General features: G+C 39.8%; 2 protein-coding genes across 2 annotated transcripts; one reads left to right on the plus strand and one right to left on the minus strand.

Annotated features, from left to right (window-relative positions):
• Positions 1–28,138: 28,138 nt before the first annotated feature.
• On the plus strand, positions 28,139–50,329 carry LOC139742024 (heparan sulfate glucosamine 3-O-sulfotransferase 1-like). Its single transcript, XM_071652586.1, has 3 exons — positions 28,139–28,272; positions 28,477–28,559; positions 48,613–50,329. The coding sequence occupies exon 3, from the start codon at positions 48,894–48,896 to the stop codon at positions 50,004–50,006; it is 1,113 nt and encodes a 370-aa protein (XP_071508687.1). The 5' UTR covers positions 28,139–28,272; positions 28,477–28,559; positions 48,613–48,893; the 3' UTR covers positions 50,007–50,329.
• Positions 50,330–62,720: 12,391 nt separating this feature from the next.
• Positions 62,721–149,220, minus strand: LOC139742000 (uncharacterized). Its single transcript, XM_071652564.1, has 4 exons — positions 149,152–149,220; positions 148,228–148,347; positions 70,247–73,415; positions 62,721–62,941 (listed from the first exon to the last, which is right to left on the minus strand). Exons 1-4 carry the CDS (start codon positions 149,218–149,220, stop codon positions 62,721–62,723), a joined length of 3,579 nt encoding a protein of 1,192 aa, XP_071508665.1.
• Between the last annotated feature and the right edge of the window lie 82,398 nt (positions 149,221–231,618).

Raw genomic sequence — 231,618 nt, forward strand, 5'->3', positions numbered from 1 at the left:
TATAATATATACACTACAGGTTGGCCCCTCAGAAAATGGAAACGAATATTTTTTCAAAACCAAAACGAAATTGTCCAATTTGGTTGAGTACTTTTCTTTCTAGACATGTTTTTGTTAATCATTAATTTCTTACTTTATTTTATCAAAGCTCAGCAACGGAGACTACTCAACAATTGAAGGTCTATTTTCGACAATAATCCTATTCAAACATTCCACATTGTGATGTGCGGCCTCGATTCTTTGTTAGTCTCCCAAGGCAGTGGCTTTTGTTCGATGCTGAAATTTGTTGAATTGAGCTAAGAAATTTACGCTCGACCCGTCTTTACAAAAACATCTGTAGAATGAAAACTACTCAACCAAATCGAAGGATTTTGGTGTCATTCTTCTTCTAGATAAATTCTCTACAACTCTATGTCATTCATTTTGGCATCAAAGTAATGCAAATGTGCAGATATTTGCGAAAACTCGCGTTTCCGTTAATTCTAGGCCACACTGTATATAATGTGTGTGTGTGTGTGTGTGTGTGTGTGTGTGCATACTCTATGTAGTGCAGCAGTCATATTTATCAAAATGGACATGAAAACGAAATGTGTTAGTTCTATTCATCAACAAATGCTTGTTTAAAATCATTGACCCCAATTAGTTTCAAAGACGTACAGTAAAGTATATATTGCGGTGGCCATGTTTTAAAATGGCAGCCAAAACATAGGATGCGATGGTTGTATACACGAAAAGATGTATCCATTTAAATAAATGAATCTCAAAAACATATTTTTGTTCCAGAATCATGAAGATGCATCCATTGGTTTTAAAGATATATGAATAGAATGTAGAGCGGCAGCCACGTTTAACTGGAGGGAGGCCATATTTATTAAATGGCCGCCAAAACAAAGGATGTGATGAACCTATTCACTTTGCTAAAACATCATTATATTGAAAACCTTCACCCAAAAACTATACTTTTACACTTGAATCGGGATTATATATCTTTTGAGTTCGAAGATATACAATATTCATTATCTGTTGTATGGCAGCCATATTTATTAAAATGGCCGCCAAAACGTAGGATGAAACGATTCATATTCACTTACAGTTGAATTTATCAGAATCCTTGACCCCCAAAACATATAGGTTGGTACCAGAGTCATGACCCTTTGTCCATACGTTTTAAGGATATGTTATATCTAGCATGGTGGCCATATTTTTTTCAAAATGGCCGCCAATAAGTAGGTTGCCATGGTTTTATCCTTTCAAAAATTATTCTATTGGAATCCTTGACCCTCAAAACCTATACTTTGGTACAAGAATCACGACAATCGGACTTATAGTTTCCAAAATACACAGCATTGCTATATCACATGGCGGCCATTTTGAAAAATGGCCGCCACGGCCGCCACAGGCAGAATCAGAGTGGCTTCCATATCAGAAATGACTTGTATTGGCATCATGTACATGTGTACCAAGTATGGTGCTTTTACCATAATGTGCATGATTCACCCTATATGTGGTCTATATCCGCTAGACTATAGAGGAAGTTCGCACACATTTGTCGTATACTCCATGTTTAGACATTGAGGAAATCTGGCACATGCAATGTAGAGGGTGTAATAAGCTCATTGGGAAACGGACGTGACATGGATGTTATCATTTAGGGAAATCTGGCACATGCAATGTACAGGGTGTAACGGACATGACATATGAACGTGACTATTCGGGGAAAATTTACCCACAGTTTCTTCCTGTTTAGAGTTTATATTTCCTGACACTGCGGTTGGTTGGAAAGACACACACACCCACACCCACACACACACACACACACACACAAGACAAGATCCTCTGTCCCGAGTGATACGCCAATTTGTCTATAATAAAGACACTGATAACATGACAGGGTCTGGTGGAATCGGTTACTATTATAGAGTACGCTGTGCTCGTCATGAATGGTGCGTTTAATAGAGCGTATCTCAGCAGGATACATGGGGACTAAAGTCAATGATTTGATGTTTGTTCAAAGTTGAACTATACGATCTGCAATCTCTGTGCACACTGCAGACCAAAAAAAGAAAAAGAAAAAAGATTTAATAAAAGATGTCGGAAATGTGCCTCAGTGTTGTTTAACATTCTGTAAATATAAATAAATGCGATCCATTGAGTCTATATATCAAAGAACAGTCTTGCCAAGGGATTTAATTGAAATCTTATTTACCTATAGGCATGATAGGGTATAACTTCTTAGTCTTCATTTAACACTGCCCTTCCAGAAGACGCAGTCATCATGATAAACCCCCAGCATTGCAGGTGCTCATTTCCACACCTGGGCCGCCGAAAGGACATTGTGCAATGGGTAAAAACATTTCACGTCAGAGGACGTAAGCACTCCTCAGGACTCGAACCCTTGACCTCTGTTTCAAAACCAAGAATCTTATCCACAACACCACTGTCCCCCCCCCCCCCCTTGATGACAAGCGACACCCCTTTCGCTATTAAAGAGGAGAGCAATAATAATTTGAACAGCGTCAAAATTGTTTATGAACTTAGCCAATGAGGTTTAGAGGCAGGCGTTACGTACAAACTAGCTCTCAAAATTAATGAGCATAATGAAATTTGATAAGGTTCTCGACTATCTAATGATATTAACAGATACGATGTGATGGAAAATTGATGTATGACGTAAATATCAACTGATCGTGTCTTTTTGTTATTTAGTTGCTCAAATTCGAATGTGAAAATTTGTGGAACTTAACATAATCGTGCGTGCAATATTGTAACACCCAGAAGGATGTCCAGTACGTGGAGCGAGCTGTGTATACAGTGTCGAATGCAGCTCTCCCCTGTTATTAGCGGTATAACACTGGTAGCTGCACTAGTATGCTTTCCGGTTGTCATGGAACAATGATTACTCCCACATAAAAAATGTGGGTAATTATTTTCTCTGCCAGTCACCAAATTCGTGAATAAGTAATAAGGCACATATATTGAGATAAGCATTGCAAGCTGCAATGTGACAACATGAAATCTGTCCAAAGAACACAATATTGTCTTACTATCTCACGGTTGAATCTGTATTGTGTTTATAATGTGTGTGTGCACATCGTTTTCGCCAGCTGAAGATCAGCGAATTTTATTGCAACTAGATAGAGCGTGCGTTTTCCTCTCATACGCTGCACTGGCTTCCCCTGACCACTGACCACTGACCACTGACCCGAGAGGAATTGTGGGATTGACCGTTATAGGGACTGCAAGTATAATGGTACGTGCCAAATCACACAGCGAAGCATCGCGGTATGATTACACGACACAGAGTGAAGCGTTGTTTTATGGAGTAACAGCCCCCTATATATCAGGCCATTCTGTGTATCCGTGGCGTCTCGAACGCGTTAAATCCAGCATGTACAATAAGATCAAAGGCTATCGATGCGTCCATAGCCTTTGCTTCAATAGCATCGGAGGGGCCCGGGCATTGTCAATTCCCCATCATTGGATTACACATGCTCGGAAGTTCACGGTCAGCGCTTCCTCCCTCCCTCTTCCTCTCTCCCTCTCCCTCCATCCCTCCCTCCCATTTCTCTCCCACTTTCCTTTAATCGATGAACAACAAATTGAAACATTAAACGATGGAAGGCGTGAAGGCCAGTGGGTGACGTCACAAAATTAACACAGCCAAGAGGCGAATGGAAGCAAAGTGTGAAATCGATGCGCGCTAACAAGATTTGATGTACTCGAAGTCACTTTTCCTTGCAAGGAGGGAAAAAAAAACCTCACCGGAGAGGAATGACTCTGCACATAAAAAAAAAAAAAATCCTTTTATGTTTTGCAGATACAGTTATATACATGTACCGCCGACCGTTCGATACAAGTAAAAAATATAAGGATATGGCCGAGCATGCAGATCATGCGCAATGAACCCGTTTAATCATATGCACACACCCACTCTATACATAAATCAAATGTATGGTTTTTTTTTTGGTTTATATGATTATATAGACATATGTATATATATATATATATATACATATATTATAGAAAAGATGTCGAAGTAGGGTGGTAATGCATTTCAGTCCAACAGTGCTATTTATTCAGACCAAATTTTCGACGAATACATTCGTCTTCCTCAGGGTCGACAATGACAATGACAATGACAATGACAATGACAATGACAATGACAATGACAATGACAATGACAATGACAATTGTCATTGTCGACCCTGAGGAAGACCAATGTATTCGTCGAGTATCACAAGTATCATTATATATATATATATATATATATATATATATATGCGTGTGTGTGTGTGTATGTATGTGTGTGTGTGTGTGTATGGGATATGATAGTGTATTATTGCCCATACAATATATTTATTAATCCCTTGGAATGACTATTTTGTTGTGTGCGGATAGATCTGACAGGGTTAAACGAGTGGCATAATAGTGTATATTATTGCCCATACAATATATTTACTAATCTGCCTAGGAATGACTATGTTGTGTGCGGATAGATCTGAAAGGGTTAAACGAGTGACTTTCCGTCATAGTAGTGTGATTACGAGTTTGGAATTAGTCTGGTTTGGTTTGGAGGAATCGCGAGAGAAATAAGACATAATGCGAGCATCAATCACTTTGATGGGTTTTTCCTCAGATAGAGAGAGAGAAAGCCATCGTATCTTCCTGATTAACAAGCAATCTTTGTATGAATAACGATGTGAATGTCACCAGGGATTGAACTCTATAGAGAACCTCTTGACTGGTTATATCGCTACGCAAATTCTCCGATTACCGCAGTCGGGTTATCTGCTTTAGATTTCAACGGTGTTTTGAAGTAGTGGTCTTGAGACGGTTAAAGGAGGCAGAATGTATAATCGGCGCAGATGATGGATGAGCGATTGCCCAATGTATCGTGGATGTGCGTCCGTCAGTGGAGGGATTACTGGAGTAGAGCGTCGCTGTCGTTCATGAGATTATGACGCATTTTAGCTGCTTCCGCTTACATCAGCGGGGATCCCCTTTTCATCCCGTTACCCCGAGGCTGTATAGTCCCTCTATTCCACAGTAATCACAAGGAGTCCAGCGAAAACCCCCTCATTAGAACTTAATGGCAAACTTACCGAGTGAACAATGCTCGTGCAACATTAATTCATTTTGCAGAATCCGTTCATTGTATACTCCAAATTGACGCAAAAGAGTGTTTTTAGTTCATAGACTGTCCTCTTGTTAAGGCACGGGGGTGCAATGGCACCAAGTACTGGATGGCGGTAAAGGGGGAATTGATCCTGAAATAAGTTTAAGTGAATAGACGCAGACAAATTAGAGGAACAGGACAGTGAAAGTTTGAAGAAATTCTGATAAAAACTGAGAATGTTACGATTTTTGAAGTTGTGATCTAACAATCACAACTTTGCGATTCTGTGATGTCACAAATACACTGCTTTTCTTGGGAACCTTTAAAAGCACGAAAGGTGTATAATTTTTCCTTGTTGAATGTATGTATGTACAGGCTGTATTTTAGAATGACACAGTTTTGTTAGATATTTACCAAGCCAAAAATAGTGACACAGTACTGTTAAAAGTGAAGGTAACCGGAAGTTATGATCATTAATATTCTATAGAGGAAAAAACGTAGGCACGCATAATAAACATTTTATTTCAAGCTTTTTCTGGCCACACAAAATAAATCACTATTTTAATCTCAACAGAATAGTTTGTGTTAGATGTATGTGTGTGTTTGTTTGTTTGCGTGTTTGTTTGCGTGTTTAAATGTGTGTGTGTGTGTGTGTGTGTGTGTGTGTGTGTGTGTGTGTGTGTGTGTGATAAATAATGCACCTCGCATTATGACAATTTTATCCTTCCTACGTGCACCTAAGGCGTATAGACTCATTGATATTCTCATTCCCATTCCATTCCCACAGGAAATTCAGATAGTTGTTATTCCCTGCCCTGCCTTCTCCAGATTTACGCGCGAGCAGTGCAAATGCTAGTGATAGCCACTTCAGCCGTCATATTCTATTTGCTTGCCCATTCATCGCACTACGGACGTTTTCACTGCTTTTCCCGATCTCTCCCTCTCTCATTCTTAACAGTCAGCGCACCAACGAATAAAACAATAATTATGCGATGCTGGTCGACCTGTTTTGGCAATTATCATGGAGAGAGAGAGACAAACAGACATACACACAGATAGACACAGTTTGAGAGAGATATATAAATGGAGAGAGGGAGAAAAGACGAAGAGGTAGACTGATATCTTGTGCCCCCTTTTTCTCCTCTCGGCGCTCCGCGCGACCGAAGGAGTAGAAATGGCAGTGTTTATTGCCTAAATCTGCACGCATTATCGCCTATTTGATAAGTCTCATTGTTCCCTCGATACTCGTTTTCCTGGATGTGAGGAATCCGTTGTATGCGTACATTTCCTATCCAAAGTTGTGCTCAACACAACACACATTATCTGCCTGCTACGATATTGCATGGAGATTTGGGTCACACCTTCGTGCGTATAGAGGTATGATATAATGATTGATATTTTACGAGAAGAGTTATTTTTCTTCCTCCTTCGTTTCTTCTCCTCGGTAAGCATGCATAAGGTGATTTATGTGCGAGATCGTTGAGACATTGAGAAGAAAACAAAAAGAAGGAATAAATAGGAATTAGTGCGTAATAAGTATTATATGTTTGAGGCTATTTCACCAGCAACATATCCATCTGATCACTTAACATTCTTCATTCTATCAGTAGATTTTTTTTTTTTTTTTTTTTGGCGATTCGAGCTTGTTGACGGTGTTATGAGACACATTGTATTTCATTATTGATCTTATACATTAACATTTTCTCTTGTGGCCCGTTCGGGCCAGTAAGTAAGGTTGTGAAATTTTGGTGCAGGCCCGAAAAAGAAATGTGCACTCTAAAAAATGAAACTGCAAATTAACATTTTAAATGTTGTCACTCCTCCACCCTTTTTATAAATGTTAAACTAAAACGCTCAAAATGTAATCTTTAGCACTCAAAATGTTGAACTTCTACTTCAGAAGTGGTAAATATAACATTTTGAGCGTTAAATTTAACATTTACAAAAAGGTTAGAGGAGTGACAGCATTTAAAATGTTGATTTACAATTTAATTATATAGGATATAGTGGCCCGAAACAAACACAAAAAAACCCACAAATTTTCATTTTGAGTTTTAGCTGCCCGATCGGGCCACCAAAAGCTAAGTCTTTGGAAAATTTTGAGACTAGACATCAATTTTTAGTGTTCCCGCGGGCAACCGGGCCACCGTTTATGTCGAGCACTATAATCGTCATTATCTTTATCATCATTGTTTGATGGGCGATCGCCATCGTCACACCATCATCACATCATTTTAATCATCTTTGTAACGCTCTGTTCTTTTGGATTACCATGTGATGCTCTGTTCTTTTGGATTACGTTCTCCTTCCCCCCCCCTCTCTCTCTCTCTCTTTCTTTTTTCGGCTCTAACTATCTCATCTTCATTATCAACCCAAAATGGCAGTGCAGTCGCACGTATGATCGGTTGGGATAAAATCAATGGAGTACAGTATGCATTGTTGCCTCAGTCGTGTGGCAGGCACTTTTCTATTTGTCTGAGCAAGCTAGCCCATGCTCTCTCTCTGCTTCAGCTATTATCATCGCAGTTCAAGGATACGCCGTCTTCCCTTTCATTGGTGGCACTCCTACATCCCTGAAAACAAACCATCCGCTAAGAGATGACAATAGAAGATGACAAGAGAGACGGAGAGATTGAAAGAGAAATGGAGAGAGACAGAGAGAGAGAGAGGGGGAGAGAGAGAGAGAGAGAGATGGGGGGGGGGGGGAGAGGGAGAGAGAGTATGGGATGAAGCGCCGTGAGGGACATTGCAGACATAATGCTGATTAGTCCGACTTTTGTTTTGTGGCGGTTGCTAGGAACACTTCAATATGGGTGATGCTGACACACCCCGAAAAAGGCAAGATGCGATGCCGAGTCTAACAGATGTCTTTCTGCATGTTCTCGATGCGAAATGATTTCCGCCCCATTTCAAATGCCACGCGGAGGCCCGTTACATCAATATCATCATTTTCTATACAAAAGCCATCACGTATAAAACACTGCGAAGAAACGAGCTTTCCAGACCGGCAGTCGAATGTCAACGCGCTGGAAAACGAGCCTCCTTGTTTAACTATCATTTGCCCATTCTCGATATTGAAGAGGCCTCGAAACCGCCACCCTCAAGACGATGGGAAGAGTCTGCCTCGTGTTGAGTTTGTAGGTTGATAGCCGTTGCTCTCCAGATACCTGTCTGTATAGTGATAGTGTTTATAAAGTCATCGACACACTGCGTCGCCGGCTCTTGCTGTGTTGGGTTTCACCTGGGCAGGCGAGTATTTGTGTTTCTTGTATCACTCTAGAACTCGCGAAAATAGTTTCGCGAGCGTTGTCCCCTTAACCGCTCAACACTCGAGTCGACATGGTTAGAGAGGCGAAGGTTGGTGGCAAAGATAGAGAGTGAGAAAGATGCAGACGGGTGCCTTTAGTGTTCAGGTTGTCCTTCAAACATTTATTTTGACGTCATCGCTTTTTATTTTTGCCATCCTTCAGTCCTTGTCACGATCATCGTGGTTATTGTTTTGTTGTATAGGAACGTTCGCTTCGAATATCTTGAAACATAATATCAATCGCGAAGAAGTTCTTTTCTTGTTTTGGGCTACTGTTTTCTCAAGTCCGTATTTTTCCCCTCCCTCTCTCTCTCTCCCTCGCTCTCTCACTCAATGATTTGCTGCTTCCCTACAAAAAAAAAAAGAAAGATACGAGTAATATCCAATACTCGACTGCAAATGCCTGCAGCAAATATTCGAGGTATCTTTCCTAAAATACACCAGGCTTGGCGAGTGACCACTCATCTTTTTGAGAGGCAAAAAGTTTGTGGCTGAAATGCTGGTAATAAAAACCCTTTGTCTCTGCAGGCCCAACTTTCGACAGGAGTATTGTGACAGCCAATTACCTAGGAAGAACTAGATTTTCTTGTCTACTCTTTTACGCTATGTGGCAGTACGTCACTATTTCATTATCAAAACACACACACACACACACAAACGCACACACACGCACACACGCAGAGGAGCTTTAACCATCGAAGAAGAATTATTTGCTTGTTTTTGTCTACCAAATTATTATTGTGCTTGTGTGAAAATGTTTTTGTAATCCTTTTTACTTTTTTGGAATAATAGATAGTTTGCGTTTCGTCTGACCACCAATGGATGCTTTCCCCATTACGATGATAAATTAGGGTCGTCATGGTCGTAGTGACATTATTGTAAGGATAAAATATGTTCCATTCGTTTCATTTCATTACACTATTATTTTGTTTTGATTGAAAGACCAAGGTACTATCCGCCAATCATCTGAACGTGCAGCTTACATATACAATGTATAACATTTTCCTCGCTATCTATTTCACGTCAAGCAATGTGGGAGACAGATTTCCATCACACACAAAAAGAAAGCAGAGACTCCCATGATGCCTTTATAGTGGGCGTGTCCTCCCCTTGATTCCTTAATGGTATCTATGAGGAGTGGTGGAGAGGATGGATGTAATGTGTACTTGTGCCATGAGTCAGCAGGAGAGATGTCCTCCAGGTCTGAGGAAAAGGTGTGCGGAGTTTCCCGGGCACAGGTGTGTGCCGTGGTGGTAGCGGTGGAAATGGAGATTCCGGTTGCAATTAGAGCTCTAATGCACCTAGCCATGAGGACGCCTCGAGACAAGTGAAATCAGAGAGGAGGAGGGAAGGGAGAGAGAAAGATAGATAGATAGATATATAGAAAGAGAGAGATGGAGAGAGAGAGAGAGAGACCCATTGTCATGTAGCACTCCTTTAAGGGCAAGAGTAATCAGTGCATTTGTGTGCCGTGATGCTGTGTGGATCGAGGAGCGGGTCGGAGAGCCTTGGACGTGGTGTGGCGGAGAAAGGGCAAGAAATGGACGAGGAATTGAATTATATCTTACATGTATAGGGCCTAATGGGATTGTGCGTTTTGTGCGGAGGCGCTTCGCTGCTTTCCCGTGGGTGAAGGGGGTTGACTCATCGGGGACAAGATCGCTGAAGCTTTCGCTCCCATGGTTCCGTTCGGGATGTTTGAAATAATATAGATCTAATCAAGCACTCATGGATTAGTATGAGTATTATTGTTGGTAGATTAAGACGACCATGAAGCAGAGAGAGAGAGAGAGCGAGAGAGACAGAGTTTTAGGGAGACCGTAAAAAAAAAAAAAAACCAAAAGAGACATCAAAATGAAAGGATGAGAAAATTGATTCGTCGTTCTAATGAGAGGGGTAGAGGAAACGGGCCCCGCCGGCGTCCGCCCGTGGGTTCGGGGGGCACAGACGGGGGAGTGCTCTCGAAAAATAACCCGTGGCTACGGATAGCGTCACCGCATGACTGAAGTAAGAAGTAATTAATGCAAGAAAGAAGTAGAGCAATAATTGCGACGGATATGAATTGGTTAATGCATATCGCCCGTCGCATACAGCAGTATTAACCGATTCGCGTGCTGAGGTCACCCGCAAGTGGATTTATGAAAATTGCTCTGAAAGTGAATAACGGAGCTTTCTAGACGAAATGCGAAAAAAAAGAGAAGACGATAAACTAATATAAGAATCAGACGTCTGTCAATGCGGTATACCTACGATATGTAATGCTTGTACTGTGTGTGTGTGTGTGTGTGCGCGTGTGTGTGTGTGTGTGTGTGTGTGTGTGTGTGTGTGTGTATGTGTGTGTGTGTGTGTGGTGCGTGTGTCTACGTCTTTGTGTGTGTGTATGTGTGTGTAATGTATTTGAAAAGATGAATACGTCTATTGCTGGATAGATCTTGTAGATTTATTCATTAGATAAAGTGAGAAATGAACGTTTGACCTTAATGATTTGAATAATATCCTTACTGATGAATACTATTCAAAGTATATAGAATACATAGGAAACGTGATATTTTTTTTTTATCCTAACGACACGTGCATTTTGCCTTGGCCTAACGTTATGTCGAAACATATTACACGGAAAAGGAAATGGCAGTGTTTAATAAGTTACTTTGATTTTCTTCATCGCTATAAATGCAAACGATCATTATGCACCTTTTGGCAGAGACCGCCTCGTTTTAGGTAATTTAAGTGTTGTATATAAGAGCCGTGCGGTTGATTTGACTCATTATCTATTGACATGTCATTTGGCATCTTAGACTAATGCATTTTACAGGTATTATCAGTTCATGCAAATCCAACCATTTCAGTTGATGGAGCAGTTGCATTAATGCGTCATTATCGCCTCGCCTTAACCGACTGCTTGCCACAGGATCGTATAATGGATCCTACGTAAAGTTTGTGGTGATGACGGCTTCAGGTATTTTGACAGTGAATGGGTTAAGGGACCGAACACTTTATACGACCGAAGGAGGGAGCGTATATGGGATAAGATATATTGCGTTTCATACGTCATCAAACTTTGGTGGAGTGGTGATGACGCCAGTTGGAGTGTGGTAAAGTTATCTGTGATTTTCACACACTGGATGAGCGTGACATTGTGCTGGCAAAACACATTATGTAAACTGTATGATGTAAAGTCGCCCTCGTGGCCAAAATGAATGTAATGTGCTCATATGGGAATAGCAGACCTAATAACGTTACACTGGCTTGCGTTGTAGTATGGGTGCACGTGTTTGTGTGTTGTGTGTGTGTGTGTGTGTGTGTGTGTGTGTGTGCGTGTGTGTGTGCGCGTGTACGTGTGTGTATGTGTGTGTTTGTATGTGTGACAAGCTGTGTCTGCTTGTGAGTTTACCCGTTTGTGTGGTCCATGTGTACACAAGTTGCCAAATTTTTGTGATCTCTCATCTTCATAAGATGATGACATATTGAGTATGCACAAAACTTAGGATTCAAACGTTTTTTCTATTCTTTCTTCTTACCGTTTGACAGGCCAGTGTAAAATGCCTGTATAGGCATTCAAATCTCTTACCCAGGGAAATTTACTCCAAATACATATTATGAGGATTCAGTTAATGCAGACACACTACTGTATAGTCCGATATTCTTATAACTTCACTGATACGTTCTGCTACTGTTTCTGCACTCACGGAATATGCATACTATATATTCTTGGGGTAATTCCCTTTAGCATCTCACTATCTTTGACTTGATGCATGTAGCCTATCTCCAGGATTGATATTTATGAACATGGGTCGAGAGCTTCAAGGAAAGCGAAATTAATCTCCTTGGACATACATTGCACGAGCTAAATTAAGTTGATTTGAGTTGATTACTTTCCTTATGATTATTTATGTGACCCTGCATCACAAATCCACCAAAAAGTCACCAGACGTGGATTCTTAGTTCAGGGCGGATTCTGAAAAAGCAGACTGTGAGCTTGGAAATGACATGTACTGCAATACAAAGGGACTTTCCAAACCCATCTAAATAATGGGAAATAAGTACACACTCTGGAAAAGTGTGTACTGACAAAAAGGCTTGAAGTTTAGGGTCTAGCTGAATGCGTAATTTCACCCCGCGGTGCTCAATGCAATGAATGTAACAAGGATATAAAACTCCATGGCAACCACTATAAAGGGGTTATTCAACTTAACTTAAAGTTTGCACATCATTAAGTACATCATAGTCATGACCGATACTATCTAACTTACAAAGCAACAGCATCATCCTTTCCAAAAATATAAAAGTTTAAAGTGATAAGTGTTTGAAGAGTTTCTGGTGCCCCGAATCCTTAAATCTGAGTAAGCCTATCCAATGTCAGACCGAATCAAAGTGTTTTAGAAAAAAAAACTGTAAGAAGATAATTTCCGTTCGTTCTATGATCCCACATTTTGGAAATATATTGAAGAAGAATTGCTCTTTCAAAAAATATCAAAAACTAAAAACTGACCAGGCTTTCCCGTTTCCATATGGTTTCATCTGTTTTGAGTCCTCACGGAAGATCAAGTCGTTCGACTCTTTGTTGATTTTTCGATGCACGGTAACACATATTGTGATCGCTGAATTGAATGATAACAACAGCTGTGATTATAATGCAAAAATCACTTACAACAATGGTCATAAACGACTATGATAAAATGCAAACACTGAAATCAGATTTAATCTCTACAGCAGATTTTTGTTCTTTTTGAATGTTATATGTCCAGGTACATTGCTTTTGCCTTGCACCGCGGCAAGTTCATTACTGAGTATAACAGGGAATAAATATATAGATGTAATAGCCAGTGTATTCTCATCAATGCGATTACTAATGTCTGTCCATACAGTGCTTTGTCCCTATTTACGTCTAAGCTGATTTGTTTGTTTGTTTGTTTCTGATAATGCTTGTTCGAAAGCGAAGATGTACGTTTTGATATGAATTTTCACCATCACTGTCAGAAAACAGCAGAGCGGCTGCAAAATCATCTCAGTGGTAAGCCTGAGCATTAAGTTTTATAGGAGTAGTCCGGATGAAAATCAGAAACCCTGGGAGACACTTACCTCTTTCTCACGCTCTCTTTCTTCATCTAACCTCTCTCCTCCCCCCCCCCCTCTCTCTCTCTCTCTCTCCCAACTGCTTCGTATGTTTAAATTTCCAATCGTCCTATCCGTCTTCCGATACGATATGATGATCGATCCATCATTCGATTTATCAGGGCGCGCCTGGATAAAGGCAAGTTTCACCCGTTATTATTCGACCAACGGCGCATTGATTTACATATACGTTCCGGCCGCGGCACTGGCAAATGCCAAATCTTGAATTCGTGAAGTGTTGGTTTCGTTAAAAAAAAAGAAATCAATGACAAAAAAAAAAGGGAGAAGAAATGTCTGAGAATCTTGCGCAGCCAAGGGTATTAAAAACCCTGCTTTTGTATGCGATACGCTCGTTCAATCCACAGGATTACATCTCTAGTAAAACACACACAAACATCACACTAATCTTTCACCATCTGTCATACATAATATCTTTCCAGCTGTACATTTACATAATGTTTTAATGGTCTTATACCCTGGGAAGCCTCTTAAGTATAAACACTGCTCTCCAAGAGGGCCCTGCCGTTATTATGAATTATACATTACATTATGTCATATATGATATATTATATATTATGTATTATATATTGTACATTTTATATTATATATTATATGTTATATATTACATACTATATATTATTTATTATTTAGTATATATTATACATTATATATTATATATTACATATTAAAAATAATGTATTATATTTCACATTGATATATTGTGTATGACATATATACGCAAATATATATGCAAAACATACATGCACGCACATACATCTATCATTTAATGTTTTTCTCTCACACTGTTATATTTATGAATCAAAACACCCTCAAACCGACATGAGTACGTTGGGATGGAGGTATCCATCAAAGTATACCTCCACGCGTCCACGGAGCGGCAGGTGCAGCTACAATGGCATCGCCGCGGATGCTTCATAAATGAATCATTTTGGACCCCAGATTGACAGACAAATCGATGGATCATTTTCTTCAATTCGTTTTTTTTTTCAACATACATATATAGGACAAACTCTGGATGAATGAACGGTTAAAAACGAGCGTTAAAATGTCAACGACCGTCTGTATTTTATAGACACAGCACAAAGCTAACACTGCGCATTCATAACGCCCGGACTTTTTTTTTTCTTTTTTTTAAAGAAAAGCTCCGGCACAAATGCGTTCAACTGGGAATTCAACTTGGCTGTGTGAAACTACACTGTCGTCTACAGATTACTATCGCATCGTAAAAGCTCGAGATTTGTCAAAGCGTCGAAAAGACGACCGTGTTTTTGCTGCATTCTAAAAGCTTTCTCGACACAAATACGTGTATAGTTTTGTAAAGCTGCCAACCACACACGGATAAATAGATTGATTGATTGCTCAATTGTTATCCGTCGCTGCACACTTCAGGATTTCATTGCAATTCACACCAAAAAAAAAAGTTTCGCTGAGATAGACCCATGATTGATGATATCAACGGGTTTAACGGACAACGAACGAGACCATAATCATGATAATGACTCAATACCTGTAAATGACGTGTTAAATTCTCTCGAATTTCACAAAAGTTGACTCGTCAAAATAACTAGAGAGCCAGTCTTTGTTCACATCTCCCTGTATTATATATATATATATATATATATATATATATATATATATATATATACTTATACATACGTAGCGTTTGAATGCAAAATCAGATAAACACCGTTTTCATTTTTTTTTCAAAGTGAGGTCATCATCAACTATCATCAACGTGCGTAAGTGTGTGTGTTTTTACGTGTGAGTTGTAATTTGTCACTTCTATTCAAGAAAACTTGCATCTCTGAAATATTTTTTCAAAGCAAATTATGCTGCAGGAGAGGTTTTAGTCATCTTATACAGCGGATGTGCCTATGGCGGTGATGTTCATTGTCAGTCGTCATTAATGGAGAAGTATTTTCAGTCATTTGATTTTATTGAGCCAGCCATGGAAATGTCGAGATCATGGGTAGTCCTTGTCGAAATCCCTTTTTATAAACTCAAAGCCATCAACGGCAATCATTTTTACTTCTGTCTGTGATACTGTAAGTCTACAGCTTAGTATGGAGTATCATTGATATCCATTTCCAATCATGCCGAATAAACTATTGATAAAGACGAACTATCGACGAAATTAGAAATTGCAAGATTTGTTTTATTTCCATCATTTTTTCCCTATGTTTACTCATTTTGTGGTGATTACAAGCTGATAGGGGTGATTATGACAGCGATATGCAGCCTGAACGGTTATAGGGAATCGACTGCAAGCGTTGTTTCATTTAAATCATTTGCAAGTGCCCTGGCATATACAGATGGATGTATAACGCAAAGGTTAACATCTTGCAGCTGATCAGACTAATTATTGTATATTTACTTTAGTTTTGTGTCTGTCCATGTCTGTTCATCAAAACGTAACCAATGAGGTGAAGGAAAAGCCATGATATGAAATCAAGAGATGGAGTATGTTATGTGCCCTCATTTAATACTTTACAGTTACTTTTCGAACGAAAAAACAAAAACAAACTATTACTTGCAATAGCAACTTCTTGGACATGTTGGAGCATTTCAGCCATACGGCAAAAGGCAAGTTATAGCGGGGCGCACAAACCATAGGCGCTGTGTCTCTATATGAGAAGCATAATCGTCCGCCTGTTTATCTGCAAGAGAAGCGCGTAGCGTATCGAGGTATGCCAAGAATGATGCGAAATGTGTAAGACAATCTTCCCGCCAGTATCGTGTGAACGTCTGCCAGGGCCCAAGGATCTCTCACCCGAGGCGTTCCCCGCCCGGCGATACGATTATGACGGAGTCACCGGAGACGGCGCTCAAGTTCGCTTTACACCCAATTAAACTATCCATCATTCTTTTTCTCGGCAGAGAAGTCGCAGTTCATTAGTGTGTATATGCCAATCTGTTTCCTTTTTCTCGTCTCATTTCGTTTCAAAGAGTAAACATTTTCTTAAGTTGTTATTGACAAGGAAAACTGGGGAGGGGTGTTGGTGGTGGAGTTGTCAGGGGAGGGGAGCGGTACTCAGAATGTCAGCGTGGCCACCGCTGAGTGACAGTAATCACTATTTCCTCGGGTTTTCCGCTGGAGATATGAAAGTTGTCATTTGTATTTTCTGAATACACGTAGATAATGAATAATTGAATAATGATTCCATTCCCTCGCGGTTTTTCCCCCGTGATATATTCCCCCCTGATAAGGGCAGTATCCCCTCTTTGCGATTCATCGTGAATTTATCTCGGGCTCATATGGTAGGACAAAACTGACAGTTCAGGTAATGGATGTTTATATCAAATCATGTTTCATGTTCATAATTGCATGATATAGCAGTTGTCTTTTGTAGTCGAGCAGCATGTATGCAGAAAGAAACTTTGAACATCACGCTAACGGAATTCAAAGACTGCTTTGTATAATATACTATTCTTGCTTTTGAATCAATTGAGGTAACATTTTTTTGCCCATTATTTGGACATCAAACGTCATCGTCATAGAGATAATTTTCAGCAGAAAAGAAGGCTCTTGCAAAAGATGGATGCTAAAATGCTTGTCTTTGTGCATATAAATGAAAGAGGAAGGAAGAGTATACCTATTCAATACAGTGTCAAAGTTGCAATCAACTTGAACTGACGGCAATATCATGTTCCATATAGGTCCATGCCCTTGCACTACGAAGTCTTTGGGGGATATGATCTTGTAGATAAGGGGAGCGGGTTAATAGTCAAGATTTTCCGTATTTTCTCAAAATGTATATGTAATGTTTTAAGAAAGATATAATCATAATCGAATGCCACATTTTTTTTTTCAAGTGCACGTACAGAACAAATAGGTAAACCTTTTAAGGTGGCGTCACACTGTCCTGAAATTGACATCAGATGATAGTAATATGAATTTTAAATGTTCAATTTCGTGCGAAGTTGGCCCCGAACATGGTCGAAAGCCAGTCAACAGCCGAAGCAAGTACGATGCCAATAGAACGTCACACGATGCCATCCGAACTACGCACGAAGGCTGCACGAAGATGTGAATCTTTATTAAGAAGTTTACCCGAACACTACCGAAAGACAAACGAATGAAACACGAAGGCTACACAAAAATTTTGCCACCGCTAGCGAAGTTGCTGCTGCAGCCTGAGAAACTCCACCAGAGGTCGTACGATGGTTTAAGATGCTCCTACTAATGACGTGATGTTTATACGATGAGAGCCGAATTTAAACATTTTCTTTATCGTGTTCCCATCTTCACTCAATTTCGGGACTGTGTGACGCCTGCATATTATTACGGAGTGACAAACTGTATCCTGTGTTCATGAATGTGCAGGACTAGACTATGCTGCCTTCTGCCTGCAGACAAGAGTTTAAACGGGATAATAATATGTCTCCAGCGGAGATAGCCGAAAATGAGTGTAATTCAAGCAATGATGTGGCCGGCGTCCTCCGCAGTCAGTGAAAATCACTTGCTCCAAGTCCTTGGGAACTTTACATTTTAATTTCTCAGTCTCACCGGGAGTCGAGGAGGGGAGGGGGTGGGGGAGGGGAAGGGATGGGGAGGGGAATATGCTCAGTGCAGCTTAACATTTCACTTTAGCATATACACATTTCTCGACATCGAAGATATTCAGATTATCTGTTAACCTGTATTATTATACGGTAAACGGAAGACACCTGCCAAACTGCTGTATTAGACGGATAAAATAATATGCCTAAGGAATTAATGAACACTTGCGTTTGTCATTCCGGAGGCGGGATGTCAATTTGACCGAAAAATTGGGACTTCTGTTTCTTAAATGTCAGGTGCAACTGCATTTTGTCAAGGATTAAGAATGCTTGTCGAAGACGGCTATGCATTTATTCATGTCGCTATGAAACCAGAATGAATTCAACCCCAACGTGCTTATGATAGAGGCAATAGGCACGGTTCATTATTTGCGTGAAAGTTAGTAACGCGCTATCAATTGATCGTTGAATGACACCGGTATGTTAATCACGACATTGGGACCATCAGACCAGTCGCTCATGCCACCGCGCTGATTAAAATTTTTCTGGGACGAATTATTCCAGTTGATTAGTGACCTGCGCTAACTTGTCTAAAATGCCAAGCACCTCTGACATTTTGTTTAACTCCTTTAGAATTAGAGAGAAGCACACCCCCTGCGACGGCTTTCAAATTGAGGTTGACTTCTTTTTCGGGAGAATCGTGTGCGTGGTTGATATCGCCGAACCCCTCCTACGCATAGCAGAGCACTTCCTTTAAAGGTAGATTCTGTCTTATCTGCAACCAATCCAGGCAACTTAATCTCTCAGTAGGCGACAACATTCATTGCTTTGCGTCCACATCAGACTTCGTTTGGACATGTGTGGCAGTTCCCCGACTTTTCGCTGATGCAATTCGGATACTGAGGACATCCTTCAGGTCGCAATCACCCAGAGTTAGGATGCCATGATTTGTTTACGTCAGTGCTTCTTTTTGAGAAAATCGACGAGAAATTGCAAACCTGGAATTGCAGTATTCAAGGACGACGGCTTGTCCCTGTCGTGTCTCTTGTGAATCAAACTGTCCCGACGTGCGGTAATTACAATCTAGGCGTCTTCCTGGAAGTTTTTTTTTTTTTTATTTATTCTTCTTGCTCGCGACAACTTTGAAGCTTGTCAATAACTGAGAGCAGGGTCCATTCCTGAAAAGTTAGAATGTCTCGTACTCTGAAATTTGTATTGGGTTCTCGAGCAGAAATTGACTTGATTGGAGAAGTGGGCGTTTTTGCAACTTTCGAGTCGTGGTCTTGCGACACATAACATTCCCGTGAGGATGTAGAAGTCTTGCTTTTGTTTTACGTTGTTTATTTACCGCGAGATGTCGCCACGGCACTACGAAGAAATCCATGACAATCTTTTATTTCTCATGGCATTTTTCATTTGTCGACACTTGCCGCTGTGCTATCGAGTCTCTCTCCACTCTGCCTTTTGCCTAGAAAGTTTATAAGATGCTTTCAAACAGCTTGATTCCATCTTATATAACTGCACTACCAGTACCTTGACAAGTGCATACACATAATCTCGCATAGAATCATCAGTGATATGGCGACTTCATCTGAACGCGCACTCTGTCCAAAACCTATCTGCGGGCACACACGTTTACAAATAAGAACCCATCCTCCATCCTTGCACAATTTTTTTGCACCTCCTTCAGTAACATATCTATGGTACAGTGGTGTAAATGTATATGCGACGGTATAGTCATGTAACTGTATAAGATAGGGCCCGTCCAAATCAGCACTATCTCTGCGCTTTCCACATACGCTTATATGTCATTACTGTAGGGTGTAAATATTGTTACGAAATTGGTAAATTGATTGTACCTTTCATTTCTTTTGTGCAAACTTTGTATTATCTTCTTACCGTGCTTGGAGAGGGGAAAAGGAAAGAAGAATTGTTTTTTTTTTATTTTCTCTTTTTGACAGAAAAAAAATATTGACGTGAATGTAAGGTTATCGAAATTTTGCCACCAGTAGCGTGTCTTTTTTTCTTTTTGAGTTACCTACAATATATAGCAACGATATGAAATGTGAATAAATAACGGTTTCTTTGATTTGATTTCTATTTCTTCATACAAAATAGCATGAAGCGTATATGCTTTGACGCAAACGTAACGTGCGGAAGGGCAAGATTTCCAAGACAAAAAGCATCGGGCATTTCTAGTTTTTTTTTTTTATTGGAGAGCGACATGAAAATGTCTTGGCATCATAATACGAACACATAGCAATCTCAGGAGATACATGAACGTGACAGGAATGACGAGTGTATTGTGTCGTTAATCTACAATGTCTCCTCCGGATGATATTTATAGGTATTGGCATACGCGGCAGGAAGGGAAAAAAAATCTCGTGATGTCGTTTTTTCCCCGTTCTTCCAAGCTCAGCGGACGGGCGATCTCTGCCAGTGCTCTGAGGAGTATACTCGGAAGTTGATCATACCAGGCACGTAATGTTAACGAGCCCTATGGTAAGTCAGATTACGGATCAAATGTCGTCTCAGAGAACGATATTTTACGTGATCATTGATTTATTTGTGGTTGTTATTATTGTTGTTGAGAAAATGATGTGTCATATTTGGCTCTTGAGACGGAAGTGGGTGGCTCATATAACAAGTAAAAGCAAGGACTCCAAACCTACTGTATAGTACTAAATTCAGATACAAACAAACAACCAAACAAACACGCCAACAGAACCCAGTGGGATGGACACTGCCGGGACAAGTGGTGCCTTTAATGACAACACTCGGCCGTAAGGGATTCTCTCGCTTGGGAGACTGCTGTCCCCCTTTATGCATGTATTCATGTCGTGTGCTCATTGAGTGGAAGGAGGGCTCATGCATTAAAGGGCGGAAACCTCATTTACAACTCACCATGTGAAGTGTATAAGAGTGTGTAGAAAGCCAGGCCAATCGAGGATTAAAGCGACAGCCCACCCATCGCTGAACAGATGTTTGAGTCTTGGTCGTACGAAACACTATGCAACAGAGAACTTTATTTTTGATACAGTTTAGTCTCACGACGATCGGTTCGTTGCACCTCAAAATGAAATTGCTTATTGAGTTTTCTTTCAAAACAAGCAGCTTTGTTAGAAGAACTCAAATTTGGCGCATGGTACTTCAACAAGGATGATGACCGAATGTGACATTTAGTTAATGCGGAGGGCCTTCACAAAAAAAAAGAAGAAAAATGCGAACACTTCCCTTAAAGCGCTGTAAAGAGAACAGATCCCGTGGCTCTTGCAATATAGGCAGGTTCACACGCCACGAGATGTAGAAGACGTAATGAAAATGACAGCGTGAAGTAAAAACGGGTTTTTGTGTGTCGCTTCTCGACATATCAGCTCTATTGACCAAGCCAGTCAAGCAAAGCAGGGGGTAAAGTATGCCAAGACATTGATACTTCTTTCTTGGCGCCATCTCAACATATAGCCACCCCCCCTTCTGCCCCTAAACCAGTTCCTACTTACTACTGACGAAAAATAATGGATGCCCTATTTTGCGATTGAGAGAAGAGGGAACAAGGTTGATGTGATAAGAGTTGAAATATCATACATGGTGGCCTGATTTTGTTTTCTCTTTTTCTTCGTTTTGTAACAAAATGGGATTCCAGCTCTGCATGTAGGTGCTATACAGTTGCATCGAATGCAGAAAGTCTGTCACTCTGACGAAACAATCAATTATTCATCACGTTATCTCTTCTGATGCTGAATTCATTATCATTCAGTGAAGCATGGAAAATGCCCGCTTTTTTTCTAAAGGAGTGTATTTTCAGTGGTGACGGTTTCGTGACATTCGCACATTTCTCTCTTGACTCTATCTTCGTGTGATGCTTTGTATCCATTCATTTTATTTGCTTACTCATTCTTTTGTGTCCGCGCGCGCACACACACACACACACATATCTGAATGTGTGTGTGCGTGTGTGCGTGTGTGTGTATAATTATATGTGTTTCACTACCAGTAAAAATTGATGTAAATCACACGATGCAATATAGTAATTATAACTATACAAGAATAATATGCAATTTATTTTGTAGTGTGTGTTAACAAAATTATCGTAATATCTCCTTGGTGGGTAAAACACAAAGCTTACACGCACACACACACACACACACATATGAAACACATACACAAATACAAGAAAATAAAAGATCTTTGAGTGACTCTTTTGGCTTCCTTTTAAAAAACCTTTCAATGATAATATTCTTGACAGAACAAATTTCTCCAGAATAGTTGGCGTAGAGAAAAGATACTATAGAATACATTCACCAATATAGCTATGCCATAAACAGAAAAAAAAGAAAGAGGGGGAGGGACAGAAGGAGAGGTACAGATGACTTTACGAGGAGCAAGAACAAACAAAAGGGGGAAAGGTAGGGGAGAATAGAAAGACAGAAACACAGAGAGACAGAAAAAAAAGGACAAATAGAGATGAAAGTCTTTCATGTGAAGTACAGCCGTGTGATCGGGCTTAGAAGAGATCGGTCAACAGTAGATTGAGATCTCGCGTGCTATCGGTCACCATTTCGAGCTCCGCCCCCTCGCTTCCGCCAACCAACTATAGCGCTTTTTCCCCCTCTCCGACGAGACGTGAATGGGGCGGTTTGTTAACCGATTCCCCATACTATTTGCTCTGACTAAAAGCGCGTTTTCTGTCACCGTCTGCTCGCAATATTGATGTATCGGATTCTACGCCCGCCAGCCCCCTCCCCCGCCCCCATCGCGCATGCTTCGTGGGGGAGAAGAAACGCTATGGATGACCTCATCGTCAATTTGCAGAAGAAGGAGATTATAATAATATGATTCATCCATTTGCGACTAAGAAATTTCGGTGTTTTTTTTTTTCTCAGCCCACGATTTAATTTTTTTCCTGCTCAAAAAAAAAAAAACAACAAACAAAAATACAAGCATAGTAAGACACAGGGGCGCGCAAATACACGTACAGGCTGACTCACAAGAAGTTTATATTTTCCCCTTTTTACGCAGGGTGGAAGTAGCGAAATATATCATGCATTGTTGCCATGGCAACTAATGACATCGTGAAATGAATGCTTCTATTTCTATCATCAGTTATCATTATATCATTGTCTTCGACGTATGCATAATTGATGTTGTTTATAGAAAAAGAAGTGCTAACAGTTCTTTTACACCGGAGAACAGTCCTATATCCTAATTGACATGATTGTGATACTAATCTCATTTCCATACCCATAAATGAAATCCCAGAACAACAACACTGAGAAAAACAAACAAACAAACAAACAAACAGAAACACATACACAGAAAAAAGTGGGACTAGAATTTACAATAACATTGAAGTACAAGTGAAATCTATATAGCGCCTTTCTAACATGACGCGGGGGCTCAGAACATTTCGCGACATGTTACCAGGTCATATATGCACTTGAATCGAATCCCACACCTACATTGCACCCACTTTGCTCTTCATGGGCCACAGCCAACTCGGGCTGTCGCGCAAATGTGTTAAAATCCAACCACCTGAATTCTATACCAGTTACCCATCTGCACGTGTATAGACTACAGAGTGAAAGAAGGATGGTAGAAAGAACATCTTGCATACTCAAGGGCATATGTTGCGTTTGTCTGGTGTGGAATTGTTGTAAGTTGAACATTTTCCTGTATTGTTCCAATGTTCTACTGTGTATGTATTGTTCCTGTATTCCTTGTCCATGTTTTCCTTGTATGCTTTTTATCTGGATGTGGAAATAAAATGAAATGAAATGAAAATGAAATGAAATATGTGTCGCCGTATGGTTCGAACCCTAGTCCCTGTCATGCGCAAAAAACTAAGCCAGAAAACAAGCAAGCCAGCAAACAAACAAATAAACAAATACAACCACTTTAGTTCACCTCTTATGCCTTGCACTTACGAATCGAGAGTATCTTGAATGCTCTGTTTTCACTTCCTGAGGGGTTTGTGATGACTTCCGGGGCAAATATTTTTGTTAAAAGAAAATTAATCGCTGGGGAATTTGTTAAGTTGTGATATTCGTGATTAAAGTTGTAAAAAAGAAAAAAAAAGAAAATGATAAGAAAACAAGGGATATTTAGAAACATAATAAGAATATTCCGTGTTATGTTTCAAGTTAGGTATCACTGGAAAAGATTTTGTTTTGTTCTATATATCTGATGACATTTTACGACGAAACCTTTCAAGTGCATGCAATAATCTATTATCCAATGTACATTATAATGTGTGAGGACAATAGAGTTAAAGGGGGAGGGGAGATTTTTGCAATACAATACATGTTTTCCATATTTTGTATTAATGTTGTAAAACTATGTGTCATCGTGGAAAGATGTCGAAAACAAGGGGAACACATCTCAGTGTTATTATCATCATCATCATTATTTTTAGTGACGTCTGACAAACAGTAACTCCATTCTCTTCCACCTCAGCTGGTTGGTGAGGTGAGTGTCTTGAGGTCGATGTCACGGCGGATCACACTCTGCTTTTCAACCAAACAAGGAGCTCAATTAACGCCCGAAACCTCAGCCCTGCTTCTTCGACCCCTCCCCCTTCTGCGGTTGGCCATTTTGTCACGGACTCGACGCCCCAGCCGCGGGCATTGTATACTCCCCCACTTTGCTTACCGCTTGCTGGCTGTCTCGAAGCCTCTCTCGCGGTTTCGTTTTGTTTATGTTTTTTTTTTTTGTGTAATTTTGTTCCACTTTGCCTTTGATTTTGTCAGTAATTTTTGTTCTGTCTTGAGCTTTTGCGTCCGGCGAATGTGTCATGATTGTAAATGATAGCGTAAAGTCATTATTTCGCGACTACCGTTGCCTCCTCGTGGGTTGAATATGATGCGATATTTTGGAAGAAAAACAAAAGGACCATATCTTTCATTTCTTCTTTTTCTTTTTTTTTATGCATTCAGTCTTGGAATGTGCATCCTAATGACGACACGTCAGCTTCTCGGAATAGCATTTATCTAAAGAGACACTCTGCCTTTCCGATCAAAGAAACACTTTTCTTTGTTTCTTTCTTTTCCTAAAGTATTTTTTGTTGTTTTTTACTGACTGCGAGATATGGTATACGCTGCTCAGCTTGTTAAGGACCGTCTTATATCAACATGCCCAGAGACTTCAACGTTACCAACAAACAGGCTTTCGATTTACTGTCTCAGTCTGTTTAGTAATGACATTGTACTTATATAGCCCCTAATAGGCAGTGATGTATTTTATAATAGTGTCTTACAATCACATAATGCCACATCAAATCGACTTTTCCTACAAGAGACATGGAAGACTCAAATAGACAAAACAACCAGACAAGCCTATGCCAAGATAAGAACATAAAGTTTGACTTTCAAAGAAAGGTTACAACGCTCTGCAAATAGAGAAACTTCTTTTTCTTTTTTTTTTTTTTTTTTTGCGAAGCGAGTATGTTTCTGTCAACTTTCTTGATAGATATTTTCAATGGGCTTGGCGGATAGGCCTATCTGTAAGGGAGTAGAGTTCCACGGTGTTGTTTATTGAGAATTCCAAATGGAATCATATTTCATTCAATGAATATAAATAATTTTGAAGGTATGTACTCTGCTTAATGCAGCTTACTTGTGATCATGTACTATTTCACCCTTTTACCCCCATTTTGTAAGCAACATTATTTACGCAACACGTATACGTTACGCATAGCCTAAATACGTACCACAGTATACTGTAACGCGCCACAATTGGTAACTATATCACTGAGATTCTAGTCACGTCATATCGATATAAACTATCGTATCTATAGTCCTTTGTGAAATACTTCGTTTACAGCACCTTATATATATATATATATATATATATATATATATATATATATATATAGCTATATATATGCAGACAATATCAGCAAAGGACATCAAGGAATATCTGCTAACTGTCGCATTCTTCAGGGAGCACAACTGTCCTTGACACACCACAAAATAATGATAATCCCCACACACCTATATTCACTACAAATTCCAACTTCAAAATGAGTATATAGTGTAGTAAATTTGGCCTCTAAATTGAATAGCGTGACACATTATGCTTTCCGTATTCATATGTCTGGTCTTATAGCGATATGCGGTGAATATTTATTGTCACGTAGCGAGAAGAAAGCATCGATAGAGACAGATATTCTAAAATATTCTGAAAGTCTTTGTAGTTAAAGTGACGTAATTGCATAGGTATCCTCCAGGTCTACAGACTTATTATTTGATTTGCTCATAATAGTCGTATCTTATTGTTAGCGTCAGTCTCTGATTCGATCCTTGTTCATTTGTTCTTTATATGCCATCCAGGGTGGATGAATAATCAAACAAAATTGCGGCTGACAATCGTACGTCTGCGCTCATGTATTTATGGTTTTTTGGGCCGTGATGATATCGTATTGGCCTTATTGAACTCTCCTCTCTCAATTCCTAATAGGAACCCATACAAGCTCGCGCCACAGTTCATGGCTTGGTCGTATTGTTTGCGTATTCAGTACGAGCTGACTAACCATCAATCAATTAGACAGAGGAAAATAGTCAGCTATTACAAGCCCCCTCGGTATTAAAAAAAAAAAAAGTTTACACGCAGACAGGTATTCATTATTGCGATTGAGCTTGTAGCAGATATTATTATTCGTTTACACCACCTTGACCACCGACGGGTTTCGACATAGAGGATAACTCTAGTAAAGAATATCTTCTGAAATTCATTTACATTTTTTAACTGAATTTACGCTATCCTCTATGTGGAGGTTTATAGTCTGACAGTCTGTCGGTTTATCAACTTGGTCGGAGGGATTGCTCTCTGCAACGTCTGTGCGAAGGTTCAAGATTCGAGCCCTTTATTGCGGCACTTTTGTCCGCGAGCCAGCCGTTTCACATGTAGAGCTTCGCAGTTACTGAGGATGTGTGCGATACCTCGACATACAGCCGTACGAGTCATACCACCTAAGAGTCATACGGCCAACGAGGTAAACACTAAGTGAACAACCACGAGCTCGATATCAACTGGTAGGCCCACGAGCTATAATGTCCACGAGCTGAGTTAGACACTGGGCAAAAAAGGGCCCATGATCTCCATACCGGACCGCTCAAGCTCGACATTACATCAAGGGACTCGGGACCACGTCTCGAGCTAGACATACAGCTCACGATTATTTGCCTATAAATGTCTACATCATGTGTGTGTTTAACTTCAGTGTGCATAGCTTATAGTGGTTTGTATGTCGTGCGCTGTATGACTCGTAGGTGAATGACTCGTGGACCTTTTTTGTTTTTTTGTTTTTTTTTACGTATCTAGCTCGTGAGCTAGATTATTATTCGTGGATGTCGAACTCTTGAGAAAACCCCGTTGGCCAAAGCTTCTGTACGTTCTAGTGACAGCCGAGAGATAGATGGGTTTATCTTCCGCCACCCTGGTGACGGCTTGAATGAAATAAAAGTTCCGCAAGGCAGCAATGAGTGAGTGTCTCTTGTTTCTGAATGCAAATATTCCGAGTGTGTCCTCTTTGATGGAATGCTCTTTGTGTCCCACTCCTTTTTTTTGTAGAACAAGATGGTTGATTATCCCCCCCCCAAAAAAAAAAAGAAGAAGAAGAAGGAGAAGAAGAAGAAGAAGAATATACATAAATTTGAAAATACTCATATGCTGACCTGTACTTTTTGGCTAAGGTTTTAAAACAATTTTACAACAACCATGCATTTTAGTTAAACTATAATTTCCATAAATCATACATTTCATTCTTTCATAAAGTATGCATTCTTGTCCACTGCAGCAACATATACGAGAGTATTGAGAAGGTGATGTGAAAACTTTTTTTCCAATGATTCTCGTGTTCCTTGACTATGATTTTTGAGAAACACCCGCCCTGACACTGCCGACTTTAGAAGGCAGCAATGTCAACATTGCCAGGGCAGGACCCGACCCGGACCCTGTTATCCCCGAAGTAAATCAGGTGTCGCGTAGCAGCGTCTGGCTGGCAGCGGTTCGCGTTCTGACACTTCACAGGCCCGAGTATATTGACTCGCTGTCAGGCGAATAATATGCCAGTCCGCCAGCATCGTTCGTTCGAGAGCGGATCGGACAACAAGGGGGTGTCTCTCTGGTTCGGAGTATAACAATCATTCTCACAGAATGTTGGAATTGTGTATGAGTACGTGCTGTTTGTGAGATCGCCGAAGGACCTATTTTAAACCAGGTATAAACCATAATCAGAGGAATCATAATTCAGAGGAATATTTTGTGATGAATAATTGGCTTTGCCGTTACGCTTTTCTCAGCTCCGCCGGCAGCGATGATTCACAAAAATAACCGATCCTTGAAACCTAGCTGTCCCATATAAGTCAGACGAACATGTATCTTTTTCTCACTTTGGTTTGGTTGTTTTTATCTCTATGCGCAGGATTAATTATGTGACAGCCCTGGCACTAATTTTGGCAGAAGAGACATCTGTCGTCATCGGACTTTGTTCTGTCTTCACTCCTGGTAAGTGATCATCATTTTTGTCTTGCCTAGCTGTCACTGGCTGTACGATTGTGTCTGTCTGTCTGTCTGTCTTACTTTTCTACGATCCCTCAGTTAAAAGTCCATTTCATTTCGCAAAACATGTCTTCTTAAGGCACCGTAGTATTTCCTATCTCATATATGATTTGAAGCTCCTCAGAAACAAACAAAAAAAAGTTTTCATACCAATGTCAGCTGAAGTATTCACATTTGCCGGCTTCCGTTACAGAGCTTTAGGCAGTTTTCGTGTAGGTCTTTCCCGATTAGTATTCATTTCTGTTCATTAACTACCTCTCCATAACCATGTCCTCTTCCTAATTTGTGTTGGTTGATGGTGTACTATACATGGAGTTGACAGTGTTGCAATACAGTACAATGTCAAAAACCGACATGTAAGTGTCCCAATGCGTTGTCAAGAAAACGGACATGTAAAGAAAAAGGGAATATCAACCACTTGCAAAAAAAAAATAAGGGAATTGTGCTAATAATACTGGGGGTCCTATTATTCTCTCTCTATTCGTAGTATCCTCTTCGATTCGGAGATATTTCCAATTACTGCTCTCTTTCCCTCCCCCGTCACTAATAACTTGGCACATTTTGACAACTCTCGCGCCCTGATTGCTCGAGTGTTCGCACCTGCGCGATCAATTAATTTTTGACACAATTTTCAGTGTTGGCCAGCTTAGGTTGATTATATGCTTGTGTAATCACAAGGGGATGATTTTTTTTTTTTGGTCCAGTTCTCCTCCGAATGTATTCAACTTATTTTTTTTTCTTCTTTCTCATTTCCAACAACAGACACAATCTATCTCCATTTGTGTTTGGTTTCATAGATATGAAATTAAGAGAAATAAAGAAATATTTTATTGTTGTTGTAGTTTATATCCACTTTACTTACTCGTTATTCATTGGGAGTTATCCCCAGAATCGAAATCAGCTCATTATTGTTTGTTTGTGCATTTGAGAGGGGAAGGGGAGTCGTGTTTTTTTTTTTTTTTTTTTTTGTTGTTGTTTTTAGATAAAAGATTTCATTCACATTTAGGTCCTGTTTGTTAATTATACAAGTGTATTCTTTGACAGGAGCTTTTTTGCTCAATCAATTCTTGTTTGTTTGTATATTTCCACATCCAAGAGTAGTATATCGATGAACGTAAATATGGGAAAGAAAAAAAAAAACCCAAGAATACTGGGGAAAAAGTGTGTGTGGCTGGAACTAGTAATTCGTGTATACATGCATATTACTAGGAAGCCTTCATGAACATTGAACAGCACGAACAGAAAATGTGTGAAAAGTTTGCTCTTATTTGCCCACAGCATACAACTGGTTTTTTTTATAAGTTTCGCCTAGAATTTGACGCACCCTCCATAGTAAATGTGTCTGCATAATCAGAATTTGATGTTAGTGGTAATGTTCCATCGTTTTATGCTTTGAGACAGTATTTTTGCTTTTTTATTTATTTATTTTCTCTTCTTTTTTTTTTGGGGGGGGGGGAGTTCTTAGGGAGGTTATGGATGAAGGTAAAACAAGTTTGCCTTTTAATGCATTGGCCGAAAAATGCGAGTTCGTCTTGTTTTTGTCTGTTTCTATTTTTTTTGTTTTTGTTTTGCGTTCTTATTAAAAAATAGTATGTTTTAGACGTGTTAATGTACATGCCTTACTGCACTTGAACTTCAAAGCGTACAATTCAATGCACAGCAGGTGCTGGTAGTGAACACCTCTTTCTAATCCGGACCAGGCGAAAGGTCACGTGTACTTATCCTCTCGTGTCTGCAGAAGTGTGTGCGGGGGGGGGGGGGGGGCGATGACAAAATAAAAAGGAGTCAGGGAACCAGTTCCTTGATATTGCACGGATATTTGCTCACAACGGCTATATAGAGCCGAGATTGTTTGCTTCAAAAAAAAAAAAAATCAGTGTTTACTCAACTGAGATCAAATTCTAGACACTCGATAGTATCGATCAATCCATCCGCTGATTGCTCCGTGATCGATGACTACATTCCTTTCTTTCAAAATGGGTGCCTAACGCTTCACTTTCTTGTGTTATACTAAAGGATGTCACATAGAATTGTATCGTCGTCGTACAATGATCTGCCATAATCGCTTTTCTAGCGTCTCGCTTGCTACATTTCATCTTCCTTTTTTATTTTCCCCAGAGACATTCGAAAGAGACAAAACATATGATACAGCGCTGAAAGTGAGAGGTTTGATCGGGATGACAGTATTTCCCCTCGGAATTCTAGGTATCATATACCATGAGATCATGTGTACGAAAAGAAAGTTGTTTGAATTTCTCGCTAGAAGTCCGTTGAGGGCGCAAGTCAAATCTCACGCCACTCCACGGCTCGGCTGACGAAGAAAGCTCCTTAAACTTAATTTCGCCTAGACATTAAAAGGACAATGCAGTGCAAATGCAATGTCTTTTGTTAATCACATGAGTAACATGGAAACATGCAGGTTATACTCATTCTAGGGGATAGTGTATTCCAATGTCTTTTGTTAATTGTATTTAACAGTATTTTAGCAATGATTGACAGATGATGTCACTGACAGCATATTGGCTTTAAATGTGTTTGTGGGCGCATCCAAACAATCTGAGGAAAATTGGGGGTATGAAATTTATGGCACGATTTTACGTATCCATTTTACCACATAAGTAACGTTATGGACATCTTGAATCAACACACGTCAACATGCATTTGCATTAGGTACATAATTCCTTTAAACATCGGGAAACTAAATGGGAACAACATTTTTTGACAGAAGGGGACTCGATCGTTGGGTTCATTTTTATATAAGTTTATATTCTAATCCCTATCATAAGGTCACAATGAGATACAGTAATTGCTTCGTCTAGTTGGAACCCTTTAATCATTTGTAAATACATATCCCATGTGTGCATTTTAGTCGGAAGCCGTTCCCTATTATGAAAAAACAACAACAAAAAGCACATAATTTATGAGGTGTTAAATCTGCACACGAAATCAAACGAACGCAACAAACAAAACGGATCACTTTTACTGCTACGTTCTCACATCAGCTATTAGCGAGCTTTTAGATCTGCGACGCGAAAGCTAAGACGATCGGATGTTGGGGGGGGGGGGGGATGACATTCTGCGCATGCACAAGACAACCGTTTCTATTGTCCAGCTCGCCTATAATGTCTGTTTCGATTCTTTCTCTTTCTATTACAGCTTGTGAATATGAAATATCATGATTATACCGAAATGAAAATTGTCTGTCTGTGTTGGCGTAGAAGAGGGAAGCGTGAAAATATCAACTAAACTACTATAAGTTATCTGCACGCTAAATCTTGCATTTTCCCATCTATTACGAGCTTTCACTTGAAATTAAACGCCAGGTATAATAATATCAATACAAAGTCATCCAATATTCTGCAAATTACTGACAAATAGGCTCTTGAAAAGAGCTTGAATTTCAATCCAACACTATACTGTACAAGGGCAAAACCACGCAAAACGCTCACACCGGTAAACTGACAGAAACATACTGAGTAAAAGAAACAGGTATACATACACAAACACACACCCGCCTCAGACACAATGAATATCTCCGATCTTTCAGTGAGCCATACGTCCAATCTGAGCATCCCTGACCTAGCTAACACGTTCATAAAACGGTACAGATTTTGTTGTTTTTTTTTTTCGGTACAGAATTTTCAGTCTGTACGCCACGACGCCTGAGGTTTGGACGAAGGATGATAGTGACCTAATCCTGTAATACATATTTTTAGCTTTTCATAACAGACGCCTTTTGTGAAGGTGGTGGAGAATAGTATTTGGTGGGTGAATGCATCTCGTTTTGAAAAAAAAAAAGAACACGGCACAGTGGTCCCCATCAATCTAACCTTCCTCTCTTTAGAATTCAAAAAAAAAAGAAAAAAAAAGAGAGATTTTGGGACGAATTCCGACAAAGCATGATATCAAAGAGACATCCTCGCGTTTTGAATTGTAACGTTAGCGCTATCTTTTGCCAGCAGTTGGTATGACAACCATGGAAAGAAATGTACCCCGCTGATACAATAATTTGCGATAAGTGTTAAACGAAAACAGTGAAGATTTGACCAGAATTTGAAAGAAAATATCATGGAAGAAAGTGACGGTCATTTCAACGCCCAAAAGTCGTACATGAGGAGGTTCTATGGAAAACCTTTTGATCTTGTCATGGGCCCAATGTCAGCTTCTCTATTTTTATTGGCCGCGGGGGAACGAAATCGCTGTAATTCATTTTGAAAGGAACATTATTACTGTCGTATGCTTCCCTTCGAATGAACATCATTATTTCTCAAAGCATCGGAGACAGAGGGAGTTAACACCTTTGGATTATAGACAGTGTGCGAGTGTTGCCTCTGCAGCTGGATAGAGCACAGTGTCCCACAGTGTGAAACACAAAGTAAAACACAGTGTGGCCACATTTGTGAACACAGTGTCGACACATTGTGAACACAGTGTGAAATCTGTTCACATTGTTAAATCAACATTGTGAACACATCGTGAATCATCAATTCACAGTTTGAAACAGAACATTGCCATGTGAACACACTGGAATAAACCACACACTGTTAAGTGGATAGTACATAGTTTTGGTTGAGATGGGGATTCAGGTTTTAACTTTATGCGATCCAAAAGCAAAGCAAAGCATAAGGGTCCTAATAAAAGGTGGGTTCCACCTTTTATTACGACTTCTTTGATTTTGGACATCTCAGTCAGTTCAAAACCGATTTTCATCAAATAATCTTTGAAGTCCTCCTAGAATTGTATTCCCTTAATATTTCATATAAGCGGTTTCTAATCATCGTGCAAAAAACTTCGAATCTTGAATTTCCATCTTAACCAAAACGATACCATTCCTTTAAATTCGAGCGTTTTGACATATTTGACTATGTGAACACATTGTGAATGGTGCGTGCAATTGCGTCTGTGTGTAAAATAGTGAGGAGAGTCCATAAGTGACGACAAAATGTTTCATGACCCCCTCCACCCCCCCCCCCAAAAAAAAAATAAGGGGGAGGGTGGGGGTGCAGTGTTAAAACCTTTTTGTAAGAATGTGAGTTGATAAAGCGACACTATACTAATTTACTGCTGTCGCAGAACGAGATGCATTGATTTGTGTTATTTCGTTTTACGTCGTTGAATACATTCATAGTAAATAAGCCGGAAATAAGACGAACGGCTGAATGCCTGTTTGCTGCCGCATGCAATGTGTATAGGTTAAAGGAGAATGTTGGTATATTTACGCTGTCTCGTAAGAAAACGTATTTATCTTCAGTTTTATGTTCACGAATTTCCAAGTGATAAAGAAAGAGAAGGCACCATTACATTCCAAATATTGCCTATTTTGAGCCTGGAACTTCGAAAATAAATGTGAAGCTTTCTCCTGTGCAGCAGTAGGATCGCGTTATGCCCCCCCCCCTCCATTTTTGTTAACGCCGCTGGTCAAATATTTCAGGATGCATGTTCAGCCCCAACACTTTATTCAGTTGTTTTCATTAAAAACTGTGGAGAAAAGCAGCGCAGAAAGGATGTCCCGACACTAATGTTTAGTTTACCTCGGGGCACCTCCATAGTCACCGTGTGTTGCTCCTTGACAAACAGCAGTTTTCCCCCCTCTTCGCCATTAAACCGATTTCCTCTAAGGAAAGAAGTTCGTTCTCCCCGCCTTTCTGCTTTCATGTTTGAGGGCTTAACGTGACGGGGGGGGGGGGGGAGGGGGGAGGCACGCCACAAAGCGCGTTTATGTGTGTCGTCACTACAGGCCATTCTATTTCTCGTTCCGTTCATCTTTCATCTCGTTCCCTCCTTTCAAAGAGTCCGTTGTCAACGATCGAGGTTTATGCCGTGTTTTCTATACACATTCTGTCAGAGCTATACAATAAAAAGCCTCTTTTCTCCCATATTTCATGGACGACCGGTTTTAGAGCTTGTCGAAAGTCCTCAAAACCAAGGACACAAAGCAGACGACATTCACTAAAGTTGGTGCGCCAAGATAGAGACTATGATATCCTCGTTTAGATCGATTTGACAAGATTATATCACACACAACAGGGGGCAGATAAAACCTAGCCAACGGAATATTTAGGATCATGACGAGGAGTCCATTAGAGATTCAAGTGCCGAATTCGTTGTGCTATTGATGTCCCTTGTATCAAGATAGGTGAACTCACATTAACCTTGATTGCACAATACACCTAGTATTCATATTATACTTGCGTATATCTATTCTCAAATCTCCTTAAAATCATATTCAATACCGCATGTTCAGTTTTAGCAGTTGAGTACGCGTGCACTGCGTGCCACGTGTATCACTGCACGTCGTATACATCCCCGTCTGTGTTGGCTTTTCTTGATTACTTTCCACTCCGCGGACTGATGAACGTTTACGGAAGACACCGGTTTCCACGAGTTTGTTCATTTTAGAGTAGAGCCGCATTCAATAAAAGCGATCAGATCCGTGATCGCGCAACTGTTCGGATGCGCATCCGAGAGATTGCGTTGCCATGGTAACCGCAGCCGGTCGGAGCACAGACTACCGACGTTCACGATTTCCTCACGCAGCCAGTGCGTATCCAAACAGTGGATTATTGAATATCGGAGAGGTTTAAGGGAGGAGTGCACGACGGTGAAAGGGGTGATGAATAGAAGGGATAAAATGGACGCAGAAAGAGAGAGAGAGAGAGAGGGGGGGGGGGTGGTGAGGAAGAGACTGATGCGAGCTTGTAAGAGAAACAAAAAAAAAAAACTTGAAGGAAAACAAGAGGAAACAATACTGAACACTCTACTGGGTATCAAAATCTAGTCCCGGGACTAACAATCCAAAACATTTCTAGCTTTCTGCTTCCGACAAGTCAGTTTCTTTTCATGTAGCTTACCATTGTTGTGTGTCTTTGTCATGGTAGATCTCCCGATTATATCTCAATCATACGCTTTGAAGATGCATTTTCCCCCGCCAAACACAGTGATTCTCTCGGCCGTGTGCCTCCGGGAATCACACTAAGGCAGCACCAGCGGTGAACATATAATACCTAAGCATGTATTGAGCAACGGCGCGGTGGAGTGCAAGTAAAAGATGAGGCTGAAAGGACCGATGTTATCAGACCACAGATATTGAAAAGGTAGACAATGAATTGGAAGGTATCAACTAGATTCAGTGCAGTATTATTATGATCCCAAAATATAAACGGGAAGCGACAATTTTGACTGAAGAAGCACCAGGAGCATTAAGGAACCAATATAATAGGGAGGTGTATAACAAAAATTGGGAAAATGTGTTTGGCAGAAAATGAATGCACAGCGGTGAATCCTGTGACTAAATTGATCAACTTCTTGGCAAAGACAATACAAGGACTGTCTGTGTTTCGGAGGAAGAGGGAGAGAGGAAGATGAGAGCATGCAGCGGGGCCCCACGCCTTCTTTCGTTTCTTCCACCCTGCACGTCACTGGCGTTTCTACACTCAGTCTGAGCTAGCAGTGCCATTCGAAAGCAAAGACGATTGCTCTCAACTGCTTTTTCGATTTGAGCGCTTAATTGAACTTTCGCGAGTCTGCATTGAGTGTCGAGGAGAGCGAGGGGGAGATTTGGGGAAGAAAAAGAGATGGGGGTGGGGTGGGAAATTGGGGAGAAAGCTTTGACTACTTGTCCCCTCATCTCACCCGCGTCAAAACATCTAAGCAAATCACGTGACGAATGGGCCTATGAAGACAAAGGCGACACAAACCAATTTGATATCATTACGGAATAATTTCTTTTTCCATATTGGCCTCAGGTCAAGGATATCTGACTAGTTATTATTGGTTGCTATGTTGCTCTCTCTAGACAATCTTGTTGCAGTAATAACATGAAACAGTTACACTTATTTTCACTTCGAGCAAGAGTGTTGTTACTCCCCTTTCTCCCTTCTCCTCTCTCTCTCTCCCTCTCTCTCTCCCTTTCTCCTTCGTCTTCTTCTATTCCCTCTCGATCTCTCTCTCTCTTCCATCATTTTATATTGCGACTGACGATTTACACCCTTCATCCTGAGAATCTGGGCCATTCCTCTCGCTTTGGTTCATGTACTGGTAGCTTGTTTGGAAGGCGTTTGAAAAGGAATCAAATTTTCATGAAACTGGATGGGGTGAGGGAGAGATAAAGGGTGGAGGTAATTGAAGTCCCGAGCCCCGAGTCCGTGTGAGTTAATGGCATTTCGAACTGTTTGGATGATTTTTTTTTTTTTTTTTGGTATGTTCTCTCCCATGCCAGTCAACATCTATAGGATGATGCCACGTAGCAGAATATATCACGTACAGAATTTATCTCGAGTTAAAAAATACAAGGGATGATGAATTAATCCTCAGCTCAGCTTTCGGCTTGAATACACGCCTTTTTTTTGGGGGGGGGGGGGGTCGTGCGACAATTTATTAGGAAATTTATAACGAACTGCTGAAGTTAGCAACAGTCCATCAACCTTTTTTTTTCATTGCCGGCTATTATGGATATGGACTGTTTTGCCGTAATTAATACATAGGACAATCATCCATATTGTCGGATTTATTTTTAAGCACATAAAAGTATATCAACGACTTTGATGTACGGCAAATCTGACAGAGTCGAACTTTTACCACATGAAACCCAGCTATCGAACTCGTAACCCTATCACAGAAGACAAATTTCGAGTGGCTACAAATCACTAGTGGTCCAAATGAACTAGAACCGAAAAACATCTCACGGTGATTGGGATAAAGATCAAATCCCAGCAATAATCACGTAACCCAAAGGGTGCCAGGTAAAAATGGCAGAGGTAAAAATGGCAGAGGTAGAAATGGCAGAGGTAAAAATGGCAGGGGTAAAAATGGCAGAGGTAAAAATGGCATGGCAGAGGTAAAAATGGCAGAGGTAAAAATGGCATGGCAGAGGTAAAAATGGCAGAGGGGTAAAAATGGCAGAGGTAAAAATGGCAGAGGTAAAAATGGCAGAGGTAAAAATGGCATGGCAGAGGTAAAAATGGGGTAAAAATGGCAGAGGTGGCAGGGGTAAAAATGGCAGGGGTAAAAATGGCAGGCAGTAAAAATGGCAGAGGTAAAAATGGCAGGGATAAAAATGGCAGAGGTAGAAATGGCAGAGGTAAAAATGGCAGTGGTAAAAATGGCAGGGGTAAAAATGGCAGGGGTAAAAATGGCAGAGGTAAAAATGGCAGGGGTAAAAATGGCAGAGGTAAAAACGGCAGAGGTAAAAATGGCAGCGGTAAAAATGGCAGAGGTGAATGATTATGTGGTAAAAATGTCAGAGGTAAAGTTATCAGTGGTCGAAATGTCAGTGGTCAAAATGCTAGAGATAAAAATGCCACTGATAAAAATTTAGTCGTTGAAATGTGAGAGGACGAGGTAAAAGTGACAGAGATTTTTTTCCTTCATGTTTCTGACACCTTTCTCGCAATACGCGCATTTCGTGCCTTCTTCTCCTGAAATAAAGCACGGGGGAGACCGGGGAGAAATGGGACACGGGGAGAAATATGGGACACTCATGTAACTTGAAAAACGCTCGGCCAGTCAACAATCCAATTATATCAGTAAAAAGATGAGCCTCGGTACACCTGAAAATGGACATATTAACCACTATACAGCTCTACATGTATCTTGTCAGTAAAATATCAAACTCACTTTAGATCTGGTAGGTCCTATACTCTATTAATAAGTATTTTTAAAAGCGTGCAAACTTCTGAAAATAAAATTGCTTGATAACAGACATGCGGGTATGAAAAATGATGTTATTGGCACGGATCGTTTACTGTTTCCATTTGGTTTCCGTTACCACTAGGAGAAATTTCGAGATTTTTGTTTTTGCGCCATGTGATACTTGAACAATGTAATAAAATATTTTGCAAAAGCTTTTTTTTTTTTGCGCCGTATGATACTTGAACAATGTAATAAGATATTTTGCAAGAGCTTACTTATGTCTGCCGATACATCTGCTGTAGTTTGTTTTTTGCGTTTTGTATTTTTACTTCTACATTATGCCGTGATCAGGCCTTGTGAGATAAATAGGCTCCTACGAAACCTGAATGTGAGAAAATAATATTGAACAGGTGAAAAATTAGCGGTTTGCTTCGAATATGTCTCCTTCACTTCTTTACACTAAACAGATCAAGAAATGACAAATAATGACAATATACTAGCCTGGACGTGAGCGGAATTCGTTTGTGTAAGAGTGTGTATGTGAGAATATGTATATCTGCGTATATGTTTATACCAAAAGTGGGTTCGTGTGTGTGTGTGTGTGTGTGTGTGTCTGTGTGTCTGTGTGTGTGTGTGTGTGTGTGTGTGTGTGTGATAACTTCATTGGGCGAAACAACGTAGGATTAAACTGTTTAAGGGCTTTGCAGCATTGTTGGAACCCCCTTATAATGATAGGTAATAATAATGATAATAATAATAATAATAATAATAATAATAATAATAATAATAATAATGACAATAAAAATAATGATAATAATAACGGTAATAATGATAATACTGAATAATAAAATAATTTCCCATAGGACTACTAGGCTCTTAGCTGGTTTATTATTTCTCTGCACACAGACAGATTACGCCACTGCACTTGAATCAAACCCAGAATGCTGAGAGTGCTCTAATCTCTTTAAAACATAATTCATTCTATATTCTTCAAACCTGCAATTTGGAATTGAAAATTCGAGAAATACAGTTTGCTCTGGCTAGGTTATCATTCGAAACCTCTTCATACGTTTATATCTCAAGAAATCGCTCTCATTATACTTCTGACATTGTACTTCTGCCGTTTTTGCCTCTGCCATTTTTACCTCTTCCATTTCTACCTCTGCCATTTTTACCCCTGCCATTTTTACCTCTGCCATTTGTACCCCTGCCATTTTTACCTCTGCCATTTTTACCTCTGCCATTTTTACCTCTGCCATTTCTACCTCTGCCATTTTTAACCTCTGCCATTTTTACCTCTGCCATTTTTACCTCTGCCATTTTTACCTCTGCCATTTCTACCTCTGCCATTTGTACCCCTGCCATTTTTACCTCTGCCATTTTTACCTCTGCCATTTTTACCTCTGCCATTTTTACCCCTGCCATTTTTACCCCTGCCATTTTTTATCCTGCCATTTTTACCTCTGCCATTTTTACCCCTGCCATTTTTACCTCTGCCATTTTTACCTCTGCCATTTTTACACCGAACCCCTCAAAGAACCAGTGTAATGATCTTTCTTTAACATGTCGTGTTTCTATTCACATCGTGTTAACGCGTTCTGAGTTTCTTCAATGCATCGTCTTTTCCAGGCCTAACTTGCCTGTAACAACCTGTCAAACGCGGTGTAATTTCCTTTCACTTTATTCCATGTCGAGTAATGAAACATCGATGAAGGCTACATAATTGGAAAGCAAAATTTTATTGCCATCTTTGCAAAGAGGGGTCAAACAACTGTCTTTTAGACTGATTAATATAATTATGATTTGAGCTAAACGGTGCGACACCGACCCACAATATCTTGTCTACTTTCGGAAGGGCAGATGGCATGGTGGCGATACGGATGGTGCATTTACACAGCGCAGACGACAATGCTATAAGACCGGCGCGCCGTTCCCTTGACCCGATAATAATGTGCCCAATTACGCAGAAACTCTTTAATGTATTAGTATTTCGGATGAACAGCACGAGAGGTTACGCCTCGAGGCGCAAAACGCATGCGATCTTTTCTTCTCCTCGAGTGAGGGGACAGATAGTTGGAAAAATAAAAGAAGAGCTGGAATCGACGTAGGAGAGGAAAGGGAGAGGAAGAGAAAGAGAGGGAGGGGGGGGGACAGAAACTTACAACAAAAGCATGCATGTCTTTTATTGATGATGTACAACGAGAGGACTCTCAGCCCAAATAAGATCTCTCCCCCAAAGCATGTCCTCTTAACGCCTTCATTGTGCCGGCTCCAATGCACATTTCTGCCTTCACGCTTTTCCAGTGTATCGGAGGAGATGCTTCCAGCGATTTCTTTTACCCCGCTCTTATTTGGTAGTTGCCGCCACCATAATGATTGTATGCGCGTGATGCGGCGAGAAATTTTCGGCTAGATTAGATGGATCGCCTGAGGTGTTTGGCATGATTTGGTGTTGCCAGAAGTGCACTGACTTTCAAGTTGCCGGGGGTCAACGGAGATGTCAGATAAACAGTTGAAAACAAAGTTGCCAATTTGGAGTGTACCATGCCCGTTTGATACATACACACACACGCACACACACACACGCGCATAAAAAAAAATCCTTGTAAAGAAATTAATTAACTCACGCTGAGTGCAGGTAAGATCTCCTCAAGCGATCTTTCGGAATAGGAACCAAGTGACGCTCTAAAATTTACATCTACCAAGAAATTTAGAAATCGTACGCCAGCAAAATCTGTATTTACTAAGAATATGATAAACGTATGATATGCAAGTTCAGATGAAGAGCAGCGATCAAGAGACGTTTAAAGGGAAAAGTTAATCGTTATTCGTTGCGCGTTGTAACAATCCATCAATCGGCACATTTTCAGAGTGACTTCAAGTTTTGCTGCGACATAATTGTTTCTAGAGTAACACTTTCCAAAGTGAAGTAGAATGAAAGAGCAATGTCGAATTACACAGGAATACACAGAAAGACATCGCATACATGTTTCCATGGACTATAATCTTGTGCAATTTTCCATATTATATACTGTCATAAGATCGAGGTGTTACAAAGTTACCCAAAACGGAGAGGTTGATGCATGAATCACCGCATCGAATCAACTTCCGTCAGTATGGGGAAAGGCCTTCTGTCTGCTTGTGGATGATGCAGTAACAACGATAGTCTCCAAGCGTTCTGTATTATTCCAAAGCGTCTCTAAATGTTCCTTCATAGACGTGACATTAATGCTAAGCATTAACGTTATTGACACTCGTGTTACAAACGAGATGAAAATCAACAGAAGTGTAGATTGCGGGACGGGCCGTTTAAGGTCGTCACATTATTGTGTTCCAAGGACACACAAATCATAATTATTCGGTCCTGAGAACTTCAATGTTTCCTGATCAAATATTTGCCATTCTGAAGTACACGTCTTGTGTGTTTTGCGCGAAAAGTATCAATAATCACGCCAAATTTACAAAGGAATCGCTGTCATTTTTTTTTTCAATCATTTGTCATGCTCGTGCTTTAAAGGAATTTTTTGTATCAACGTCAACGAAGTCGCTGACGCAAAGTTCTACATCAAATCAAATTCAGTCGAATCGTTCACTTTGGTTTTACTTTGACATTGCGTATGAGGGAAAAAAGTACAAGTAATTTACAAATGTGAAGCTTGTATATCGGAATGATCATGTATTAAACATGACCAGTAATCAATATGTCACACAGGCATTTAGCGCGGAATGTCATGCACTTTTTTCATCACTTGATTGGGAATGCTTTTAAGAAAGAAGCATAAATGCATGGCGCCTTGGTCTGAATGATACTTCATGTTGTTCCTGAACAGTCTAGTGACGTTTCACGTTACAAGAGAAGAAGCTAAATCTAGATTTTATCGAGAAGGTCATCTTGGAATCGTATTTGGTAATTTTAGAAGACTTGAAGCGGATGCTTCTTTCCTCGTGCCATTGCTTTATTGAAGTTCAGTGTTTAAACGGAAGCCAATTGACCTAAATTATGTACGTACTCTAATGGAGCCAATAGTCATCGTCTGTACCCTGGGGGCATTGAAACAGTTGTCAAGTGATTGAAGTCATGGGAAGAATGTGAATAACAAAGATTCAAGCATTCAAAAGAATCGCAGAGACCTTTTCCATGTGCCTTTCTGCAGGGCCTTGGCGTAGTGCCATACATTAACAAGGCGGAAACTGAAAATTCCTGGTACTACGTGCATCTCGTCGATGCATCGAGGGAACCGATCCGTGCCATTCGTAATGGCGTTGTTGGGAGGTCTTGGGATTTTGTGATCGTAGCCTTTATCGATCTCTGTCAGCTTTTTCCCCTCCTCATCAAATTCGTTATGCTGTTTTCTGTAATCCCACGGGATCTGAAAGCTCTATCCATCGATTCTTTCTCATCCCCCCATCCACCACATATCTTACATTAGAGCTCGTGTCAGCATTGCTATGCGTCGTCACGTCGCTTTGGAAATACACTCTGGCGATCAGTGTTCACATGCTAGCAGACGATCAATTTTGCGTTTGATCGGACGCTCCACCGATAGCATGGATATTCTGCGCGCGACGCGCGGTGAGCACGTCGCGCTCCCTGTGAATTTATCGCGAAGCTGAACGAACCGGTGAATGAAACCAAGGCAAAAGCTGGACGGACCACTTACGAGCGCACTTTCTCACGGATACAATTCTCACCTTACCGTCATCCAAGACGTGATGTGACACCTGTCAGCGACGCCACCGTGAATGCAGTGCATTCAAATCGAATAACGCAAGAGGGGAGGAGGAGTGGGGGTCAGGACGAACCGATCTTCTCAAAATATGAACTTCACACTCCATGCGAGAGACAACAGGGGGAAGAGGTCACCACACTTTTCATCAGTTCGGGGAAAATCTGTAAAACGTTTAAAGAAATTCAATGTCTGTAATGTTTGGAATGTAATTGCAGAGTCCCAATTTTGTTAACACATTAATAATTGATTCGGAGGTGCAGGAGTGACCTACATAACGAGTGAAGTGGTAGAAACGTTATCCTCCGGGCCGCTTTCCCCTCAAAAGGTGTCTACCGAGTGAAGGACCAGCTACCCAAGTGAGTGTGACTGCATGTGCTTGGATGTGAGTGCTGGTGTGAACATGAGTAATGTGCATACTGCAACGACATGGGTATACATCAAGTGTGTATTCAATATCTCTCATTACTCCTGTCGTTATACTTGTGAGCGCAAGGAGAAATACCTTAGCAAAAATAATAGGTATATCATCACTTCATCAGTCACCGACATGCGACTGACGCATGTGCGTGTGAAATGAGAACAAATCGGTGCCTCCCTCTCTATTATCTTTAGCACATGAAGCTATGACTTATTAATCTAGGATTTATTCATAGTTTCGTCACTTCGCATTAAGTTACGAAACAACCATGTGAATCAGGTTGAGGATAAACTGAAATGAAACTGGAATCCACGCTGTATGTAGGCCTTTAAATGGAGATGCCTCAAAACGGTTTAAGACTTTCACTGGGTTACACTTTGTACCTCTATTTCGTGTTTGCCACACTTGAGGGTTCTTTCTATTTCGTATTTATGATGGAAAGAACTGGTCATTAAAGTTAGAGAGGCCCGAACTCCATGAGGGATTCCAGCGTGACATTTGCCTTTCGCAGAGCGTGTAAATATTTAACATTCGTTCATGGAGTGTGACGACCGACTTTTACTCTGTAATATTCGCCCTGGCGAATCGTCGAATGTCACACCACTGAAATACATGTCACAGACAGGTTTGCGTCATTCAAAGAGAAAGTGTAGAATAGCTGAACAATGTATTATACAAAGCTATGAGACTTCATTCATTCATTATACACAACACAACACACACACACACACACACACACACACACACACACACACACACATATATATATATATATATATATATATATATATATATATAATTCTTACAACCCTCCCCATCTCTCTCTATCTCTATCCTTTTTTCTTTCTTTCTGTCTTGAATAATATAATATGGCAGTGCAAATGTACTCAAGCAAAATAATGTTGCTTGTTCTTTGAGTTTATTTATCTTATTTATTAAGTCTTCTTTTAAAGCAGGGTAGTCCCATTCAGTGCCACAAAGGTCTGCTTTACAAGGGAGCCCTATATACGTTGATATACATTATACATTACATGTGCACACAATAAAAAAACAAGAACAAAACGAACATAGATATGATACAGCTAAAGAACAATCGGTTCGTGAGAAAATAAAACACATAAGAAAGAACATAAAACGAGTGGAGAAAATAGATATCTGAATTATTCATAGCTAGTGCAAAGGGTTCATATCAAATGAGAGATTGATATTGGCGTACACGATTCTTAAATGTTTGCAATGAGGAGGCTGTTTGAATAAAAATGAGTAACTCATTAAATGATTTGCTTGCAGCATATGTGAAGGAGCATTTCTTATATTCAGTTCTAGGTTTGGGTATATGTAATTGGCAAGAAAGGGCATATCGAGTGGTATAAGTAGTAGGGCGTTTGGTCATAAGTTTGACTATGTACGGTGGGGCTAAATTGTGTAGCAATTTGTACACTAGGACACTATAATGATATTGAATTCTTTGTTCAATTGACTGCCATTTGAGAGCATGAGAATCGATGAGTAAGAGCTTGCGCTGGCATGGAATAACCTCCATTTAATACTACGCGAGCATACTTATTTTGACAGCGTTGCAATCTGTTTAAATTTGTCTTTGTTAGTGACCCCCATACAGCACAACAGTAATCAATATGTGGAAGTATGAAATGAAAATACAGCTGATTCATGATTTTACGTGTCAAACACGATTTGACTCTTCGTATATACACACAGTAGAACGAGAAATTTTCATGACTATTTCATCGATAAGGGGAGACCAGTCAACAGTTTGTCCAAAAATTACCCCAAGGTGTTTGAGTCTCGTGACAGTTTCCAAAGGCCTGCCATTCATACAGATTTGAAAAGTTAATTAAGTTAATATAGATATTGAAACCGGTCAGATCATTATGCGCAAATTCGACCAGCTGGTGATGACGTCATGCAGTCAAATAACCATTCCCTTTTGCCTAAAAAGCCTGAAAATATTTTCGTCATAAGCAGCTCTATACCCATCCCCAGAATCATTTCGCTTGCAATATGTAATTTCTTCTCTTGGAATGTGATTACAGTATAACACTGATCTATGCACCGGCTTTAAATGAAAGTTTTGTGGCAGGCACGTGATAACATCAAAATGACCATGTCCAATCATCATATCCATGTATACACTTTGATTTTTGTACCTGTGTGTGAGTGTGAATGTGAGTGTGTTGAATGTGTGTGTGTGTATGTGTGTGTGCGTGTGAGGGAGTGTGCCTGTGTTTGCCCATTTGTGGCCCAAGTTTCACATCCCTATGACAACATGATTGAGTATGGAGATGTTTTGAAAGAAGAACCGGGTATCATGGCGTTCGTGGAACCCTTTCACGTATGGACCCCGGCGTCTAAAAACTAACATCCCCAACGTTTCGGGATGGATTGCCACTCTCGTTCCCCGGAGGCAAACATAGTCATTGAAAATTCGCGAGCACGTCTGATTAAAATTGACGTCGCAGTCGCTCCCGCGCGCGTTCGTGAACGTGGGGCGGCGAAGGTCACCGCCATTCTATTTCGAGCGCAAATCCACCGGGCCGGTAGCATCGCTAATGAGAGCGAGAGACGCGGAACCACCCACCCCACCTCCCCCACAGTTTCCTCGCTTCGACCCATTCATCCCTCTACGCGCTCCGTGTCGTTACGCGCTGCGTGAGGAAGTCGTGCTGAACCCTGATATAGGTTCCAACCGGGCACGAATGTCTGCGGTGCTATCGAAGTGTTTGATGGTAAAACGAGTTATCTCCATTTTTGTCAATGTGAGATATTTGCGGTTTCTGCTATAAAAACAACATGGTGAGAGATATGGGATATATTACTCATAACTTCAAGGATATTCCATGTTATGTTACAAGTGAGGTATTACTGGAAAGGTTTTTGCTCTATAAATTTTATGATTGACTTTATACTTTAAAATGTTTAAAAATGGTGACCTATAACCAAAAAGGACTCACTACAGTTCTACTTCCCAAACTTCTAATGATGTTTTAAAATAGAGCGATCTCCAACATGACCAACTCGCACAAGGATTATGGCAAATTATTACGTGTATTTCGAGAAAATTGTCATGCCAATTGTAGCAGTTATTGACATCCTGAAATTGTTTAAAGCAGGAAATAACATAACATTTTAGATCACCGTGCCAACGTATAGAACAACACAAAACTAAATCGAAAGCTAAACCTTGTTAAGGTTGACCGTATGTGAACGACCCCTAACATGACGAGACAGACCCCGGCAGCTCCTCGGTGGGAGCCCTGATGTCACCCGGTCCAGATAGCCACGGGGGATCTCACGTCGTTTTGACATATCATTGCTGCGAACATAGAAGACATAGGGTCAATGAACAAAGAAATTGGAGGGACTGAAAGAAGAAGGAAGGAAGAAAGAATTGAATATATAGTCCCAGGAAACATAATACATGTATCAGCAAGTATCAGAGACATATGGGCAGATACGAACATTTGTAGTTATTATTCATAGAAATTCAGACTTCTGCATTTTTCATCAGTTGGTAGAAACAGAAGGTCTCGTGTCGTAGCCTTAGTCCAGAAGAAGAAATGTGCCTTAAAAGAAATAAACCAAGGAGCAGGTTAGATATTGGTTTTGCAATTTAATAATGTAGGACGAAAACGTAGAATCGAACGTTAAAAAGAGTGTTCTATTCGGGTTGTATAGTTTCGCCATGGATCGATGAAGACGATGATCTTAGCTATTTTTTTTTTAATTCGTCAAAAAGAAAATATTTAGCTTCACACTTTCAATAGTATCATATCGGTATCAATATCACAACACGTTGAGCAGCTCGATCTCGCCGTTAGCACGTCAATCTCCCGCACCTCTGCAATACTCTTATAGTAGGTAGTTACCTGTGTTCACGTGACTGTATCGAATGATTGGCAGTGTGTGTCACCATGTCGGTTCATTGTGTTACGTCACGGTGAACCACGGTGGTGTTACAATACAATACAATACAATCGGATCATTAATAGCGCTCTTACACAGTCAATGACTGGTTTCACAGCACTTCACAACAAAATTCAGTCACAGATTAGCGTTAAAAAGGAAAGTCTTACGATTCTTCTTGGAGACATCAAGGGATGGGGACATGCGGACGAACCGAGGTAGTTCGTTCCACAATCGCGGTGCAGCCGTCACAAAAGCATTGTCCCCCGCTCTACTGTTGGTTTTGGGTACATGGAGCAAGGTGCTATCTGCACTTGAACGTAGTCCAGGTCGAGCAGAACAGTATGGAATGATTAGAGATCTGAGATAAGTAGAAGTGTTGCAGATGACTGGGAGTTTGTAACTTTTTCTATAAGAACGAGGGAGTGACATCTGAAGTAATTCACTGATATAGGAGAAAAACATTTCTCATTATGACAGATACAGAGGTGACCCCAACTCCAACTTCATTCCACCTGCATTCGATGTATATAGTATGGTTGTAAAGCTCGCCGCGGGTGAACGACAGTGTTACTTTCACTCTTTCTTTCCATCTAAAAAAAAACCAACAACAAGAACGATTTAACCTTTCTTTATCAAATTAATTTGTTGCCATATAGCTTTTCGAGATGATACTACAGCCAAAAGTTGTGTTTTACGTGATCAAAACACGCAAACATTCCTAAACCTCCCAAATTACGAGCTTATAGAGCGTAATCGCGCGTGCGTAGTTGTAGGCGTAATTCGCCGCACGCTATAGAGGGAGACGAGCGATTCAGCATGAACTGGGTTAATTCTATCAGCCCAGAGTTACCTAGGCAAACGTGGGATGCATCGCTTTTGCGCGGGTTTCTTTGCGGCGAATAAAGGTATCATCTCGTTTATTCCGCGAGTTAAATCGGTCAACTTGACTATCTTGACATGCGCGAACTGCTAAGTTTATTTCCAGCGGCCTGTACAAACAGGCTCGAAATTTACACTACAGCCTTCGATCAAGTCTTAACATTTAAAATACTGTTCTAACGTTTCCATCATGGGAAACCGACACAATAATCACGATGTTTAAGCTCTCTCCCTCGTTTTTTTTTTCTCTCTCTTTCTTTCTTCTTGTCTGCCATTAGTGTATGTGTGTATGTGTGTATGTGTGTGTGTGTGTGAATATAAGCCTAAACGCACAAACATGTAAACGAGTTGCAAGTAACGACGATGTATTATCATTGACTTTTACTTTTCTCTCCTCATTTTCTTCCTTCTGCAGGATCAGGTATCAAGGCTTTATACCTTCCCGCTAGCGACTTGAGATGGCGTTAAACATGTGCTCTCATCTCACCTTCTTCGTGCCCATAGCAACGCAGACGGGATGAGCATCGTGTGCGTCACTGCGACCACCCTACGTGTTTCGGCGAGCGTTATCTGAGGATACAGCCAACAGCGGATGATGTCACGCCTGTCGCATGATCGGTCGGAGCAGCGGTGAACGGAGTGAGGGAGAGTTTTGCGTGCAGATAGCAATGGTTATAGCCAAACGCAAAGGAAATCATGTCAGAGGAGGAAGCCATGTCATTAGGACTTCCCGCCAAATGCCAGCGAAAAGTCGCCCTCACTAGTCGTTCAGCAATGGGCCTGCTCCTCTTCACGCTCACCCTGTCTCTGTGCTTGATGGTGCTGAGTTACCCGGAAGCAGTTCCCGTGCAGAATCAAGTCGTCCGCGAGGTCATTCCCAAGGAATACCTCAACACGTGCCACCGCAGAAAAGCGGACGGGACGCGCGCCCTTTTGCCCTCGAAATACCTGACTATGAACGACTGCGCTCAGCGTTTACCTCGTGCGATTGTCCTCGGCGCGAAGAAGTGCGGAACGGGCGCGCTGCGCGTATTCCTCGACACTCATCCCTCCGTGGTGTTTTCGAAGAAAGCCGAACCGCGATATTTCACGCAGAATTACCACAAGGGCGTGGACTGGTACCGTGAGACAATGCGGCATACGTCACCCAGTCAGATTGGAATTGAGAAATCGCCTGGCTATCTATTCTCCAAGCAGGCAGCCAAGCGCATCAAAGCAGACCTACCGTCCTCCACGAAACTGATCGTGATTCTCTGCAACCCGACGCGGAGGACCATCTCCGACTTCACGTTCGAGCAGCTCAACGCGATCAAGGAGAAGAGGAAAGTCGGCACCGAGGAGGCCAAGGTGATCGCCCGCCAGACCTACCGACCCAACAAGTTCGAGAGGGCCGTTCTCACCTCCTCAGGCCGCATCAGGACCGACCTGGACATAATCCTCCACAGCATGTACGACAAGTTCATCCTTACCTGGCTGGAGACGTTCCCGCGATCACGGTTCCTCTTTGTCGACGGTGACAACTTCACGCAGAACCCCGTCCCCGTCCTGAACGAGATCGAACGCTTCCTCGACATCCCGCCCTACTTTAACAACAGCAAATTCTACTTCGACGAGGAGAAGGGCTTTTACTGTCTTTCCGAGCCGTTCAGGCAATGCTTGAAATCGACCAAGGGCCTGGAGCATCCGCCCGTGGACAAGGCCGTCCTGAGAAAACTCCACCAACTCTTTCGAGCCCACGACTTCACAACGAGTATACTGACGCTGAAAAATTTTACGTGGATGAGAGATGGTAAAGGTGCTCCATCATAACATATATGAAATAATTCAACGCCAATGGGTGAGATATTTCAATGTATGTGTGCGTATGAGAGAGAGAGAGAGAGAGAGAGGGGGGGGTACTAGACATAGAGAAAGACAATCAAAATATCTATACATTAACATGATCACAAAATAATGATACGCGAGGAAGCAAAGAAAGGGGAATGACAACTACGTCAAGTTTAGACGAAATGAAATGTAGTTACGTTTTTTAGAATAGCAATGACACATCGAGAATACAATCAATCAAACGATGCAGTATTCAGTTGCTGAATTCAAATATTTGTGCAAACGCACAGAATTTATCACTGTGTTGCAACAGTGATAAAGAAATATTGTTATGTATTTGCCATATGATGTTGCTGAGGTCTTGCACGTACTCTACTCTATCATACTTTCTTTCATCTGTGTACAGGAATCTACGCAATAACCATACAGCAGTTGTATAGCGGGAGAAGTTGTCAGTTAATGCCATGCCGATGTAGACGGACCGAATATCTGCGGAACATTCAGTTCGAATTGCCCCCACGCACATTTAATTTCGCGAGCATTACGCCCCCACTGGCAACATTCTGGGAATGAATTATAGATATTATTTATAGTAGCAATTTAGTTTTTTCGCAGTGTCTGTGAGACGCATGGCGCTTTAGGGCAAGATGCTTGTATCCATAAAAGGAGGAGGCGGAGAAAGGGGGAGAAAAGCTTCCATTTCTTGGGCAATGATATTACAAGAAATGTGTTTGTGCTACAGACTTGCGTCTATATCTTGCCGTATGGTGAAAAACCGAATTTTCTTTCTCTGTTTGATGCAACGTAATCATGGTAATGTTCTGGTTGAACTTGAAATGCTCTTTCTAGGTTGAATTCCTTTTGCTTTTTATTGTTACTGTCTTTATTTTTTTTATTATGGCTAGCATGAATACATTGATTATTATCATTACTTATTGTTATTAATATTTTTATCATCATAATGATATCGATTGCGCATATGATGATGGTAATGCTGAATATAATGATCATTACTCTCATATTGATATTTGTCATGGTCAATATTCATCAAAGATTAGAAAGAGAGTGACAGAAAGAGAGAGAGAGAGAGGGGGGGGGGTAGAGAGGGAGAGAGCGACGCACATGAGAATGCCTGTCGCATGGCGTCTTTTCATTGTTTTCATTGTAAAATTTAGTGTAACTGCACTCTAATATATTTCCCCTAAACAATTCTTTTTAAGAAGTGCTTTCAATCAATCGTGTAGATGAGTCTGACGGATATATATAGGCCTACTTGATATTTTCGTGAGTCTAAAAAGTGGTGATCCATGTCACGTCGCCGCAATTCGATAAAATCTAGTACATCAGATCACCGTGCACTTTTCAGATGCGCTATATAGAGGAGAGAGATGAATTACATTGGGTATGAAAGAATAACGAAACAGATTGTGGCTGACCGAGACGATGATATGAAACTTTCTCTCTCCCATCTCTGTCTCTCTCTCTCTCTAGACAATATCTCCCACTCCTCCCTCTCTCTCTTTCTCTCTCTCCCTCCATCTCTTCTATCTCTCCCAGTTTGGATGTATTCCTGCCTCTCTTCTCTCTTTTATCCCCTTTTTTCTCTCTTGATTGGTCTGTCCTTATATTCTCTTTCTTATCCTCTTTCTCTATCTGTCTCTTTTCTCTCCTCACCCTCCCTCCTTCTTTCTTCACCTTTCTCTTTCTCTTTCTTGAATTCCCCATTCTGCCTCATATTACGGATTGATCTCATCAATTTCGAGAGAATATGATGTTTGGAACGGCCCACAAAATTCATTACTCTGAGCAATAACCCACATTTAGGTAAACAGGAAACAAACAAGGCGACCTTTCAGGATTTTCAATGTAATTGGTATCTTAACCGCTTGACATTTTGTGAGAACTTAGATTAAAAAAATAGACAGAGATATATTTTCATTTCAGTCGGTCAGAGCTGCTGGTGAATGAATGAACTACAGGAAATTACTCTTACTATAATTCTGGATTCTGTAAGAACAGAAACAGTAGACGGAATAAATGAAAGAAGAAACATTGGCTTTATATGGCATAGTAATCTATGTTGCTTGCCATAATTTGAAAGAGCATCACAACGATTTGATTATTCATGTTGAGATGAACGCAGAATTGCTGTGGAAGCTGGTGAGATTCTGAAATTTTATCATTCTTCTACAATGTCACTTACTTAAATTTGATTAGTGTACACGTTTCGAATTTGTAGCGTGCATTTTCGTCATTCATATAGACCGATGAAATGGTTTAGAATTGTGTTGGGGTATATTTTCTGAGTGTTATATAAACATGCATTTAGGATTTTATCTGTAAGACAATGTAACTTACGCCGCTGAGGTGACTTATAGCCATTTTGCTCTCAAATCAGCAAGGCAGATTGAACAGACAAAGAGAGAACCTAGTTGTCTGAACTGAAGATAACAAATATCTATGAAATCACGATTATCCCGGTAGTACGGTCCAAATCTAGGGGCATAGTCTAGCCGTGCCTCTCCCACAAAAGAGACAAATGAAATGAAGAAGAATGAAATAAGATAATGTAGAATGAAATAGCAAATAAAAGGGTGTACGCTTAAAATACAAAGTATTCGAAGTCACGCCTAAACTACGTACGAAGTGGTCATTGGAATTCCGCCGTGCAGGGAGTCCGGGGGTGTGAATTATGGACGGGATAATATTGATCCAAGAATATTGCTCTTAAAAATACCTGTTTAAGTGTTTTGCTGCGGACAGATTTTGATGGTGTGATGCCTGGTTGCCTCGCCTCCCCTGGACATGTGGAAATACAAAGTCGTTTCCGGATACCAGCCCCGTGTTTGAGTGATAGGCCTTGAATTGAATAATGAATGGACCTCTTCGAACCAACGACCTTTGAATAATGTTGTAGTAGTAGTCGTTGTTGTTGCTGTTTTTTTTTTGTTGAGAATGATAAGCTGTCGTAGGACCAGAATGGGTTCATTGGCAGCATCGTATAGGTCTAGTGCAGAAAACAACAACAAAAAAGCAAAACAAAACAAAAACAAAAAACGACAACAGCAGCAACAACAACAACGAGAAGAACAACGTTAGCACCACCACAACAAATAATGATTATGATAATGATGATGATGATGATAATAATAATAATGATAATGACAATAATAGTAATAGTAATAATAATAATAATAATAGTGATAATAATAATAATAATAATAATAATAATGATAATAATAATAATAATAATAATAATAATAATAATAGTGATAATAATAATAAATGATAATAATACTACTAATAATGAAAATAACGAAAGTTGCAAATCGGTATATGCTGGCTGGTTTCTGCATTGGTTCCTACATCCGAAGTGATTCACATTGAGAAGATGTTTAGCGGCAATGAGGAAAACCCAGCCATGAAGCCAGGCAACCACCAAACGAAGAAAATCTTTTTCTAATTGATAGTTATATTGATTTTAGATAATTTGATGACGCACAATCAACGCAAGGATATTATTTGCATAACGTTTATAAACATTAATGCATCTTTAGCTTAAAATGTATCTAAAATGTCACACAGGGTATTCATGTCTTTGTTGCCTCATAACTGATATTAACTGCGTTTGTTGTTGTTTTTTTCCAAAACCGTACCTAACTACACAGTTATACAATAACGCATCTTGACTGATATGAACTTTGATCGGAGTATAACGCGAGTCAAGAAATGTAATATACTTGAATTATATATGTCAATGATCATGAAAATGATTGTCTAATAATATCAATGTCTTCGTTGTTTATGTCATGACTATAATCGAATACGAAGAAGTATTGATTGCCTTTTTCTACTATTTAAGCTTGCCAAGCTGATAGGGGCTGAGAGTATCTACAAGTGCTGTCTGTATATATTTGTTCTGTCATTTTCATATATTTCATGTATTTTGTTCCAATAAATGAAGTACGGATGAGAGATGGATAGTTTGTGTTTCGTGTCTGCTTTGTTCTACATCTCTGTAACGTGGTCTTCCTATTCATTTGCCCGTTATAGTAATAAGCCAGTTCACAGTACTTGTCAGCAATGACCTATAGAACCACCGGGCCTACATATATGAATAAATGAATAATGATATATGTATATATATATATATATATATATATATATATATATATATATTTATATATATATATAAACATTTATTATTATTCATTTATTAAGCTTGCCAAGCTGATATATATATATATATATATATATATATATATATATATATATATACATATATAGTTTGTTATGATTCCATATAATCATTAATATCTTATAAGCACGATAGTTATATTGATGATGTGATAATAATCATAATAATGATAATTAGAATAATATTATTAATATTAATAATAATATTAATATTAATAATAATTATTATTATTGTTATTATTATTATTATCATTATTATTATCATTATTATAATGATATTGCGAAGTTTCTATAGGAATGATCTCAGGTGCGCAGAGCAATATGAACTAAACGTAAGAGAGGCAAACAAACTGACAAACAACAAGTCTTAAAGGGATAGTACAGTATTGGTGGAGATGAGAATTTGTCTTTTTACTTTTTGCGAGACAAGAAAACACTTATTATATAGTACAGAGCATACTATTTTAAGAGGAATAAAAAGTTTATTTGATGAAAATCGAGTTTGGAATGACTGAAACATCCAAAAGCAAAGTAAAACAAAGCGATTGTAATAAAGTGTGGGTCCCACACTTTATTAGAATCGCTCTTTTTTGGATATCTCAGCCATTTCAAAACCAATTTTCATCAAATAAACGTTGAATTCCTCATAGAATTACAAGCTCTTTCATATTTCATAAGAGGTTTCTCATTATCTCACCAAAAAAAAAAATGTTAGAAACCTGAAATTAGGTCTCAACCAAAACTATACGATCCCTTTAAGGGAACCCAAACCCAAAGAGAAATGTTGATTCAGTGAAAGCAGTAACATTAGTAGAATACATCAGTGAAAGTTTGAGGAAAATCAGACAATCGATGCAAAAGTTATGAAATTTTAATGTTTTGGTGTTGGAACCGTTGGATGAAGAGACTACTTGAGTTTATGACATCATTGTGTGGACAACAATTATAAAGAAAAATAATTAAGAAAATTCAACATGCTTGCACTTTTCTAGCATAATGAAAGAGCACTTGACTAACAGCTTTCAGAAAGCAGGGGGAATAATTACTACCCTTAACATATGTGAGTATCATTAAGTTGGTGGAGTGCGTAATTTTCACGAAAAATTATTTTTTTGTGGAATTCTCTTTCACTCAGTCCACATTTCTCTGAGGGTTTTGGTTTCCTTTAACTGTAAATCTTATACAATATGATGGGGATACAGGATTAAAAAGGACTGACAATAACGTAAATCAAATCATAATTAAAAAAAAGGTATCTGGCAAGCCTATAGAAATGTGCTGCAACAAACATGACTATGGTCCTAGATATAGAAAGAAAGAGATAGAGAGAGAGAGAGAGAGAGGGGGGGGGGGAATATATGTAGATAGAATGAAATATAGGAGCTTATAAGGATAATTACCTTGATTGCGGGTAGTCTGCCAGAAAGGCAATCAACAAATTGCAATATCGGCTCTCGGCATTTTTTTTTTCAGGCAGACTCACCCCTACACACCCTTTCACAGATGTGTTTGAGCTGTTGTCGCAAGATCCATGTCACCCCCCCCCCCTCCTCCAGGAGCTTTGTGTGACGAAGAAAGACCCGACTCCCCTCATTTTTCATTTCAATTTGATTCCCGCCAACATATCCATGTCAGAATTGAAATAGATCAACGAAAGAGAATGCTTGGTAGCTAAAGGTGAGCCGCCAGCGGTCGGAGGAGAAGTCTACAAAACTGATTCGTCAACCTTGCTACCAGGGACGGGGGGGCAAACCCTGCCTGTGTGCATTAGATACATCACCATTATGATAATTAGGTGACACAGGTTTGTATATATTTAATTCTTGTTAGGGAAAATGATCAGAATTATTCCTGCATCGTGATTTGTGACGACAAGAGTATTTCTAATCTGGGTGAAATAAACATTCATCTATGCGGGATAATGAAAATCCAAGTCACTGTCGGCAGCATATGACATCAACTCGTGCCGCAACACGTTTATGGAAAATCGACGAGAATTCAATGTGCAGGGAAATTGTTGTGTTGCAGTGGGGTGGCAAATGCCTCAAAGATAGGTTTATTAAAGACAAATATAGTTGTCAGGTCGGTTCCTGGGGTCATCCCGTTCACATTCTGCAACTTTCTCAAATCTCGCATACATTTTTCACTACCAGCAGAGCGCAACATTATATGTATATATAATACGTGTGTGTGTGTGTATGTGTGTGTGTGTGTGTGTGTGTGTGTGTGTGTGTGTGTGTGTGTGTGTGTGTGTGTGTATTTGCATATTGCAACAAGAAATGGGGAAACAGAATCACCGACTGTTGATCAAATCTCCCAGCGGTCTGATGAGAACATCCCAGTCCGAAGTGTGCCGATGTAAAGAACACTCTGATTAGCAATGTTTACCCCTTCATGGAGCCGTCAATCTCCCTGCAATACGCTTTTCAACTTTATTCGCAAAGCGGTTTGTAATGAAAACAAAAGCGTTTACGCACAATGTATGCATGACGACGCTCCGCGAGTAGAGTCGGAAGTCTGAAAAATGTATGCAACCTTTGATGGAGAATCAACTTGCTATAGCATAACATTTTGAACGAAAACCAAACCAGTAAAATCAATGACAAGAAGAAGAAGAAGAAGAAGAAGGAGAAGAAGAAGAAGAAGAAGAAGAAGGAGAAGAAGAAGAAGAAGAAGAAGAAGAAGAAGAAGAAGAAGGAGAAGAAGAAGAAGAAGGAGAAGAAGAAGAAGAAGAAGAAGAAGAAGAAGAAGAATATGATGATGATGATGATGAAACAACTTACGGAGTACAGAAGCATTTTTTCTTCGCCGTAACAATGTTCATCCAGGTTACAGTTCGTGATTCCGAAGGTTCGTTATTCCGAAGGTTCTCTAGTCCGAAGGTTCGTTATTCCGAAGGTTCGTTATCCCGAAGATTCATTATTCCGAAGGTTCTTTTATCCGAAAATGTGATAAGGTTTGTTATTGCGAAGGTTCATTAATCCGAAAATGAAATAAGGTTCGTTATTCCGAAGGTTCGTTAATCCGAAACTGAAACAAAGCTCGTTATTCCGAAGGTTCGACCCTATTTCATTTTCGGATAAACGAGCCTTCGGAATAGCGAACCCAATTTCATTTTCGGATTGGAATAACGCCACAAATGTTCGGATTAACGAACCCTTTTTCATTTTAGGATTAACGAACCTCTAGGTATAGGGAATTTGTGTGTTTCGGATTAACGAACCTTCGGAATAACGAATTATGTGTTCATTCGGAATAACGAACAGCACCCGTTCATCCACACTAACGTCGGTAATGTGCCCAAGATCACATGTTTTCATGTATTCTCTACAGTACTTCAAAGTCAATTACAAGTACAGTTGTTGTAGTGGATTACGGGGAAGTGTGTGTGGCAATTATGTGTGTATAACGTATACGTGTGTGTGTGTGCGTGTGTGTGTGAGAGAGAGAGAGAGAGAATGCGTGCTCGCTTTTTTGTTTGTTTGTTATGTTCAGTGCATGGCTTGTACGATAGTTCGTGTTGACGAATGACGTTGATGTGTCTTAAATCTAGTCATAAGACGATGACTTGATGTAAAATTAAGAGGAATTTCTTGAATTTAAGCGGAATTAATTGACGTCAATTTCTATGCCATATAATTCATCAACAAATCCCATAATGCATTAATGACAAGAAGTCTCATTCACCAATTATTTTGTAAATCATATATTGCGCACCATTTCTTTTAAGGGGCTCGAATGATTTATCATGTGCACTCACTAGGTTTGGAACATGGTCCACGAGGCTATTAGGACTACTTTTCACACTAAATAGTAGAAAAACATAATTATATTTAGAATCTAGCGAATAAATCAAACTCACCGAAAATAGACAACATGAATACTCATATGATTTCCCCACAAGACTTCACAAATCATTTTATTGCATACATTAATAAACAGATCCGATTTCAAAGGGCGATGACATACTCTGACCCCCCCCCCCCCCCCTCACAAGAAAAAAAAAAAGGACATCAGAAGACAACGATGCCAGAAATAACCCACGTTTCTCTGCACTTCATGGACGTGCTCATTTAAATTTCGATTGATTGTGGCTCCCATGACAGCAACGATCTCAACCGCAAACCACAAGTTGGAGGCTTGTGAGAGGCACAGCGTTCAACATCGTACATCAACGAGCGAAGAGGGCGCTAAATAAGTTTGAGTAAAAGGTTGACATTGAAAATCAGTGAGTGGAAACGACGTGCTCGTCAATCGAAGACTGATCCTACAATATGTCAGATAAAGGAGGTGGCTCTCTCCCACGGCCCTGATCTGATGCTCAGTAAAATGCCACGCTTTGGTATTGACTTCTTTCTTTACTAACTTTTGGACGTAGATTAAAGGGCTGATTTCACGGAGCACGCGAACGATTTGCGAAGGATGCGAATGTCGAAATAAAAATGGCAAAGAACAACTTTCATTCGCATTTTAGCCTGCAAAAGATCGCCAAACCGAGTCGGGGGTTCGGAAGCGTCATCAACTGTTTGCAGGCGTCGGTTCTATATCGGCGGTAATTAAAACAATTAAGGCAAGTGCCGAAATATGTCTCGCCCACGAATGTATACCACAACACATTTGTAAAAATCTAACTTTGATTGTTATAAAGTGGAATCAAGGCAAAGTGGTAGTACAACAAGAGCTTTGTAAAACAAGAATTATTTGCAAAGAAAGTGGCCCCAAAAAGAACATGGAACAGTATATTTCAATAATTGTGAAGATGTCATATGGTTGACAAAAATGGTGTACATACAATTTGATTGAGAAAGAATATTTCATTTCATTTCATTTCATTTATTAGGTTTCCACACAAATCATGACAGTATTGTGTTTACAATATCCATCAATGACAACGTAAAGTGACACATAAATTATAAGTTATAAGTTCAGTATATACAAAAAGCATTTACATAGCACAAAATCATTTGAAATTATTCTCAAGGGTACATTCATGACGGATAGATAAAATTATGTGTGGAGGGAACCTACATAGAAGCAGATGCTTGTAGGAGTAGGTTCCCCGAAAGAAAAACAACACAGGCTGTTACACTCACACACACACACACACACACTCTGCACGCACGCAAGTACACCTGGACAAGCGTGCGTGGACTCACACACACTAGTGGGGCAGATATGTGAAAAAGATGCTCACATCCGGCGGAAAGTATGAAATTTTGCATATAGGGGTATTTTGAGGCGCTGATTTCAAAAATTGCCGGATCCAAGAGATCTGATCACGGGGTCGGCCGCCATTTTGAATTCCAATATGGCCGCCGTCAAAGATCCCTATCTTCAGTTCTGAATGACATTAGCCATTGGAATTTGATATATAAAAGCATGAAGATATGATGACTTCAATAACAGACTTATTTGATATGTCTGACAAGCTGCACGGCAGCCAATTTGAATTTAATACATATCTACCATGTTGGAGTGTTGAAAATCTCTATCTCGGGTTTGTAAATTAGGCTACCTGATTGAGCGCGCGTTTGTAACTGATAGAGTGCGCGCTAATGTATTTACATTGTGACGTCAGTGAAAGGTGCATTATGCTTCCTTTTTGCTGCACTTTTTGACATGCCCGTGAATGTTAGTCGTGATGTTTGTCTTCGTAGCCACATTGGAATTCAAACTAGCAGGCATTGCGTTTGTCAGACACATCACATCAGTTAATATTTTAACTCAGTATGTTAAAATACTTGTTTACACCTAATTTCAGGGTCACTCACCACTTAGAAATCGAGATAGGGATTTTGAATATTTCGTCGAGGCGGCCATATTGGAATTCAAAATGGCGGCCATTCGATGTTTGTCAGACACTCCGAATCAATCTGTCATCAAATTCAATGTGTCAAAACGCTCATGTGTACCAAATTTTGGTGCCACAGATCATTCAGAACTGAAGATAGGGATCTTTGAATTTGTTTTGTGATGGCGGCCATATTGGAATTCAAAATGGCGGCCGACCCCGTAGTCAGATCTCTTGGATCCGGCAATATCTGAAATCAGCGCCCCAAAATACCCCTATATGCAAAATTTCATACTTTCCGCCGGATGTGAGCATTTCGACCAATTTTTGTTACATATCTGCCCTACTACACGCAACAAGGAGAAGAGAATGAGAAAGAGGAAGAGGAGAAATCACCAACTAGACCGTCATAGAGACAATATAAATGATGGTACCTGCAGCTGCAAGAGGAAAGAATAGAAATGAAAGAAAAGAATTAAAAATAAAACCAGGTTTAGACTTGTTCTACAAGAACATTACAAGAACATGATAGGAAAAAAAGAGGAAAAAATACTCTGTTAGGTATAAACACAGTCGATTTTAACATTGGCCCCTGAAAGTTTGTTGACCCCTGTATGTGACCTTTGACCTTGTGGTGATCTTCAACTCCCCAAGAAGCATCTACCACCAAACTTTGGTCGCAAACAGTCCTACCGAGGAAAAGTTATAAGCCATAATCGAAACGTGCCGTAAAAACTTATCATTGGCCCCTTAAAGTTTGTTGACCCCTGTTTGTGACCTTTGACCTCGTGGTGATCTTGAACTCCCCAAGAAACATCTACTACCAAAGTTTGGTGGCAAACAGTCCTACTGAGCAAAAGTTATGAGCCATAATCGAAACGCGCTGTAAACACTTACCATTGGGCCCCCAAAAGTTAGTCGACCCAATGCTGTGACCTTTGACCTTGTGGTGACCTTCAACTCCTCAATGGACACCTACAATCCAAGTTTGGTCACAAATGGACATACCAATCAAAAGTTATGAGCCATAATCGAAACACGCCGTAAAAACTTAACATTGGCCCCTGAAAGTTCGTTGACGCCTGCCTATGACCTTTGACCTTAAGGTGACCTTCCTGTTTGGTAACATGTGTAACTTTGCATAACACTCTTCACTCCAAGTTGGATTGGCATTGAAGCACTCAGTACAAGGTAATTAAAGTTTTTGTAGCGTTACGGACGGACGACAGACGGACAGACGCCGCAGGCGTTCCCTTGGTCTCCCCTCACCATCGGTGGGCTCGACAAAAAACCGGACATTTCTTACGAACATTTTCCGCACTCTAGATAGTGATTTGCTCTTGATTAAATTTGTTCTAGAAAATGTCTTGAAGGCCTTGTCATGATCTTCATGAAACCCCAAACAGATCCCGACAATTTGAAGAATGTCTCGCGTATGTTTCTCGAAATCCGCGAAGTTCTTCCGATCATTTTAAGACATATCGCAAACTTTTCGAGACACTCTTACGATCGAACGTCGGACTTTGCCATTTTTTTTTTTTGACATTCACATCCTTCGCAAATTAATTTCGTTTATGATGTTAGTAAATACATGCAATTCTTTGAGTTTCATTACGCTTAGACGCCGTAGAAAAGTTCAATATTTTTCTCCTTCACTGCCTCATAATCTCTTTATTCTTCTAGTTGATTTGAAGCAATATAGACCTACTGGTCTATTATGTAACTGCTCCTATATACTTCTACTACAACTTTTACTACCTTTTCTTCTTCTGCTACTACTGCTACTACTTTACTTCTACTACAACTTTTACTACTTCTTCTTCTTCTGCTACTACTGCTACTACTTTACTTCTGACTACTACTATACTACTACTGCTACTACTTGTACATGTACTGGTGTTACTCTACAATTAAATACTGGGCCTAAGGGAGCAAGATGGCTCAGTCTGTGACGTTTCTGCCTTACAATCAAATGACCCAGGTTCGAGCGCGGGTTCAGATACCCCATGTGAGTCTTTCTGAGCAATGCTGTGTGTTGTGAACAATTTTGTGTGTTTTGCCTCTAGCCATGCTAGCAGCGGCAAAACATTATGTCCACCGGATATAGGACCTACTAGTAAAATGCAGGTCCCGTGAATGTGTGAGAGTCACAACTCATGTAAAAAGATAATGCTTCATTCATAAATCGCGAAGAACTTGGTGCATAACCCTGTGAAGTGGTCCGCCCCATGCAAGTACAACTGTACATACTGGACCCCATGGAAGACCAGCTAGTGCAGCTGAATATGGACTGTCCAGACATCTTTTCAGTTGAAAAAAAAATGGAAACAAACAACAAACGAAAATACTGCTTTTATTTTTTACAAGTCCTTAACCATTTTTGCGACCGTGCTAACTACAGTTTATACAAATATTTTCTGTCCCTAAATCTGTCATAGGTATAGTAAAGGTGCTCTTCACTTTTTGCGGTTTGGTTCCCATATGGTGTCCTAGAGCATGTACTCAGTAGAGTGTCCAACCAAGGAGCTTCACAGCACCTTGGTCCAACAAATGAAAACACGAGACACTGTCGCAAATGTCACATTCTTTCGATCATATTGTAGGCAAAACGAAGACGCCTAGTTTCATTCAAGGCCAAGCCTTTCAGTCGCCCTATAGTACGCATTAGGAGTAAATCGAAAAGAAGTAAACGCACGTGGATCAACCGGCTAATACGCAGCTAACTCGATCCGCCTCATGCACCCCTTCCAGCGGCCATTGCCTGTACGTTGCACCGGGATGGGACGGGTAAACGGCCGCTGTACTATCCGTCGACGCCAAGGGTTGGCGCAGCTATCATAGTACACGGGCGGCAAGCCGCCATGTCCCACGCGCCGGACCTGCTTTAGGGAAACTTGCAGGACCACCGAACCCAAAGAAGAGTGTTGTCCTAAACAAGATAAATAAAGAGAGATAAAGAGAAATAAAGAGAGAGAAAGAGAGAGAGGGAGAGAGAGAGAGAGAGAGGAAGGAGAGAGGGGCCTATAGAATTATATACATTACAATTTCAAAACACACTCAATAAAGGAATTGCCCAGTATTGTTTTTTCATTTTTACTTCCAATAATCTCTATTCTTCTTGATATTTCTTTCTCGGTCTGTCTGATCACCCTCTCTGTCCGTAGGAACTCTCTCTCTCTCTCTCTCTTTCCATCTATCTATCTATCTATCTATCTATCTATCTATATCTATCTATCTATCTATCTATCTATCTATATCTATCTATCTATCTATCTATCTATCTATCTATCTATCTATCTATCTGTCTATCTATATCTATCTATCTATCTATCTATCTATCTATCTATCTATCTATCTGTCTATCTATATCTATCTATCTATCTATCTATCTATCTATCTATCTATCTATCTATCTATCTATCTATTCATCTATCTATCTATTTTGTTTGTGTCGTTGTTTGTGTCTCTTTGCATGCGTTAACTTTCAGCGGAATGCGTATACCTGCACTTGTACCTTCTACGTGTGTACAATCATGGACCTAACATTTTGTTCATGCACAGTCAAGGCCTACGTGCACTAATTGTATCGATGTATTATTTCTATGTTCTACTTTCATGTTTTTTATTAGTCTTCCTCTATCTTCTATCTCTCCTGAGGGAACTACTTTAGTCAAGCTTGTCAGCTTTTGATAAATTTCTTCAACGAAAGTTAGTCAGATTTACTTAATTGCATAGGCACTTTGAAGACATTATTTACCATTGCAGATGAAAGAAAAACCAAGCTTTAGTAAGTGTGTTAGTGCTTCAAAATAGATCAAAATACAGATGTAGTTCCACAATATGAGTTAGGGATAGAAACAACTAACGTAAAAAAAGTTAATCAGTGTAATCAATGTTAAGTATTGTTAAATATACAAAATGTGAACAATAGGTATATTATTGTTTCTGTGTTATAGAATAAACCGTCTACAGTTATGGTTTATCAAGGAAATAGTAATAGCTCCTTATATCTTGAATAGGCTGTATTACGAAATGTTTATATGATATACTAATCTTCTGTATGTATTGGTCCATGTCATAATAAGTGTTGGTTGATTGTATGTACAGTATTTTATCGTTTTTGGTTTGAGGGCTCCAGCCACAAGCACAAAATTGCTCTTAGGAGTCCTGGCATGTATTTGTTTCTTTGTAATGACCTGCAAGTTGTATATTGTTTTATATTTTGCCAAATAAATGAAATGAAATGAAATGAAATGAAATTAAGGATGTTTTGTGATACAACTGACCTACACATTAATGCATCAAAATGTAATGTGAGGTAAACTCGAACATTTTTATATCACTGCTCTAAATTGTAAACAGTACCTTTAATTTCTGTTTCGATACCCCGAATTAAATCATATCGTATTCAACATTATACTTTACAATAATGTGTTACATTAGATCGTATATTTGCTTACTTCAAAATTAATGTTTTACTGCTTACTGTCTTGTTTAACCATTTTGTGGCAAATGCTCAAATTTGCACAAATTTCGTACACAAGCCTATGGACAAGAAATTAATTACTGTGACGTCTATTATGTTTAAATCATTACCAGTTATGTTCCAAACTTCAATGTGTTCGTTTTATGTCATGTTCATAAAGTGTAAATGAATGCCAATGTAAATCAATCAATCAATCAATCAATCAATCAATCAATCAATCAATCAATCAATCAATCAATCTACCTATATAACTACCTGTCTCTTTCTCTCTCTCTCTCTCTCTCTCTATATATATATATATATATACATAATGTATATAATATTATACAGTTGTATGTATAATTCATGTACAGTATATGTATAATATATATACATATATACTTTTCCCGCCTTCTCAGTCTATTACCACAAACAAAGGAGTAACACAAACACCCAAACAACCGCGCACAAACGCGATAACGATTGGAAAAGCAAGCGTGAATAAGACAACTTGTTTGACGTCACAAGTGGTTTTCTTTTTTCAAATGCTGTGCATTTTAATTCACATTGATAAACGTTAATACGACATTCAGAAAAAACCAAACCAAAACAGACACATGAATATTCTATATTCAAGCTATTTTAACTTGATATAAATAACTTTTTTTCGATCCAACTGTTACAATATAATACCGTCACTCTATATAGAGAATAAAACTTCAATAATACTCTATTCAAATCTCAGACAACAAATACAATAATCTTTCCTAACGGCTAACACTTTTCATAAACTTATTCAGTTTCAATATCCGATCTGTTTCTAGTTGTGATGGTTTAGCGGTTCAAGAAGCAAGTGAAATCACACATAAGAGCCAGTAATGATTGTCGAATGGGTTGATACGCAGCATACAGCATAATATCTATACAGATTCATCAAGCTTGCGATTATTCTATTCACTGAATACGCACACTGTTCTTAACACATGTAGTGAATGATTTGAACGCATGTGACAAAAGTAATTTTTCGCGAAGCAAATTTATATCACTTGTACAAGAACGCCCTCTTCAGACAATATCTTTGATAAGTGTATTCATGGCTGACCCCCCTTTGCGACAAAAGTCGGCATACGATACGCCTTCACAAGATACACCTGTGTATCATAAACCAACATCAAGGTATTTCATCATGTTTTACATCGTCACATTCAACCATGTCAGGTCACGTGAATTGTCTTTTTTTTTGTAAAGGAAGAAATAAATAAATCAAAAGAAGCAAACAAGAATTGAAAGGAAGAGATCAAAAAAAAAAAGAAAGGTGGAGACCTTCTGAGTAGAAATCATATAATAAGAATCATCTCACAGCAAAAGAAATGATATTTCAGATCAGAAATGTATAACGACAAAGTTATACAAAATGTATAAGATAAGATTACGTTAATTATGATAAGGTGCGAGCATTTCTGGGATCTGGAAGAAAAGTTAGGCCATGGCGTGACGAGAAAAAAAAAATTAACAAACACCCAAACAAACAAAAAGTGATTTGCCTAATCCCTCTTGAATAATCAACATGATTTAACACTGGAGAGAAAAAGCAAAGCAATCAGAAGAAAAGGAAGAAGAAAAAAAAAACCCAAACAAACCACGTCATCCATTGTCCCAGGTACTTGGCATGCCACTAACGACCCCATTTCCCATTGTCCTTGTTTAAGCTTTAGACCAGACAAAACTGTTGCGAAACTGGGCGGTCTATTTTATTCAAGTTCATCAGAACTACAAAAAATTAGCTTTAGTTTCAAGTATGTTTCAAACCAAATCAGACAGAATGTGACACCCATAATGACGACTTAATCGACCGTCTCAAAGGGGATGAAAAAAAACAACATACAAAAGAAGCGTCTTAACAGGAAGTAAATATATCACAACTTATAGATGAGTCTTTTCATAATGTTTTCATCAACTAAATGTTTCTTACTGTCCAGTTTAGGTCTGAAAAACAAACAAACAACAAACAAACAGACTATTGATTAAGAACACAACAAGATACTTTAAAAGAAACTTTTAAAACTTGAGTCTTAAGGACACCGTGTTTGTCCATTCTCTCGAGATGCTGTCTTTCATCCGAGATATCTGGAGCCAATGAAAATGAGTGACCCGCAACTACATTAAATGACTTTGCGCCAATACTGGGAGGGGGATACACAGTTTCAATTTCATGATCGAAATTCTCGTCTGGGCTTTAGAGGTGAGAGCACAAAATAAACCCGGGCAAGGATAGTGCATCTTTAACTTATATATTAAAAAATACTTCAGACGGAAACTTGGCAAAAAGAAACAAGCAGATGCTATTACAGAAATCGCCTTTAAATAAAGAATCCAGACGGAACGCTGGGGGCGGAACACAGGCAAAAGTAACGACAAGCGGAATATGCGAAGAGGATAGCCATACATGTAAGTACCTATAAATTCAAAACCACGCATAATCGCACGATATACACGATGGAGGAAGAACTGTTAGCTATCAAGTAAACCGACTTCTTGAGCTAAGTGTAACTTCGTTGTCAGTGTCTATAAAAAAAGCGAACCGCTTGAATCTTAACAAAGAGAAAAAGTAAGAGAGAGAGAGAGGGGGGGGGGGGGCGGCAATGATATAACTTTCTAATAAACAGATACGGTAAGCGATAAGATTACTGAGTACTTAAGGTGTAGCTGTTCTGCTCCTCCAGTCCAAATCCAACAGCTGCGTCCAATCAGAGGCCGGTGCATCTTAGCCAATCTGTTACAAGCTACGGCAGATGAGTCAGAGCCATACAGGCGGCATACTGTACATAATACCCTTGGATCGAGAGTTGCTACTACCATGCCATACAAGGTTGCCAAAGTGCAAAATTACTATCCTCACGTGGATAACTAAGCAAAAGCTTGCGTTCTAACCCCTTTTCGTAATACAGTGTCCAATTAATAACGGAATGAAAAGAGAGTTCCTTAACACCATCCTAGGCCTGAAGACAACACAAAAGCAACAAAAACACTACCAGCACGAAATTCGAGTTTTGTCATTTCAAAAGTGACAGGATCCTCTTCTTCGTAATCCTACACCACTTTTTAGCATACTGCGTCTGTCTTTTCATTTTACAGGTATATGAACTGTTTCCACTCGATCTCGATATATATTTGTGGCCTGTGTCACTGTTATAAGTCACAAGGAAGTGAAAGCAAGGTTACTCGTAGCATTATGGTATTTCTAAAGAGTATATATGTGACTTTTTTTTTCAAGGACGGCGCCTAGTTTTAGACTACGCAACGCTGTGTGACGTATTGCATACATAATGATGTGCAGAATTGAACTTATATCTACTGTATTATCTCTAGCACCAGTGAGGCCGCTAAACAACACTCAATCTACACGTTACGTAAGACTATACGAGGTCAATAATCTTTTCACATAAAAACCTACACAGATTGACTGTATCTTTACAATAAACACATTTATAGTACATTTGTCATAAACACTTTACACAACGTAGACCTATTCACATAATATCCACTATACATTGTGATTAATACTGTGCTATTATTATAGATAAGTGTGTCTCACATTTCAGTTGATAACATTTTTTCCGTAATAAACAAGAACAAAAAAGATCACATCAAATCATACAAAATCATAAAACAGATCATACCAATTAAGGATTTCACGATATGCAGTGTGATACGTAGGGTCAATTGCCTCATTCAGAATTTTTACTAGAGTCTTACAATGTCATCGCAAGTATAGATATCGACAAATACACTATTATCGGTCAACAGAACACCTGACTGTTTAACGCGTCACGTGACAAACACTGGACTACACCTTTTGCCCACTACGCAATACTGTCCGTGAAACAAACGCACACATTACCGCTTGCATTCTCCGTCCTTATAGTTGTCTTCTCTTTGACATTTCACCAGTAACAATCATCTACAACACCTCAGTGCTTATTTCCTGTTTGATCATCACTTTGGTTATAATCTACCTCTACAGCAAAAGTTTTCCCATTTTGGAAAAAAATGATGATAATAATGGCGGTAACATGATACGCATTCCTGTCATAACAATCAAAAATACAACAGCTTAGAGTCAACGACTTTATTTCCACAAATGCGATTACGAACTGTACAGTCTCTTGAGTACGTTCCAACAACGCAAAGTATAACGACTTTAGACAAATGAACAAGATTACTTCCACAATGAGTTACAATAATATCAAACGTTGATTCATCGTCAATCTTTCCAAAGTGTACAATAGTGTCAGTAATTTGCGCCGTTAATTCAATGTATTTTGGTTGTCTATACAAAGAACTGTCACTAGACCAGCAAGAGGACACCCGACGGTCACCTCACTCCAGCGGTAACCAAATTTCGTTTTGGTGTTGCACATATAGGAAAAAAAGCTTCTCTCTTCTCCTTCTTCTTCTTGTCGTTGCCGGAAATACTCACCCTACTTAATAGCGGTATGTCATTTACTGGCCACTGCTCTGTTCTGAAATCTCGAAAGTATCTCAAAAGTTTACCACTCAACTTTTAACAATATAATTATTCATCGAAATACATAACAAGGAGAGTCAAGACTCATTTTCTTAAAATCTCTTTATCGATGAGTTATAACGCGTCATATTCTTGTGACTGATAAAAAATTTCCGCAAAGCGTCCGACGTGAATCGAATAAACCTTGAGTTGTTATGAGGAACACAGTCACCTCAAGAATTACTTCAAACTTATAGAGGTTACGAGTTACGACAAGATTAAAAGACCCGTGTATCGTTCATGCCGGAAGTTGTTTTTTCTTTCCCCATTTGAATACATCTTCATTTGCACGTGATTTAAATTTTGCTGTGCATTAATAGATTGATTATAATCTTTATTTTCTTTCTGTAGAAATTCTGCAAATTTCGTTTGTGAAAAATATTGCATGGACAAATTTAAATGTTCTTTTGCCCATACTTTATTTGAACTGGGTTTCTTAGAAATGTGCTCTTCGAAATCATGTCGCTTTACTAACAAGCACGGTTGAGAGATAATTGATCTGCAAACACCAATTTTAACATTGGAAATATTGACCATTCACTTGAAAACAACAATTATCTATAACTTCCAGCTTAATCATGCACTCATTCTCTCTGTGGGTCTCATTTCAATTTGCTGATGATTGCGAGGAATTTTCGTTTAAAATGCCATCTACAAAACAATGAGTATTAAAAAAAAGACAAACAATGGTGGAAAAGAGGAGGAAATCATGCAAAGTTGTTGGCCGGAAGTAAAGAAATACAGATTGGTACAAATTGAATTTGGCAGCGCGATTTCCTTTCGTGTGTCATGTGTGTATTGTAGCACTTTTCCCCAAGAGACGCATCGCGATTTTTCGAACAACAACAACAACAATTGTATTGTCTTGTCCGTTGCATAACGATGCCGATTTCAGGTTCCTCATAAAATTGTTATTTGAATTCCAATCAGAAACACAAATGACATTGTCACTGGAATAATGGCTTCTAAGGCCAAGGCGATTTGATGGAATATTAATACTTCTTAAAGGGCAAAATGGTTGGAAAACAATCTCCCCAGTTCAGCACAACAATGGTCATGAGAGGGCGATATGCAACATCTTGTCAGAGAGGTCTTTCTTTCATCGGGCGCGTTTGCATCTAAGACCATTGAAAACTTCAAGTGAAGTGCGTGATGCGAATGTCATACGCAAGAAAGCAAAGATTCACTTTCTTTTCACTTACTGTCGAAAAATCCCTCCGCAGTATCACTCTCTCGTATGGTGATGGTAAAATCTCTCATTTTCACGTCTGTGACGAGAATTTTCTCGAATTTCTCCGGCTGAGGGCGCCAGAGTTCCCGCTTGATCGCTGCAGCAGACGGCGACTTCAGGCTGAGATCGAGCGGGGCGTCGGCGAACAGCGCTGTTCGCTGAGTGTTCACGTGCAAGCTGGTCTTTGGCATGGGAACTCTGAGGGCGTGCGACACAAAACTTGGTGGTTTAGCTTTGTCCATTTTGGCGATGGTAGTCGACGTGAGAGGAGTTGGCTTAGGGTGTGAATTCGGTTGAAACGGTTTAGGGCGAGCATTTGGTGGGAATGGCATTGAGCGTTTGCTTGGTTCGACTGACTTTGGAGTTGCGCTTGGTTCAACCATCTTCGGACTTGCGTTTGGTTCAACTGACTTCGGGCGCACAGCCGACTCGGGTGGCTTGCAACGCAAACTTGATTCAACTGGTTTGACTCGCGTGCTCGACTCTGTGGGTTTTTGACGTGTGTTCGACTCGACTGGCTTAGGCCGTGTGCTTTCAGTTGACTTGATTCGTGTCCCCGACTCAACGGGCTTGACTCGCGTACCCGACTCGATGGCTTTGATTCGTGTCCCTGACTCGACGGGCTTGATTCGCGTACTTGATTCGACTGGCTTGATTCGTGTCCCCGACTCGACGGGCTTGACTCGAGTACTCGACTCGACGGGCTTGACTCGTGTCCCCGACTCCACGGGCTTGACTCGCGTACTCGACTCGACGGGCTTGACTCGTGTGCCCGACTCGACGGGCTTGACTCGTGTGCCCGACTCGACGGCCTTGATTCGTGTGCCTGACTCGACGGGCTTGACTCGTGTGCCTGACTCGACGGGCTTGACTCGTGTGCCCGACTCGACGGGCTTGATTCGTGTGCCTGACTCGACGGGCTTGATTCGTGTACTCGACTCGACAGGCTTGATTCGTGTCCCTGACTCTACGGGCTTAATTCGTGTACTGGACTCGACGGGCTTGATTCGTGTGCACTCGACTGGTTTAACTGTTGTGTTGTGGTCGACGGACTTGGGTTGTGTAATCTGCTCTGCTGGTTTTGGTCGTGCGTTTGACTCTACTGGTTTGGCTCTCGTATGAGAATCCACTGTCTTGGTTCGTGTGATGGAATCAACGGATTTCGATCGCGCGCTTGATTCGTGGAGAGCCACAGCCTCTTTCACAGTCTGAGGGCGTTTTTCGTGGATCTTCATCACGTTGTTGTTTGGCTCAATGTGAGTCGCCGTCCCGTTGTTAGAGGCGTTGGTCTCTTTGGAGGGAGAGACTGATTTTACGTCTTGTTTGGCCTTCAAGGTTTCGGCTGCAGGTACGCCATCACTGATCGACTTCGTCTTGACTGGATTTGTCTTCGACTCATTGTGGGCTGGCAATGTCCTGGCTTCGACCGTCTTTGTCGTCGTCTTGGCGCCGACTGTTCGCGGCACGGCGCGCGTAACGAGTGGTCTGGTGGGTAGCTTGATTTGTTCAACAATGCCGTTACTGGTTTTAGAGCCTTCCTTTTTCGGGGGCATTTTCATGTCATGCTTTGTTGCAGAAGGAATCGGATCGGAATTTCCCTTTCCTTGAGATGTAGTAGTGGTAGAAAGAGAAGTAGAAGTGATAGAAGTGGCAGAAGTAGTCTTTTCCGCATGCTTCATATTGCAAGGTTTGGCAATGGTAGAATCGACCTTGTGGCTATTACTAGACGTGGAGTGTTCTGTCTTATTCTCGGCCTTCTCCTCCGCGCTCCCGGCTGAGGAGTCTCTCTTGGAGTGGCTGGAAGAATCATCTGCGTATTTGGCAACTTTGTGGGGAGGAGAACCCGAAGAGTGTCGCGACGAGCTCTTGCTGCTGTCCGAACTCTTCTCCGTGCGATCGGCTGCGGTGACCATGGAAGGCTTCGACTCGGCATCTTCGGCTATGCTCGGCATCGGTACGTCGGGCGTGGGACTGATCAAGCTGCACTCCATGGTATGGCCGTGGCTGCCCATGGGACTTCGGTCTCTCCTCGGACTCTTCTCGTCTACTTCCGACGACCGCGAGTTGCTCCGAATGACGATCTTAATGGGGCCGAGCTTCTGCGGTTCCGGCTCCTTGACGGCAACGTGCTTGGTAGCTGGCACGACCTCTGCAACGACCTCGGCCTTGACTGGTCGCTCGACCAGTGATGATGTGTGGTGTGCCGAGTGGTGTGGTGATGATGGCGGCAGTGGTGAAGGTGATGACGACGATGAGGACGAAGATGTCGAAGACGATGATGTTGTCGATGAGTGTCTTGACAGGGAATGGGGAGGAGGTGGCGGGGTAACTGGTTTCTGCTTTTTGACTTTCACCTTGGTCTTCGTCTTCACCTTAACCTTTTTCTTGCTCACTTTGACTTTCTTCGGCACGCTCCCGTTTTCAGTCTTTATTTTCTTTTTCTTTTTCTTCATTTTTGGTGCCGATGTTCCATGCTGTTTGCTGACAACGCTATGCTTGGATTTACTTTTCACTTTCACTTTCTTATCTTTGGGTTTCAGTCGGATTACAGTAACCGTCCCGTCCTGGTGTTCGACGCGCTTCGTTCTGATGATCGTGCCGTCTTTCTTTGTTTTCCTCATAATTCTAACTCTGACGATCGGCGAAGGATTTTTCGTCTTCGTCTTTAATAACAGCTTCTTCTTCGATTTCACTTTTTTCTTTCCAATCTTCTTCCCGCTTTTAACAACTCCCGACGGCATGATGGCGGAGGAGACCGCTTTGGCGGGATTTGGAGCAATCGCCGACGACGATGTCGACGATTTTCGCTTGACTTTGGGGATTGACTTGGCTTTGAATCCGCCACAGAGTCTCTTTATGGGAGCTTCCTTCCGCAGAACGGGTGGCCCAACATCGTCGTCATCGTCGGACGAGGAGGACGACGAAGACGAGGACGAGTCTTGCGCGAGTTTTCGCTTCACCTGCCCAACGATGCTAGCGGTGCGTGCTGGCATGGTGCCTGGCGGCTTGGTGGACGTAGATGGCAGCAGACTAGGGGATTCCCCGCCGATGGTTGAGTCGCTGCTGTCGCTGTCATCGCGTTCCTCCTTGACATCCACGGGCTCGGGTCGGGGTACAACGTCTGGTATCGGGGCCTCGACCTACGAAGATGAAAATATGGAAAAAGGTGACTCAAGTTAAAGAGTGGTCGTATTTCCTTCTGTTCACAGATTATGAAGTAGGCAATCAGAGGACATGTCTATGAGATCGAGAGGAAACAATGAATTAGCGAAAAATCTGAATGGTACTACTTTCATCAACACCATTGAGCAAGCACATAATGCGGGTTTTTTTACGTCAAATATGATCTGACGGTAAAGTCTGCTTATTCAAATCAAGATCACACAGTCTTAAACATCTTTACGATATCTTAACAGAAGTAAAACGTTCATGCTGACTGCAATTTAACGCATTACTTCAATTGCATTATGTCCTCCTATAGGGTGAACATACAATCCCTTGCACCTTCATTTGTCCGTTTTATCAAACAAACAGGAGATATGTTTTGTATACATGTAATTACTTTGCATATTTGTTTGTTTATCTGAAAATGCAAGTGAAATCTTCAATTGTACTCTTTGACATGACACATTATGGTGTTTTTATTCATACATTTGAACATTGAATTGGAATGTATAATAAAATGTGAGAAAGAAAAAAGAACTAAAGCATATAAAAGAAAGGTGTAGCATACATGGGGAGTTCGACATGCGCAAGCGATGAAAAGGGCAAGGTAAAGGGGATAGGGCAGACGAACTGATAAGGGTAAGGAGGACCATTAATTCCACAGGAGTTTATTTTTTTGTGACGTCACTAACACCAAATGACTTCAGAATTAATCTTTAAATTCTAAATCGACTGAAGGTGACTACGAGAAGTAAACACGCACACAGAAAATCTTTGCAATTCATCTGGAAGCGATTTAAGAAAATCTAAATGGGTATTGGTTATACTAATGATGGATATGTCTATAAAGATTAGATTGTTTACAATCAACCCTGAAATGGTAAATTTTGCACATTTTACATACCCCTAAAGTCGTATGCCTGTCAGTGTGGCAAGGTGAGGTGTTACGCAACACCCCCCCCCCCCCAACACACACCCTTAGAAACAGTTCACTTATAATTACACAATACACACCACTGGGTTCCCAAGTTACACTGTATAGGCCTAATATTAAGTGTTGTTTTGTTTTCATTCTCTGTCTTTTCATTCTGAGTCCACTAATTTCTAAAATAGTAGGATATCAAGCAAAATTATAAGTACACAATTATCCTTCGCAGAGACTAAAGGAAGAAGTGGATATTATCATTATTTTCCAAATCAGGTAATCTCATCCGTATTACAGCAGCGATGGTCAAGACCGGACAAAGACAAAAAGCAGCGTGAAGTGTGTTGCGCCTTTTTATCACGTTGAAATACAAGACGCATCATGTGTGGGCAAAGAAAAACAACATTCGGCAGACATTACGGGTCCGTACACTTAAGGCACGACAGGAAAAGAAACGCCGATATGTATTTTTAGACGCAGCATTCTGTGTTTGCGGCACGAAGAACAATCCCGCCTGAATACACGGAGCGCCAAATTATGGATATATGCATTATGCAGAGAGCGCACTGTGCAGTCCTCGTTAGCTGGAATACATCGCTATATTGTGCAGATATTCTGGAGGTTTTGTGATACGACGAGATAGGACGAGAAAAGGATAAAAAGTAGAGCGTGCTTGAGTCTATAGAGTTTATGGAGAGGTCGATTTATATATAAGCGGATTGTTTTCCAAGGCTACGTGAATGCAGAGAATTTTGCGGTAAAATCACTTAATCGACCACTCGTTAAGCAGTCGGCGTGCCGCGCTGAATGGTAATTACGCGGTAACGAGCGATCTTTCCCCGCCGGGACTTCGGGCAGGGCGCTAATCACATCACCGCTAGTTCGCTTCCCCGCGCGCGTTTTAGATTACAGCGTATTGGCCGTACACGTATACGTTCCTCCTGCACAGCACGAAATGGAGAGAGTTAGGGAGGAAGAAAGAGAGTAACAGAGAGAACACAGCAGAATAGACGATGAGAAATAAAGACAAAGAATACGAGCGGCTTCACAATGTACCCACTCCACGTAGCGTTGGCAAGGAGAGAAAATTGCGACTGCTGAATGCAGCTCGAATCCGTATCAGCGTTTCTATGTTTCCTGTCAGCAACGCAACGGGAGGGGACGTACGAGGCATGTACAGACACTGACATTGCAAACCAGCGTAAGCGCTGTTTGATACTGTGTGAACGCGTTCTGGCGGCCATGTTATAAACAACCGTTGAATTATGAGAATTACGAGTACCCACGGCTCGCAAGGGCAATGCTTTCAGTTCACAAACTTTTGTCGCTTCCTGCGATACCCCATTGCCCTGGATAGTCAGTCTTAAAGGATCACAAACCATCAAAGTGAAAAACCAGAAGAGCAGTAGACCGCTGTAGAGAGTTAAACTAAGAGGGACTAGAAAATTCACACACATTTTTTTTTCTCTTTCTTTCTTTTGAAAACGTTTTGAGTTATTGTTCTAGAGGTAGGAAAAATGTGAGAGCTAGTTTGGACCTAGGACCTATCTCCTTCATCCCTCTGTCTGTGGTATGTTAAGCCAAACATGACGGTATATCATTCATCATCCATGGCATGATATCATGCTCCAGTGCGACTGGACGAAAACTCACATACCAACAGTTTAATTAATAATCGTGTGTTTGTGTTTGTGCGTAATATAACAGATAAGGCACTCTCTGTAAGTGACGTCACAATCACGTGACCAGAATGGCTTCAGTTGATACAAAATTACAATGCATGTTTGCAATTTTGTAACTTATTTTCATGCCGGTTCGCCTTTTCCTGAAACTTTGACTGATCTGTAGCTTTGATTTCATCTCTATCACTCAAACTACATTTCCCCTTTCGGTAAATGTCCTTGCCAGATATACAGCAAGACGTGCATCTCCCGGAGCTGCCTATTTCACCGAATCGTACTAAAAATTCCCCCCAATCTTTCCGGAGTGTGGGGCAAATACACATGCACTGCATTTGTAATGTCACCCTGCCAACATTTCACATTTATACTGACGGTCAACACGCGCCGCGGTATATAACTTGTAACAGAGGCCACCCCGAATAATCGTGGGTTTATCACAGTGCTGCGGCGACAATTTGCACAGTAGTAAATACACTATAACGAGTATATTTCTCCACCGTTCTCACCAGGAGACAAAAAACATCCTTTAAAATCACAACAATAAAGGTGTTTTGGTACATTCAATGGTTTTCCAGCTGACTGTTCATTGAGAATATTAGCGAAGTCGCATGTGTGAGAATTTAAGTAAAAATAGAATGACGTCAGATTCACACGTTTTCCGTTGAAAAGAATTTCAGACTTAGAGGGAGGTTTTCAAAATGGGGGCGTTGCTGATTGCGCCATTTCAGTTAAATCAATCAAGGCAAGGAGGTGGTGACCCCCCCCCCCCCTCCCCCACCCTCTTCCCTTTGTGGTCAAGGGATACAGGGAAATGGGGGACGAGGGCTCACTCAACGGATGTTTTCGCATAAAATTGTGGCGGTTTTCATCTTATATTTCTGTGCGTCTGTGTAGGTGTATGTGTATTCGTGAATGTTTATGTTCGTATTCGTCTGTGTGCGGGTGTGTGTGAATGACATGGATTCATTAAAAGGATGCCATGAGAAGGCCATTAATCCCTAAACTCATCAATTTCCGTGCATGCCGGAAATCCCTCCAAATTCCTCATCAATATGACCGTGCGAAGGACAAAAAATGGTTGGAGGGATTGTCGTCTTCGGAAACCGTTCGTCCGAGCCAGATGTTTCTCCGAGAGCTTCGCGCCACAGCGATGCCGCAAACACACAACACCAAATCAATCGAATAACAGCAATCATGCCGCCTTCATACGTGTAATTCCCCGCCAAACATTGGACTTCCCGCGCGTACACTATGCGGATCCCTCAGTCTCATCTACGCGCCTCGTCCAGCTAAAGTGTTTTTGTGTCAAATGTTTGCCGATATTACACATCGCCGTTGCCATGCCAACGGTTACATCTCGTCCGTGCGTCTATCAATGAGCGTGGCATCTTCCGTTCACCGTCCACACAGGATTCTTCGCTGAGCTCTTCCTCGACACTATTATAGCTCAGCAACCTCTCGTCTCTCCACACAAATCTTTTTTATTCATTTTTTCATATTTTATAGGGCCGTATTCTGTTTCTTCCTCGTTTCCGTATGAGCCCTCTATAGTGACCTCCCATGTTTTTCATCATCTGCCCTCCGTGTATACATCTTCACCAGATCTAAAGCATCTCTCTCTCTCTCTTCTCCCCATATATCGCTTGTCTGCTCCTCTCCTACCTATTTTCATGTCGTATCATAGACGTATAATTATATATATATATATATATATATATATATATATATATATATATAATATATATATCTGTTTTTATACATGTGTGTATATGTACATAATAATTATCATAAATGACTCTCTGGTCGACATGCCTATAATTCTCACTCCCTGATGCTGTGCGACATACCAAGCTTGTATTGTATAAGACTCGTAATTAAATATTCTATCTACTCCGTCGGTTTCTCAGCCCATCAAACGCCTGCCAGCTTTTTCGCGCCAGTGCCAGAGCGATGCTCCATTAGCAACAACGCCTCGCAACAAGAAGCTTGTTTGAAGCTTCCTGGCTCGCAACATCCCTTACGCGGGAAGATCGAAAGAGATGCCTGTCGTCTGCTTTGGGCTATTTTTCATCGCACACAGAGTAGTGGCGGGATGACAGTACCATGGAAGGAGAGGGAGGGGGGGGGGGAGGGGGAGTTAGGGTTTCCCCTCCTATACCTCGCCTACCGAATGGTGTGACTCTTCAAGTGGACACTGACACTGACTCGAGCATGAAATTTGTTTTATTCAATAAAGAACAAAAATCTAAAATGATATCTAAAAAAAGCAAACGAGTAAAAGATTAATCTTTCAGATTGGACATTGTGTTTTCATAAACGTGACAAGCGAAGCTTGCGAAGCTTAGGAATCTGTATTGTTATAACATTGCCATCGAATGGCTGGCACGACTATGGGGGTAAAGAATTCTTTTATGCCACGAATTGTTGTAGAGATCCCATCTACAGAGGGCAGCATTCAGACGTAGACAACTCTTTAAAAATTAATAACTTCTGAACGGGTTGTCCGATTTCCCCCAAATCTTTTTGCAGAAAGTTTCACTCTTCCTTCTGCAGTTTGCTAAACATAGATTACATTCAATATTTGAGGGAACTTTCCCTTTAAATAGTTACTTGGGCTATCTCTGTTTAGAGGCGTCGAGGAGACACCTTAGATTGTCACAGAAAAAACGAAAGAAAATGAAGGAACGCTTTCTCAAACAGCAGGCAGGCGTGTCACGGAGGACTTTTGGTAAACTCAGAGTTTAAAGTGTCCAACGTTTGTTTGTTTGTTTGTTTATTTTTGGTTACGTCGATTCATAAATTGGTAGAAGTGGGAGAGGAGTTGCAGGCTGGTATGAAGAAGCGGTGGCAAAATATATTTTTTCCTGGCTATAATAAACGAGAGTAAAATCAAATGACTAGACTGGTGCAGGTTTCATAAGAAAGAGTTATTGCAGGACAGTTAATGAATCTTGAAGTTTCAAATGGGTTCATGAAGCAGCGAGATGAATCGCAAGCACAATGCAACATGGAGAAGGGGATGATGTCACAATCTCACGAGTCACTCACCCATTACAGGATCAAGGCATAGTAACTGCTTGTTGACTTATTTTGATTCATGATACCCTCACCGTCGCTAATGTAGCCAAATGAATATCTGAATACGTGCCATCCTTATTTTACAATAATATTCCTACTCTTTTTCTGCAAATTATTTGGATTCGCTCGCAAAAACCAATAACCTTCATAACCAAGATTCTGCCAGTGACATTGTCTGTCAGTCATTGTAAAACTACTACATGTAGGTTATCATTAACAAAAGATGTTGGCATGCACCTTCTCTTAGATCGAGCACAACTTGCATAATCTGTGTCTATGTTACTTATATAATTACACATAAGGCATTGCAGGGAAACGTGCAAGTTATGCTCGGTTTAGGGAATATGGCGCAATCTGTTGTCTATTGTTGATAATATTTACACTTAGCAATGATTGATGAATGACGTCACTGGCAGAATTTTTATTTGGAATGTTTTTGTAGGTGTATAATTCACTAAAAGTAGTTTGAAGAAAATATAGTAGCAATATCATTAAAAAAGGCATAGCATGTATTTAAATATTCTTTTGGTCTTTTCAGTGATGATCACGGTATTATGACTCAATACAAGTCAATATGCACTTACAATGCATAGCTCCTTTAATTAATTTCTTTAATTTGAGTAATTCATCCGATTTTGATCAAAATTTTCCTGTTGTACGCGGAAAAAGTTTACTCTTTCTTATGAGACCAACTTTTAATTGGTCCAGAAAACAGAAACCTTCCTTTGTAATGTCCCTCATACTTGATATGACATGCATAATGATAAGATGTAGAGCCTATCCTTGGCATAAGAATATCGCAATAATCTATTATTACGATAACGATGACTTCAAGAGGAAAGGGGTTCTAGTTGCTAAATTAACGAACAAACAAAATCACTTCTCGTTGATATCACGTGACACATTAAACCTCCATAAAAAAAAAAGATATGAAAACGATAAGAAATTTTAATTCCCATTTTGATGGAGTCTATCTTAATCTGTTCCCCTAATCTTTTCACAGAGATGGGTATATATAGCATGCTCTCTCAAATATCCCGATGCTCTATTAATCATGCGACAAAGCCATCTTGGACATCATGCGGCCATAAACATTCACTCTATTGTATCCTTTGGCCTAACACAATTAAACACAATAGATCAGTCTTCAGAAATCCCTCCACCCTATCACAATATCTCTCTTCCTCCCTTCCACTATATCTCTTCTCTCGCCGTCTTGTAACCTTTATCTTTCTTTTATCGGCATTATTACCATTTGCAGATGAAACAAAAACCCAGCTTTAGTGATTCAAAATGGTTTAAAAATGTGACTTGGGAAAAGAAGCAACCGATGTAAAAATGTTCATCAATATAATCAATGTTAAGTATTGTTGAATATACAAAATGTGGATGATAGTTATAGTTTTTTTTTGTCTAGAATAAACCGTCTACAGTTATATGATTTACTGAGAAAAATAATAATATCTCCTTATATTTTAGGCTTCTTTGCGAAATTTTCACATGGTGGGATGTTTTGTGATAAAACTGACCTACACATATGCATCAAATGTGATATCTCGAACATTTCTTAAATAACTGCTCCCAATGGTAAACAGTACCTTTAAAATCGATATTAGCACAACATGGATTTCACTATCTATTTCAGGCCAGGTATTTATTCATTTAGCTCAAGGGTCACGGCATGAATCACCGAGATTACAACGGACTGAGCTCAAAAATGCGTGCTTATATCTCATGCAGAACAATGACGGCAATGTCTCATGTTCAATGTTCAAATCGATCGATATGAATTCGCCTTCACTCTTTCTATAGCACAGTCATGATACAATCGGTGAACACTGTGTAGGCCCGTAGGATGTTATGTACACTCTGTCTGCACTGCGATGCACAAACAACCCTCGCCATCAATACCAACGCCGAGAAACCTCGCCACTTGAGATTCTAGCACGTTTGCATGACAGTCGCATACATTACGTGGGTGCTGACACTGTCTCGCACACCGACAACTTTCACTCGATTGCACTGAACGGAAATAACAGGTGAACTTGAACTCGCGCTGCATTATGGGTACATGACGCAGCTCGACGAACCCGTTTTTTCCCCCCTCGCAGCCAGCGCAGCGGCGCGGCGGTGCTCGAATTCTGCCGGCGAGCCACCCGCGACCCTAGCCAGAAGTCAAGGCGGCCTTGCCAATGTCTTCACGGTCTACAGAGGTCGAACGTTGTGCGACCGCTAATCACAAGCAGCCTATCGAGACAACAATGGCCAACGACCCACTCGCTATGACAGTGTTCGCCGGGCGGAGCCGGCTTGGTGTTCGGTTAGCAGTGATATCCCGAACGTTGGCACATAGCGCGTTTCAAACTCATCTGCGATTCGAGTTTCCCTATACGTCGATGCTCCAGTGTTACCATGAAATACATGAAAGAACAGAAGCCAATATGCTTATCTCGTGATTCAATACCGGCACATACTACAGGCAACGAAACCACAAGATGTTAGATTTACAGCCCGCAAAATACTAGTGAATAGGCTTACGCATGCGCAAGGACATTGCATGTAAGAATTTCATTTCACCATAGGGCCTATAGAAGCAGCACAGTACTCTGTCTCAAGTGTACTAGTATCACGTTGTTCCTACATTTTTTCCAGGCGTTTTCTCTTTCAGTATGAACTTATGACATAACGGTTGTAATCATACTCTATGCTGGGACTACATAAATTCCCTCGCTCTGTTGCAGCGTTGTGGATCAAAATGGTGATATACCAGTCCGAACGACCGACAGCCTCATTTTGATAATCATAGTGCTGCATGGTATCTATGCCAGCCAACTCGAGCCTTTTTATGACAGCCATTTCTGTGATACAGCATGAAAAAATAATGCACTCCCGCAATTTACGAGGTACACCGTTGGGCAACGGAACTCAAATATTGGTAAGAGAGTGTGGAGTACCTGTATTTCTGGGTCACGAAATGCAGCCATTACATGAACCAGATGGATGCAGTTCTGGCAGATATTTCAGTCTTAATTTTTCGTGGATCTCTTGTCTGAGGGAGAGTTACTTACTGTTTTCATTCTGTTTAGATTTGTTTGGGTTTTAAGTTTTGTTTTGTTTTTTTTGATACAGTAAAACAACAACAACAACAACAAACAAACAAACATTTGATTTGAAGGAATGAATTTGAATGAATTTGAAGAACATTTGAAGGAATGAATGGCAGTACTGGAAGCAAGACTACACATTCTATGCATTGTGGCTGAAACGTAAATGTACCGGCATGCTAATCAACTTGACATCCTTGAACATGAACCACAAAATCGCTCTGGTTTGGCGTCACGTCGAAAGGACGAACTTTAACGGACACTTCAAGGCTTCCCGCATAGTCTCGAATTTCAGACTATCTACAGAACATTCGGCGTGCATACCGAAATTCACAGCAATTGCTGCAACTTCCGCGATTCAGTTTTCTCGAGAGTGAATTTCGCCATTTTATCGGCGCAAAGGACCAACAGATAAAAGTGCATCGGTACACTGAAGAAACACTAAATATTAAATGAAAACCTTTACAACTTTGAGCACCATTATTTGAATATTATGTCCTTTTGTGCGAGACAACAATGGGATAAATATGTAATCGTGTTAATAACGGTTTCATTTATAGACTCGAATACGTTCCACGCCTTCAATTCTGATTTCCGAACTATGCATCCTGCAATGAATAAAATGCTGGTTTATCATGGGAACTCTACGATTTGACCGAATTGAGTTCAATTTTACGTGGGAAGCTCTAAGCACAAGCCTGCAGCCTGTTGAAGAATAACTCCCATCATGCTTTGTAACAGACTTATAAAGGGTAAGTCCAATAGTATTGTATTACTTGGTATGAAAGTAGCAAAATCAGAGAGGCCGGTCAGTGAATGACTGACAAAAAATATCGAACACAACATGATACAAAAGCTATGCTAATAAAAAAAAAAGTAACTCTGGTGATAAGAATGATGAATGATATCGGCAACAACAGTCACTTGGCATAACAGCAAAGAAACATAGAGATATACAGATGTAGATGACATCGAAAAGAAGAGATGATGAGGAGATAGATCTGAGAAAAGAAAAACGATAGGATGAGAACATTCAAAGATAGATAAGACTAGTCAATAAACTGATTAATACATTATGAAATAGACTTAAAAAATGGCAAGGCGAAAAAAACAAACAAACAAACTAAAGATAGATCTCCCAACAATTATATCCCCCAAAATACAGTAACTGAACATTCTGCAAGCATAAATATAAATAAACAAATAAATATTTTTTTTTAATTCAAGTCATGAGACGAGACTATATCATGCAGCCAATGCGCATGCGCTTCGGCGACGTCACTTGTCATGATAGTCTTTCCCCTCATCGTCGACGCCATATTCCTGTGACTGGATGTCGAGCAGCAACGATGGTAATCCCGAGCTTGTGTGTCGTGATGGCAAAATGGACTATGCTGAGGGAGACTGTCACGTCACATTAGTGCGATTTTATCGGAACACAGGGGAGGCGAGAATTCATACGGTAAATGTCATCATGGATTGGAGGATTATCGATAAACGACGATGATTATTGCGGTACGATGATAACGTACTGTTCAAAGAAAATATCAAGAACTAATGGAGAGTGGAAAAACATACAAGCCCCTTACGTACAAAATGAAGATGTACACCAACTAAAATATACCATCCAATCAAGAGTGTCAATACACAATTCGCCGGGGGTGGGGGAGAGGGTCTTTCTATAATAACGCTCGCTGACAAGTGCCGATTTCACCACTGTGCTCAACTACCGCATACAATGCCTTCAAAAGATAATTCGGTTTCTTGAAAAAAAAAATACACGTAGGACATGTATTTCAGGGAGAAAAAAATATATATAAAGATTATCATATACATATCATATATATCAGTGTTATACATGGGCAGAGGCGGATCCAGGAATTCTGTAAAGGGGGAGGGGGGGGGGGCGCAACTAATATTTCTGGTGCCACTTCCGGGTTTCATTTTTTTTTTTTTATTTCTTTTGTTTTCAACGAAAAATAAAGGGGGGCGTGCGCCGGTTGCGCCCCCCCCCCCCCCCCCCCCTCTAGATCCGCCACTGATGGGTGAAGTTTGTGAGTCCGTTTGTTCGGCTTTCTTCCCCTAATTGTTCATCTGGATATTGGGGAGCAAAATAAGAAAGAACTTCAGTATTGCGTGACGATTCATTATAGCAAGGTGATATTTGTTCATGAGTCTCTTGTTACTGACAGCACAGTTCTACATGTAAGAACTTTTCAAGTCTGGAGTGTTTTTAATTCATGCATTTGGGCATCAGCAGACATGCAGTGTCTAACACACAAGAGGCAGGTGATTAACACTTTGAAATAAATAATTTTACCACGCACATCGTAAGAAGGAAAAGTCTGAAATGGCAACAGTATTGCGAAACAACAACATCAACGACATACTTCATCCGTTCTATTTCCAAAGGGGTGTCTTCTACACATCATGGGCGCTCCATCCAACGGTTACTTGAATGCTCTTTTTTTTTGTTGCATCTTATGACGGTAAATGTGTGCTGATGGGAAATGGGGATCAAATAAACCTTTCAACGTGTTATAACCTTATGAGGATATCCACCTCGCTAACCCCTTTTGTAGTGGTGTAATTGGCAAACTCCCGCCTTGCCGCCAAAGTTCTCACCTCCGCAGACGACAGCTTTGTGGCGAACGTCGTTTTTTAAGACCGCCATTCTGACCTTTGCGGCGAAAATGACAAGGTTTGTCTCGACCCCGAACAAAGAGGGTGTCCTACCCCCGTCCTCTCTGCCATTCTAGGTCACGTAGGAGACTTGAATACCCCCACCCCAACCCCTTTCCAGTACAATTGCTATTTCCTCGGCGAGGCATAAGCCGTTGTACAGTTTGCTGAGTGACTCTCGAGTGTTTGTACACTCCACGTTTCCCCCTGCTTCGTTTTCCCCCAATTTATACTTCTCGCTTTTTCTCACGCCTCCACCTTTGCGAGTACGTGACATACAATTCCAGAACTCCACGCAAAATGGGAAGGGTGGGGGGGGGGGAATTTAATCTATTTACAAGACATATTTTCATGTAGATCATGGAAAGACAACATCAAAATACAAAGGAGTTTCTTAAATTTTGCAGTAAAGAACAAGACAGCATCCTAGGTGCCATTATTACGAGCGCAGTTTCTCGCAGCCATGTTAGTGCCGTTATGAAGAAAATCTTGATCAGATAATTGTAACTATCATCATCATCGAACAAAATACTCTCTGCGCAAGTCCATTATATTGATGACACCGTATAATTGATAGATAGGTAGCATCAATAGATCTGGTAGCACCAAAGAGGTACTTGGTAATGCCAGCACGTACAGGAAGTGCAAAAATCAACTTCAACATCAAATATACAATTACAATACATTGATTGCCATTACTCATAAGAATACGCAAGAGTTAAAAAAGAACACCACACACACACATAAAATCGAGCAGCTTCGCATGCAGACTGACGAATCAGGAAGGGGGAGATTTAAGCACTAAGCAACATACGTCGCCCTTTTTCTCATTCGCCGTGATATCACATAGGGAAAAGGCACTTCAATTTCGTGGATGGCCAAGAAAAGATGAAATATATATTGGTAAAGACATCCAAAGCGGCAGTGTGCCTGCGAAATTATTTCACGTGTCAAGATTGCTAGCTGTAGCTCATGCATTTTGGTCTAGATTATTAATGTCCCCACGAGCATTGCACAGAGGGCAGTCCTCGCTGCGCTACAGCACTGCTCATCCGAGTGAGAGCTAGAGAAAGACGAAACAGTATTCCTGCTAGGTCTTTCTTTCCACCTCCCTGGTCTTGCACACATCGCGAAACATGTCGCGCGTACGTTACGTAACCACAAGAGAAATGTCCCGGATTGAGCTTCAGCGGACAGTTGTCTACGATGCAATCTATTATGTGCGTGTGTGTGTGTGTGTGTGTGTGCTTCAGGTAACAGATGGACAGAGAAAATGCCATGCTTAAAATTGCATTAATTCATGCTTTCATTATTGTTTATTCTATACTTACTGACAGCTTTAGCTGAGGGTTTGTGTTATGTTCTTTCCTTTGATAACCATTATAACAATTGGAAGAGTTTTTGATAGTCTGTTATCTCATTTGCATGATAATGTATGATCTTGATAGCTATGGTTGCTTAATGAGAATATGGGACACGACTTAATCTGTAGTTTGTTATTAGTGACACTTATTAGTCTTATGGCCACGTTTAATTTCACTTTTTTTTTTCAAAGTAAACGTGTACAGTAAGGAAGAGTTTCCCTTAAAATGATTTAGTAGTGGCAGGGAAAATATAACACAGTGATCGGAACGGGTCACGCCATTGTTCCCGCAACGGTCAAAATGACTTCTGCCTGTTAACGTGATTAGACTCGAGAAAATCTTAATTTCTGCCAATCCCGAGTCTATCAACACATCTCACAGTATAATAGATTTTATTCTACGAAGAGAGACCAAACAGTGAAGAAAATCCCTTTTTTTGACATGGTATTAAAGCGAAAATTACTTTTGCAACTTCTGGAGACTTCACAACAATCTCCACAGATGTTACTTTAGCTGAGTGGTCATGTAGGCCCGAGTGTTAATGAATGCTCGCGGTTTGTACACGTCAGGTAAAGAAAAATGGCTAAAAAAAAGGGGGGGGGGGAATCAGACAGAAACGGGGACACAAAGAGACGATTGGATTGGGGGGGGGGGGGGGGACTTTGCCAACAGAGAGGAAGAAAGAAGGTTAAAAAAAAAACCCACCGGAAAATGGTGTTCTCCTCTGCGCAAGTCAGAAATATCTGATAAATCGGGATTGAACATGGCTAAGCTAAGACCTACTTCTGTTTTAACGATAACTTGGCATGACGACGATGTTCTATTACCCTCGGATATCAGCTTACTTCATTTCATGCATGGAAACTTATGAAGAAAGAATATGCGCTTTGCTCTTCCTTTATTCACTATTTCAGATCTCGCGACAAAGCTGGAGAAAGGATTTCGTTAAATTATTATTAAAAAAAAAAAACTTTTGTGAGTCCGCAGCAGTCATAATCATTAGTGATTACATTGAAAAAGGAGCACGTACGTAACATACGAACGAAAGCGTTCTCCCAAAACAAATCCACTGCAACCAAGCAGCAGCTAAGTTTTGCCAGTCGACTAGTACTGTTAGTATCCTCCCCGTTATCCATCATTGTTGTGTTATTACAGTATCCACTGATATCCATCGTTTGTAGCTCCATGCATTCATGGTTATAGAGCTAGCTGCACTTTGGTATAGTCAGGTATAGAGCATGTGGTTTGGTGATAAAAGCAAAGAGTGGGGATGTACGCATCTCTTTGAAGTAGCCGTTGCACTTCTGGGTGAGAAAGGATGTCTCTTCATCCAGATTAAGACAAGACTAAACAAAACAAAACAAAACAAAACAGGTGGACTGAATTCAAGAGACGATGTGAAGTGCCATGCCCGTCTTTTTCAAGAGGACATCCCGGACATTGGGGCGGATCTTGATAAAAAAAAGTAATGCCTGTAACTGAATTATAACGTCTTTTTTTTTCAAGCAAATATTGCAGCCGCCGTATATGTTTGTCTCTTCCTGATTTACTTTGCTTTATTTGTGCGTCCATTTGTACATTATTTTGTTCCATTATGTAAGTCCGTCAGAAGTACTGGCAATCCCTTTGCATGAAATGTCAATGGTGTTTTTACACGTTGGTCTTGGGAGGGTTGAATATGATCATATTATGAAGCCATAATAAGTTCCCATGCGGTCTGACTATTGAAATGAGCGGGCATTTCCACCAGTTAGCAGGGGGCTGCATGGGGCATCTGGGGGTGCCTTCCACGGCCCTGCCGTAAGATTCAGCGAGGTATTGGAGAGAAAGCACTGATTGTATGGCCGGCCTGATGCCGGCCTGATGAACATTCTATACCCTTGATCTATTCATTAATGCCACACGTCTAGTTTTAAAGGGATAGTACAGTATTGGTGGAGATGAGAATTGGGCTTTTAACTTTTTGCAAGATACCAATAAAACACTTACGAAATAGTACAGTGCATACCATTTTAGGAGGAATTCAAAGTTTATTCGATGTAAATCGGGTTTGGAATGACTGAAACATTCAAAAAACAAAGTAAAACAAAGCGATCGTGATAAAGTGTGGGTCCCACACTTTACTAGAATCGCTCTGTTTTGGATATCTCACCCATTTCAAAACCAATTTTCATCAAATAAACGTTGAATTCCTCGTGGAATTACACGCTCTTTCATATTTCACAAGAGGTTTCTCAGTATCTCACCAAAAAATGTTAGAAACTTGACATTAGGTCTCAACCAAAACTATGCGATCCCTTTAATCTAGTCTTTAGGACGATTAAACGATGGTTTGAGTATTGGCAGCAAATGAAACGTATGGAACAGGAATGAGAGGAACGTCCTGCTGTCCTGAAGCAAGTGTTAATATTTTATCAAAGTTGATAAAGAAATCATTAGATATTAAGTTAGATATGGTGGAAATCTTGACTTGTTGCGAAGCTACCGATATCAAAGTAATACTTCCCAAAACACCGCGGATGACGGGCGGTTTTTCTTTTAAGAAGACATTCGGGTGACAGCTCATGTGACAAAATAATATTATATTTTGGCCCTACACATGGATGGAGCTGTTGTAGATCCATGATACATGCAAGAGTTGGACTTACACACGCAGAGTATCATCCTTGATCTCAAATATTAACAACTTTGAAACCATCTTTAGGACTTCTGGTCCCTGATTCTTTACTTCCTTTCGCTTTAATTTTGTAATTAAAATTCATGTGATTCATCTAGACCATCACGCATTGATTGAAGTTTTTTTTTTCATTGGCTTGTAACAAGAATAGACATCTGTGTGCGATGAATTCCATCCATAAAGCTGGAAACGAAATAGTTGATGTTCATATTTGTCTTCATTTTGTGACCGTAAAGACGATAATTATAGTGTATTGCCGATCTGGAACAGACATACACATGCACGTCTGTATGCGTAAACTAGAACGAGTCTTATATCTGCTAGAATCAGATTAATGTCTACCAACATAAATGATGGTCACTACAAAAATCGCAGCGACTCGTCGACTGATTCGTCTGTTGGGCAACGCATCACGACGATAACCCGCCGTATTCTCTGGCGGGAAGATTGAATGGTGTTCTATGTCGTGAATCTAATATCGAATTAGCGGCGTGGTTGCATCACGTGATACGACTTAGTCTTTCTCGAATTCGTCGCTCGGGGGACTTTCCCCGACACTTGGAGTATTCCCCCGTGTAAGCTGAGAATATTGTCAATACTGCGAGGGCTTTTCGGAGGCGGGCTTCACGGCGCAAAATAAACGCTGTTGAAAAAAAAAAATCGGTCACCCTTTTACCAATTGGAGAATTAGAGTAAGAATAAGTAGTCACCGTCGTATCGTTAGCGTAATGATTGCCATTCTAAAGACACTGTAACAAGACTGCCAATGCATGTTTGCATAACACAGTGACAATAACAAAAAGACAAAGACAACCTGGCTGGTGGATGATTAGTAAAACATACAGCAGAATTCTGATGGACCTACTGCTACAGATACAATATGTATAAACCGGGAAGATGGCACATAAAGAATACTAAACCTTAACCACATGAATGGAAAATGGCAATGAAATGAGATATATTAATACCCCCCCCCCACAAACAAACAAACAAACAAAAAACAAACCCCAAAAAAACCCCAACAAATACTACAATGTACTTCTACGTTTCACTGCAGCTCCGAAGAGCCCCGGGTGAACGGTTCGTGTGAGCGCAGAGGAGCCTACTCGCAGTATCAGTATCGCGTGCAGCGAAAGGCAACGGAGCGTGCAGCGGGGGAGTTTCCGCACAGTTGTGCCTCAACAATCCGCTTGAAACCACACAACCAAAACTTCTGGATATTAGACAGATCGAGCCGACGCGAGGGATCGAGGGAGCGGTATTGTGGAGATGGTATGAATTACGGGGTGTGACGAACTCGGCAAGTTTTGGAAAATCCTGGAAGATTTCACGTGGCTACTTCTTTTTCTAATAAACGCATCCTGCACATCGTTTCTGACCTTGTTTTTATGTTTTTCGTCATGCTATAGAGTAATGTTACTTCTCGGTAGTCACTGACACGCGTCTGCTTGAATGTATGCTGCCGTTGGTCGTATACTAAAACCATAGAACATCGAAAGTAATAATATCTCTCACCGCCTGTACGTGAGACTATGCGATAATCACACGCATGCAAGCAGCCGGGTTTTTGTTGGTGTGCGTGTCAGGTCGTGTGTGCGGTTTCATGCGAGACATGAGGAACGTGCAGCTTGGCAGTAATTAGCGACTAATTAGGCGAGCATGCAGCGACGGGGGTAACCGAGTATTTAACGAGATAATTGACCGCTTGAAGTTTCTCTTCTTCAACGCAATGGATAGGAGACAAGAGCGCGCGCATGTGAATCTAATTGGATGTTGCTCCGTAAAAAGGCTATCAGGGATTCGTGTGGGATCAGGGTGGTGGCGTGCGACACCACACGCAATATCGCAGAACAGACCAGTTACTAGGCCTATATATAACGTATTCAAATCTATGCATACACCAACACAAGGCTTGTTTTTGCCAGCCCTAAAGCTTGCTTACCTGAGGTTTATTAAAGGTTCGTTTAAAGTAGAGAGAGAAAAATATGTACATGTATGTAATGTCCGTAAAACACCTTCCAGACACCGAAACCAACAAAACGAAACAAGACAGTAAACTCATCACAGGGTAATATTAGGATTAAAAAAAAAAAACCTATGTAACGACTTTGGGTACAAGCCAGTGTTTGGTTGAGCTATCCAAGGAGGTACTACACCTCCTTGGTCTATCTGGTTCAGTACAGGGGGTCTTTAATGTATAGTGTTAAAATCAACATAGATGATAAGTATACTAACAACGCAGTAAAACGACTTCTAGAATTTGCATTGAATAAGGCAGAGTTTAAGAATTAACAGTTAACTAATTCATCCGTTCATTGGCTAATCATATGACTAATATGTTTCCAATTTGCTGTAGGGTTTTCACTTTTTCTACTCTGCAGAACTCTGTTGGCAACATACTAAGAATGGTGGGGCGGGAAGGGGGGACGAGGAGGGAGGAAGGGAGGGGGGAGGAGGGTGAAGGTTTCCGCGTGTCTTGTCGGTCGTCATGATAACTACACATTGTAGGTCACATGTACGGGCCCTGTTGTATAGGCGACTTTCTAAACTTGCAAGTTACCAAGAATACCAATTACACAGTAACAACAGCCGATTAGTTTACAGTATTCTAGCTATTGTTGGCATGTGACTTCTCATTGAACCAATGTCAGCTGCTCTCACAATAAATGACAATGGGACCCTTAACAGATGTGAAAAAAAAAACATGCTACGTCTTAGCGTTACGGCATCTACCACAATGTTCTGCTGTTAGCAGCGATAAAACAAGTTAAAATTGTTCACTGTACGTAGTTCACGAGATTCGTACAACGCTAACCTATGGAGTATAGTCCCTGGGACATTTACAATCAATGACAGCAGAAACCCAACTGTTGCGCTGCGCAACGACTGCACTTTTTTTCCCCAAGACGAGAAGTGTAGGTAGTGCTTAACCTGAATAGTCAGGTCATGACCTTTCTTAACATGATTTTAACGGAAACAGAATGTTTCCCCTCTGACTGGACCGATTGTTATCTTACAGACTTTTTCGCTCTCCCATGTCTAGGGGAAAAAAAATCCCGAAAAAACATAAAACAATCAACTACATCATCCTTCACGCCGGTCAAGATAAGTTTATGTGACACACACATGCAATACCTTCTTCTTCTTTTTTTAATGTTTGCACTGTGATCGCCTTAACGTTGAGGAACTACTAAATGTCGCAACTCTTCATTCAGGTAGCTGTTCTGCTATGCGTACGGATAGTTGGCAGATCATTGACGTACGCACATGACCATGAAGCACAATTTATTGAAAATACGAGGCTCCCGAACGGGGAAAGTCTCTCGGTATGGAAAGCTTGATATCTGGCGATCCGGAATCTGACCAGCTCGCTGGAGAGTTAAAAGCGCGAGTGTTTACAGCTTGTGCAATAACTTAGATTTGAAAAATGCTCGTTCGTTGAAATATAAACTATGACGGCTGCATCATTTGTACGCCTTAAGTAAAGCCAATGGCACGGAGGAGTGATTACACATTACTTCCGTTTAATACGCAGATCAAAGCAAATATCCATCGGCAAAGGGTCTGACAAATGATAGTTATATCCATCAACTTTTGTCTGCAAATGACATTCACCATTCGAATCCTGTAATAGCAGATAAGGCCTATGAGTTGAGTTTCTATTCATTTTACCGAGCTTAAGGCCTCTTTCACTTGAACGCGTTCCAGTCGTTATAAAAAAAAAAAAACTAGAAATGTCGCTATGGCGACTGGTATGCCTCCGCCATAATGCATGATTCTCCCAATACGTGTATAGTACAATGTCTTCACAATGTGTGATGACAGTTTCAAATAACTGGCAAAATATTGAAATGACAGGTTTGTCGGAAATGTCTTGAATGTTCACTTTCCTTGCTATAATTGTCTAATATAGAGTGCAGGTACCAAGTTCCATGAAGATACATTAAACCATTTGCGTGAAAAGTGAAATTGTAACATTTTCACCCAACCTTTGACCTTTTGACCTTTGACCTTATGACATGAAACTCTCTGGAGAATCTCTACGCAGTAGTACATGTCTACACTAAGTTTCAAGAAAATACCTTTGGGCATTGCATAGATATGGGAGGAAATAGCAACTTTTTTTGCATTTGGCCTTGACCTTTTGACCTTTGACCTCTTGCCAATTTCACTAAAAAACTAATCAAGTAATTGCCCCACCATACGTCATCCTTGGACCAAGTTTGGTGAAAGTTGCTTCATCCAGTTTTGAGTTATCACATAAACAGATAAATTTTAGGATTTGACCTTGATCTTTGACCTTTGACCTATCATACATCATCCTCAGACAAAGTTTGGTGAAATTTGCTTGATCCAGTCTTGAGTTATCGCGTGAACGGATGCAATTTCATGATTTGACATTGACCTTTGATCTTTAGCCTTTAGCCAATTTCACCCAGAATCTAATCAAGTAATTGCCCCATCATACTTTATACTTGGACCAAGTATGGTAAAATTCCAGTCAATATTACTCAAGTTATCGCGTAAACGAATGCAGACGGACGTACGTACGGACGGACGGACAACCCAAAAACATAATGCCTCCAGCACCACTTCGTAGCGGGGGCATAAAAAAAAAGATAAAGTGTCACATCGAGACAGAGTCTGGACGTAACATTGTGAGAATGAATCTGATAGCATGGATAGTGTGATATTTTCAACGCGAGTAAAGCTACGGTCACAAAGGCTCGTACGAATGTCACTGTTTCGTACGAATTCTGTAGTTCGTAGAGTTTCGTAGATGGGGCATAGATTCTTACGGCCTTCTTACGAATTTCGTACGAACGCTGTTTAATTCGCAAGAACAAAATTGTGTACCTACGCCTTACGAGTCCCTTACGAACGCCTTACAAGCTCGAAGAGTTGTTCGTAAGAACGCCATACGAATCTCTGTTCGTAAGGCATTCTTATGAAAGACGTAAGAGTCCTCTATGAACAACTTAAGGCGTTCTTACAATAATCGTAAGAATTTAAGGCTTCAAGAATTGTCTCTCGACCCTGCAAAATCTTGCGTAGTTGTTACGATGTTTATACGACGCCTTACGAAGAGAGGGTTTCGTACGAAGTTAAAAAAAAAATCTTGGACAAGACCATCGACCAGGCTACGAACTTACGAACGGTTTACGAACGCTGGTTTCGTACGGCCTTCTTAAGAAGATCTTACGAAATTGTCTACAAATCGTTCGTACGGCGTTCGTAGCAGTTCTTAATGGTATTTGTGACCGAGCCTTTAGTTGGCGAGTCTACTCGTGATGATAATGTAAGCTATACTCAATGAACGGGGACAGCTCACTTTTATATGAGATGGCGCATCTGAATGTTGATAGGCAGCTAGTTTGCAGCGAAACGTCGGTGAAATTTGAGCGAAGTCGGACAAACAATGGCCTTTTGAATACCAGTCATTATGCCAATCTGACACGGCAGCTTCGCGAGATCGCAGAATATTCATCACGTGACCTGGCAATGATTGCCGGGAACTATCAGTGCCTATTCGCTGTTGCAGTTTTGTTTAGTACTAAAACCAAGAGATACGCCGTTTTGTCTTTGAATTTATCGTGCTGAGATCGACTCTTTCCGTCACGATGGGTACATGTTTTGCCAAGCAGAGCTTTCAGTGTGTCTTTAGGCAGAGGCCAGTGAACGATAACAAACGGAGGGAAATGACACGAGGCTCACGTCTGAAAAACAAAACAAAACAAATACAAAAAGAGAAGAAAAAAAAACGAAAAGGAAGAGGAAAATTATAATTCACATAACTGCAGTGCTCTGATGGTTGATGGGGTCATGAAACATTATATTTCATTTTTGTTTAGATTGTTTTTCCTTGGGAGAATTGGTACGTAAAAAAGAACAAAATAATGGACATAACTTCCCTTTGAAATGTCTGATTTGTCTCTTTAACTAATCAGTATCCTTTGAGCTGCAGTAATTCATCAGACGGAATTTTTCCCATTTGGACAAATTGTGCACAAACACTGAGGGCATATTATTGAAAGGTGCATCTGAAAGTGGCTCCAGGAGGAAAGAGCTGTGGCCGCTAATTGAAGAATTGCTGAGCCAACGGCGCGGGCGAGCACAGAGGAGGAGCGAAAGCGGAGAAGGGGGATGGAGGGAGAGGTGGGTCGAGTATAGGGGGAGACTGCATGACGGAAAGGAGATCTATGGAGAAGAAACTACAGAGACTGGTCGATGAGAAGTGCTAGAGGATGGGCGGCAAGAGAACCATTGATGAGAGGGGGGAAAGTGGGTGCGGCTGGGATGGTGAGGATGGCGAGAGGGGATGATAGTAACACGGTCTTCTCTATCCAGGATAGCCTCTTCAGCGTCGCCATTACTCTATTGGAGGGCCCTGCAATTATTATTAACCTATAGCATTGCAAGGTACCCACGTATACACCTGGGTTGTCCAAGGTCGTAAGCACTACACGGGAATCGAACTCGGGTCCTTGGATTAAAAGTCAAGTCTTATCCACTATGCCACAATGCCCCAACTGGATTGGGGGGGGGGGGGGTGGACAGACAGTGGGAGGGGTGGCTTTAAGGATGAAAGCCGGCAAGAAGAGATGGTGGGAAGGGATGGACGAATACGGGTAAAGAACGGGAATGATGGAAAACAGATGAGGACCAAGGTGGTGGTTAGGATGAGATGGGGAGAAGCAAAGGACAAAATGACAACAAAAGGCAGAAAACATGGAGAAGGGAAAACGGAGCAAACAAGAAAGAATAACGGAGATAAAAGAGGAAACTGTAAGGTACAATAGGAAGAGATATCGGGAGAGAAGAAAGAGGACGTGGAAGGGGGAATGGAGAAGGGATAGATAATGAAGAATTGAAAGGTACAGTGTATTGGTATTAAACTAGGGATTGCGCGATAATAATAAAGCATGGATGATGGAAAGAGATATTATGTACAGATGAACATTAATTTGATGATCATGATGAGGGTCGAGGAAATAGAATGATCGTGAAGGGAAGGTGAAGAATTGGATGACGGTGAAGAAATAGCTGATGCAAGAAAGGGGACAAGGCGCTGAACAGGTTCATGGTTCAGGAAAAAAGATAACGCAGAAAAGAAAATATGACGGGACGGAAGAAACTGGGAAGAAAAGTATAGGGAACTTATGGTAGGATAAGGAAGTACTACAAGCGCATCGGGCAAAGGAGAAAAGTGGGAGGGGAGGAGGGGAAAAAGTGGACGGGGATGTGACGGCGGAGGTAGGAAGAGGGCGTGGCAGCAGAGAATGATAAAAACAAGCGTTGGTAGGCTGGCTGAGTATACCATGGGAAAGTTAGGTCATTGTCAGTTCACTAAACTGGGAGTGTATTTTAAAAGCACACACAAGGGCCATATTCTTTAACTACCCCCCCCCCACACACACACACACATTATATACACAGACACACAATAGAATACTCTGTATGCGTATCTTATGTTATTTTCGGCGCTATTGTTTCTACTGCCTGACTCAGACTTTAAATACGACAGACTGAAAGATGTCACAACAGTGGAAATGAACTTGAGTAATGTAAACAATAGGCGTTTTCACATCAGCCCAATAAAAATCCAATGATAGAAAGATGATTTATCATCATGATATCGGAGATGCCATTCATTTCTATCACGTACATCATGATGGTTTGGCAAGGATTGTGGAAGTAATTTGATCAAACGATATGCAGTCTGGTTATCTTCAAGTCTCAACCTCATCATCAACCTCATCATCATCATCATTATCAAGAATTGATTTCGGGCAATTATAATTCTGATAAACTTCGGAAAGGGTCCTTTAGCTCTAGATAAACAGCGTGACGGTTTGACGTCTCTCCACTGACGCCAGGGATCGACCCAGGAATGAGCCCGAAGCCCTGCGCTCTGCACACTAGCATCCTCTCGGTGTGGAGGCAGGGAGGTGAAAACAACCCATCGCGAGAAATCGCGCGACAGCTTACAGGAAATTCCGCTGGGACGTGATGACGTCACAAACTCATACCGTCCAAAAATAATCCACACTGCGCATCCAGTCTTTATGACATAGTCTTAAACGTCCATCCCGAGAGTTTCCATCAAGAGCTCCCTTGTCGGTAAGATAGGTATCATGTCAGTATTCGTACTCAGTGCGTTCGGGGCAGCCATGCTCATCTTTGCGAGATTATTGCAAAACACAGACAGACGGTCTCACAGAATGAAGCGGAGGCATACGTTTGCCAAGATTATTTTTGGTCGTTTTTTGAAACGGATTGTGTCTGGATGTCTAGACAACTGTGTATGTTTTGGCTGCGAGAGCTGCAGCGCAAAATAAATGCAACCTGCGCACGGACATGAAATCCATGCCAAGTTGTGTGTGAATTAAATGATTATAGAGTTGGCTTGAGGCTGCATGGACCACGGACCCATCTCCCTTTCTCGTCTGTAACACTACTTGTCTATTTACCATACGGATTACTCATTGCATGGGGCTCGTTCCATCGACTATCCAGAGTATGTAGCGAGAATCATCACAATGGTTCAGTGCACGCTCTCATAATCGTTAACAGGTGATCTTTAATCGAGGCTGTGGAACACTGAAAAGCTGCTATCCATTATAAAATAATACACTATGTACATTCAGGCGCCAATGGCTATTGAAGCACACTCATGAAAACAATAGAGGGATGATCCGAACGCAGTAAAAATGAAATAAAGGTCATACACCTTGAAAGCAGCGACGGGAATGGGAGATAACGATGGAACTACATTACGTTGTCTTGTGGGCTGATGTTATCTTAGCAGAACTCGTAGTGACGCCCTTGGCAGACAGCACCCAACCCGCATCACAATCATGACAATACGTGCATCGTTCAGGCCCTTCGAAACAATTATGATGCCTTAGTATCACCAAGGAGCTCCTACGCGAGCTCACCGAGTACCTCCTTGGTATTCATCATATGATTTGTCAAATTGTTCTATATTGATTTCGATTCTGTGCCTTTTCCGATCAGCTCTTGTCATTTTTCTTCTCGGGTTACTGCCGGGAGGCACCTGAAGGGTCTACACTTTCCTACCCCATTGGTTCGCCAAAGATATGCCCCGGATGCTCGCAACGTCGCGGACAGAAGAACACTAGCCCTAACAAGTGTTTTTATCATCATGATAAACATCTCTGTCTCTCATCTAATAGCTCTTTCAGACACTTGTATATTTATATAACGTATGGATAAACGACGTATTGATATTATGATAAGATCATAATGACACAACGTCTATGATCGTACGGTAATCGTATGGTAGCATTAGACCTCACGCACTGTCATATTATTTCATCAAATGAAAAGTCATGAATATGTATGATCTCTCCCTTGCGCAGTACAACTGTGCGCACTGTGCTTTCACATTGCGCTGGATTCATTAAAATTTGGTTACTTCGCGTATAGTATATAGCCTAATACCTTCTTAAACAATGTATGGATATGAGAGCATTAAAGACACGAATGTACGTCGTAAATCGTAACGATCTACATTTATACAACATATCAACATATGGCCATCCACACTCATAAAAAAGTCCCATATGGATACGTCGTACGGCTATAAAGTTAGAAGAACTCTATAGGTTGAAAGTGGTATAGTAAGCTCAACGATCATTCACTAGGAAACTTGATGGCATTCGCGACTATGTAAAGCATAACGACTGGAATACTATCGACAATATAAATCTTGCGGATTGTTTTCGCGAGCTTTCCTGCTACTACGCCCATTCAGAATTAACATTTGATAATTATGACGTCATTTTTCTTTTTAAAAGAAAGCTGCGGTATGGAGGGGAGGTTGATGAATTGAGAGCTATTTGAGACTGACAGAGAATATTATTCAAAACGAAAACGACTAACAGTGATTAGTAAACAAGATCTGACTTTTGCTTGTTTTTCTTGCTGCAGGAGGTCGATCAATATGGAAGTGTACTCAAGAATTCAAACTTCTGAATGACTACGCTTCGACATGAATGCGCGAAGGCTGAGTAATCATGTGTTGAATGTTTATCAATTAAATGGTATACTTTCAAGAAGCAACAGGGATTGGACTGTGTGCTGTCTAGAGTCATCGTCCTCAATGAAATCTAGGTTTTCTGTGTACGGGAAGAGGTTGGTTTTCCTAAACTAACAACATTTTATTGTGGCTTCCACTTTCCAAGGGCATCAAAACATGGACCGTTTTTTAAAGGTGATAATAATGCAGTATATAGTGCAGAAGTTGAAGTACGTGTATGTAAGGCATTTGAGTCTTTGAATTGCAAATCAACTGAAAAAAAGAATCCGTACTGGTGTACACTATAGAATAATAATGTGCAGTAGCTGTATTTGCCTATTTTGCGAATTCTTTTTGGCAACTAGTAAACTACAGATTCCTTGACGTAGCCATAAGTAGATAAACATAGATGTTTATATTTCTACTTTTCTACATTCATAGCTTTATTTCATCTATACATTTATTCTTCTATGTATTCATATATATATATATATATATATATATATATATATATATATATATATATTTACATTATAACAGTTAATGGCTATGAAGCTGCTCTCAACCCGTTCCTTTTCGATAATGTACTTCCACTATACAGTATGTTCATAGCAAACCTCGTTCCCGTAAGTGGTTGGTTAAACCTTGTTACGGATGACACAACTATACGCTGGGTAAATCTCTATATCTTTATTTATTTATTTATTTCATTATTCTCTCTCTTTTTTCTTTTTTTTTCTTTTTTTTTTTTTTTTGGGGGGGGGGGGGGGGGTCTATGACTTGATTTCTTACCATAGACGGAAACATTATGACATCCCTAAAATCTATAATTCCACTCCAATCTCCAGCGCGCAAACTCATTTGGAGGCAGGCGGAAAACAGAAGGGATATTAATATTTCCATTCCGGGTTTTTTTTTCTCATCTCGTCCATTAACACATACACAATTTCATGTATTACTGTAAGATAAAAACAGAGTAAAGCAAAAACCGCGACATATTCGCAGCCATTATGGAGGGTTCTGAGATAAACAGGAAATCCGCCTTTCCCCATGGGATAAAATATGATTTGACCCGGATACTGTCATCCATTCTTGATAGCACTTAGTCGTCCCTCTCCAAACATCTCCGTTCGTGGCGAACAGGGAGAGACCTCGTACGGATGCGAGCAAGATTCCGACGGGTTTTGGACCCAGACAGTCTCCGGACGGTTTCGGAGAGCAGGGTGTAGGTACTCATCATTATCATAGCAGCAGCCAGGATCATGGCGGCAAAGTGAACATAATTAGCGCATTACTTGTTTTGATAACGATCCTCTTTTCACGTCCTTTTATCGCACTGCGTGTGTCACAAGCAGTGCGTGGCTCATCTTTGATGGTGGGCGAGGAATAAGAAGAACTCTTGGGATTCGCTGACGGGTTTCGTCTAGTCTCATTAATCAGGCGTTTGGCTCGCTTTAAAGGCATTATTTACCATTTGCAAATGAAACAAAAACCCAACTTTAGTGCTTCAAAATAGTTCTCAAATATGAGTTAGGGATAGGAACAACCAGTGTAAAAAAGTTAATCAGTATAATCAATAAGTATTGTTAGATATACAAAATGTGAATAATAGTTATAATAAGATTGTCTCTAGACTAAACCGTCTACAGTTATGGTTCAGTGAGAAAAATAGGGATATCATATCCCCTTATATCTTAGGCTTTATTGCGAAATTCTTATATTGCAGGATATTTTGCGAAACAACTGACCTACACATATGCATCAAAATGTAATAACTCGAACATTCTGCTCCCAGTGGTAAACAATACCTTTAATACGAGATAGCCCGACCCCTTTTGCATTTAACTCGGCTCCCATCTCACTGAAATCCATTGGATTCACGGCACGTACTCCGAACTTCTCTCCGGACTCCGAGAAGGATAAGATCCAAACTTGTACATCTGACCTCACACTGGGGCGGAAAGACATGGATCAGGAGTAAGACAACATTTCCTATCATCTTTCATGGTTTAACATTGCGATGGTCACTGAATTCGAACCGTTGATATACTGTAGAAACCGGTATCGACTGAACGTGGTATTGATAGCAAAGATACGTCACCAATCCTATTGTTAGATTTGTTGACATTGGGATGGGGAGAGCGTGAGGCTTTGCTATATACATAGATACCTCTCGTCACTTTCACACTGTGCGTGGAATGTGTAATACAAACTATACCCCGCCAATGTTCACACTGTTACAATGTTCATCACTAATGATGCATTGTGTATCAGTGTATAGTCAACATACCGTAACAAAACGTACCCCCCCCCCCCCCCCAAAAAAAAACCAAACAAACAAACAAAAACAAACATGACGGAAATTGTCGATCGTCTAGGACATGCGCAGTGAAATATCATATGTCTTAATTCACTTAGGGTACAATGTGAGCCCGAAACGAGCAAACCAGTACAGCAATTTGAAACGAACTCGGAAGTATGGAATGACAAATTCATAATAAAATTCTCAAGTAACGCACGAGTTTCATGAAAAGTGATATTGATTGATATTTCATCACATCCGAATCAGATGAAGTGAAGATATAGCCAAACAACGCTCCCATATATAGACATGCTCAAAAACATTGTTTTAATTTCATTTTTTATACTGTTTATCAGTTTAATGTAATCGTTGTAACTACACTGTACTAGAACTTAATTGAATAACAACAATATCTAATACAGGAGAAGCTGTGGTCGCTGAAAGCATGATTTTCGTGATGTTTTCATGTATGTACCACTGGGATGTTCGTGAGGCGATAAAAATCATCACTTCATCTTCTTTGCGCAAATCATCATGTGCGCTCTGATCAAAATTTTGTAATATTTGCACAACGTCATGACAGCAGACACCGTCTCTGCAACCGTGCCTGATTAAAAGGATGTTTCTGCCAAAACACAGCCTTAACCATACTCGAAGCTCCTCCTCAAACGCATCCTGTAAGGGCGGCAAGAGCAAGAATAGTATACCAGTGATGAGGATACGCATACTGCCACTCGTGTATGGTACGTCAGAACAGAATTGACGGAACTCAGATCTAAAGAGGGCATTTCCATCTAGCCTTCTTGCAAGTCGTGAACATTAATTTTGCATGTCCTCAATTAGGTTTATATTATACACTGCAGGAGGCAGAATGATTGTAAGAATTGTGTTGATTCCCACTGTCAAAAGAAATACGGTGTGTGGTAATAAACAAACTTCAATTGACTTATAATGTTGCCGTTGTATACGGTATCCTTAAAAAAAAAGATTAATCCAAAAACATGATACCGAGAAAAAAAAAATGTGTAAACGCTGCTCCACTGGACTAAGCTACATCACCTTTATCTTTTCCTACAGAATCCCGACTATACTAGAAAACAAGATGGCGATCCAACAAACCACCAAAACAAGAGAATTCCCATAATGTGTACAAACTACGTAAAAGTGAATGCAAATAGTAATAAAGACCAGTCTGACGATAAGCTATAGGCCTGATAGACGGAAAAGATTCTCTCCCCTTGCAACCCAACATCACTTTTCGCCAAGTTTCAGCTCGTGAGCGCTATATGGAAGAAAACCCTTTTTGCCTTTCAACAATTTTTATAAAAGAGCAAAATATGCGTGAACACGTTTGTAGAGATATTAGGAAATCAAATTACTGCCACATGCATCATTCTATCACGACGCAATACAATGTACCACAGCCCCAGGAACACAAGGCCCCCAAAGCACGCCATTCACCAATTCACAGCTCGGAACAGTCAGCTATACCTATGCAGAGTGGATGCGCGCGAGCAATACGTGTGCTCGCTTTACTCACGCTCACACATTATTCACCCCTTGCGTGTAGTAGGTACCACTAATACATGATGATGTTAAAGCGCAAAACCATTCAGCATTTGAGTTGATTTTAAAATACAATACGAAGGAGAAAAATCAACCAACATAACAGTAGAAATTTTATCAAATTCAGACATGAAATGTAAAAGTTGTCGAATTGTAAAGCTTCTCACGTACTCGTAGAACATATTATAAAACTTCGTGATTTCTTATTTTGGTGTCTCTTTTTATTGAAACGTCTACCAATGTTACTTAGATTTGCTCCATTCCAACAACGTTAATTCAAACATTGCTCATAAACAGGTCTATATATTCACGTAACATTTATTATGGGATAATGTGTGTGAATGATAAAAGTATAGGGGCCTACATTCATGTGTGTGCATGTGTGTTATTACTGTTTCAGTACTTTCTCATTATCGTCTATCTCACAAACGAAAATGACACTTTGTAATATAATAGGCCTACTTACTGAATAATAAACCATTCTCAACAAAATAAATGCAAACAGCTCCATGTATACACTAGACAAGAAACTTGCACGACGCTTCCGAAACCAGTATTGACCGAGTATTCTGTATGACTCTATTAACGACCGTCGTGAAAAGGCAGGGCATAGTATACACAGATCTTATCAAATTCTCGAATGAATATATGGGACTAGGCCTCGGGTTATGAACCCTGCACTCACACACCGCTTCCCGAGTGGTAAGCACACAAAGCACAATTACCATGCAGTTATAAATTGTTCACGAGGAAAGAGAGAAAGAGAGAGATGGGAGTCAAAATTATGATTGATTGAGTTACAGGCGCGCACTCAGCACTTTACGATGTCTCCCTTTAATGTGGCAGGCAAAAACCCATTCAATCATCGCCGTTAATCAGCGCCCTACTGCGCATGATCGAACTTACACGCGACCCAATCCCTTCAACTTGTCTGCGCGCAGCGCCTCGCCAGGGAAACCCATGACCAGTCTCCTTCACAGTCGTTTCGAGGAAAGAGGACATCAAGTTTCTCGCAACTATATGGGCAATTTACTGAACAGTGGGCCTACTTAGTACAGAAGCCAACGTGTGTCCAGATAAGCCAGTCAACAACAGCAAAAAAAAAAAAAAAAAAAAAAAAAAAAAAAAAGCCTTGAGGCAGCATAACAATCATGACTATGTGGTTTACACTTTAGAGATTCTTTTCCCCCAAATTGCTAAGGTATCAAACCAATACAGAAAAAAAAAAACAAGTTTTTGTAACGTAGTTTTAAAACATTACTTTCAACTAACAATGCAAAGCCCTCATTCCACTGACCATCGGAGACTCATCTGATTCCCAAAATGAAAAACTAAAAAAAGTAGGCGTTCCCATGAGTTCCGATGAAATCTGATCCGACAAGCTCCAGAGGCTTGCACCAAGGGCCCCAGTGCAAGAAGAGCCTCAGACCAAGACTCAGAATCCTGTTTGATCAGAAACTCAAGACTGTCTAGGACTGTTGACTGATCACGGATAGTCGCACAACAGACTTCATCGGATTGACTCGACACTCATCAGACTGACTCGACACTAATGGCGACTGGCAACTAGGAATGATGGCGTCCGATGACCAACTAAACTCTGAGCTTAGTTCTTTCATCGGACGATATTGCCTTATCGGATCACGCCCGACATGTCTGACACTGACCTGATAGTCGACCAACACGAATCGGATATATCAGACTGCGATTCGATTCACTTTGGTAGGTGGCCGGAAGCGAAAAACTTTGCTTCCGACGAGTGAACGTTGAGAGAGAGAGAGAGAAAAAAAAAAAAAAAAAAAACCCTCTATGGAACGGGGTATTACCCAGTCACAAGCATACAGTGGACAATTTAAATGACACAATTCAGAAGGAAGGAAAACGGGAAGAGGTCAAATATAAACACAACACATATTAAAGCCATTGTTGTTACGCCTCTTCGTTGTTGTTGCTTTTCATGCATCAAAACATGAAAAACAACACCTATCCGAGTTCAGGACCATTAATGTATTGTTTTTAGTGGACCCGTTCTCCATGAACAGCTCACAATGATGCGGAGATGTTGAAGCTTCCCGAGCTCACCAACCCCTTGATTCAAACCTATTGCATAAGCCGTGCGTGACTGAAACCCATCCCCTCGTTCCGCCTACGCTACTCGACTGGCAATCTCTCATTGCCCTCCTCCAAAATAGGGGCCTGGAACGAGACGAGAGCAACGCGCCTCGTGAATTGCGCTCATGATGGCACAGGAAGAACAGGATCCAGCCAAACAAAACAAAACAAAACAAAACAAAAATGGCAAAATAAAACCAAATACATTGTACCAGATTTTGTTTTAGCATTATCACATTATTATTATTATTATTATTATTATTATTATTATCATTATCATCATTATCATTATTTATCATTTATCCTTGCGTCCGTCCATCTTCCCCAGCTCATACCATCATCTGACCTGAGTTTGGGCTAGGTTCTGATCCATCGGGTGTTACGACGCGTTTACATCGTCTACGGCCATGCTTCAGTGCAGTGCACAAATCTACACGTGCTCTGTTATCAACTGTTGGTAACCAGAGTTCTGTGCTGGTAGCCCACCTCTCTGGACTGAGCAAGCGCACTGACAAGTTTAGGCGTAGGTCAAAGTGAAGGGTAAGACACTAAAGAGCCATAAAGTCATAGGAAAGGAGGTCAACACAGCGTCACAGCATGACTCAGGATTTGAACTTCATACGTGAGTGAGTCCAGACCGAACTCAGACGCAGTCACACTACCACGAACACAAGGTCGGCCCAGGTCTGGGTTGGGCACAATCACCATCAGTAGACGTGGCAACAAATGGACTAACAAACCATTTTGTGAATGGTTCAAGTTCAATGGGGCACACCGGACAGGTAAACCGAGTGCAAGCCTGGCCCATAGACCAGACCAGGGCCTGACCAGACCAAGCACAGATCGATATCAGACCGAGTGGCAATATGGTTGGGGGTAGCGCCCCTTGCCCGTACCCTCACCCTTCTCTCCCTCTTTTTCTATCTCAAACTAAGTGGATTGCAATGAAAACGCTCGTGTTTTTGGCATGTTACGCGGGTCGAGGGACATTCCGGGTACAATGTTGCAGCACGAAAGCAAACATAACAGTGATATCAACTAGGTTGTATTCATCCAGGGTAACCTCTTCAGTGTTGCCACTGCTCTATATGAGAGGACCTTACCATTATCACTATCTATAACATTGCCAAGTTCTCACTTATGCGCCTGGGACGAGGTCTGGTGGGCACACAGTGGTGGCGGATTTGAACTCGGGACCTCCGTTTCACAGTCATGAGTCATATCCACTGTGCCACAGTGCTCTACAACATAATCACACAAAAATTAGCATTGCGCTAGGACTGTGTGTGTTCACTTTGATGGAGTAATCGTCGCTGTCAACTGCCTATCAGGTCTCAGACATCGGCGGTAATGGCCCTACAATTTTCACGATTTTTTTTTTTAATTCGAAGAAAGTTTGTTTTGCTGATCTGGTTGTTTTTGTCGTTTATTTGTTAAAGCTCCGGAAAGGTTACTATTATTGAATCTGATGAGATTGTTAAGCTCATGACGGAACGTGATAAAGTTCTCAAAGCTGCTAAATCTAACAATAGTGATGATCTTTGGAATACCTATAAATATCTAAAAAACAAAGTTACTCATCTCATGAGAATAAGAAAAAAACAGTATAACACTGACCAAATTTTACAAAATCGTAACAACAGTAAGAAAATGTGGAAGAGCTTGAGGGAACTTACGCCTAAATCATCACCCATTTCTCCCAATACCATAAAGGTTGATGATGCAGAAGTATCGGACAACGCAAGTATTGCTAAAGCATTCAACAATTTTTTCATATCTAATGCTACTAAAATTACAAAAGACCTGCAGAGGAATACTTCGCAAATGATATTTGATGAGGACAAAGGCTTTGTTCCATCTCATCCTCAATTTAGTTTAAGTATGATAACGAGAGATTTTGTATTGAGACAGATCGAGCTTCTTGGCATAGATAAAGCAACCGGAGAAGATCACATCGGCTGCAAACTTTTAAAGATGACAAAGAATGTTATTGCAGAATCTCTTTGCGATATTATCAACAAATCCCTGTCTACGGGAGTTGTTCCACGTGAATGGAAAAAGGCTCGGGTAGTACCGATATTTAAAGCAGGAGATATTTCTTCGTTGAATAACTACCGCCCCATCTCAATCTTACCAACAGTGAGTAAAATTATCGAAAGGGCCGTACATCAACAACTGAGCGAATTCATGAATGCGAATGATTTACTACACCCTAATCAATCTGGTTTTAGACCATTTCATTCCACATCAACTGCTCTTGCAAAACTTGTGAATCAGTGGTCTTTGAATATAGATAATAATCAAATTTCTGGAGCTGCCTTCATAGATCTTCGGAAGGCATTTGACACTGTAGATCATGACCTACTTTTACATAAATTAAAGTGTATAGGGTGTAGTAAGACGACTGTAGATTGGTTTAAATCCTATTTAAGTGACAGACAGCAAGTGACGCAATTCAAAGGAGCCAAGTCCCACCCTTCAACTATTAAATTGGGTGTACCTCAAGGGTCAATTCTTGGTCCCCTTTTATTTTCAATATATGTCAACAGTCTACCCGAGTGTACTTCAAAAGGTGTTATAGATATGTACGCTGACGATACGACCCTCACTATCAGTGCTAATGACGCAACAGTTTTAGAAGAAAAGATAACTGTTGCACTAAATAAAGTAATGGGGTGGATTAAGAAAAATCGGCTCGTCCTTAACACTGACAAAACTTCTGTCATGATTATCGGCTCCCGTGCTAATCTCGGGAAAATTGAACATTTCAGTATTTCATTAGATGGTAGTCGGATTAAAAGAGTTCAGTTCACTAAATGTTTAGGTGTTTTGATAGATGAAGAACTGAAATGGTCTAAACAAATCGAAAATGTATGTAAACGTACCCAAAAAAGTGTCTGCATGATAAAGAGAGCGAAGGCCTTTTTGCCCCAACAATCCCTAAAATTACTTTATAATAGTCTAGTGTTACCACAATTTGATTACTGTTCTGTTGTTTGGTCAAACAGATTTCAATACCATACAACTAAGCTAGAAAAAAATCAAAAGAGGGCAGCAAGAATAATTTTGGACAAAACATATGACACACCGTCGGCTGATTTATTCAAAAGTCTTAAATGGATGACACTAGACAAACGTTTTGATTTCAGCCGCGTTATGATGATATATAAATGCGTCCATAACTTAGCACCTTCGTACCTTCAGGTGCACTTAGTTAAGCCTAGTGATGTACATGAACATCATACAAGGCTAATAGACAGTGGAAATCTATGTGTGCCAAGATTTCGCTCTGATTGTCACAAGTGCAGCCCAATCGTATCCTCTGTACTTGAATGGAACAGGCTAGATCATTCAATTAGATCAGCTTCTTCCATATATTCATTTAAGAGATTGTTTAAGCAAAGTTGCTATTTGTAAGTAACACACGAAATTCATTCTGGGCTTTATCATTCCTGTATAATAGCGTTTTTAATTGTTATTTCGGCATTCTGGTGAACTCTTGCTGTGGCATGTACTTTTTATGTTACTTTGCAATGTACAGTATGCTGGTATGTATCTACACTGTATTATGTCATCTTCTGTATATACGTTTTGCTATTTAATGTACATATGTTCATCAATATTATTCAGGGCTCCATGGAAGACCACTATTTATTGGTGAATGGACTACCCTGACAAAAGATTAGAAATAAATAAATAAATAAATAAATAGATAAATTGTTCTGTTGTAATACTTGACTTCTAGAGCAAATACGAACTGAGATTCTTAATAGACATTAGTAACTCTCTGATGACGATCAATATCGACCAAAGATATACCAAGGAACTCTGCTTGGCACATGAATCGCTGTCGATCTTCACAACAGGTGTATCATTACGCCTGACCAGCACGATTGGTCATTCGTCATTAGGACTCGATGTTACGCTTAGTTTTGCTTTGTTTGTTTGTTGAGGTTTGATTTCTTTTCTGTTCCTTTAATTCCTCGCGATGCTGCCTGGAACACAGACTACAATTGCAACAGCGCCCCGATGAGCTGTCATTCATAAATCAATTTAAAGTGACTGCTGCGACGAACACGGGCCTCGTATCACGCCGCCTCGCTAGAGCAGCCCGACTCGTAAATCAGACCAGACAGTACCTGTCACTTGCGCGATGAAAACAGAAAAAAAATAAAAGTCAATCAATTCCTTTGTCTCTCGCCGTAACCAATCTTTGTTGATCTTCCGGAGCATAAATCCATTGTGTTCCCTTACGCGGGGAACTAATCAGGTTGTTTTATAGGCGAGCGTCAACAACTTAGTCTTTCGTCAAGGAGTTAAAAAATGTATTTAAATATATCACAACCTTGTCGGTTGATAGGCTAAAAGAAAGTAGAAATGAATGAATAAATAGATAAATAATCGGACTAATTGAATGAATCATTGTGAATATTAAAGGACTGCGCTAAAAGAAACAAGCAAACAAACTCTCCGAGCGAGCTCATCAAGTTCACCAACGATTTAGGGCTAACTTTTCTTTAAAAACTACATGAACACCTCCCCCTTCCCCACACGCACACACTCGAAACAATTTTTGTTCGCATCCGAACTACAGCGTGCACATAAATCAGCAATAGGCTTAATCACTAAATCAGAAGAACTACAGACATTTGATGTCACAAATCCATTGTCACTCATAACCTCAAATCGCTCTGAGCTCCATGACGTATAGTAAAAAAGCTGTTTCTAACAAAAGACGTGGCGAGGTAACATGCAAGTTATGCTGAGTCGAGGGGAAGGTGCATTCCAATGTCTTTTGTTAAACATATCAGTACTTTAGCAATGATTGACAGATGAGGTCACAACAGGAATATTGGTTTGGAAGGATTTTTGTGGGCGTATCCAATTAATCTGAAGAAAAATAGAAGAAAAATTAGTTTAAGATATGGAATGTTTCTAGGTATTCGTTTCACCGCAAAAGTGATGTTGAAGGTATCATAAATCAACACAAATCAACATGCATTTTATTTCAGGGAACCTTTAACATAACTTGTCAGTAACAAATCGAAGCAATGTGCATTTTTCTTTCTTTTATTTTGTGTAATTCTCTTTAATATTTTCTTCATATCGTTGTGCCTATACGTGACGTCATAAACTGTAGTAGCCTTCTCATCCAGCGATAGCTGCACCGAAAGTGTAAAAATGCATAACTTTTCAAAGGATTGTCCGATTTTCTTGTTATTTTCTGATGCGTTCTGCTGACACGGTTGCATTCACTCAATCCAGATACATAATATGTGTTTCATCTCCCTTCAAGTGTAAACTTTAAACGTAATTAGATTTAGAATGCAAACAGCAACAACTACAACAATGCAACAGCCTCACACGCTGGAATCCCATTGGCTGAAAGTCCACTTCAATACACGAATGAATATACCTATACAACAGGGTATAGCTGCATATTAGCAGACGTTTGTGACATTCAAACGCTTTATCTTCCCCTATTGTGAGCGCGTGTGTGTATGTGTGTTTGTGTGTGTTTGACAAAGCCAGTCTTCACACAAAGACTAACACTATTTGAACTTGATGTTACAGATTTATTGGTATAGTTCCGTGAACAGGAACGGTATGTGGGGAAAAGGACGAAAAAAAAAGAAGCCGAAACAAGGGTTGGGCATACAAGTCATCGGCTGCGACAGTTCGACGAACGGGCGATTTGAGGTCACATGTGTCTCATAGAGCCCAGTAAAACCAGGCGATGGTGACAATAACGTGTACCTCGCCTCCTTCATGTTATGAAAACAAGGCAGGGATGGCGAAGAAAAACAGGAGGATTTCGACAGTACGTCGGCTTATGGATTCAGTACACTTCCGCTGTATGGAAATGTCTCTGACATCAATGTTTTGGCATAAATGTTTTGGAAGACGCACTTTTCCTTTTCCACCACATCCTCCAGACGGTTTATTGTGGCAGCTTGATTGTGAACATTCCCATGCCATGCTGGACAACGGGATTCAAGTAGAGAGGAGACAAACACGCACTCCGCCTCATCAAAGAAGTCCTACAATTTTGTGCTTTACCCAAAAGTGAGATGGAGAAAGGAACGATTATCGTTTCATGTAACGACCTTTATTCTGTGGCAGAGCGAACGCTTATATCAGAAATAGGCCAAGGAATGAATGCAAAACTCTGCGGCCAAATTTATTTTGATCATCGCACGAAAAAGCAACAACACCATCTCAGACTCCTGACACAACGTTGTTCGTGATTTAGGGTGATGGTCACTATTCCAAAAGTTGGTAAATCAGGAGAAAAAAGAAATGGTGCCTACTAACGAATCTTCGGAATTACGAACCTTATTTTGTTTTCAGATTAATGAACTTTCGGAACAACGAACCTTCGGAATAACGGACCTTATTTCACTTTCGGAATTACAAACCTTCGGAATGACGAACCTTCGGTATAACGAACCCTATTTCATCTTTTGATTAACACTAGACTTTCAGTATACCGAACTGTAACCGGAACATCATTAATATACTGACTATACAAGGAGAATCATGTCTTTGATTGTATGAGTTTTGTGCAGACTGTGGAAGAAGAATGCGATGAGCTAAGGATAAAATCAGGATGGCGTTGAATACAACGATAACACCGTCACACCGTATAACCAATACGTCATGCCGTATATTGGTTACCAGAGACCTCGACCATCACCGCATAGAGCATCGTGGGTCCTCTTGAAAAGAACTGCTTTACAGTAGGATGCTGTACTGTATCAACAACCCACCATGTCAACAACATTACAATACAGGCTTTCAATGGGATAACAATTAACCGCACTGGACGCTCAAAGGAAAGGGGGAGGGGGATCGATCAATATATACTTTTGTTTCTAGCTGCTGATCAAGATGACGTCACATGACAAAAAATGACACATGTCTTTTTCTTCAGACTTATCTTCTAAAGACGGGAATTCGTAAAATGGTTGTCAAAGCAGGATGGTATGAAAAATGTCGATTATAAGCCGTGTCATAGTTGACACATGCCCAATTGATCTCAACAACCTTTATGTTTATTATTTTCGATACACAATTCGTGCACAATGTATCTCTTTCATTTAATACAGAGAATAGCAAGAGCGTCGACCCATCGTTTTTGGAATGTCACTTGCATGTGACAGTAATTTTCACCGTCATATTCATGTAATATGGACCAGTGCTATATCCCATCACACAACTGCTGGCAAATTGCACCATTTCGTATTCTTCTCACCCATTACCTTGCTATAACTCTCAATACCCTCATAATCTTGCAAACTTTAGTAAAATGGGACGTTTTCTGAAAAAAAAACCCGCAGGGAACACTTCCGTTTGGGCCTATATACTGTGCTGTAGCTCAATGGCAGCACCGAAGGGCCATCGCCCATGCGCAACCATTCGGCATTGGGCCGCACCACAACTCGCCACAACTCTGGCAACGACAGGGCAAAAACCTCATTTCACTGCTCACGACAGTTGCGTTAAATGGCAGATATTATACGAGCAATTAGCACACATATTGTCGTCATAATTTTCTGCATGTGAACGACATGTATATCCGGTATTTTCAAGTACCATTTTCGAGCAAGTTTCCTCAAAGTCATTACGCGTCAAATCCTCAGTATCTCCTAGCTCTGATTGTTTGGTATCCAATAGGATTCATAATATTATCATGCAAATATGTGCGCAAATGAAATTAAACAATTGACTTACAAGCAGACAGTCACGCACAAAACACGCTTATCATAATTATAATCATACAACATATTCAACTTTGAAAATATCCTAAGTCGCCATTTCACCCACCGTATGTGAATCTTGTTGGCAAAGAAGGCCTGAGCTGTATGAGTCTGAGTGAGTCTCTCCCACACTTCGGAATGATTCGCACAGCGGATGAAATTAATAAGTGTTTCCATGGCGACAGGATTAATATTCGAATCCCACTTAATCTGGTCTTCCAGACACACACACACACAAACCTAGCAGCGTTGGCATGTAAGAAGACTCGATAAACAACTGGGTGTTGGTGACGTCGCGTTAAAAAACTCCCGCGCCTGCTCTTCTTTCGCTCGCCATGAGAGTGTGCGCTCATTAACTCTAATGTATCGTCTGCGGAAGCGGTGCGAGCAGCGCATCTTGCCTCGGGAGAACCGGGTGCAATGACTTAAGGGACGTTTCACCACCATTCAGGCGACATCGCCTTCGGTTTGTTGTTTTCTTCGCAAGAGAGACTGGAGCATTTTGTATTAGGAAATGATATATTGGAGAAAAGTGTAGGAGCCTTGGATTTCACCCTCCATCGTAATGGAATATCCCGGCTGTTTCATCCACACCCACTCACAGGCTTGAGAGTGGTGATGCTGTCGTCAAATCGCCTGGATTTTAGCTCCCAACATAGTGCGGGAAAAAGTAACGCGTTTCATTCGATGATATTCTCGTGCGATCCAAGCAGTGTGTGTGTGTGTGTGTGTGTGTGTGTGTGTGTGTGTGTGAAAGGAGAGGAGGAAGCGTAGATAAAAAGCACAAAGATGCACGGGCCTTGAGATGCGAGCTCCTTGGGTTCAACCAGGGAGATGGTTCCACCTCCATAGCTCAAATCTTCGGGACTCGTAAAGTCTGTAGGCATGGACCTACCTCGTTTGGTATCTTTCAAGATCGAGTTTCTTTTGCAAGAAGGCCACGAGCATGATTGTATCGCGAGTGCACTGTGCATGGGGTCAGATGGGACGTGGCCGAAGCTGACAAATCACTGGGAGGGAAGGGGTTAAGGTGGGGGTGTGGTCGAAACTAACATCTATCACTTTGAGGGTGGGGTTCATATGGGGTGAAGTAAAACCTGATATATGTCAATAGAAGGATTGATTCAGATGGGATTGGGTCGATTCTGACATGTATCACTGGAAGGAAAGGAGTTTAGAAGGGTGGAGTCGAGGCTGATATAAATCACTCAGAGGGAGGGTGTTTAGATGGAGTGAGGACGATTCTGATATTTATCACGAGGGGTAGGAGTAAAGGTATTCAGATGGGATGGGGTCGAGCTTGATAGTTATCACTGGGAAGATGGGGTTAAGATGGGGTGGGGTCGAGACTGGTGGGAGGGAATGGATTCAGATGGGGTGGGGTCGAGACTGCTGGGAGGGAATGGGTTCAAATGGGGTGGGGTCGAGACTGGTGAGAGGGAACGGGTTCAGATGGGGTGGGGTCGAGACTGCTGGGAGGGAATGGGTTCAGATGGGGTGGGGTCGAGACTGGTGAGAGGGAACGGGTTCAGATGGGGTGGGGTCGAGAATGGTGGGAGGGAATGGATTCAGATGGGGTGGGGCCGAGACTGCTGGGAGGGAATGGGTTCAGGTGGGCGGGGTCGAGACAAGTGGGAGAGAATGGATTCAGATGGGGTGGGGTCGAGACTGGTGGGAGGGTATGGATCCATATGGGATGGGGTTGAGCCTGACATGTATAACCATAAAAACTGGGAGGGAAGGGTTCAGATTGGCTGGGTCGCGGCTGATGCTCATCGCGGTGACTCAGGTTTGCTCAGGGTGCGATCTAGGGACCACGGTGCACTTAACTGGGCCAGTCATCTTCCCACAGGCTCCAAGTTCATGACAAATATTTTTCTTTTCTCTTTCATACGAGTATATTAAATGGCGACATAACTAATGCGACGAACTTTGTTGAAACCGACTTAAAGTAAGGGTTTTAGGAACATACTTATCTTTTAGCGGACCTCTGTATCTATCATCTCATTTTTTGTTTGTCTGTGGATGGGGCTCTTTAGCACCATCAACATTTTCTGCTCCAACAAATATGTTGAACGTTGTTGAAAATAAGTCAAGTCTGAGAATCGTAACTATTGTCTTCAAAGAAGCTACTGGCTTTGATGCGTTTCATGTCTGTGATGCCCATGCAAGCCAAATGTATGTTGACCCCTATCGATGCCTTTTGGTCTGTACATAACCAAATCACTAAATACTTCATGAAAATATGAATCATATATCTTGAAACACTTTTCTTTATTATTTTCTGCACCCTGTTAAGCCCCATCTCTTTAAAAAAGTCCTCCAGATCACCAGATCATATTCCAGCTATGACATCACCCCTTGTAACACGAGAGCTGAACAATAGACAGAGAATGATATGATTTACCATTCATTACGACAAAAATTCGTTGGAAATAAAGATGAGCTGGTGATCTTTATAGAGGTTGGGCTAACAAGGTGCAGAAAAAGAAATGAGAAAAAATGTTTAAAGATATAAGAAGCATATTAATTTCCATGAAGTATTCGGTAATTTGGTTTTGTACAGACTAAAATGCATCAATAGAGATCAACATACATTTGGATTGCAGGGACCCTTTAAGCAAGTTATCGCTTCAAAATAGATTGCTGATTCTTGTAAGGTTGTGCTGAGATAACCTTGACTGAATATTTCAGACAAGGTTAGCTTATTGGGATCGCGAACTTGGTCCTACATGTATAGGAAGGGTCAGTGAGCCATCAAACCCGTGAACGTGCAGCTAGTCAATGAGGTACACTGTACGCTGACGATTGGTTGGTTGGTTAGTCATTTTGATCCCTTCTCGTCTCCGATTTTTCAATGGTCAATTCATTTATCTTGAATGACTCGGTGAAATAACTACATGTACTACAAAGTGGTGAAACAGAGACCAAGTTTGCTCTTATTTGTTCTTTCCCTAGCGGAATTTCATAAATAGTCACAAATCTTCACATTTATATCTGAACTGAGGGATAAGACCCCTCTGAAAAACAGCCTTTGGTTGACGAGGGTGTTCCACCCGATAAGTGGAAAATATAATGAAGGTGTAATGAACTGAAATGAACTGAAAAAAATATATATATATATATCCGATAAGCACATTTCGTATACTACAAGGCTTTTACTGAAACTGAATATAGATACACGCGTGAATGAAAATGTTATATTCAGTACAGCGAAGAAATACACACAAAAAAGGAAAAGTGAGAGAGAAAGAGAGGAAGACAGGGGAGGAAATGGAGCAGTAGGTAAACTTTCGCGGAGAATTGCGTAGCACATTACACATAACGCTCCTCCCTCCGAGCATCAAACACGGTGATTCCAATACTTTTACACCCACGGGAATCACTAGCATTTCTGTGAGTTTTTGTCTTTTAACCTCCGGGAATGAATTTAACGAGAAATCAATACATGTCTTCTATTTCCATCTCCCCCTCCCGCTCTCTCCTTATACATACATACATGTACATGCATACATAGGCCCTATACAAACAATCATATACATACATTCATACAGAGACAGACGGACAGACATACATATGCATTATGCATAACGCACATAACAAACATATTCACACGGGGTGATTTGCATGTAGTCATCAGTGTTTAATGAGATAAATATCGTATATGGACTGTCATTTCTCAATTCTACGTCTCTCATCTATTATATATTTGTCTGTCTCTCTCTCTCTCTCTCTGTCTCTCCCTATCTCTGTCTGTCTGTCTGTCTGTCTCTCATTTTCTCTACGACTACGCCCAAAGGGATCCAGGTTGACATTCAACATATGGTCCTCCTACCGAGTGTGGTCTCTGGACCTCTTTTTTTTTTTTCTCTCTCTCTCTCTCTCTCTCTCTCTCTCTCTCTCTCTCTCTCCTACACCCCTCCCCCCCTCTCTTTCCCTCTCTCTCCCTTTCCAAGTTCATTTCACCGCCGCAAGGCTTACCTTTGAAAAGAATTTTGATTGACAAGACGTCACGCGGGGCTCTGAAGAGGAAAAAATCGCCGGAATAAAAGTAAGAAATGGTGTCCGTTGCCTGAGGGGTGTGCGTAGCCCAAAGGGTGATGACAAGAGTTTGACAATGACTTTGTATCGAGAACAGACCGGGCTTTTCCTTCTCTCTTTTTTCCCCCATTTTCATAGGTTTTTTTTACTGTTTTAATTGTTTGTCGTTTGAGGGTTTTTTTTGTTTTTTTTTTTGTTTTTTTTTTTGTTTCAATCTGTTCTCTGGCGCTCAGAAAACCGCGGTTGCTTATGTGGAGATGTGGGCAGTGTGGAAATACGGATCCATTTTATCATTGAATTGCACTGACTTCGGTGTGAGTTTTTCTGTTGTGGTGATTGCTTCCATTTCACAATCTTTAGGCAAATCGTTTTCCTTCTCTCTGCTACAAAGTATCGCCCCTTCTTTAAACATTACTTTTTCCCCTCGGCTTTCTATGACACAGCCTGGCCTTCTTCCGTTCAAAGAATCTTAATTATTTTGGAAACATGACGAGTTTACGAGGAATTGGTAATGATACTATTATTTCTACCCCCTACTTCTACTACTACTCCTATCAGCATCCACCACTACTACTACTTATCTATACTAGTGGTAGAAGTATAGTAGCAGTAGTGGTAGTAGTACCTCCAATAATAATAATAATAATAATAATAATAATAATAATAATAATAATAATAATAATAATAATAATAATAATAATAATAGTAATAATAGTAATAATAATAATAATTAGAACAATGAAATAATCATAAAAATAAGATTACGTTATGATATTGATAATAATATAATACATAGGAGCTTGCGGAGAGAAAGCACATGCGCCTCACGCAATTAACTAATAGAATACGTTTGGTGTTTGGTGACAGCTGTGTAATATCCGGTGTCTGAACGTCATAATATTAAGCATAAGTCATATCGCCACAGTCTAAAAAGCAGTGGAACCTTCCCTTCGTGTTTGCGTGCCCTATTATAGATGCTTTCTGCCCAGATGATTCTGACTTATACTTGTTTAAACTCTTCCTTCTAATTCATCGTCACTATTAATTCATTGTTTTGTTTTGTTTTGTCTGTAGTTCATACGTCTGAATATGTAATAGATTGCCATTAATGTGATTTGTAGGACTCTTAGGAGAGACATTTACGCCGGTTTATTTTTTTTTGCGTGTGTGAAAGGGTATTAACACATTATCCGTAATAACCCCCACTTCTCAGGTTTCCTAATCCACATTATGGCTAACTGTGAATCTAACCAATCTCTTACATCACATGGTTACTGAGTGATTAAAAAATAATAATTTAGATCTTAAAAAAAAAGGAATGATAACGAATATAGTAGGGATTCCTTTGTGGTGTAGAAAACGACGGGGTAACATTTATTGGCATTTCAGCTTAAACGTTTTAGTCTATATATCTCAATGTAAGTCGGCTCTAATCTATACGATTTGCAAGGGATCGGATGAAATCCCGTCGCATCAATTCATCGTTTAAAGACTTCATGCACGAGTTTCAAGTTCAATGACGAATCGCGTATACAATCTCATCGAGCTATTTTTTCATTCATTTCTTGCAACTGCTGACGTGACGAAAAAAAAAACGAAAAAAAAAAACCGATTAACAGTGCACAAATCTCCTTCCAACGACCGCAAAATTAAAAACAAGTATTATTGGTGTTAAATGCGCATGCTCGAAAATCTTTTCATCGACATTCGAGTTCAACAGCGCTCTCTGGATTATTACGTGAAATATCAGTAGCATTCAGTATGGCATCATTTGGTAGTGGTTATGAAAAAAAAAAATGGGTAAAAGGCGAGATACTGGAATTTGCTCTTTGAACCTGGATTCCTGGTCTGGGTATCGATCTCGGTCAGTATACGCACACCCAGTTATACCTTTGGATTTTTGTGCTAATCATTCACCAGCTAAATGTCGTGAGTGAGAACAAAAGAAACAAACAAACACAACGACACACAAAATGACTGATCTGGTTCACTTCAAACCAGGGAGGTGTGAAACAGAAGCTGTCGCCTCGGCCACAGTGGATCTGCTTCTTGCAAATGCAATGACCAGCCCTCATCCTCACTCCAATAAGAAGCAAACGTACACACCAACAAACAAAAACATAGGGTGACTAACAGTATTACATGTGATTCTCGCTTGGCCCAAACAATATAAATGTCCACATCCCCTTGAGTCGAGCATGTTGACTACAATGTGTTAGAACAGACAATGTTCTGCCTTGTGGAAGACTTTTTAAGAACACAATGCTCCCCGGAAAGTCCTGCGCCGAGTCATGCAAAAATCGGTCCTTCTGAGAAATCAGTAAGTTCTCAAACAAAGGGCAAACAACGTTCGGTAATCTGATTTATGCACAACGGCATGACTTCACCTTTAACGTAATGTTGGATTTGAAAAGGCAGTTTACGCTTTAAGGGTAATACAATCCCTACGTCATAATAAATACGCTCTAAGGAAGTCGGTTTAGAGCGTGAATACATGAGGGATATCTCGAATCACGAAGTTTGGCGTGAAAAGGCGCCTCGCATGGATTTGATGCATTTATTCGCACAGGATTAGGAAGTCTCACGCATAATAAAAACCAGCATAAATCCTAGTTTACGAAACAGCAGTGCAATCACTCACACCCAAAGAATACGTCATTCGCAAGCCACTTCTGCATTTTGACACAAATACCAACTTTATCAGGGATAACTAACTGAAAAAAAGTAATTGATGACTCCATATAATATCAGCAGAAATGTCTGTAATATGTAGGCATAAATTTTCTCCTCCTGTTGGACTAAAAACATGTCTTTCTATACTGACTTTGACAAAATCTTGAATCAGAGATATCCAAACGTGTCTGTTACGGAGACTACAGTGTAATTCAGTGTTGCCCGTAGCAACGCAATATCCGCGGCCTCGTATGTTTTGGTGTCAAACTCGCACATTCGCTGTATGTCTTTTGGTCAGGGGAAGACACAATGTACTCATCTCACAAGAGCGCGGCGGGTCCCGCTAGATTACTTTGTCGAATGGGAGCTGATTGCCCTACACCGAGTTTGGATGTACAGTATTAACAAAGAGAATAATCAACGTATGAATAACACTTTCTCCTATTCATAAACGACAACTGTATTGAGTCAAGAACTACACATTGAAGTTATTGTGCTTCCATTCAAACCCACAATTCTTTTATAGGGATTGCACAAGATTCCCAACAACATTCTTTACGCTCGTCCTTCCTTTCCGGTTGAATTTCATGTGAATATCACGCAGTTGTTTCGTTAAATAATAGAGAGCTTTCTATGCAACAGTGGCTCGTGGTAATTTGCTTTGCTGATTTGTCTTGTTCGTCTTTTTTTTTATTTATTTATTCATTTATTCTTGGATTACTACGTGACTCGGGCACTTCTCATCCGGAGATTCATTTCATGTGAAAACGCAGGCAAGAACCTGAGGGAAACACGTATAAAGATTGGAAAAGCAATGGGTGATGTGAAACTGGGGTGAGGGGGGAGATGAAATATTGCATGGGCCGCCATTTTGAATCATAATCATTATCAAACAAGATATCAAACCCACACTTCACATTTCAGGCAGCCACACGCATGACAAGGCTGCCAATATTCACACAGCAAAATCAGGGAGACACTATTGAGCTGCCAGAAGATCTTGTTTGCAATATGCAAATAAATGGGCAAAAATAATTCTCTTAATTCTCTTATTCACACACAAAGAATATTTTACTGAAGTTTTCAAGAAGCATCCTGCAGAATCAGAAAGACTTTAAAGGGATCGTATAGTTTTGGTTGAGACCTAATTTCAGGTTTCTAACATTTTTGGTGAGATTATGAGAAATCTCTTATGAAATACGAAAGAGCATGTAATTCCATGAAGAATTCAACGTTTTTTGATGAAAATTGGTTTTGAAATGGCTGAGATATCCAAAACAGAGCGATTCTAATAAAGTGTGGGACCCACCTTTTATTACGGTCGCTTTGTTTTACTTTGTTTTTGGATGTTTCAGTCATTCCAAACCCGATTTTCATCAAATAAACTTTGAATTCCTCTTAAAATGGTATGCTCTGTACTATTTCATAAGTGTTTTCTTGGTATCTCGCAAATAGTTACAAGCCCAGTTCTCATCCCCACCAATACTGTACCATCCCTTTAATTGGTAGCTCTGCGCACGACGAGAAAGGTACTTTAGCAACAATAAAATGCTATGCAGATCACACAATACTCTGTGATTCGGGAATTACTTTTGGCGTAGTGGATAAGACACAGAACTCTTAAACAAAAAGTCATGGGTTCGACCCCCTCCTTCAGTGTGTTCATCCTATGACTTCAGATTTTGCCAGAATGTTTCTCTTGACCCAAGCGTACAAACGGGCACCTGGCTAGTAAATGCTAGGAGTAATAAAGGTAGCAGGGACCCATTGTTAGAACATTGCCACAATTCAAGAGGCTACCCTGGCTGGGTAAGACCATTGTAGATATCATTTTCCGTTTCATGAACCCTTTCCTGCGCTAAGAACTTTGGAGAGTTTGTACAACACTGTGGAGTTTTCTGTTCCGATCGGCGCTCAAAGCACAGAAAGAGGTTAAACAATGAGTGATCAAGATTCGAGAGCACATTTCCCAATGTAACGATGCATAGTGGATAGATTTTGATGCATATTCTCACGGAGCAATGTATGCGGTTTTTTTTTTGACTGATGGACTTTCATTACTCCTTATGTGTAAAATGTATGGTTATCTACGCAGGCTATTCAGTATTCTATCTCCTATAATAGAGGTAATTCATGATCATTCATAATAAAGCCTCTTTCTACGGTTGTCTCGCAACAGTTTTCAATTACAAGTACACATTGGAGTTCAATAGGCCTCAGTAGTAATGAATAAAGAAAAGGATCAATGCAACAAAACTGACTGCACAGAATGAATGCTAGGCGGATTCAATCAAGAAATACATTTTGTTGTGAACGTATCTTTTCAGATACGAGTGGAGTGGTGACAGTCAGAGTTTCTTGGACTCACTCCCCAACATGTGGGACTAGCCTAGATACATCAATCACGGATGATTTCAATTTAGCAGAACGGGGACGTAAAACAATGTTTCGTGGACCGTTAAGTCTAGCACTATACTGCATGCATTCATGAGCGTAATGTGAAGATTTAATCCGACCGAATCAATGAATATTTGGTATTGTTTAGGGATAGAGGGAGAAAGGAGAAGTTTGTATTGTAAGCGGAAGACGGCGTTGTCATGGATGATGGGGGGGGGGGGAGGAACCCGATTGAGATTACAAAAAATGGGGGAGGGGATAAATAAAGGGGAAAGGAAAAGTGGAGGAAGACGGCTGACGAGGGGTACAGGCATGCATCTATTCCGTGTAGGGTAAGGCAGGGAGGATACCTTCTTGGGTATTAAAGGTAAGGAGCGCAGGCCATCTTATGGTGAGAAGTGATGGGGGAGGGGCCAGTGAGTTGACACAACCGCCAAAACGCAAAGACGGGAGAGAGGGGGAGAGAGGAAAGGGGGTCTTGAAAGAAAGTGATACAGGTCGGCTTGATAGGAAGCTGTGTGGCGAGTGGAGCAAAGACGGGAAACGTCGACAGGGGAAATGTGGGGATGTCGATGTAGGAGAGGGGAGAATTATGTCAGCTAAAAGAGGGGCCGTGCAAATTCGGTACGAGGATGATGTGAAACATGCCAGGATTATAGAGGTTGGGGTAATGACCGCATTTTGCTGCAGCCTTTTCTAATTTGCACCCGCCGAAGTTCGCGTGGAAATGTCGCGTTTACCGGAATGGAATGAATCACATTTTACTCGAAATTGCCAATTTCTGACAGATAGGAAATGTTCGGCTAATTTCCGTGTTTTGTTTCATGTCGTGTGGAGTCACTGATCAAGTAAATGTTCCATTGGGTAGATAAACTGAAAGTACTGCTTTGTGGTAATGCTTATACTTTGTAAGCCACAACGATTCATTTTTTTTTTCAACATGGCGGCCACGGCCTTATCACAAAGACGTGAACGTAAAGGCAAAAATTTCAACTGAAATATGAAGATGAGGACTGACACAAAACAACAACAAACACACCGACTGAAGTATGAAACATTAAACAAGTGTGTAGGAGGCCTACAGGAATCTAGTTTGATTGTGGTTGGAGTAGGGGGAGGGGTCTACGTGGATGAAAGCAAGTGGAGAATCGAGATGGGAAAAGAGGAGCAGCATCGTCGGGGAAAGACCAGGCTAGATGAAGTGCATTGTTGCCGACACGTGCCTATCTAGCCCCGGCACACGGCCTATGATAATTACTTCCCCACCTCCGTATTGTTTGATGTTTCGACTTCCCATATTTTCCTTAAAAACAGACACGTTTCTAGCGCCGTCCTCTCACCGCGCCTTTCATGCCTTTGCTCCAATTCTCCTACCCCTCCCGACCCCCCCCCCCCCCCCAACTTTCCAGCAGTCTCAAACCGCCCGGAAAATATATCTTATTCAGAATGCACTGCCACTCACTTACTAACGATCGGAAATAAATGGGCTAATTCCCTACTTAAGATCGCAACTCTCTCGGAAGTGATATGTTGTAGCATTCCACCCATAGTAACTTACAAGAAAGAAATGCCACATTCTCCAATCCTGCGGCACAAATGCATTTGGATGACGGAAAATTGAAGAGTTCATTGCGGATGTTTCTCATAACTCAAGTTGTGGGGAGCTGGATTCATACCAAAAAAAAAAAAAAAAAAGGTATGTTACTTTTTATGTCATCTAATGTCACGTGGAATGTACTTGGAATGGCTTGTAAGGTAAGCTACTGCTTTCTATTGTGACGTCACGTCTAGACTTCAACCCAGGATGCATTGTGACGCAATTCGGACTTGATAATGCCTTTGATAGCTGAAGTGGTGACGACATGAATGCACGCAATGTTATATAATTCATCGGTCTGTCTCACAATTGTCTCACAATTGCAGAGGGGCGTATAATAGCTGCACATAGTGTATGATCGGTGTATAATGTTGACCTTGACTTTAAAGAGCAAAGTAATAATAAAACCATCAAGTGCAGTGACAGTTTAAAGGGATGGTACAGTATTGGTGGAGATGAGAATTGGGCTCTTAACTTTTTGCGAGATATCAAGAAAACACATGATATAGCACAGAACATACCATTTTAAGAGGAATTCAAAGTTTATTTTGATGAAAATCGGGTTTGGAATTACTGGAACATCCAAAAACAAGGTAAAACAGAGCGATCGTAATAAAGTGTGCGTCCCACACTTTATAAGAATCGCTCTTTTTTGGATATGTCAGCCATTTCAAAACCAATTTTCATCAAATAAACGTTGAATTCTTCATAGAATTACATGCTCTTTCATATTTCATAAGAGGTTTCTCATTATCACACCAAGAAATGTTAGAAACCTGAAATTAGGTCTCAACCAAAACTGTACGATCCCTTTAATTAAAGGGACTGTACAGTACTGGTTGAGGTGGGGATTCATGTTTTGAAGATTCCTAATTGAGATAATGAGAAACCTCTTATGAAATATGAAAGAACATGTTATTCTAAGAAGGATTCAACGTTTATTTGATGAAAATCGGTTTTGAAATGGCTGAGATATCCAAAAACGTGATGATAATAAAGGTGACAGGCCGCGCCTTTTATTAGGATCTGTTTGTTTCACCTTGTTTTTTTGATATCATAGCCATTTCAAAACCGATTTTCGTCAAATAAACTTTTGATACCCCTTAGAAATGCATGCTCTTTGACATCCCGTAGAGTGGTTTCTGAATTTCTCACAAAACGTTAATGCTAAATCCTCACCTCGATCAGAACTGTACACACCCTTTAATGTTAGAATGATTTAAATTACTGAACTGCTTTCATGTATCAGTGATATCAGTGACATAATGCAAATTAAAGAATGCGATAACATCATAACTTTATTTGTCTTTCATTGATCTTCACGTAAGAGTGGGTGTTTACTTATTATAGAGAAATTCGACGCCACCTTCATGTTGGCTTAAAGACAGCAAATAATTAAGTAGACATCAAGGTTTCATTCTTTGTTGTGTTGTAACAAAGTAGCAATACTGTCTTTCAAGGCAGATTAGTGTATGAAAACATTGGACGTGATGGGAAGGTCAGTTACATATCCAGTACTAGGAACCAATGATTAGCTTCTCCTCCTTCTCCTCCTCCTCCTCCTCTTCTTCTTCCTCCTCCTCCTCCTCCTCTTCCTCTTCCTCCTCCTTCTTTTCCACCCCCTTCTTTCAATTACTTTTTTCTCTTCCTGTTTTCCCCTGCTCCTCCCGTCTACATACTTATTTCCTTTATTTATCTGAGTCCTGTTTATTTTCTTCCATCGAATACTTCAAAAACTTTGGTTTTTTTCCCCTTGCTTGCTTTTGACTGCTTTCTGTCTGCTTTCTGGCTTACCTGCAAACAGTACACAAACTTCTGCTTCGGCTGATAGTTTTATATTTTATCCAGTGCTCTATTATCAGAAGTTGTAAAACAAGCCACTGTAACGATATATCTTTTTTGATGGATTCCATGTTCTCTATTGGAACCGATTTACATCACAAGTTGTGAGAACTGTTACTAAATTTTCCATGTAGACCCAAAGCAGGCATATTACACATTGTGTATCAGCTCGAGATCGCTCCGTCCAGATCATGATTTATGCCTGATTTAAAGCTCCGGAGATTCCATCAACAAAGTATACTTGATAATATTGATGTGCTCGTATCACTCGGCATCTTTTACGCTGGGCATTTATATCATCTATAAATTCAACTCAAGAGGTCTGTATACAATGTATTTTGTCGTATTTCTGCCAGACTAGAAGGTAAAGCGTTGTGTTCCACGTCAGTTAAGCGAAGTAGTAATTCTAGAAGACAATTATGTTGTCAGCTGCATAGCTCGTATGGAGGGCAATGACCAAGAATGTTGAATATAAGGGTAATTTCAGGTAGATTGTGTTACCTCTATGGAACTGTACTAAGGCATCACTTTGCACGTCATAAAATCCGAGCGCAGCATGCTTGCTAATGCTCAATTTACGTGCATACTGTCGTGTAGTGCTGCTATGGTATTAGTTGTACAATGTACATGCTTGCTGCCGAGGCTGGCCACCCCACTCTCGTTTACAATTCAATCCTCTCGCAACACACGGGCTCGGAAGCACCCCGCCGTTCTCCCCTTCCGTACGAGTGTTTGATCGCAATGTGTGTGCTCAGTAAACTCTGCGTCCTTAGCCGTCCTCCCCGATGTCTATCGTATTATAGCATAGCTAGCTCGCGCGTCCCCCAGTGGCTTTGCAGCCCCCGCCGCTAAGCTGGTGCGAGGTAACCCGACCGTGGCCCGTCTCTGCTCGCACACAGCACCGCTGACTCGAATGTTAAGCTCGACAGCATCCCGTCGAATTTTATGGACGCGCCTAATGCATTATTAATCAAAATATGCGTGCATGGCTATTTAGTCCGGGAGCCAGCGGGGGTCAGCCTAGCTGAAAAGGTTACCAATTTTTATGTGTATAGCAATTTAGTACATATGCCCCTGAGTATGGAAATGCACGTCTGGCTGGTCATCGGTGGTGGGTGTGGCCAGGAGGGCCACAAAAAGGACCCCCCAAAATTAGGCTAGCCTAGCTGGAAAAGTAACCCCATGAAAACAACTGGAACTTGTTCGTTACACTTACAGGATAAATGAATGACCATTGCCAGACGTTTTAAGTGGTGGGGGGTAGCCGCCAGACGCTCTTAAAGGCCCAACTCCAGCTAGGCTAGCCTAGCTGAAAAAGTAACCTCATGAAAACCACTGGAACTTGTTCGTTACACTTACAGGATAAATGAATGACCATTGCCAGACGTTTTAAGTGGTGGGGGGTAGCCGCCAGACGCCCTTAAAGACCCAAATTTTTCCAGCTAGGCTAGCCTAGCTGAAAAAGTTACCTCATGAAACCCACTGGAACTTGTTCGTTACACTTACAGGATAAATGAATGACCATTGCCAGACGTTTTAAGTGGTGGAGGGTAGCCGCCAGACGCCCTTAAAGACACAAATTTTTCCAGCTAGGCTAGCCTAGCTGAAAAAGTAACCTAATGTAACCCACTGGAACTTGTTCGTTACACTTACAGGATAATGCATGACCATTGCCAGACGTTTTAAGTGGTGGGGGGTAGCCGCCAGACGCCCTTAAAGACCCAACTTTTTCCAGCTAGGCTTGCCTAGCTGAACAAGTAACCTTGTGAAACCCACTGGAACTTGTTCTTTACACTTACAGGATATATGCATGACCGTTGCCAGACGTTTTAAATGGTGGGGGGGGGGGGGGGGGGGGCAGCCGCCAGACGCCCTCAAAGACCCAATTTTACCAGCTAGACTAGCCTATATATAGCTGGAAAAATAACCTCCTGAAACCCACTGGAACTTGTTCTTGTGATACACTCAAAGGATAATTGAATGATTGTTGCCAGACAATAGCCGCCAGACGCCCCAAAGACCAAACTCTTACCAGCTAGGCTAGCCTAGCTGAAAATTAGGAAAGTAACCCCATGAAACCCACTGGAACTTGTTCTTACACTTACAGAATAAATGCATGACCGTTGCCAGACGCTTTAAGTGGTGGGGCGTAGCCCCCAGACGCTCTCAAAGACCCAATTTTACCAGCTATAAGGTTCACATATTTCAGAAATGATAGCAGTGTAATTCCATAATAATACCGCTTGCTTGCGAGTTCACCTGTCTATAATCAATGCATTGCCTTATTCTTTTGTTCTGCTTCCTTGAGCCCCAACTCATGCATTCTTATGGTGACTCTCCCATGTCATCATCCTTGTTCATTGCAATTTGTTCTATTTTTTGAAAATATTCTTATTCTTCATCCCAATTATCACAAATTCTGAAACTCTGTCCTCAGTATAACTAATTCATAGTTGTACAAATGTAAAAATCTGAGAATCACCCGGAGGTCTCCTTTAATGGGGGAGTTTCTTGAGCGCACAGGGAAACATGCTTTGAAATATCAATAGGGCAAGTGTTGAGACGAAATACTGTAGAAAGATGAGAATATACAGTGCTGTGGTTTTGGTAGAAGAAATAGGGTATCTGTATTTGTCCTCAGTGATAATCAAAAAAACTTATTTGGAAAGAATAATAGACATCAAAAAAGAATTGCCCAATCAAACATGTCGGGATTTTTCTCAAGCATCAGTGTTCTCATTTTCTTTGCAGTGTAAAACAAAAATGAAAAAAAAAAAACAACAACAGGGCCGGGTACAGTATCCGGATGGAAATTGGTGGGATGGGCGTAAACCCGCGGGTATTATAACATACTGACGTAAAAAAAAAAAAAAAACCAAGACCAAAAACTACTTTCTTTCTGTGCCCTGGGGAGAAATATTCATCAATTGCATTTTGGAAATGTTGAAAATCACAACTTTTAATGAAATTGTGTCCTACAGTATCTCTTCTTATATGAAGGCTTTTTTATATAATCAAGTTTCTTTCCTCTATGACCATGATAAAACAAACCCCTGATGATTTAAAAACAAAAGACAATCAAAACTTGGCAAATGAACTCTTTGGACATTAGCAAAAGGGAATACATTAACAGTTTTTGCAAACACTTTATACAATTGTCTAATACTCCATCAAGCTCATAAAACATACAATTCTACTGCAACAAGAAATCCATTCAGTAAGACTCGTCCTCGGTGTACATAGCTTAAAATGCCAACTTTTTAAAAATAATGCCCCAGCTCTTAAATTTACTTAAAAAGGGGGAAGTAAAGCTCAACACCTTTGGCCTATGACTTTTTAGGTACCGTATCACCTTACGGTTGAGGAGATGGGTTAAGAAAAATTATTAACGAAATAAAACTTATAGGAACATGCTTCACATGACCTCACCGTTTTCTTCTCTTTAAAGAAAGAAACGAAATCTGAAAATTGTTCAAGAGTGTTTTTGAACATAGTACATTGCAAAAGCAGAAAAAAATCAGTGTTTTTAAGAAACATAACTCATAACAACAAGGAATTCCTAGCCTAGTATTGCACGTTTTTGGTTTGGAGGGTTTTGGATGCTAATATTTCAAGACAAGTTTATGCTCCGGCACTTCAATGAACTTAAATGTAAAGTAATGATGCACCTCTCTTGCCAATAAACTCAACATTTGCTGTTCGTCAGTAAAGCATATGACAGAAACATATGAGAAACATGTCTAAAATTCATATGAATAAGCTCACAGCAACAACAAAAATATTATGTTATCTATAAACTAATACTGCGTGTACTTAGTTTCGAGGGATTAAGATGCAAAATGTTATGTCAAAAGCCCCTACGTGGCTACCAGCAATTAAACATCCTTCAACTTCTTTAGCAAATGAGCTCATGTGTATCATCTTCTTGTTGAGAAGACGAAGATGGGTAATGATAAAATAACCAAACTATCAACTTTCCTTAACATGTTTTACATGAAATCATTCTTGCCTTCTCGTAACGAAATTGAAAAAACCAGAACATCTGAAATTGTTCAAAATCGCTTCTTGATAACGATGAAAGCAAAGGAAACTTAGTGTTTGTAACCACTATGACACGTGTCTACAGATCTGTCATGCTCATAAGAAACGTAACTCACAGGAATATAATTTTATACAGTAAGTACTTGGTTTGGAGGACATTTAGATGCCGACTTTTCAAGAATAATACACCAGCACTGACATTAACTGATGAAAAAAAGGAATGCCCAGCTTCTTTATCCAATTAGCTCATAGGTAATTCCTTGTAGTTGAAAAAAAAAACGAGTACACATAAAAATATAGACTTCCCGTAACATGTATCACAGGTCATGATCTCCACATTTGCTCCTCTTAACTTAAAAGAAATGAATATAATATCTAAATTTGTTTTAAATGACCTTTAAACAACATGAAGAAAAATAAATCTGTGTCTGCAAAGGCTTGACACGTGTCTAATACTGGGTCACGCTCATATTAAATGTAGCTCACAGGAACAAGGAATTCACGTGTGTATAAAATAATACTGCAGAGAGGGTGCAAAGTTGAACCCTTTATTGAGGGTGCGAAAATGTTCCCTTGGGTACATCTTTCCACCCACACTAAGTGGTGCTAGATTGCACCTCTTCTTGAGGGTGCATCTTTCCACCCACACTGAGTGGTGCTAAGTTGCACCTTTCTTGAGGGTGCGATCTTGCACCCTTTACCTTTCGGCGCACCTTTGCACCCCGTGTAGCCTTTACATCTTGGTGCAACTTTACATCCTTTCGTGAGGGTGCAAAGAAACACCCAAAGTTCCAAGATTGTGCCTTGTTTTGAGGGTGCAATCTTGGAACTTTGGGTGCTACTTTGTACCCGCAAGAAAGGGTGAAAGTTACACCCTCGGGAGCAACTTTGCCCCCTTGAAAAAGGCGCAACCTCGTACCTTTAGGTGCAACTTTATGCCCGAAGGATGCAAGAATGTACCCTCTCGTGAGGGTGCAATCTTGTGCCTTATTGGTATGATGTTGCACCTATGTGGTGCTTATTTGCTCCATGACTGCTGCAAAATTGCTCCTTTAAAGGAGCAAGTCAGTGTCACTGCCTGCTCCTTTATAGGGGCAATATTGCCCATCATCTCAAGGTGCAACTTAGCATCACATAATCGGGTACGATTTAGTTCCTTAACTACTCTAAACCTTGAATAGTGCGAACTGATATATAACTTATGTTGTTGTTGAACTCTGCAAAGTAAATAGGATTAGTGTAACTTGAATCTTGTGAATCATGAAATGTGTGTGCGTGTGGAATTTGTGAGTTATGAAAATGTTAATGTAAAAGTTAACTTAGTTGTGTTTGAATAATATACTGAAACCAAAAATTTACCCAATTACCTTTTCAATGAGGTGAGCACTATATCTATCAAACAGTTAACCTTCTCGGCAAGAGTATACATCTGCATAAAGGAAGAGGTGAAAATATGATATGCAGTTGTCTGGATACGTTTTATTCAAAACGTTCTTGAATGCGTACTTATTCACATAATCTATAAGAATAACATATGCTTCTTATACTCAAAGCCTCTAAAACAAGAGCATGCTTCTTACACTTCTAAAGTATACACCATATCTTAAAAACAAAATGTAAGAGGATTTAAGAAGCGGTTTGTATGCATTCAAACGAATCCATATTTCTATCTAAAATCTAAAACGTGTCTTGTAAAAGGGGAATTCGTTTTATAATGACGATGCCAAACCGTTTTTGTCTTAAAGTCCTTATCTCGACATGTCTTGGAGTTCACGCTTATTGAAAACATGAGATTCTTGGCACGTAGATTACAACTATGGTTTAAAGAGTTAACTGAGATACGCATATCGTACACGGGCATTTCGATGAAAACATTAAAATACAAGGTACTGTTAATAATATGAAAATCAAACTTGATACCAGCCCTTATCGGCAACCAATACAGACTATGGAGGACTGCAGTTATAATTGTGTTCAGATATTGTTTTGGGTGATATACGCATGCCGACTGATTTGGGATCAATTCGAGTCCCTCGAGCTGAGATTCCGGAACTGCGATGAGCAAACCATCATTATGCATAACAAAGTGACTGAGAATAATGCATGCACCAGTTTCTGTTTCGTTGTTCTATACACAGAAAGTTGTTTCGTTTTCCAATCCTGTGCAGGCACACAGAGATTTACAGAATTCAATCATCTTTGGCTATGACGCCATGGTCGCGTGCAAAATGAATGCAGCTTATCTAACTTAACCTGTAGTTACTGAATAGGGGACTACTGTATATTCAATCTATACATTATTATTCGGATGATAGAACCTGTCAAAGAGTAAATTGCGGATATCATATACCATTGTCAAATTCACTTTCTGTTCTATACATAGTATCAATGGAATGTTATGAACCACTTCAGCATTACCAAATCATGAAGTAATATATCATGATTATTTCCCTGAAACGGCTACATTTTGTATGAGCGGGAAGAATTTGGCATCATACATAGCAAGAGTCGTGACTACAAAACTAAATACATGTATTATACAAGGTTTTAGGACACTTTGAATCATGCCCCCCCCCCAAAAAAAAAAAAACAAAACAAAACAAAACAAAACAAAACCAACAACAACAACTTAGTGAAATGTTGTACAATGTATGCCCTACTTCCATTAACCTATGATCTTTGACCTTTGAATACATGGCCCGCATTTTTTCAACGAATAGGCATTTGGATGCAACGTAGGTATTATATAAAAGAAAAAAAAACGTTTTAGGAAAATACCTTTAACCACTTCAGAAATAATTATGGAACAAATAGCAAAATATTGACACGTTCACTTCTTCCGTAATGACATGACAGAAAACTTTCCTCACCGAATCGTTCTGCCGTAATTCATGAGCAAGTCATGGATATATACTTAGTTCGATTAAAAGTATACATTGAGTCATTGCAAAAGCATCTAATGAAAAGTATGCTTCAGAACTACATCATTGTCATTTATTCTATAACACTAATAATATAGAGCTATTGGTCCGCCATATTGCCTAACAGGTCGTTGTCCTCCTACCACGTTTGTTAAGCAAATAAGGCACAGAATTTATTTTTGCACTTGTTGCCAAAGACTCTAATCTTCTTTATCGCTATTCTCAGACATAATGCTGGTGCTGTATGAATTAGAAACGGAAGCTTACAAATATTCACGGTCTAACAAGGCAAAAGCGAAGTGATGTCTCGTCCACGTATCGACTTTGTGATTACAGAGATTTTCAAATGGAAAAGGCCTAGTTCATTGACTTTTTGACTGTTGACGTAGTCGGACTTCACCAATATTAACACTTGATAGCAATCAGATGATCTGAGGAGTGAATTTGGTGGTCATATAGCTCAAAAGTGTGGAAAGTTATTGAAAGAACACCAGAATACTATGTCGACAGTGTTTATCAGGTGAGATACAAACATAGAACAAGTTCCAGTGGGTTTCAGGAGGTTACTTTTCCAGCCAGGGCTATAGTCTAGCTGGTAAAATTGGGTCTTTGAGGGCATCTGGCGGCTACCCCCCCCCCCCCCACTTCTTAAAACGTCTGGCAACGGACATGCATATATCCTGTACGTGTAAATAACAAGTTCCAGTGGGTTTCATTAGGTTATATTTTCAGCTAGGCTAGCCTAGCTGGAAAAAGTTGGGTCTTTAAGGGCGTCTGGCGGCTGCCCCCCACCACTTAAAACGTCTGGCAATGGTCATGCATTATCCTGTAAGTGTAACGAACAAGTTCCAGTGGGTTTCATTAGGTTACTTTTTCAGCTAGGCTAGCCTAGCTGGAAAAATTTGGGTCTTTAAGGGCGTCTGGCGGCTACCCCCCACCACTTAAAACGTCTGGCAATGGTCATTCATTTATCCTGTAAGTGTAACGAACAAGTTCCAGTGGGTTTCACGAAGTTACTTTTTCAGCTAGGCTAGCCTAGCTGGAAAAATTTGGGTCTTTAAGGGCGTCTGGCGGCTACCCTCCACCACTTAAAACGTCTGGCAATGGTCATTCATTTATCCTGTAAGTGTAACGAACAAGTTCCAGTGGTTTTCATGAGGTTACTTTTTCAGCTAGGCTAGCCTAGCTGGAGTTGGGCCTTTAAGAGCGTCTGGCGGCTACCCCCCACCACTTAAAACGTCTGGCAATGGTCATTCATTTATCCTGTAAGTGTAACGAACAAGTTCCGATTGTTTTCATGGGGTTACTTTTCCAGCTAGGCTAGCCTAATTTTGAGGGGTCCTTTTTTTGGCCCTCCTGGCCACACCCACCACCGATGACCAGCCAGACGTGCATTTCCATACTTAGGGGCATATGTACTAAATTGCTATATATATAAAAATTGGTAACCTTTTCAGCTAGGCTGACCCCCGCTGGCTCCCGGACTAATTCGCCGGGTAGTGCAACGAATGCATTCGTTCAGCGGCTACTGTGGGCAATCATTACTACTGCAGTATAGTGTATGACATGCAAAGAACACGTATAGGCTTATCGTTGCTTCAGTAGATGAAATAACGTAAAATCGGCTCTCGGAATAATACTAATAGGGAGTGAGTTTTAAGGGTGTACTAGTTCATTTTATTTTTATTTTCCCCCGAAATCTGAAACAACTGACACTTATATCTTAAGTCGCTGGCAAATACCAAAAAGTAGATAAAATAAGTAGGGGCCTATACAAGGCGGATTAGTTCTCTGTGGCTCTCTGTTTCATAATTGGGCAATCGCATGGGAAATGCAATCAGGTAGAAACTTGTTACAAAACAGGCCTTCAAACAGACACAGTGACCAGCTACAGGTATATCATGTAGGCCTACTAGCAAACTGGTTCCAGTAGTATTCACAATGTTAAAAGCACGGCTTATTATGATTATCAAAACGGGAGCGAGCATGGTTTCTAAACATGGAGTGAGTCCCTGTGTTTATTAGGAACACCGATCTCCCGCGCTTTTCTCTCTCCCCCTCATTTATTTCATTCAAGATGTATACGCTTCCAACATGACACTACACGGGTCATAGATAGCGAAGAGAGGGAAAAAAATCCTCCTCGGTTTAGTCAAAATAAATTGTACGACTCGACTCTCTCGCTTCCCTGCCTCATTCAAGTTCAATGTTGTTTGAGCTCACATCGCCGTCCGTACCCAGTAGCCTATTGGGTAAGTAAACGTTATGAGTAAAATTCAATTTCTCCACCAAGACGTGACCTTCCCGACCCCCGCCAATGCGTGACGGGGTGGGGGGAGAGGGGGCGGCAGGGGGAGAGGGGTACCTGGGTTCTGGGCCGGTGGATGCTGTTAAAGGCAGTGAACTATTGAAAATGATAATGGCTTTTTAGAGTCGGACGGCGTCGCTTATCTCAATCACTACCACGACCCTCGTGAACCAATCTCCCTTTTCAACCCTGCTGCGAAAATCGACTGTACGAACACTCGTTATCTCCCTCCCCCTTTTATATGTTTTTCTTCTTTTCTGTTTTTTTTTTTTTTTGCTTGGCGGTAAGCGCACACCCTTTTGTACAGTATGCGTTGATGTTTGTATGTGTGCGGTATTAATTTTGATTTCTTTCTCATCATATGGAAAACTTGCGCGCATTTGCTCCGGAGCGAGAGCACCGGTGCTTATAACACGTGAAAAGACGCGTCATATCCCCCTCCTTTGGGACAAAAATAGCTCTGCACAAAAAACATGGCTATGAATTCAAAACCCTCGCACTCCAAATGAAACTAGAATGTACCCTCTTTCTACTCTGTGTATTTCCGCAAAAATAGGTTTGGGGAAATTAGGGCACTTTTCCCCTGAAATTCTGCTTCAAATCACCAAATCTTGAGTTTGTCTATGGCGGCGTACCCAAAATAAGCCATAATTTTCGGACATGCCCATATAAATCACAGGCTGTACCACGGAAGCTTAGTGGAATTGTTTACCCTCGCACTTCAAAATGAAGTAGAATGTTTGGGCTCTTCAGTGATGTATAACTTGTTTTGATTGGTCAGAGAGAAATTAGGGCACTTTTCTTGTCAAATCAAAGAATGTTTTACAAAACTGCTTGTGACTTTGCTAAAGCGTGCGAGCTTTTGTGCTGTCCATTGTACACAATTCCCCTAATGCTTACGGACAACGGACGAGTGTGCGTAAACAAACAATTGTGTTTGTGCTGTGAAACGAAGGCGGGAGAGTTCAAGTTATTCACAATTTTCGCTGGATATCATGCCTTTGGAATCGTCTTTCGTCCACATTATAACAGATTAGTCTTTATCAATATACTGACAATCCTGCAGAGTGTATTACCACTTCTTTCAGAGCTAAATATTGCCAAATTCAAGGATCATCATGCGTATTTTGCTCAGCAGAGATGACTTGAGGTTGCAACAAGCCGTGCTTGAACAGACCGTGGTTCAGTCCCATTAAATCAACTGGGGTTAGTGAACCCATTATGTAGATACTGTACGCGTTGGTGTGTGTGCTCGTGAATGATCAACTTGTGTGGTGAAATGGAAATGCCGTTGTAGGAAATCTAGATTCCCGGTACTAAAAATACTAATATCATTTCATTATTAGCTGTCAGATAAAAAAAAAAAAATGGCTTCCATGTTCATGCATGCATTTCTTCTAAGGCGTATTCTGTCCCTCCAGTAAGCACACGCACGGTTCTCCCGATTCCCGTACAATGGACGAGTCCGCTCCTTCCCATGTTATGCTCGAGTGCACTCGGCTGTTGGCTCTCGGCGACTACGTGCACTCTGGTCTGTCAACCCTAAATGCGCGAAATCGTGCGAAAGTTTTCCATATGCAGTTGAAATACGTGTGTTTGGCACAATATCTACGCAACTTTTTTTGTGGTCTCCTTTCGGTTTTTGCCGTTCATACGACAATCTATTTCCATTTTATTTACATTGTCACGTGCAATACATGTGCTGTCAAACAACATCGTTATTGTTTTGCTGTTGTTTTACTTATTCGCCAGTGTGGCAGTCTAATAGCCAGAGGCACTGCAGACCTGATTCTGTGGTCCTTATCATCTGTACGGCCTGATGTGTGCGTCACGACTGATGGGTATATTGCATGGTCAATAAATGCACAAGGTGTATATCAAACGGATATTGCACGAGTGCGCGTGCGCAACGGTTCATGCATATTTATGGTGAGAAAATATGCGTACAAGCGCGTGAATCGCGTACGGACACTGCATGCTTTGGGGCCAAAGAACCGCAAAAACGTTTAGCACCCGGGACATTTCCCTCTCGACCTGAACATCAGTGTAAGTACTATATATTCCGAGATACTGCTGCTGTTTCTTCGTCAACTGCTACAAACATTAACACTGTTAATGCTAATACTCGCATTTCCTCTTAAACTACTGAATTAAGTTGATTATTTAAATTCTTTCACACAAACACACACACGCACACATACACACACACACACGCACACACACATACACAAATAGGCCTATGTAATAAAAAAACACATGGTCTTTTAACATAACTTGAGCAGTCGAGCTCTACGCAAGCTTCTGGTCATGTTTCACGGTCCCCTAGGAACGTTAATTATGACTCACTGTCATTTAAACTCCCGTAACTTCCTGAAGGCTCGTCCCATTCTTCTAAATCTTTTGTTCATCTGTTGCTGGCATTTCACCAATATCATTTCATATCCTCTAAAAGGGATATGTTTCCCCGTCACAATTTATTGACACATCTTTCCATGTTTCTTTTCATCCTGTCCGCTTCGTTATAAAGCTAAACGTCTTATTTCAAACCGTTTTCTTCGCATACATGCATGCATGCCATGCATACGATAGTACGCAGTGAACTTCAAAGGTATAGTTTGCTTATTCAAGGAAAAATGAGAGCTCACTATAAAATAATGCCTCCGGCACCCTTCGGACGGAGGCATAAAAATGAAGAAATTGTGGTATAATTCCGAATATAACTCAAATATAATCGTGACGATATATTTTACAGCAGAACACCAATTTGGTTCAGATGCAGTAGACTGATTTTGATCCTTTTGATACCTACCGATTTCACCCCAAAATTTTCCATGATCTATTTTGTAATAGCGATGATTTTATTTAAAGGAATGGGCATAGTTTTGGTTAAGATGGGGATTGAGCCTTTAACCTCTTGCGAGATAATTAGAAACCTCTCATGGAATATTAAAGAGCATACAATTCTAAAAGGAATTCAAAGTTTATTTGATGAAAATCGGTTTGAAATGGATGAGATATCAAAAAAAAAAACAAACAAAGCGATCCTAATTAAAGTTGGGTCCCATCTCTTATTAATAGGATCGCTTTGTTTTGGATATATTTCAGCCATTTCAAAACCGAATTTCCTAGAATAAAGTTCGAATTTATCTTAAAGTAGTACGCTCTTTCATATTATATAAGAGGTTTCTCACAAAACGTTGGAAACCTGAAGCCCTATCTCAACCAAAACTATTTCATTCCTTTAAAAAACTATTAAAAAGAATATCATTAAAGGGGAACAACTTCGTTTGACTTTTTGTATTTCATCCCTTTGATTCAAGGGTGATCTTTCCAGATATTACACATTGGACAGGAAAGAGTAATAAAGCCGCTTCAAATCGGTGCTCCATAGAAAGGCCAGAGTGGTAAATCGCCAATATTTCCCGCCATTCACATCCCGATTCGCTTGGATTACCATGCTGAAAAGCCTGTGTGTCACGTGACCATGACTGCGAACAATGGCGTCACGATCCGACTCACTGGCGCGGAGCCAGTCGTCTGCTACGACTCTGATTGCTTCCATCTCCTCTGGATGAGAGGAGAACGGAAAGTTTCGAGATAAATGATATTAAAATATTATCATGAATACGCTCAGCCATCAGTATTACGTAAAGGCAAGATTAATGATGAATGATACCATAGACAGAAGTCCTTCAAGTTATTGTGTAAATATGAAGCTATGAAAATCTTTGCGGTTGAAAGAGAACATTACCTACTTGAAAGACGTGGACTTGCTTATAATGACCGGATTAAACAAACAAACAAAAAACAACAAACAAACAATCTTAATTTCTCTGTTAGACCGTAGCATCTGAGTACAGAATTGTGAAAACAATTTCATATCATAACTTCATTCTTGGATATATCATAATAAAGTCAAAGCGACCAGAAATACATAATATGAATGAAAATGAACAAAAGAAGTGGGATTCTGACGATTTTGTACTTCCGACAAGTTTGTACTTCAGACAGTTTTGATGATAAAAAATCGCAGAAGCGGAAGCAATGCTGGAGTTAACGATGAAAATACCAGCATCTTCAAAATAGTGCTGGTACAAAATCGTCGGAAGTATCAGCTGTAGTGATACTAGGTGTGGCGCTAGTCAGGAAATGCCTACCCGATGAAATCCCATTTTCTTTCTTCACTGACGATCTGTGACGACATTATCAATATAATAATTATCAATGCTCGGATGGGTATTCATCAGTTTGAGTGAGACTCTTATTATTAAGCTCAGCACACCGTCTTCACAGAGTTTGCTTGGAAAAAATCCCAATATTTCATCTTTCCACAGACGAGAAGCTACATGTAAGCCAGACAGGACACTTTGCCAGCATACACGCATGCGCAAACACATGGAGCGTTATTTTCCAAACATAATAATGGACAGGTGAGAGTACGTTAGTGGATGCAGCGAACTCGAGGGCATTTATGTTGCACAACATTTTGAATACCCGAGAGTAAGCTACAGTTGCTCTATGGACATATTGAATTTAAACCTGTGCATCATTTGTTTTATAAAACAGGTCTTTGATCTATGATATCAGTTGGTATAGCTTTGTATTTCAAAACACTGGAGCCGCTCTTCGATTGGTTGGCGCACAGGTAGCTGCACGAGCGGACAAGAAGGCATTTCATGAAGCTTTGTCAGATTTTTGTTGTTGTTTGTTGACAAATTGTTATAAGCTACTGAAATCCTTGCATCTGATTGGCTGAGAACAAATTTGTCCCACAAATTTATTGGACAAAACGCTTCATGAAATGCCCCCTAGAGCAATCGGTAATCTGCCATAGGATTACATGCAGTTTTGCTGCAATTTTTTTCTTTGTACTCCAGTGCATTGGCAAAAAATAAAGACAGCACAAATGACTCATTTCAACGCTTCTGATTGACACCATTCTTCAACCCATTTTATCGTCTCCAATAATGACAATACGGAGAGTTACAAAAGCACGTCGAAGAGCACTAGCTGTGGTAACACCACATTGGAGTCACACGTGACATCGACAGTACCATAACGTAGGCTTCGGTTCAAAAGTGCATGTTATATAAATGTCGTGTGTCATGTATCTGTCACGTTAAGTACTGAGTGTAGTCCACAAAGAAGGGCCAAACCATTTTGCATCACTTATCTACATCCATTTAAAAAAGACAATATATATATATATATATATATATATATATATATATATTTGGTTTTTTTTTTTTTTACATCGACACAGTTGAGTCCTTCATTTAAAGTGAGCAGATATCCACAGAAGGCCAGAGTGCAAAACCAATGATGGCTACTTTACATTCCAATCTGTGTATATTTGAGACGATTCAGTAATAGCAGCAGGGTGCAATTATAACGGTTTTTTGTTTTGTTTTCTTTAGTTTTTAGTTTTTGTTTTTGTACAAAGCATGAAAAATTGTTCTCTGTCCAAGACTTTGATGTCATTGGCAGTGACGATACATCCACCAGCACATATCAAAGGTCGCACCAGACGTCACGTGACGACAGGCACGGCAAAGGACGATATCACGATGACGTCACAATGAATTCTCATTATCAGTTGCATAATATGGTTGCATAATGACGTTTGAGGCCTTTTTAGAGTTTAGAATCAATATCTTTGGTATAACCATTACTGCCGGTCATTATAGACAGTATAGTTTAGGTATACCTAAGCAGAATTAATAGTAAAGATAAGGATAACGACACCGGAATCTTCACAGGAGTGTTGGTACAAACGTGTCAGAAGTAGCAGCCGTAGTGCTATTAGGTGTGGCACCAGTCAGGAAAATAATGCTGATATCGGTCAAGTTCATGTGGTAGAATAGCACTGGTTCTATCTCTAGACGCAGCAGTACAGCAAAGGCGGTATCAGTAGTGCAAAAACTGAGTAGTTTCTGCGGACCAAAGTTTGCGTGGATTATCTAGCAGCAGTGGAATTCATACGCGAGTGGTAGTGCACTGTAAACAGTAATGGTAGTAGCAGAAGTAGTAATAGTTGATAACATTAGTAGAAGCAATATAAATGGAGGTATAAGTAGTGTAGTAGTAGCAGTAGTGTTGTAGTTGTAGTAGTAGTATAGTAGTAGTAGTAGTAGTAGTAGTAGTAGTAGAACATGGATGCAATGTAGTAGAAGTAGAAGTAGAAGTAGTAGTACCTTTGATTACAGCTCTTCAATGATTCCTTCTTCTGCCTACATAACTTACCTGCTGAAACTCGGCCAGAAGCGATAAGGAATACCATGGAAAATTTTGTTTTTTTTTAGCTCATTAACTTGCTCATTTGAAAATTCATGAGGACTGGCCAAGAAATGTTTTCCGAAAAAAAACCCTGAAATTTCAAAATGTCATATCTTCCTTATTTCTCATCTGATTTTTGTCATTTTTATATCGTTCTGTAGGGAATATTTTTCTATTTCTTTTGAAGTTTATTTATTTTGAGGGTGAATTTCCTTTTTAAAGGAAAGCAAAGCTCAAACAAGTGCGGATTAGGTGAAAGCAGTTATGCACACTTAGAACACATAAGAGAAAGTTTGAGGAAAATCGGAAAATCGTAATTAATCTTCAAAGTTTCGGTGCCGTCATCAACGGATAAGGAGACTACTACACTTCATGACGTCATCGTAGACGACAATATAAGGAAAACATGAGGAAAACTAAACGTATTTTCACTCCTCTAGCCCGATGAAAGAGCTCTCGACTTACCTCTTTCAGAAAGCAGGAGGAATGATATCACCCTTAACATAAGTAGGCCTAAGTAACAAGTCACTGCAATGTAAACTTTTCATTTTAAAATGAAATTTTGTGGAATTCTTTTTATACTTTCTTTATATTGTTGTCCGAAATGACGTCATGAATTGTAGTAGACCTACTCTTATTAGCCAGCAATGACGGCACCGAAAATTAAAAAATTAATGATTTTAGAATCGATTGTACGATTTTCCTTAAATTTTCATTGATGTGTTCTACTAATATTGCTGCTTTCACTAACTCCACATTTATATTTTGGCTTTGGTTTCCTTTAAGGGGAAGGGGGGGGGGGTTAGGAAGCAAAGCGTACTCTTGAGAGATTAAAGAGATGGAGAAAGACGTGATTTTCGGATGTAAGATGTAGAGCCAGATAAAATCAGAATCAGAATCTGAATCAGAATCAGAATCAGAGCCATACGGGCGCTGGTAGACAAGCGGTGTCAGTAAGGTAGCTCAGCTGTGGTACAGGTTAAAGTCAAACTTCACAGTTGATGGTTACGACGAGGTCAGCGTATCAAATAGATAACCCCTTGTCGTCACAGATGTTAACATGAGCGCAGTGGAGACTCAGGAGTAAGCTTGATGTACACGGCACGTCTGAAGTACGGTGCAGAGAAGTGTATGGTAAGGAAAATGTCCGAAGAGCAATGACTGAGGAATGAAAATACAAGTATAATAATATAAACAGAATTGGTACGCGTTTGGATTAGAAATTTGATTTTTAGCACACCCGGCGCGGCTTAACACCTTTCTACGAATCAAATACTAATGGCGGGAGAAATGATGGATGACTCCCTTACTGAAACCAGTGTAGTCCAAGATATTATTCTTCAAAAATGGCTTGACAGTTTCAAGGGGATGTGCATAACTAATTATAACTCTGTGCGAGTTGTTACAGAAGAGTTAGTTAGCAGAAACGAGTCGGTTTTGAAGGCGGAAGCACATTTGGCTCGATAGTAGACCTATACGTCAAGCCATATGGAGCTACTAGAGAATGGTCGAACATAGTAAGGATCAATCCAATCGAGATCTTTGGACTGATACACTGCCTCACTACTGTGATCCCTTTACATAACAAACAAACAAACAAATAAACAAACAAACAAACAAACAAACAAACAGACAAACAAACAAACAAACAAACAAACGTGTCTTTCGTTATCCATAGAAGACGGCCAATACATGTATCAGTAATTATTGGCAAAAATATTAGTGGGTCGACATCAGTGTCATCTCACTACGGCCTTATGTTCGCCTCGAAAGCTGCGATGACGTAGAATATGAAACAACACCCACTGAAACATTTTGAAGGTGTTTATTTCTTCATTCGTTTATTTCAGTTGATATGATTCCTAGGCCCCTTTTCATGAAGCTGCTCGTAGAGTTCTTACGCATGAACTTACGGACGACTTGAATATGAAGTGCCAATGTGTGTGCCCATTTTTTTTCCTTACATCTTAACAAAGGGTGACTGTATGTCAATATTTCGTCTATATTTGGTCAAAAATACACTTTCAACTGAAAACGTGTGTTAACATGTAAGAATAATCATATTATCAACAAAATATCAACTTTAGCTATTGAAATTAATAATGATTAAGCAAGCCATTTGGCTTGCCATAAAACAAGTCGTCCGTAAAGTCATGCGTGACTTTACGAACAGCTTTATGAAACAGGGAACTGGAAGTTGATCTGCAACAAACGCCGACTCTGGTGCCAGCCTTATAAGTCCCAAACTAGATGATAATGTCACCTGGAGACAATGTCCTTTTTGGATAGCAATTTCAAGTTGGATCTCAAAACGCTTAGCGAGTTTGGCAGTACGGTAGTTGAGGTTTTCACTTCCCTGTATTATTCTTCTTCAAGAGTTTATTCATTCTACCTAAAAACAAACAAACAATATTAATGAAAACATTCTTGACCTAGTGGTCTACTGGGTAAGATGGCGCACAGCATCTCTTCTCTTGTTTATTCTACCCGGCATCATCGGAATCGATATCGCAAGCAGTTGATTTTTTTTTTTTTTTTTTTTTTTGGGGGGGGGGGGAATCTAGCGCCCCCCTTTAAATGGGGATATGATATTATAAATACACTGAACACTGTGTTGTGAAAGCAGTAGCACGGGGTATGAAGACTGTGGTGTGAATAATAATCACGCATAAACAGGCAGAAGGTTTTGAATTTACTAAGTGAGTGCATTCATCAATACAAAACAATGGTGTCTTCAACGATGAAAAAAAAAATAATGATATGATGCTTTCCGCAGATGTGATTGGACAAAGGCGCAGATGTGATTGGACAAAGGCGCAGATGTGAATGTGGACATCCTTGTAAAAGACGCTGTTCTGTTCACAGCAACTACTGTAAAACATACCGACGATGTATGAAGATAAAAATCTGCGTGCTGAGGGCATAGCGAGCATTGCTTTTATACACGCAATGAGTTCACGCAATGAACCAGCGCAACTATAATGGCATGCCATAACAGTCATAACGAATTAATCAACGTATTCATTGCTCATTGTCAATCACGTTTACATTGCCCTTTTTTCCAAAGTACTATCTACGTGTCGTGAGTGCGCATAATTTGAATGACATGCATATCAGTTTCACTCATGCCCTTGTTTTCCACGAGGCTATACACAATATATACCCCACGCACAATAACGTGTATTGGTGATACAGACAACGTTTAGTGGAGGTCTTTGAAAGTGATATGCTTAGGTGATGTAATAAATACGACACAACTAAAGAATAATGTGTAATTGCTACACTGTTCAGAACAGAAGAGAGACAATGTTCATGTCATGTTCTTGTTATTTTTAAGTATTGCATGATCTAATGGTAAATCTCTTTTGCGTTGAGAGGAATTCACTGACACATAGTCAGTTGAGACAAAACATCATATTGACTCTTAAAGGGGAAGTCCAGTCCAAATATAACTTAGTCTGGTAAGAAAGAGTAAAATACAAAGAGTTCAACGGTATAAACTTTTATCGAAATCGGGCGAAAATAAGGAAGTTGTGACATTTTGAAGTTTCGCTAATTTTTCAGGAAACAGTTCCTGAACGGTCAACATGAATATGCAAATGGCAAAGTGAGCATGTCATTCCCTCACAACTTGCCATATAGTTTGTACATACAATTTTGAAATTTCTGATTTTTCATTCAAATGCAATTATGACCGAGGCTCAAATCTTGATATATCTAACTGATCACTATTCTGAAGTTATTCAACCAGCAGGAATAACATCATGTTTCAGACTTCAATGACAAGAAACATTGAATTTTCGTCATTTTTTGAGCACGATCAATGGAAAAATTGTGAGGTTATGATATGGTCAGCTCACTCATTTGCATATTCATATCTACTGTACAAGAACTGTTTTGCAAAAATTAGCAAAACTTCAAAATTTCACAACTTTCTTATTTTGCGTCCGATTTCAGTCAAATTTTTACTGTTGAACTCGTAAGATTTTACTCTTTTTTATCAGACTGATTTATTTTTGGACTGGATTTCCCCTTTAAGTGGGGCACTGTGGCATAGTGGATACGAATCTTGACCCTCGATCGCACGTCCCGAGTTCGAATCCCGTCAATAAGTTAGTCTTTGGACAAGACGTTTTACCCATGTTCCCAGCTATAGTGTGTAAATGGGTACACCTGATAGCGCTAGGGTAATAACAATGATCGGGCCCTCTGGTAGAGTAGCAGCAACATCTTAGAGGTTACCCTGGATATAAGACCATGTTATATATCATAAATATTTCCTCGATTAAAAAAAAGCAGGGCACAAGTCATATGCAAACCAGCTGGCATGAGAGTTCCCCTCATAACCAGACGAATTGTTCAATGAAATAATCAATCTCACTTCAGACTCGTCCCATTATTTCAATCCGTCTCTACTCCCATTCTACAATAATGTCCCACCACCCCTGATTCAGCACCGTAAACAAACGGCCGTCTTTCCACTGTTTGTAAAGTACTGAGGATAAGAACAGTTTGGCTACCAGTCTATATTTGTTCAAACGTGTACAATAATTGATTGCATGCGCATTTTGAATGCCCTTTTTATCATCTACAATATGCTATACACAAGAGGGTCATTCGTTGTTAACTCATCATAGCCTAGTGAAACTGACAATGAGCTACCCCATTCTTGAACTCTCACCACTAATTTTAAGGAGACAAGTTTTGTTGTGTGTATGCAGCTAAGTTTCCTTCTTAAAATTCTCTCATTTTTCCCGCATAATCTCTGGTATAAAATCATAATTTCCCTGCACATCATCTGAAGACTGGGTATAAATGGCATTTGAAACCACAATGGTCGATACATAGTAGATGCATAAAAAGCAAACACCCTCAGACACTATGTAACAAGATGAGCAAGCAAACTAACAACTACCATTTGAGTCACAGAAAACGTCCGATTGTCACTGTTTGTTTTTTTTTTTAAATATACGTACCGTTGACACCGTAGGAGCGTTGTTGATGAAATTTGTTCACATTTCTCAAAACATCACCCCAAATAGCTTTATATACACATACACGTACACACAAACACACGTATTATATCATTTACGCGGAGATCACTCTCAAAGTTATATTGAGTTTCATCCACGGTCGCTTGAATTGGTGTCGTCTGCAGTAATACGAAACTGTACAAGATCCGCAAGGAAGGGGGGGGGGGGAGGGGGTGGTCGAAAGGATATATCATGAAATGAAATACTTTTTTGTCTTCACCCGCAGAAAAATGGAATGGGCCAACCTTCGCACTACTGGTGTATCATCTCGAAAGTACTTTAGAAAGTGGACTGATATACCTTGCTGAATGCTATGTGGCTTTACTGCACTTCGCAAAGAATTACGGGTTCAAATCTGTGCGCGCTACGGAAGCTCTCCCTGATAATGAAAACAACACGTTTGCCACGCAGAGACGGAGCGTGCAATGCTGCTTGCACATTTCACATCATGTAGTTCAGCTATACTTTATTCAAGCTTTACAGAACAGCATCAGAACGGACGCATGTTTTCTTGAAGATACTTTAAAGGGATTCACATTATTTCTCCTTCGTCTCTAGGAGGAATGATTGTTGTACTGCGCGCTTACATATGCATTATTATATAATTATATAAGCATGGTTTATCGCACTGGCCCCACGACATCAAACTTCGTAATAACACCAACCATTCCCTCAAGAAGAGTTCCGCGACTTGTCACCTTGGAGCAAGAACCGAGTGCTTTAAGAGGGCAATCACTTGCCAAGTTTTATGCATTGCGACCGAGAGAACTCGTATTAGATGTAAGAGTTTAAACACTGTCTGCATGGCCTACTCTGCTCAGCCATGAGTGGCGAAGAAAGAATAAATTTTCATTCAGTGATACGTAATCATCATTCTCACAAAGTTACATGTGAACACCATGCATAGTTAAAATAATTATCACAAGTAATGATGCCAGGTGACATTCAGTTTGCTTCTCTTCTTCTAACAATATATAAGTCACTGATTTTACCCCCCCCCCCCCTCCCCCTTCACTGTATCAGAATAACTGGTCAGCTAGAATTCTCTCTTTAAGTTTATGAGAAAGAGAGGTTACCTTTAATCTGGTTCTGATGTCAACCACTGCACAGGCGAAAGAAGTGGCTAAAAATAAATGACATGGAAGACATGAGGCTACGATGATCACACAGCGTATGGCATTGCCCCCAGCATAATGGTACAGTCTTGATGCAACCTTACCCGTCACATCAAAACCGAAAACGATCAACAAAACCAATAAGACATAGGCAGTACATGCATACTATTATAGCCAAGTGGATACATTCGCGCTATACTCTATCTCATGCCAATATCTTGCATATAATTTATTACTCTTTGAAGAAAGCACCGAGCTATGTGCACACAGCTCGCAAGAGACTGTTTCTAATTCTATATACTTGCGCATTTCATTTCGATGAATATATTAATCCGAACACGTAGCTACGTTCTTCGCAATGTGAGGCTCAAAATGTCAATAGCGCTCGGTAAGCAAAACGGTCTTTTTTTTCCTGCTTAATAAGGGTAAGCATGGAGAGAAAAAGACAGAGTATAGGATGAGTAAAAATACTATGAAAAAACACTGTTGTGATAATGCACGCGTGACCACACTGCCGGCTTTTAATAACCTGAACCATCCCGGCAGACTCTTAACCACTAGTACCCTCGGAACGAGGTAACCTTCGGCCTGGGCTGGCCCGTCGGTAATTAGTGACAATACCATATTGCCACAGTAACTATATTACTCGCATCGCCTGCCTTGTTACGTACACGCTCACGACTGAGGGGGAAAAAAGAGGGGGGGGGGGGGCGGGAGAAAAGAAAGATGGCACGAATGCCCATGAATATAATATGTACCGTATGGCTGGCAGGGTAGGGATGATTTTGGCCAGCGGTTTGGCGTATCATTATGCAGCCAGTAATTGTAATATGGCGAGGGGGGATGCACGGCGTAGATGTGTAAAACACATGCGCAGTAGACATATTCTCGACCAGGCGAGGAAGGCAGTTAGGGGGAAAAAATCTCGCGAGATGTCTGCCCCGTAGGTTTGTACGCTGTGGCAATAGGGTCTCGTTGTTTTTCGCATGGCATTCCCTGGGTGTGAGTGCGTTTCGACGCGGAGTTTGCTCTAAATTTAAGTTATTTTCCATGATTTCCAAACACTATGCGACTCGACGCGACAAACATGTGAAGACTGATAACCAAGGATTCTGCCCATTTGAGGACTTTCCCTAAATATCTTGGATTATTTCGTTGGACGGACTTTGATGACAAAATGTCGGGCGGAGAGTGTGAAAATGAGCCCGTTGCAAGGGGGTCCGAAAAAACAACGAAATCTATCACATACCTTAGTCTTGCGTCTTTTCCTTCCCCTTCGCTTGGGACCCGTAGTTCCTTCAAGCTCTTTTCGCCTGTAGGGAAAGAAAAGGCGACATTTTAGCCCGTCTCTCGATAGGAAAGCTAAACGCTATCGCCTTCGAGTCCGACATCTTTCGCGCTCGTATTCACATACATACACACACATACACACACAGCCATTGCGTCAATACACAAGACATGCGCCATGCGTTCGCACATTACTTTGCAAGCGGACACACCGAACTCAGGCAAATACCTAGTTCGATCGCGCGCCATATTGGAAGGTTTTTTTTTCCTTCTTTTTTCTTTCCCCCCTTTTTTCCCGACTAAGTCCATGCGCTGGAAAAAAAAAATCTCCCAAGTTAATAACGGTTTCCCTCTCTCATAATCGAGTCTCTGACTCACCTCTTTTCGTACGACTCCAACAGCCTTTTGTCAATGATGTTATCCACCGGTTCCCAGGTACTGTACTCTGAGCAAGAACAATGGGGGGAAAACGAGCCTCGTCAAACATCTTGACACCAAGATTACGCGAGTCGTGACATTGATTCACATCTTCGCAAGACATAATGCGACGAGTTGTTGATTTTTTTTTGTCATCTTTTTTCTTGTTGTTGTTGTTTGTAGCTTTCTATGATATTCACTAAAGTGGAATCCTATGTATACTCACTTGATTGACCAGCCTTTCCATTTCACCAAATATTCCGCTTTTCCCTGTAAGAGAAAACAAAGAAAAGATGCAGTTATACAGACTCAACGAAGAGATAAGGGTCTCAAACATGAGTAAATGGATAAAGAGCAACTGGGAAACCGAATACTTTCAAAATCTGATTGGAATCTGATATCTCTTTTTCACGCTCATTCTTTTGCTCTTGATTGCTGTGTGTGAGTTGCTAAATGAGCAGCTATTTACCCGTCGAATCCGTCTGTTGAGGAGGGACTCGGCGGCGTACACCCTCTCCCCGATGTCGCTCAGTTCCATGGTGGCTGACCGTCAAACCTCGTGGTTCGGCCTTCTTGTGAGAACTCCCGAACTAGCAGCTCGACCCAAGTGCAGGAGCACCCCGTCGGAATGCCGAGGCGTTTGTCAGGGGGGCCGCCCGCCAGTCTTTCACACGCACACACGTTGGCCCGTGTGTGTTTTTTGCCTGGCCCTCAGAGCTGTGAGGTCAGCCCGGGACAGCAATGCGTCAGAGTACTACCCTGGCCCCTGTTAGCGTGAGATAAGAAGAGGCCGCGGTATTGTGCGGAATGTCGGGGGAAAAAAGATGCGAATGACGAGAGCTGCTGCTGCGATATGGCTGCCCCCAAACTCAGCTGGCCGATCTAAGTTGTACAGACGACAGCACGAATAGCGTGCAGGCAGTGAACTCGGATTGGGAGTGCCCGCCACTAGGCATTAAAATGCCTCCAATTTCGTTCAATCGCGTTCTGCATTTTTCTGATGCGGAGGCCGTATGCACAGCCACACGTACACGGCGGCAGCCTCGCCCTCGATTGCGTATTATATATTCTTCGAGCCCCCAAACGCGAGAGAGAGGAACAATGTCGGTGCAATTTGCGATGCTAGCGGGTGTGTGATGCGTTACAGCGAGTTCTGTTGACAAGAGCGCGAAGTCCCACTGCAATATCGAGTTCTTGAAAGTGTACCTTGCGTGCCAGCAGAACAGGAAACGCATTAAAAAGCCGCGGCGATCACACAACACACAGCCCGCCTGTATTATGCACCGTACGAGTCATAGCGAAGCCGCTGACTCTCTCCGTGGCTTAGCATGCACACAGCGCCTGCCCACACGGCCGGGTAAAACGTCTCCCCTTCGCTCTGCTATGCATGTAGCCCGTAGCCGTCTCTTTCCCTCTTTCACGCTCTCTCCCTCTGTATCTCTGCAGCACCGTAATGTAAAGGGGCGTCGGTTTATTAGTGTCAAGACTCGAGGTTTGCTGAGAGAAAAGGAGAAATTCGATCTAACACGGAGCCCGGTGAGGCTTGGAGGCATATTCTTCATCATTCAGACGTGAGAACTAGGGTTTTTCCACCGCGCTTCGATCGGCGTTCCTCCTGCTGCCCTCTTTCTCTCTCTCCCCCTTTTTTCCCTTCGTCTGCGAAATGTTTGATGAGAAAACGCATTTCAGCTCTTCGCAGCCAGAGAGAGAGACCTCAAGACAGACAACCGATTCATGCGATACTGATCTTGATAGAGTATCGCCAATTGCATTGTATTTGTTCACACTCTATATCTGCAAGCTTCTTCTATCCACTTTCTCATTCATAATCCTTCTCGACAAAATCTCTCGGGTTTAAACTCTCTCCCGCTCTCTCTCTTCTGTATCTCTCAAGACAATAATTCATCAAATTGCTTTCGCTAGTTTTCACCACCAGAAATAATGCGCTTTGTTGCAGACGGTCTAAAAGCGGGATCTTCATGCGACTTCAGCGCAAGTTTGTCCGCTCTGCGCTGGGCGCGATTGCTTGTCTGTCGTCACAATCTCTCTGGAAACCCGGAGGAAATTGGTTCTGACAATTAATCTTTCATTCATGACTCAATATTTCAGATCGAGCGATTGTTATCATCCCGGAATTATGTTCATTTCCATCAGAGGCAGTGCGCGCGCGCGCAGAATAAAACTGAAAATTTTCTCTTTATGAAGCAAAATAGAATTTACTTCCAACGCATGGCACAGAAAATAACGAAAAAGAAAAATCCTCTTTTAATACCATGTTGAGTTCTCTCGTCTGCGTAGAAAAAAATATAGCAACATAGTTTCATCAAGAAGTTATCACTTGTCATGACACCTTCTTTTCATGAAAGACAGTCAGTCAATGAAATCATCTGAAGGATTGGGTTTGGTCATTCCAAAATGTTCCTGATGAACAATTTGGAAGGAGTCTGTACGTCACACTCTCATTCAACACTGTCTTCCATTATCTGATTCTCCACTGTTGTATCTCGAGTAAAGATGACAAAAACGATAGCTGTGACATCACTGATGACGATAACGGAAATATTAAAGCCCCTCCCCTCCCCCTCCCCTCCCCTCCCCTCCCCCTCCCCTCCCCATCCCCCCAAAAAGGGGAAAAAAATCATCATCACCACCACCATCACCATCAGGTGCATAATAATTTTCAAAACAGTGGCTGGGGAAAAAGATCTGTCAAACAATCGATATCTGAAACGTGGACCAAACTTTTGCTAAACTCATTTCTCACCATCATTGCCAATGACACTTACATGTATTGTCGACCATGCGTCTGAATTATGTTAATTGACATCCAGTTCAGCCAGCGCTTTTCGCTTTCGTTACTTCCTCCATAAACATGCAACCACTGGAGAGTCTTTCGTTTCTGGGGTAGAGATTCCGCATTAATTTTCTTATCAACCAATATGAACTCTCGTAATTACTCTCAATATAGCATTAGGTACTCGAGATAATGATGAAACTTTCGCTCTGTTTTGCTCTCATTTTTACCTCCTTAAAACTCATACCGAATGCATGCCCTACAGAGAATGGAATTCCCCCTATTAAAAAAAAACTGTTAAAGCATCGTGTTTAAATAATATCACATATCTACTCTGTGATCTATATGTAACATGTCAAATAACTGTGTTTAAAGTGATTAGATATAGCTGGTGAAAATTCTTCTTCAATGATGGAGATTGTAAACCTGATACCTTGTACGGCTTTGAATTACTCCGAAGGTGAAGATCATTGTAATAAAGGGACACTCACGGTTTGACCATTTCGAATTATTTGTTTTGCTTTCATTCTTTAGTTCATGGGGAAAGTGAGAAGTGGTAGCTCTCATTATTTTCCGACGTCATGAGACAATGCATCACCGTCTTGTATAAATGGTAAAAAAAAGAACACCTGAAAATAAACCTGACGCAATTGACACAATGAATTTAAAACACACTCATACACATACACACACACACGTTGCACTTACAGTGTAAAAATTAGGTAACAAAGTGAGAAATAATGTCATTTATTAAGCTCGATTTTCACGGAGAATGTTAATTTCTCACAGCAAAATGCGTTTGAGATAAAAATCCACTCTTACTTTGCATAATATGCCAGACGCCATCTTTGAGCAACGACAAGTGGGATTGCACAGCAGAGCTAGTATATACGCCTTATCAAGGTAGGACTATAGGTGAGCAAGATAACTGAATTTACTCAGAACTTGCTCTTATGATAAAAATATATATATATAAGTACGCGGACGGATAGACACTTTAAACTCACACATACACACACGCCTGCACATTATAGCATAAGGTTATGGTTCTATCATAACTTTTTCCTCCTAGCGCTCGCGTCGGTCGTATATTAAAAAAGGACGCTCAATTTCGTCTGATTTTAATTATCAACTATTACATCACCGCAGCCGGCCTAATGTGCGCTGGCTTGATGGACAAGGTTTCATCGGCAACCTTAAATGCAATAAAGTCCCGGACATGTGGCTGAATTATAATCTGCACCCACATCCTGAAAGTGATATGTTTGAAGCTGATCTGAAGTTTCTCTTTCATAAACATTTTGTTGTTGGCTTTTTCCCCCTGTCTTCTGCTGCCCATTCGAGCTGTAATCTTCACTCGAGTCTCAGCATAAGTCTTTGAAGAAGTCTCGTGGAAGAGTGCTCATTTATTTTTACCTTTGAACAGATGATGAAAGAGGAACCGATATTTACACTCAAGATGAAAAATAACCACGGCAACATGACTTGGAGGTGTTATAATATCTTAACCTATCGAGGGCAGCATGAACGCCGAGAAAACATTAGTTTGTTTTTGATGTCTTTTTACAGTTCTATAGCAGTGTGATAACCATATGGACCCTGGGATGGTTTCGATTACATTATAACCACAAACATATCGCGATGTTTTGTACAATGGTTGAGTTATGTCTCGTTAAGTGGTGATGCCTTCCTCGAGGTCAAGGTCGTGCCCTGATTATCGAGCAAAACGTGGAAAAACAATTAATGACGCAGTATTTTGAAAGAATGTTTACAGTGAAGATCAGTTCGTGCTCTCTAGCTCTTTCCTTGTTTCCCTTTTTTGTGTATAACGCTTGCAAGTATCATTGTGTCGCGAGTTCGAGATTCAAACTTAGTTTTCTCTGTGGTAGAGGGAAATATTCATTTATTTATTTAGTACAATGTATTCTTTACCCAGGAATGCCAGGGTAACCCCGTCATTGGTTTATACACTGTTGTTCTTGACGGCCTGCAACAAAATAACAAAGCAACAATTAATTGAAGTTACATAAAGTAACAAATTAAGGACATTCTGTTGTACATAAACATTGTAACAATAAACCATGGTAATGTCTTGTGTAAATAGTCCAAATAAGTCTTTGTTGACAATGATACGCAAATGTACTGAGTATTACATTATTTGAAATATGATGATACCCTTTACGCAACATAGGGATATCGTATTAAGTCAATTCTACTCCAAAAAGAGATATGTATGCTCTTATGAGTGCGTGAAGGGAGGGGACGTTTCGGACTTCACCTTCAATTTAAAAGTCGATTTCAAGATGGTATACAATGGGCGAAGGGATGTACTTGTAATTTTAGCATTGAGAACATGACATTATTGCGTGAATTTCTTATAGTTCTAGATGAATACCGAAACTCATAATATCACACAGATATTGATAAGCGAAGGCAGTTCAGGGGGGCGTTTCATCAACGAGTTCGTCGGAGGTTTTCACCGACAAATTTGCTATCAGCCAATCAGACGCAAGGATTTCAGTAGCTTAACAGTTGTCGGTGTAAATCACTGACAAAAAGTTTCATGAAACACCCCCCTGAAGTCAAGAGTGTTTGATTCAATAATCTCTTTCTGTTGCAAGTTTTCTTCACGGATGGATATATAGATAAGGAATACAAGATACGATGTGACATTATATAATAAGATTAGTGTCAACATTGTTTAGCACCTATGAAATGATAGTGCCGCTTTGCAAAAGAAAAAGAAGAAGAGGAAGAAGATGATGAGGATGATTTTTATGAAGTAAAGCCGTTTATTTACCGGATAATTCAAAATCGGGAAGAGGAAATAATAAGAGACAAACTCAAGAATTCAAAAGAATGTAAACATGATGGTGAAAGAGCTGAAACCCTGAATTTTGGTCAACGTCATAACTTATGAATATTCCATAAATACACAAAAGTAATGTCAGTAATTTGATTCTGACTGTAGATAAAGCAACTCAACAAAAACATTTCACATTTCTCTGCTACAGTAACTATCACGAAAGAATTAACTTGCGACACTAGTTATGGGAGATAAACAGTTGTTTTAAATTCTGTATTTATGAGTGAGATTCCTTGACATTATAAATCATTTTCTTTGGGAGGGGCATTTGAACATGATCATTTTTTTGCCTTATTTTTTCAGACTTACGAAGTAATTGATAACATCATCTGAAACCTTTAGCTTTTTTACTCTGTATAATTATGTTTTGAAGGATTTGAATGTTTTTAAATATGGAATATTTGTATTGAAATTGAGAACAAAGACAACTAACAACCATAAAAACGGGTATCCTTAAAGTAGGGCAAATATCTTGCCGGTATGCATTTTATCTGTTACAGGAATGGACAGTGTGTTCATTCCAATGTATTTTTTTTTAATGCGCTGAAATTAAAGACGAATGTTATACTAGTATTTTCTTTTCATTACTTTGAAAAAGAATTCATTCAAAGATCACAACACAACAATTTAATGGGAGATAACGCCGTTGCAAGAACCATTAAGATTAAACAGTTAAACATTTCTCCCATGGAAAAATATTATGAATTTTTAGTATCTTCAATGAATCCTTAACGGATTAATGGCGTGGTTAACTTGACGATGACGCAGACACTTTCAAAAGCATTTAGCAATACGATTTTGAAACAAAGACAATAAAAAACAAAATCATGCTATAAGACATCATACGATTACAAAATATTAGACAATGGTAAATAAGATGACTTCCAGAGCTTCAACTAATACCAATACCACCTTCTACCATACCTTGCTTGCAGACTTAAAGAATATTTTTCAACCTCTATACCTTAATTGCTGCCTATCTTATCGTTTTTAAATCTTAAACAATTGCAAGTAACGATTTTCAGAGATGATTGTTTGTTTTCCCATGTTATGACAGAACGCAGATCTTAATTATTCAACGTCAAAGTTTTCTTCTCAGTTACAGAGATATGGATGATAAAGAAAATTATTCCTGGCACTGTATAGGTTTCTTCTCCTTCTCCTCCTCCTCCTCCTCCTCTTCTTCTTCTTCTCCTTCTTTTTCTTCATCTTGTTTTCATGTATGACTGGAGTATATTTTGGTCATGTTCTACACGTTACATTATGATGTAATTTATGCATTCAACTTTTGTAAAATATTTAGGGGGCCTATGTGTTTCTGCTGAAAATGGAAAAAACGAATGAATGAATGAATGAATGAATGAATGAATGAATGAATGAATGAAAAGGCGGCATTCTAGAGAATCTCCAGCCGTTTATACAGCACTGCTGTTGCACATACATTCGCACGTTAGCGGAGACAATAATGTGAACTCTGTGAAGAGGAAGGGTATTTAAGGCAAGGGTAAATGACTATTTTGATAAAATGGCGCCATGTTGTTTGGTATTAACAAAATGGGGTTGGCCGGAGATTCCTGAGATACACTGAACCTCGCGTGTGAGGGTATAATCACTTTGTGAATTGAAAGACGCTTGAGAGTAAATATTTGAACTATTCCGGTAATGGCCGCGTTCGGTGCTATATGGTGTTATCTGTGACCCCTCTGTCTCTGGTCTCATGACTATGAGGGTCATCATTATTGTTATGTAACTTTGAGGGGAAATGATAGTTCCCTGTGAGCGTATAAAGATGGTGGCGAGTGATGTATTCGTGCTCTATTATGGTGAGTAAAGGGGACGAGACTCAGTTCAGCAAATACACCGAAACAAAGCGCCAAGGAAGAAAGGAAATTAACACATGCCCGGCATGACATGGGTGAATACGTCCTTTAAGCTGTTTGAGCGAATTTCAGGCCAAATATGGAGTCGCTGCACATTTCGGGATAATGGCCAAAGAAACTATACATGCTCACGTAGGCTAGAGGGAAACCAAACGGAACGTGTCCTCGTGTTTCCCTTCCCGCCACTTCGAAGTAGCTCCGAACGAAAATAGGCATCGAAAATGGCGGTAAAAATAGCACGAAGGACGCAAATGTCACATCTAGTCGGTAACATAGCCGTCAAAAAACCCGTACAGACGAGCGGAGTTCAAAATGGCGGCCGAGGAAAATAAGTGACCTTTGATGCCGTGTGCACTTTGCGCAATTTGAAAGCATCTGTCCGCGCTTGGCGCGCGGGCTCGTATAAGCAGCGAGCCAGCAGCGATTCTCACGTACTCAAAGGCGCTGGTCCGCCCGTGCGCTCCCGCGGCTCTCACGGGCGGTGTGACGTTCCCTTTGACTTTTCAGCCGCTCGGTCGTCTGAGACCCGCCGCCTCTATCGTGTTTGCATTCGCATGGGTCAGGGCCCGCTGGCCTTTCCCTCGCCCTTCGCTGTGTGCTCATATTGGTTTCGGCCTCTCGCTGGCTCGCTCTGACCCTCATCTTGACCACAGGATAGAGGTGAAAATGTGCCACTGATTAAACTATTATGACAAAAACAACATGGCCGGGCCGAACAACATATTATTCTCCACGTAGAGATCTCATTACATCCATGATACATGACTATCATTCTATTTTTTCTTTCAAATCTTGTATGCCGTTAACTAAGTTCCCATACCATGGACTTACCAGGAAGAAGAGACAAGGAAAGAAGATATATTCAAGATCTCGAATATCAATGCTAAAAATACTAAGACACGCAAGAGAAATGAAGCAAGAAATGGTGTTATACGCTGCATTTTTACTTCTTGGAAAGCAAGCTATTGTCGTTAGTAAAAGTTATGTGGTAATCTCCGCTAATGCCAAACAGAACTCTATACTGGAACTTCAAAGCACCAAGTGTGAAAAAGAAATTCGTCTAAATCAAGAAGATCTGATTCAAATATAAATGATATAAAAATCACTTTCTGATATTAAAGATACTTCAATTCAGTTCATTTTATCATTTCACATTTCTCGACGTAAAAAAATATATTTGGAACATAGTCATAAACACGCAATTAGGAAGTGCCTGGGGAAAAGAAATGCAGAACAGTGATGATATACAAGTGGGATATGTCAGTATTATGTCGTGAGTAAACAAAGCGACTGAAAGCGAAAGAAACATAATGGAAAAATACATGAAAGCGAACTTGATAAGCTGTGGGATCCACAAATGATTTATATTGAAACCGAACAATGGGAAAGTACATCTACAGAGAATAATCCTGTTATCTATCGTATAAAATTTCTCATAAATCTTGGGCAAGCATATATAATCGCTCTGATGGCGTGAACGGGCATGTTGAATATCGCTCTAAAGCAAAGATATATTCTCTGGCGGAAATGGGAAATTTGATTTTAGCAGACAGGCATACAATCGAAACAACCGATTAACAAGACTTTCGGTTATTGAATCAAGAAAAGTATGATCTAAGAAGGGGAAAAAACGGGGGGGGGGGACACTATCACCGCAAAGCAGATAGCGGGAACTGATTTCAAGGGAGAGGCAAAAATTGTCGCAGAGATAGTAGTTTTTTTTCCTGAAATTAGATACAAAATTGAGAGATAACGAACGCATGACAATAAATGATGTCTTTATACCAATACTCCTGAGAGTAAGCGGAAGTCACAAAGAAACCGAAACAGAAATACAGAGGAGGAAGAGCAAGAAGACGATAGGGGAAGTGGAAGGAGACCGCGAATACCAACCTTAATGATGATGATGATTATGATGATGATGATGATGATGATGATGATGATGATGATGATGATGATAAACTGATAATGATAATCATGATGGTGATGTTGAACGACGAGGGAAGAAAAGTTACGCAAAGGATGGCGAAGAAGAAGAAAGATGAAGGAAGGGAACGAGAAAAAGAGCAGGAAAAGGAGAAGTAAAAATTAGATAAAATCGAGTTACTTTTCAAGAAGCACTAAGTCATGATGATGACGATGTTGTTGTTGTTGTCGTCGTCGTCGCTGTTGTTGCTGTTGTTGTTGTTGTTGATGATGATGTTGTTGATGATGATGATGATGATGATGTTGATAGCATCAGTCATATGAAAAAAGAAGGAAATGTTGGGAATAATCATTTCCTTTCGAAACGACAAGGACAGAAGAGTTTGGAAATGAATGTAGCATGTGTTATATGACTGATGCTGAACACAATGGGTCAAATAGCAACCCCTCCACCCCACCGCACCCGGGAGGGAAGGGGCTGGATGTCCCCTGTGATCCATACGAGGTGCACATTATCTCTATGGTAAATGAGATAAACAATGCATCCTTTGTACCATTGAAAGTAATACATATATCATTATGGTCAACTCTACTAGACAGCTTTCTTCACTGATGATATTGTGTTCCTACAACAAAAAACAAAAAAAAATACCTAGAAAAATTGGAACAAAACAAATACGCTTAATACCTAATATTGTCTTAATTTGCAAACACAAAACAGTATAGTCAGTACAACGAAACATATATCAATGAATTGATTCAACCATGTCTATCAAGTTACATTTTTTTTTATAGTGGATACAAATGTTCCGTATTATTACCATACGTCATACTTTCAATTTGTGTCGTCACGTTAATTTGGTTGCACCTTCGTTTTCAAAGTACGCTATAAAATACCGTGTCAATAAATCAAGGGTTTGAATGCAAAATTAAAAAGAAAAGCTAAACCCAATTTCATTTTTTTTTCAAAATAAGATCATTATCATAATATAGAAAAAATACAATAGTTTGAATGATACTGCTCTTGACAAATGACAAGAATTATTTATGAAGATATTATTCAAATAATCATACATATTTCAATTATTTTCTTTGGATTTCAGCAGCTTCAATCTGAAATATTCTAAATTTGATATGACGGATTGATATCTGCTTTTGCATGTATTGATTCTATAGATGGAAATATGATTCCAAAAGATGTGATAAGTAAGCACCGCATCAATTAATGGATATTTGATACTTGACATGTCATATGAGATACGACTGTGCAATGTAATAATAACAACATAATAATGAATATAAATCTTGAGCTTTTGCGTATTTTTCTTTTTTTTTATTGGCAATCATCTGAACAGACAGATTGCCTATATTTATTGCCTATCTTTAAAATAGTTATCTGTGAATTATTTTCTCTGAAGGGCTATCAAGTCGAAAATGTGTATCTACTCGTCCTACCCTACGAATCTCCAATTGCTGTTGAAAAATATGCAGTCTCAATATTCATATGTTAAGGAAAACGATATGTCTTCTTTTTGTCAAAATGGTTGCGGTTTGCCTCAGAAAACATTCAAAGCAAGATTGGAGGATTGTTATAGGACTTGGTGCGCCTAAAAGTGAAAGTTTCGATTGACTGAATAAGGCGTGGAGTCTTAAAGAATTGTGAAACAACAAACTAATGCAATATCTTAGAGAAGGAAATAAAGAGAATCACAACTAAAGAGAACGACGGACTAATGATTAATATTTTACGATAATAAGCAGAAAAGAGAAACGTTAATGACCAGTAACAATTAAATGTGTAGTGTGTGTGAGAGAGAAACTGAGGAGGGGAGGGGGGGGGGGTTGTAGACGGGGAGCATCGAATCATATTACATGTATTAAGAAAACACGAGATTTTATTATGTTATCATGAATGAGAAAGGGAACAAAATTGAGCAAAGAAATTTCGAGATATATGCGGAGAAATGCAGTTAAAAGAAAGAGAGAGAAAGGGAGCGGGAGGGAGGGAGAGAGAGAGGAAAGAGGGAGAGATAGATAGATAGATAGACAGATCGATAGATAGACAGAAGAGAGAGAGAATAGAGATGGAGATTGACAAAGAAGAGCTGAGGAAGAGGCAACGACTGAAAGAGAGGAGAGAGTCCTTGAGAGACACAAACACATAAACACATGAGCAACACAAAGAAGGAGACAGAGAAATATAAGAAACTATTCAGTTTGATAGAAGGATAGATATATAGAAAGATAAATAGATAGATAGATAGATAGATATATCAAGATAGAGAGTAGATAGATAGATGGATAGATAGAGGGATAGATAGATAGACAGACAGATAGATAGATAGATAGATAGATAGATAGATAGATAGATAGATTGATAGATTGATTGATAGATATATAGATAGATAGATATCATTAGATAGATAGATAGATAGATAGATAGATAGATAGATAGATAGATAGATAGATAGATAGACAGAGAGACAGAAGAGAGAGAATACAGATAGAGATTGACAAAGAAGATTTGAGGAACAGGCAACAACTGAAAGAGAGGAGAGAGTCCTTGAGAGACACAAACACATGAACACATGAGCAACACAAAGAAGGAGACAGAGAAATATAAGAAACTATTCAGTTTGATAGAAGGATAGATATATAGAAAGATGAATAGATAGATAGAGGGAGAGAGAAAGAGAAAAGGCAGAACATACATACAGATTGATCATGAAAAGGCAAGAATTAGATGAAAGGAAACCAGACAAGATTAGGTCTTTAGTTCATCCTGCCCGTCTTGACTGCCATCCTTGTACACCACTAAAGCTTTTGAAAAAAAGAAAAAGCTGCCAGTAACAATGAGCAACGCGGTATTGAATGAACCCACCCGGGCGGTCCGGCGGGGTTACGGTCAGCACACACCCTTTTGCTCCCACGGCACGGTGTTACATATCTATCGATCGGAATTAGACAAAGTGCTCTTATTGAATGGTTTGTAGAGTACCGTATATTTTCTGTGCCAATAGGCAGAATTTGAAACAATCTCTCCCGATTTCCCTTGAAGATCAGGGTATCAAACAAAAGCATTCTTGACAAAATCCACTACACGTGGCTGTTGTTTTTTAAAGATATTCTGTGCATTATTTCATACACCAAAATCATTCCGATTTTGTTTCGTTGCTTGCAGGTAATTCGTTTTCTCTTTCACTTATTCTGTGTGTCTTTACTTCAGTGATTCTCGATTGATGTTTCATGGTAAAATAGTTGTGTAAAATATATAGAGCCTAACAGCTTCATAATTTTCATTCATTTCCCCCTTTTTTCTAGAAGAAGGAACCAATGGACAAAGGAACTAAAGTAAAATATTTTTAATATTCGCGTTTGTATACTAAGGGGAAACTATACTACACGTTTGTTATCATGCCGGTGTCAGTGCTATTTTTTTTTTCTTTAAGTGTCCTCTCTTGATCACGTGACAACTACGTCAGGAGCAGCTGCTGTTTCCCGAGACCTGTATGACTCCCTGCAGCCTACATCCAATGAGGCACCCGTTCTTATAGAACTCTTCGGCAGGATAAAAATCGATCCTAATTGGTCACTTATTGACCCGCCATTGATTTCTCGGGAGGACTAGGACGGGATAGCACGCATGCCTTCAGCGGGTAGATTGGGGGTATCGGAGTCATGCATGGCTAACCGACTACCCATACCTCCTGGCGAATTCCTTTTCAAATGAAGAACTGAAGTTCGACGAAGAATTTTAATCAAAACGACGTCTCGGTCATTGGATGCTGATAGGCATCTGGGTGTACGTATAAAGGGAATGAATGCAAATTACCAGCTGATTATGACATCAATGTTTGTGGCGCCGTCACGTTCTTTACATTGATTCTGTCCATGTTACAGCCTTCTACCTGCATAAAGTACTTGATAGTTTATAAATATGGGTGTGATGTCTTTTTAAAACTACACCTGGCTGTTTTCCCCAAATGACATGCAATGATGTTGAACTGAAATATCAACGTGTGCGTGAGCTTGGAAATCTATTGCTGTATGTTTGTGTATAAGTATAAATTATTATAGATATAGGCATAAAGTGTGCAAAAGTGTTTCTTGTGTGTTTGCATATATTTGTGTGTGCTATATGTGTGCTGTTTCGTGTAATGACGATTTTATCAACACTGTTTTGAACTTGGTATCCTAACCATAACACGCGTATCGTTCATTATGCGCGGACTCTGTTGAGTGTGTGATTGTTCAATGAAAGTAATTATCCCTTCACTATTTCTTACACAATCTTTTTGCTTTGCCCGTTTATATAACTTGAAAACAGAATTCGCTTCGGTAAGAAGATAATTATGAAAAAGCCTTTAAAAATGTAAAATGTAAAACATATGAACCCACTTTTGTGTTTGTGAAAGTCGTTATGACTTTTCATGGTCATTAACTTTCTCTTCTATCTACCTTACATATCAATGTATAATCATTAAATGTCAAAACCATATTGCATGGACTTTATTCCCAGTAAATTTATGTGGAGACATGATAAGTGGGGTTAAGTAAAATTTAACAGCAACAATGACAGCGATGAATACGTCGATGAGTGTACCAGACCTTCAAAAAGTGCTTCAGAGGCGTCCGCACCTCTCTTGACTATAGAGGAACGGTGTTCTTCGGTCTCCAAATGGGACTGAGATAGAATCAACGTGCAACTGGTCATTTTTACCCGCCCCTGTACCTCCTATCTTATTCATACCTTCTTTCACCCGCAATACAAGCATCGCTTATTTCATAATGGCCCGTTTGATATAATAACATATCATTAAAAAGTCACCGTTTTAACAATAAACCCCCTAGGTAAGTATCTTTAAAAATCCCAAGAAGGTGAGGATGTAAAAAAAAAGAAACTTACAATTATAACGGAACTATGACATAAATCATTAATAATCATAATAATGAAGACAGCAATGTATAAGCACTATCACCAACTTAGTTGCCAATGTTAAGACTAGATGAACTTTTAATATATCAATTCAAGTATACGTTAGAAAACGATAGATATTACACATTTTTCTTGAAGATATGAAATTTCCGTGTGACAAAGTAAAGTTTGTGCATGTTGAATTAACTGTTGTACTTTGTATTTCTGTTGCAGGGCCCCCAAGAATAACAGTGTAGAAACCAAAGATGTGGCTACCCGGGGTAGAAAATACTGAATAAATGAATGAATAAATAAATAAAGTGTACGTACATAAAGCATAGAAAGGTGAAACTCATGATACATTTTTTTTTTAAATGATTATAGCGCCGAGATGTTAACAACGCAAACGTGCAGTTGTTAGGTTATGAATTGAATGAAAGATTAGAAAATAAAAAAAAGCAACGGGGATGGAATAAACTTATGATTAATAGCTCTATTAATAAGACAGGGAGAACGATGACAAAAACGGTTGAAGTGGCGTTGAAGTGGCAATAGAGAAGAGAAAAGAGGTGCTGTAAAGCAATAAATCAAATCAAATTCCCTACTCCATGTAAAGTTTTTTTTTGTATTTGCTCGTTTCTGTTCAATACATCTCGCAAATTTGAATGATGTCCATCTTCGCTTCCGCATCTTCACGCATGCAGAGAAAGACAATAACAAAGTGCATGGAAGAAAGAAGTGCGTTTAAACAATCAAATATAAACAATCAATCAGATCGAGTTGAAACTGAAATCTAATTAAGAAGTGCTACTAGTTTTAATTATGAAATTTTGAAAATTAAAATCCACCATATCATGCCGTAGAAACAATGCACAAGTCATTCATCATCTTTCCGCGCTAAATATTAATTGAGCTCCTTGAGCGTTCTCTCTTTCTGAGTGGAAATTTGCGCATTATTAGTGTCTGTATTATTGTTATTACACTGTATTACCTCTTATATCCTTGTTGAGAAGGCACACCTGCATTTTTATGTGTTGATCCCCTTGGCTGCTTAAACAGGAATATTCATGCCGAAGAGCCTCTTTGGATGTTTTCTGAATTTTTTATTCATATTCATACTTTGAGCACAACGCGCAACACTTTACCAATATTCAAGGGCCCTTCCAATCATGTCTGTCACTGTCTGTGGACTGTAACAGTGAATAACGAACTTTTTTATCTTTTTTTTTATGATGGCATTTGGGATATGACTAGTGTCGGCTCGAACGGCTCATCCAAACATATGACCAAAGAGTAGACAATCTGATAGCGTCTAAACCATGGGGCTTCGCAAATAGAGACTTACACATTAAGTTTTTAAACTCTGGAAGATAACAATAAATTTGTTTGATTTTTGTTCTCAATACAATGAACGAACTCGATCCTTTCACTTACTATAGGTTCGTTCTTCTTGTTAGCTTATCTTATACTCTCACATCTGTATTACTTCTTTGGTCGTGGTCATAATAAATGTATTGTTATCGTCATTATTATATCGTCAACAAAATTGCCCCCTTCTCCTAGTATTCTTACAATCCTTCCCCAGTACTGCTCTTTCATTTTCCTGTTCAAGCGAAAATCAGTCACACGACTTCCCCCATAACGCTGCGCCCAGTGCAGCCTAGTGACCACTACCATGACTGCTGCAGATGATTAACGTACTGACGATTTTGAACTGGCGACAGCACTGAGGACTGACGTGCGACCGGTACACTGGTCGCCCACTGACCCATCGGCAGAAATCGCGCAATTGCACGTGAGAAGACGGTCGCCATATTGTCATGACTGCCCGGCCTGACAGGTCAGGCTTTGTCGCACGACTGCCTCCGACTTATTTCAGGTCCAGTTCAGTTCAGTTTATTTTTCCATCAAGCAAGAAATGAAATAAAATATAATACCTGTTGTATTATACGAGGTCAACTCAAAATAATTGCTATCACGATACTGAAATTATCATTATCATCAGAATTTCTGTCTTTATTAGCGGTAACATCAACAGCGCCTTCGTCCATGTTGCCGGATAATTAGGCTTACCTCCCATGAAGCCAGTGAAATTGAATGATTAGCTGTCTTTTAATTGGCTGTAGAGACGAAGTTGATGAGGCCAGTTAATGACAACTTGTGCAAGTATAGCTCCGTTGACGCAAAGATCTTAATTCACTTCATTATTGCAGACAATATTCCTTTTGTGATGACTATTAAATCGGGCCATTAGAATATAGGAGCTATACTCTTAACTACTGCAAGACCTCCCCTAGATTCGCTGTGATTATGGTTTGATTCAATTTGGATTGATTTAAGTTCATTTATTGATTACGCATTGTGAATTCGATGCAACATATCCGCACATGGGTCACAGTTGCACATCAAATTATGACAAACTAACTTTGTTATAGAAAAAAAAGTAGAACTAGTACCAGTGAATGAGCAACCTTGGAGGAGATTCTGGGGTTTTTTCAGTGAAAGAAATCCCAAGATTGGATATCACACATGCACTAATTAGGAAAAGAAATCTATAAAAAAAAACCCGATCAAATGAAAATATGATGATTGTATACTGCAAATATCGATAGACAAATTATATTAGCCAGTATCATGATGTAGAAGAAGGAAGGAAAAGGAAGAGAAGATGAATAAAGAGTAGAAGAGTGGTAAAGTTGGGAGAGGCAAACAATGGATACATGAATGACGGAGCATGGAAGAGAGAGAGAGAGAAATAGAATTGAGTTGGGAAGATAATAGTTATAAAGGTGCTTTTCAGAGTTCGGCTGATTTAGCATCTCTCATTACATACAGCAGTTGTATAGTCATTATTGATATCTCACAACATTTTGATCGCGAGGAAGATAACTTAAGATATAGTTTTGTTGTTTCTTTGTTTGTTGGTTTTTTTGAGGAGAGGTGGGGTTGAAGGTGTTTTTGTTTTGTTTTGATCTTTATAGAATATGTTCCGCAGAGAAGAACCTCTTTAAAAAAATGGACTATGTAGAAATCTTACAACGGTACAGTGGAATGATTTCTTTGGAATGAAGAAAAAACAACAACAGGCAATGGAAGTAAATCGCATCGTTTAACCTTTCACACGAGCCATGTGGGGACATTTTTCTTTCTTCGAAGGAATTCATCCCCTTGCCCCCCTCCTGTGTTATCATTAAATCATCATTTTTTTTTCTTTCTTTCGTATCGTAGGCTGATGCATAGGGGTTGTTGTACTTTTGGAAGAGAAATTGTTCAATTCCTAACAGGTTTCATCTAACCGTCGTGGTATAATTCGTAATACAGTGAAGGGGGAGGGGGGGAGGGAGGGGTGGCTTACGGCCATGCATTCGTCAAGGGTGCAATAGAGAGAACCCCGCGGGGCTGAGTCATCAGCGCATAATTTGAAACTAACAAAGAATGTTTCCATTCTCATCAAAACACGATAAGAGTCGGTTCTGAAAGCAAAATGCTATCATTTCCGCCACTGGCTTTCATGTTGGGGGGGGGGGGGGATTCAAATTGAATGAAGGCAAAAAAAACGCATTAACATTCCTTGGTCCCAGTAATCGGATAGGTATAAGCATTTGATTCAGTCTGGTGTAATTATGGTCTCAATCTATTGAAGGAGTATAGGTATTACCCAGAATCGCTTCGCCTCAAATGCCATTTGAATCTATAGTAAAATATGAATTTCAGCATTAACTCGAAAACTTATTATGGCGAAATGATTGGTGTGTATTTTATATTATCATAATTGACGTTCTTGTAAAATTAATTCAAAGAATTATACCATTATGATCACTTATCATAATATTCAAGATCATTTAATTTTCCACAGTATTAACGGACAATCTTGAAAACCAATGGCGGGTGTCAAAGAAAGGCTTAAAGATAGCCCAGGGAGGTGAGAGGTCTCATCTCCCTGGATAGCCCAGCTAAATATATATACGGACATAACATGTTATAGATGTGAGAAGATGAATCAGACCGGCCTAATCAAATTTTGCTTACACCCCGCGAAAGACAGGCTGGCAACATCCAAACTATGGACAGATGCAGACATATAGATTTACATGAATTTCTGACGTGTTGTCTTTGGAATTCCATATACTTACCTTATCATCTCTTCAGAGCAAATGATCTCATATGCCTGCTTAAAAGCAAAATGGAAGCGAAAACATATCATTTTCTCTCACTGTGTCTTTGAATTTGACTTTACGTTTTGTAGCCAGACAGCGGAGTAAAGGAACCTTAATCTATAAAACAGAAACAAGACCGTACTTGCAGTGCAAAGAAAAAAAAAGTGAAGAAGAAAAATGTCAATGAATCTCACACATTCTTGACTTTATGCATGTAGAGCAAGTTAGGCTAAAAGTAAAATGTGCAGTGATATTCTCTTACGTTCTCCTTTGCGATTTTTTTTCTTGTTTGAACAATGGAAGTGGAGAGTCATGCGACTCCATGTTGAGTGCCACGTCATTCACAGAGGTTCCGACCGAGATATTCGAATCATGATTGTGGAGATAAGTTGCTCCGATTTGAATAACTCCATCCTCCTAAATGTCTAAAGCTGAACATACCTGGCCTATATCCTCGTCTTCCCTCTCCCTCCATCCATCCCTCCCTCCCTCCCCGCCCCTCTCTCTCCCTTCCTCTCTGTCTCTGACAAACATATCCGTCTTATGTTCCTCAGCATAGCATGGCCAATATTACAACCCGTAATGTTACTTGTGGGGAATACCTCTAAATTTAGACCTGGCTCTGAGTTTAAGGAATGATATAGCTGGAAAGGAGATTGAATGTTCCCCTCACCCTCCCCGCCCCCTCCCCCCCCCCCCTCTCCTCCGACCTCTCAGCCTCCCATTCCCATTCTCCATCACCTTCGAGACAATTCTCTCCGCAGCGAGTCACCGAAGCTCTCTGCTCACGTTTATTTTGCTCACGACGTTTCTTTCTCCAGTTTGCACCATTTTCCCCCTTACCCTCCAGGGTCAGACACCCTTAATGTCAGTGTGTCACCTGAGAGTAGATGTGGGAGGGATCGAGGGTGAGACAGGCAAAATGGGAGAGGAAAGAAGGTGGGAGAGGAAAGGGGCAGACATGGAAAAAAGAGAGAGGGAGATACGGAGGAGGAGAGGGGGAGACAGGAAAGACGGACGTGGCAGAGCTATAGGAGAGTAATAAAGAATACAACTTGGACGAGGAGGGGAAGAGGGAGGGGAGGGAACGAAGAAAAGAGAATAAAAGAGGCTGACATGTGAAATAGTATATTATGAGGGCAGGAGTGATCTGGTAAAGGATGGGGAAAGGGTAAAAAAAAAGAATGTGTAAAGGTGGATCTGTTTCTAGAGCATAATTTTTTTTTTTTCGGGAAGCGTCGGGAAATTCAACCAGACATGCGAGACGTGATCCGGCAACTTGACACGAAATGCGGACCTTCGACGTACACATATTATCCCAGGCATATGTTGTGGCCTATACCGGAGTCAGAATCGAATTGACCGAACCGACCACAGCCTTCAAGACAAGAACGTAATACATTTTTTAAAGCAAAGAGGATAACAGATCTCAATTTTTGAACGCATGTTTCTCTGAACAATGATGGTAATGCTGATGACGATATATAGTTGAAAAGGAAAACGAAGAATCGTTACAATCAGAATCATCTTCATCGTCGGAGTCATCATTATCATTTCATCCAAAGTGTTCTGCTAAGTCTTTACCCGTGAGAACGATACCCTTTCAATCATAAAATTACTGATTTATAGCATTTAGGGCCTACTTAACCCATTAACCCCTGTAAATTTTTGTGAAAAAAAATCTTTTCATCATTACATTGTATTGAATCTGATGGTATACGTTCAGTTTTCTCCACTTGTGTTAAAGAAATGAGCATGACGAAATAAAAAAAAAATCACATGAAACTATAAACAAGAGTACTCATAACTATATAATTATGTGAGAATAACACGTACATATATTTCATGGTGTATCTTAAACTATATACAGGTGGAGGAGACCGTCAATAAGCAATAAGCAATTCGCTTGACTTGGATAACGGCCTGTGGACAATAACTGGTTTGTTACAGGTATCTCTTATTTCTAACTGAAGGAACAAAACACATTGGCCTACACACAGAAAAAACTAACGTGTACTTTCTAGTATTTTCAATGTCATTCGATGTAGGAGGACAACACAAATGGAATATAACAAAACAGAAACGAATTTAAGGAACAAAAATAAGGGGACACCCGAATAGGAAAAGTTGAGAAAAGAGAAGAGAAGAAAGGTGATAGTCTACGCAGGGATCATGAGTTGGGAGCTTTTTACAGGAAAACAAAGCAAACTGACTTTACCTAAAGATTTATATTCAAACAATGATCATCAGCCAATGAGCTCCATACATCAGGACCATGATGTTTTGTAAACTTTCCTCGAAAGTGTGCTGCTAATAATTATACTAATCAGCGATAAAGTTCGCAATTGAGCGAAAAATTCTTTTACCCAAAACAAACAGTCATAATCATATGACTACCAAAGGGATGCTATGTTATGATAACTTAAATTCAAAAGATAAGATGTAAGTATCTTTACACTGACCCTTGTCCATAACTCTTCTCTCGTGAAAGATTATTCTAACTTGTCGGCATATACAGTCAGGATGTTTCGGGACTCATCTCAATTTATCGCAATGAGGCGAAATTGCAAAATGTAATCGAAAGAAATACTGTCACAAAACCAGAAACCCAGCATTGGCCTAAATATGTTTTCCCCTCGTTTTGAGTTTTATTTCAGTGATAATCATGAACTTGGAATTCTCACAGTATCTTTTAATTCGGCACTTTTGTCACAGCTGAGATCTCTATGCACTCATTCTGACAAACAATATGATTTTTTTATTTTTTTTTTTTTTTTTTGGGGGGGGGGTGGAATCTCAAAACAGCAAACCCTGCTGGAAAGAACACAGTATCCCACAGTGTGAAACACGATGTGAAACACAGTGTGAACATATTGTAAACACAATGTGAAACACAGTGTGAACATGTTGTACACACAGTGTGAAATCTCTTCACACAGTGTGAAATCTCTTCACACTGTTAAATTCGAGCTTTTTAACATTTTGAACACGTTGTCAATCATCAATACAGTGTGAAACAGTACCTATATAGATATGTGATTTATCTGTGAAAAAATCGCACCACAGTGTGATTGCATCACTGTTAAATTCGAGCCTTTTCACATAGCCGACTATGTGAATCATTTTGAACACACTGTGGGACACTGTGTTATTTTCTAGTAGGGTTGATCTCACGACACGATTAAGGAATAAAATTCGGGGTATTCTGGATTCATCCCGGTTTTATCGTTTGGTCCATCTCGAAAATAAAAATTCTTTTCCTCTACAGCCATTCTATACAGTGATTCTTCAATCATATTAAACCGTATAATATTCCTTTTATATTGACTGAGATTGACTACACGTATTGACATATAAAAACAAAACTAACCACAGCGATATGGAACAGGAAATCATAACAAAAAAACACACAAGCAGGAGGAACACACAAGGAAAAATATACAGAATGATTTCAAGAACAGAAGAAGTGTGTGTGATGAAAAATAATAGGAAGACGGATGTAGAGTAGAGAATGAACACGTTATTTTCCATCATCATTATTTTTTTTTTTCGAATGAGTACAACTGGCCATGCGGTCCCATTATTTCTTTGAGTAGATCTTTGCAACAAAACAAACATGTGCATTTATATTGCCTGTGAATATTATGAATAATAACAATATCGAATGTGTGTGGGTGCGTGTGTTTGTGTGTGTTTACCATCACTTCACGTATTAGGTTTATAATGTGATCTCAAATGGTATTGCCATACATCATTCTTGCATGATGATAGATTGTTCGGATTTGATTACTTACAAACGTTATGGCTCGATTTGCCTTTGATTACACCAGGTAATCACTAAAAGGTCTGTGGGCGATTTCATAGCTTTTTCCCTGTAGTTCTTCATGGTTTTTCCACGGCTATTTTCCACCCACATAGCTTAGCCCCATGCTCCACCCTTCTCAACTTTCTTTATGCATGACCCCCTGAATGTCGCGCTACGGGTTCCGCCGGGCCGGGCTTCCCAGCCGCCAGCGACCCCCCGACACATGCGATTAGCCGCTGGGGTCAGAAATTAGACACGCGCGACTGCAATGGTTCATCCGCGGGCGTTTTATAGTGCAGCAATGTGTAAAAAGTACAATCATGTACACGCACATCATGCTCTATCAGTACATGTACGGAACGTTCGAACCTTGAAGGGGGATTCAGCCGTCTTCATTGGACTTCACGCCGTGCCTCGCTTGGGCGTTTCAATGAACAATTAACTACAGCAGGGGACTGCTTTCATGGCTCTTTGTTGCACTTGGGTATTTGCGTAAAGTTGCCGTATGTGCTGCCATGTGTTAAAGGAAGAAACACTTCATCTTGAGCCGCCTCGCGCATCCACAGAGTTTCATCTGAGAACTAGCAGCTGAGTTCTGCTATAACTAATGAATGTGTCTTTTTTTTTCTCGTCGATGATTAACGTCAAAGGCATCATGGAATTGTAAACAGTGCGACGCAAACAATCTAATTGATGTGGAAATGTATTTTTTTTTTTTTAACCGTGATTCCTCCTTTGAGTCGTCGACGCAAGGAACACAGTGTGCATATAATTTTTTTTTAAATTCTTTTTAATACGATACATGATCATATCCAACCCTCTTTCCATGAGGCTTTTCATATTCTGTATAACGATATGTGTGTGTGTGTTTTTTTTCTTTTTTTTAAATTTCCTGCAGTAAGCTTACTAATCGCTTTAGGCCTATAAGGAAATCGCAGCTTTCAGAAAATCTCATTTTCGTTGCATTTGAATAACACATAATCTACGGTCTACCAGCATGAATGTTCAGTTTCATTTGTGGTTGCTCATAATTTTCCTTCGCACCAATATCTGTTCATCTACTTTTCATCTTCGTTGCTTTGAAAAGAAACACCTTTAACGGCGCCTATGAAGCACGGAAAAAGCCTAATATGAAACACTGCAGGCACATCTACCATGCTCTATCTTCGAGATTGTCGCACTCGGACAGACTGACTCGTGAATTCTGATGATTTCCCCTTGCTGAATTTCCTGCACGTCTAGCTACATACAGGCTTGTCTCTCCATAGCGTGTCAGAGCTTCGTTAGTTCAAAGGAAATCTGATAAAGTTATCAGTTTACATGAACTCGATGCTCGCCTTACGGAAGTGCCGCGGCCCGGTTCCCGCCATAAATCTAACTGACGGAGGCCCAATCAGCCACGGGCTCACGCTTCGAATGTAATCGCACAGTGCGGTAAATAAATACACAATACACATCCTATATATTTCTAACATTTGGAGACCAAAGTGCGGGTAAACAACGTAAAGGTTTAGTTGTTATTGTGCCGTTAAAGGCAACCCTCACCTATATTCACTTCGAAAACAAAAAGACCATGAAGACGTATACTATCTTGTAATTTTAAAACTTGTAAAGTCGCATATTAATCTTCTTTGAATTACGACGCCAATTGCTACTTGCACAATACAACTCTGCTGATCTGTCGCATGTAGTGTATATCTCACTCAAAGTAGTATCCTGAGCGATATACTTTATTCATTTTTTAAATATGAAACATATTTCAGCTACACTATTCCGTGTCCATGAATTTACTTACAAGATCAATAATTGCTATTTTTGAATCGAGAGGAATACCATGCACTTGGCACCGTCTCTCTTCATTCTTTTATTGGTGACTTACTTCAGAATAATAATTCAGTAATGAATACTAATGCTCGAATGTTGGTCTTCTTTATGAACATTTCATGAGGTATTTCGTGTTCATGTTTCACCGATTATGTGATTCTCTTTCTTGTGGCTAATTCGGATATCAACCAAAAAGTCGGATAGAGAGAACTATCAGAGATTCAATAAAAAACAAAACAAAAACAAAACAAAACAAAACTTCTGTTGGGTTTTTGAGCTTTGATATCGAACAATGATCGTACTTTTAAATCCTATACACTGATATAACATGCAACTCTTATACTCTCATCCATTTATGCTACAATCTTTTTAATAGTTTTTCGCTCATTTTACGTTTTGATAGGAAGGCATAAACATCTCCCCTACTTTTATGAAGAAATGTGGTGTTACTTGATAGCACTTACAAGACAATTAGATAAACTACATAAACTCATGATAGTATATTTAGGGGGAGACATATTTTAACGGGACATAGTCCTCTAGATTCTGGCCCTGAGTATATTTTATGTTCCGAGAACATACAATGGTTCGTCAAGTCTTTAAAGGAGACTTCCGGACGATTTTCAGACTTTTGCACTTCAACAACTATGAATTAGTTTTACTGAGTACAGAGTTTCAGAACTTATTGCGATTGGGATGAGGAATGAGAATGTTTCAAAATTTATACAAATTACAATGGACAAGGATGATGACATGGCAGCCTTACCATAAGAATGCATGAGTTAGGGCTCAAGGAAGCAGAACAAAAGAAGAAGGCATGCATAGATTCTACACAGGTGAACTTGTTAAGCAAGTGGTATTGTACTGGGATTTCACTGCTATATACATTTCTGAAATATCTGAGGCTCCTATGTCATCAACAAGTTCAGTGTAATTTGTTTAATATTTTCAGAGTATTGGATTCTCTGCTCAAGGACCACAATAAATTCCACAAATCTATGCATGGAACTGTCGATTTATGTACTACATGATGTGAAATTACGAAATATCGTCTGGAATGTCCCTTTAAGTCCGTCGCGTGTTTTTTTTTCACATTTGTATGACCCTTGAGGCTATCTGAAAGTGGCTCCACCGAGTGTTTGACGCGGTGGTTGATTATTGACTCTGATATCGGTTAATATCGACAGAAATCGCGACGTGTGTGTGAGACTTTGACCTTTGCGCTCATTGGCGAGAGCTGCTATACCAGCGGCACCAATCGTCTGCGGTATGATAACTGACTGCCAAACAACAACAACAACAACAACAACAACAACAACAACAACAACGACGACGACGACGACGACGACAACAACAACAACAACACAAACAACGAGGATACCGTACTATGAGCGTGATGTGAGATCAAAGGTTGCATTTATATAATCGACGATTGAATAAAAATAAGTATAAGATATGATAAAGATCTGTACTTCAGAACATGCATACAGGATGGAGTATCTTCCGGTGGGTTGGACCACGGGAAATTATAGTTAAATGCATGATGAGGATGGGTTAAGTTTGGTCAGATTACCTCTCCCTCTCCCTCCCCCGCCCCTCCCCCGCCCCTCCCCCACGGTGTAACCATGACGTCATCGGCTCATACCTCTATGTTTAGGCTCGTCCCACGGATAAAAACGGGACGTGAAGGAAGCCATCAATAATGATCATTAACCATCAATAATGCCGACCATTAAAGGGGAAGTATCAATAGCCTTAGATACAGGGGAAGAATCCTCTTACCTCGTCTTGCAAAGAAAGGACGAGGTCATATGAGTACCCCACCGTAATCTCGAGAGGTGATATTCGTCTTTTGTTTAATGTCCTTCTGATATTCATGTAACACTGCGTGATTGTAGATGGACACATACCACATCATAACACCGAGCCAGACATTTTTGAGACATGGAAGATTGCATATATTCAGTTTTTGTTCATTCTAATTTGAATACTCGTGGCGTTGTCTGTTTGATGTTGGATGAACGCGTTTATTTCGTGCATGTTTCTGTCAACAACACTATTACATATGGATTCATTGTCGTTATCACATTGGTCATTTACATATATTTTGTTTAGTACGAACCCAATTATGAATAGGGTCACTGCAATCATTTGTGTTAGAGAATCACTGAGGCTGAAGGCAGTCTTAATTTGGGGGGTGAAAGACTGCAAGTTGGCAAACACTCTCCTGCAATAGGTTTTTAACGCAGGATATAACGCCGCTGAAATATCCAACAAATTGTCATGACACTGTAACAAGTCGACATTCTATCATTAGTATTTTCTTGGTTAAAACGAAACATTTTACTTCAAATCAACTCTTCGCCAGTCGTTCCCGACGGTCGGTTAGGAGATCCATGGAGAATGAAACACCAAACCACCTTCCCCCTTCCACTGCCCACACATATACACATACACACCTACAGTCTTAGTAGGTAGCCTGCATATTTTTTCAATATACTTTACTTATAAGATTTCTTCATGGTTTATTTATCTTTATTTTGTTTAATCGTTCATTACGTCAGCTTTATAATGTGTTCTGTTTTTCTTTCATGAGGGATCTACGACTTACAAGCTAAACTTTTGTAGAGCATGGACCCCTCAATTTCCATCGTAATTATTAGTTACAACTTGTACAATCGTTTTACTATCTTACGTCTAAAGCTATTTGAAGTTCATGAAAAAAAATTATAATGTAACTTTATTTTGTATGTCTTTTGCATATCATTGTGTTATGTACGCGTGTAAAAATAATGTATTTTGTTGATGGAAATGAAATAACTTCATGTCAAAGAAAGTTAGACAGATGTGGAAGGATGATTTCGTTCTTATCGCTCATTAACGTCATAATTAGATTGAAATGTGATTTTATCATTCAAAATATTATGACTGACGCATGCTGCGCAGGTTTGGATCATACCGCACATGCGTCAACTTGAAGCTCGACTGTATTATATCCGTCACGCGAATGGACCTGATCCACGTTTAATACACACAGGACGCCTGCAGGAAATTCGTTTTTCTCATGAATTCAGTGTCGCCCTTACAGCCTGTCGGTGGTTGGATGTGACGCATCCTAATCTAATTCTGATAGTTTGCTGGCGAACGCTGTTGCTTCTTGTCTAAGGACACAATTATGATTAATTCCCATTATTCAACATGCTGATCGCGGGAAAAAAGAAGGAGTGCTAAGCCAGGTGTTCAGGAAGTTCGAGACTTTCAGTTGTATTTCCTATATACGAACGTATTTTTGTCTTGAAGGACAGCACAAAACCTTACCACAAAAGATGACTGCATGGTATGGCAAGGAGGGTGTAGAGCAGCTATTTAAAGGGAGATTTACCGTGAAGTAATCACGATGTATCATGTAACATAACTTAAAGGACAAGTCCACCTTCATATACATAAGGATTGAGATAATGCAGCAATATTAGTAGAACACATCAGTGAAAGTTTGAGGAAAATTGGACAATCCGTTCAAAAGTTACGAATATTCTATGTATCTGCGCAGTCACTGCTGGAAGAGAAGACTACTACAGTGTATGATGTCACATGCGTACAACTATATAAGGAAAATAAAAAGAGAATTTTATAAAACTTTACGTTTTGAATAAAGTGCACATTTCTTCGACTTGCTACTGACGTATATTAAGGGTAATATTATTCCCCCTGCCTTCTGAAAGAGAGAAATCGAGTGTTCTTTTGTTATGCGAGAAAAATGGAAATATATTGAATTTTCTTTATTCTTTCTTTATATCGTTGTACTCATGTGACATCACAAGCTATAGTAATCTTTTCATCCAGTCGTGACGGAGCAGAAACTTCAAAAATTCATAACTTTTGAACGGATTGTCCGATTTTGCTCAAACTCTCACTGATGTGTTCTACTAATATTGCTGCATTCACTCAACCCACATGTCTATGAAGGTGAACTTGTCCTTTAAAACAATTGATCAATGAATACATAATCCCTATAATATAGTTCACAGAAAATGGCACTTCTCACTAATTCTAGAGTTGATAACAAAGGTGGAAAGATGTATTAAAACAAAGCAGTAACGCGATATATTTTACCTGAGACCTGAGATGCCATTGACTCTGATATGATTCCACATAATCTTCAGTTCTCGTCTTTATGTTGTATCACTTCAGTTTAAAAGAAAACACACACACACACACAAATGTTTCATTTGGAAAACATTCACCTGGAAGGCAGGGTGCTGTGTTGGAAAAAAAAACCAACCGCACCATCACTAGCCCATTCAGACAGATACATACAGACTCGTGTGTTTGTGTCCTTCCCAAAATACAATATATTAATTCGTATCAGAGAGTTGAAAGAGTATCATGATGAGCCAGGAACGTTTTCACGGATTTTGTTAGACATCATCAACGCCGTATACTCTGAAATCTGCAACTTTGTAATGAAAGCTCGCTCAGCCCAGCAGTCCTTGTCATGGGAAAGCAATGGCAGCGTATCAGCTTTCTCAATTTCTGAGGCTTTCAACACATTTTCTCTCATTGATTGCTTCTCTGATCGATCGTGACAATACTCATTTCATTTTTGCTTCTGATGTCGGGGGTTTGCCACCTCCCTTTCCTGTACTCCTTGACTCGTGAAATATTTGTTGTATAAAATCAATTTGGATTTTGAAAACCCAAACCTTTTGTGATTAGAGAGAGAAAAAAATGAAGAAGGATACTGTAAGGATATGTGAATTATGTCGCGTTGTCTTGGCGTCACGTTTGGTATAATTTCAAATACATGGATTGTTAGATCTGCTCACTTTGCCAAGCCAGAGACAGAGCGGGGCGTTGTCTCACCCGCCCCTTCCCCGTACCCGCCAGCTTTAAGATCCCCTGACACGGGGGTGAGTCGATCAATGACTCGGTGCTGCACGCGTTCTTTACGGGTGACGATTACTATGCGGCTATAACACGCCTGAGTCAGCATGAACAACTGATGAAGCGGCCGCCGTTGCAACACATGACGCGCAAAATGATCTATGCAGTACTATGTGTCTGGATTATAATTTTTTTTCTTTGTCCTAATTATTAATTGCTTTGCATGACTTTGTTTTATATTTGTTTCACTTTTCTGAGTTTGTCTGAAAATGTATTGTGACTATGAGTTGCATCTATCAAGAATAAATTCAATACTTTTCAATTCTTTTTTTTATTCATGTTCCATATTCCACATTTCATATTCACGTTTTATATTCCATTTGATTTCGAAAAAAAAAATGTTTAACACAACAGTCAATTTGAGATAAAATTGCACAAATGTATAAGAACATATAATATAATGATGCATGTGTATTATGAGGAACCTACTAAAAAGCAAAGCTTGTAGGGTGTACGTTCCAAAGCTTTAGAATAAGCGTTTAGTACAACATGCTAATTACGAAAGATGACGAAATATGCAATAATTCAATATGTCGAGATTATGATAAAATCTACGAAATGTACAAAATAGTATACTTATTATCAGATATAGTATACTTATTATCAGGTTCTCACAATCAAAACATTCTTACTTTCTCTCAAATCTTAAAGACGTGTTACAACTTCTAATTATTGAATAATGTCATAATGATTGTGATGTTATGTTTGTCCATGAAAATTACGGCATGATAAAAAAGTATTGATTTTAGTTGATTACCTTAGAGTGAAAAAAAAATCCACCACCTCTTGTAGGGGGACACCCTTAAATGCAAAGACACTTGATGTAATCATCTTCTAGGTCAACAGTTTGTTTTGATGAGTTTGCCTTTGCTTTCGTCTTGTCTCGTCTTCTCTCTTCCAATCTTTTAAATATTCTTTGTTATTTCAGCATCGCAGCTGAGTCTTCACTTTCAGCCAACACCTCAAGCTCTCAGAGGTAGTATTTAATCGCTTGTTCGATAGACAACGCTATAATTATGATAAAATCGAAGATGGGTTCATTTAAAGCAAGAGTTCATGCCACAAAAAAAAAAAAAAAAACAGAATGCACGAGGAGACTGGTACGTGGGTACATTGTGACAGAATTGGTAGGAAGACGGAAATATGAGTAGATGGATACACAGATAGATAGATAAACACAAATTCAAATCGACTAACATATAGAATGAATACAGAAAGATATAGATAGTGCGAGAAAAAAAATCAGATAGATAGATCTATAGATAGATAGAGATGGCTACATGAATAGATAGAAAGAGAGTGCTGGATAGATAAAATAAAATATTAATAGAAAGTTAGGTAGATGGATGGATAGATAGATAGATAGATAGGGATAGTGAGAAAGAAGTATCCCGTTCCATACGGGAACCTGGCGGCCTGTGTATTAAGTCTATGGAGATTTCAGAATTCAGTATCAAACAGGTTATAACTGGGAAGATATCTAGCTACATGTATGTAGCTGGTTAGAAGGATAGATAGATAGATAGATAGATAGATAGATAGATAGATAGATAGATAGATAGATAGATAGATAGATAGATAGATAGAGAATGATGGAGAGAAAAATAGATAGAGAGTGAGAGAAATAACGAAAAAGACACAGGAACACCTGACACAGTGTAGAGAGATACTCGTATCGACATAGATATAAATTTGCCCATGAGGATACGTGTCCGCTTCCACAATGGCACAGCTCATAGCGTCGCTGACACCTCTCTAAAGGCATCCCATTCGGCTTCCATTTTAAACCACGTACGTCCCACCTGTTCTGTGTATAGTGATATACAGCATTGCGCGTATATCCGAGCCACACCCTTGTCATGCTTAACCCACAGACCCGGTGCCGATGTCCGCCTGGACCGCCTGGTAAAGGAACCTGATCCCCCTAGACTCTCGGGTTTAGGGTGAAGAGCACGCGGATTTGACGCCACATGGCACGCGGCTTCCCCCTTAACCTGGCATGTTTAAAGATCTTGGTTAAAAAGATTGATTTTTATCCCATATCCTGCTCCACGTCTGCCATGATTGTTGTTGTTGTTGTATTCAGATTCATTCCAAATTCCAAACATGTTATAGAAGGAGTTTTATTTTCAATTTTTGCGATGTCTTTTGACCTGATCTCTGATGTTGAAGATGCTTCTTGTTTATTCATTTATCTATCTATTTATACTTCTGCATGTTCCAGTAGTGGCCGGGTACTTGGGCAAGATTGAAAATTGAAGATTGTATCATTTTTTTTTTTTTAATAGATGAGTTTTCATTAGAATTCGTGGTTAAACTCGTCTATCAAATACGACAGACAATATGCAGGACATGGAAAGGAACGGAATCTTTCTCAGATGTCCTTTAACACAGTTAACGGGGTTAAAGAAAGGAAGCAGGCGCTTCCTTTCAGTAATTAATGATTAAGTCAGATGGACACATGAATGCATTCTCTGATGTCTGCCGGAGTAAGACAACCCAGAAATGCCCCAAGCCTCTCTGAGTAAAGAGAAAAACAAAACAAAGCAAAAAAGTACAAACACACACAAAACAGTAACGAAAACAAATCACAGCTATGTTGTGAGCAGTCATTCAAATGAATGAATAGCCATGTGATACATTGCAATAAGACCATGCTTTTTTTTTTTACCTGCTTCATAATATGATTTTTGATACCTAAACTTGAGGGAATAATGTTTGCCTTCACTAGGCACTGGATAAAATCGGCTGCAGTAATGGGGTCAGAGTTATTTACTTCTTTTAGAGAGAAAACAATATTGGTGAGACTTTTGATATTACCCATCCTATTTAGATAGCACGTCTTATGCTTATCATTGCTTATACAGCGCCAGCAAGCCAGCCCAGACCGCTACTCCAACCCAAAGTACCGATGCAACGGTATTAATTGGTTTCCTATGATCACCCTGAGATTTTGGAAGCCATATTAGACAGTAGTTTGGATGCTGTTGAATAGGTGAGACAAACCCCTTGCTATTAGATTCATCCTCTTCGAAGTTTTGCGAAGAAACATAGTTAAGAGAAGGATTGTGGGCCACGTACATTGTGTCAGGTTTTGACAGATTACCTAAAAAGCATTATAATCATTTTGCAAACGTCGCTAAATTTTGCATAACTTATTGAAGAATAATGTATCCCAACATTGCGTATGAAATCTTACGGTGCTCCATCTCAGAGTTTTAAAAGAGATCTAAATGAAAAATTAACATGATGTCACTCGAGAATTTTTTCTATGTCCGAATAAATTCACTGGAAATCTGTAGTTATTGTTTCCCCTATTAATCATAAAGAAGTTTTCAGTGTTATCATTCTTAGGAATGATCTGAATCCCCTATACCTTCATAATATATACCACTTCATGAAAAGAACATAATCTTTAGGGTTGCAGAAGGGAGAGAAGTTTTACGTTTTCTCCGTTGAGGCACTATTAACACCGACAGCGATTCCGAATACTATTCAGATAGTTGTCCTACAGTTTCACTTGAAACTGCTTTCAACCTTACCAAGATCTCGAATTCAGTGAGATAAAATGTTGAAAAAAAATTGAAAACAGAACAGTATCCAAAATGACCGCTTGCCATGATGATAAACATAATATAACCACAACAATGATTATAACAAGGAAATATCAAAAGTAAGAACAGGCCAAATAACGGCAGAAACAGGATGAGTGGCCATAGTCAACATGTGGGCGTAAAATATCTGTCAACCCAGGCCTCTTTATCACCAAATCGTCACTGTTTCGTCGCTGTATTAAACTGTATTAAACTTCCCAACTAATGTCTCATTCTGAAGAACCGGTTGTGTTTTAGACGGTCTCGACCTATACGATGTCACTTCTGAGAGTCAAGATAAGTACTGCAGTAACTACGAGTTTTGCCACGGCACGAGCTACAAACTACGAGCTCTACGAGTCATTACGTGTCACTTTAAGGAGATTGAATGCGTTTGACTATCAAAGAAAGATTCATGCAGCAAACTTTAACTCGGGTTGTCTACAGCCTATGGTAGTCTATGGCTTAAACAAGGTTGAATTTTGAACCAGACTCAAAATAGGCAAGTACTCCTGTAGACTACAAAAGTTGCCTCGTTTTACTCGTAAATACATTTCCACCAGTGGGATGTCATGATGTTACTCTTTATTTTGGTGGCGCCATAACGTTTGTCGTTTGTCAGAATACATTTGTCAATGCCATACTTAAAGGTACACTGTCTTGTTTGTGGACTCCCAGTCACTGAGTACATTATACGGGTAAGCCGTACCTCGTATAGTTTAGCACACTGATTTTACTGACAGTTTACTTAAGATATGACAATGTGAGCATAATGTGTTATAAGATATTTTAGAAATTGGTTCACATAAAGACTATTTAACGGTTTATGTTTGAACTCAAAACACTGACTTTGAAATTCGACCTTATCTTTGATCCGATCATCCAATCCAGTGATTGTCGGTTCTTTATTATCTTGTTGTTGTCATTGAGTGTATTTTCAGCTTGTGTCTCGATCATGTCTGCTCTTAAATCTAGTTTTTCAGGCGTGTCTTTCATCCGATGTGCTGCCACACCTGCATGCGGATAGCCATAGGGAGGGTTGGGAGAAGGAAACACAAGTCTCTATCGGAAGCGTTGCGTTGATTTCAGCAGTAAATATTTACCACCCTTTCCCCCTCTAAAGGCCGTCCCGAACCTCCCCGTGCCCTCTGACTGTCGTGGTTGTATAGCGATCCACATTTATCATTGGCAATGGCTTTTCGCATACAAACAACGTGCAGACGTGCTCTCGGTTCATGCTTTCCCATCGCGAAGTTCAATTTCGTCTCCGTGTCTCTCAGGCCCTCTCCCTTTCTGCCCCCGTTGCCCGTATTTCGAGCCACCGCCGCTGCAATGTCGAATGACATTTAGCCGGGCTAGGCCTAAATGGGAAGTTCGATGACCCTTCTTCCTCATACGCTCGACGCCCCTATTCCCTGCCGCAGAGTCAAAACGAGTTGCAGGATTTTCAGGGGAAGAGCGTGATACGTTAAACAGATAATCTAGCTGCAGCTTTGTTTAACCCACTCATATCCAAGAAACGCTCTTGTGTGCCTTCCGCATTCAGGACTACGTTAACATGCAAACTACCAGAATGTCTTGTACGAAGTACAAAAAAAAAGAAGAGAAAATACACTTGAGGAGTCTTGCAAGAAGAGCGCCATTACTAGGAACAAACCAACCAGCCAATGGGAGCGCAAAAGAGAACATAAAATGAAAGCAGACCGAAGACTTGTGTTTGTTCCTCCTTGAAGTGCATATATGGCAAGGTACCTTTAAACCCGAAACATTCGCGGCATGAAACTTTTGCGAATTGGAGCCGATGTACGCCCCTTTTCGTGGTGTAAAACTTTCACGAATTGCCACCAACTTTCAACGCATTGTGTAGACACAAACTTTCATGTTCGTTTTACTTTCGCGAATCTTGACTCTTCGAGAAATTCGCGAAATTTTCACGTACGAGAAAATTTCTGGTTTTATGACCACAATCCCGGTTGATGCACAACATTTCCACCTTGATGGCATCATCGCTAAAGATTGCTGAAACTTGAGGATGATATCAAAATTGGAGTAAAACATCAGTATGTTAGGACATCCGCATTGAGGAGTGATAAAGGAAAAAAAAATCGGTGGTTGTACAACAAAACTTGATGACAACATAATAACATCAGATAAATAGGTAATGACATCAATGCTGCATTGTCCTCGGGGAGGACGTTATCTGCAGAGAAAGATTACAAAGGCAGTAAAGGAAAACATCTATTCATCTAACAACACATCGACATCAACATGCATATTAATAGGGGGATGGCGTCACAGCAAGATTGCATCAAGACTGGAGGATAGCAACAACACCGGAGGATGACATCAGCATTGGAGGATAGCATCAACGCTGTAGGATATTCTCAGCTCTAGAGACTGACATCAACACCTGGAAGTTGAAATCAACATTGGGCAGTAACGTCGACAATGGAGAGTACCACCAACTCTGGAAAATTATATCAACACTACAAAATAACATCAACAACATTAGAGAATGACATCAACACTGGAGAATGACATCAACATGCAACGATGACATCAGACCTGGAGGATGATGACAACTCCAGAGAATGACATCATGATTGTAGGATGCCATTAATGAGTGAGGATAACAATCATCATCACCTCCACCGTCATCATCATCATCATTACATCATCACATCATCAACATTGGGCTGTAACATCCATAATGGAGAGTAACATCAACTCTGGAGGATTATCATCACAGGAGAATAACATCAGCAACAGTAGTTGGAGAATGTCATCGGAGTTTGACATCAACATTGAAGGATATCATGAAAACTGAAGGATGGTGTCAACACGGGAGATTGACAACACTACTTGGGGGATATCATGAATAAGTGAGAACATCAGCAAAAGTGGAAGTTGACATCAACACTGGGCAGTGGCATTAATAGCGGGGAATAACATTAACTCTGACGATTATATCAACACTGAAGACTAACACCAACAACATTTGCAGAATGACAGCAACATCGAACTTTGACATCAAAATGAAAAGATAATATCAAACCTCTAAGACGATGTCAACATCGGAGTTTGACATCATGACTGCAGGATAACATCAATATTGGATGACAACATTAACAATGTCTCATAATATCAACACTAGAAGATGTCAGCAACACCGAGAGATGACATCAATATCGAAAAATGACATCAGCCTTGGACACTGCCGTTTAGAGGATTTTATCAACATTTTGTTAATTAAGCAAATAATTGTCACTTTATGACATTGCCGCCTGCCCCTTTTCCTCTCTTAAAATCTCCCCCTTTCCTCCTGTGTTGCTATCACTCTATCAGTATAACCATAATCTATCTAATCCATCTATTTCTCTTTCTCCACATCATATCTATAGGCCTATCCATTTGAACAGTTCCACACAGAGATAACTACAGCAAAAAAGGTGGAGATTCAGAGCTGTTCTTGGGTATAGCATCAGGTACATCTCATTGCTCATCCAACAGTTTATCGCACGACTGGCCATATGATGTGCGGAGGATGATGGGGATGGCTATGAGGAGAAGAGCGTGATCTCGTGATGCCAGTCCCCATTATTACCCATCAATTCTCATACGACAAAGAGGATTCCATTTATCTTCTCTCTTTGCTCAGCACACGCATCGACTAAAAAGATGGGAAGGGACTGAGAGAGAGTACAGAACGAGAAATATATACGGACAAGAAGCATCAGAGAGTGAGAGGGAGAGATAAAGACTGAGAGGCAAGAGGGGAAGAGATAGAAAAATAGATAGATAGATAGATGATAGACAGATAGATAGGTAGATAGATAGATAGAGAGAGAGAGAGAGGGGGGGGGGGGGGAGATCACCGCGTATGATCAGTATCTATGTAGCATCGTTAATGGCCTTATAATACATTCGGGTCGATCATAATAACGTCCGTACAGATGATTCTCCACTTTTTCCTAAAGAAGACACCGTCTCTCCCCTCCCTCTTGGTTTTATTTTGCAGACATATAACTGCACAGGCATGCGTACGTCTGTTCGATCATGTTGTCATGTGCATGTGCGTGCGTTTGTCAATTAATAGGTGTGTAAAAAATCGGTTAGGGAATGGTATAGGAAGCATAGGTGATCATGAAGAGACCACATGACACGTGACATAGGACATGCCATCTGTTTCTCCCTGGGCCTTGTTGTTGTTGTTGTTGTTGTTGTTGTTGTTGTTGTTGTTGTTGTTGTTGTTGTCGTTGTCGTTGTTGTTGTTGTATTTTGTTCTTTTCTTCTACTCCTAGTAATCGAGAAACGAGTTTATTTAAGTTGGGGAATAATTTTATTATTCATTATCATTTTATGTAATGAAATCAGAGAGAAAGGTGACGGCATGGAATGTGAGAAGAATTTGACTTGCTGAATGTTAATGTTAAAGAAAACAAAACATTTGAATGCCTGTGTTACATGAATATATTCAAAGATTCAAAGAACAATAAGAAGTAAACTAATTACGAAGTCATGTTATTGAAGTCATTTCTTTTTTTGCCGCAAGACACAATCTGTCATTGTCTGTTCTATATCTCAGCTGAAGATACAACAACAATCATACTGTGTTACTTTAAATCCGCCCCATCATGATAAGCGTTATTTACCTAACACAAATAAGGGAGGACAGACCTTATTTGTAACCGTCACAATTGATGATTTCTTCATACAGTGACGTCACCGTTTTGATGAAAAATGAAAACTTCATCAATATTTGCCTGATTTCGCTCAGGCTTTGCCAAATCCGTCGAAAAAAAACTTATCCCCCCCCCCCAAAAAAAAAAAAAAAAACGCTCACACAATCAATTAATGAAACACAGAAAAAACAAACAAACAAACAAACAGACAGACAAACAAAGTCTTTGAGTGTGATAGCCTTTAAAAGTAAGGTGCTAACTCATATACTTCATAATCAATTTGATATTGCTAAATTGACATGGATGTGAGATTTGCAATAATCATTATTACATAATGTAGTACACAATATTCTTGTTTTACACGAGGTGACAGTACAACGTACATGAGTGCAACAAAGTAGAATCTGAGCATGTCGTTACGCTGTTGCTTTGATTGTCTTGGGATGATAATCGTGCCTAAGTAGATGCATGTGCACATGGAGAAAATACGCTAGGAGGAAGACCACATAATGTGTGTGAATTTGTTACGTGCCAAAGACGCAACATGTTTGGCAGATACAGACGCTCTGAACAAAATGAGTGATGCTGTGCCGTGACAAACGTGCGAAATGGAGTGAATTATTACAGTATTTCTAGAATGGCTTGGTTTATAATCTCGTGCACTACTTTAAACATCTGAGAGTTATGTATTAATGATATGGGCCTAGAACTCGACATCTATTTTTAAAGAAAAACAAGAAGATTTTTTTTTCCTCAAGGGGGGGGGGGGGAGAAAATCAACACTGAAGAGAGGAAGATTATTAAACAAACAAAATCAAGCATACAATAGGAAGAGGGAGGGAGGGAGAGGGAATGAAAGGGAGGGGGGGGGGGGTGGTAGAGCTTCGCGAGTTGACCCCTGTCGCAGCACACGCACAATGGCATGTCGTAACCTACGCCCCGGGCGTTTATGTAATTCTCCCCGTAGTTGACAAGGATGTACGTGCACACATGAATTCGGGCGAACATGCTCGTTGCATTACCGGCCGACAATGTTGCGTGCTTAGTCTGCAAACATGACGGGAGAGATGCGACCTATTTGCTCTAAATCAGCGAGAAGAAAGCTGGTCATAATACTCAGCAGAAATCTATCGAACAATGAAAGCTTTTAAGGGCGAATGTCACGCTTTCCTACCCGGATACCCCCTAAACAAAACACACATGCCACAGTAATGTTGCCAGCATGGCATGAAAGTGAGTTCCCTTGCATTGGTTCATAACAGCGTTGGGTTTATGTGACCCAAACTGTTGAAGACAGCAACAAGACTTCGTGATTCCAAATTTGATGCTAAGTCATAGCGCCGCCAAGTTCATCGACACCATCTCAGTGGCATTTTTTTTTTTCGTTATCCGTGTGTCCAATATAAGTGAACTGCAAAAAGAGTAATAGAGAAAAAGAAAAAAAGACTTAACGAAGAATGTGAATTCCTTCAGATGGTTAAGGGGAGCATTCCATACATCAAGTCCAAATACTACTACCACTACTACTGCTACTACTACTACTGCTGCTGCTGCTACCACTAATAATAATATTTATAATGATAATGATAACTGATTATTGTGACGTGACAAACCGGCACAAGTCACTCACTGGGAGCTTTGCTAAAAACATGAACTATAATGATAATAATAATAATAATAATAATAATAATAATAATAATAATAATAATAATGATAATAATAATAACAATAATAATCATAATCATAATCATGATAATAATCATAATGATAATAATAATAATAATAATAATAATAATAATAATAATAATAAATATAATTATAATAATAATTATAATAATTATAACAATATAATATAAAAGATAAGCCATTTCCTGGATTTAAGATGAGTGTTTAGATGTTAGACTGAAAAGGTGTTAATTTATTAAACATATTTGATGAATGATTCACAATTTACAAGCATGCTTTCAGTGGACCTCTCAATTCTTTTTTTTTTCTCCAAACATAACTTTGTATTTTGCCGGTATGCATGTATACTTTTTTTTATTTCTTTACCATTATTTATCATGTAAAGTCTAATACATGCCTATGTTATAACTCCTGATTCATTTTGTGTTATGTTTTGCTGAAAAAAAAGAAAGAATGAAATAAATGAAATGAAATGAAATGAAATAAAGATATATATTATGTGAATATTTAGTATTATGTTACGAATGGACGGGGGGATGGGAGCGGGTAAACGTTCGGCATTTTATTTTTTGTTTTAATCAATGTATTGCATTTTTGTTTTGTGTGTATTGTTATGTTTGTTATTGTATAATGTATGATGATGCATTTGTGATTTTATGGGGCACGGACCAGCTGAAGAACAGCCATTGGCTGAAGCAGGTTTCGTGCTAAAATGAACTGAACTGAACTGAACTGAACTGAGCCAACAGGACTCTTGGGTTATTTAACTATTATGTTACCCGTCACGTCAAAAGCAGCCACAAGTCGGATTCTTCGAATGGTTAACAAGCCTATTTAGTTAGTCCAGTCTCTAAGCTTTAATTTGATGTATAATCCATTAAAAGACCCGCTGTACATCCAGATATTTCAAATCGAATGTGGCGAACATGGGAATTTTGTGACCACAAAATACGGAGAAAATTGCTATTAAAGTTCGCTCTCGGATTCTTTTTTGTTCCGACATTGTCCGCGGGTATGTGTTGGATATAAAAGAATGTTTATTCATATCCAACACGTCGAATGTCGAATGCCTCTCTCTGTACCAATGATTGTATTTTGCCGTGCACGAGAATGTTACAACATTATAACTATTACAAGTATTCAATATAACACAACAATGGAATGTGTAATCAGTGAGCGATCAGAGGCCCACTGTCTCGCTCTCATTCTGAGGGGGAAAAAAGTAGCTGAGGATTTGATAATAATGAATTCTGAGAGCACGACAGCAGGCCCAGACTGCTCTCACCAGCGTGTTCACAAGTCACGAAGAGTAGGACAATAGTATAACAAATATATTATTACATTATACATTTTATATATGTGCTCCAAGGCCTACTCCCATTGACAATTACGCACGATTCTCTGTCAAAATAAGAATAATCTCCTTCACAGTTGGCAGTTATGTTCAGTATTATGCGATTCTCTATAATGTGATTATACATATGATTGTGACATCATGACAATTTGGATTTAAGAAAAAAGAGTGGCTTTCCTGCTTCGAAGATAATCATTATTACTTGCAACGTTATCACTGTTGATGACTGGTTTCGTTGCCTTTTGTCGGAATTTTCAACCAAAGGGGCATGGGAGCAACTCAATTTCCCTGCTTCATTCGGTATCCTTGGTTAGATACATTTCTTTCTTTGCTCTGCATGGGTTTCCTCATGTCTGGATGGAAAGGGAGATGTATTGTGTTACGGGAAGTGGATGTTGATTGTTAGGATTGCTTGATGACAGCTATGTCCTCTAATGGAACATTATACTACATTCGCCTTAATCAAAACTTCCGCTGATGAATTTGTGTTTTCGAGAAAGAGTTGGGGGCGATGTCGGACCTATACAGCTCTGGCAACTTGTTGTATTGCTCGACAGAGAGAATATTCTTGGTGTGGGGTTTAAACACAGTAATCCTTGAGTCTTTTTTCTCCTTTTTCTTCTTTGATCAGATGATAACTATCACACATGACACTTTGCCTCTGTCTGGCTAGGAATGTAGAATGTGATAAGATCGTATAAAATTCGGTCAAATCAATATTGTGAGAAAACAAGATGGCCCGCTGAGAGATATGATATTCTTTTTTTTTTTCCCTGCTTAGCGCTGACGAGATTCTTCGTCGTTTTAAATGGCCGTGTCCTTCACTTGTCTATAAATCCAAACAAAACACTCGACCTCGACGCGCGCGCGCGCACACACACACACACACACACACACGCACACACACACACACACACACCCATATACACACACACACACACACACTCACACACACACACACACACACACACACACACACACACACATTCCCACGCAAGTATTCTTTACGACTACGAGGTCGAACAGATAGGAGTACGTCCGGGAAATGATAGGATAAAGAAGTGACCTTTATTGTCTTTTACAGTAGAGTGGAGAAATAATAGTGTAAACTATATAACGCCGTCTTATTTGAGGTATCGACAACAATGAGCTCGTTAGGCGAGTTTAGAGAAGGATTTGTAGGAAATACATGGCGTGGTCTGCCTACAATAGTTGATGGTTGCTTTGATGACATCATTCTCTGATTGTATTGTACAGTGCACTTCCGTTATAACGAACACGGTTATAACGGAATAGAATTTCACGTCCCAAAAGTGCCATCCATATATCATTATACACTATACTGTTCGGTTATTACGAAATTTCGTTATAACGCAAGAAAAAGAAAGAAAACCGCCGGTCCCGCGGACGTCGGATCTTTATAACGGGAGCACACTGTCCACTTGCTGATATTAATGACACTAAAATCACCAATAATCAATACCGTTGTATCAGTATGTATACGATTAAGGATACATAATATTTGAATTATCATTGTTGATATTGTCATCATCTGACAATCGATTAAAAAAATTACGGGTAGACAGCGCTGGACAAGGAGACAGCCACAGTTCATGACGGTCATAATGGATAACAATATATAGAAAATATAAAGAAAATTCAACATAAAATTATTTTCACCTTTCTAGCACATTGAAATAACGCTTGACTTAACTATTGCAGAGAGCAGGGGAATAGTGTTACCCTTAACATGTAATGTCAGTGTCAAGTCGACGGAGTGTGTACCTGTCATGAAAATTGGAATTTTCTAGAATTCTCCCTATATTTTCTATACATTGTTATCCATAATGACGTCATGAACTGTGATAGCCTCCTTATCAAGCGATGACGACACCGAAACTTTTAAACATTCATAACTCAAAACCTCTTATGAAATATGAAAGAGCTTGAAATTTTAAGAAGGATTCAACGTTTATTTGATGAAAATTGGTTTTCAAATGGCTGAGATATCCAAAAAAGTGATAATAATAAAAGGCGACAGGCCACGCCTTTCATTAGGATCTCTTTGTTTCACCTCGTTTTTGGATATCTAGGCCATTTCAAAACCGATTTTTATCAAATAAACTTTAGATACCCCTTAGAATTGCATGCTCTGTGACATGTCATAGAGTGGTTTCTGAATATCTCGCAAAACGTTAACAGCTAAATCCTCACCTCAACCAGAACTGAACACACCCTTTAATGGACGTATTCTACTGCTGTAGTGCTGCTTCAACTCAATCCACATTGATATTTGGTTCACAATATACAAGGGGTTCACAATATACAAGCATGCTTTTTAGTGGACCCCTCAATTCTTTTTCCCGACTATAAACATAACTTTGTATTTTGCCGGTATGCATTTATATCTTTATTTGTTAACTATCATTAACCCTTTGCACAGTCGAATGCATGCCTATGATATAACTTCTGATTTATTCTGTGTTCTATTTTGTTGAAAAAAAAGAATGAAAATAAATAAATCGAATTGAATTGAATTTGGGTTTTGATTTCCTTTAATCACTTGCAATGCAATATTCCTCTTTTATAAACCATCGGGAAGGTTCTCCGTCATCTGATTAACGTCTGGTGCCATGACCTTCCAGTCAAGGTCACTATGCAATATCAAGTTCGAACTTCCATTGCAAGCTCTGCCCTATGGAAAACGCCTTATTGAAGGTAATGGAACGGGGATGGGGCATTACTGAATTTGTTTGTAATGTTGATTATTTGAGACAATGCTCATAGAGCCTGCCATTCAAAGAAACAATAGGTTATTTTCAGTATAAAGATTATTTTGGTACTGAAGCGGCATAGAACAACCCTTAATAGTACAGGGGTTGCTATTTTTATATGTCGTTTCCACCCTTCCTGTAACCTTAAACATAGTAGATTTCACAAAACAACCTGATGTAAAGGAGTCTGAGTTGGATTATTATGCTAGAAAAAGAAATAAGGAATACAAACGTAATAAAAAAATAAAAGATCCAACAAATGAATATCATGAACTTTTCAACTATTATTTCTAAATTTTATCAAGTTATTCGTCTCGGTCAAGACAAAAGCACATTGTTATTTGATTGATTGGATGTACAATCTCTGATTCTCAGCTCTCGTCGTCAACATCGATTATAAGATAACTCTCTCAGAGAGTAAGTTCAGCTTGGCCGGAGCTTTTAAAAACAGTTCAGCCAGGGGATTATGTCTATCTTTATGTATAAAGATTTTATGAACAAAGTAGAAAGAAGTGATATTTTCCTGACGAAGAGCCTGTATTTGAGCAATGAGTGCGGATTAGATTGCTTCTATTTCTAGAAGTGTTATCCCAAGATGAGTGGTTAAATAGAATTCATTTTCATGATGAATTATACTGGGGATGAATGAGAGGGTGCGCAGATTTTGTTGTTGTTGTTGGTGGTGGTGTTCTTTTTGCTGCTGCAAGGTTTGTTCGGTTATCTCATTCGAATTGCGGATTTGTCATGTCTGTCACACAAAACAAATTGTTGACTCTGTCTCTAACTGTCTTTACGATCCGGAGCGCATCACGCTTACATCATCTTCGAGTGTTCTCTCTTCCTGTCTCCAGGCAACCGCCTTGGTTGCCAGGTGATAATGCATTCAGACGCAAGTCATTATATCCATTTTCCTTTACAAAGGGATACACTCTGGGGCGATGGAATTATTTACAAATATATACAAGAGACGGATAAATAGTCAGAACATGTTGTAGAGTCCATGGTGTATAGAAGAATTGCGATGCAGCTGATGCAAACAGTTTGCGGTATACACCTGTCCTGCCCTGCTTCGTCAACACGAGTAAATTATTGTTATTACAATCCTCTTTTTGTGTCATACGGATTACGAACGAAATCTCACATCCCACTGCTTTAAGCCCGAGCAGTGTAAGTTTTAATGTCAAGTGCCACCGTCGAAGTAGATGTTATTAATTGTGCTACGTGTATAATCTCAACAGCAGCTATAACAACGGCAACAAAACAGTTACAGCCTTTTCTGTTAAAATTCACCCCATGTCCACTCTGTGGAGTGCCCCGTCACCCGTTGCTAGAAGCTTTGCCTTTATTGAACGCAACTCAAAAAATTAAAACGTAAGTCCCCATATCAAATGCACAAAAAGAAAGAATCTCTCGTATTCCAATTACGACTCAGAAGTATCTTGCATGGTGTAGCTGTGGATGCCTTTCCATCTATTCTTTCTAGTTCCCCTCCTTCTTTGTCATCATCTTCTCCCATTCCTACTCCGTCTCCTCCACCTCGTCAGTATTTTTTCTCATCCTCATCCTCTTTCCTCTTTCTCATCCAATTCTCATTCCTCTTCGTTCCCTTTCAACTTTCATCCTAGAGTCCAACTCATTCGTATCTTTCTTATCCTCTTCCTTTTTCTGCCCCTGGTTCCACTCTTTGCTTCTTCTCGTCCTCTTTATTTCTTTTTCCCCTCCTCCTCAAAAGGCTGAAAATATTCACTTATTTCTTGAAGTGGCATCTATCTCTTTTTTTCCTCTCTCTCTCGTCCCCCTTTATAAGATGTAATAATATAATCGCTAAAAATGTGTTTTCAATTGTCTTTCACCTGTGTAAATCATCATGTCACCATGTTTCTAAATGACGATGATTCCTCTAGTAATAATCTAGTTGATTTTTTCCCTATACTCTATGATTTATTGAAAACATATGGACATGTTGAGCTTGAGTAACTCCATAATCTGCCCTCGTACTCCTTCGCGTACCCTTTCTAAACACAGGATGAAAGCCTGGGCACAAACCACATCCCAGAAAGAGAGGAGGGAAAAACAAAACAAAAGAAAAGAAAAGAGAGAAGAAAAACAAGACATTTTCTTTTATACCATGATATAAGAATAAAGAGGACAACAAAAACAAAAACACGTTAGCTGTAGCTGGAGGCAGCGAGGCATAGGTCCGGCTCTGCCCCCAGAGGTTCTGGCTAGGAAGAGGGCAGTGGTGGACCTAAATAAACGCCGGGATGCCGCGTCATGTCTTCGGCGAACGCTGAATTTCCGAAACAATTAGTCGTTGGGGCTGGGTGTAATTTAAAACCATTACGCTGCATATTACGATCATTTTCATACAGCTACATTGGGGGAGTGTGTTTCCCCCTCTGGCTCGAAAGCTATTGCATTATGAAATCGCGCCACGAAGGTATGCCACGTAAACAGCGTCCCTGACAATGCCTGATGGACAAAATTAGGGTTCGCCATTTTGTTTTCCGGTAGCTAACAGAATGATGAGATCAGACGGAATGAGTAATGTCGGGGTAACATTCACATAAGACATCTAGGTTTCCATCATTATTCTCCCATTCTGTCTGTCTTTGAGTGAGTGAGTGAGTGTGTGTGCATGTGCGTGTGTGTGTGTGTGTGTGTGTGAGTGAGTGCGTGTGCTTATATGTCTCTGTGTGTTTTTAAGAGTGTGAGTGTGCGTGTCTGTCTTTTTTCCTCTCCCTTGGCTTCCCTTTTTACCCTTCTTTTTTTTCCCCTTCACTCTCCCCTTTTTCCCCAGAGGATTAGTGTTCCGGCAGTGAACATGTCACGGTTCTAGATCGCTTCAGACCCCGCTTCAGTGGCGCGGCGAGCTAGCGCTAATCCTTCCCGAAGCACCTGACTCCATATCATTGAGAAAATCGGGCCAATTACAACATATCTGCCAGAAAGGTCAGAACAAATTTGATCGAAGGCTACCCCGTGGAAGGCAGGAGTTTAATGCTGTCAACAGTAATTATGTTATCATAATGAATAACGCACGTTCAATGCCCTTTGCCTTGTTTTTACCTTGAAGCTAGAAATCCTCGATGGAGAGAGACATTATCGAGGGGGATCCTTTTCCCCCTCTTTCTATTTCTGACACGGGGGAATATCATTGAGAACTCGAGTGCATCACCAGCTTATAATCTTGCCCCTACGCGTAAAAAACAACACAAACAACAAGAAGAAACAAACAAGAAAAAAACAAACAGATTAATCAGCCGCAACAGTATACGTGGGTATGCACGATATTGAGCACAATCTTCTAGTGGTTCAGTAATCACATGGAGAAGAGATTTTTCAATGTCATAACCCCCTATAGTCGAGGGCCTTGTTTGCTTCATTGTTTGTTTTGATTGTTTCTTTTGCAAACTATGTCACCCTCCTTGTTTTGTTTTGTTTTGTTTTTTTTTACTTGTGTGCGTGTGTGTAGTACGTGTGTTATTTGGTAAAGAAAACGTGTTCCTAACGGATGCAAGCTTACCACGTGATGGTGAACCACACGGCAAGCACCCCGCCCAAGTAAGCTGGGTACCCGTCATCATGGCAGTTCATCGTGTGACGTAATCAAATCAAGTCAATTCACGTCTTATTTCCACTCTTCACTTATAAACATGACACGCTGAACATATTGAAGTTTTCAACAAAGCTAGTATAAAATGAATGACACATGACAAGTATACAGTTCGAAACCAGTACGACAATTGACAAGCAGAGCTAGAGTATACCGATTCGAAAGTGTATACAACTAACTGAATACAATCTGAAGGTACATGACGTTCAATAGGATATAGAAGATAAAAAGATATAATGTCTGCGCAATTATATATAGACCTACCTTACTGTTCTTAGTGGGAGGAATAGCTGAAAAGCTATCAAGCTCATATCAATTTTTTGAATAGGCCCCTCCTCAGAGAGAGAGAGAGAGAGAGAGAGAGAGAGGGAGAGAGAAATGGAAGATAGACATAGAGAAGCATTGGAAAGTAGAACATATAGGAACATACAAATACACTTACATAGGAATATAATATGCATGAAGCCGGTATCTGCATGATATACACTTCAGATATATTCAAGTGAACTTTTATTTTTGAATATGCAAATAGAGACTTTAAGAACATCAACGAAAACAATTCCTGCTGGAAAGAACACAGTGTCCCACAGTGTGAGAAACACAGTGTAAACACAGTGTGAAATCTCTTCACATTGTTAAATTCGAGCGTTTAAACAGTGTGAACACAATGTGAGTCATCAATTCACAATGTGATAAAAGCATTAATAATGTGAACACTCTGTGAAAACCACACCACAGTGTGAAATCATCTTCACACTGTTAAATTCGAGCGTGTTCACATAGTCGACTATGTGAACACACTGTGAACACACTGTGAGACACTGTGTTCTTTCCAGTAGGGTTAAGCACCTCAAACTCAGGTATTCAAGACAACCAAAAAAATCATATCTGCATTGGATTCATGGGGTTGTATTCCTCTCAAGTATTCCCACCAATATTTGTTTCACCTTAGAGGCAGTAAAACGAGTTTACAATCTTTCACTTCTGTACCATAATTTGGACGAAATTGCACAAAATGAAGAGGCACTTGTCACACCATAAATGCTAGGAAATCACCAGTATCGGCACCCAAACATTCAAGATGATCGATCCTCATCAAGTGATGTTAATGATTTCCTTTGTTGCACCGAAGTGACAAAATTTACTGTGTTTGAAGGCTTTATCTGTCTCTATTTTGGAAGATGGAATTGGACTAGGCGCCCTTGTTACGTCTTGAACAGAAATGTATATGTCGCAGAGGTGTTTCTTTTCTTTTCCAAGAATGAACATGAACAAACTGAAGAAATTGCATTTCACATTACATGGTCAATCTGAATGAACTAATGAAGCTCCTCAGTGCCCACGAATGCAACTAACTTTCTCCATCTATTGCATTCTCTTGCGACAAGCTCATCACGTTATTACCTGACGATGTTCCACAGTGTTTTTGCGACCTAGTATTTTAGATTGACACATTATTTTCTCTGTTTATGATTGGTCGATTATCATCTTGCCAATTTGGGTCAATGAGTGCAATAGTCGCATTTTTCGCATCATCTCGACCGACATTAGGTGACCACCCCGGCCGAAGCGCGGCGGCTGGTGTGGCTCTATCGGCGCTGTCGCTCGAATCTTATCCATAAGGTCTTCGAGACTGCGCGAACATGCCCGCATGCTGTGTGAACGAGAGCGGTCTGGCGTATGGATGCGGGCATGATACGCTCTTGGTAGCATGCAGAACACGATCTCAGATATGAAAGGGTTAAGGAATGAAGAAGGGCTGTATAGAGTGGCAGGAAGTGGAACAATACCAATGTTCATTTATGAGTCATATACTGTGAATAAGCACTTCCTTTCGTCACTTTTTAGTCATTTTTGTAAAAAAAACCCCACCATAATAACGCATTGCACAACTACTTCAAGTCTTGTTTTTTTTTTTCCTTTTGTACAGATTTTGTGTCATCCTACTATTAGATTAATCCTGTATTATGTGCTTTGAGTGCCGACTGGCAAAGAAGACCCAAAAACTTTGCACACACAGTCCAAAAACCCTGACCAATAGAAAGGGGTATAAGGAGAACCTCTCGTCCTCTTCGAAAATAGTAAATGAAACTGACTTAATGATAAATTCGGAGAGTTAAAGAAAGTTCAATCTCCTGTAAACAATAGATCCGATGTTGTAGGCGCATGTTACAGCTAATATTTATATAGCAGTTTCGTTTTCCCCAATAAGTAGTCAAGAGTCAGAAATAATGATTAAAAGCTCATGAAGGCCTAAATAGTTTGTTTCACGCTGGATATAGACTAGTGTTACTTGAACAACTTATCCCCCATCCCATCCACCCCAGAAAACAAACAAGCAAACAAACCCAAACAAACAAACAAACAAACAAGCAAACAAGCAAGCAAACAAACAAACAAACAAGCAAACAAACAAACAAACAAACTAACTAACAAACAAACTCACCCCGCTTGAGATTTTGATCGTCGCAATCATTACTCTTTCCCTTGGTCAATTCTTGCCAATACTTATCTGTCTGTCATATGATTTGTTTCTTTTTGCAGCCGAAATTGTCCATTTATCTTCTTCATTTTGGCCTTTTTTTAAAGCTAAACTACCGACATGACATTTCTACACATGACGACAACACTGCCTAGCAACTACATGACAACCCCTTCAGACTGAATAAGAACAACATTATTGGCCAATGTGTAACACAGTGGAGGGAAGGGGAGTAAGAGGAGCAGTTCTCACTCTCCTTCTTTCGTTCTTCCATCTATCTGCTGGAAGAAAACGAAGAAAATATGGAAGAAGAAGACGAAGAAGATGAGGATGGCGATGAGGATGAGGAGGAGAAAGAATAAAGAGATAAAGAAGAAGAGGAAGAAGAGCAAGGAGAAAAAAAGAAGAGTTAGGAAAAGAAAAGAAAAGAAAAGGTAGAAGAAGGAGTAGAAGAGGAGGAGGAGGAGGAGGAGGAGGAAGAAGAAGAAGAAGACGAAGAAGAAGAAGAAGAAGAAGAAGGAGAAGAAGGAAAAGATAATGATGATGGATCGCGCAGTTCGAGCTGTTATCAGTTACCAGAATCTCTTGATGATTTCTTGGTTGACAGCCAAGATTGCTCATCGAAATTACAAGCCAAGAACGACAAGTAAAATAGCAGGGCAATTTGCACCGAAAGTACGGCTGTATGGATGAACAATTTAACTCAGAAGACGTTCAAGGCTAGACAGACGTCAGTGAAAGAGTAAAAAAAAAATAAGTCAAGTTTGTGAAGCATAAGCTGGCGAAGGACTTAAGTTACATCAGGGAGGTGGGTCCCACCTCCCTGGTAACATGTTATGTCATCGTGATGACAAAGAATTACACAAACAATGGTAGGTGCATTTCACACAGTAAGTTATTGCTTACTCAACACAAGGCGTGCATACAACCAAAGGAGGAAATGTATTGTTTTGGAAGAGACAAGAATGTTGAATCCTGTTCGCAGGAGGAACAATTTCTCGGGGTTTCATCCATTCTGCTCTTGTGGAAATATATCTGACCTTGCTATAGCGTCTTTCCGCACTCTTTTGGAGAGCATTCCAGGCAGAACTGGTGCCCTTTTATGGTGCACCTAACGCAAATTCGATCACCCTCCCTCTCCACCCCCTCCCTCCATCTCTCGCTCTTCATCTCACCCCCTGATTTGACCAAGGAGGTACTAGGCGAATCCTCCTTGATTTGACCCAGTTCAGCATCTACTTCGCGTATCCAGAATGGGGAGGTGCATTGTGGGTATTGGAAAAGCGTATAGCACTGACGTCGCAGAGCTTGAACCGGGGGCCTTCTTGTCGAAAGTGCAGTGCACATATGCACTAGACCACCACATGGCCGCAATATAGATTTGCATAATATCACGCCATGAATTAATACATCGTCATTTGCAGAAAATCTGTGCTTACTGACTCCTGCCGCCAGGCGACGAAACGAACATGCTGAATTAGTGATAAAAACTCAGTTCATCAACATTCTCGGGAGTGTAGGTATGCGTTTCATTTTTAAACAAACAGACAAAATTATGTGCAGTCATAGCAAAGAAGCTCAACCTGGACTTGCTGAGATTTGGTATTGAGTACTTGCAAAGTCATGTAATATGGTGATCAAGGCACATCAGGTTTGTGTCGAGAAATGGAAAAAAAAAAGAAAGCAAAAGAAATTCACGAACTTGCCTGTATGCTACTGATTCAGTTATATACATTTTAATGCTCTGACAATATATCATCATGAGCTGCTGCCATAATTCTGTAGCTTACACTAACATTCTACATGACTAATCATGTTTGCGTGATCCAAAAACGACAGAAAGGAAAATAATAAGACACAGTTACAGTCTCTTATGAAATATTTTGCAAGTGACAACCAGTCAATAACTAAAAGGAAGTGAAGATTATTTTTCCATACACAATTCAAGCCTTTTGAGCACGAAATGGGTACTGCCGTAAAGCGTATTACTGTCCAAGAGTAAGATTGCCACCCTTGTATGTTTAAATGATGTCGATAATGCATATCTGTGCTGAGAGACATTTACCCCATGAGCACTTTAAGGAATGGCGTGGAACCGAAGCTTTGCCGCATTCTCACAAAGCTCAAAGCTCAAAGCTCGCCGAGCACAACAGCCTGAGGGGCACGAACACACACACTCAAAACAAGTGCTCGTACATGTACACGAACGCACACATGATAACAATACAATATTTTTCTGCAATATATCACAGGAATAACACAATGCGTATCGCCAATGTGAACCGAAGGCCTCCCTCCCCCTTATTTCTATAGCTTTCACTCGGATTGCTCTCCAGCAATCAAACAAAAATACTCAAAATGCTAATCTCGCAGCGCGCTGGCTGCCTACGCGGCCCGCGAGCGATATAGGTGGGACACCCCCGCGCACCGATCAATCACCCATGCCGCTCTAAAAACGCACCGTGCATGACTAAAGCCGTGAATAAAATATGCAAGCCGTCTTAAAGACAGTAGCAATAACATACAGACTATCCATTTTGCCGCCATTCATTTGATTTGCACTTGGCAGTATGTATGTGCGATAGGTACACCGCGAAATACGCGACACATTGTGGGAATAGTTTGAATGACATTCCTGATGATTTGACGTAGCTTTTATTGTTATCCCATGGAAGCTGACAGTCAACGTTGTGACAAAAAAGTGTGTCTACATTTTTTTAAAGTTAAAAAAAAGCAATTTGTCTCATTTCTATCTGAATGTTCAGAATATTTCTTTTCACGCTATGTCAAGTTTGATTTCTTAATGACCAAGGTCTCCTTAGAATGTAAAATGATTTTTTAAGAAGTAGAAAGGGAATCATTATTTTGTGTTTATTCTGTACACTTGGTTTGATTTGTTTACTATTGGTTCCCATATCATCAGCATACGTACATGACACGAAATCCAAATTATCATGTGATCGCAGAGGATGCACTACCCTTGTATATAATGATAATGCGAGAGAAGCTTAAGCGGTACGTCATTAAACAAACGGAAGGACTCCAACTCAAAGGGACTATGCAATTGTCAGTGCTTGTTGACTTGTGTTGATCTATGATACCCTGGTTATCACTTATGAGGCCAAGAAAATATCGAAGTAGGTGCTATATGTTTTATGATAAATTTTCTACTATTTTTCTACAGATTACATGGAAATGTGGCTACAAAAGCAAACTAACAAACAAACTTCTAACTAAGATTCTGTCAGTGACATCATCCGTCAATTACTGGAAAAGTAGTAATATGATTACCAAAATACACTGGAATGCACCTTCCCCTAAGATAGACTGATTATGATTGCACGTTTTCATGTTACTGATAGTATAACTATGATTAACAAAACACAGTGCAGGGAATCGTACAAGTTTATATTGCCCAGTCAAGAGGAAGGTGCACTGACAGGATCTTGGTTTGGAGGTTTTTTGTTTGTTGGTTGGTTGGGTGGTTCTTGGGACTATTCAAGTAATCTGCATGGAGAAAATAGTAGAAAGCTACTATAATTAAGGTCTATGGCACATATTTAGATATTCCTTTGGCCACATGAGTGATGATCAAGGTATAACGAATCAACACAGGCCAGCATGCATTTGCATTGCATAAATATGGTCCCTTTAAAAAAAAATAATGTGCTTGCAGACTTTATAGCAACTGTATCAAGTTTATGGGTACATGAACATGAACATTCAAACATAGTCACCTTAAGAAAACATATTATGTGACCTTGCAAAAAATGTTCATGTGCTGGTAGAGATGATAACTACCATGACTACGGTGGTGTGTGTGTGTTTTTTTACGTTGAAGAAGGTAAGTTTATGTTTGGTCTATAGCGGAGGCATTGCTAAAATGTGTCGTACAGGATTTTGGCACTGAATCCAGCAATCGATGGCATCATCGAACATTTTGTCTGATAACGCATACATAACATTATTCCATTGGGTCTTTGCTCCAAAGGGTAGTCTCATTAAATCAAAATATTTGGAAGAACATTCCGCGTGTCTTGTATATAAGGCTTGTGGAAATGGCTCATGATGGTCATTCTAGCAAACCACAATTATCACCTTGATCTCAAATGGTTCTGTTTCATGTTGGTCATTGTAGAATAAAAGAATTATAATCTTGAGCTCAAATGATTCTATGTCATGCTGGTCATTCTAGCAGACCAGAATCATCATCTTGAGCTCAAATGATTCTATGCCATGTTGGTCATTCTAGAAAACCAAACTTATCATCTTGAGCTCAAATGATTCTATGCCATGTTTGGTCATTCTAGAAAACCAGAATCATCATCTTCAGCTCAAATGATTCCATGTCATGTTTGCTCATTCTAGCAAACCAAACTTATCATCTTGAGCTCAAATGATTCTATGCCATGTTTGGTCATTCTAGCAAACCAGAATTATCATCTTCAGCTCAAGTGATTCTATGTCATGTTGGTCATTCTAGTAAACCAGAATTATCATCTTGAGCTCAAATGACTCTATGTCATGTTGATCATTCTAGTAAACCAGAATTATCATCTTGAGCTCAAATGACTCTATGTCATGTTGATCATTCTAGCAGACCAGAATTATCATCTTGAGCTCAAATGATTCTATGCCTATTTAGTCACTCTAGCAAACCAGAATTATCATCTTAACCTCAAATGATTCTTTGTCATGTTTGGTCATTCTACCTAACCAGAATCATCACCTTGAGCTCAACTGTTTCTATGTCGTATTGATCACTCTAGCAAACCAGAATATTATAATATTAACCTCAAATGATTCTATGTCATGTTTGGTCATTCTGGTAATATTATCTTGAGCTCAAATGATTATATGTCGTGTTGGTCATTCTCGTAAATCAGAATTATCATCTTTAGCTCAAATGATTTCATGTCATGTTTGGTCATTCTAGAAAACCAGAATAATCATCTTGAGCTCAAATGATTCTATTCTCATGTTGGTCATTCTAGCAAACAGAATTATCATTCTGAGCTCAAATGATTCTATTCTCATGTTGGTCATTCTAGTAAACTAGAATTATCATCTTGAGCTCAAATGACTCTATGTCATGTTGATCTTCTAGCAAACCAGAATTAAAATCTTGAGCTCGAATGATTCTATGGCATGTTGGTCATTCTAGTAAACCAAACTTAGCATTTTGAGCTCTGTCATGTTGATCATTCTAGCAAACCATAATTATCATCTTGAGCTTGAATGATTCTTAGTCATGTTGGTCATTCTAGAAAACCAGAATTATCATTTTGAGCTCAAATGACTCAATGTCATGTTGATCATTCTAGCAAAACAGAATTATCATCTTGAGGTCAAATGATTCTGTGTCATGTTGGTCATTCTAGAAAACCAGAATTATCATTTTGAGCTCAAATGACTCAATGTCATGTTGATCATTCCAGCAAAACAGAATTATCATATTGAGCTCAAATGATTCTGTATCATGTTTGGTCATTCTAGCAAACCAGAATTATCATCTTGAGATTGAATGATTCTTAGACATGTTGGTCATTCTAGTAAACCAAACTTATCATCTTGAGCTCAAATGATTCTATGTCATGTTGATCATTCTAGTAAACCAGAAATTTCATTTTGAGCTCAAATGATTCTATGACATGATGATCATTCTAGCAAACCAGAATTATCATTTTGAGCTCAAATGATTCTAAGTCGTGTTGGTCATTCTCGCAAACCAGAATTATCATCTTCAGCTCTAATGATTTCATGTCATGTTTGCTCATTCTAGCAAACCAGAATTATCATCTTGAGCTCAAATGATTTCATGTCATGCACTTCTACCCAGATTGACTGGAAAGTAGATTTGCGCTGTACAAGCTTTTAGTGTTGTGAATTGTCTCAATTTGAGAAGAATCATCTTCTGAACATTTTACGCAGTGATCTCCTGACTGCACTCAGAGATTTCCAGGAGTGGACTGTTGCAAAATGAAAGTTGATGATTATTATGATAGTGACCACGTGCTGACACTGGAACGACACATGTGTGTATAAAGGCGAATTACCTCGTGTAAGTGTCAATAGATGAGCAAGAAAGGAAGATAATTATAGAATAAAAGAAGATTCTGCTACATCTTACAATTCTAATCAAGATAAAGTGACGACGATAACGATTAATACCAACAAACTGAGGACTTTAAAAAATACTCTAAATTAGTAAGCGCGAGTGAGCCGAAATTTGTATATTTCCGCGGCATCATCACGATTTGTTCTTAACTCTTTTTTTCTAAATTTTGGCGAGCGAGCGCAGCGAGCGAGCCGAAAAATGTGTATTTCACCTAACAAAACATGGAATTCTTGTCATTTTTTGCATATCAAATCTTACAATTCTAATAAAGATATAGTGACGGCCCTATAGATAACGATTAATACCAACAAACTGAGGACTTAGAAAAAACTACTCTAAATTAGTACGCGCGAGTGAGCCGAAATGTGTATATTTCCGCGGCATCATCACGATTTGTTCTTATCTCTTTTTTAAATAAATTTTGGCGAGCGAGCGCAGCGAGCAAGCCGAAAATTTTTGTATTTCAGCTAACAAAACATGGAATTCTTGTCATTTTTTGCTTATTAAATCTTACAATTCTAATCAAGATATAGTGACGACGATAACGATGTATATACCAACAAACTGAGGACTTTAAAAAATACTCTAAATTAGTACGCGCGAGGGAGTCGAAATTTGTATATTTCCGCGTCATCATCACGTTTTGTTCTTATCTCTTTTTGGGGGGATAATTTTTGGCGAGCGAGCGGAGCGAGCGAGCCGAAAAATTTTGTATTTCAGCTTACAAAACATAAAATTCTAGTCATTTTTTGCTTATTAAATCTTACAATTCTTACAAGATATAGTGACGACCTTATAGATAACTATTTATACCAACAAACTGAGGACTTTAAAAAATACTCTAAATTAGTACGAGCGAGTGAGCCGAAATTTGAATATATCCGCGTCATTATTACGTTTTGTTCTTATCTTGTTTGATTTGGGTTGGGGTTTTTTGCGCCCCCACCCCCCCCCCCCGTATGTTCGAAACCGTTGGCGCCTTCTTTTGATCCAATTGGCGATCGCGCCCACAACTCCCGCGGCAATTTGTGGTTTGTATACCTAGCTTGTCGGTGCTTGGTAGGAGGGTGTCGTGCCGATGGGGGAGGTGAGTGCCACCGCGTCACCCCAAATGGTCGCTGTGTGTGCCACCGCGTCACCCTAAATGGACGCTGTACCTTCTTAGAAATACAAAGGGACACACGATCTCACAAATTTTATCTTCCATCTATCCATGTATATAATTATATGTATGTTTGTATGTATGTATGTATGTATGTATGTATGTATGTATGTATCTATCTATCTAAAGCATCTAGGATGTATCTATCTTTCTATCTATCTATCCATATCAATCTATCTATCTATACCTGTCTATCTATTTGTCTATCTATTTATATATTTGTCTGTCTGTCTGTTTGTCTATGTAGCTGATATGAATCTGCAAATATACATGTATCTCTCCCTCTTTTTATAATTTTCTCTTAGTAATACGTAATACATATTATGTGTTATGTATTATCCCATTGTATATGAATAAGATAGATGTGACAAATAAGTTTGTACATGTATGTTTTTGTTTGTGTTTTGTATATTGTGTGATTTTTTTTTCTCGGGACTATATCACTATTTGTGTGTATATTTGTTTGTTTATTTTCGTGCAATTTGAGAGGGCGCAGATCTCATTCTCCTGGAGAATTTTCTTTCTAGTCACAGAAACCACAACTTGCGATCTACAATAATAAAGAATTCTGCTAGAGGAGCTTCATGTAGTGTAATCATCTTAAGACAATCAAAAATTATCATTTTTTTTGTTTATTTCACTTTGCAATTATGTTTGAAGTCATTATTGTTTGAAAAGTTTTAAAGGCAATATGGACAAACACCAAAGGCTTACCAAGCACATATCATTTTTCACCAGGCCTTGGTTTTTAATGCGTGTGAATTTGGAGTGTGATGAATCATGTTGGTTTGTGATGATTCAACTCTTAAGTGATCATGCTTTACAAAGACAAAATAAGAAAAAAAAAATCATAAGCCCAGTATGGTAAACGCTTCCTCACTTATCTATTTTATAGAGCATAGAGCTTAGTTTCGCTCCCTTTTTTGATCATTTTTTTTTGCATATTCCCAGCAGTCTTCACGTATGTTTTGCTTTGTTTCGTTGATGTTGTAGTCATAAATGTCTCTATGCCATCAGACAATGGTGACATATCATTTTATAGCTTAAAGATAAAGAATTCAACATTATTCAACAGGGTGTATGATTATAAAACTTATTTGTTTTACTTTCCTCCAAAACTTCATTTAAGGAAGTTCAATTGAGTCTACACATGATACTTTTAATCATAAAGACCATCAGGAAGGGGATGTAGATGGTTCTCGGAGGCAATTGCTTTACCTTAAATTGTAGCATGATGTTGTAAACCTAATCAAAGTAACATGTAGGCGCTACTTTGTTAGATTTTAAGTGAAGAAGGTCTTCGTTCTTTAGGTTTCTCTGGTGTTTCGTTTCTGTCACATGCACACACACACGCAGACAGGTATAGTTTTGGTTGAGATTGGACTTCAGGTTTCCAACTGTTTTTGTGAGATAATGAAAAACATCTTATATGAAATATAAAAGAGCATGTATTTCTAACAGGAATTCAAAGTTTATTCGGTGAAAATTGGCTCTGAAATGGCTATGATATAAAAAACAAAGCAATGCTAATATAATGTGGGACCCACCTTTCATTAGGATTGCTTTGTTTTACTTTGTTTGTGGCTTTCTCAGTCATTTCAAAACACATTTTCATCAAATAAACTTTGAATTCCTCGCTCCTTAACATTTTATAAAGTGGTTTCTAAGTATCTCGCGCAAAGGTAAGTGCTGAATCCTCATCTCAACCAATACTACACCATCTCTTGAGATCACTCCAAGGAAACTTCCATCTTTACTCAATATCATATCATCATCGATTCTCAAAATGTGATTACAATCTGGATCAAAATTTCTTTCCATGAATTGCAAAATTTTCTGAGAAGAAGCTTATGTATTTATATCATTGTTGTCGCAATCATCTTCTTGTAATTACCACTCATTCATCGGTTTGGTGAGTATCAAAGCGGATTGCTCGAGTTGAACTCTTTTTACAGTTTCTCTTTTGGTTTCGTTATTCCTCAATGCTTAAAGTAGGTGTTTTTTTATCTTGGGATGGCAGAGATAAAATTTGCAGAGCGCTTTGAAGCTATAATAATGGGATTTTGTCAGGGTATGACTTTGTGACGAAGGCAAGCACACATGTGATGCTTATAAAGTATCATTGACTAAACCACGCCTGACGTGGCTTTAGATAGCTATTAAGCTCATGACAACGGCGAACAACATGGCCGACTGAGTGCTCATCAGGCGCAGAATAGCTCATCTCTCGCCGAAGCGACGGAGCTACGACTGTCCCTTTTAGCCGCCGAGTTTATCTGACGCGCTATCGCATTACCATCACCCACGCCTAAGCTTCCCGACAAATTATTCAGCGCACAGCACCCTAGCAAACGTTGCGCCTCCGTGAACTGTACTGCAAGCAGCAAGCAGCTATGATGGCAAGCTGTATAGTGTTCGCCGCTGAGCATAATTTTACAAGGCCCGAGAGCTGGGAAAGAACTACGTAAATACGCCGTCAGAACGGAGTGCCTTCGCTAATGCAACATGCATAAATAATGATTTACATTATCGCGCCTGGGCTAAAAAGAAGGCGGCACTTCTTATAATTGGACGGGCTATGTGTACGCGGGGGTAAAGGGTTTTCGTGGAGGCTTCTTTGCATAAATTATGCGGAGCGCCTTTTCCCATCGAAGCCTCTCTGGACGGTATGTCGACTACAGCCCGGCTTCTAAAGGCGGGGGCTATGATGGAAAACTGCCGTATTAAATTGTGATTTGGATTGTTCTCGGTTCGTGATAAAATTACACCGAAGGGAGATATGCAAATGGCGTCTATGTCTACGTATAGCGAGCAGGCCAACATAATGATTTTGGAACTGAATAGGTCTCGATGTGTATGTGTGTGTGTGTGTGTGTGTGTGTGTGTGTGTGTGTGTGTGTGTGTGTGTGTGTGTGTGTGTGTGTGTGTGTGTGTGTTATGTGCATGTGTGTGAGAGTGCGCGAGTGTGTGCGAGAGAGTGTTGAGACAGAGGGAGAGAGGGAGGGAGGGATGGGGGGGGGGGGGGTGTGAGATAACAGAGAGAGAGAGAGGGAGGGATGTTGTGATGAAGATAGAGAGATGTTCCGCGGTTAGAAAATTGTCTGCATGTCCACTCTCGTGGGTGTACATCGAGGCCTCTGTGTGTTTCTTGAGGTGTATAAGCAGGGTATAAGTGTGTGTTTTTGAATGTGCATGCGCTTGTGAGAGGTTCTCGCATCTGCGAACAAGCAAACGGTGTTGTAAGAAATAAAAATGTATACATGCAACATGGTTCTCCAGCAAAATAACGAACAAACGCAAACACATACACAACAGAGCAAGAAATGTGCATACGTCAAATTGTAGCCCTACCTTGCTTACCATAAGTCATCAATGCATGATAATTTCCTTAGTCTGTCTTTCTACACATCACTGTATGACAGTTTTACTCTAATGAATATAGCAATGCTTTGCTTTGGACATTGTGATACACTGTAGTATATGTCTGCACTGCGCCTTCCAGTTCTACTTTGTCGACGCCGGGATAGTAAGCAGGTAGAACAATAATTTCATAGGATGATAGATAAGTACATAGCTAGCCTAGTAGACAAGAGCGAAATACGCAGACAAAGATAGATGAAGATGCAATACAGGAACATGGTGACGCATGACGTCACCAAAAGCATGCTCTACGCACAAAGAAAAAAAAAAGAGGAAAGACATTAATGGACAACGATATCTAGCTCTTTCTCCGGAGACATGGGAGTTTTTCGCTGATTCCCGGCATTATACATCGACCTATGGCGAACTCTCGAGTAATGTACACATTTCCAGATTTGCTAGAATCAGCGTTGCCAATAATCTCGGTCGCAGAAGACCAATAATTTGTCGAGCTTTTGAAAACACTTTTTTTTTGCTTGTTTGTTGCGGGGGGGGGGGGGAGGGTTAAATACTGCCATCAAACACAAACTTGGTATATTTGTGATTTTGCTGCAATGTGAATTGAAAAATCGAAAAAAAAATCAGAGCCTGGAAATGTTTATCATTCATAATTAAAACAATAATGATGATGATGGTGATGATGGTGATAATAATAATGATACTATTGCTACTACTACTACTACTACTACTACTAATAATAATAATGATAATAATGATACAACTAACACACTATTGGATTCTTTGTTTACTTGGAATGAGTAGCAGCAGAAAAATAATAAAGAGAAACTTAAAGAGAAGGTAAATCTACTGCAAATAGAAGCAAATGAAGGTTTGTTGCTGTTTTTTATTAAACACACAAGGGGTGGTATTTAATGTGCTCCTAAAAAGCTGATTTGCATACAGGCACTTCGTTTCAAGGCTGATGGAGAGCACGTACAGAAATACACTACCTTGACAAGCACACACACCACTCATATAGCCACACACAAACACGCACACACACGCCTCTCATAGGGACGCAGAATATTGTGAGTGGATCGGAACCTTGCCAGCGCGCGCTCTCATATCGATTGCGAGACAGTCCCTCGTCCCTTGAAATCTATGATAATACAAGTACAGTGGAGGATGATAACTGTGTGCTGTCAATGGACGATCGGTAGAGGTCAAAGGTTTGAGCGAAATGACAGCCATGTTGGTAACGCCACGCCCACTGACCTTGGAGATTGGAAACGGGACGATTTAGAATGTTTGGATTCCTTGAAATTTCAGGTCATGTGTCAGATGAAACCACCACGATGTTTCATGTTGGCGATGAGGAATGTTATAACTAGACAGGAAGGGAAAAGCTGAAATCCTGATAGGGTGGGACGAACGTTTTTTGCAATTTGTGGAAATCTCTTTGGTAAATCTCTGCTTGGGTTGTCTAATTGAAAGAGGGGTGGACGGACGGAGGAATGGATGAAGTGATGGTATGGGCTAGATGTCAAAATGCCACACGGCGCGGTTATCTAGACTTGAAGAAAGAAACAAGTTCTCTTGTGAATATCATAAACGGATCTTCCAACAGCACACTGTTTAAAGTGAGGGCGTTTCCTCACAACTTTTAGATTTCAGAGTTGTGCTAAACATTTTTAACTTTCTTTAATCTTAACCTGATACGAAAAATTCAGAGTAAATAAAAGATTCTGTAAGTTAAGGAATCTCAGGAACTTTTCGACATTTTAGTTTAAATTACCATTTCCTATATGACAGAAACCAATCAGGGCACCGCTTCACGAACGTTGTCAGCGCTGACAAAGTTTTCAGCGCTGACAATTACCATAGTAACAGTCAGTGACAAGAGCGTCTCAACCGATCAAATCCAAGGATTTTACTGAAATAGTCAGCGCTGACGACTTGTCAGGCTTTACAACACATATTATTTTACGAAAGTGTAGACTTCACAAGAATCTACCAAATGTTCAGTATTCCAGGATGGTACTTACAAAACTTGTGCAATTATTTCCGCTTATCATCTTCGACCCACTGATACATTATTTGCGCATTTTCTACAGCTTGTAATTCCACCTGTGTCATACTGCGGCTAAAGGCTTCGGGCTGTCCAGGGAGGGGAGCTCATTGGCTGTCCGATGCGACCGACCATCAGTCCTGTGTTACACCATTCGACCCAGGTGTAATTAGAGTTGACATACCTGCCAGCGTTGGGTTAGAGATAAAATATAACATTGCGATGGCTAAATTGTTATATCTTTTTAAAAGTATTATGAGGGTCAAATGCGTAAATAAACACCAAAAAAAAAGAAAGAAAGAGAGAAAACAAACAGACAAACACACACACACACACACACACACAACAAAAAACAAAAAAACAAATCGACCTCAAACCCAAAAGTTCTAAACCGGTTAATTAAAACAACAACAACAACAACAACAACAACAACAACAACAACAACAACAACAACAACAGCAGCAGCAGCAACTACGACAACAACAAAACAAAAACAAAAACGCCTACTGTGATGAACCCGATCCATCACAGATATTTGCGTTACGTTTGACACATTTGGCATTAATTTACACATACATGTATTTATAATCTGAGACCCTTTTGTATTTTACACCTTATCGGATACTCTATATAATCGTAGCATGTCAGAACCAAGTACACTGTACCTTAAATTCTTGTTAAGCTGGAAGCATCTTTAAAACAGTGTAGTTATTAACAGAAATGGTAAAAAAAAATACAACAGTGCTTACAATGAATGTGCTGTGCACTGGTTAATACTAACCATATCAACATCATAATCAGCTGTGTGGCTCAGTCTTGCTCTCTTTTATAACTTTTAAACGCTGTCTTTTGTCAAATTGTGTAATAGAAAAATCCTGCCATTAGTTTCTTACATTGAACTTCTAGGATATTTATAATCCTCTTTTTTTTTTCTCGCTGATATTAAGATGCCGGAAGCACACACTTTGACAGATCAATCAAATCAATGAAGATCAAAGGATTTCCTTTAAAACTTAGCGTTTTAAATTTATAACCCAGTCATCTCCTTGTTCCCGACTGTTTGATATACTGTAAAATATACATTTTTTTTCCCCAATTCAGTCATTTTCAGCCTGTTATACTGGGGGATGCTATGGGACGGGAAAAGGGTGCAGGGGCCGGGGGTTGGGGTTGGGGTTGGGTTTGGGGTGTACAAATTTTTAATTTAATCCTGTAAGGATGCATTGTCATATTTTGTAATCCTGAACGACATCATCCTTTTCTCCCTGTCTGCTGGGGAAGGAAGACAGATAGAGTAGACAAAGACCAACCTTTTTTTTTTAAAGAAGAGAATTGTGTCTGTGTCTGTGTGTGTGTGTGTGTGTGTGTGTGTGTGTGTTTGTGAGTCTATGTTTGGTGTCTGTGCGCGTGAGAGAGAAATAGATAGATAGATAGATAGATAGATAGATAGATAGATAGATAGATAGATAGATTGATAGATGGATGGATAAAGGCTTTGGCATCTTCTTCCCAAGTGAGGTCATCTGCGTAATTAGTTGTAATATTTGCGATTTTTCCTCTCAGCTAATTAGGAAGGAGCTGCGTGTCTCCTCGGATCACAGCAGCCAAGTTGGCAGGCCGGGGGGTACACCCGGTCGGTTGTCTGTCCATGTGCCGTGGAACGATCGCTGACACGGAGTCTGTAGCGCGTGACTTTCTGGGTCCCGGCACGGCCACTTTGTGTCAGGTATGTAGGTATGTGCCTATGCCTTATATATGTATATATATATATATATATATATATATATATATATATATATATATATATGTATGTATACTATAGTATCATTATGGATGGACATGGGATCGCACGCAGATAGGCGAAAACAAATCACCGTAATCATTGTCTCACAATCAATCATGCAGTCAATTTGTGTAAGGTATTTCTATGTGTGTATGTGTCCGTATCTCTCTCTCTCTCTCTCTCTTTCTGTATCTACATAATTTATCATATATATATATATATATATACATATATATATATATATATATATATATATATATATATATATCTGAGAGAGGCTCTGAAGTATAAGGTCGATTCAAGTGCTTAATCTTTACCAAACCGTGCTAACTGTGTGATGAATGGGACAAAAAATAGGATGTAAACAACTGCAACAACAACAATGAAGTGATTATCAAATTAAGCTAAAATTTATCATGCTATATCAACACATTCTGTTCATTATAAATGCCAACTTTCAAAGCGATAGCATTTTCCCGTTAAAAGTTATTAGAGTTGAAAGTGAAGAGTGTGCAAAGGATTTTCAAGAAATGAAAAAGACATACCTGATCAAACTACTCTACAAAAAAGGGTTGTAGAAAAACTGCTGAAAACGCACTTTCCCATTCATTTCATGATCCCAAACTCAGGTATAATGTAGAGGAAGAATAGCTCTTTCAGAAAATATGAAAAACTTAAGACTGACTTGGTTAACCCGTTTCACCTTTTTGAGTCCTCACGTAAAATCAAGGGGTGCGACTTTTTGTAGGTTTTGTGACGCATGGTCACATATACCTTTATACAAAATCATGATATTTCTTCACAACCCGATGCAATGTCACTGATTTGGTGTTAAACTTTTGATCCCAATACAAGATACTTACCTCCAAAGTTCAGTTGTCAAAGCTCCAGCCATGGAGGTACAACAATTACTGTTTGTACCTCCACGCTCCAGCCTTCATCAGCGGAATGACCCGTCTTTGTGATGTGATACTTCAGAGGAGGTGGAACTGAGGCGTCTGTGTTCAAGAAACCTGGTCCTAAATTGCGGAGGTAGATATCTTGTATGAGATCAAAAGTGTAACACCAATTTCAGTTGAATTTCCAATACAAATGAGCTTCTATACTCTGTCATTGATTTCTTATCTTTTTCTTTTAGGCAGTACTGTTGTTTGGAAGGTCTTTCTGTACTTCATAAGATTGCAATGACATGTGGCAAATATTAATTCGAACAACTCTATCTATCTATCTATCTATCTATCTATCTATCTATCTATCTATCAATCTATCAGTAAATTCGATCTGTCTGTCTAAGCATATGCGTGTGTGTGTGCGTGTGTGTGTGTGTGTGTGTGTGTGTGTGTGTGTGTGAGTGAGCTGTTTTACTTCCGGACGTGCTTACCTATCGTTATGACTGTACAAAAGTTTTAACCTGTCTTGGTTTCCTGATTTTGTTTCTATTTATTATTTCTAGTCACTCCGTTTCTTGCCACTTGTGATAATCATCATTTTCATATTTTCCTCATTCCATGCATATGACAAAATGCTTAATTCACCGACATACTGATGTCGACTTTTCTTTTTGAAATATTAGTACGTGTCTAAGGCACTTAGAAGAAAGAAGAAAACAAAAAAGGGGCAAAATGAAACTCACATTTCATGCGCAATTTAGTGTCATATAAGCCTTAAGTTCAGAATCCTACAAACTGTATTAACTTTTTTGCTCTAGTAAACTATTCGTCATATTTTTTTTTTTTTTGGTCTTCTTGTCTTCTTAATGTAGTGTCAACTCATAGTATAACCCACGTAGTATGAGACAAATAATATTCCTCTTATTTGCGCATTGATGAAAAAAAAAACACACAAATTCGTTTTACATTTCTAATTGATTCCGATACGAAATTTCCCTTTTTGTGCGTCTACTCTTTAATCCCCTTTACCCCTGTGTGCAAGTTTGTTTGTTGTTGTTTTTTGTTCTTCTGCAGCTCCATACAAGTATTCATTCAGTAAACTTTCTGAAATGCCAATGTCCTAGACCAAATGGGGTGAATTTCTAAACACGTTCACCACGTGAGTCTGAATCATTATGTTCTGATACACACACAAAAAAGTGGAAATCTTCGTTTTGTCACACACCCGGCTTGTTATTGGGAACGATCAGATAAGATGTGATCAAATGCGAACAGCAATCAAATTGAAAGTGTGCTACACGGTGTGTGTTCTTTTTTCCGCGAGGCTGGGCGTCGTGTATTTATATCTCAGGACAAACTTATGAAATAGCGCCGTCTATTGTCAGATTCTGCTCCTGGGGCGCTATGACGGTTGTGCTCGTTGAGCGTTCTCATGTTCATGCGTCCATCGTGAAGCATTACTTTTAAATGGTAAACTATGACAGAAATCATGACGAAATGTAGTGGTAGAAATGATCCATAATTTTTTTTTTAATATACAAAATGTCATTCATATTCTCTATCACAACAAGATTGATAATACAATACCTTACCAATGACTTTGAATCTTTTGAACATTCCTGAAGGAATGACATGCAATTTGATCTACAATGGATTCATGTAACACCTCTTTGTTTTCTTTTTTTTAATGTACTCAGACCTCATAAACAATAGAAGAGGATGACATGACCTAGACGGAAATCAGTGGAATATATGAACAGAGAAATTTTCATCTAATGCATTCCTCAGAACTCTACCTATCCATGTTACCGCGGGGTGTTCGTAATAATTATAAACGTCCACAAACCTTGTGGGGTTTATTGAGACAGAAGAAAATGATATGGGCCGTACAGAAACCTAGAATACACCGCCTACATGACATTTCATGCTTTTGACACTTCGAATTCAGATAGGAAATAGGTATAAAAAAACATACACATCACACCCAAAAATAAGCCAAGCAATTGCCTCTCAGTGCTATTTTGGGGAGTACTGGATATTAAGCCCATGTGCGTTTTAGTTATTTAAACGCGGCTTTCACAAAAAACGTGTAATGTGTTCATTCGTTGTTGAGGCAACAACCGCTTCCTTCTTCGTTTTCGGGCTTTTGACGTCAGGGAAGAAAGAGATTTTGACCACTTCCAACGTATCATGAGGTTCAGCGAGGTATAGATTATATATCCCTTGTACTCAGAGTTCTAGTTTTTGAACGGAAATATTTGCCCCCTTAACAATGCCTTTTGTTGTTGTAATTGTTCTTATCGTTGGAAAGAGGTGCAAATTCTAAACCTCATCACCACGGCATTTTCCCCTCGTGTTGCTTGTGTTTGGATTTTCTGTTTTGTGAAAAAGAAAAAAACAACAACAAAGGTCAAGGATTGTGACGCAGAGGATCGGAGAGTCACATGACAGAGACGACTGTCTAAAGGCGTGTTACCTTGCTTCTGACTCTCTGACTCTTTCGTGTTTTCTTTTCCCTAACGAGATTCTGAACCCTACATAGCCTTCTTTGCAAATAAATAACAGGTTCCAAGAGCTAATTGATTACGCTACAGTACCCGGTGTCTGATTATGCGATGTTTAGACTTGCTTTAATCCCATAGTACAGTGTGTCCCTTTGCTCTCCTACGAGTGATCTTTCTCCAGTTTGGTCTTCCCTGGGCTTGATGTTCAACCTCTTTCAGGGGAATTCCCAAGTCTCTTTCAATTTGGTCTTTCCAGCTGGCTGGAGGGCGTCCTGGTGGTCTTCTTTGTTTTGTTTTGTTTTTGTTTTTTTGAGAGAGAGAGAGTCATTCTTCAAGGCTTGGAATGGGATCCTATGTGAGGGCATACGAATGGCATGCCCAAACCATTTCAATCTCCTTTTGGTAACTTCATCACAGATGGCGTTGGTAGGACGAAGCCTCTGCCTAATTTCCTCATTCCTGATCTTGTCAATGAACCTCACACCCAGGATTACTCGTAGGCATCTCATTTCGAAGGTGTCTAATTGACGTTGGTCAGCTTGGCGTAGTGTGCACGACTCAGCACCGTAGATGGCAATTATAGGGAGGATGAGTGCTTTGTAGATTTTCACTTTGAGTGATCTGGGCATAATCTGGTTCGTCCATATGGTACTTTTCAGCTTGCCAAATGCCCAGGCCGCTACTGTGGTACGACGTTTCACATCATTTGCCACTGTAGGAATGTTGCTACCCAAGGAGACAAAATCATCAACTTTGTCGATGATTACTCCATTCAAGGATATGTGACGTTTGTCTTGTGACATGACTTTGCATTTGCTGGGGTTGATTTTCATACCCCATCTGCTGCAGGCCTTTTCCAGTTTGTTTGATGATACTTGTAGTTTCTCAAGACAAGGTCCATCAGTGTTGGTGTCATCTGCATAACGGATATTGTTAATGCACATGTCGCCCATCCGGATTCCACTGTCTAGATTTGGGAGGTCTTTCATAACAAATTCAAGAAACAAGTTAAAGAGGCTGAGGGAAAGGAGACACCCTTGCCTAACTCCTTTCACAACTTGAAACCATTCTGTGATCTTCCCGTTGACAGTAACGGAGCATTCTGTTTGTTTATACATGCTTTCAATTAGGTCTAAAAATACCTTGTCTACACCAATGGAGCGCAGACATTTCCACAGGGCTTCTCTCCAGATTGTGTCAAATGCAGCCTTAAATCTACGAAATTCCAGTGAAGTGCAACATTCCTTTCTTTGGCCTTTTCACTAATTTGCCGCACAGCAAATACTGCATCAGTTGTGCCACGTAACTCCTGAAAGCCACATTGTTCTTCAGTCAAGTAGCTATCAATGGTGTCCTGAATTCTGCTGAGGATCATTCTGCAGAATACTTTCCCTGGTATGGAAAGCAGGTGATGGCTCTGTTATTGCTTGGTTTGAGTCTGTCTCTCTTCTTGAAAACTGGAGTAATGAGACCTTCGCTCCAGTCTTTAGGTGTTTTTCCTTCTGCCTTTGCAACATTGATGATTTTTAGTAGCAGCTGCCTCATTGGAGCTCCTCCTTGCTTACAAGGTTTCAGCCGCTATTTTATACCATCCACATGCTTTATTAATCTTGAGGGATTTAATTGCACCTTCCACTTCTGCTAATGTGAATGGTTTACAACGGTCCTCCTTGTTTTGGGGGTTTGGAATGGATTGGAGCACATTATCATCCCTCGGAAACTGCGTGTTCAGATGAGTGCAGAAGTGTTCCTCCCAACACTTTATCACCTCTTCTGGGGTTGTCCTAAGTATGCCATCTTTGTTCTTAACTGCCGGAAGTGTTTTATCTCTGTCACCAGCAAGCTTCTTCAGCCTCTTGAAGAGTTCATGGCTGTTATTTTTGGCATAGGCAGCCTCCATGTCTTCCACGTCTCTGTCAAGTAATTTTCCCAGCTTTTTTTCCCCGGCTTTTCACCCTGTATTTTACATTTTTGTTTAGCTTGCGGTATTGGCCTTATTGCTGGTTGATGTTGATGTTGGAGCATACACTCAGGATGCCTTCTTTCATCTTGAACTTTAGCAGTCACCAATCTTGAGGAGACCGTTTCGTAGCTCTGCAAACACTGCATAATTCGGGTGAGAAACCAGGATGCCTACTCCTTCTCGTTCAGACCATCCTTTCTACTCGACAGTATGATTGTATATTCTTCTTTGCTCATCAATGTTTCATTGGTAGCCAGGTGTGTCTCACATAATCCTAAGATATCCAGATTAAATCTTCTGGCTTCATTGAGGAGTATATCCCAATTTCTTCTGTTCTGAGGGTTCTCACATTCCATGTCCCTGTGTTTAGCCCAGTATGGACTCTCTGCTTCTTCGTATCTGTCCCAGGTTGGTGAAAGGTCTTCTGTTGGATATTTGTCGATGTAGTCCTAATTACATTGTTTACTCGCTCCATGTGTATCTTCCTTGCTGATGTCCTCTGCTTGCAACTCAATGGCGACAGGCTGCTTGAGTTGATCCAGGATGTCGTCTTAACTGCTTCCTCCATCATTGTCGTCCTCCTCGATGTTGTGTTGCGTACCTGTAAAGTTGGCAACGGATCATCCGGCACATTCTTAGCACCCCTGCCACTCTGTTGCCAGTGAGCAGCCACCGGGACTCGGGACCTTTTCAGGGAGTTGACTTTCATGGATAAGAACTTGCAGGAGTATATTCATTGATCTACTTTATTAATTCATTTACATATTCATGCATTTATTTATTCATTTATTTATTTATATATCTATCTATCTATTAACCTATTCATTTATGGATGTATCTATTCATCTGTATTCTTTATGGGGTAATGTTTCTCTTTCGAATCCAATTGTTTATTCATTTTTTACCTAACTCTTCGGAGTAAATAGTCTCCTTAATTTAATCGTTAATTTGATCAAGTTTACTATTTATGATTTGTATGTAGCAACTTGTTTTTTCAACTGTTTCATAGGAGGATTTTTTAAATTATACATTGCACTTTGAACATGTCATTAAAGGGATGGTTCAGTTGCGGTTGAGATGGGGCTGCTGGATCCCAACCCCTTTTGATGATGATTTTTTTTTTAAAGATAATGAGAAACCTCGCATAAAATATCAAAGAACATATGATTCTAAGAGGAATTCAACGTTTATTTGATGAAAATTCGTTTTGAAATGGCTGAGATATCCAAAACAAAGCGATCCTAATAAAAGGTTGGACCCACCCACCTTCTGTAACTATTACAGGGCCATCATGCATTGACATAGAAACAGTGAATCTTTATCTGTATACGTGTATTTCTTTTATCTATAAGATATTTACTCATCTCAGAATACAAAACTATATGTTTACATACATATATAATGCATAAACAGTATAAACCACATAACACAATGTATGTCTACATTCATGTTTATAATTATCTCCCTATCAAATAAATAATGCGTTTGACAGATACATTGATATAAATATGTTATTGCACGGACACGCCATCTTGCTGTGCCCGTCCTGTTAATAATCCAGTTAATTCCCTAATCATTGCCTTTCAACACTCAGACTGCTGTCATTATAGATATCTGTTTGCTTCTTATGAAGTACTTACGTAGTACATGTGATAATAGATGGCTATGCAGTCATAATCAAAATACGAGTTGTGTAGCACAATTGGCAGTGGTATCATTGACGAATTGGTAGAATTATGGAAATCATTACGTGGCATAATGATTTCTGTTCTTTGATAAAGAGATCGCCGTTATATTGACTGCTGATATCATGATTTGACCTTTATTCCTGGCTGCCATACGGTTATATGACTCTGTCTAATCATAGATGTATGCCAGTCTTCATCGACCTTCTTGCGCTCAAATTGCTCCGTGAACTCTCGCTTCGCCTCTCGGGGAATGCTCTCTAAGTCCCCCTTCTCTCTCTCTCTCTCTCTCTCTCGCTCTCTCTCCCTAATTCTCTCTCCTTAGGTTTATACTCTCGATGTCATATTCCCATAGATAGCATAAAAGTGCCACGCGGGACGATATATCGTCGGGAAATCAAAAGCTATGATTATCGTAGTTCTCGACATATTGACAAGTGAAATGTATTTTTTTCCCCGAAATGATGACGTATGTCCCTTATCGCTTCATGGAGAATGATTAAGTGGACATTAGTTGTGATTAATTAACAGAACCACTTGCACCTACTTCCATGAAACAATATCACTTAGGGGCCTAGATTGCACTGAAATGAGACATGTAGCATGCGGAACGTTTATCTGTCTACAAAGCAGTACTTGGTTGTTGTTATGTATTGGTGTAAAAGTGTCTGAAAAGTCTGAATACCCGACTGTTGGCTACTGACGAGTATTTTTTTTCTCGATATTCTGGAGTGATATACCTGCATTGTGCACGGTGGCCTTTAATGAAAATGCTAACAATGATAGCCTGATGATACAGAATGGCATGGTTCGTCATGTTCGTTGTCCCGATACCTCCTTGGCAGTCCAAAGTCCACTCGACGTAAGCTCTGGTCATTCGAATCGACGCTGCCCCCGTTAAAATCATACAGATATATGAAACCAGAAGTAGGTCCCTGGATGCTGTTGAAGAGTTGCTGTTTTACTCAAGTTGAGAGTGTCTTTCCAAGATCCGGGTTTTGAATCACCTTTTCTCTGTCTAAGATTTCCTGACTATTACATTGATCTGTATCCGGGTGTATACACTCCAACGAGAAATATAAGGAGACATGTCAAAAGGGGGAAAAAGAGCAGAGAAAGAAAACATAATGATTAACCACTCATCTTTGAACAATGCCTTGAATGGTATCATATATGATGCTGTAAAAATCTTTAAATAAAGTGTGTGATAGGTGAAGTACCAGAAGTTGAACTTTTGCCATCTGTCAGTGAACGTGCGAGTGACCCCTTGGCTGCTATTTTCGCATGTCTTACATCTCTCGGAAGACAAATTACGTGCCTTTTCATAGTCCAATCTAACTTGCCACAAATATTACGTAGTGCTACTCTCGCCTTCTTGTTTTATAACAAAAAAGCCTAATATGAACGAAAACGGCGACAAAATACCACCGACCACCTACCAACACCATCAACAACAGCGAACCATAACATCATCAACAACAGCAATGAAATTGTCCTGGAATGTTTCAAACAGCCAATATGCCAAATGACTGCTGCATTCATTTCTTCTCTTTTTTGTTTTTTTTAAATCTGAATTTGCATTTTATGTACTTTAGAGTAATTAATGTTTATAATGATGATGTATATTTATATATTACGTTTTGAGTGATCCACGTATTACACAAGCCTTACTTTTGAGTGGACCACTCTTTTACATACTTACTTGGCTGTTAACCTTTCAAAGTATGTATCGTTGTTCTTAATTATTCTACTTGATTGTACATAATCATATTATACTTTATCATACTTGTATACGATCAACATTGCGTTATGTATTTTTTTTTCAAATTGATCAAAAACTAATCATGATTACGTAATGCATGCTTTGTATTTTGTTTCATTCATAGTTGGATGGAAATAAATGAATGAAACTAAATTGAATTGAAAAGAGTGTAGTATAAAAAAAAATGTTTCGTTCATGTTTTGTTTGATGAAAAAGGATTGGATAATTAATGTATCATATCACTTACTGTTTTCAAGAGGAAATACGACGTGGATGTTACATTTTTATTTTATTTTATTTATTTATAAAGTCTTCTTTAAAAGCAGGGTAGTCCCATTTAGTGCCACAAAGGCCTGCTTTACAAGGGAGCCCTGCGTTGATAATACATTACATTACATGTGCACACAATAAAAGACAAGAACAAAACAAACATAGATATGATACAGCTAAAGAACAATCGGTTCGTGAGAAAATAAAACACATAAGAAAGAACATAAAACGAGTGGAGAAAATAGATATCATCATAATTCGTAGCTAGTGCAAAGGGTTCGTATCAAATGAGCGATTGGTGTTGACGTACACGATTCTTAAATGTTTGCAATGAGGAGGCTGTTTGAATAAAAATGGGTAACTCATTAAATGATTTGCTTGCAGCATAAGTGAAGGAGCATTTCTTTATATTCGGTTCTAGGTGTTGGGTATATGTAATTGGCAAGAAAGAGTATATCGAGTGGTATAAGTAGTAGGGCGTTTGGTCACAAGTTTAACTATATACGGTGGGGCTATTTTTAGGTTATTTTGGAATACGGCAAGCTGTCAAAAAAGCAGGGCGTGATAGAGGTATAAGTAAGATGAAAAAGTTCTGTCAACCAATTATACCCGATGCTTTAAATGTGGTTATAAAACAGCATAAAGGATTTTCACATATATTATATAATATGATGCTTTGCTGAAGAATAAAGTATACTCAATGTAAAGGATCTTTGAAGTGGCAGTAATTCGTACAACTTGAGGGAAAGAAATGACAATCATTTTCGTTGACCCCGTATAAAGTGCACTAGATATTGATTTGTGGCGGCTTCAGTTCAAAACGTGGAATAAAATTTTATAGACAAATAAGATGATGAATAGAATTGGGTTGATTGAAAGAAAAGAATGTTCGTTTTGTAATGTGTCCGCTGAAACTTGAAGACATATTTTGAGTGAGTGCCAATATGTTAAGAAATTATGGACTAAAATAAATGGATTTATACTGATGCGGGTTTAGAGGTAACATTTACAACGGAAAAATCATTTGGTTTTATTGGTATCAGCAATTCGGTATTGAATTATATTACTATGCTTGTAAGGACAATTTTATGATTGTAAAATAAGAAGAATAATACCTCGTTATTATTTATGTAATTAGAGACAGCAGTAGGGAATATTATAACAACGAAATATTTAATGCAAGAAATAATCATAAGCTGCAAGTGTTTCGGGAAAAAAAGGTTGTCTGTTTAGACACCGGTTTTCTTGATACATACATGTTGTGATATTCTGAGTCACGACAGTTTATTGCTTGTTTTCTCAAAAGTGCCTTGTTTGAAATGTTATGATAAAAAAAACCGATGTCCATAATTTCCATGCTAGCCATATTCGATCTGAAAGATCTCTGGATGTAAAGCGTGCCTTGCAATGAATTATACATCAAATCAAAGCTTATAGAGAGAGTGGACTGTTAGACCTACTGAATATTTTGTTAACTGAGAATTCGAAGAATCCGACTTGTGGCTGCTTTTGACGTAACGGGTCACATATATAATATGTGTTTCGATGAATATTGATACAGATTTGTATTATCCCAGTGGGGAAAATAGATGTAAATATCGCCTCACAATCTCCCAATTGATTTGTACATTAACATGATTATTATTAAAACAAACAAACAAACAAAACAAACAAAACAAATAATATTTTTGCAATTTTAACTTAAAACATCTTCGTCTTACCACCATCTGTTCATCATGAGTTTGCACTTACACAGTGTATTTGATTCGATTTCATTATTTTCATTTCATTCTATTTCATTTCCGACGAGGGTATACAATATGATATTTGCGTATAAACAAAGTAAAGACAATGTGACTTTTGCATATTCAAATGGGATTTAAATCCACGCCATTTTTTACAATGAAACAAAACATACTTGAAGATAAAGAAATGCATGGGCAAACTGCAACTGAATCCTAACAAATTTAATGGGACTTTAAGTGAATATTTGTTCGCGCAGGTATTGTAAATCCAGGGGATTCTTGCGAGGAGATTGCATCAACACCACATCTAATTTGAATATGCCATTGTGACTGACATCATAGTTTTAAAATTCTCGAACTCCATTAGGGGCCATACAGAGGGACACTTCTTATAGTTTAACAAGCACAGACAGTTCAGTCTATGTCTAATGGCATGCATGCACGCCAGGTAGTCTCTATACCCGATTTATGTTGATGGTTGTAGCGCTGTGATAATAACCGATACGAGTAATATTTTGTTTAACCTGAAATAGAGTTGACTCAACCAGCCGTCGGAAGGAAACGGGAACGCCATCATGTACATTCCGTCACTGTTCCTCACCCCCCCCCCCCCTCCCACCTTTTCTCTCTCTGTTCCTCCCGCGATCTCGTTCTGCCTGTTTCTCTCGTTGTAATTGGCGCGGAGATGTTATGATGCTCCGACCTATTATTTTGGCTGACGCAATTGCGAGAGGTCAAATATTCCTCGCAAGATATGATTTAATCATTCACCGACTCTTTGCGTGCATTCGTATGTGACGAGATAAGTGTGTTCAAACCAAGTAGTGCATATCATGTTGTCGGCTGGTTACACCGTAGGCGATAGGTTGGAGCATAAATGTAATACAATGCAATGTTACCTGTGTGTTTGAAGCGAGAGTTCTTCGAATTTACAAGGCGGTGTGTTGACCATAATATACCTGCCACAATTTTAGTGTCTGTGCGTTGTGGTGTTTACCTGTTTCTTGGCAAGTGTCAATTGCTAACTACAAAGAGACATTCAAGAGCTACTTCCAGCAGCCGTGGAGGCTGTTGATATGGGTGAATTGATGGGAATACTTGGCAGTGAAATGAATTATTAGCTCTGCTGTCAATAGCCATTGGCGTTTGTGTATGCTGTGTATTATATTATGTACTGTGTGCTTTTTAGTGTGTAGCCTTTTTGTGTGGGTGTGGTGTGTGTGCGTGTGTGTCTGTGTGCACGTGTGTGCGTGAATGTGATAGGGAAGATGAGACGTCTTGATAAGTTAGCATTATAACGTTCAGGCTAACATATATTTTATTTTTCATACACTCACTAAAGAAAAGAAAGAATGCTATATCGCTTCAAGCATACGTGAATAACAGATTTTAATACTATTCTTAGTGAAACCCTTTGGCCCAATGCCATAAAACAGACTATTTTCTACCGTTATCTGTTAATTCCGATTAATGATTCTTTTTTTCACTTAATTTATATTCTCTTTAAACTGACAGATCACCAACATCAGTCTTCACAACATTATGAATTTAATATAACTGCGCATTCCCCTACCATATCAAATATCATCTGTATAACCTGATAACATAAAAACATTGTTTATCATTATAATAGAGAAGAGAATGAAAATATTCAAAATCCAATGAGTGCGTTATGTTTGTTAATTATTTGTCATTTTGCCAATAATTTCTAGGTTTTGTTTTGTATAGAAATCAAGGCACCAACTGGAAGGATTAAAGAAGGGCGGGGACTGAAAGATGATTACGGTGTGAATTGCTCTACATTACCTTCACAACGGCTCGAAATCCTTTCCTCAGAGTCTGCTACTCAATATTAGTGGTAGATTCTGCTCAAATCAACAATAAAACCATTTATAAATCAAAACATTGTTAGTGTATTTCTACTATTGCGTCATATTCTTACCCGCATGCATTCGGAGATTGTAAAAGGAAGAATATGTGAGCGTGAACCTGACCTTTATAATTTCCTAACTTTTAAGTCTTCTTTATTTTCATTGTAATGAAGTAGGGAAAAGTATAGTCAATTCAAAACTTAGCATCTGATGGATTCATCTTCCTGCAAAAAAGCCAAAAAAAAAAAAGGGGTTCCCCCCCCTCCCGGACATATACATTGTTTTTATTTTGAAGTCTCCAGAATCCTTTATTACGGATTACAGCTAAACATTCACACCACCCCCAAAAATTAAAGTTATAAAGTGTCTACCTCATTTAGAAAATACACAAATAAAACCAAATACGGTGTGTATTTTGTAAAATATTTAATATCACGTAAGACACATACCATGTTAAATGTTGAGATTTCTTTCTTCAGCGAGCCACCATCTCCGCCACCATCAACGAATATTTTTTTAACGCTTTTTATAGCCTTTATTCAGACAAATCAAATGAAATTATTACATTGTAATGACACAAAGTATAACTATAATACAATGTTTAACGGAAAACAATAGGTTGTGTGCAAAGTAGTATAGATGAATATGCAATATGCAATATGCAAATGTGCAATAGAAAATGTGCAATAGAAAATTCCCGTATGTCGCCCTCTTTTGTTGAGATCAGAACCGCTCCGTTCTGCATGGAACGTTCTGGATTCGGATGATCAGCATGTTTGCCAACCTCTCTGATTTCTCGCTGGCTGTCTGGACGTCTGTATACACTGTGTCGTCTCCGCGGTGTAATGGCCATCCGTCATGTCAGAAGCCAGTCAGCGACGGTTTATCCAGCAGTGTTGATTCAAAGCAGTAGATCTTCACATGTTTTCTGTTCGTGCATCTTTGCCCAGCCTTTACTTTGTCCTATTTTAGAATGTACGCGTCTGTGCAAGACAGACGATGTTTTTTCACTGAGCCCGATTTAAAACGTTTTATGGGCGGAATAACTAAGATAGTCGATTTGTATGCATCGCTCGACCGTATGCGGAGAATTCTCCAGACAAGCAAAGAGCTTACTTAAAGCTTTGCTTCGGCATTGTAACATAATGCATGCAAACTGAATCCTAAGCAATGGAATGTATTCATTAATGCATTGTGACACAAGCTGTGCACTGGGTTGTTGTGACTTGCTCATGGGCAGAAAGATCATTAGCAGCAGCAGCAGCAGCAGCAGCAGCAGCAGCAACAACAACAACGACGACAACAACAACAACAACAACAACAACAACAACAACAGCAACAACAACCATAATAACCAAACAGATTGGCCCGTATTCACAAAGGTGGTTTGAGTTTGAGTACATACATGTTGAAGAAAACCATAATGGTGCAACATATTGTCAAAAGTATAGGTCAGCCTATTTTTCAAATCTATTACGTGCTTCTCCCCGAGTGCCCAAAGTAACAGGCTATCTATGGTTCCACTTTTCCGACAAGCAATACATGGAATTATAGTTCAATTTGTATACATTAACCGTCGCAAAGTCGGGCAAGCCTCAGGCAAGCTTTTTGCTCGTCAGGCGCAATAAAGGTACGCATATGATTGGATTGATATCGTTAACCTGGTTTAGAAGCAAAGATCAGGGATGCTTAAATGCGACATGTACTACACTAACATTAAGTTTTCTTCATTTCCCTTCTCCTGATGCTCTATTCTTCTCTGACTTCTTCCTCATCATAAACATCATTATCATCATTGTCGATATTGCTATTATCACTATCAAAAATATTACTATTATCGTCATTATCATTATCATTGTTAATACTCTATTTCTATTGTTATCTTTTCATACCGTGAATTTCAAGAAATATATGTGAAGAATTAGAATAATAACTAATGCACTCATAGAAAACATATTCGTATAATTTTCATTCAACTGTTTACAATATGCTATATCACTTGGTAAATGCTCCAACTGTACATAGATAAACTTAGGATATAATTATGCGTTTTACAAGCTCCACTTTTCAGTAGATCACTCTTTTTTATCTCTAGATTTATTTCTTCGTCGTTTTGGAAGTATGCATTGCTTCTCTCATTGTAAGTTCATTACTACATTGTATTATATGTTTACTTTATCATTGTACGTATGACTTCCACTCCTTACAAATCGTGAAAGCAATATGATTTGTCAAATGTATACCTGTCATTCTACATAACTGGCTTTTGTTGGATAGAAATAAAGTAGGGCCTGTAACCTAATTAGGATGAATTGAATTGTAACAGTCTCGGCTGACAGGGTATATAGGCACAGATAGAAAACTTCCAAAAGTATGGACACACCGCAGTCAATGCATGTGTTTAGTGCATGAGTAGTGTAACATAATACTCAAAAATACAAACTGAAATGACTTCTCATCGACCAGCATTTTCAGACACGATGTAATTCCAGACATGAACTTTAATGTCGGACACGATCTACAGACAGTGGCATCAGTTAATATTCAGCCGCAGTTCGAATCCGATCGAAAATAAATTGGCTCGTAGATTATTATAAAAAAAAAACATCAGCCCAAAACAAAAAAGAAAATAGCAACAACCTGTAAATAACAGTAACGTGATTCTTCAATCGGTACCTCATTCGACTCTTGAATCGAGTCAGCCCGTTTTTGATTGCTCTTACTTGGAATATTCGCATCCACAAGACCGTTCATGTAAAGTTTCTTAGGCAGGAATTCATTAATTGCTTGTCTGCTAAAGTTGAATGGCACCCCTAACCACCTAGTGATATGAAATATATGTGCAATATTATAGTTATAAACACACAAAAAGCTTAAGCAAATCTGATAGCCTACCTTTGTTACCTGTATAACAGAAACATAATTACTAACCAACACCCCCCAAAAAGTCCAAAACAAAACAAAACAGCAACAACAAGAACAGCGACCTCTCACACAAATGAACAGATAAACAAACAAAACAAAACAAAACAAGCAAACAAACAAACAAACGCAAAAACCTCCCTCAATTGCTTGGCAGATCACTCTCCTGTCTGCACTGGTTCAATCTGATAAAAAACCAGCGTCTATACTATGTCGTGCAGCACATAGGGTTGGAAAATGGCACTACTTAAACATTGCCATAATAAGTACATCATCTATAGCATTTTGCGTGAATGAAAACGACTAACCACAGCGGGAGAGAAGAAAACCTTAGCTCTAGTACTTTCTTTTTATTCTTTATGTGACTATAATTTATTCATGTTTTCTTTGTTACAGCAAATGTGATTGGTTTGGGTCACAGTGTTTCTGGAGGTCACGTGATGAGGCGATAAGGAGTCAAACCACAAAGCAGAAAGGCTTGAGTTGAGAATCAAATTTATCCACTGTTGGCTTCAGGCAGAGTTAACCATGCATGGACATATCCGATAGAACCCTGCTGGAAAGAACACAGTGTCCCACAGTGTGTTCACACTGTGTTCACATAGTCGACTATGTGAAAACGCTCGAATTTAACAGTGTAAAGATTATTTCACACTGTCGCGTGGTTTTCCACAGGATATTGTTCTGTTTCACACTGTGAATTAATGATTCACAATGTGTTCACACTGTTAAAACGCTCGAATTTAACAGTGTGAAGAGATTTCACACTGTGTTCACAATGTGTTCACAGTGTGTTTCACATTGTGCTTCACACTGTGGGACACTGTGTTCTTTCCAGCAGGGAATATTGATGTGCTAGCGATGTAACTGGTGTCCTCATAGCATTGATACACTGCGTTGAGTCAGGAACCGTTGAAATGAAACTTCAAAAAGGTTCTTCTCCTGCGTTACAACACTATCGTATAGCATAATGATATTGGTTGACGCTTCTCAAGAAAAAGAAAATCTTTTTGAAGCCAACGCAGAAGATGACATATGGGAAGACGCTCCAGTAAAAGGTGCAGAGGGATGCGACAATGGACTATTTTATACCAGTATCCCTGCTGGAAAGAATATTGTGCGGAACGCTTAGAGCGTATTAACAGAGTTAACATAGTTTTCTTTAAAAAAAAAAAATCAGATCTTCCATGCTGAGTTTCCACTGTATACTGTTGATTACTCTATTTCATTTAATTACCTTTTTATTTCTAAAGGCCTACGCTCTTTTCTTAAAATCTAAGTTGTGATCTTATATTTGATTGTTATGTTCCTTGCTGGAAAGAACACAGTGTCCCACAATGTGAAACACAATGTGAAACACATTGTGAACACAGTGTAAAAAAAGAACATTAATATGTGAATACCCTGTGAAAAACCACACACACAGTGTGAAATAATCTTCACACTTAATTCGACCGTTTTCACATAGTCGACTATGTGAACACAGTGTGGACACACTGTGGGACACTGTGTTCTTTCCAGCAGGGAATTGTCTGTATGATTCATGAAAATCAATAAAAACATGAATAAAAAAGTAACAAACCGACAAACCAACAAACCAACCAACAAACAGTATTATCAAGTGTCTCACAGTGTGTTCACGTAGATGACTCAGTGAATACACTGTGAAAACAGAAAGTCTAGGGTTCGACACTTTGAGCTCACAGAGTCGATGTGTGAACACACCGTGAATTCACGATGGTCAGGGACACCAGCGGTCTTCGCGGTAAATAAGGGTATATTAAATAGGTCCCCCCCCCCCCCTTCCCGGCGAGAGTATCATCTTATCCCCACCTCTGATGTAAGTGTCCTCCATTACTCTCATCAGGGATGTTCGAAACATTTAAAGTGTGATGATAAAGTGCCCGCCGTCCAAGGATCATCACACCAATGACCTACTAGTTAGGTTCATGATCACACTAACCGAATTTTCGGAGTGTTTGTACCCACACTCCATTTCGCATCGGAAGACATTTTGCTTTGTTTATTGGTTTTTGAGGCCCTTGTGCTGGTATAACTACTATAAGCAGAGAGTCCATGAGGATGTGCTGGTAGTTGTGACATAAAGAGGACTATACCAAGTGGTGAAGTTTAGAGGATTTTTTTTTTTTTTGGACTTTGCCTCCTGCTGACGAGCCGTTTCCAAAAGTAGTCCTGTATCCTGTCCGCAAGGTTGCGAAACATGTCCATTACATGTCCAAACCATAACCCAGGAACTTGCCATCACTTCTCCACTACCAGCATTCCATACCCTTCCTACCTCTCCCCACCGCACTGGTGCGCCTTGTCATCCCAACATCCTCGCCCTCCTGTCTTATCCATCCTCTCAGTCATCCTATCCAATTAGCCGCTTACTTTTCTCCACTCCAATCCCAACTCGGAGTTTATATGACACTCCACCCACACTCCCTGTCTCAACCGCAAGTCGTTAGTCCTCTTCGTCTCTCCGGAGACCAACAGGAACCAGTCATCCTGGTATCTAAACTCCTCGTCCACCGCTCTTGATCGACGCCCTTGCCCGCCATCGCTATCCGACACTCCTAGTATAAATATCAACCAACCCCATTTGTCATAATCATATTATTATCCACCTCTTTTAAATCTCATTTTTCATCCACAATCATCAGCTATCCACCATTCCTGACTCCCGTTCACATTCCACAACTCTCTGTTGGCACAGTGTTGAGTTTCTTTCCCTATTCAGAGCCAATTTCATATTGTCTCCACAACATGGCGTCTTCAATAACAGTCCTTAAGAGCGAACATCAAAGCCTTAGTGCTTCTTTCCGGTATGAAACCGGTATGAAATCATCGGCTCTACCCTCACTTTGTGTCATATCTTACGCTCTCCGTTCAAGTACAGTAATGTGTCTTCGACTCCCGCCATGCCCGTGTTCATTATAGCATCCTCGCATATTTTCAAGGAACGTGCGTGGTGCACAAAAGCCAAAAGGGATTGTCCGTAGATTGAAAACTTCACCTACGTGTTTACAAACTGGAAGCGAGTCAAATATGTAAAGCGATGATAAAATGCGACATACAGACAGTTTTCACCAAGACAGGTGCCAATATTTCTTTTGCTCGGCTCAGTATTTTGATGCAGTGCTTGATGGCCACTTGAAGGTAGCTGCATCACCAATGGGTTCTTAAGGATGAAAAGAAAATTAACCCCCGGAGGTAGTGGTATCAACATCAAGAGGGTGAAATAGATGAAGGACCATCTTCTGACTTAAAGGCATAATTTACCATTTAAAGATGAAACAAAAACCCAACAGTGCTTTAAAATAGTTGTAAAATATGAGTTAGGGATAAAAACAACCACTGTAAAAATTTGAATCAGTAAAATCGATGTTAAATATTGTTAAATGAACAAGATGTGAACAATAGTTAAATAAAAATGTTTCCAGATTAAACCGTCTACAGTTACGGTTCATTAAGAAAAATACTCACATCTCTTTATATTTTAGGCTTTATTGAAAAAATTTCATTTTATTAT

Source organism: Diadema antillarum, unplaced genomic scaffold (genome assembly GCF_040938485.1).
Source record: "Diadema antillarum isolate AM-2024a unplaced genomic scaffold, OU_Dant_1.0 seq00000973_RagTag, whole genome shotgun sequence".
Classification (NCBI taxonomy): domain Eukaryota; kingdom Metazoa; phylum Echinodermata; class Echinoidea; order Diadematoida; family Diadematidae; genus Diadema; species Diadema antillarum.

Bases quoted from the DNA above. Each gene is read 5' to 3' on its own strand.
- LOC139742024 (XM_071652586.1), top strand. From the start codon at position 48,894: ATGTCAGAGGAGGAAGCCATGTCATTAGGACTTCCCGCCAAATGCCAG.
- LOC139742000 (XM_071652564.1), bottom strand. From the start codon at position 149,220: ATGGAACTGAGCGACATCGGGGAGAGGGTGTACGCCGCCGAGTCCCTC. The intron at 148,348-149,151 runs GTAAATAGCTGC...CGAAGGCGATAG, and splicing joins TCAACAGACGGATTCGACGG to CGTTTAGCTTTCCTATCGAG. The intron at 62,942-70,246 runs GTAAGTGAAAAG...TATCTTGTTTAG, and splicing joins TGCGGAGGGATTTTTCGACA to GACAACACTCTTCTTTGGGT.